This window comes from Ochlerotatus camptorhynchus, unplaced genomic scaffold (assembly GCF_037179485.1).
Source record: "Ochlerotatus camptorhynchus isolate MF236.1 unplaced genomic scaffold, CSIRO-AGI_Acam_v1.1 ptg000631l, whole genome shotgun sequence".
NCBI lineage: Eukaryota > Metazoa > Arthropoda > Insecta > Diptera > Culicidae > Ochlerotatus > Ochlerotatus camptorhynchus.
In genome coordinates, this window is record NW_027041110.1 from 692868 (window position 1) to 960419 (window position 267552).

The 267552-nt window shown below is 39.0% G+C and overlaps 12 protein-coding genes across 22 annotated transcripts; 6 read left to right on the plus strand and 6 right to left on the minus strand.

Annotated features, from left to right (window-relative positions):
* The first annotated feature begins 4605 nt into the window (after nucleotides 1–4605).
* Sarm (sterile alpha and armadillo motif) lies at nucleotides 4606–136241 on the plus strand. 7 transcript variants are annotated; one of them, XM_065237533.1, is made up of 9 exons: nucleotides 4606–5167; nucleotides 16021–16172; nucleotides 102837–103016; nucleotides 111017–111369; nucleotides 111434–111803; nucleotides 129211–129302; nucleotides 129396–131358; nucleotides 134595–134761; nucleotides 136067–136241. In XM_065237533.1, exons 1-9 carry the CDS (start codon nucleotides 4747–4749, stop codon nucleotides 136233–136235), a joined length of 3867 nt encoding a protein of 1288 aa, XP_065093605.1. In that variant the 5' UTR covers nucleotides 4606–4746; the 3' UTR covers nucleotides 136236–136241. The 7 variants fall into 7 exon arrangements, with proteins under 7 accessions (XP_065093605.1, XP_065093606.1, XP_065093607.1 ...); XM_065237534.1 differs by lacking the exon at nucleotides 136067–136241 and adding an exon at nucleotides 135128–135216 and having other exon boundaries at nucleotides 4619–5167; XM_065237536.1 differs by lacking the exons at nucleotides 4606–5167; nucleotides 16021–16172 and adding exons at nucleotides 66092–66656; nucleotides 76701–76881.
* Nucleotides 136242–136466: 225 nt separating this feature from the next.
* LOC135714230 (uncharacterized) lies at nucleotides 136467–137906 on the plus strand. The gene has a single exon (XM_065237563.1). It carries the CDS (start codon nucleotides 136470–136472, stop codon nucleotides 137172–137174), a length of 705 nt encoding a protein of 234 aa, XP_065093635.1. The 5' UTR covers nucleotides 136467–136469; the 3' UTR covers nucleotides 137175–137906.
* Nucleotides 137907–143560: 5654 nt separating this feature from the next.
* Tsen54 (tRNA splicing endonuclease subunit 54) lies at nucleotides 143561–145450 on the minus strand. The gene is made up of 6 exons (XM_065237574.1): nucleotides 145373–145450; nucleotides 145103–145293; nucleotides 144924–145039; nucleotides 144668–144855; nucleotides 143925–144610; nucleotides 143561–143854 (listed from the first exon to the last, which is right to left on the minus strand). The coding sequence occupies exons 2-6, from the start codon at nucleotides 145159–145161 to the stop codon at nucleotides 143614–143616; spliced, it is 1290 nt and encodes a 429-aa protein (XP_065093646.1). The 5' UTR covers nucleotides 145162–145293; nucleotides 145373–145450; the 3' UTR covers nucleotides 143561–143613.
* A 1664-nt stretch (nucleotides 145451–147114) lies between these two features.
* On the minus strand, nucleotides 147115–148287 carry LOC135714231 (transcription factor BTF3 homolog 4-like). Its single transcript, XM_065237564.1, has 2 exons — nucleotides 148222–148287; nucleotides 147115–148146 (listed from the first exon to the last, which is right to left on the minus strand). The coding sequence occupies exon 2, from the start codon at nucleotides 148122–148124 to the stop codon at nucleotides 147654–147656; it is 471 nt and encodes a 156-aa protein (XP_065093636.1). The 5' UTR covers nucleotides 148125–148146; nucleotides 148222–148287; the 3' UTR covers nucleotides 147115–147653.
* An 11337-nt stretch (nucleotides 148288–159624) lies between these two features.
* On the minus strand, nucleotides 159625–160797 carry LOC135714243 (histidine-rich protein PFHRP-II-like). Its single transcript, XM_065237576.1, has one exon. The coding sequence runs from the start codon at nucleotides 160795–160797 to the stop codon at nucleotides 159625–159627; it is 1173 nt and encodes a 390-aa protein (XP_065093648.1).
* An 8482-nt stretch (nucleotides 160798–169279) lies between these two features.
* Nucleotides 169280–171952, plus strand: zda (zonda). 2 transcript variants are annotated; one of them, XM_065237565.1, is made up of 6 exons: nucleotides 169280–169432; nucleotides 169682–170358; nucleotides 170427–170594; nucleotides 170659–170748; nucleotides 170806–170946; nucleotides 171204–171952. In XM_065237565.1, the coding sequence occupies exons 2-6, from the start codon at nucleotides 169690–169692 to the stop codon at nucleotides 171306–171308; spliced, it is 1173 nt and encodes a 390-aa protein (XP_065093637.1). In that variant the 5' UTR covers nucleotides 169280–169432; nucleotides 169682–169689; the 3' UTR covers nucleotides 171309–171952. The 2 variants fall into 2 exon arrangements, with proteins under 2 accessions (XP_065093637.1, XP_065093638.1); XM_065237566.1 differs by having other exon boundaries at nucleotides 169281–169432; nucleotides 171222–171952.
* A 4440-nt stretch (nucleotides 171953–176392) lies between these two features.
* LOC135714224 (presequence protease, mitochondrial) lies at nucleotides 176393–179811 on the minus strand. 2 transcript variants are annotated; one of them, XM_065237543.1, is made up of 3 exons: nucleotides 179678–179811; nucleotides 178704–179594; nucleotides 176393–178642 (listed from the first exon to the last, which is right to left on the minus strand). In XM_065237543.1, the coding sequence occupies exons 2-3, from the start codon at nucleotides 179573–179575 to the stop codon at nucleotides 176488–176490; spliced, it is 3027 nt and encodes a 1008-aa protein (XP_065093615.1). In that variant the 5' UTR covers nucleotides 179576–179594; nucleotides 179678–179811; the 3' UTR covers nucleotides 176393–176487. The 2 variants fall into 2 exon arrangements, with proteins under 2 accessions (XP_065093615.1, XP_065093613.1); XM_065237541.1 differs by lacking the exon at nucleotides 179678–179811 and having other exon boundaries at nucleotides 176394–178642; nucleotides 178704–179625.
* Nucleotides 179812–198712: 18901 nt separating this feature from the next.
* LOC135714234 (armadillo repeat-containing protein 6 homolog) lies at nucleotides 198713–200724 on the plus strand. Its single transcript, XM_065237567.1, has 5 exons — nucleotides 198713–198869; nucleotides 198974–199294; nucleotides 199361–199539; nucleotides 199596–199888; nucleotides 199949–200724. Exons 2-5 carry the CDS (start codon nucleotides 199007–199009, stop codon nucleotides 200584–200586), a joined length of 1398 nt encoding a protein of 465 aa, XP_065093639.1. The 5' UTR covers nucleotides 198713–198869; nucleotides 198974–199006; the 3' UTR covers nucleotides 200587–200724.
* A 13395-nt stretch (nucleotides 200725–214119) lies between these two features.
* On the minus strand, nucleotides 214120–216467 carry eIF3j (eukaryotic translation initiation factor 3 subunit j). Its single transcript, XM_065237568.1, has 6 exons — nucleotides 216281–216467; nucleotides 215954–216045; nucleotides 215671–215781; nucleotides 215305–215608; nucleotides 215096–215235; nucleotides 214120–215034 (listed from the first exon to the last, which is right to left on the minus strand). Exons 1-6 carry the CDS (start codon nucleotides 216294–216296, stop codon nucleotides 214972–214974), a joined length of 726 nt encoding a protein of 241 aa, XP_065093640.1. The 5' UTR covers nucleotides 216297–216467; the 3' UTR covers nucleotides 214120–214971.
* Nucleotides 216468–220733: 4266 nt separating this feature from the next.
* LOC135714227 (solute carrier family 12 member 8) lies at nucleotides 220734–234335 on the plus strand. Of its 2 annotated transcripts, none has more exons than XM_065237555.1 (5): nucleotides 220734–221202; nucleotides 221282–222749; nucleotides 222818–223099; nucleotides 233674–233852; nucleotides 233915–234335. In XM_065237555.1, the coding sequence occupies exons 1-5, from the start codon at nucleotides 221171–221173 to the stop codon at nucleotides 234072–234074; spliced, it is 2121 nt and encodes a 706-aa protein (XP_065093627.1). In that variant the 5' UTR covers nucleotides 220734–221170; the 3' UTR covers nucleotides 234075–234335. The 2 variants fall into 2 exon arrangements, with proteins under 2 accessions (XP_065093627.1, XP_065093626.1); XM_065237554.1 differs by having other exon boundaries at nucleotides 220735–221202; nucleotides 222815–223099.
* Nucleotides 234336–243147: 8812 nt separating this feature from the next.
* Nucleotides 243148–244425, minus strand: Spf30 (Splicing factor 30). 2 transcript variants are annotated; one of them, XM_065237572.1, is made up of 5 exons: nucleotides 244266–244425; nucleotides 243910–244169; nucleotides 243695–243841; nucleotides 243316–243626; nucleotides 243148–243215 (listed from the first exon to the last, which is right to left on the minus strand). In XM_065237572.1, the coding sequence occupies exons 1-4, from the start codon at nucleotides 244305–244307 to the stop codon at nucleotides 243356–243358; spliced, it is 720 nt and encodes a 239-aa protein (XP_065093644.1). In that variant the 5' UTR covers nucleotides 244308–244425; the 3' UTR covers nucleotides 243148–243215; nucleotides 243316–243355. The 2 variants fall into 2 exon arrangements, with proteins under 2 accessions (XP_065093644.1, XP_065093643.1); XM_065237571.1 differs by having other exon boundaries at nucleotides 243148–243626.
* A 2752-nt stretch (nucleotides 244426–247177) lies between these two features.
* On the plus strand, nucleotides 247178–248471 carry Pef (Peflin). Its single transcript, XM_065237570.1, has 3 exons — nucleotides 247178–247336; nucleotides 247477–247870; nucleotides 247939–248471. Exons 1-3 carry the CDS (start codon nucleotides 247325–247327, stop codon nucleotides 248163–248165), a joined length of 633 nt encoding a protein of 210 aa, XP_065093642.1. The 5' UTR covers nucleotides 247178–247324; the 3' UTR covers nucleotides 248166–248471.
* Nucleotides 248472–267552: the final 19081 nt, after the last annotated feature.

The following is a 267552-nucleotide window of genomic DNA, read 5'->3' on the forward strand; positions in this document are numbered from 1 at the left end:
TGGGTATTTTTGGAATCCGGGTGACGTGTAGGGACCAGAAAACCATGTCTGAGGGCCTTCTGAAGCTCAATATGGCGGCTTCCGGTTAGTGATAAACTGGGAAATACTGCCAAATTACCGACAATTTAGTTATTTTTGGATATCGGATATCGATTTCTGATGGCATTTTGACATTCAATATGGCGGCTTCTGGTTGTAAAAATAAACTTAGAAATTCTGTGAAACACCCCACAATATTGGTATTTTTGGAGGGACCGGATATCGATGTCTGAGGCCGTTTCGAAATTTAAGATGGTGGCTTCCGGTTAGGGAAAAACTGGGAAATAATGCCAAATTACCCACAACGTGGGTATTTTTGCCGTCTTGCATTTTTGGTCCCTGCACACCGGAAATCGATGTCTGAGGCCGTTTTGAGATTCAATATGGCAACTTTCGGTTAGAGTAAAACTTGGAAATACTTCCAAATTACCCACAATATGGGTATTTCTGGAATCGGGGTGACGTGTAGGGACCTGACATCGATGTCTGAGGTTGTTTTGAAATTCAAGATGGTGGCTTCCGGTTAGAGAAAAACTTGGGAATTCTGTCAAATTCCTCTCAATATTGGTATTTTTGGAATCATGGTAACGTATAGAGAGTTGAAACCCATGTCTGACACCTTTTTGAAATCAATATGGTGGCTTCCAGTTGGAGAAAAACTGGGATATACTGAAAAATTAGCCACAATAAGGGTATTTTTGGAATCTTGGTGACGTGTAGGAACTGACACATAGATGTCTAAGGCCGTTTTGAATTCAAGATGGCAGCTTCTGGTTAGAGGAAAACTTGGAAATTCTGTAAAATACCCCTTACTATGGGTATTTTTGGAATCGGAGTGACGTGTATGGACGGAAAATCTGCCTGTATTTTTCTGTTTTTCTGTAACCGGAAGCCACCATGTTGAATTTCAAAATAGCATCAGACATGGATTTCCGGACCCTACATGTCACCCCGATTCCAAAATTACTCATATTGTGGTGTATTTGGCAGTGTTTCCAAGTTTTTCTCTAACCGTTAGCCGCCATCTTGAATATCAAAATGGCCTCAGACATCGATTTCCGGACCCATCACGTCACCCCAATTCAAAAAATACAAATGTTGAGGAGTATTTGACAGCATTTTCAAGTTTTTCTCCAACCGGAAGTCGCCACATGTTATTAAAAATGGCGTCAAACATGGGTTTCCGGTCCCTACACGTCACCCCGACTCCAAAAATACCCATATTGAGGAAACCGAAGCAATTATTGGCTGGAAACAATAAAAAATTGATTGAAACAAATTTAGAAGTAATAAATTACCGAAAACCGCAACCATCGCTTATATAACTCCAATGTTTTCCATCCAGTCGACTGCAGCGGAGGTCACTTAAAATCGTCACTTCAGTACAAGTTTTGTCACGGAAATACGACTGTGAGAATAAGGTGAGAGTTCATCGGGTTCAACCCAAGTGACTTTTCTCACCTCACTCGCCAGCTGGAATCGGGTGACACGAGTGACTCGAGTCACCTCACCTCGTTTGCCACGCAGAATAACCCTGAGTAACTAATCTCATGTGGGTTTCATTCCTGTATGATCGACATTATCGGATAAACGATTTTCAAACAATTTCGTCATGGTTGCCAGCAGGGTTGCTTCCACTCACTTGCTATAAAAAAATATTTTTCGGAATTATGCAATCATTAGATGTTATAATGATATGTTGTACTAGTAAGTAACAAGAAGAGGGTGTAAAGTATGTGTTTGACTCATAAAACCTGTCAATTTCGCTTTCAGAACGTCACAATCAGCGATCTTATGATTCGTGAGCGTTCACTCAGAGTGAGCGCTCACGAGTTGTAAAATCGCTGATTGTGACGTACTGAAAGCAATATTGACAGATTTTATGTGTCAAACATATACTGCATGACCTCTTCTTGTAACTTACAAGTACTAATTAGCATTATACTAATTCATGATTTCATAATTCCGAAAAACATTTTTTTATAGCAAGTGAGTAGAAGTAACCCTGGTTGCCAGCAAGGTTGCAAAGACTCATTTCAGCTAAAACAATGTTTTTCTAAATTATGAAATAATTAGATGCCATGATCAAATTTTGAATTGGTAGGATACAAGAAGAGGTTGCAAAGAATGTGTTTGACATATTAAACCTGTTTATTTCACTTCATGAGAGTCACAATCAGCGATTTTTCACAAACTCACTCACTCACTCACTCACTCACTCAGCGATCAGCAAATCGCTGATTGTGACTCATAGAAAGCAAAATTTACAGGTTTTATGTTTCCAACGCATACTTTGTAACCTCTTCTTGTAAGTTACAAGTAAAACATGCCATCATACCATCTTTTGGTTTTATTATTCCGAAAAACATTATTTTAGCTGAAATGAGTCTTTGCAACCTTGGTTGCCAGAATTTATTTTCAATCTCGCCGTTGAGTCATCTCTATTTATTTTTAAAAATCCAAGCCAATTTTCCACCCCTCAGGATGTGTTGGTGTCAAATGCCACCTTCGCCACCTGCTGAGTATGGGACACAAAACTTTCGGATAACTACCATCTCCTTTATTGAACTCCGGTAAAAATCTTTCAATGATTGTCGCTACTAAAGTGGCATGATTTTTTTTACTGAGCCGCTTTTTCGAAACACATCAAGCGAACTATCTATTTTCTTTGTGAGGTTTTTTTTTAATTTTTCAAGATTTTCTACACGATATATCTATAAAAAAAACACTCCAAACAGGACGAAAATCAATGCCTTCTATGATTACGTAGGTGTAATGAATACCTGCTCGTTTTTTTTACGCTTATGAGGGAAGAGAAATTAAATAAGATGTTGTGCTACCAACAAATATTAATTGATTTTGAGCAAAGTCGACACAATCAATATGCATCTTACTTACAAAGAAAACTTCTTTAATGCCATTTGGATAATTTCAATCAATTTTTGAACCTTATTTAACTACATTTGTTCAATTCGTAATAGTTTTGTACCAATCGTAGTCCTTATTTCGTCGCATGGGTCTTTGCCAATTGTTAAAAGCCGTATTTACTCCTATGTTATTTGAAACATTTCGGGATGTGCAGCGTTATTTACAGTGTTCGAGACTGCCTCAACCAAAGCACCATCGTGCAAGGCTCTGTTTAGAGTCCCACGCTGGCTCGAGGACGATGATTAGCCGCCCCAAACATAGAGAACTCACCATGTGAAGAGAGTAAACCCCCGTTCTTTGTCAGTATAGGCACAAGGTCCCATCCGGTCTTTCCTTTGTTTACCCGATCTTTTCTACGGTTGCTCGTACCTCAGCCGACACCACGGGTTGGTTGGTTTTATTTATTCAAGAGACTGTCAGCCGTAGGCGACACCACGGGGAGGTAGGGATAGGAGTTATTGGAAAAGATGTTAAGGACCAATTATAGGGGTCTATTTAACACCTGCAGTTACGCGTAGTACCAGTTAACTGTCAATTGTAGACAGGGCAGTTAATGCAGCTTTAATGGATTTCCGTGCATTCATTATTTGACTTCTATTCAGTTAAATAAATAAAAAAAAAACATTTCGTATTAACCCACATGTGCATTATACCTTATACCCAATCTCTGACTGACATTGATATTGCCAAGTAGCAACGGGAAATTTGGCTTAACCTTAAACACCCTCACACTTCCTTCGTGGTGTCAGCAATGTAAGATCAAGTTCAACCAACGAACACCATCGATGGCAACCTTTTGCTCACCGAAGAAGGTCGCCTCTATGTGCAGCTCAGTATTCAACGCATTCAAAAACCTTGCCCCCGATCGCGGGTGTGTACGGGTTAAGCTTGCAGCCAAAATAGAACGTTCTATTTTAGTTCGAGAGTTGAAAAAAGTGTGGAAGCCTCTTGAAGTTTTCCACATTCGGCGTTGTTGGATACAAGCTTCCTTTGCCTTCTTTCCGGTGAGCGTGGCTGGAATGTATTTCAATATTCCGGAAAAAGTTGATTCAAATATTTGTTGCTTTTTGCTATTGCTACAAAAATGAGTGATAAATAACACCGTGCAGATTGTCTGAAAAGCTGGTTATAGAATTGAGTAGAATGTGTTGCTTGTTGGTATTTACTTTTCCATGCATAAATATACAGTACGATGAAATACGTTAGGTACCGTACCACGGAAGTTCCACATTCAATGAAATGAACCGGAAAGCGGAAAGCGGATAGTGAAGAAAGCATGTTGTCTGCCAGTGCAAAATTTAAAAACACAAGCAACTGGAAATGCGCAGTTCGGAATAAGAATGTTGGATTATTATCGGACAACACATCACAATTACTTGAACCTAAAAGTGACGCAACATACTAAAGAAAACAAAACGTTGTCAACAGTATGCTTTGTTTTAAGTGGAATATTTATATTTTTTCTGATAAATTACTCACCATACTTTTCATTTAGGTAACGAATAGACATTGCTAACTAAGTCGAATGAAACGAATAGTATCAAAGTTTGACAGTGCAATTAAATCGACATTTACGTGGGAGATACGAAATCACAAATATATGCCGATAATGTAAACAGCCTCCAACGAAAACGAAACAACGTTGAACTTTGGTTGTGAGAACCACGCGAGTAAAATTCCACGAATGTACACAAAAACAACATCGATACGAAAAAGAAAAAAAGTGCTAAAATATCGAGTAAACAGTGATCACAGTGAATTCGCACCACGCGGAAAGAAATGGCGGACAGCAACAGCAGGCGCAATACAACAACGATCGGAAAGATGCCTCTCAATCATAACGAAAACATCTCACCTCTGGGGCCCGGAATTCCACAGAGGAACAGTATGAGTGCACCAGCCAAACGCATGCCGTTGAAGCTGTCGATTCCGCGCACAAAGTATCAGTTTACGGAGACGCGCGAGCCCAGTACGGCGCCGGTGCATTCAATGTCCAAACCGTACAGCGGAACTAAGTTCAATCATACGCCGGAGTTCGTGGCCGGTAGTCCCCTGTCCAACGGAAGCCGGTTCGGAACGTTGTCGCAGAGGTTGGGCGAATTTGATGAAATGGATGATGGTTTCATGCTGGCTTCGCCGTTGATCTCCGGCTTCGATAGCAATGGATCCCTGCAGATGAACAGCTTGACAGCGAGTCCAGGTAATGGCTTATTTACTAGTTTAGTATGCACAAAATTAATCCACTAGAGCAAACTGTGATAATAAATAGCTTATTACGCGAGTTACGTTGACTTGATAACTGATATATTTAGTGCCAAGTGCCTTTAGATTTATTGGATGCATCTAGGCATGGAAAATCATTTGCATTCATTTACATTCATTTGCCTCTAACTTTTTTCTCTAACTTTGTTATTAACTACAACTTTTGTCAACAAGTCAAATCCGTATCTCTGATGCATGACGAACCAGAGCGAACAGAAGCCACTACTGTTTTTCAGTGAATGTATTTCACATTCACTGAAAAACAGTAATATGTTCTGCAGTAACAAGCAAAAGCTAATAACAAAACCTACAAAATCTACACATCATTTTGCAGAATGCTGTTGATGAAAAAAAGTTAGAGGCAAATGAATGTAAATGAATGTATGAAATGAATGTAATTGATTTTCCATGCCTGGATGTATCTATGATCTATTATCCTCTTTTCGAAAAAAGAAACCAAAGTCTTTCGAATCCAGAAAAATTCAAACTTTTTGTCCTTTATCATGATATTTCTATTACCCAAAAAGACAATAAATTAATTTCAATGAAACTCAGTTTGCGTCATATTACATATTTTTCGGTCAATGTCCATATCAGACTTAATATAAATAAAGCTTTAGTTGGGAATGTGCTCGCATTAGCCATGATGGCGCCTCTGAAGTGTTAAGCATGCCACCATATTTCAAACTTATCAGTGATGCCAGTTCTTTTTCAGGTTACTATAATTTAGTAGATGTAAGCCCTTTAAAAAGATAAGGAGGCCAGGCATCCCACTGGAGATAAATACCACATAGGGGAAATGGATGTAATATCAGCCTAAACGCCCCTAATTTGGGCCCATACATAAATTCAGCAATCGACTAAATTTTCAATAGTGACCAAAAATATCCATTAGTACCCCCAATGACGCGTTTATCTAGATAAATAGCAGATTTTTAGCGATGGGCCCAATCTTAGATCCATAGGCCAACATTAGAGCCATTTCCACTACCAATGTAACGAAAACAGAAAACGCTGTTCGATGTACACATAATTTGAGACCGAATTATTTTGATGAGTGTAATATTGTATCAACTTATACCAAATATTCTATACATCATCATGAATAACATTGATTGCTGTATAAACATCAAAGTGATGAGTGGTGGTAGAAATGTCACTCTTTAGTGATGCATTACCACAATTAAAACCTTGTTTCCAATAAAGAAAAATCACACTAAACAAACAACCAATCGGACATTTTCGCATAACCGATTTCTTCTTTTTTCCTTTATTTAACGTCGGTCTCTGTTCCGCAATCTAGTGCCAATCACCGACGAACATCGATTGCCATCCATTGACGGCAATCGAATGTGCAGGAAGGCAGCTTCCACACCTGCGAAGGATATCGCACCCATTCAAACACACATGGGTCGGGACCAATGGCTTTACTTCCCTTCCGAAAGCAGTCACGGCTTACTACCAGGGCTCTACATTTTCGAAGCTCTAAAATGAACTCGTGTTTTGTTTCTCTCATACATACGTGTTCGACGCTTCATTTCTATAACGCCTAGCTAGACTATCAGCAAAATACGAAAAAAAACAGGACGCTTAGAAGAAAAGGCTGGCTGTGGAACTTCTCATCGTTGCTTTGTTCATCGCTTTCAATGTAACTAACGTCGATTTTCTAGTTAAACGAAACCTCATCATGGCTTTCAATCCCCTTTCACGAACACTCTATTACCGCTCTTTCAATTTGTTTAAAATGCGTTATGTCCCGTTTTTGATCATTTTTTTTAGATAAATATATGGATGGAAGATAAATTAAAAATATTACGTGTAATCTTCACGTGTTTTCACGTGAGAAATGGTTAAAATGTGTTATTTCATTTTCCGTCGTATACGTTATGAAACGATGAAACCTCTGTTGATGTGTTTCATGAAAGAGAAAACTATCAAAGTCGAGCGCTCTTTCGCTCATCCGTTTCACCGAAGCTTGAAAGGAAGACCAATGGAGCGACGGGAGAAAGAGAGACAAGCGATTGAACATTTGTTTGTGCACGCCGATTGAGGTTCTAGAATGCTGCTAAGCTGTTCAACTTTAACAGAAAAAGAAAGCAAGCAGTCTCTTCGTCACATCGATTTGGTTGATTGAAGCTGATATTGACGCCCTGCTTACTACTACACCACCGGCGCCGCACACTGGGGCAGATCAGTGATTTTCTCGGAAAAAATTAATAACTTTTGAACAAAGCATCCAATCAGAATACTGTCTTCGGTAAAGTTGTTTGTATTAGTTAAGCGCTTCTTTTGAATAAATTAATTTGTTCGTAACTTGGTCGTAGAGATGGCGCGCGAATCTAACTTTTGAATAAAGCATCCTAGACGTATGGTGTTTTCAACAAAGTTTTTTTATCTATTAAAATGAAGGAAAGTTGCAGAAGACTTAAAACTTCCATAACCTTTAGTTTGGGAGATATAGGGTATATTGAAAAATATGATGTCAAAATTCGTATTTGTTAACTTTTTTGTATATTTTCATATGTTTGCGCTGGTTTCTGCATTTATTCCAACGGAAACAAACTAGGTGCGAATTTTCATTGAACTGTTTGTGGAATTTATAGTGGTTTTAGTGAAATATTCTCGAAAAACAGGATATTTTGCCTCTATTTTAGGTGGGTGGGATTCTCGAAAGGGCAGCTAAGGGCAGCTGGACTTTGTCTCTTTTGCTAGCTCATGTCATTGTCTAACATATACCAGAAAACTGAAGACATGATAGTCGATGATTTTTTTAAATTTCACTTTATATATACCGATAAAAACATCCTTTACATTGAAATAAACTGTTTCACATAATGAAAAACATTATATAAATTTTTGACATGTCACCATTTTTAAATGCTGTGCAGAATTTTGAGATTGTTTACTTATTATGAGCTGCCAGCGAACCAGCCTGGCTGGCGGCCATGTTTTTGATGCTATCATCTATTTTTGACTCTCTGCTTACTACAGAGCTGCCAGGTGGTTTTATAAAAAATCTGTATCCACTCTATTAAAAAATCTGTATTTTCTGTATTGACGATTTTTTCTTAATTAATCATGTTTTGTTGTTTTACAAATACAGTGCATACAAAATAACCATAAAAAGTGCTTAACTACCTATTCGGGCTATCGTACTAACCATACGGGATATAATTGTGCCATTTGTGATGTCGTCCGTACTTATTTATAAGAGTGATATGAAGCCGTTTGAAAATGTATGGAGATTTTAGTTTCTATTCATTATCTTCCTGATAAGCAGTTTTAAATGCAAAAAAGTGCACGAGTTCATTACTATTTGATATTTTTAATATAGATGAATACAATTAATTACATCATTTGTGTGGTAGTTGCACCGAAAAGTCGAGAGATGTCGCCCCGCCAGTGCTGGTAAAATCATTTTTGCAGTATGGAGAATATCAGAAAATCCACAATTTCTTACGAAATACATTTTCAATGCAAGTAAAATGTTTACGAGTACTTGTATTTGTACCATTAATGTGCTCGGGCACTTTTCTTGTATTTAACATACATGCTTATATTGGAAATATTCAATGAATACTGTAAATCCCCATACAATCTCAAATCGTTTCCTACCAGCTCCATATGCATCCGAAAGCGGTTGGTCCTCTGGTTGTGAATGCTATCAAAAACACCATAACATGATTAATTGTCGATGGAAATTTGATAGGTTCCCGAGCAGAGGGTGAGAACAAAATGAAAACAAGAATTATGTTGTTTTCATTATTCCTGATAACTCAAATTGATTTCATTTTGATGGAGTTGATGGCTAACAGAACAAAAATGAGAGCTAAAAGATATGCGAAGAATATCAAAATTATAACATATATTGAGAGTTGGTTGGAAATGCTAACATGAAGCTTTAGTGTGATGATTTATTAGCTAGAGAATGATCTTTAGAAGAGGGTAGGTGGATAGTTCCGTTAGAGTACGGCAGTATGAAAATTGAATAGAAGTTGAAAATGAGCGAAGGGCCATTAATGCGTCAGTTTTTCAAGATAGACGCACATTTTTGCCTAACCCGTACGATGTACGCGGGGACTTGAAGTATGTCTCCAAGTCCACCGGCAAAAATGTGCGTCCCTCTTTTTGCTCATAAACTGACTGCGGCTGTGGAATAGTTCTAGCGACGTTTTCATCATTACCTAAAGCCCCACGTTGCGAGAGCATTTCCAGTCGATGGTGTGTTATAATGCAGTTCTTCTTTACCCAACTATTGTGTTGTTCCTCTCGTCATGACCAACGTGATTATTAGTGAATAAATTTTGATTTTTTTTTTCTTTCTTATAAAAATCTGTATAAATCTGTATTGTAATTTAAAAATCTGTGATAAATCTGTATTCTGTATCGGGTCTGTATTAAGATTAAAAAATCTGTATAATACAGATAAATCTGTATAAATGGCAGCGCTGGCTTACTACACGATTATCCGTCCCTTTCCACCATGTATACGTCAGCTCAATCAGCTGCATTACCCAGGTAAAGTTGTATATGTGACATCATCGTACAAGCTGTGTGCTGCCGTGCCAACGTGATCGTGTACAACGTACAATCAGGGTGCCTTCCATTCATTTTGGCGAAAAACATGTTTTATGAAATTATGGAATAATAAGTTATTATGCTATTATTTTGTATGTGTAAGTAACAAGAAAATATTGTCAAGTTTATGTTTGACACACAACACATGCAAATTTAGCTTTAACAGAGTCACAATGAGCGATTTTCTGATCGCCTCTTCGCGAAGAGTGGGTGAGATAAATGACAAAATCGCTTATTGCGACGCTAATATAGCAAAATTGGTCGGTTTTAAGCGTCAGACCTGAACTTCACAATATTTTCTTGTTGCTTACACAAATAAAATATTATCATATAATCTTATTATTCCATAATTCCATAAGACATTTTCTTAACCAAAATGAATGGAAGGCACCCTGCGTACAATTATCGATTACTTTTTCGAAGAGACGTATCCGCTTTTGTAAACAATGCATTTGATCGTCGGTTTGGTGTAACTGGTAGCTCATCCACGCATACGAACACCACTATCATGCAGGAGAAAATTTCCCCTATCTGATATACTGGTATACGTGAGCGAGCTACCAGTTACGCCAAACTGACGATCAAATGCATTGTTTACAAAGCTGATACATCTCTTCGAAAAAGTAATCGAGAATTATTAATGTGCGTCAATGTTTCAGTAGTTGGTATCCATAAGCGTGAATTTTTTTCTCGTCTCAGTTCAGTGATCAATTCCCGGTGTTGAGCAATAATCCACAAAGTTGCTATAATGGATTCACCTTCAATGTAAATTTTCAACAGTTGTTTATTCTATGCCATATGCTCAACATGCATTTCGTTTAGTGGTGTCTCAAAATTCATTTTAGTAAAGATAATAGATCACACAAGCACATCAAACTATTTTTACAACCAGATCCATTAATTACAAGTCTGCGAAAAAGACCGAAGAAAAATTCAGCCCAATTAATAAAAAAATAACGAGGTATTGGCATTATTACAACCACCGGATTCATTTGACAAATAGTGACAATTAAGGACATTACTGCTTCTGCAATTTAAAAAGTTTAACGAATAAAAATTATACATAACTGACAGGTTTCCTTATTAGTAGAGATACTTGTAACGGTTTACAAAAGGTGAAATTAAAAAATATCATCGAATATCATGTCCTCAGTTTTCTTGTATATGTTAGACAATGACATGAGCTAGCAAAAGAGACAAAGTCCAGCTGCACACTTAGATTTTTTCGCCGAGATGGGCACCACCGAGCAGCTCGGCATTTTATTTTGCTTGGATGTTAGTGAAAAACTTGCCGAGATTCAGCTAACAAACGGGAATTTTGCCGAGATCTCAGCCAACAAAAAAATTTTTTGCTGAATTTCCAGCAAAATAAAATGCCGAGCTGCTCGGTGGTGCCCATCTCGGCAAAAAAATCTAAGTGTGTGCCCTTAGCTGCCCCTACGAGAATCCCACCCACCTAAAATAGAGGCAAAATATCATGTTTTTCGAGAATATTTCACTAAAACCACTATAAATTCCACAAATAGTGTAATGAAAATTTGCACCTAGTTTGTTTTCGTTGGAATAAATGCAGAAACCAGAGCAAACATATGAAAATATACAAAAAAAAATACAAATAAGAAGTTTGGCATCATATTTTTCAATACACCCTATATCTCCGAAACTAAAGGTTATGGAAGTTTTAAGTCTTCTGCAACTTTCCTTGATTTTAATAGATAAAAAACTTTGTTGAAAACACCATACGTCTAGGATGCTTTATTCAAAAGTTAGATTCGCGCGCCATCTCTACGACCAAGTTGCGAACTAATTAATTTATTCAAAAGAAGCGCTTAACTAATACAAACAACTTTACCGAAGACAGTATTCTGATTGGATGCTTTGTTCAAAAGTTATTAATTTTTTCCGAGAAAATCACTGATCTGCCCCAGTGTGCGCCGGCACAGAACCGACATCACTTACAGGCATCTGTTTTGTTTTTAATCAACACTAGCTGTGTGTGCCCGGCCTTGCTCGGGATTCAATATTTGCTTGAGTTTATGCGCCAATTAAAAAAAAAGCATGCTATATTGTACGTAGCTATGCAGAAATTTTCAGTTTAATTTGTATGGGAGCCCCCCTTACAGATGTGGGAGGGGTCTCGAACCCTCATAAGAACCTTTCCCTGCCCCAAAAACCCCTGCATACAAATTTTCACGCCGATTGGTTCAGAAGTTTCCGAGTCTATAAAGGTCAGACAAACAGACAGACAGACAGACAGACAGACAGACAGACAGACAGACAGACAGACAGACAGACAGACAGACAGACAGACAGACAGACAGACAGACAGACAGACAGACAGACAGACAGACAGACAGACAGACAGACAGACAGACAGACAGACAGACAGACAGACAGACAGACAGACAGACAGACAGACAGACAGACAGACAGACAGACAGACAGACAGACAGACAGACAGACAGACAGACAGACAGACAGACAGACAGACAGACAGACAGACAGACAGACAGACAGACAGACAGACAGACAGACAGACAGACAGACAGACAGACAGACAGACAGACAGACAGACAGACAGACAGACAGACAGACAGACAGACAGACAGACAGACAGACAGACAGACAGACAGACAGACAGACAGACAGACAGACAGACAGACAGACAGACAGACAGACAGACAGACAGACAGACAGACAGACAGACAGACAGACAGACAGACAGACAGACAGACAGACAGACAGACAGACAGACAGACAGACAGACAGACAGACAGACAGACAGACAGACAGACAGACAGACAGACAGACAGACAGACAGACAGACAGACAGACAGACAGACAGACAGACAGACAGACAGACAGACAGACAGACAGACAGACAGACAGACAGACAGACAGACAGACAGACAGACAGACAGACAGACAGACAGACAGACAGACAGACAGACAGACAGACAGACAGACAGACAGACAGACAGACAGACAGACAGACAGACAGACAGACAGACAGACAGACAGACAGACAGACAGACAGACAGACAGACAGACAGACAGACAGACAGACAGACAGACAGACAGACAGACAGACAGACAGACAGACAGACAGACAGACAGACAGACAGACAGACAGACAGACAGACAGACAGACAGACAGACAGACAGACAGACAGACAGACAGACAGACAGACAGACAGACAGACAGACAGACAGACAGACAGACAGACAGACAGACAGACAGACAGACAGACAGACAGACAGACAGACAGACAGACAGACAGACAGACAGACAGACAGACAGACAGACAGACAGACAGACAGACAGACAGACAGACAGACAGACAGACAGACAGACAGACAGACAGACAGACAGACAGACAGACAGACAGACAGACAGACAGACAGACAGACAGACAGACAGACAGACAGACAGACAGACAGACAGACAGACAGACAGACAGACAGACAGACAGACAGACAGACAGACAGACAGACAGACAGACAGACAGACAGACAGACAGACAGACAGACAGACAGACAGACAGACAGACAGACAGACAGACAGACAGACAGACAGACAGACAGACAGACAGACAGACAGACAGACAGACAGACAGACAGACAGACAGACAGACAGACAGACAGACAGACAGACAGACAGACAGACAGACAGACAGACAGACAGACAGACAGACAGACAGACAGACAGACAGACAGACAGACAGACAGACAGACAGACAGACAGACAGACAGACAGACAGACAGACAGACAGACAGACAGACAGACAGACAGACAGACAGACAGACAGACAGACAGACAGACAGACAGACAGACAGACAGACAGACAGACAGACAGACAGACAGACAGACAGACAGACAGACAGACAGACAGACAGACAGACAGACAGACAGACAGACAGACAGACAGACAGACAGACAGACAGACAGACAGACAGACAGACAGACAGACAGACAGACAGACAGACAGACAGACAGACAGACAGACAGAAATTCATTTTTATATTATACACACTTAGAAATTATTATTTTTACAAGAGACGTAATTCAGCTTTGACGTAAATCATGGAACGTAAACAAACATGGCATGTAAAATTAAGTGTCCTGAAACTGAAACATATGCAACTCGACGAAAAGTGCGTTCGATTGAATTGATTTTCTCGTCCTTTTCAACTGATTCTTATGTCAAAAGGGCCGCTTGCATGTGTCGGTCTCAGGGCACTGACATTTACATGTCTTTTTCGTAGTGTGTAGATAGCTGACGTGTTGACAGAACGAGGAAAAAGCAACTAAAAAAAAAGCATGAACGAGGGATGCTCCGGCTGCAAATCAATGCTTGGGAATGTCCAAGTGTGCATTAGACTGATGCAAAATTTGAAATTTTCGCTCCACAGTGCTCGAGCGGTTTCAAATCAGGTCCTGATTAGCCTCGCAAAATTTAAACTCATTTGGCAAGAAACTGACTTGGCACAAACTATTCGTAGTTTATATGGAAATGACTATGGGAAAACAAAACTTTTTGTTCATTGTCTTCTTCCCATTTTCCATATTGCTTTTTCGAAAATTTCTAAAACTACTCTTACGGGAAATTTTCTAAGCTACAACTTTGCAGAATATCGTTTTTCAGCCAAATGTCAAATTAAATTGTTATTAATTGTTTAAGAGATTGATAATCTTATGGCATGATCAAGCAGCTGTTCTGTGGGCAACACTGTATTCTGCAGTGTGACATAGTAGCCATGATATTTGTGCTCTATTCTTCGCACCAGAAATACCAATGTTGCCTGCTGAACAGTTGAATGAGCATAATCATAAGACATCCGTGACATGAATCATTAATAACTTTTGTTCCTTACATTTGATTAAAAAGTGGTTTCAACAAAGTTGTAGCTGACAAAATTTACCACTGTTATCATTTTTAAAAGCATAGTGATGTGGTGAATCATTAGATAGATATGAACAACAACCTAAGTTTTCCCATAGTAATTCCCATATAAACTTAAAATGGTTTGTGCCAACGCCAAGTCAGTTTCTTACTAAAGTAGTTCAAATTTTGGGAGGCTAAGCAGGACCCAATTTGCAACCGTTTAAGCACTGTGGAGCGAAATTTTCAAATTTTGCATCAGTCTAGTGTGCATGCAAAATACGCTTGACGATATTTTTGAAGAATTTTCTTCTAAGAGTTATGTCTGTTTGTCTGTGATATAGAATTTATAGTTCCGTTAGAGTACGGCATTGTGAAAACTGCATATAGAAATTATAATGAGCAGAAGGAAATTTTTACTAGCGGTACGAGCATTTCTTTTGCCCATTGTCCCAGAATAAACCATTTTTTTCAAGTCCATCAACTGAAAAATTCGCCTATCTGGCATAGAGTATGATTGTAATGTAATTGCCACACAATTATACTAATGCACAAATGGTACAGGCATCGAAAGCTCTCAATTATTAACTTTGGAAGTGCATCTAGAACACCAAGTTGAGAGCACGCAATAAGCTAAAATGCCATAAGCAATAAGCTTGAAATGCGAGTATGAAGAAGAATAACACGGTAAACAACATTTAAGCCATTTCCTGTGAGATTAACAAAAAAAAACTTACTAACAAAAAGTTTAAAAAAATTTCATCAACTATTTTTGCTTTTCGAGTATCGATAGTATCCATATCAATTTTCAAATATTTTTTTTATTCGAAAATTGAACAATATTTGAGTTTTTAACACTGTCTTTAAAATATAACTAAAAATGACTAATGCCATTTAAAAATAAATGAAAAGATCCAAAATGGTTGGATTTTCCCAAAAATGTTAATGATTGCCCGTAACAAACAATTATGCAATGTTTCATGCAAATAGGAGATGACCGCTTCAAGTTGTTTTTTTTTGCTATAAAGACATAGAACTGTTCAAAAATAAACTAAGTATGCAAAATAAATTAACACGTTGCAGTAGAATGGGTAAACCAGTAATGGAGGAAACTATTATCAGGAAACATAAGAAATGACTCTTGAAGACAACGTCTTTGACATGCTAAGTGGCTCTACTGAGCTTGAACGATGATTAAATATGAAGCTTCCCGATGCTTGTGGAAGGCTGAGAACCGCTGAGCTAGGATAGCCCGTAACAAAGTTAATTACATTCTAGAAACTTATTTAACTAAAAATGATTTTATGATTCTACATTCACCTATTTTCAGAGCATTCCCCTCTTATACTGCAACTAATGGAAGCAAACTCGCCGGGGACCACATCCAGCCAAGGCACCGGAAGCACTTCCTCAATAACGCGTCTAATGCGGCTCAGCCCGGCTCACCTGCACAGCTGCTATCAGCAGCAACCGTACGACGAGGTAGGTGTCCATCACTATATCATAATGACAAAAATCCACCTCGCTGCGATATTAGTAAAACCTATATTTTACGCGAAATTACCCTCACTTTGCTTTGATCAATATTTACCCTAGAGTCGTGCTAACATACAGTTGGGGTCCTGAGTATCTACAGCGGGAGCAAACTGACACTAATTTGAAATTAATTACTATTTACATAATTATTCAATTAAACCGTACTAAGAGTGGTTGTAATTACAAGATCCCGCGCGGTCTTGACAATATGAAAAAAGGTGCAATTGAGCAAATCGTGCATGGTGACGGTGGCAGCGACGTACAATATGGTTTGTGCATGCGACTGTCTCGCAAATCGCAAGCTGCCTTCGATCAAATCTGGTACACTGACGACGCCACACAAGACGAACTTCAGCTGAATGAATTATTATAAAGAAACACGCCAGGGAGAGCAGCATAGGTTCACGAGAAGGAAATTACACTAAATGCATCGTCGGTTGTTAGTTTTTCTGAACGATTATATCGCCTGAGAGTAATACCCACTTCTCGACAATATATATATGACAGCCGATGAACGACAGACGCTGGGCAAACGCCAGACTCCGGCAAGGATTTTTCTTACCAATCAACCGATAGTTTGAAGGGAATAGAGAGGATGATTATAGGTGGGTTTTCTGTGTCAAGGTTCGGCTCGAACACTTGGAACCTGTGTAGCAGAGGAATTGATAAGTCACAGGCCGCCCGCCCCTGCGACACTTCAGGGCAAATCAACGCGTAAAGCTCGCTACACTCAGTCCGTCAGTGTCGGTAGTTGCGCGATCGGCAAGTTATAAAGACTCAATATAAAGCTGGAGGCAAAACGAAAAAATAAACGCCTACGCTTGAAGTGGAAGCTAAAAAATATATAAGTACGGGCAGACCTATTGTAATCGAAGGGCAAGTGCATAACAAATATGGTGTGCCTGGAGAATAAATTAAATGTGTGATGAAGAGGGAATTTCAAGCTGGTGTTGTAGAGCATCAAAATGGATAATGTAATGCTAGAGCCTATTTTGAGCAGCTTCTAGAATTGTTATAGGGGAAATTACGTATTCTCGGCAACCTAAGCAGCGACGTTCTTTCTATAGCCGTTTTCTCTAAGAAACGCACACATATGCAGTATTGGTTTGTTTACAATCTTTTGCTGCCAGCTGCTCTAACAATTTCAGTCGAAAGAATTGTCAAAAACTGTTTTGAAACGCTTTTACAAAGCTCCAATCTTCTCTAGTGAGAGCGAGTATTGTCGGCAACCAGTTTTTCTTCGGCAACCGTTCCATTTGGACTGCATGTAAATCTGCTGTTCTATTATCGGCAACTCGAAATCAGCTACAATTTGTAGTGCGTGTGTTACATTTCAAGAAAACCTTGCTAGATTGCTTTGTCTAAGTGGTAAAAATATAGTCAAATTGAAGCTGAAAGCATAAAGAATCGTTTGCATGCATTCAGCGAAGTGTTTTCTTAAGAAAATCCAGTGAAAATAGTGTTTCAATTTGGGTTGCCGAAAATAGTCTGTCATGCCGAAGCCGTCATTTCCCCTATATGTCCTAGTATAAACAAAGTAATGCAGTAAGGAAGCTCACAATACAATTTACAACAGGACGTTGACTCTACTCACTGAAAATATTTTCATGAAGTGGTAATAGTAGCGCAAAAGAGTTAAAACACGGAGTTTGTGCTATTCATCACTACGCGGCAGCAAATTCGTTTGTATTCATTTCAACCATAGGCGTCACTCTCGGTTACTTCCTACTTTCCAAGCTGTCGATAAAGTGGTAGAAAATATCGAAAGGAATGTATGGAAATGTGTTGTTTTCTTGTTGAAAACGCAATTTTTATACTAAAAGTAATGAACAGGAAAGGGGGCGACCCCGGCGTAGTGGTTCGCATCCATACCTCTCACGCCAAAGTCACGAGTTCAAATCTCACCCTCGGACAAGTCACAAATGACCCAAGAGCGTTAAAGTGACTATAATAAAAAAAAAATTAACAGGAAATTTTAAGTACACGTAAAGTGACATTAGCAGGGCTGGTAGTGAGTATGTGATTGAATAGTAGTGACTTTAGTGACTAAAATAACGAAAATAGTGACCAAATAGTGACTTTTAAACAATAAAAAAGTAACCAATAGTGACATTTATTAATTGGAAAGATATGATTTCAATCTTCCGTTGATTGCGATTGCCCCTTCGAGAAATTTTATAAACTCACAAACCCATCATGCGCATTTTTCATGTTTCTAAAAAAATAAAACAAACAATTTTAGGATCCCATTGTCCTCAAAAAAATAAGTATGAATTGAATAAGCTATTTTTTCAAACAAACTATCTACTAAGTTGATATTAGATCCAAATCACACTTTGATGATTAGATCACAAAATTGAGGCACAGACAAAATTGTTCAAATTCAAAGATTAAGACAGATTTTGACAATTTTAGGACAGTCAATTTTAAATATCTAGAATATAGAATAAGCGATGCGATTAGCGATTTGTATTTTAATTTAAAAAAATCGTTCTCCGCTTTGTAGCCGCTATAGCGCACTGGTCGTCTCTATTCCTTCTAAGAAGAGAATCTTCTGTAACACATAGAAATAAATTCATAACTGTGGGACCTAGACTTGGACCTAGACAACTTTTCTAGATCGCAAAAATATCTCATTTGTATGGAACGAAGAAAATTATCCCAGATGGAAAGATCACGGACATAAAGCAACATTTGAATGCGTCTAGGACTAAAAATCTCGATCGTGAAAAAATAGGGATTTAGGGATGCATTTTAGAGTTTTAGACAAGGGGTAAGTCACTCAACACATTATGCCGAAATTAAATTCGGCACAACTTGGGCACATCCATCTGCACATCTTCGGTATAATTTCGTAAGTATTGGTACATTTTAAATAAAATGGGAGCACTGCTGGACAACTGTCATTACGTGCTGTTTGACTGTATATTCAGTAACATCCTCTAATTGAATATACCAGAGGAACTCAGACGAGCAGTTAACTTATAGATCTAAATACGAAATGTCCCCGTAACGTGGGTAGATCACCTTTTCGTGGTACGTTACGGGATGTAAGATCTACCACCGATTCCTAGTCCTGACTACTTCAAACTAGGGGAACAGGATTTTTCAGTAATCCAAGGAACACATCTTAGTCGTTGTTATATTTTTATGCCTTGTTGATAGTGACAAGACTCGGCTTTGTCTACCGAGGATGATCTTGAAACAAGGAAAAAAAAATGAGTTCGTTGTCTTCATCTATGTGATTCCTAATCTTCTATTCGTTGTTCCCTAGTTTGAAGTGGTTAAGACTAGGGTTCTGATGCATGGTCATTATCGGTGTCATACCTTAATTTTGTTGCTAAGGAATCAAATTTTGACTGACAAAGGGGCGCGCCTTTGGAGGGTGTTTCAACACTCCGAAGGGTATAAATAGCGGGACCTTTCAATTAGAGTCGGATCCTTGCGATTTCTCAATAGTGATGGAGTAATACGACATGCACTAAACTAAGGACACGGGATAGACTACAATAGATCAATTTACTGGTCGCAGTAGTGTTTGGTGCCGAACAGAGGAAAAAAAAAACGAAATGTAGGTTCTAGAGTGGGCTCAAAAGACAGAGGCAGTTGATCAGACCTCATTAATACCCTTAATTCGAATAATGCTGCAACTCACACCAAACAAACTACAGAAGTCTATTCATCATCATCTATAGTCGATCTTGAATTATGTTCCCAACCGGTTTCAAATCTTTCCGGCCGCCAATAGACCGTTGCTTTTCACATCACGAAAGGCTAGGTTTCTGATCTGCCTTTGAGGGCATTATAAAACCCTAAAACACAGGATTTTTATTGTCCTATGAACACAAAACATCATAATTTCGCACACCCGCCACTTCCCGCGTCATCCTCAATCCGATTTATCCCTGCGATTTCAAACCAAAACATTCAAGGTGTCAGAAATACCCGGTTGCCGGGATGGGTATTTTACAAACAATGGCAGCTTGCTCTATGACCGGCACAATCGGCACACCTGTGGTACACTGACAAATAAGATGACCCAAGATTGTTGTGCGGAGTGACCTATCCCTTGGTTTTGGACATTTTTTTTTTGGCTTCAAAATTCGAGATCACCGAATTGAGAAAATTGCAATGCCTGACATAATTTTCCAATTTTTTTACATGTAAAATGTTAGTTAACAGTCCTTGAACAATTTAAATGCTTCTGAAACATATAAAATAATATATTATTGCCATGGACATATTTTGTTTTTCTAAAACCTGGACCTGGGAATTTGTTTTCGTAGTTCCGGATTATTCGTACGAAAAAATGCAATACAATTTAATGGACTTAAAAAGGAACTCCTGATTCTGTGACATGATATTTTCGGTGTTTGGACAAATGCTAAAGCTACCGGGTGTCAGAGATTATTCAAATTCTGACCTTTGAAAAAATGTCGAGAGCACTTTCCTAGAATACTTTTTGACATTTTAGGCTTGGAAAACATGCAAGATCTCGAAGGAAAATAGCCAGACTACTGGGTCTAGAATTTTTTCGGAACCTCTGACAATTTGTGATAGGTCTAAAACCAATTCGAGATCAAACAAATAATCTTTCTAACACACATTTGTTACCAAATAAATCTGTGATTTGATGTAAGTTTTTAAAGTTTGTTTTTACCCTCAACATGGTAGTAAGAAAGTGACTTTAGTGACTAAATTTTAAGGAATAGTGACTTTAGTGACCTTTTGATGAAAAAAGAGACTTTTTAGTGACTGGCTTGAAAATAGTGACCAAGTCACTAAAAAGTGACCTGCTACCAGCCCTGCATTAGGCTAAAAAATCATAATTTTTCGTTTAAGCATGTGAATATATTCATCAATGATATATTTACGACTGTCATGGAAATGGTTGTTTGAAATTGATATATCATTTTACTAAAATTAAATAAAAATAGACCAATGCACATTGACGTAGCAAGAAAATTTTACTGGAGGGGGCCTAGGTGGGGAGGGTGGCTGTGGATTTTTTTGTTTTGTTAAACTAAGGTTAAATAGAAGCTCTGGAACTGCCATTCAATCAAAAGGTGTCAAGGCTATTAGTTATTTTATTTTCCTGCTGGATATATTTCCACTTCGTCTAATAATACGACCTTTTATGGTGAAGCTTACACTTATTTTGAACATTAAATTTTATTGTATTTATTTCGCTTTGGGGAGCCTTATAAGCATATTGATTTTGAACAGGAGCAGCAATGATCGTTTGCTCAAGATTTTTGTAATTAAATTACATATTAGCCGGATCTCATAAGGATATTAAGGATCTCAAACTTAAGAAAATTATCGTATGAATATTTAAAAAAAAATAATTAGGATTTTCAATAATTATACTCTAAACACAGACAAACAGAAATAACACTCGCAAGTTGTTCATCGAACAAACATTCAACGGTCAATTTAAAAGTATCGTAGTTGTTAGTACCGCCACCTGTGGTGCGCATAGTCGATTCTCTTGCGTTTGACGTTTACACACCACCGCTATCTGTTCAGCGTACTGCCCACCACAGTGTACTCAGCAGATGGCGGTAATGTTTATGCGACGATGTTTTACAGTGAGAAATATTCAAAGTGTTATGTCAGTTGGTCGGTGCTATAAATATGCCAGAAAAATAGTTGACCAAATTTGTTTCAATATAGACAAACATCAAATAATCAAAAGTTTCAAACTCATGGATCAGCTTTGGATCTCCCGGACTTCAAAATAAATTCGTAATTAAAGATGTTGGAAAACTTACCTAGATTCTGAGACTTACATCATTTTTCGAGAGAAATTCTTCGGGATAAGAATAACATCAAAATTAAGATTTTAAATCTTCGAAAAATCTAGAATCTCAGTTATATACGCACCGGATTTCAAATGTCCATATTCTAATGTTTGATGAAAAAAGAAAATTATAAAGCATTTATCTAGTTTTTTTTGTCGACACCTCGGACTAACTAACTTTCAATATCACAGAGTTAGATTTAAATCAAGAATCAAGTCCCAAATTTAACTTTAATTCTAATCGATAGGAATGAACTCCAAACTTGTATTATTGTGTCCCTGTTTGAAACTAGATACTAATTGAATTTCTTCCTACAAATAATAAGGGGTCGTCCATTAATTATGTCACACATTCAGGGGGAAGGGGGGGGGGGGTCGTTTGAAAACTGTGACGAGCCATACAAAAAAAAATAAGGTTCATACAAAAAATGTGACAAAGGGAGGAGGGGGGGGTTGAAAATGGGCCAAATTTGCGTGACATAATTAAATAACCCTCCCAGCAGGGTTATTTTATTTTTTTAATTCAAATAGAATTGGTTTTGGTTGAACCTATTCGGTGCCAATTTATTATTTACTCGTACTTTATACGGTTAAGAGCTTGTTTATTTATTTTTATTTTATCCATGTTCAATGTTCTAAACCATCCACACTATCCTGGAGTGTTAATTTTTGACAAAATATCTAAATCACCAGTCTTCCTTATGCATTCTTGAAAGAATATATCAGAGACTTCATTTGTATTTTCTAACATTTGATCAGATCTTGATCAACCAGAAGTCTTGAAAAATTATCCAAAGAACTTTACTAATATCTTCGACTATCTGGAGATCTTTTGAATATTACCTGCTGTTTAGGAAGGATGTCTGAAAGAATATCCTGTAATCCATGCAACGTTCCCTCAACATATCTTCAAAACTCCCTTAAGTTTTACAAATTTCCTCAAATTTTACGAAGTTCCCTGAATTTATTCCAAACTCTATATTTTTTAATATAGTCTTTTAATTCTACGATTACTTCTGGAAAGACCACCATCATCTACAAATATTCTTGAACGTCTAGAAAGTTCCTTGAAATTTAACGAAGTTCCCAAAGCTTGCAGGAAGTTCATTTAGATTTTTTGAAGTAAGAGGTCTGACAAACTGCAACGAAGTTCCCTAAGCTGGAGCGAGGATCCCTGAAGATCTTAGAAGTATGCTGAACTATTTTGAGATCTTCTACAAAGTTCCCCGCACTTATATGAAGAGTTGGTTGGAAATGCTATCTAACATGAAGCTTTAGTGTGATAATGTATTAGCTGGTGAATGATCTTAGAAGAGGGTAGGTGGATAGTTCCGTTAGAGTACGACAGTATGAAAATTGAATAGAAGTTGAAAATGAGCGAAGGACCATTAATGCGACAGTACAAAGTCAAACGCACACCTTTTGCCTAGATCATTCTATAGCTAATAAATTATTTCGTTTTTATGGCTTTCTCAGTCTAGGGTAATTCAAACTGCCTTACAGGGCAATGCACAACTAACTGTTTGAATTACCCTAGACTGAGAAAGCCATAAAAACGAAATCTCCATACAACCAGTCGAACAACCAAATCAAGCTAATAAATTATCACACTAAATCTTCATGTTAGGTAGCATTTCCACCCAACTCTGAAAATCGCAAACTTCGCGTATGAAGTAACATAAAAAACACTTTGAACTTATATGACGTTTTATGCAGCTTCTCAAAATGCTACGAAATTCCCAAAACTTCTACAAAGTTTGCTGCAGTTCTACGTTTCTCGTAAATTTTACGCAAAATTCCACGTATTTAATTTCTTGAACTTGTACGTAATTCTCTGAACTATTCCAAGCTCACAAGGCTTCAAAAAAGTATCCTGAAATTATATGGAGATCCCGGATAATGTAGCTATAAGGAGTTCACTTGGTTGTGATCACAATTTACTTCGTATATATGGCTAAAGATCGTTTGTAGGGGGCTACGGGGGGTCTATCCACATACAAATGTGTTCAAACTATTGTTTGCCTGTCGACATGTTTAAAAACGTGCTTTTGCTACTATTTATGACACACTAAAGACTGTTCAATGTTGGACCTATGTTACCCCGTCTTACGGTAGTAAAACTATTAATTTCTATGTATAAATATAATAATGTATGTATAAGTTGGAATGCTTTATTTGCTCCGAAAAATTGATTTCACTACCACTGAAAAACTGCTATCTGCTGCAATATAACACTTTGGAACATGTCCTATTGAAGAAATAATTTAAAAGAATGCCAAATCGAGAATATGCATAGTAGACTGATGCAAAATTTGACTTTTTCGCTCCACAGTGCTTAAATGGCTTCAAATCGGGTCCTGATTAGCCTCCCAAAGTTACAACTCATTTGGTTAGAAACAGACTTCGCACAAGCCAATTGAAGTTTACATGTAAATTACTATGAGAAATCTCAACGTTTTGTTCATTGCCTTCTAGTCTTTTTCCATATTGAGCTGGGAAACAGTTCGATAGCCATTCTTATAGAAAATTTTCTCAGCTACAACTTTGCTGAAGATCGTTTCTATGTAAAACGAGACATGAAAAAGTTATTAATTATTTAAGAGATTGGTAAACTTATGACATGATCAAGCAGAGCTGCTCTGTAGGCAACACTGTATTTTGCAGTGTGACATAGTAGACATGATTTTTGTGTCCTATTCAACGCCCCAGAAACACCAATGTTGCCTGCTGATCAGTTGATTGAGCATGATCATAAGACATCAGCGTATTGAACCATTGATAACTTTCGATCCTTGCATTTAATCAAAAAGTGGTCTTCAGTAAAGTTGTAGCTGGGAAAATTTCCTACAAGTACAATTGAAAGCTTTTGAAGCAAACCGATATGGTGAATTACTAGATAGACATGAACAAAAATCTTGGTTTTACCATAGTTATTCCTATACAAACTTCAAATGGTTTGTGCCATCTCAGTTTCTCACCAAATGGGTTCAAATTTTGAGAGATCAGTCAGGATACGATTTGGAATCGTTTAAGTATTGGGGAGCGAAAATTTCAAATTTTGCATCACTCTAATGCATAGTTTCCAGTAGGAGTGTAATAAGTCAAAAAGAAGAATGACCACTTCCTACTAAACATTTATAGCAAAAAGCAATCGAAAGAATGATTAATTTGTTGATTGTACTATTTAGTGAAACCACTTCATAACTCAGCAAAAAAGTACTCTTGAAATGATAAATGATTAATCGCGAACATCCATCATGCATTTATCGCTACAGTGATGTTAATTCACACTACCAATCTGTCGCATATGTACGAGAATAGACGTCGTAAAAATGTTCGTCTAATGCACTCCGGGTGTTTAGTATGTACTTCTATGCAACGCATCCAACTAGTGGCCGCATCAGGAACATCACAGCGAAAAACCGCCACACACGATCTGTGCCAACAGAGTTTGGTCTTCCATCTCGATCATTAAAATCAACTTATGAATATTTATATTAATAAAATTTTCAAGTGTTCGAAGTCATTTTGCTTGGCCTTTTGATGCGAGCACACATGTCGTGGCTTTGCAGAAAAAAAGAGGGAGCAACGCAGGGCCACCAGCCACGGTTCGCTTTCTAGCATGTCTTCTCATAAACTAATTTTGATGAATGTCGAATGCGATCGAAGAAGAAAACATTGCACAGAGCTAAAACACGCGACCCTGTCTAGCACGCGGTACGCCGATTCCGACAAAGTAAATCGTTTGATTTATTGCCAATAGTGTCGATTTTCACCCCGGCGGTGTCGTAAATAGGAGACGGCCTCCGGCTCTTTGACACGGAACGACGGACGCGGTGGCTTTACTCTTAACTAAGGTTATGAAATAACTATCGGAGATCTCCTTCCTCACTAACCAACTAAACCAGACCAGTATATAGATGATTAAAATCGCGATTGTGACAATGTTGTAGAATTGTAATTGCATTGTATTGCAGAAGCTATCCGACAAAGAGAAGATTGCTATCATTTACGACCTCTTGTTAACAGCGCACTGAAATTATCAGTAGCGAACGATGATTGAGAAAGCAACCTATGTAAATCAAGGGTGGAACAACCATTTTAATCAAATGACACGTTGTAAATTGAAGGAGTACCAACTTTGTTGATTCAAGGCAAAGGAATTTTCACCGCTCCGCAACGAAGGTACCTTCTCGAACGGTTAGCTTCGTGAAAATCGCCCACCTGCAAGACGAACGAGGTTAAACAGCAGTTACGACGTTTTCACTTCCCATACAGACCATATCCATCGTTGTGTACATGACCAGTGAAACACAGTCGACGGAAATTAATTCAAAAAAGAAGTGTTAAAATCGGAAAGGATTTTCGAGTTGGAAATAAAAGTAAAAAGTTAAAGAACCCACTACAGCCGATGACCCTGTGTGGTAAACAAAGCGTCTGGATTTGTTTGCTGTTACCATTTTTACAGGTGACTTGAAAGTGTTGTATTCGGGTTCTGAATTGAAAAACGAACTTGGCAAATTGTCCTCTGTTGGTAACTCTAAAATATTTTAATCCAGAATTTTCTACAAATAATGGATTCTTCGACGCCGAACAGCATCATCATAAATGAACATCAAGCTATGGATGCAACGCCTGCAAATCCAGTTGTTGCGGATGCCAAGAATACAAAACTGGAAAAATTCGATACCATGAATGATGTTGGCACGTATGTAGACGCACATAATCAAATCGATTTAGATTTAACAAATGAAAACCTTTTCAGTGCTTCTGGGTATGAGCAGGAAGAGACGATCGCTAAAGTGGAAAACACCTACCAATGGATTTAACAGCATTCCAGAGCCCGTTTGTTGAAGAAATGGAGAATGTTTGTGAAAACGGTTTATTGATCAATGGACACTAAACTACCATAACTATTGGATGTATCGTATACGATTCACCGGCTAGAGCCATTGTAAAGGGTAGGTAATGTTACCCTTACAGTAGAATTTTTGACAGACTGGTAGCGGTAGTGGAAGTCAATGTTTTTGTTTTGTTTTGTATCTATACGTAATATGTATAACCAGCAAGCAATCTATACAATCAACATAAAACTTGACGCTCACAAAACAGACTAAGAAATGCTAAGAGATAACCGCTAGTTTAATGTTATGTGTGTGTGTATTGTGTGTATTCAATCTAACCCCCACTGGAAGAACTCTCTCTACAATGTCGCATTTATGGTCATTTTAGACAGCTTTAGTCCGGGAGTTAGAAGGTGATAGCTCTACTGCAGATCCAGCAACCCATTTCAGAATGTCTGGAGAGTCGCGCCCATTCCGAGGTTACTTTCACTTACAATAAACCCCGCATGTATGCATCACCGTTATCAAATGGATATTGGTATTACATACACGCTTCCAGGTTCGAAAATATATTTTTTCGAACCTGGCATGTATTTAGTTTAATTTTGATATATATTTTTTTTTAATAAAGGCTCACGTCCAAAGTCGCTGTTGCACCGAGCGCTCCGTGTGCGAAAAGAGAATGAAAGAAATACGAAAGGGATCAGTTTCAAGAAGTGACAGTTTCATCAGATTCCACAAGCAAAGTAAGAATATACAATAGACTGCCAATGAATGTATGGGAAAAAAATTGACCAGCAAATTTCGCTAACAAACCAAAAAAAAAGTCCCAGAAAGTCGATTTTTGAAGAAAAAAAAATTCGAGATAACACCAAATCTCGACGTTTTATGCATTTTTAAGACATTTGGCATCAAAAAATTTTTTGATCTCCCCCTTGGGAGATTTTCGAGAGTAAAAAAAGTCAAACTATGACGCGTTTGCGCCACCCCTAAATCATGTCCGATTGAGCTCAAATTTTGCATGGGGTCATTTTTCGAGGCAATATACATTTTGTATATGATTTGTTAGCGAAATTAAAAATTACCATTTTCGCTGGCAGTCTAATATACAAGCTATATTGCGACTATATGGTTACTTGGGTACTCATATGACCGTCAGAATGGTTCATCGGCTGCGAAGTGAAATATTTCTGAAAGTGATGCGTTATATTTCTCAATGTTTTGATTTTATCCTAACGTTACCTCCATGTTATTTCACAGACAAGCAGACACAACACATTGAACATTTATCATTGTAAACCCTACCTATGTTTTAAAATTTCAATTAGCCATGACATGGCTATAAAGCGGTCATCAGGTTATAGGTTGTTAAAACAATGTGGTCGTCAGTGAAAGTTTTATCATTTTGCTTTATCAACTGCTATAAAACTTTTATAAAACAAAAATTGTTCCTTGGGATGTAATTGTTTTAGTTCATCTAACAAACTTTGCCAACTATCTAGACAAGCTGCCAAGGAAACCAAAAAAAATTCGAAACAACGTGAAGTATATACGAACTGATGAGTGGATTCTAAGCTAACTATTTACCAATAGGTCTAGTATATCTAAACAACTTTGCCTAAGACGGGAGCCTTCTATCTAGTTAAGTTAGAGCAAACAATTCAAAATTCACGAGCGCCACCTGGTGAGTGAATTCTATGCTGAACTGTATGCCACAAAATAGGTCTTGTCCATACGAATAACTTTGTTGAAGACGGAAACCGTCTATCTAGTCAATCTGAGGATAAACAATTCAAAATGAATGTCACACTAGCGCTGTCTGGTGAGTTAATTCTAAGCTGAACTCTTTACCATAAAAAAGATCTTGTTCATCTGAAGAACTTTGCCGAAGATGGGAAATTTTTATCCAGCCCATATGTTAAGCTAGGGAATCAATTCAAAATAAATGTCACACTAGCGCTGCCAGGTGAGTGAATTCTGAACAAAACTTTTTTTCTTTAAGCTATGTCTTGTCCATCTGAACAACTTTGCTGCAGACGATAACCATCCATATAAGCAGGGTCTGTAGATAGCGTTATATTTATAATGTGTATTAAAGATGGAACGAACTTGATCCGTTTTAGCGCTATCTAGTGAGTAAATTATGTCTTACACTATACATAGTTTTGAAGACCTTGTATTTGAACTTTGCCGAAAGAAGTAACATCCGATATGGTTGAGATCTCGTGATAAAACATCTTGATAGCGCACGATAGGACCCTATTGCGTTGATATCAGTATAAGATTAAATTAAAAGACGACCGAATATTCTACCGACAAGCCGCGGTGGTGGTTTCGAAACGATTGAATATATTTCACACACGACACAATAAACGTACAAACACAATACGGTATAGCAAGCATTACAATGTTAACAATAGTACGAATAGGGAAGTGGCGCGTTGCCCAAACATATCGGCCCGCCAAAACCAATGGTTTTGTATTACATTCATGCAAACTAGTGCAAGTAATTATTAAATTATGTTTATTGCACAGCAAAAAAATAATTTTGATATCACGTCAAAGTGGATGCACTACAATCATGTCGAAAATATGGTGTAATATTACTTGCTAAAAAGGACAAAATTATCATTAATACAATGCATGAACTGACATTACGCTGCTTTTACTGCATTTGTTTATTTATGTGGTCATAAAAATTACATAAAATTTTCGACATGATTGTAGTGCATCCACTTTGATGTGATATCAAAATTATTTTTTTGCTGTGTGTATCACTAACGATGAATACCAAAATCAGTCGGTAAAATCATTCAGTCGGTTGAGACAGCGAACCGATTTCGGCTGTGATTAACTCGTTGTTTATTCGTCGTATTACCCTTCTGCATTGCAAACGGATGATATTGTAGCGAACACGAACGAACAAACTGCACAAATATCCCAAAGTACACTCGCCGCTGTTTGAGTATGTTTCCTAACCAAGACTGCTGGAGCCCAAATGGAGTCAGGAACGGTACACTCTCTGCTAGATGGCTACCTAGCAAGCCACACCATCGTAGCTGGGAGTGGTTGAAGTGTGATCTTTGGAGCCTCATGATGTTGCACACAACACTGTATCTTCAGTAAATAAAACACATCCCCAAAGGGATATTCTGTAAACTAGTTGAAAAACGCAAATATTAAATTAGAATATCAAATTAAACAAAGATGAAGAGCCAGGTAGGCTAATCAATTAAAATGATAAATCAATGTACTACCATAATCAATAGAAATAAACATAATTTTACTACTACTACTGTATCTTCAGTAAAGCAGCTGCATCCGGAAACGAAAGTCACAACGAAATTCAATCAAAACGTCTGCATCATCCTGGTCACGGCACCATATGATCGCGCACGATAGGACCCTACTGCGTTGAGATCAGTATAAGATTAAATTAAAAGACGACCGAATATTCTACCGACCAGCCGCGGTGGTGGTTTCGAAACGATTGAATATATTTCACACACGATACAATAAACGTACAAACACAATACGGTATAGCAGGCATTACAATGGTAACAATAGTACGAATAGGGATGTGGCGCGTTGCCCAAACACATCTCTAACATCAAAATATGTCAATTCATGGGTATATTTTTTCACAGTCCCCCCCCCCCCCTCTCGAGAGATCCACCCTTCAAAAATATAGTCTGATAATTCTAACTGAAATTCCACTAAATTAACTTTTCAAAACATTTAAAATGTCAGAAACCCACTGAAACTTCATTAAGATCCTGCAATTTGAATTTGGGCTCAAATTGACCTCAAGGTACAGACATAGACAATTGAACTTTTGACATCCATGTAAAACACATATGCATGTAAAATTCAATGCATGTATTATTAAATACTTTCATGTAAAATTAATGTTTTTTGCAGCATGTTTCAACTATACACAAAAATACATGAATGTGCAAATATAAATTTACAAAGTTTTTGCTATGTAACTCGATATTGCTTCATTATCGACTTGTGGGAAGTTAACTGTAACCACGAATTGATGTAAATCCCACACTACGAAAAACTTATGCAAATTTCGGTGATCTGAGGCGGCATAGATGACATAAGTTCAGGGTGGCCAGTAGACTGATGCAAAATATGAAATTTTCGCTCCACAGTGCTCAAACGGTTACAAATTGGATCCAGATTAGGCTCCCAAAATTTGAACTTATTTAGTAAGAAACTGATTTGGCACAAACCAATTGAAGGTTTTATAGAAATTACTAGGCCAAATGCTATCTGGGTGAATAGGTTATAAGACAGGATTGTAAAAAATAAGAGATTTAATTTTTTTTAAATGTTTCAGAAAAAATGAATTTGATACAAATGAGAATTAGAGAAAATTGTTATTAATATCAGATAAAGAAAATGTGTCTTCACTCCGTTGTCTATACTTACTAACATAAATATTAAACTTTCAGTACTCGCTGTCTGCTGTCCGAAGAAGTCGTCTCCACTCTACTCGATCCATGGCCACATTTCACCAGCCTCGTAGTCTGCAAAGGGTCCGCAGGTCGCTTTCTACTTGGTCGATCCACCTTGCCCGCTGCGCGCCTCTTCTTCTTGTTCCTGTTGGGTAGCTTTCTAGAACCATTTTCACTGGGTCGTCGTGCGGCATTCTTACGACGTGCCCAGCCCACCGTAGTCACCCATTTTTTGCAATCTGAACGATGGATGGTTCTCCCAGCAGCTGGTGCAATTCGTGGTTCATTCGCCTCCTCCACGTTCCGTCATCCATCTACACTCCACCGTACATGGTACGCAACACCTTCCGTTCGAAAACACCAAGGGCGCGTTGGTCCTCCACGAGCATAGCCCGGTCTCGTGGCCGTAGACAGTCAACTTCGTGCAGCGACGAGTTTTGCCATAATGCGTCTTTGAATTCCTCTGCTGGTATCATTTTCGGCGGTCACCAGTGAGCCCAAATACGCGAACTCATCGACCACCTCTCAGTACTCACGCTGATGTACAAAATTAAACACAAACAAATGTAATGTATAGGACGAATCAGCCCAAGGCTAAAAGTCTCTTTAATAAAAAGAAAAAAAGAAAACAAATATGTAAAACCTTTTGACGTTGAAACTCACTCAACGTGAAACTAAACCAATAGACCAATACTTGAAAAATACTAGTGAAAGGTTATTTACTGAAAGGAATTTACTGGATGGATAAAAAATGTGATTTAAGAAGATTCTCAAGATTCTGGGACTTTGAAATTTGTGTACAGTCTGAAACTAGAACTTTTCTTCAAAATTTGTGATTAATAACAATCTTCGTGATACAAGATTTGGAAAAAAAATATTTAAATTGCTTACTCTTTCACGCTTGCATCGCTAGAAAGAGTAGTCTGTTGTAGTCATCCAAACCCCTATTATTATCACATTGATGTGAGCTACGACGAAATTCTTGATTGCTGTCCCCGTAGGTTGGTATCAATATTCGGTGACTGTGTTAGGGAAACCACTTTTTGCAGGCAATCTGTGATAATTTTGATCGCCATGGCAACTGTTGGACGTTTGTGTAATTTTCAATATTGACTTATTGAAAACTGATAAAGTGTTGAGTTCAGATTTGTAGATAAGTTTCCAATCGATTGGCTTGTTTAGAATTAAAAACCATCCTCTATTGACATAGTTATAAGTGGTCAAAGCCTAACCACTTTTCGTAACGTGGTCGATTTTGATATTTTGAAATTGCACCTCCAATATGTTGCCGAAAGACGTAATCCTACGTCAAAATATCATACTTATGAGTCGTGGAGTCATAATTGTCAAGGGTCTGAGACTTGCAAGCATTTTAAGGGTTATAACCCATTACAGAACAATCGATAGAATCTTGCGGACAAACCCTGGAATATTTAGTAAGATTTAAAAGTATTCAAAATGTTGATTTCAAACAAATATTAAGGAGCATTCCCACATAATTTTCGAAAGAGAAGTTCTGAGCAGAATTCCAGAATTATATTAAATTTCTGAATTAGAAATTGTAAGATGAATTTGGAGAGATTTCTGTGGAGAAGAATGCAAGTTCTAAATTAAATTCCTAGGTAATTTATGAAGATTTCAAAAGGAGTTGTGAAAATTCCTACGTTATTCTGAGGAGATTTGTATGAGGATCGTGAGGAAACTGACAGATGAATTTTAAGAAGAATTTCAAGATAATTAAGATGAAAATTCAACAATACACAAAGTTCTAAGAGTGTTCTGGTGCTAATTTCAATCCTAGTGCGAAAGATTCATCACAGATCTCCAACAAAATGTATTGCAAAAAAAATTGCTAATAACACTAGTTTACAGCATATTTGAACTTTGTACACCGATGGCCATTTCTCATTAAAACTATCTTACTGAGATTTATTCTGACTACATTTTTGGATTCAGTGTACGATTTTACAGAAGAATCATAGATCAAACATTGAAATTCAATCTTTTAAATTTGTCGAACCTCTTAACGGAATCCCTTTGGCTTCTAAAATTAACAAGAAAACACTCTGTTAAATAATTACCGTTGAATTCGTTTTGGAATTTCCTTGAAAACCCTTCTAAGAACTTGATTGGAATCTTTCATAGAATTCCCATGAACGGAGACTTCAAAATTTTATTTTCACTCTATTCAAAACAGCATAAATCTTTCGAAATTCTATTTAGAACCCCTTGGAGTATTTTGAAGAAATTCTGTCTAATTACACTAAATAAATAAACAAAATGAATTTCAAAGTGAAGAGCTTTGACTGTGTTGGTTTATTTTCTTTAAATTCCTTTATAATTCCTTATCTTTTGACATTACTTAATAAAGATCAAGGAAACGGATACTCGAGACTCTTTAGCATGCTACCTAAAACCACACATCGTAGCATGCCTCTACGTTGGAGACTAAATTTAGGTACCTGGTTAGGTAAATTGGGACATGGCAGTGGATACCGGCAGTACTTATTGATTAGTATTTAACTCGTAGACAAAAGATGGATTCTTCAGTGGTGTTGAGTACTTGGCACTGATTAAGTCTGCAAGTAGTAGACGATATACGCGTATCTGTCAAAAGATAAGCTATTATAACGGAATTTAAAGGAAATAAACCAACACTCTCAAAGCTCTTCACTTTGAAATTCATTTGGTTTACTTTTATTTGTAATTTAGTGTAATTAGATTGAATTTCTTCAAAATACTTCAAGGGGTTCTAAATCGAATTTCGAAAGATTTATGCTGTTTTGAATAGAGTTAAAATAAAATTTTGAAAAGAATTTCAAAGAAATCAAAGTCTCCGTTTATGGGAATTCTAAGAATGATTCCATTCAAGTTTTTAGAAGGGGTTTCAAAGAAATTAAAAAAAAAAAATCAACGGTAAATATTGAGCGTAGTGTTTTCTTGTTAATTTCAGAAGAATTCCATGATAATTCAGAGAAGAATTTCAAGTAAATTCTGGAATTCATGCCATGAAAATATTGAATAAAGAAAAATTGAAACCAAGGAAAGAATAGTTCAGTTTCGGTCTTTACTAATATTTGTTTTCAAAGTCCAGCATCTTCAATATTTTATTTTAAGGCCCATGCACTTTACATCTGAAATTGAAACGACAAAAAACAAATCAAATTGTAATTTTGCCGAATGATTTAATTCTTAAAACAATAAGACGGGAAACTGAAGTAAATAAGGCAGCAAAAAGAGCAAGACATTCATTTGGTAAAGAATCTAATGGTTAATTCTAAAATTCTGGTGTAAAAAATTGTTCCTATGGTATGGTTAATTTATTTTCCCCGGTTCTTCCATCAAATTCCTGGGTTTTCCCGGTATTCTCAGTTTTCCTGGTTCGCTGGCCGCCCTGCACAAGGTTCCGCCTCAAAAGATAATATATTGGACGCATGTTTTCCGGTCTCGGGACCTTTAATTTTACATGAATGTTTTGGTAAAATACACTTCATGTAAAATTCATTTTTCTAAGTGTGAAGTTAATATTGATAGTTGACAGACCATTTTATGCGCATACCGATATATTGGAATTTCAAATACACACTGACATCCAAGCACCGGCTTAACGAAAAATTTAAAATAAAATCCCACATTTTACCCATGGCACAACTGGTAAATTACCTACCTATCTTAATGGCTGACCAAACGAAAATAAGATCTTTGCCAATCGGAAGATCTTAACCGCATGTCTTTGCCATTTAGCGGTAAGTAAAAATAAAATTCACATCAAGCTTGTTCCAACCCCCGTCGGTGATTTACTCCCGCAAATGTCTTAAAAGGAACGATACACACACGGACACGTTTCTCACACTTCCCTATTAGCAGCCGGTGCGGCTTGTACAATAACTATACATCCCATGCCGGTCGATTCACCTTTGTGTAACCAGACCCACGCGTACTTGCACTCAGCCTCGGATTGGATCTCGCCGGTCCATTATTACGACTGGGCAGCCGTATGTTATAATCTTCCCAAATAAAAACAAAAATTTCGGTAAGAATACGTAAGATACTTTATACGTTCGCACGATGCCTGAGGAAAAAAAAGCGGTCGCAAGGTTCGCAATACTTGGCGGCTACCGCGGATTCAGTTCCGACACGACCTGCACTTGAATGAGATGTTCCGCGATATATCTCTATGAGAACGGTTAGAAAAATGGGAAGCTTCTGACTCCCATTGGTTAAGTGATAATTAGTAGAAAATCGTCGTAAAACATATCATGCATAGAACGAACAAGCCCTATTCCTCCTGAATTTGGGTCATGAAACAGTGACCAAGAAAAACGATCACCCATAAATCAAGTGTCAAGTGTTACAATTTGTATGTTGTTCAGCGAGCAATGTAAAAAGAGAATAAATAATGCAGTTTGCTCCACATTGGCCTTATTTGAACATCGGCCAACATTCGTTTCGTCGCAAAGATCGGATTACAGTGAAACAATCTCTTTGTCTCCTTAAGCATATGCATTCCATCATGTTGCTGTAACTGTGCGATCGTTGGTAGTTATACTAAATTTTGTTTTGATCTGCACCAGTGCGAGCGGCAACAGTCTGCGTATTGTGTTTCAGAAATGTGGTTATTATGTTTACAACTACCATAAGTGATTGACTAGTAAATGTATCGTCTTGAATTGCATGTTGCTATAATATATGGTAATGAAATTTTTGTTACGACACCAGCACTCCAGTATGTTGAATTGGCTACAGTTTTCGAATGGTAACTCAACAATGCATTCATTTTCGAATAGTATACTTTGAATAGATTGTTACTATTTGAATACAATATGGAAGGCCATATACAGATAGCTCCTGCTCGGTACAAATCGAGAAGAGCGTCAGAAGGAGCAAACCGAGAGTTTCGAAGACTCCCTCGAATGGTAAGTGCGATGGATTAACGTGGGAGTGTTGATGTTTTAATTTATATCAGTGTCATTGACATCTCATGCATTCACCAACCTGCCGACCGTTCACCAACTCACGAGCATCACATCGGGTTATAACTTCATTTCATACTAATCCTCTTCTCTAGCACAAAACCACGATCACCCGAGTGATAAATGTATGGTCATTAATTAAATTTGTCACCTGGCTACAATTTGTATGCCAGCCGGGGGCAGGCAGTCCAAAAGAAGCAAAAAAGCGTATTATACATTCGGGATGGTATGATTATGGTTGAACTGATTTTGAATGGACTCCCTGTAGGCCATTGTTGTGGTCGTGGTAGGTATCCATCGTGAACAGCGTATGCAAATAATATCAATTTTTGCGCCTCTCCTCTATTTGAGCTTCGCGCAAACGGTTGGATACTCATCGCTACGAAGACCATCTAATGTAAGTCAGTCAGTCAGACCAACAACAACAATATCAACTTTATTGAAACAGAGCACGACCGAACGTAGTGCGGGGTAAATGTAAATAAACCCGGTCGGGAATTCCAACCACTACCACCGCGAGACGAGCCCAATGGATGATTCATAAATTTGCTGGCGACGAACCTGCCTGCGTGTAGCTGCTATGTGACGTGAGCGCATTTCACTCTGCGGTCAGAGTGAATGCTTGAATGAAAGTCTCAGTTTACGGTGTGTCGTAATACGAGAGAAACGGGAAGTGCTCAATTAAGATTGTTGTCCAATTTCAAGATTTTAGCAAGATACAATGCATGCACATTTTGACGTTATTGCTGAGTAATGCACCTTCATCCAAACGATCTTCGTGCTTTTCTTTATAGGATCTACACCGGAAAGTAAACTTTTTAAAATGCAAGAAACACTGCTCTCAATACAGCGATAAATTCGGATTAGGTCCAACAAATTCAATTGCAATCAGATCTGGGCTTAATCGCAAAGGGAGGGTTCGATTCTTGCTCTAGTTGGAATCTCTTTTTGTAGGGAACGCTTCCTCCTGGGGGAAGAGGGGTAATTTTACCAAAGGGGCATCTCTGACAAGTTTAATGCGTGAAGTCTACTTGAACTACCAATTTCATGTTGGTATTAAAATTTACTTTTCTCAGGTGCGAATATTCGAAAAGTGTTAGACTGTCAACAATATTATAGGATATCTGAATCGGAAAATAAGGTTTTTCAGTAGTTTTTATAATTTATCGATATTCTTTCAGCCACTACATAAATGGCCATTTTTTCTAATATGACACGAAGTTTTTCTAGTTTTCAATAAACATAAAATTTTCTCTTGACAAAATATTGTGGTTATCATATACGCAATTTGGATTTCGGAAAGGCAAAGGAACGAGCGACTGTCTTACGTTGCTTTCAACTGAAATTCAACTGGCCTATGCGCAAAAACAGCAAATGGGTTCAGTTTTCTTGGACATTAAGGGGGCTTTTGATTCTGTTTGTATCGATGTCAACTATGAACAACTATTTGAGCAAATTTTTGTCTGAGAAATATATGAGCTTTTCGCATGGAAACTCGACAACTTCACGAATAAGTTACATGGGTCTCCCCCAGGGCTCATGTTTAAGCCCCCCCCCCCCCCCTTCTTCATATATTTTATGTAAAAGACATTGATAGTTGTCTTGATGAAAACTGCTCGCTAAGGCAGCTTGCAGATGACGGGGTTGTGTGCACCGGACCTGCAAGGACCATTGCAAGATACCTTAGACAATTTGTCTACTTGGGCTATGAAGCTAGGTATCGAATTCTCTCCGGAGAAAACTGAGTTGGATGTTTTTTTCTAGGAAGCATCATCCTGCACAGTTACAGCTTCAACTAAAGGGTAGAATAATCACTCAAAGTATATGTTTCAAGTATTTAGGTGTCTGGTTCGATTCCAAAAGCACGTGGGGAAAACATATTGCGTATGTGAAACAAAAATGTCAACAAAGAATCAATTTTCTTCGTACAATTACTGCACCTTGGTGGGGAGCACACCCGGAAGATCTGATCAGGTTGTATCGAACAACCATCTTGTCGGTTCTAGAGTACGGTAGCTTCTGTTTTCAATCCGCGGTGAAAACACATATCCTGAAGCTGCAACGGGTTCAATACCGTTGCCTCCGAATCGCGCTTGGCTGTATGCACTCGACGCATACGATGAGCCTCGAAGTTCTCCCACTGACAGATCGTTTCAAGGAACTCTCCTTTCGGTTTCTTATCCGTTGTGAAGTAATGAACCCATTGGTAATAGAAAACATTGAGAAGCTGCTCTACAGAAATCATCAAACAAGATTCATGAGTCTCTATTACGAGTACATGACGCTGGAGATTGGCCCTTCTTCATTCGATTCCTCTCGTGTTTGCCTCTAAGACTTTTATAGTTCCTCTGTAAATTTGGATCTGACCATGTTGCAAGACATCCGTGGAATACCAGATCACCATCGGCGATGGTTGTTCCCTTAATTTTTGCAAACAAGTACCACCATGTAAGTAACAATAAGAGTTTTTTCACAGATGGGTCAACTATAAACGCTTTCACTGGATTTGGAGTATCCAACGAATTTCATAGCGCCTTATATCAACTGCAAAAACCTTGTTCCGTATACGTTGCGGAACTAGCAGCCATATTCTACGCAGTAGAGCAAATTGCCTCACTACCATCTGATCACTATTTTATTTTTACAGATAGCCTTAGCTCGTTGGAGGCTATTCGATCAATGAGGCCGATGAAGCACTCCTCGTATTTCCTGACCAAAATCCGAGCTAAATTGAGTACTTTATCTAACTGCTCCTATACTATCACCTTAGTTTGGGTCCCATCTCATTGTTCAATTCCGGGTAATGAGAAAGCGGACTCGCTAGCTAAGGTGCGCCCTATGGAAGGCGATATTTTTGATCGACAAATCGCCTTTGCGGATTTTTTCTCAATTACCCGTCAGCACGTCCTCACCAACTGGCAACAAAAATGGAATGAGAGTGATCTGGGAAGATGGTTACATTCTATTCTCCCACAGGTGGCCATGGTTCAAAGGATTGTACATGAGCCGTGACTTTATACGAGTCATATCAAGGCTCATGTCCAATCACTACTCGTTAGACTCGCATTTCTTCCGAATCGGGCTCGCAGGCAGCAATTTGTGCGCTTGTGGTAGTGGCATTCACGATATCGACCACGTGCTTTGGTCATGCACCCTCCATTGTGTTGCTAGATCTGAGTTATCCGCATCCCTCAGGGCCCGAGGAAAACAACCTATGCGGCCCGTTAGAGACATCTTGGCGAGCCGAGATCTCGACTATTGCAATTTAATTTACGTGTTTTTAAAACGGATAGATCTGAGCAATAGATCTTGTGTTCCCCCAAGTTGTTAGCTGCCCATCGGTGTAACCCCATGTTTGTCTTTTTCATCAGTTGGTCGCTTAGTTCGAGATCAAGAGCACATTGCTCTCCAAACCTTGTGTTCTCAATCCCTACCCTGCCATCCATTTGTTACAATTTGTTAACCCTAACCTCGAAATAGCCGCGAGTAATCGGCTTCCGCTTTACTAACGTTAGTTTTAAGAAATTTTGTAATCTAATCAATGAATATCGGCTCCGCAAAGCTACGGCAAATGAGCCTGGAAAAATATCTCGATACTTTATATTTGTCTGGATGAGGCTGACAATACCAAAAAAATGTTCCCACAATACCATTCCAATATCAAATTATGCAATTGCAATACCAAAACAATACCACACAGGTATTCTTTTGGTTGTTTATTAATTTATTTGATAAGGCTCAACCGAATTAACTTTACAGAGCCGAGGATTCTTGGTCACTATACAATACATCTTAAAACTATAGTCAAAAGGTACAACACAATAAACACTTTATCTTCCGCTATCCAAAAAGCCTCCTCCATCAGAACTGGAGCCACTTCCAGTAGTTTCATTGTATGGCAAATTGTTGTACACCAACGAGGGTCAGAGCGCGTCCATTGCAGCAATGGACGCAAAACGTGGTCAGCACTCACACACTCATCACGAAACGGTTGCTTTCCAAAGTCGACGACGCATCGACCGAAAGAACTGCTGATGAAGAACAATGAGGAGGACCACACAATGGTTGCTGCCGAAAAAACAGACAATCGAGTAGCACACATCGAGAGTGGCCTGCTTTTGTCGACAGTCGAGTGAACACTGTATTCTTTTGGTATCCAAATATAGTTTTGCATGCAATTTTTAGGTATTACTCTTTAGTACCCGAGCAGGAGAAAATAACTAATAAATACTTTGACTATATGTTTAGTATTACTTCTGCGTGAAGTCAACGATTTACATAGTTGAAGATGCTAATTTCGAATAACAGACTGAAGTGGTAATTTTTTTACGATAGATGAGGAGGAGATGAAAGTATAGAATTGATCTAAACGGAACTATCAATTCTATACTTTCATCTCCTTCTCATCTATCGTATAAAAATTACCACTTCAGTCTGTTATTCGAAATTAGCATCTTCAACTAAACTAATGAATACCTAATTCTGATCAGATACCAAAATTTGGTATTGACCAGCATGACATAAGAGGTAAAATACCAAAAAATTACATGCAGAATACTTCGTAAATACCAAAAATTGATATTTTGATACTAAAAGAATACCTGGGTGGTATTGTTTTGGTATTGCATTATCATAATTTGGTATTGGAATGGTATTGTGCGAACATTTTTTTGGTATTATTTTTGGTATTTTACCTCTTATGTCATGCTCATCCATACCAATTTAAGGTATCGAGATATTCATTCCTGTTCGGGTATTTTACCTCCCGAGCAGGAGAAAATAACTAACGAATACCTAATTCTGATCTGATACCAACATTTGGTGTTGATCAGCATGACCTAAGAGGTGAAATACCAAAGAATAATACCAAAAAATTGCATGCAAAATACTTTGAAAATAACAAAAAATGATATTTGTATACCAAAAGAATACCCCACAGGTATTCTATTGGTATTGCATTAGCAAAATTTGGTATTGGAGTGGTATTGTGGGAATTTTTTTTTGTTTTATTTTTGGTATTTTACCTTTCATGTCAGGCTCATCCATACCAAATTAAGGTATCGAGATATTCGTTCCTGTTCGGGTATTTTACCTCCCGAGTAGGAGAAAATAACTAACGAATACCTAATTCTGATCTGATACCAACATCACCTAAGAGGTAAAATACCAAAGAATAATACCAAAAAATTGCATGCAAAATACTTTGAAAATAACAAAAAATGATATTTGTATACCAAAAGAATACCACACAGGTATTCTATTGGTATTGCATTAGCAAAATTTGGTATTGGAATGGTATTTTGGGAATTTTTTTTTGTTTTATTTTTGGTATTTTACCTTTCATGTCAGGCTCATCCATACCAAATTAAGGTATCGAGATATTCGTTCCTGCTCGGGCTCTTATGATCAACACAAAATGTTGGTATCAGGTGAGAATTAGGTATTCTTTAGTTATTTTCTCCTTCATGCTCAGGAAGCGTACACGTATTTAAAAAAAAAAATCTACTTTAATTCTTCGATTTTGCAATAGGGGAAGTGCATCAGTACTGGCCATAGGTTCTTATTTAGGCCACACCTCAGAAAACCGGTTAAATTACAATATTCGTGCAATTTGTGGTCGACATGGGCTAAAACTGTTCATTGTTGACCCTTCATAAATCCTCATGAAAAAAGGTTGTTTACTAGGGCGTTTATACAACCCCAATAGGGTGCTCATTTTACCCCTACCTGCATAATTTGTTGTGGTTAAGAAGATTCAGCTACAAGTGGATTCAACCACAGCGGATGCCCCGTAACGTGGGTAGATCACCTTTTCGTGGTACGTTACGGGATGTAAGATCTACCACCGATTCCTAGTCTTGACTACTTCAAACTAGGGGAACAGGATTTTACAGTAATCAAAGGAACACATCTTAGTCCTTGTTACTTTTTATGCCTTGTTGATAGTGATAAGTCCTCGGGTTGCGTGGACCGAGGATGATCTTGAAACAAGGAAAAAATGAGTTAGTTAGTCTTCACCTATGTGATTCCTAATCTTCTATTCGTTGTTTCCTAGTTTGAAGTGGTTAAGACTAGGGTTCTGATGCATGGTCATTATCGGTGTCATGTCTTGTTTTTTTGCTAAGGAATCCAATTTTGACTGACAAAGGGGCGCGCCTTTGGAGGGTGTTTCAACACTCCGAAGGGTATAAATAGCGGGACCTTTCAATTAGAATCGATTCCTTGCGATAAAGACAAGAATGACAACTGTATCAAAACCGAATACTTCATCATTTCTCAATAGTGATGGAGTAATACGACATGCACTAAACTAAGGACACGGGATATACTACAATAGATCAAATTACTGGTCGCAGTGGTTTTATGTCCCGAACAGAGAAAAAAAAAAAAAAACCACAGCGGATTGAAGCAAGTAGCTTGAAACTTACTGGAAAAAGCAAAACATATGATGTGCGCAGTTTTTGTTTATGTTTCATTCTAGTTTTTTTTAAATAAAACTCAAATGGTTAGAACAAATACCAAATGTTTACAATCATTACAATTAATGCTCAGTCCAAAACGCACCCTTTCAAATAATTTACGTTCGATTGTCAAATTCAATTTGTCATGAAATTTACTATCCAGCTACTATTTAATTAAATCATGGCCCAACTAAAAAACAACCCAAGTAATTAAAAGCTCAACCAGCGAACTTGGACTGTACAACAATATTGGTAGAAATAACAGTTGTGCAAAAGTCATATGAAAGAGATATTCATTTATAGCATTGGAGTTTTACGACAGTCCAGGATTTAGTGTTATTAGACACATGCATTCAACCGTTGTTAACTCTTCAAACACCACTGAAAATAAAAACACTTTTTTCAAAATGATGTACCATAATGCACCAAAATACAGACAGTCAGTTTATAAGTCCGGACACTTTCGAAAGTTGATTATCAATGCCAACCATGCCCAGAATAGGACGTAAATTTTAACATGATTTTTTTTATATAATTACTTTATTTGTACAAGCTCAATCGAATAAACTTTACAGGGCCGAGTTATCATTTTCGTTATACGTTATTACTGTCTTATATTTAAAGTCAAAGGAACTGGACCGAGTACCCGCGGTTGTCTCGAGGTTAGTGGAGATTTACAATTTTTTGGAAGGGAAAAGGGAGAAGGAGGTTTGAAATGTGGTTTACGATACAAATATTTAATTAATCCTAAAACATGAAATTATTTCTATTCGTCTTGAAAACAAACATTTTAAAAAAAACCCACACGTACAAAATAAAAACTAAACACAAGGTTAATCAAACTTACAATCTAAGGTTAATATTCTTAAAGTAAACATATATGAGTTTCATGAACTCCAGATCGCGTCTAGCCAAAATATCCCGAACTGGAACATTAGGGTGTCTACCTCGAGCCCGAAGGGAATCATAAAATTGTGATCTGACTCCACGATACTCCGCACAAGACCAAAGGATGTGATCAGCGTCCTGGCAACCTTGTCCACATTCACAGAGATTATAACATGATTTTATGTCTTCGGTCAGAATCATCACACATGTGTATAATGTTGCGCATTACGGTATCTCGGATTATATTGATCCGTTTTCTAATGTTTTTATACCGTTGGTTAGGTAATTCTCTCAACTTTTCATTAATTTAATGGACACGCCATTTGGTTTTGCAGCTGCAATGAAAAAAACGGGATTATTTTTTTTTAATTTTCCAGAGTCCGGTACGGTTTCCCGTAGTAAAAATAAAAATTCGAATATGAAGCATTTTATTAGATATTTTTTGTAAACGTTTTCAGGAAAGCAAAATATGACAGGAAAAAGCAATACATATCAAAACCACAATTTGATTTAACATTCTTAATCACCACCATGTGACATGACCAATTAAACCATGGGAAATGGGAACTAATATCATTTCCAAAAAGATAAAAACATGAGAAATCCGTTTAATTTACCGAAAATATTACAAAAAATAGTGAAAAATGTGATTCTTGGTTGGTACTCAAAAATTTCATTGAGAGCTTTCTAAACTTCCACCCACAGAAGTATCCCACAAATGTTTGTAATCTAGGAATTGCTCTCCATCTTCTTGGCTCAGTCTCAGCTGGAACTTTAAACCTGCTAAAAAATAGTGTTCTTAGAGCGCTTCACAGTTGTGGATTGAGCAAAGGATTAAATATGTATTTACGATGACAAAACGACATCCAAATAATAATGGGTGATAAGTAACGGCAAGCAACAAAGATAAAATTGTTTGAAAGTTTGTTTGCAACAAACGCAGTTGATGACATAGCTTGATGGGAAAGGTGGAATGACATAACACAAATTTCCCCATTGATTTGCATTTTCCTTCCACAGTTCCGATCAAGCTATGTTGCAAAGAGAGTCATGACAATCGTCGCAAGCGTTTGATTCCCTGGTATTGAAAGATATCTCGACCTGTGTTGCGAGTCAATCATTCTATGCCAGGGCAAGATGAAAAATGTTTAAAACATCCTTAAATTGGGGAAAATTTCCATAGCTTCTAATTTCTTAACCATTTTCGGGAAAACTGACGAATCGATTTGATGATTTGATATTTTTTTGTTATGATTAATAAAACAATGTAAGCCGCTCCAAAATCCATTCATATTTATTCTGGAATTGACCATTTCTACTCCCAGGTTATTTTTGAAATCGGTGAATTCAATATTTTCCAATAAGTCTATAGTCTCTTATGATCGAATTTCAAAATTGAATGGAAATTGAAAATCGCAGTAAAGTTAGCGTGAAGCACATAACGGTTAATTGGTTTTTATATGACAAAATCATCTTCTTCCTGGCTTTGACGTTCTGACACGAGTTTACGCCTATTCTCAACATAGTGTTCTTTAGTGGCGCCGATGATGTAGTGGTAAGTGTGATTACCTCTGACCCCAGCAGGCCTGGGTTCAATCCCAGTCGACGCCACCGGGACGTTCTGAGGCATAACATCTTCGGATGGGAAGTAAAGCCGTTGGTCCTCGGTTCATGAGTTGATGGGTCGATAGGTAGGGTCCAGGTGTGGGAGCTGCCTCCCTGGCGTTGGCAGCATTGGTGGTCAGCACGGAAAACAAGATCGATGAAAAACAAATCAAAGAAAAAAACATTAAAACACGTAGTTGAAGATACTAATTTCAAATAATAGACTGTAGTGGTAATTCCTAAATTCTTGAAAAAATGCCAAAATTTCAAGCTGAAGCTCAAGCCGTGAAATGAGGATTTTTTAATCATATCTCATATTTTAATTTTTTTTATTAAAGTCCAAACAATCTTTTGGAAGTTTTACTGAGATTAAAAAGTCATGAAAATAGAGGCTGGGCACAATGGTATTTTTTAGACTTTCACCTCGATGTTTAAATAATATTTAATGCAAAATAACAAATTCACTGTTTGACACTAAACATACAAATTGACAGCATAATCCCATACAAAGTCCCACCTAGGGGCGCTATCATGGTGATTTTTGCTAATATAATTGCTTTTATTTAAAATAGTTCCAGTGTACCAAAATTGATGAAATATTGGATTTGAGTTCCATTTTTAATGCAGATTACGAATATTCATTTACCTAAATACCCCTAAGGGAGTATTCATAAATGACGTCGCATATTTTTGGTCAATTTTAGACCCCTCCTCCCCCCTCGTAGCGTATTTTGCTATACACAATACATGGCTGGTCACAAATTCTGAAACCCCCACCTCCCCCCTCAAATGCTACGTCATTTATGCATGTTGCCTAAAGAACCCAATTTGACTAGTTATGATTAGTAAAGGTTGAGCACGAAAAAATTCGGTCACGAAAATCTTGTTGGGGTTTAAAAATGGGTTTAATTTTTCATAGTTCAATATAATAGCTATACATATACAGCTATACATGCTTATTGTAAGACCATTGTTTAAGTCTTCCTTCTCACCAAAGGCCATTGCTAGAACTTGTTTTTCAAACAAGGCCCATCATCTTTTGTACGAGCCCTGTTCCCACTTGTTTGGCTTACTTAACTTACCAATCAGGCTAAGGCCTTGTTGTCCTCTGCTGTCCGAAGAAGTCGTCTCCACTCTACTTGATCCATGGCCACACTTCGCCTGCCTCGTAATCTGCGAAGGGTCCGCAGGTCACTTTCTATTTGGTCGATCCACCAGCTGCGCGGGCAGCTGCGCGCCTCTTCTTCTTGTTCCTGTTGGGTAGCTTTCTAGAACCATTTTCACTGGGTCGTCATGCGGCATTCTTACGACGTACCCAGCCCACCGTAGTCGCTCAATTTTTGCAATGTGGACGATGGATGGTTCTTCCAGCAGCTGGTTCATTCGCCTCCTCCACGTTCCGTCATCCATCTGCACTCCACCGTAGATGGTACGCAATACCTTCCGTTCGAAAACACCAAGGGCGCGTTGATCCTCCACGAGCATAGTCCAGGTCTCGTGGCCGTTCAGGACCACCGGTCTAATCAGCGTCTTGTAGACAGTCAACTTCGTGCGGCGGCGGAATTTTATTCGACCGGAGCGTCCTCGGGAGTCCAATGTAGGCACGATTCCCTGCCATCGACGGTCACCAATAAGCCCAAATACACGAACTCATCGAGCACCTCGATTTCGTCACCGTCAATCTGAACTCGGGGTGTGAGGCTAACATTGTCTTCCCTAGAACCTCTTCCTTTCACGTATTTTGTCTTTGATGCGTTGATGGTAAGTCCAATCCGCCTAGCTTCAGCCTTCAGTCTGATGTACGTTGCCGCCATCGTCTCAAAGTTCCGTGCTATGATGTCAAGAAGCTGGATGGACTTCCTGAAGATCATGCCACTCGTGTCTATCCCTGCTCTTCTGATCATACCTTCTAACGCGATGTTGAACAGCAGACACGAAAGTCCATCACCTTGCCGTCGCCCCCTTCGAGATTCAAACGGACTCGAGAATGTCCCCGATACTCGAACAACGCACATCACTCGATTTAGAGATGAACTAGCCTAAGGCTAAAAATCTCTTAAATAAAGAATTAAAAAAAAAAAAAAAAAACATCACTCGATCCATCGTCGCCTTGACCAATCGTCAGTTTGCCCGGAAATCCGTACTCGTGCATAATCTGCCATAGCTGATCTCGATCGATTGTGTCCGTATTTTAATAGCTCACTTGGCAGTTGATCTACACCAGTTGCTTTGTTGTTCTTCAGCCGACCGATCTGCTCCTCAAGTTCTTGAAGATCAGGGGCCGGTAGCCTGTCGTCTTCTGCGCGTGCTCTAATGTATGTTGCCGTGCCAGCTTCGTTTTCTGCTGCATCACCGTTGAGGTGCTCGTCATAGTACTGCTTGTTTGGCTGCCAAACTCCATTTCCGCCTGAAATCCTTCAGGTCAATTGCAGTTCCACCCTTTTTCTTCAGTATATGCTTCAATATTCCTCAATTGTGCTTAGTTCCGGAGTATTGTACGGATTCATCTCCTTGAGAACCACTGTGACGCCATTTTTTTTGCTGTACCACTGTGCTGCTCCAGAAAAGGCAGTAGTCTCTTCCGTAGGCACTTCTCCTGGTAAATTTTCTGGTTCTTGGTCCCAGAAGTAACGAAAGTTTCGCTTTTGAGGCCACAACTGCAGATTTCTTGCCTTAATGCCTGTCACAACTTCTGCATACCCCCTCTTCTCTTAAATACTACGTCATTTAAGCATACTCCCTTACATCCCTCCACCATTTATCGAAACTTTTGAATTTCAATCACATTTTCATAAACTTTTATCTGAAAATAAGAACCAGATGTCCATTAAAACAAAACACTACATATCACACATACATTTGTGGCTTTTCGCTTGGGCATCTTTACTGTTTATTTTAACTTTGTTTTCGTTTCTCCCGCCACAGTGAGATTCGCACCACTAAATTTCCCGAAGGGAAAATTGGCTTTCATGAAAAAAAAAAGACTAGCCGATTGTTCTATTTTAAACCTACACGCTTCGGTCTAGGCAGTATATTTAATCTACATCTGGTAGGGCGCAGTGAGCTCAATGTGTTCGATGTTTTGCGTTAATCTATCGACGGAGAGCATTATTTTGACTCATATCCAAGACGTTCATATGAAATCTTTGCTCGGTAGAATCCCATGCACAAGTTGCTCCATTAATCCACCAAATGCCAATTGTGGCGCCAAGCAGAAATCACTTCTAAATGAAGGAGGTACGTGTTATTGCAACAAACACTGGGTCGAGTCACGCGAACAAATCTCAATCCCTTCATCTGTCGTCTCGATTCGTTAATCGTTCATTCAGGAGGAAAAGAGGTGTCGGTATTTATTATCGACTGGGTTTCTGTGACTCTAGAACTGACTGTGTCTGAAGTAATAAAGATTGCTCAGGTGGGTGGAAATAGACATGTAGCACTTACAACGACAAAGGGGAGGATGATTCGCAATTCTAGCGAAAACAATGTCAACTTTCCTTCCTTCAGACTGCGAGCCACAGAATGTTATCAAAAGGTGACTATCTTATGTCAACGGTTAGTTATGATTTAATACTCATGATTGAAGGCACACTCATATACCGGCCAAGTGGAATAGGGGAGTTCCCTTAGAGGCGCGTAGACCCCGTCGAATGACTGTCGGTGGGTGCCTTCTTGGAACCGCAGCTATCTTTATCAGAAGTACGGTGTCGACAGGGGTGATACTAATCTAGTATTTGAAATCAATTATGTCATTTGGTTGTAATTATATTGTGAAACTGTATGAAGCAGGCGAATAGTCTGACGGAAGTGATTCCGTATTTTGGTGACGCTGTTCATTTTCGGTTTCTGCATACTGCTGTAATGAGTAACATCTGATTGGGTTCTTATCGGGGAGGTTTCCATGGATTAAATCAAAATGACGTTTCAAATGTTGTAAAATGACCACACGTTTTCTAGGAAGCAGTAAAGACCGCACTGGCTTTGCTTTTTGGCATTATATGTTTGTACTATGACAATGTTGTCAAATGTGTTACAAGAATTTTGTAAAATTCCAATGATTATACATGAATTATCGAACTATCATAAGGTGGGGTTTAATTTTTACCTCTCTTCTTAGAATACTGGATTGCTGAAAAAAACTATGTGACGGTAGATCCCCTCTTTTTAACAAATGGTCTCTTCCTCTCCTTTTTACAGATGGTCTCCAGCCGGAGTATTAAAAACCCGAAAACTCTCCTTCCCGAGCTAATCGATAACAAATGTATATCTTAATGTGGTAAGATACCAGATTTCGATATGCTTGTGGTATAAAACCTTGCTTTGATATTATTCATTTATCGAAATAATTTGTAAAATATCAAAAATACCAAAAAAAAACAAAATGTGATCTTTCCCGAGCAGGAAAAAATAACTTATTAATACCAAATTCAGGTATGAAAATAGCATAGCTGGCAACCTAAATATGGTATTAGTTAGGCTGCCATAAGAAGTAAAATACCAAAAATAATATCTCAAAAATGTTCTTCGAATAACGAACTAATAAATAATTTAGTTATTACAATAACAAACGGATAACAGACACTTTTTTAGATGCCAGAATACAAAAATTTGTTATTTTGAAGGTCTTCTAATACCAATTCAAAAACTCTTTGAGGTGTTATTATGTTCAATAACTCTTTTTTATTGTTATTGTTATTGTACATTCATCAAGTATCTCCCTCAACTTTTTAAGAAACATGTATTTTGATCCCATCATAAAGTATATTCCTCATGCGATTGAGGAATTCAAGCGTTGGTGAGATTTACTTCTCCGCGTCCATATATCATGAATGTGGGTTATTCCGTGTAGTTCGTAATTTCGCTCACTCGGCTTACAGTTCAATGAATTCATACAAATAAAAAAAAACTGGATATACATATGATGATGATGATGATCAACGCATTAGCGATATTTCACAAAGTTCACCAAGGGAAAAATTCGCGAGTCATAGTGAGTTTTGGTGAACTTTTCTAACACTGATGATGATGATGATGATCCCACCTCTTACCATACAAAGGTTTGAGCTGTAAGATTTATCTTTAAGATAATTAAGTATGTCATCTTAACCAGATTAGCAGAAAAATACGAACTGGTTACCGTTACATGAGCATGAGCATGATTTACCGCCCGAGGGTGCAACCATAGAGGTAACTCTAAGACCAGAAGGTCCCGAAGAAACGTGCTCAACTTTTTGGCTCAACTCTGGTACTATCTTCGGTCCCAAGCAAATCGATGCACCCCTCGAAACATGGAAAAATCTACGAACCCCTCATTTTATCTGTCAAACTTTCAAAGCGAACCGAAACAAACATAGTGTAGTACTAGAATTTCGTCTAGAATGGGGTACGTTAATCTATTTGCTTGGGACCAACAGGCTAGTCAAGTAGTCAGCCAATTTAAAATCGATAGATTCGTATTGGTTGTTGGTGCAACTTCGTTATTTCCAGATCAGCTGTAATTACACAGAGAACCAATATATGTTGCTTGGGATTAGGAGTCATCTTCAATGTGTAAATACTGGTGATCTTAAACTAGGCAATACCAGTGCCGACCACGTCCGAATGCTGATCAAGAAAATAAAATTCCCGATATTCCCTGATTTTCCAGTAATTTAAAAAAAATCCAGGTGCAGTGCCTGCCCGGATTTGACAGCACAACCCCATCAGATATAACTTTCCTCAGAATATATTAGTGCTTTATGGACATTTTTTCATGAAATACCACACGGACCGCTAACCCAGGAAGAGTGGTCCAGTACAATTTTAAATTAAATAAAGCGTTCCATACATTTTATATAGGGGCATAAATTCATCCAAATCCACTTATCCTCGATTAGCAATTTTCCCGTTTTTCTCCCGGATTTTGGAAATTTTCGCTGTTCAGGTATTTTAATTAAGCACAAAACTGAATGCGCTTAAGCTGAAGCTTAAATGGATAATTTAGAACCTTTGCTGGATCTTGAATTTAGATTTGCAACAGGTTCGAAGTTTTCTAAATTTGTTTATGAACATTTTGCTCAAAATTTTACAGGCTTTTATATGATTGTTCTCAAGCCTTTCCCTTAGATTAATTTCCTTTCAAAGAGATCTTTCCAGAATTAATCTAAAATAAATTTGAAATTCTCTCTAGAAATCCCTTGATTTTTTTAATAATAGTACAGAAATGCTCTGTATAACAATCCAAAAATTCCTAAAATTCATCCTTTCGTCGAATTTTAATCTATTTCTATGAATTCACTGGAGCTTCAATTTTTTTAAATGCCTGAAATTCTCCGTAGAATTCACCTCAGATCTCCTCTAAATTCTTCTGAATATTGCATGGAATTCTCATTAACATTCTCTAAAAATTTCTTTTGAAATGCGCTTGGAATTATACTCGGAATATCCTTATCGATCTTCGCACAATTATTTTGGAACTGTACCCGTTCGCGCTCCTTGGTATTTTTCAAGAATCCTGGAATCCTCTTCACTCTTGGGAGATCTAATAAAAACTCTCCTAGAGGTTTTCCTAAAGCTCCCTAAAAAATATTCTCTGAAATACCTTGGTGTTATCTCTAGAATTCATTCTAAAATCTACTCAAATTAGAAATACAAAATTCTCTTAATAGTTCTTCAAGGTGACTGTAGTTATCCTGAAAATCGAGACCAGTCCAAGCGTCTTGAAATCTTATTGTTTTCGAAGAGAGTACGAGGTATATTTTTCCCGATTTGTCAACTTAATTCATGAGATTTTCCCGGTGACTTCAAATTCCAGCTTTTTCCGGTTTTCCCGGTTCACTGGTCACTCTGTATTTCACATATGAAACACTTGTTTTTAATCCCATTATATTTGTTGTGCCTTGAGCACATTTTGAGACCCAATTCTATAAAATTATTCCGTATAATATGCTTAACCAAAAGCTAATTCGCGGGCGGATTCCTCTGGTGGGAAATAGTCAAAACAACGCTTTCATCTCCAAAATTCTGTAAGTTAATTTCATCTAATTTGCAATAGCAGCAACATTACCATACAAAAACTTTACAATTAAGCTAATTTTACGAGCTAACCAGGTTTACAATGAAGAACTAGAATACTTAATACAGCCACTATATGCTGTCAAAGCAATGCTTGTCTACGTATCTTTGAACCATTATTCAATCATAAAAGTGCTACTCCAAGCAATAAAAAAAAACTCCCAAAAAAGACCATTATCCTTAATTTTTATTATGTTAGTTCTCTGAGCTAGGAACACGAACTAGACATATTCAGAGAAAAAAAATCATTATCTTCTCTTAAAGCTGGGTTTAGACAAGGCAAGTTTATTGATCAACTCAGTTGAGTTCAACTAACTTGAACGCGTAAACTATTCCATTTAACTGGCTTGAATTGAAAAAAAGTTGAACTAGGCTCAACTTTTCAAGCCAATTGAATTCAACTGAGTTGATCATGCATGTAAAATACCATTTTCTTGCCTCTCTCGTAAAAAAAAACAAGTACGACTGCTGCAACAACTGTTCCTTCGTAACGCGATTAGCATTGGCCAAAATTGTTATTTGTCTGACGAAATCTGAGACAGTTAAAGTTCTAGAATCGCCTCTAAATTGAATTTGCCATTTTTCAATCTTAGTTCTCAAACCCATATTCATATATTGCTCATGAATTTGGTTGTTTGTTGGAAATTGTGGATTTTGGTTATTTGGTGGAAATTGTGGATTTTGGTTATTTGGTGGAAATTGTGGAATGTTCGAATTGCTTGAACCACTATTATTTTCAACAGGAAATTGTCTGTTTGATGACTCATTCGCTAGAGGTATGTTATTTACTGGTTGAGAAGTTATGGGGTCCTCCGGACGTGGTACACCATTGTTAGTAGCAGATCGCCTCGACGGAAGCGTTGGAGTTGGCATTTGATCCATTTCGTTGAAATATTCTACGATGGATTCTCTAATAAGCACCCTAACTAGAGATCTTATTTCATCTGTAAAATTATCTTGACCTGAGGGAGATTGACCGTTTCGTTGCTGATTGCTTCCGTTACGTTTCGCGTCGAATCTCGGAATCGTATTTCATCTAATGCTCGCGTAAAGGAATCTATGTTCAACGGAGTACTATTCGGATCTTGGTGTGTACAGTCTCTGAAAATATTTGACCTCGGTGCTCTACTATCACTATTACTAACCGGTACCGTATTTCCAACTGGCGTGTTTGAAACATTTGTGTTTTTGCTTGTATTAGAAACCGGAAATTCAAATCGGGAGGTTCGCGGAATATGTATGGACGCTTGGTTTCTGTTCGGTGAATCAGCCCTACGCGGTATTCTTGTGGATTGATTATCCGTAGCTGAGCCCATAGGCGGCCAAGTTGTGGAACTAGATAACGGAGCGTTTACAGAATGTTGCTCGCGTGGTACCCGAGGGCGTGCACCGTATTGAAATTGCTGTTGAGAAGTTGGTTCAACTATCGCGTTTGGTTCCCGACAGTTGTTTGGTCCAATAATCGTCTCTCGGTTTACAGAGAATTGGATTGGGTCTGTGGATTCATTTCCCTGATTCTCGGAAGTTTTTCTCGCGGCGGCCACATTATTCAATTCCAGGAGATTTGCAGACAAACGGTATGGAGCACGTGCTGTAACCCTACTAAGGGGAAATTTGCGAAACTACTCGTATTAAAATTGACTCTCGACGGATCAATGACAAAGAAGTTTCCATCCCGTATTACGATGTTCGATGGCAGTTGATTTTCGGTCGTACGCGGTGTAGTGCTTATGGTTGTATGATTTTGATTTTCTGAATAGTTGGCACACGGGTTAGGTGGTGATCTAAACGCGAAATACTGACTAAGTAGCATTTCGATGTCAGTTAGCATTTTCAATTTAATTTGCGACGATCCTTCATCCGGCGAATTGGCCCGAAAAATGCGATTTCTCACATGGATCAATCTTGATCGCGCTTTACTTGAAGCACGAATTGAAACTGAATTCGTGAGCTCTGAAATCTATGGAATTTATTATTAATGGAATTTCCTCCTCAATCTTCAGGTGTGTTTTATACGTTGGATTATTTACCCTATCGTGTTTTAACCAATGGCGCAAATCTCTTCTAAGTTGACCAAACGGAGTATTTTCCGTTATTACTTGTCCTCTTAGTTCCAACTCGTAAACAAGTTCATCATCTTAGTTTATCTGCTTTATAGTCATACATTGTGTATGCTTATTAAATACTATTATTCTTATTATTTACTGATAACGATACTTTTACGAAATACTAAGAGAAATAGGACTGAAAAAATAAAAAGAGGAGAAAATATAGTGTTTTATGTAACAAAAATTTAATAACTTTCTAAAAAAAAATAACCGGAAAAAAACTCCTCTATTTACAAAAGAAAGAAATAAGATTTTCAATTTTCTAAAAAAAATATTTAATTTTTAACCCTCCAATTAGGAGGCTAAAAAGAAGACTATAACAAATAAGAGAAAATTAAAGTTTACAATCCGGTAGTTGGGCGCCAAATGTAACAGGAGGGTAGATGGCAAGGCGGAAATAGCAGAAAACAGTATATATATTCCATAGTTATTTTTACAGCAGAATGTTTTCGAACTATGTCCGCAAAATCGGCAAGCTCCTCAACGAACTACCCTTTCGAAAACCCTTTCGCTTAAGCGCCAGTACGATAAATCGTACTGCGAGAGGGCGTGTTCAAATACCGTACCCACCCAAGTAACAATTCAGTAACCATTTAGCATCCACTCTGATTTATGATGGTTTTATAACGGCAATGAACAATCAATTTAGTTTAAATATAGCATTTTAAAGTGTAAAACATTCCTGCTTAGTAATTCAGCTTTTTGCTGTTTTAAAAACCTTTTATAGTCTGGCAGGAAAGTCAAAAACTGTCTTGTTTTTAAAATAAATTTAAACAGTTATCAATCCCTCCTTAAAACTGTTCTGTAATTCAAGCATAAACGTCATTAGCAATTGTTTATTAATGTCATGATAAAATTCTTTATAAACGTGTTCTATCATTATAAAAGCAACCATAAAACAATTAGGTTTTGCATTAGAGAAAAAAGCATTTATTGTTGCTTTTTAGCCTTTTTAAAGTGCATCATTAACTCCCCAATGACTATGTTTACAAATTGAGGTTAAAAGATGGTTCCTCATAGTTAATAAATGCCAAATTAATGACAAGGAAATCTCGAAGGATAGACGAAGTAGGATGAAAAAATCAAGTCGATTTAAGATAAATTAACTTCTTTAGAAGAACCAGCACACCACCAACGACTGACCATCTGTCGGAGATGAGTAAAGTGAGCGGGGCCCTCGAACTCATAAAACATTGTCTAAAGTTGAAAAACATACCAGCCTTCTCCAGATCTTGCGATGACAATCGAAATAACAACCGACAGCAAACCGCTGAAACTGTTAGTTAGCGGAGATTAGCTGGTTTCCGATCCAAAGCAGCGATTTTATTCGGCGAAAGACTCTTCGAAAATTTCATTCAACCGTACATCTCTGCATCATTGGATGGTGCACTTCTGTAACTATCCGGAAGAAGGGGATATTTTTCGGGAACGATTGCGCTTCCAGCTATTTGAAATGCGAAATGTTGTAAAACAGTATCGCAAACTATTTGAGTAACTGCTCCCAATCCATCGGGAGAAAATCGCCTGGAAGAATCCTGGATCTCACAGCGCAACTATCGAAAGATAAACAAACTTTGACGTTTAACTTTCTGCAGGCAACTTTGCCTCCATAAATGCTGCCATTAATCTGAATGGTTTAGGATCAAGCAAAATGGCTTTAGATAAAACTACAATTCAGCCTGCAAGTTTTCTTCATAAAAGCCATTTTAAAACCTTATTAATTTGTTAAGGAATTCTTGAAAGCAAAACAACTTTTTCACAAATGACCCATGAAAATCAACTTTTATGCCACCACCATGTTACAATTAGTTTGCTTATTTTTTTACAATCTTCGATTTTCAATCTATGTTGCCTTGGATATAACTATATTTTGGTAAATTTAGCAATGAGCAAACATTTAAATGCGAAAATCATTTAAAAAAATGTCGCCCAAGCTCGATCTGAAGAATATATTTTTTTTTCAATGTTAAATAATTGGTCAAATCGACGTTTTACGAGGGTGGACTTAATTTTTTCGATGTTTTCAGGTACATTTCACATAAAATTGAATATGGCACTTAAAACTAGGTCACTTAATGAGAACTATTGTAATAAATTTGGATATTCAACAATATTTTTACACCATCAGTTTCTATTTTAATTATTTTGATAAGATCGGATTCATAAATCCTTTTCTATCTTGATTGATGCTTTCCTAGTGGATTCAGCACGCGGCTAGGGGAAATGGCTCGGAAAGGGTTTTTATTGTTGCTAAATAGCTTTTGTTGTAGTTTTCAAATGGTTCTCAATGCGTTCGTCATATAACCTTTTGCAGTAAATCAATCTTGAAGAGCTTCGAGAATACACCCTTCAGAACCTTCTCCAGGGTGGGCCAACTAGACATTCTTATTGAGGTTTTCGTGGATGCATTAATGACAAAATAGCCTTGACCAGGGTTTTATGAATGTTGTTTTATAGTTGCTTTGCAGTATTTCATAAAACTTAAAATGTTACTTGGGAGCTAGTCCTCTCAGGGCAGGTCAGGTAAGAACTACCAAAAATTACCGGTAAAACCCAAAACGCAAACAAAACCAAAATCTCCTGATATAGGTTAGATTCTTCCACAGATCAACCCAGCGGTCGACAAGAAAATGTGAAGCAAGGACTAAACTTTGACACTCAATTTATTCTGGGGGTTTTTGTCCTAAGACCCTAAACGTGCACGTAATATAAAATTGGCTCGATCTAACCTGGTCTTTTCTGCTGCAGTTACCGTTGCCGACGGTGCTCGCTGTTGACGCCGCGTTCGCCGACGTAGATGCACTCGATGAAACACGTGGGCCTAGTTCGACTTGGTCGCCGCCAAGGAACTTCTCGGAGCAACCACGTTTCAAACGCTAGTCTGGGAGCGCAGTCGACGGTGCTGTTATCGACGCCGTTCACTATCGTCGTTACACGGCCGGCCGATGATGACGGTGAAACAACTCCACTCGTGGGCCTAGTTCGACTTAGTCACCGCCAAGGAATTACTCGGAGCCACACGGGGCACGCGCAGATCTTGAAGCGTGGAGTGCCTAGTATGATTTCGTTTCGCACGCTGGTCTGTGGTCGGGGAGCGTAGCGTTCCGGATACCACACAGTCGATGGTGCGACTATCGCAACTGCTCGATTTCGTCGCCACACACACGGTCGATGGTGGACAAGTCCACACGTGGGCCTAGTTCGACTCGGACGCCGCCGAGGAACTACTCGGAGCCACACGTGGCACGCGCAGATCTGGGAGCGCAGGGTGCTCGGTATGACCGCGAAGCTGGTGACTTCTAGAACCCTTCGCCTGAAGGTTCCTTTTGCCTATAGCCTTTTACACACTAATCCAGCATTTAGTTGTTCGGTATTTTTTTGTACTGGGCTTACACGGTAAAACGAAAGATTTACTGAAAATTCAGTTTAAATCAGGTGAATAACCGACGTTCTGTAAAACACAAACTGAACTTCGGTATCGTTTGATGCAAAATACTGTACACAGAATATTTATTTACTGAGAAAGTCGTTAATTTCCAAATTTTCGTGATTTCACGAAAAGTCAGTAAACATAATTACTGTGCACAAAGTAGTCTTTATTTTTTTACCGACTGGTCAGCAAAATAGCCACCTTGTTTTACCGACCACGAATTGTAAAACTCTAACCTGTCAATTTTATTCCCGCCGCCATTTTAGCTTCAGTAAAATCCGAGAGCAAGTGTTTAAACGCGCAGTTTTGTTAAAATTTGAATTATATCATGAATTATATCATGACGGAATTGAAGAACTATTTCGTTGGTTCCAACACCTATTATTTACTCTTTTTGCAGTTCCTTGATCTCCAACAAATTTTGATTAACAAAATGGATGTTTGCATTGTTTGCTTTCACTGTCGACGTGCTATTCCGGGGTACGTCAAGGGATTAAGTCGTCATATTAATTGGCATATTATAAACGGTGAATTGCACCAGGATTCATGCTTTTATGACTGCACATTCACTACTTTTAATATAACAGGGTAACACGGTATAATAATGAACCAAATAACTGTCTTCTCAGTTAAATTGCAGCAAAATAAACAAAAAGAAAATACTGGGTTTTCCAGTATACGCAACTCGAACCAATTACTGAATCAACAGTTATTTTTGACAGATTGACTTTACTGACAGTTCGGTAATGCACATTATTTCTGTGATGATTACTGGGCGATCCGCAATTCAAAAACCAAGTAAAATTTTACTGACTCCAGTAATCTACAGTTAGTGTGTAGGCTTCACTTAACCACACTATACTACACTTGTGGCAAATGTCTAAAGCACACACGGTATTCTCTACTGACTTCAGAAAATCTGCTTAACGATCCGATCGCTTCGACAGGTCTCACCGGAATCAAATGTAGCTCACATCAGGACAATTATCTTCCACTTACGTGTCCTGCTCTGATTGGGTAAAAGAAAACATCATACGATGTTGCGCTTCACAAATTTAAATTGTGAAACAATAATATTTAGCGAAGACTACAACCATCAAAAAAGTAGTACGATCCGATGCCATCACTTATCGGTTACACATTTCTTCGCACTCCAGACGGTGTTCTTATCCCAGAAAAGTTGGGTTTGCTGCCTTCGCTTCTATTTGTATCATTCCACATTTTTACGGGTCTCTTATTGCAGCATCATCCCGATCCTGAACTTGCTTATAGATTTGTTTGCCTTCCCACAGTATATCCAGTTCCTTTGTTCTCGTCTTTTAGATCATATAGGCCTCCTTCTATGGAGCTCAGCTTTCAATATTTATCTGTGAGTCCACCAAGCATAAATTTAGCAATCGATGGAGAATCAGAGCTTATGTAGGATCTTGAATTAAAAACACTAACATTCATATGAAATATGCTCCAAATTTTAAATATACCCAAATAATATTTTCAAGTGAAGACAGTGAAAACTAAAAATGTCCCATTTCACAACACTTTGCAACATCAGAAAGGCAAGCTAGATCATGTACTTTCCAGTTCCATCTCGCGCAACAATCCTTTCACTTTACGGTCATCCCAATATTGGCACATTCAATCCCATGCAAAGAGTGACGAACGGCAACGAAACCTGTTTTTCCTTATTGGTCCTCCATCCAAATTCGGACAGAAATAAAAATGTAATTATAATTCATCACAAACAGTATCAATCAAAAGTGACACAGATTACCGAAAAGATCTTTTGTTTTGAAAAACGCACCGCTATTGGTGACTCAATGTAGCACACCCTTTCAACCGGATGCTAGACTTCATCGGTTTTGTGAAGATTTGTGAAAGAAACTATCAGTGGGCCGAAAGTTTCTTGGTGCAATGTGATCTTCTCCATTCATTGACTAAAACGGTGAAAGCTGGAAATGTGTCATACATTCAGTTTGCGGAATTCTGTTTTGATTCAAATAGGGGAATTTACGTATTCTCGTCAATCTAAGCAGCGTCTGCACTTCTACTAGCATTTTCTCAGCGTCACGCACATATATGATGTGTTTGTTTGTTTACATTCATCTGCTGCTTGCTTCTCTATCCATTCCAATCGACAGAATTTTTCAAAACGTTTTGAAAGAGTTTTTACAACGCTCCAAACTTCTCAGGTGAGTGTGACTATTGTCGGCAGCCTCTTTTTCTTCGGCAACCTTCCCATTAGAACTGCGTGTTAACCAGCTGTTCTATTATCGGCAACTCAAAATCAACCCCATTTTGTAGTGCGTATGCTTTATTTGAAGAAAAATGTAGCATTACTGGATTGCTCGATCGTTCAAATATAATCAGATTGAAGCTGAAAGGCTAAACAATCGTTTGGACACATTCAGGGAACTGCGTTGATGGGAAAACATAGTGAAATTAACGTTTAAATTTTGGTTGCCGAAAACAGTCAATGGGTGCCGAAGCCAACATTTACCCTAATCTGTTTTGAAACAGAGAATATTAATATTTTACATTTCGGTATCAAACAGGTCCAATGTCAAAATGTATACCCCAACACAATACCAAGTAATCGAAGAAATCTTTTTTTTTTAAGGATGATCACGCTTGGGGTACTTTCGTGCAAATTTCGATCTATGAAACAGCTTTTACTTAATTGGTTGATTACGGATGATCACGTGTCACACGACTCTCGTTTACATATTTATTTATTTATTTATTCGTCAATCTACTACATAATAACATTATAACATTTTATCATCACAAGCTACGCCAACCGATGGGTTTTATCATGAGTAATTCCCATTTCCAAGAATTGACGGCAAACACCCGTAACGGTGAGCACCTGAAAGTGGATAATATGATGATTCAATAAGACTCTCGCAGAAGGAGATCTGGAAGGAACACCTATGTGTACAATTTAATTCATTGATATGCTGTGCTGATATGACCAATGAGGGCTGTGTCAATAATTGAGTTTTGAATTAACGTAACAAGGCCCATATGGTGAATCGTATCGGTTGACAGTCTGAGTCTTGAATTCCATAGTACGTTCAACATAATGTAGGCGAGATCAGTCCTACGCAGAAGTTGAAACAAGAAGACAGAAGTGAAAACAAAAAAAAACTGGTCAGTACTGCCAAGATCCCACTCCCTGGAAGAGTTTCAGTTTTGTAGTGCTACCGCACCTTAACCTTCGGAATATGAGCTTGCCTATACAACACATGTATGTACCATCAAGATCATGGCTGGAGAGATCTCATAAATCGAGCATATTTATGTATCTACCTATGTATGTACAGTCAACTCTCCATTTCTCGATGTTCTATATCTCGATATTCCTCTTTATCTCGATGATTTGAGTACTCGCTTCAGATTTCCATACATCCATTTCTCTATATCTCGACATTCCATCTATCTCGATCATTCCCTCGAAAATAATCGGGAACAAATCACTCTCCGGAAATGTCGATGAAAAAATCTAGTTTTTTCTACGTTTGATGTAAGTGCTGCTAAAACCGTGCTAGTAGACATATAAATTACTGTTCTGAATGTCTATTTCTCCCTATATTGATAGTCCCTTCAATATCGAGAAATGGAAAGTTGACTGTATGTGTAAGTCGATCCCCCAGAAAAAAAAACTCTCTCAATCAATCTCAAGCCGGTTGGCTTCTATTGAATGGGTAGCTGAGATCTGAGAGCAGTGACTCATCGGTGTTGCCAGCCTGTCCGATGGAATAAGATCATTTTTTTTCCAAATCGGTTTTTTGGTACGACTCAAATGTTGAAAAAAAAAAACTTTACGGAGCCGAGTTAAAAATTAAATAAAATTAAAGCAAGAGGTTATAGTCAAGTGTCTTGAATCAAGACACAAACGTCGATTTGACGTAGAATTACGTGCTCGGTATCAAAAATTCGGCGACTTTGTTGCGAAAACCATTTTTTCCCATCTCGGAAACGTCTCGTATTTTGATGACATTTTCGTGCAAAAAACGCACGGAATTTTTGGTTTACTCAGAGAGATAATAAAATAGCGAAAATTGATTGGAGGAATTTCTTGCTATTAGGGTGTTCAATCTGGATAGTGCTGGCGAGCTGTATGTTATTTGGAACGAGGGTGACGCGGTTGGCATAGATGGACCACTGAGGCTCACGACGAGCCGATCAGCGATTGAGGGCAGCCTTTATAGCTAGCTGCTTGCTGGGACCCTTTCGTGGTGTACTGGAGAACACCACCACTCACTGCACGCGGTGATTGAACGAATAAAATTTGATTTTGAAATCTGTGTTAGGGAAAGCGCTTTTTGCAGCCAATCGGTGATAATTTTGATCACCATTGCAACAGTGGGACATTTGTGCAATTTTCAACAGTGACCTATTGTAAATTAATAAAGTGTTCATTTTAGCAGATTCGTAGAAAAAATTTCAATCGATTGGCTTGTTTAGAATTAAAGTCCATCCGCTATTGATCAATTTTCGTAATGCGGTCGATTTTGGTGTTTGGAGATTGCACCCCCAATATGTTGCCGAAGGATCCAAATTTAAAAAAATAAAACATACTTTGATCATATCTTGAATTTTGAAAACTCTTGCAATAAATTGAACATTTTTTATAATCAGGCAAAGAAAATATCTGGATCGTACAACTTTTTTTTGATCTTCTACTTCATAATATTTCTAGAATAGAAAGGAAAATGAAATCTTTTTTCAATTATAAATAGCTATCAGGATTCTCTACTTTAAAATCTGCAATATCAAATGATTTCTAGATCTAACGGCACCGGTGGTGTAGTGGTGCAGGCCTGGGTTCAATCCCAGTCGGCGCCGCCGGGTTGTTCTGAGGCATAACATCTCTGATCACGCCTTCCTTCGGATGGGAATTAAAGCCGTTGGTCCCCGGTTCATGAGTTGATGGGTCGATAGGTAGGGTCCAGGTGTGGGAGCTGCCTTCCTGGCACGTCGGTAGCATTGGTGCTCAGCACGGAAAACAAGATCGACGGAAAAAAACAAACCAAAGGATTTCTAGATCTAATCAATAAAATATAATTGATTGTCAATTTTTTTTCCAAACCTCGTGCTTGGAAAACCTGTGGGCTTTTCAATTGACATTCGAGCAAAAAGAAAATTTTCAAATAACTATCATATGACATGCGTGATTTCGTTGTAATTCCTGAATTTGGTGTAAATTAAACCATTTATGATCAGAAATGTTATTACTACCCAAGTAACAATTTAGCAGCCTTTTGGCTTTCACACTGACTTATTATTGTTTTATAATGGCAATAAGAAATCTTTTTAGTTTAAATACAGCATTTAAAAGGGCAACACATTCTTGGTCAGTAGTTCAGCATTTTGCTGTTTTTAAAACCTTTTAAAGTCTAACGATAAAGTCAAAACGGGTCTGGTTTAAAAAATGAATTTAATGCAGCACTCTATCCCTGTTTAAAACTGTTCAGTAAGTCAATCATAAACCTGCTCGGTATTTTTTTTTTTTTGAAGTCACGAATACTCCATAAAAGTGTTTTCTCATTATAAAAGCAATTATAAAACCGTTCGGTTTCAAAGGGGAGCAAAAAACATATATTGCTGCTTTTTGATAGCGGTGCCGGTGGTGTAAGCGTGATTACCTCTCACCCCAGCAGGCCTGGGTTCAATCCCAGTCGGCGCGGCCGGGATTTTCTGAGGCATAACATCTCTGATTACGTCTTCCTTCGGAAGGGAAGTAAAGCCGTTGGTCCCCGGTTCATGAATTGATGAGTCGATAGGTAGGGTCCAGGTGTGGGAGCTGCCTCCTTGGCGTCGGTAGCATTGGTGCTCAGCACGGAAAACAAGATCGACGGAAAACAAATCAAGGAAAAAAAAGAAATTGCTGCTTTTTGGTGTCAATAAAGTGTATCACAAAACACCCTACTGTTTACAAGTTAAACTGAAAATATTGATCCGCCTAGAGACAGAGAAAAAAATTTATCGATTGGAGCATTGAAACGAAAAATCACAAGGATAGTCGAATAATAATACTAGCGAAAGTAGGAGGAATAATTCTAGCGATGCTGTCAACGGAAAGGAAAAGGAATCCAATTCCAGAACTTCTTGGGAGGCCCAGCAGCTCCGACTGAACCGCTCAACAATGACAGAACAACCGACTGAGAAGAGTTAGTTAATGTGGTTCACGAAGCACTGGAAGCCGTCAAATTGATGGCAATACCCAAAATATTGTCAATGGCGTTTGCGTCACGATCTGAATAAACACAGACCACCCTTCTCCAGAAATCGCGTATCGATGATGATTCGAATAACATGCATCAGTGCCAAATTGGAACTGCGGAAAACTGCCGGCTTTAACTTTATTGCATCATCCGGAAGAAGGAAAACTTTTCGGGAACGATTGAGCTTCCATCTGTTCCAAGTTATGCAGATACACTTCCTGATTAACTGCTTCCAATGGATGATAGTCGCCCTTATCGAGGATGTCACGCAACTTGTTGATCCAACGCAGGAGTAGAAGCTGGGTGCAATGATCGCGCAACAAAACTTTCGAAATATAAACAAATTTTGACGTTTAACTTTTTCCAGGCACCAGTAATGCCGTCACAAAACTAAACGGAATAGGATCAAGCAAAATGGCCTTAGATAAATACAATTCAGTCTGCAAATTATCTTCATTAATGTCAAAATAAAACGTTTTGTATTTGTAAGCGATTTCATGAAATCAAAATAGCTTTTTCACAATTAGCCTATGGAAAATCAATTTTTATGCCACCGCCATATTGCTATTATTACATTTGTTTTTTACTTTCTTCGTTTTCCAAGATGTTTTTCCATGAACATAACTTCAATCTCATAAATTCATCAATGAGCAGTAATAGAGATTCTGAAAGTCATTAAATTATCTCGGCTGGACGCAAAACATAACTATACGTTGTTTTTTAAATTTAAAATAATGAGTAAACCAAAGATTTCCGAAGGTGGACCTATTTTTTACGATCTTTCGAAGCACATTTCACATTAGATTTAATCTGTCACCTAAAAATAGACCACAAAATGAAAACTGCTTTGATAATTTTGGTAATTCTTTCACATTAGATAAGGAAATTTAAGAAGATTTTTGAAAGATTCATTTTTGAGCAATGAATTTGACAAGATCTGATGATATTTATGTATCCTTTTTTATCCCTTTATATAATATATAATATTTTTCAGGTTTCTTGAAAATAAAACAAATGTTTGAGGGATCAAATATTTTTTCTCGAAAAATAAGTATGAATTTAATAATCAAGAGCACGGTCAGCGTGATGTAGTGGTAAGAGTGATTGCCTCTCACGCCAAAAGGGCCTGGGCAGTCGCGTTATTCGCGAAAGAGAAAATCGATTAAGAGAATCGATCAACAAGGATAGGCCCTTTTCTCGTGTGACACGAGAAATATCCGAACGAAAAAAAAAGAGTTTATAAAATTTCCGATCAGTCAAAGTTACTATTGGTCACTTTTGTATTGTTCTAAAGTCACTATTTGGTCACTATTTTCGTTATTTTAGTCACGAAAGTCACTACTGTTATATCACATATCCACTACCAGCCCTGAATGTGTAGCAAAGGGATGCAGGTGTTTTTTCAAATTAATCTTACAGAAAAGTAAGTACGGGAACAGATCTAAAATCATGGATACCATGACTTTTTTGAAGTTGTTGAGAAACCAAATTATATGTAATGGAATCTAAAACTATTGAATATCAAAAGATTACATAGTGAACATTTAAGAAAACAATGAGTATATGTTAGCCATGTAATATGCTGCCGGTGAACCCATAGCTGTCCCATGTGTATTAGACTGACCCAAAACAAGTATTTCGTTTATTTTAATGAAAGTTGCTTACAATTGATGAAGTATTCCTCTATAAGTTATCTAGTACTAACTGGCTCAAAGGTATATTATGGCAATCCAAAGTCACATTCTATAGTGAATCAACCAAATAAACATCTAGCAACCCTTCCCTCAATGAAACGACCGGCTTAAATTAAGTGAGTGGCTTTTATCGTACCGCACGAGAGACTTACTTAGGATATTTTCTCTTCGAAACCCTCTCTTGCCGCTTTGTGGTATGTCGAGTGTGCAGAGACGCAAACACCGGGTTCCCGTTTTCTGTGTGTGAATGATGTATACGTCGAAGTGATAACCCGCCAGAGCACTAAAGGACTGAACCCGGTCCACCAGGCAGTCACTCAACAAGCGCCGAGCGTAGTGGAAGCATCCCGCGAATCGTGCTTCGAATAACGCATGACATATTTCAAATAGTTTAACCGTAATCCGGGTTTGTCTGGCTCTACAACGACGACCAGATTTTTAACTTTCGAACGAATAATTTTCACGGCAACAAATTTGTGTGACATTCGAGTGTTCAAACGGGCGATTATGTCTGTCGTTCAAGCAAGTCGTTCTTACATGATTAATGCAGAGCGTTGAGCAATTCTGTTTCGAGTGAATGTTGGAGGAAGCCATAAAGAGTACAAGATTGAAGTGCCAGATTAAAATAAATTAGCGACAAGAAGAAAAAACGCACGCGCGCGCAAGCCCGGAGGCTGTGTAGTGGAATATGCTTGGCATAAATTTCAAGCGAAAGTGAATGAAGACTCGAAAATTGAAATAGATGCGGCGTTTATGAATGTCCAATTGTAGAAAATAATACGTTCCAGCAAAGAATAATTTCCTGGCAAAACGAGCTTCGGATCTCAGTTAATTTTTTTAAATTGATAAATTCTTGTCGAAGTGAGCTGATAAATTCCGTAAGTGCAAAGTGCAATTACCCCCTCTCTGTCGTCCAGATCTCCAACAGGGTTTTTCTTCTACTCGCTTTGGTTTATGCACAGAGAGATAGGTATATAAGATTTACGGCAGGATTGTGATCTGCAGTCAAAACAAAAAGCAGCCGATGGAATAATAGATTTTTTTTTTCTCTCGACGGGGCATCTTCCTGTGTGCAACCAGCTACTGTAAATGTGCACAACAACTCAGGTGCAAACAGTAAACAGTGAACATTCATCACGGTCTAGCTCGACGAAGGAAGAGAAAGGAATTTCTTTATCAGACCTTTTGCGATTTAGACATGTCTTAGCTGCCCGAGTGCCACTTGAGTTCGGTTTGCATATTAGTTATTCTGTGACGCAGAGAAACCGGTTTATTTTCGTTCCTTTCGATCCTTCACGATCCGATAGCTGGTTGAGACTTTTGAACTGGAATGGCGACCGACGGGTGAAACTCAAACTTTCCGTAGTTTATCAGACGAGTTTTTTAAATGGCTTGTTTTAATATATGAATGATATTGGAGTTGAAAATGGACCTCGTCATTTGGGCTGATACATCCAGCGTATCGTAGAAACGAATAATTTGAATCGTTGAATGAATCGTTATAAGTCAAGCGATTGAAATAATCCGTTTTCAAGCTAATAAATTCATAAGATGCGTATGATTTAATTCCTCATACAAACGCTGCTAATTGATAAAAAGCTTACGCTAAAGATATATATTTTCTAGTGCAAGTTGTGTAAATTTAACGGATACAGTAGCTGATGAGATCACAAATATGCTACTGTAAAGATATAGCTTCAGAAAATGTCAACAGTGTATCAGTTGTCCTTAAATTTTAGAGAAAAAAAACAGCTATACCTACTATCACAATTTAGAAACTGATTTATGAATGTTTGCTCATCAAACATTTATTGGTTATCGTTGATTGAATGTGTAAGAAGTTAAAGCTATTTTAGAAAAACGCGCTTTTCTAAATAAAGCATATTTTGAACCAAACTTTTTGAATTACAGCTATCCCCCGAAGAACGCGTTTCCCACTGAGTTGCACCCACCGCTTTTTCTCGGCGGGGTGCTTTACTAAAATCACTCAAACTTCATACAGACTCTGCCAAAACTATACCGATTAATCAATTGATAGTTGTTCAACTACCAAAATTTCAAAAAAATATCAATTCACAGTGTTTCAAAACATTGTCCGTAAATGATCGATTGGAAAACAAATTGATAAACTGTGATATGTCGAACACATTGATGAACCATGCGTCTCCATGACAACAACCTCTAAATGGCAGACGCTACATTCGAACAATCCTCATTAATCTATGTTTGGGGGTTAATATAAATCGTCTAATGTACCCAGTGGTTGATTTGTTATCCTTCCTTATTTAAAAATCCTCGCAGATTAAAGCATTTTTTTAACTTCCTAAGGGAATTAGGGCAGTCCCTTAAGCATTAAGACTATTTTAAAATTATAAAGATCTAATTTGTTTATCTTTCCCATGCAGAGTTCATGTCTAGACAGTTTTGAATAGAAATTATGTGGCCACCAAGGTTGGAATAGGCTATTTTGTTAAATACTATTGATAAATTATATATTTGTGAGGCTTAATGATTGATCATGGTATTCATGAGATTAAGAAAGGATTCATTAGAAACATTACACTTTAAGCTGGTTATTTAGAAATCAGAATACATCAGAGCTCCTCAGTATCTGGCTCGTTAAACTTAGGTTAGTCTGTAGGTTTGTGCATTTGTAATTATTCAACTTAATTGGATAGATAACTTTTTTCACATAATTCGAATTGGTTTGCTCTTAACAGTTATTCTGTATGAGTTGTCCAAACTAAATCTAAGTCTCAAACATATCCATTTTGAGAAAAGTGTGAATTTGTGACAAGCAAGTGAATATTTTCATTCCGTTTCGGTTGGCAAAAAATTACATCCAGCAGCACACGATAGATGCTTGGTTATGTTTTGTTTATTTTATTAGCATTAAAATGTTCATTGTACGTCCAATGTGTCTCGAAATTTTCAAAATAATGAATAGAAAAATTACCAGTGTTTATTCAGTTTACCCCCACAGTGACGGGCTTACCCGCACTTCCCCTACACTTATTAAATCCATCAAATATCTACTTTCAAAAATAGCGCCACATTGTTCGAAAAATTCATGTAAATTTCTGCGAGTTATAGCGCATATAAAATTAACACTAGATTTGGCATAAATTTACGCGATATTTTATGTAAATTTAAGCGCAATATCGCATAAATTAGCAATATTGTATGCAAGCTTGTAAAAGATTTCTATGCTTATACCAACGTACAGCCCAAAATTAAACGAAAGGAGATTTTACACGGTATTTAAAATTCAGATTTTTTTTCTGTGCAGATGGGTATGCATTAGACTGATGCAAAATTTGAACTTTTCGCTCCACATTGCTAAAACGGTTTCAAATCAGGTCCTCATTAGCCCCCCAAAATTTAAACTCATTTGGGTATAAACTGACTTGGCACAAACTATTCAAAGTTTATATGGAAATTACTATGGGAAAACCAAACTTTTTGTACATTGTCTTCTACGCATTTTCCATATTGCTTTTTCGAACATTTAAATAATTATTATGACGGGAAATTTTCTAAGCTACAACTTAGCGGAATATCGTTTTTCAGCCAAATGTCAAATTAAATTGTTATTAATTGTTTAAGAGATTGATAATCTTATAGCATGATCAAGCAGCTGTTCTGTGGGCAACACTGTATTCTGCAGTGTGACATACTAGCCACACATAGCGTATCTGAGGCAGAGATGCCAACAGCGAATCAATTTCCTTCGTTCCATAACCGGCACTTCATGGGGAGCCCATCCGGAAGATCTGATAAGACTCTACAAGACCACCATTCTCTCGATTTTGGAGTACGGTAGCTTTTGCTTTCAATCGGCGGCGGGGACGCACATATTGAAGCTCCAAAGGATTCAATATCGTTGCATTCGAATCGCGCTAGATTGTATGCAATCGACGTATACCATGAGTCTTGAAGTTCTTGCGGGCGCGCTGTCTCCCATCATTTCAGTTGTTCTTCCGTGAGATTCGATCTCACAATGAGGCAGGAGATTCAAGGAATTCCAGAGCCTCACCGTTCCCTGGTTGTCCCAACTATTTTTGCGAACAAATACCGCCACGTCCCTACCGAGAAGAGATTTTTCACAGATGGGTCGGTGATAAATGCGTCCACTGGTTTTAGAGTATTCCACGATCTTCATAGCGCCTCATACAAGCTTCAAAAGCCGTGTTCGGTATACGTTGCTCAACTAGCAGCTATATCGTACACGTTAGAGCGTATTGCCTCACTTCCACCTGACCATTATTTCATTTTTACGGATAGCCTAAGCTCCCTGGAGGCTATGCGTTCAATGCGGCCGATAAAGCACTCGGCGTATTTCCTCCAGGAAATACGATCGTCATTGAGTGCCTTATCAAACAGCTTGCATATCATCACCTTGGTATGGGTCCCTTCGTATTGCTCTATCCCGGGCAATGAGAAAGCGGACTCGCTGGCCAAGGTGGGCGCTATGGAAGGCGATATTTACGAGCGACAAATCGCCTACCACGAATTTTTCACGATTTCTCGTCAGCAAGTCCTCGCCAACTGGCAACAAAAGTGGAATGATGGTGATCTGGGAAGATGGCTACATTCTATTGTCCCACAGGTGTCGATCAAACCCTGGTTCAAAGGGTTGCCCAGACAACCAGAATGCACGTATATTGAAAGTTGTTTCTGTGATATACAAACATATTTACACACAATCAAATCGTATATAATGCAAACAAAGGGCTTATACCTACAAAAGTGGAGGCCATATACGTGCAAATTTTAATTTCTTATTAAACGAGTTGATTTGACATCATATACGATTTAATCTGTCATAACAAATTCAATTTGAAAAGTCTTACGATGTAATCCGATTCAATTTGTGGTACAGTACGATGGAAAAATGATTCATCGCATATAAGTCGGAAATTTGCATTCTATACGATTTAACATAAACACAATGCGAGGTATATCATACTTATATGTGATGTTGACTTAAACTGTAGTTATTTACGATACTGTCTGTACATCGTTATACGGCTTCTGGTTGTCTGGGTGGATATGAGTCGTGATTTTATTCGTGTAATGTCCAGGCTCATGTACAATCACTGTTCGTTAAACGCCCACCTCTTCCGTATTATGCTCGCCGACAGCAACTTATGTACCTGTGGAAACGGTTATCACGACATCGAGCATGTTGTTTGGTCCTGCTCCTTGCATCATGAGGCGAGATCCGTTCTGTGTGATTCCCTTAGGGTCCGAGGAAAACAACCCTTTAAGCCAATTAGAGACGTCTTGGCTTGCCGTGATATCGACTTTATGAAGCTTCTTTACGACTTTCTTAAAGCTATTGATGTATGTGTTTAATGTTTTGTGTTTTAGTCATCCTTTACGTTTAAGTTTTAAATTAGTTCAAAATGTTTTCCCTTGTCCTCCCTCCAAATGATCAATAAATGTAATCCCTAATCTCGAGTAAACCGCGAGTAATCGGCCCCCGTTCTACTAACATTAGTTGTAAGAAAATGATATTCACACACAATCATGTATTCGGCTCCGCAAAGCTAACGCATTTGAGCCTTGACAAATAAATGGATTATAAAAAAAATACTAGCCATGGTATTTATGCTCTATTCTTCGCACCAGAAACACCAATGTTGCTTGCTGAACAGTTGAATGAGCATAATCGTAAGACGTTAGTGACTTGAATCATTAATAACTGTTGTTCCTTACATTTGATTGAAAAGTGGTTTTCAACACGTAGCCGAGAAAATTTGCTAAAATCACTGCTATTATTTTTAAAAGCATAGTGATGTGGTGAATTGTTAGATAGATATGAACAAAAACATAAGTTTTCCCATAGTAATTCCTATCTAAACTTGTAATGGTTTGTGCCAAGTCAGTTTCTTACTTAAGAAGTTCAAATTTTGGAAGGCTAAGCAGGACCCAATTTGGAACCGTTTAAGCGCTGTGGAGCGAACATTTCAAATTTTGCATCAGTCTAGTATGCATCCTGCGATGAACACATATTATAAAATCAATTAGATTCATATAAAATTTAAATTCATCCACCTGCAGTGCGATCTGATCTTTCATACTAATTTAATTTTTGACTCAAGTTAGATTCTGAACACCTAAACGGAAGTAGCCGGGGCATGTTCATGATTAGATGAGTCTTGATGATGGATTTTGGCTCAAGTCAAATTTTTCATGCTCCTCGCTTGTATCTGACAAGGCTATCGTACAGTGTTTTCATTTGAATTATTTCCAGATTGATATTTCGATTGTGGAATTAGTGATAGGGGAAATGGATGTAATGTCGGCCTAAATGCTCCTAATTTGGGCCCATACATAAACTCAGCAATCGACTAAATTTTCAATAGTGACCAAAAATATCCATTAGTACAGTCCCAATGACGCGTTTATCTTGATAAAATTGATAAATAGCAGATTTTTAGCGATGAGCCCAATCTTAGATCCATGGGCCAACATTAGAGTCATTTCCCCTACGAGAAATGTTTTTCATTTGTCAGGTCGTAAAATGTGAATTTCTGGGAATTTATTTGTTGCGGTGCGAAAAGAACCGAATCTGCAGAGCTCGTATTAAAATAATTTGTAGGATTATAGTAATTATGTCGTTGCACAAAATTGGCTGAGCTCTAATTATTAATTGGTAACAAATTGATTTATACTGCAACTATGAAATAAGCGCTAGGATCGAAAACATCTTGTTTTTGAACCCGAAAGTGTATGGTACAGTGTGTACAGTGCCATTATACATTTGAGATGGTCAAGTCACGAATGACCTAAAATGTGTTAAAGTGACTAAAAAGCCAAACAAAATCTTGGAATGGGTCACTGGCTCTAAAATAGAGCTATCACCTTACAACTCCAGGGCTAAAATTGCTTGCATTTATCAAAATGTTACATACATGCAGACACATTTCATCCCAAAAAGCAATGCAAATATCCAGTGCATACAAGAATATGGCCTCCTCCCTAAAAAGCTCCATAAAATATCTCATAAATAACTCACATAAATTTTAAAGCATTCATCTATATTTCAATCCTCGAAAAAATAATAATATCCAGAACCGAGAGAAAAAATTCAAGAGTAAATATTGAAGGGTCATCTTGAAATTCGAAATTAAAACATCTTCATCAGTTCCCAAGCAATTAACCACTTCAATAACATATTGTTTGGATTACCAACAAGCACAACAACAAGAACTACTACCAAAAACTCGTTTGCTCATGGCCGTTTAAGTACGCTCCACCCATCATCAAACGACCAAAATCAAATATTTTTCTCGATAGCACACTCGAAAAAGTAGAAAAACGAGGGGTAAGTGAGACATAATGTCAAATTGAACATCAACTGGTGTTTCGTTCAAGGTGAAATCACAAGTGTGATAAACCGGAACCATGTGCTGATCAATAATCTTTCGAAAATGATTAAACGGATTATGTTAAGAAGTGCAAAAAGTTCATTAAAAATGTATTGATGAAAGCAGGCGAATGCAAATATGCTTTTGTTTGAGGCTAAAAGGCTGTTTGATCATAGTCACGCGCATACTAATAGGGAAGATGAGGGTAAAACACTAAATGTTAAGGAAAATTACCATTTAACCCACAAAGTGAATCGAAAATAACGTACAATGCCATCCACACCAAAAAAATAATTTTAATATCACATCAAAGTGGATGCAATTAATCGTGTCAAAAATATTACTTTCCAAAAAGGACAAGATTATCATTATGCTGCTTTTACTGCATTTGTTTATTTTTGAAGTCATAAAAATCACATGAGATTTTCGACATGATTGAAGTGCATCCCCTCCCTTGGCTCAGCTACAAAGCAAGACCATGCTGGAGGTGGCTGGTTTCGATTCCCGGTCCGGTCTTGGAATTTTTCGGGCTGCAAAATTTCTCGACTTCCCAAAGCAATAGAGTATGATTGTACTTGCCACACAATTATACTAATGCAAAAATGGTGCAGTCATCGAAAGCTCTCAATTAATAACTGTGGAAGTGCATGTAGAACACTAAGCTAAGATCACGCAAGAAGCTAATATGCAATAAGCAATAAGCGATAAGCAACAAGCTTGTAATGCAAAGAAACCCGTTTCAGTCGAATTGGTTAAAATTTGACGAAATCAGAACAAAATGAGAAAATTTGCCCTTTTAAATAAAGGTGGTACCATGAAGGTTAATTCAATTTTGAATAGTCTCGCAATATCAAAGGAGCCCTGTAAAGTGGGTAGATCACCTTTTCGTGGTACGTTACGGGATGTAAGATCTACCACCGATTCCTAGTCCTAACTACTTCAAACTAGGGGAACAGGATTTTTCAGTAATCCAAGGAACACATCTTAGTCCTTGTTGATAGTGACAAGACTCGGCATTGTCTACCGAGGATGATCTTGAAACAAGGAAAAAAAATGAGTTAGTTGTCTTCATCTATGTGATTCCTAATCTTCTATTCGTTGTTGCCTAGTATGAAGTGGTTAAGACTGATGCATGGTCATTATCGGTGTCATACCTTAACTTTGTTGCTAAGGAATCCAATTTTGACTGACAAAGGGGCGCGCCTTTGGAGGGTGTTTCAACACTCCGAAGGGTATAAATAGCGGGACCTTTCAATTAGAGTCGGATCCTTGCGATAAATGCAATAGTGGCAACTGTAAAAAAAATCAAATACTTCATCATTTCTCAATAGTGATGGAGTAATAAGACATGCACTAAACTAAGAACACGGGATATACTACAATAGATCAATTTACTGGTCGCAGTAGTGTTAGGTCCCGAACAGAGGAAAAAATAAAAAAGGAGCTTGTAATATTATATACGTGATATTGAGCGCGAATGAGAGCGGAAAATATAAATTTGTTAATGATTATGCCATCACTGCCCTCACTATTATGTTTATCCTGTTCTACGCCCCCAAAGTTAGTACAAATGCTATAATTTATCAATCCGAAACAAACTTTTGGAAACATGACCATTTTTTGTGATTTTTTGGGAGAAAGTCTGACTCGAAAAGACCCTCCAAACAAGTACCAAAAAATTGAGTTTTATTTTATACGAACTTTTGCCCTACACGAACTGTAGCCCACATTACTCTACAGTGCCTTCAACCCGACCATCATCTATTTCATTCCTCAATTTTCTGCTAGTAATTTTTGTAGACCAAGCCGAGAAATGTAAGATTTGTATAAAAAGTATACAGCCTTTGCAATGTTTCACCGCATGAACAAATTCTTAAATAATTTTGGAAGAATTTTTAAATAATTTTATCATTTATGTCAGCAAAACTTTCGAACAAAGTTTGTTTCTCCAAATGCGGCTAGGAAAATCATATCATGAAAGCTTTATCCAAAAATATGAATACTGAAAAAAAAATTGCGTGTGCGCTAAAAACTGGCATTACTTTTGATGCAATAAAACATGCAAAGGATGTAAGATATCCACTCTCACATTTGATGTTCATGTCATTTGCTTTGCGTGTACAATTTTTCAATACCAAGCGCACCTCTAATCCCTAAAGAATGATCTTGTAAAATCACAAATGAAATGCATAGCAAAGAAGTCAAAAACCACGTGTTGCCCAAAACGGGAAGTCACTGTATTTTAAATTAACCATCGTGACTCCCAAGATATCGAAACGGGGCGTTTTTCATCGGAGGGGCGTTTTGTGCCATTTTCCCCTGTTGGCACACGCTTGTAAGATGAATGACGATGTTTGTGATTTTTTTCAGAATATCCAGCTCCAAATTGTTTACTTGAGTGTTATTCATTACATTCAGCGTCCATATCGCATCGAGATTGTGAATACGTGCGTATTTACAAAACAGATCATCCCGGCTGCGCCTTGTTGAAAGAGGGGGAGCTTCTTTCCATGTTTATCTCAAAGCCGGCTACCTACATGGTTGTACAGCTAAGACGGTGTTAGAGAGATCTGATAGACTGGGACTGGGGCTGTGAGCGTGAGTGCGAAAGATCCACGCCGCTGAAAATCAATACATCACCAATTTGGCACGCATTGACGCACGAACTAATTTTTAATGGCACTAGACCTTAGGCTATAAAAATAAATTATCGTACACGTGCAATCATCCGCTTTGATTCTTTCGATGCGATGGTGTTAGAAACATAAACTACATTTGTATCATTTCAAAATGTGTAGAAACCAAGGTAATCTCATAGAAATCGTCGAGGCGCCATAACAAGGCTGCACCTTAAGTATTTGCAATTTGCTGTAACACGAAGGCAATGATATTTCCTGAGTGTGCAGACCAAGCCCAGAAATTTCTCCCCATTCGATATGAGCAACAATAGCAACATTTTATTACCGGGACCCGATCGATGCAACTCAATGCTTAAGCAAATTGACGCACGTTAAATTCTTTCCTCTACCTGAGTGGAACCGAACGTCTTTCTTATCTACCGATTCTAGCGAAAAAAATACAGTCTGATAGCGAATTTGTTGAACCAGTTCCAACCCGTGCGAACCAGAGCTTATTGTCAGTGCGAACCTCAACCCGAGCCAGGTTACAAAAACAAACGTTTACAGTGACTTTTGACAGACAACAAGCCGACCCAATCTTAATACCCGATCCAGCTTGGAACTGAATCAAAAACAAATTCGCTATGAGTTTCATTTCCTTCCGGTCGTCCAAATCGTTTTGCGTCTTTCACCAGCATTAATTTTTACAAAAAAAAGCCGTATCTCTGCAGTTAGAACTCTTTCAGACATTCTAAAAATATACACAAGGTACGTTGACATCGACCGAGTCTAATACATTCATATTACCGTCTGGAAAACCCCACGAAGCGATGTAGAAGAAAAGCACTGTTCGAAGACTACTCGCTCGCATCATGGAGCGACGGCGAACTGCCACTATTTATTATTCTGAATGTGCGAAACCTAACAGGTGACGACAAACGACGATCAGTGTGCACGATCTCGACGAAAGATCAAAGAAGAAGAAGAAGAATATATAAGTGTTATCGCAAACGACGGGAAAGTGCTCCCCAGGACCAAAAATGGTAATCAATCAGCCAAGACAATCCATAGCAAGACTTAGATCGCAGTTCCTGCATCCACACCGCGAGGTAAGTGTCATCGGAAATATCCCACAATGAAAATGCTCACCGTCTTTTGCCACATTGTCAAGCGTGCGGTTCTAGAAATCGGAAAATCACGTGTTCAAATCCCCAATTTGAGTGACATACTTTTAATGAAGACGACACGCTACTGGATGATGAACAAGACAAGACTTATTATGCATACAATATAAACTATGAGGGGGTTACAAGTGACATTGTAATTCCATGATTTCCCTTGATCTGACAGTAGTTTCTTTTGCTGTCAATATGGTTCAATCATGAGACTTTTGTCCCATAACGAGAGTGTGGTTCTGTCGCTATGTGCCCGGCCACGTGACCCAATGGTCAGGGGTTCAAATCCCAAATAATTTTCAGACTACAACTTTTCAAATAATTGTTACCATACCAAAAGTAAGGGTCTCTAAAGTAATTAAGCAGAATAATTTCTACGATGATGACTCTCCAATCACGCGTGAGGGGTGATCTTCCTCGGTGATTATCGCAAAATGTTATACTGAGACTGATGTAGAATCTCTGCCAAAGCAAAGCAAACACTCGTACGTACACTTTTTGTGGGGTGCCCTTTTTTCGTTTCGTATTGGAGCGCTGAACTCACACGAGCTCAGTTGAAAACAGTGCCACAGTTCTTCTTTACCGACCTTATGCCGACAGAAACGCACATATGTTTTGAATTTTCAGGTAGTATTGCAATAAATCTTATAAGAATTAGATGTTTTCTCCTAGAGGCATGAAACTGTCATGCGACTGCGTACAAGTCACGCGAAATGGTACCGTTTTTAGAGCATCTCTCCCGAGTAACTCAATCGTGCTATAAACTTCCACTGACAAACAATGATAACTGTGTGCGTGTTGCTGTAAGTGGAACCATGTCAACACGCACACTGACAGTAACACGAGGAATCACACATACTTCTACATTTCCGTAAATGCAAAATCAAAACAAACACGAAATAAATAATTAAAGCAACAGCAAGCATCACAGTCTCCGTTCCGTTCCGTCGACGGTCGACGTCGTCGATTGAAGTACACCATGAGACGAGACGATGTAAACAAAAACCCATCAGGTTAAATAATGAACATGTAAATTTCTTACGATTCAAAATTCAACATTCGTGTTTTTTTTTTTTTTTTTGTGGTTGTCTTTACAGACGGCTAAGACCATAGTTTGGTCCATCTCGCTTAACATTCGTGTTTTGGCAAAGATTTTATTTTGTTTGCCTCTCGTCTCACCCGCCATCATCGTTATCGCCACCGTAAGGGAGATAGGTATACGTCAATCACTCGCGGCTCGGGCTGATCTTGAAGCTCGATTACGACTGTTTTTTTTACGATCGTTTGTTTCTGTCGTGGGTGGTGGGGAAGTGACACGCACGTTCATTTCCGGCGATGGTGCAATCATGAGGGCCCTTTGGATAATTCTAATACATTATTTTTTGCATTCAAAACTGACACCTTCGACGGTACAGCCGGCATCCAGCACGAAGCAGTAGGAATTCAAAATAACATTTGAGAAACAAGTTTTACCAGTTGGAACCATTCAAGCCCACACACATGGGGCATGGGTGGCACATTTGCAAGAAACAAGAGTTAGACACTATACGTATAACCTATACAAGCACTCCCCTTTTATTTGAATAATGTGCCAGAGAGATCCGAAGAAGTTCTTTGAATGGAGAGATTTTTAGTAAATGTAGGTACCTATGAGAGGCGTTTGTAACTTGTTTTGGACGAGTTTTTTTTTAGTGTTGGAAACATTACCTCATTAGCATCTTCGGTTAGAGTTGTATTCTTTTCATTCATAAATTTGAATGCCACATATTTTTCTGGCTTTTAGTAAAGTCAAATGCCATCGTGTTAATCTGTTATTGAATGAAAAGCGAATTTGAAAAGATTCGTTGGTGGTAAGGTAGATGTGGACATTTTTGTAACCCAGTACACAGTAAAGTGTAATGAATGTTATGTGATGGATGAGCAATGTTAAGTGAGCATTGATGCTGTCAACTTATTAAGCATGTCTTTTTAATTTAGGTTCAAGCCAGTTTAATAGATAATTCTTTTAAAACTCCCGTTAACTAACATATCAGCAGTGCTCATATCGACTGAGTAAAGTATTGATAGCGTTTCTGTTAAAAATTAACAAACATTTTTAACCAATTAATATTACACGACCTTTTGCATGCCGAAGAGTGGGACGGAATCAAAATAGTGGGACATGGCCATTTGCGACGAACCTATTGAGTGTAGTATTTTGATGTCTTATAGAATGTTTCTTCATTTTTCAAGTACTTTTTTGAGCAGTAAAAATTTAAAATTGCATATATGTTTTTACGTCTTTTTAAAATTGATGAACATCTATGAATCATCTTAGTAATCTATCTCTCAAGTGGAAGAATTTATACAAACGGTAGTCCTCCATATAGAAAACGATTTTTACAATAATTTTTTTGTTTTATTTTTTTATTTTTTCAACGTTCTACAAGGTTGTAAGTGCTTTGAAAATGCACATTTTTGAAAAAGGAATCAAATCGCTATCCCTTCGTTTAAAGGATTTAGGCCCATTTTTTAAAATTGTTTTAACGCTATCTTAGTTCATCACCTTATACCCTCCTACTGGTACATATATGTATATATATACAATTCATGGGAGGATCCAAGGGGATGTTTAATAAAATTTCAAATAAAGTACCTCAATGCTTTGTTACGTTTTGCTATTCTCATGGCCATTTTCACAAGTATGTATGTACATTAGGGTGGGTCAACTTGACTGCTCTTTCAATGCATATTAAGATCCCCAACAAAGGTGCAAAATTTGAACGAATTTGGTTATAATCTCGATTTGTGGGCGAATTTCAAATTGAGTATGAGAAAATGTATAGGAAACGGAACGATATTATTCATTTGCTTACTAAAAATCCAAATATTGCTCAAATTTCACCAACTCTCGGACTTAAATTGAGAATACTATATAAAACAAATTTGTCGAAGACTGCTAGGAAGATTAGGCAGAGTAGTGTCTGGTAGCATTAAAATCTATTTTTTTTTTTACTTTGGTACATACAACCTATTCAAAAAGCACTTCAGAGTTTTCAATTTTGAGATTTCTACCGTATGCGTGATAATGTTTGCACCATTGAGCAATGTCAAAATTTAAAAAATTCTCAAAAATTTCGGTTTTCGAGTTTCATTTATTCGAAGGGGGGATGTTTCTCAGAGTCTTAATCTATGTTAATCATCGATCGAGTTTCCACTTGCTGCAATTACGGCCTCCACACGGTTCCGGAATGCACGGCAGGTTCTAATAATGTAGTCTTGATCCATTTCTCTCCAGGTACGGGTCAATGTTTGTCTGAGGCTTGCTGTACTCGGGTGGCGTTTAGAACAGGTCTTGGCCTTCATGACGCGCCATATTGAGTAATCCAGTGGATTAAGATCGGGGCTGGATGGAGGCCACCACCCCTATTCTGTATTTCGTTTCAAACGAAATTCTCATACAAAAAAATATTTTTTTGTATGAGAATTTCGTTCGAAACGAAATACAGAATAGGGGTGCACATATCCTTCGCCCAGAACGGAAGATGTTCCTGCAACCACTTCTGAGTGCGGTTCGAGGTGTGGCACGGAGCCCCATCTTGTTGAAATACAACATTTGGCTTCGGACCGTACTGTTCTTTGATCCACGCAAGAACATACTTACTTAAAATCCCGATGTAGACCTCCGTGTTGACCTTGTCGCCTTCTGGAATGAACATCGGGTCCATTTTTTGCCATCGGAAGCCAGCAATCCAAACACCATAACGCTAGCAGAATGCTTGGTCAGATACACGTTCTTGTGCTCGTCGGCCACGTCTTTTACCGGAAGAGAACTAATATACCGGTCGGTTCTGGAATTTGATACGGGATCGACGGCAAACATGCTCTCTTCGGTGAACATTTTCTTTTATACACAGCCTACTACGGTATGAGCTATAGGCTACGTGCATGCAAAGAAAACCAAGGCATTGTATGCACAGGTGAAAATCCTTATTTGTACGATGGTGCAAACATTATCACGCATACGGTAAGACTATACATTTTTTTCTTTCGAACATTGTGTGGCATGTTCCATGATACTACTTACATGATATCAATCCATAGATAGTTTGAAAGTTTCCAAATCATATAAAAACAGATTGCGTCTATGTTGGTTTCGGTTTCCTTGGTAAAGTTATCAAAAATCACTAAATTTTTTCTTCATAATTCTCTTTAAATTTATTTTTGTAAATCCCTAAAAATTCATTTGGTATACCTTTTAAATTTAGATCCTCAGATTATTTTTCAGAATTTTCTTGAAGCTTGTCTAGGAGTTCTGCTCAGAATTATCTTGGAATTCTCCTTGGAATTTTACACCGTTATAATGATCCCCTGCAATAAATTAGAGCTAGTTTCGGTATCATCACAAAATACTTTTTTAAATTCCCTTAAAATTCATCTAAGAACCTTGAATTATCCTTAAAAATCATTTGGAACTATCCCCAGAAATCGGTTCCCTTGGTATTCTTAAATGGGGTAGATCAAACAGTTATATTACTCCCTAATGCAAAAATACCATACCCGAACGATAACACAAATTGTAGAACTATTTAATATATGGTTTGCATGATATCCTGAACACATCGTTAAGCAAAATAACCATACAAATTTTATTAGGGCTACTTTAAAAATGTACCAGTTTTGTAATATTGACATTTTCACGTCATATTGAAATTACCACAATGTTTAAATTATTACTATCGTTATGCAGTTAAGAGCCTAGATGCCTACCTATCTTGAAGACTGTATGGATTTGTTTTGTTTAATTCATTTAATTTGGTGAGAAATAAAGCTAACGTTCTGTTGCCTTCCAAAGAGTAAAGAGTACATTATTGTTGTTCGATACGATCAGTCGCCAATCGCTGTCGGTCGCTAGTTCTTACCCTTGGAAAAAATCAAATGGTGGAAGTTATGAAAACAAATGGATTTGACTCAATGGCACTGTGAATCCCATGGTGTGCAAAATGTCCAATTTTGGGAAGGCATTGGATGCGAATCACGTTCAAATGGAAGCAACGAACCGGAATGCGGAGGAGAACGTGATTTTTATCAAGTCAAATCGGACGAACCAATGCATTATGCATTACAGCATAACCCCGAGCAATTATATTTGCATTATCCATGCCACCTGCGGGGGGCAACGTGCTATATGCGTAATTGTAGGATCTCCCACCGGAGATCCTGGATCGCGATCTAGCATTGGTGCTGGGAAGATACGGAAAGGTTACCCTCCGGGAGAAATTTGCAAACAGATGTGCTTTCGTTTCCTAAACAGAAGGCGCGAAAGCAGTTAGATAATTCTAAACTAAAACAACGTACGTAAGCAGTACGTACGCTGGTGTGGTGGCAGAATGTGCATCGTTGAATAACAATGACAGTGAAAAGGAAAAAGGGGTGCAAGTACTTGAGGAAGAAATTGTAGAAATGGACGTGGTGTCTTCGGAGCCCGAGGATCACTGTGAAGTAACAGCGAGCGATACCAAGCATCAGCAGCTACCTGTATTTCTACGAGAGGAAGTGGTAAACGAACGAAGAGGAGGGCAAACGGTTTTAAAAATTGAAGAAATTGCGACCACATGATAAATAATACGGAACATTACCACCCAGAAAACATTTTATTATTATTATTATCTCTATTTAAGAGATTTTCAGCCGCAGGCTGGTTCATCTCCGATAACCCAGAAAACATTCGAAGAACTCATCATGACTCCAATACGACATTACTTCGAAATAGTATTTTTTATAATTTGTGAAATTGTTTTTAAATACTATCGGCTCTGTAAAGTTTTATTAAGACAATTGAATTGTCACTGACAATTGACATGACATCGCTTGATAGTAATTTTCATTTCGTTACAACCTAGTGATGAAAGCTGTACTTTCAAATTACCATATAGGGAAGAGATTTTCGAGCACAGAATGTACCGACCATGGCATATTAACCAGCGCCATTACCTGGTAATGATTACTAGGCATGTTCGCTTTGGCCTTGGGAAGATCAGTATAATTCGCATAGTCCTTGAAAACGTTTTCAGATTATTGAACCTTCTTGACAGTCACAGAACCGTTGATATCTGGTGTCTTATAATTCACATACAGTGTATCTCAAAATTGAGCGTACAGATGTCCTTAAATTTTAGAAAAACCGCTTTAAAAGCACAATTTAAAGAGATACATTTCTGAATTTCTGGCTGCTGAATCATCATAAATGTATGTATTATTGGTAGAATGTTGGCCTTTTTTGGTTGCGTTTATTAACAGTAAGAGCTATTAGAGAAAAAACGCCTTTTCCTTGAAAAACCATAATATTTTGAACTAAACTCTCTTAAATTTTGATCATTTTCAGTCATAATAAAGATCATTCATATTTCACTAATATTACTAAAATTCATCCACTAGGTAAAAAGTTGAACATCGAGCGTTTTACTAAAATAAATCTAACTTCATACAGTTTCTTTCAATAAAGTCCAAAACTAAAGCGATAAATCAATAAATATCTGTTTTACCACCAGCCAATATTTAAAAATATAGGGGAAATGGATGTAATGTCGGCCTAAATGCCCCTAATTTGGGCCCATACATAAATTCATCAATCGACTAAATTTTCAATAGCAACCAAAAACATCCATTAGTACCGTCCCAAGGACGCGTTCATCTAGATAAAATTGATAAATAGTAGATTTTTAGCGATGGGCCCAATCTTAGATCCATAGGTCAACATTAGAGCCATTTCCCCTATATCTATTCAAAGTTTCAAAAAATTTTGCTCAATGTTGCGATACACTGTAGATTCTGCTGCGTAACATGAGTTGATTTTTTTTTAATTCGTTGCTGAATCCTCCTCGCATTTCTCATTATGTATGGTTATAATACATCCATTAGTAGTACAGTACCACTGCTCGCACGGCTTCGACATTTATCTGTCCCATTCTACTAATGAAAAATCGGTTTGGTGAAGTACAGTATGGTAGAAAAGAATTGTTCTGTTGATACGAAAAAAGTTAGAAGTTTTGCACTCTTGCTGTTTTAAATTAAGTTCTACTTAAAGACAAAATTGATAGAATCCACAAATAGCCGCTATCATGACTGATTTTATAACGCAAATCGGCCATGACAACGGCCATTTGTGGATTCTATCAATCTTGTCATTAAATGGAGTTTTCCAGGTTTTCCCTGCTTACTGCTCCTCGCTGATTACACTGCATCCCCTTTCTTACAATAGGCCATCAAAACTGAGCCTTTTGTGGCCATCTTAAAAAAAAGTTTTGGTGATCCAGATTTCAAAATTTTGCACGGTGCGGTATGGGATTGATATTTGTAATTGCTTCTATTTCTCAATTAAACCCTTTATTATAATTTTCGATGATTCGCTGACGGTTAAAAACTAGACGTATATATTAAATATTTAAAATTTAACAAAAAAATAATTTGCTGAAATTTGTTTGAATAGGTAGATTTAGACTTTTTAGCCTCCACAGTAACGCTCAAATTAATTTGAAGTACTTCATTCAAAAAATATTAGCGTTTTAAAACTTCTCTCATATACCTTACAGTGCAAAATTTTGAAATCGTCATCATCTAGCCTTTTTTCTATATGACCGGTTTTAGAGGCCTACACTAATCCAGGCCTGCAATGTTCGGTAAATTTTTAACTAGGGAACTGTTCGGTAAAAGTTTAAAAATTAATGAACAATTCAAAAATTAGTTCAGCTAGCCCTAGTTAATGATAAAAAATATAATTATCAATTTTAATCGACCTGTTCAGCTGTTCAAAATCCCGATAAAACTGTACGAACTTTGGTGATCTGACTTGATCTACATAGGCTGTAGTTCATATAACAAGCATTTTCCTTCGGATATTTCCATCAGCATTATAATAGAATATCACAAATTGATGGCCGGGAAATTCCTTCAATCTTAAACCACTTATCGGATTAGAAGACGCATAAGAAAAAAATAATACCAAATAACTCTAATACCATCTCTATCCGGCAAAACAAGTCCATGCAGATTATCTCTCGCCCATCGAAGCATGGCACAATACAACACTTATTACCTACATCCCTCACACCACCATCAACCCCAAGCACAACCGGTCTACCCACACCAACCCGACGTAATGTTGACGTCGCCGTCGTCGTCGTTGGCGATTCACCTTAATCGTATACAATTAATTTTATAGTATCCGTTTGGTTTGGTGCTACCACCAGTGTCGCCACTTTACCACATGATATACTGTCGCGATACAATGTCTAAGACCGGTGCCATAGTAAAAGCATTGCGTCGCGCAAAGTGTGAAATACAAAATAATTCCCATTAGGGTAAACGCTCCTATAGTTGTAGTAAGTTTAAAGCGTTTGGATCATGTAGACTCCATAAGCAAGTATAGGAACCAAACGCTTCTAACGTACCACAACTATAGGAGCGTTTACCCTATTGATATTATTCTATACAATAAATTTCTCGCTTCGCGGGACACAACGCTCTTACTATAGCAGCGGCCTAAACCCACAACTGCTCCGATGGGTGGCAGCACACATTCACATTGCAACGCGACGCGACGTCGTCGCCCCTAGTACAATTCATTGTTGTATTCACACTATCATATGCGAGTGAGCTAGTCCAAGAAAAAACGCGTCCCCCCATACCACATAATCAATGTGTGACGTCTACAATACAGCAGCTACGGCTACCTATAGAGCTGAAGTGAGTCCACCGCGAGCCGCGACAGCAGCCGCGGGTAGTCACTTTAGTATTGTTCGAAACGGCCAACAGGTATCATCCCCTTCAACGTTCGCGACGGCAACGACGACGACGACGTATGTTGAAGCAGATTTAGCCTCGCGATTGCGTTTCGATCAACTTGGGCAGACGCCGAAGTCTATCCAGCGTAGTGATCTTTATGTGACAGCTTCCGCGTACTGAACCGATTGCTACTCGCTGCAACGTGTCTTACCATGACCGTGACGCGAAACGACGTGATTGAAATCATGCCATCGGAGCGTTGTTCAATACTTGTGCCGTGCTAGAAAACAGTTTCCGAAGAGTGCTAGAATCAAGCGAATCCGGTGTTGATATAGAAAACGTACACGGCAAGTGAAGAAGCAAGGAGAATATTTTCATGTTTATCGATTTCATAATCGCAACTTTGAGCGCACACGAGAAAGAGAGTTCAGTGGCAGTAGTAACCATGCCAGACTAGATTTGTACGGCGACGGCGAGTGTGCGTACAGATTTGTGATTTTCTCGCCCTGAACGGGTTCATGTTTATGGGTCGGATTGGAGAGAAAGGAAGGAATAAAGTACAGAGCAAGATTAAAAGTACTCACAGCTAGAGATCTCTGTGGGAAAAATGGGTAACGAAATGGCGGAGGAAAAAATAACGTCCGGTAGTGCGGAGGTGGGTATTATTGAAGAACGTCATTTGGCTCACCGTATTAGTGTTGCTGCGACTGTTGTACCTACGTAGACTGAAACCAAAGTTGCGGTGAATGTCCCAAAATACAGAAGAAAGTAATTTCCGAATTGTCCATTGTCTTTTGTCGCGTCTGGATAAGCCGGGTTTCTTGGAAAAAATGTCAACAAAAGATTTGTTTTCGAAGGAGTTAATCGTAGCATGGTAGACTAGACTAGAAGATGGAAAAAAACATAAAACGCAATAGCACTTTGTATGTCAAAAGCAGCGAGAAGCATTGAGGATTATAGTGGAAGCAAGAAAGTTTCTGATTTCGATTTATAATCCAACTACACACTTAGAAATTACTTTTTTACACGAGACGTAATTCAGCTTTGACGTAAACTATGAAAAGTAAACAAACATGTCATGTAAAATTAAGTGTGGTGAAACTGAAACATATGCAACTCGAAAAAAGTACGTTTGATTGAATTGATTTTCTCGTCCTTTTCAACTGATTCTTATGTCAAATGGGCCGCTTGCATGTGTCGGTCTCAGGGCACTGAAATTCACATGACTATTTCGTAATGTGTAGTTTTTGACAAAATCTGGAGGTTTTAAGAGAAAAGTTAATTCCCATCTTCATTGAGCATACTAGTTTCCATGGAAGGATTTAAACACTTAATCACACGCTTAGAAATACCTAATCTTACACGTAACGGAATCCATCTTTGACATAAAGGATGAGACGTAAACAAACATATGACATGTCAAATTAAGTGCTCCAAGACTGAAAAGTTTGAAAGTACACTGGAGTCGCTTTTTACGCGGTTTTTTTTACGCGGTTTTTTTACACGGTTTTTTTTAGACGGTTAAAGGGTGATACGGTCAAAATTTGGTCAAGGGAAAACGCGTGTAAATCGGTGAAATCGTTTATTTAAAAAATCAAATTAAATTTCTTTTTCAAGTTCAATTAGTATAAAATTCAGGAAAAATATTCAGTTAGGCTTCCGCTTTTCCAAATCCGAATTGCCGGGCCTTACGCTTGACCCCTGCCATCAGATTTTGTACAGCCACCTTGTCCACCTTCTTCGCCGCAGAAAGCCAGTTTGCCTTGAACTGCTGCTCGCCCTTAGCAGTTTTTTTTGGTCTTCTTTAGGTTCCGCTTGACAATAGCCCAGTATTTCTCAATTGGGCGGAGCTCTGGCGTGTTGGGAGGGTTCTTGTCCTTGGGAACCACCTGCACGTTGTTGGCGGCGTACCACTCCATGGCCTTTTTACCGTAATGGCAAGATGCCAAATCCGACCAAAACAGTACGGAACAACCGTGTTTCTTCAGGAAAGGCAGCAGACGTTTATTCAAACACTCTTTCACGTAAATTTCTTGGTTGACAGTCCCGGAAGCTATGAAAATGCTGCTTTTCAAGCCACAGGTACAGATGGCTTGCCAAACCAGATATTTCTTTGCGAACTTTGACAGTTTCATGTGCTTAAAAACATCTGCTACCTTTCCCCTTCCTTTTGCCGTATAAAACTCCTGTCCCGGAAGCTGCTTGTAGTCGGCTTTGACGTAGGTTTCGTCGTCCATTACGACGCAGTCAAACTTCGTTAGCATCGTCGTGTACAGCCTCCGGGATCGCGCTTTGGCCGTCGTATTTTGTTTATCATCGCGATTTGGAGTCACTACCTTCTTGTAAGTCGATAGTCCGGCTCGTTTTTTTGGCTCGATGCACGGTTGTAGACGACACACCCAGCTTATTTGCGGCATCTCGGAGAGAGAGGTTAGGGTTTCGCTTGAAACTACCGGCAACTCTCTTTGTCGTCTCAGCGGCTTCCGGTTTTCGATTTCCCCCCGATCCAGACTTCCTGGCTGTCGACAAACGTTCCCCAAACACTTTAATTACATTTGTAACGGTTTATTTGGCAACTTTTAGCGATTTTGCCAACTTTGCGTGCGAGTAGCTCGGATTTTCGCGATGCGCGAGCAAAATTTTGATACGCTGCTCTTCTTGCTTGGACGGCATTTTGACAACTGAAGAGTGATTTCCAAAATCAAAATAGGAGCAACATTCTACACACACACACCTTCAAAATGAGGAGTGTTCCGGTTTTTTAAATGCAAAATTGAAAGAAATACGTCAAGTTGATATTGACCAAATTTTGACCGTATCACCCTTTAGTGCCGCTGAGTCGCAATTTACGCGGTACGTCTTTAACGATTTCTCGACAACGATACGACCTATCGACTTGATTCCAATCACATTATCCGTTTCAAACTATAGGTAATCGAATGGCATACTTTTGAAAAAATCACAATTTTTGGTGTAAATACAGAAATTTTTTAAATATGTCTATATGGACCATAGCATGCTATAATAACGAATGGCATCAAAATCCGATTTATAAAAAAATATTTAAGCATTTGAAAAATCAAAATCTGGGTTGTTTTTTTTTACGCGGCACGTATCCCCCGCGTAAAAAGCGACTCCAGTGTACGTTTGATTGAGCTGAATTTCGCGTCTATTATGATTCAATTTTATGTCAAAATTTACGCTCGTATATGTCAGTCTCTGAGCACCTAAATTTACATCATTTTTTTTACTAGGCTCGGTTTTAAAGCGTGGTATACGTGCGGCGTAAAAATTACACGTAATTTCCGAAAAGCACGCAAAAAACGCGTAAATTCTGAAATCCACGTAAAATCGTAAAAAAAAACTTTTTAAAACTTGTGTCTGATCAAATCTAAAGCATTAACCAGACTGAGCAGTTATGTAGATGCCAATCTTGGTGAAATTTTTCTTATAGATAATTATTATAACATGTTATAAATCTGTATCTGATCAAGCAGGGCTGGTAACAAACAGGGCATTTTTAGTGGCTTGGTCACTATTTTCATTTCAGTCACTAAAAAGTCACTTTTTTCACCAAAAATTCACGAAAGTCTTTATTTTTTCAAAATTTAGTCACTAGTCACTTTTTTTTCGACCAATCAAATCAATTCAAATCACAGCTTGATTTGGTAACACATTTTTGATAGCAAGATTCATTAAAAATCAGCGTGTAAAGTCTGACCAAAAGAGTTGGGAACAGACGGGAACGTTAATTGTCGAACTGTTGTTGACGGAATCACTAATCTTTTTTTTTCAACTCCGTGATCTAGACATTCAAGTCCATTATCTTCAAAGCCAATAGAGCTTAGATCTAATTTTGGGCCTGCTAAGCACAACCCGCCGTTTGCCTCTATTTTTCGAGTGGATTTTTTTTTCACAAAATGGAATGTTACTAAATGTATTTACCTTTCCGTAACGTACCGTAAGATTTGCTAAAGAGAAAAAAATTGTTGAGCTATTGTTAAAAATCCAACACGCCATTCAACGCCATTGAATTCACTTCGGCCTATTGGATGAAGATAAAAATTGATTCGGTCGGAGTGCTTCTTTTGTTTTTGAGAAAACTGGGCGTAAACATTCATATCACGCGTTCTCATTGACTTCGTTGGGTAACTTTTCAACTAAAGTATCGTTCAAATGCCTAATTGACTTGTTAATTCTAAAAAATGGATTTATTTGATGTTTTCTGCTCAACAGGCCCAGGCTATCTACAAAACCCTAATAAATCATATTATAAAAACAACTGATGCTAATGTAATTTAGATTTATGAAAAGTTTTATGGTTGCTTTATAGTGTCTGATAAAGCCAATTTGAATTGCTCTCATTATACCGAAAAATCAAACCCAATGTTGATTTATAAGCAGCCGCAGTAAAACTAGTTGGCTATGAAATATCCAGTTTAAAAAAGTGATAAGTACTCAATTCAAACTTATCGAAATTGTAAACAACCAGTGCCACTAAAAACTTTCTCCACCATGGTTTCATAAAAAAGAATCAATGATTCTGACACTTTTAAGTGAAATATATATATATATATGAGAATTTCATCAATATTGTACACATGAGCCCGTTTCAGTAAAATAATGTGCTTCAGTCGGATCCTTCCGCAAGTAGCTCCAGCCAAGAAATAAGTTCTCCTGACGATGAGGAAAATTAAATATTCGCAAAATTGGGCCTCTAAACATTTGCATTGCATTGAAAGAGCTATCGGACGTCTTGTCTTATTCTTCTTCTTCTCTTGAACGAGCTGATTGACAAGCCAGTACAGGAATAGTCTGTCGACTGACCCGAGAATATTATTGAATGTGCCATCCGAGAACATTATTCAAAAATATTAGTTTTATAGTGTATTTGAAATGGTTATGTCTCGACCAAGTAGATTCATTGCTGGCATGATGAAGAGAAATTATATTTATTGTCGAAAACATCATTGTTTCCCGTAATTACTGCCAACAACTCAATCGCCATATTGGTGTTATGTAAACATTTTAGCCTTGAACAAAGAATTCAAGGATTTTCGGAAAAATAATAGATAAATTATAGGTCTGGTGTGCTTTCATATTATTCAATGTGGTAAGATCGATTAAGATAAACCAATCGAGTCCCATTTTGTTTCAATTCACTCTTTTATGTAAATATGTACTATTTTTGGTGGCGCATTGATTTTAGGCTCCTATCCTCCCAATATGTACGATCAAATTTAATGTGCATATGCATTAGAACAAAAATGCTGCCATAAGTCAATTATTATTTTAGTTCTTTTATGAATGCCGCCATCAAACAAAATCAAATGCACAACGATCTTGACACCAACACTAGAACGACTATAGATTTCCAAATAAAAAAAACAGTTTGGCTCACTACTGTTATAGTTTTTGTAGAACAGAACATCAACAAGCTAATGTATGGCTCTAAGTGTGTGTGTGTCATTTTATCGAATACACCCTTTAGTCTAATCAGAACTTTTCTCTTATCAAAGATGGGCAAATAGTTGGAAAAATTGAGGAAATGATAAGTTCACAAAAGAATAGTGCTCACTGCATCGGGTGGTGAGCGGAGCGTGAATTTATTGCTCTTTGCAACTTCCGGTTTATCTCTGCTATTCGGAATAAAATGTGATAAATTTTTATTGAAGAACTTCTGTTCAATATTATCAAGCAACAATTTTGCAAAATTATTAACCAATCAATTATCAACTTAGGTTGGATTGTGCAAAATGCAACATGTATACCGGTAAATGTTAATTCGAGGCTAAGGCAGTTAACTGAGCCTTCTGTACTGGTAAACTAATATGACAGTGCCACTGGTTCTGCTATTAAACTGTACTACAAACATTATTCTGGTAACCCCGACCAAAACCTGCGCCAAAACAACCAACGGAAACGTGTCACCGGTTTTGATGTTAATTTGTAATGACAATGATAATCATTTATGCCGGCACCAACCACGCCAGTACAAACAAAAGCCCGTCGTCAATGCTTCTGCTGTCTTTTCCACTGCTCGCTCTATTCTCTTGTCCCATTCAGATGATAAGATACAACGTTTTTTTTGTCGTACTTTTTTATGCGAAATTGATTATGTGTTACCCGTTCTTCATGTATGCATGCAGTAATGGAATGCTGTTTCTTTTGTTCATGTAGTTAGATGATAAAATGTTTCGTTGTGAATATCTACGTGTCGCGAAAAGTGTGCAATGAATTAAATAGATTCATAACGTGACTGACAACTGACAGCACAGAACAGGAAAGTGAACATTTTGGAAAACGTGAAGTTTAGTGCAAAGGTTTGTGATATTTTGAATAACAGCCACCAATAACAAAAGCACAAACTAATATCCAACAACAGTAGTCGGTACAGAGGTAGCAAATAGAGACTGTAGTTAGTGAAACCTTTCAACCAAGACTAAATCTTCTCATTACAAAAAACGAACGAGTCTCTACTGCCGGTTTCACACTAACCCGTAGAAGCCAGTTGGAGGAGTTCAAATGATGAACCGGAATACACTGAAGAGTGCGCGGAAGGATTTTTTCAAATCGGTTTGTGAATGTTGTTTTCTTTAAGTTGTAATTAATCTGCTTTGCATCGTGTTGCGTCTTCACAATGGCGAATTTGAATGCTTTCGGGCCTGGATGTTGACAACAACACCGAGTTTTCAAGTACCTGTATCTAACGGCGTTCAATGTTTAACAAGTAATTGTGTTATGTCGTTCATGTTTGTTCCTTATGTATTCAAATGTTCCACTCATCGTTGAACATAGTAATGTGAAATATCACAACTTCTTGTGATCAAACATTTTGTGGCCATCATAAAAATAACTCTCGTGCTCAAACTATGATTAAGAACTGTTCCGTAAGATGAAAACAAACTAAGAAGAATCCATCGAGATAATCACTTCCCGAAGGTATATGTAAAACTCAACATTAGCAGCCATATGAAAGAACATGTTACAGCGCAACGCAAATGGGAATAAATCACATCGCCAAACTTGAAGCGAATGAATTGCAAAATAACTTCCACCATCATCGTAGCTAATCAACGCGCGAATGTGGCCCCTTCAAATGAAATACCCACAGAAACTCTTCAGTCACTTTTTGCATCTTCCCTTCTGCAACACATCCTCATCCAACAGAAATGATTCATCAAAATCCAGATTTTCATCATCTCCCTATTTTGTGCTGCGGATCCGACCATTCTTATCAACATCCTACGTTCAATAATGCAGCGTCGGACTCACGTGCATGACTAATCGTACGATGATTTCTCTTCCAGCAGTGTCAGCTGAGTATCAAAATCCGAATTGAATTCTTTCGCGGTAACGATTCACGCGAAAAATTCCTCCACCATGAATGGATGATATAATTCCATTTGCTGGTTTTCCAGTAAGCGATCTTGTCAACTGCAATCGCACGTGTGTGTGGGACGAGAGGGTGTTATAAATAATATTTAAACGATACAGTTCGGAACAGATTCAAGGGGAATAAGATCTAGAGCACAAGTGGTTCAGGATTCAGCCATTTGTTATCAAATTAACTCGAACTATTGATGTTGTTGTTTACATCTACATTTCATCGAAAATGGCTAATTAACGTCAGATCTACAATTAAGTGAGTTGTTTCTATTTAAATATTGCGGGTTAGTAGTTTCTTATCAATGTCATTCAACTGCATCAAATGCAATTTATGATTACATGGGGCGCTGTTCATTAACTACGTTGAGTTGAGGGGGGAGGGGTTGGCAATTATCCACGGACCATACACATTTCAAAAATTGTTTATGGACAATTGTCTACACAGGGGGAGGGGGGCAAGAATTTAAAAAAATGTCTACGTAGTTAATGAACAGTCCCTAGTTCGGTAAAAACATTGATTTTCCGTTTGGACTTTGGGCTTGTAGCGACATAATGAAAAAGCAAGGTAATTGAGCTCAATATGAATATTATGGATATTCTCGGTGTTAATGAATCGCAATAAGGCGTGCATAAATTACGTGTTAATAAGGTAAAAAGATGAATATTTGCTTTTCAAAGTTCTAGAATTCTGTCGAATTTTTATTTAAAAAAAAAACCTATGGCCAGGCACCCACTTGTGTAGCAGCGATGTTACATCATACAACATTTCAAAACATCACGTCAATGTCGTGTGGTGTGTGGCGAATCTCGACATGATGTTTTGACGTGCTAGCAGATGTCACACCTCCGCAAAAACAGTAGGCACCTGACCTAAGGTTATCATCAGCTTCCGTAGGTGTTAGGAAAACCCATATTTGTGAACGTAGGAGCTTCAAAGAAAGGGACAGAGAGAGGAAATGAAAATTAATATTTCTTATCACTTAGTATTCTACCATGCTACCGTAAAATAGAAAGTTGGGATTATACAATCAAACAGTAGAAGACTTATGAATACATTTTTTATATATTGTATATACTATTCTGACATAGTGTCTAACAACCATACCAATCCTGCCAAATGCGTATCGATTCATGTTCACATGGCTAGTTTTAGCCAATGTGATGATCAATTGTTATGTTTGAGCCACTATTTGAAACGTTTGACTCTCAATTTTAAATTTTGGTTGGTCTGGAAGTGCCCTGAGTGAAATGCAGTGTCGATTTGACCAGAGCATTTCCATTATCAAACAGAAACAGTGTCAAGCAAGGTTGCTGCAACTTTTTTCGCTATCATTAGATTCTTCTTCTAGGCTTTTTACGCTTCTGAAGCGAGCGTTTTGCCGGTTCTCAATTTAGAGTCCTGGAAAGCACAATGATACTCTATGCTCGATACTCTCTTACCTCGCCCGAACCGAGAAGTGAACCCTCCGGCTTGGTAATACCGATACATTGTACTTCTATAGTAACAATAAGAGGATTTTTTTTTTGCTTATTGATTTATTTGCTAAGGCTCAATCAAATTAACTTTGCAGAGCCGAGGATTCTTATTCACTATACATAACATTGTCGTCTGAAATGTTTGACAGTTCGTGTTATAGGAAGAGAGGTGACGTCATATTTGAATTGCCTCTGATACAAAAACAAAATTTTCGTTATGCATCACAATCGTTCTTGTATCTTGTAAACAGCGTATAGCACGTTAATCCCACGTTAGAGTCACCGACGCACCCCGTGGAGGAAGATAATGATCCGGCAGAAACCGACATTATCCAGGACATGAGGATTTCTCTACATCAATAGAGGAAAGAGGCTGTTCATTAACTACGTAGACATTTTTTTTTGGGATGCTTGACCTCCCTCCCCCTGCGTAAACAATTGTCCACACACAATTTTTAAAATTTGTATGTCTACGTACACGAAAAAAAAATTGTTCCCGAAAACGGGAACGGACCGTGAACTAAAAATCACGACCAACTATCCAGAACAAAATTTTAACAAATATACACCGTGAACTATGGTTCACGGCTGTGGTTCACGAATGTGGGAACTCTATTTTTAGTTTGTGAACAGCCCCTAATTAAGTTTTAACAATTTAAATTTGTCGACTGATACGATCCAGCATACTAGTTCATCTCAAATACAGTTAGGAATAGACATTTTGGTGCATTGCCTCGGTGTATTTTCCTCCAAACAATGCACGTAAAGATACATATGAATAGTTTTTTTTTTCATATTGCTGACGAAATTACGTCCGAGCTACTCCCCGAAGTAAAAGTTCACATATACGGAGACTTCAATCAGCGTTGTATTAACTTCATTCCAGGCACTGGAAATGAGAGCATCTTACTTCCAGTCAAAATATAACATTGCTGTTTATTTTTGACAAAACTGCAATTTTAGGACTCAATCAACTCAATCATGCACAAAATCAGAAACATTGCTACCTAGATTTTTTATTTATTAATATTCATGAAGATTTCTCCAATGAACTCCATTATGGAAAAATGAAGCGTTTCAGACAGAAATTGAATTTTCTTTATTTGTTCATGAAAACAACAGACCCGACGACTGCGAGTATGAAGAGCTTTTTCAATATCATTAGGCAAATTATGACTACATAAGACGTAGGCTAAACAGAATCGATTGGCAAACGATATTTGGAAATGATTTTTTTCCCCATGATTTGTTTTCCGTCGATCTTGTTTTCCGTGCTGAGTACCAATGCTACCAACGCCAAGGAGGCAGCTCCTACACCTAGACCTTACCTATCGACCCATAAACTCTAAAACCAGGAACCAACGGCCTTACTTCCCTTCCGAAGAAAGACGTGATCAGAGATGTTATGGCTCAGAACATCCCGGCGGCGATTACAACTACACCACCGGCGCTGCTGATTTTTATAAAAGAAGAAAATGTTGAAACTTCTGTTGATATCTTTTACAAATTATTATTTGAAAGAAAACTTGAACATGTATCATTGAAAAAAAATGGGGCGCCAGGTAAAATTTGAATTTTCAAAGCATCCAGTCTGGTATAACGAACAAATAAAAATGTAATAATCGCAAGCAAAAAGCACACCAAATGTATAAAAGGGATAGTAACAACAATAATTTGGCAAACTATTTGGACATTGATATTGCATTTGAGGAGTACAATCCAAAAATCAAACTTAGAATAAAATTATGCCCAAAAAAATGTTGAACCACGTTAAAACTAATTTTAAATCGGACAACTTTCCATCAAGAATGCATCTGAACGAAAATGTAGGTGTTAGCTCGGAAGAAATGCGCAATCTCTTTGCATCTCTTCGCGATCGCGAAAATTTTGCTTTCTTCCCAGAATGTACTAGAGACATTAGTGTCAATCAATTCAAAGTGCAGGACATTATGGACGCTTTAAATAATATAGATGTCTTCAAAGGTTCTGGACCTGACGGGATCCCACATGGGTTTATGAAACATAGCATTGGAGCTTACAGCTCAATTTGTTTGGCTTTTTAATATGTCGCTGGTATTCGGCAACTTCCTCAGATCTGGGAAAAGCTCTTATCTAGAACGCGATTTTTTTACACGTGGCAAACATTCCGACATCAGTAATTACCGTGGAATTGCCATTATTTCTTGCATTCCTAAACTTTTTCAAGCAATCCTCAATGAAAAAACTGTTTTATCAAGTCAAAAAACAGAATAACTAACATGCAACGTAGATTCTTCAAAGGACGTTCAACAAACACAAATGTACTCGAATGGACAATGGAAACCATGTAGCAGCTCGCTATACAGACTTCAGTAAGACTTTTTATCGCATTGACATACCCACACATAACATATGTGAAACTTGATCAACAAAAATCGACCCCATTTCAGTGATTTCAAGTGGTATTGATGGACATCGATCTGTCAAATTGATTATACCAGCTGTAAAATGAGAAATAATTTCATTAGGTTTCGTAGGAGGAAAAACACGACCACGTAAATTTGGAATTAAGTGCTTACATTTTGAAGCCCAGAGAGAAGCAGCAAAATTTGGAACAAGAGTCAGAAGTCCAATTTGAAAAATACGCAGTGTTTTGAGCTGACTTTGCATCGTTTCATTCACAATAATTTTGCAAGCAGGACGATAAATGATATCGAGCGCTTATCAATACCTGCAATATCCAAGATTTCAACACTCCCTATGTTTCTCAATTGCCGTCAATTGAAAATCTCATCTCTTGAAAAAAACGTGGTAAGGTTGATCCTTGTTGATCGAAAAGGCAAAGGAGGAGCTACACACAATCATAGCAAAAAAAAATCGACCACTAAGGCTAAGGTCCCAGGGTGGGACTCCCAGCTAGATGTATCAAAGTTAAGCACTATTTACTAACGAAAATAATCGTTAATTTGCCAACTGGATATTTCGTGCTGTAATCATAAGTTGACTCACTAAAAGCACAGTTAACCATATTTCAACATACCACAGACATAATGATAGTTTCACACCTATTCGACATAATCATCAAATCTTCGAATTGTTTGCATTAAGTTACATGCAATTAACATAATTTCCGTAATGAATCCAGTGCAAACCAAAAAGATCGAAGAGACGAAGAAATATTGCATCTGTACATAGGAAATATTACTGAATAACAACGCTTGATTGCCTTCTAACCGACTTGAAAATATTAGTTAAAAATCCTTCAGCCCCCTGTCAAACTAGTCGAAAAAAGAATGCCCACACATCAAACTCCGTCAAGCATTTAAACAGCGGAGGAACAAAAGAGACGACAAATTATCTGGGCCTCACCTGTTTACATATCATTACGCATTACCGTGACTATTGCCAATTCGCCTCTTCGGTCACTCTGCAATTCATCACTCCTATGGTAAAATCCCATAAGCAGACATCAGTCTGTGCGTGAAACTTGGTGAACATTTCCTTACACTTTCACTCCTATGAAAAACCCACATGATTATGTCAATCTTTGCGTGAAGAAACGGCGGCTTGCTGGAGGAATGAAGATTTCATGCATAGATTGTCAGATGCTTATGGGATTTTACCAGGAGTAAAGAGTTGCAAAGTCGCCGTCAACGTCAATGCTTACTTTCATAAGGGCCAATGCTGCAAACGTAAACAATTACTTTTTGCGTGAATTTCTCGAAAATGAAAACTCACTCAAGAAAACCAACACCATGATTGTGTACAGCAAGAGTTCTCCTATCCGGTAAAATTAGTGGCTTGTTTTTTTTTTTAGTTTTTTGTTTTCGACATTGGTCCTTAAGAATGCTCAGCTTCGATATCACGAAAATTTTATTTTGACGGATCGATGTCCAACTATGCCATTTATACCACTGAGGCAAAACAAAAAAAGGGTCCGCTTTGATATGTTATGTGATACCCATGTTGCTATTCGAATTGCAAAAACTATGAATTGGGCCAGGACTTCTCAAATAGCTAGAATCTTATCTAACATCAACATTATCAACAAATATCGAAGAAATCATAAGAGATTTCTGATGAGAGTTTTGCGTTCAAAGAAAGAAAAGAAGAATTTCAAAAGAATTTATTTCTCATAATAGTTGCAAAGGAATTATAAGAATGATTCCAAGGAAATGGTTAAGGAGAGTTTATAGGGAATTCAAAAGAGAGTTCCATGGTAATTACGAAGAGAGTTTCAAGGGAATCCATAGGCCAACATTAGAGCCATTTCCCCTACTTCAATTATATTCCTTAATTATGAACACGCAAAAGAAATACAATGTAAAAATACACTGTTTAGTCTTGTTTTTTGGATATAATATTGTTTAGAAGTAGAACATAACATACAATTATAATTGAACGGTCTACTCTGGGTTGCCATCAAATAAATAAATTAATTAATTAATTCAAAAAGTTTCTATTAAACGATTTTCAACCATTAATTTTTAATTGGTAAATATTAAGTCAATTGGAAATATAACAGGAGGTAACGTTGAAATCTACATGACTTAGAAATCATAACGAATACTTAATCTAAATTTTCGTAAGCTCTATAATAATAATGTGAAGAAAAAAAAATCATAATAATAAACTTATACATCCATATGGAAAAAAATATACCCTACAATTTAAGTGAACGTTTAAAGGGGAAAAGGGGTCCCAGAAAATATAAGCACACTTTTAAATCGCCGCCATTTCTACCCCAATGAAGTTTGTTAGCTGTTCATCGATGTGTGTTGTTGCTTACTTATTATTCAACAAGTTTGTGTGTGATAAGTGCATTTGTTTACAAAATCATCCAAATGCGAGGAATTTCGCTGGAAAAGCGCAAACAGATCGTGCACAAATGGCACACTATTCCCAACCTATCAATAAGGAAGTTTGCGAAAATGGAGGATGTAAGTATCGGAGCAGTCCAAACCGCCATCCGGAAGTTCGGAAGTTATCCTCGAGTACACATTGAAATCTGGCCGTAAACCGGGACCGGTGGACCGAAAAGTGAACCAAAAGATCACGAAGCTTTCGTCAATAAGAAAACTGCTTCTGTTCGAGATTTGGCAAAACATTGAGAACATTGAAGAGTAACGTCCAACTTGCCAAGGCAAGAAATGGACTGAAAATGTTCAAGATGCAGAAGAAGCCAAAACGGAGTCAGAAACAAGCTGCATCGAGGGCTCGGAAGCTATATGATAGCCTGATGGTGGAAAATTGGAGTGTGTTATTATGGACGTTGAAATATACGTCAAATTAGACTACAAGGTGCTTCCGGGAGACCAATAGAACTCAGTCCTGATGGTCAGGAAGTTGAAGATGCCAATAAGTCATTTTTACGGAAAAAAAATGGTAAGAAGGCCATGGTTTGGCAAGCGATATGTGAATGTGACAAGTTGTCATAGCCATTTGTGACTAAGTATACGTTCGGGGGTGTTTGAATCGGCGTCTGCGGCCCATGATCCGTCAACATGATGGCCCAGTACTATTTTGGTCCAATTTGGTGTCAATGCACTACTCGAAAGACACGGTAGCTTGCTACAAAGCAAACAGTGCACAATACGTGCCAGAATTATCCGGAGGCCTGGTCAATCGAAAGTTTAGGATATCTACGGAAACACTTTAAGGCAGCGATTTCAATCCAAAAATTTGAAAAATACTGGACAAAAGTGCCCAAAATTATCGCCAAGGAATCTGTGCTGCAGCTCATGGGCAGCGTCAGATCAACAGTTTGCTCCTTGGCATACGATTAAAGGAACTGCGGATTATTTTCATCCAATTGAAAGAGAATACTGCAGAGAACATATATAGGAAATAAAAATTTTAGTTCATTAACACAACGTTGTTTTATTCCAATAATAAACTGTGCTTATACTCTCTGGGACACCCTATATTAGGTATAGATATTTGACGGTTATCCCATTGAATTTCCGGATTTTTTTTCCAGTTTTCCCAGATACTTTTCAAATTGCCGGTTATTTCCCGGTTTTCAGTTCGCTGGCCACCCTGGTTGATTCTGTATAACAATTAGATTGAACTGTAAGAGAATCTCTGATGGGTAATATCATGAAACAATCCTCTTAGAGCAATACAATACAGCAAAAATAATTTTTATATCACATCAAGTGGATGCACTTCAATCGTGTCGAAAATATGGTGTAATATTACTTGCCAAAAACGGACAAAATTATCACTAATACAGTGCATGAACTGACATTACGCTGTTTTTACTGCATTTCCAGAACAACATGTGAAAAGGGCATACAAGCTTTTTGTAAACAAACCTTCTTATGCCTTTTTCTCGCCACCCATATGACACCAACGCAAACCTTTAACATCACCGAGTAGGGGACACTTTCCCCTTCCCGATGATATTGCTGGTTTGCGTGGGTGACCCTCGGTTGGTGAGAAAAGGGCCTACAAAGGTTTGTTTACAAAAAGCTTGTATGCCCTTTTCACATGTTGTTCTGGATTTGTTTATTGTTGTTGCCATAAAAATTACATAAGATTTTCAACATGATTGAAGTCATCTTGGATAAAATATTTTTTTTTTTTTGCTGTGAGGATGAGACTTTCTATTCAAAGCTAATGTTTGACAGCTATCTCGACACCGTATTCAATATTTAAATATAATATCAATCATTCTCTAAATTTGATGAGCATGATTTTTTACATTTTCTTATTCATAAATAGTAGGTACATATCGAATAGTAAGTAAATCCAATCTTAATTGTCTAATTTTCGTTGCCAAAACGTCATGGCTTCGACAACCTGCAATTAGCATTACGCTTATCTCGTGCTATAGTAATTACCATCTCCCCCTCCCACAGGTAGCGTATTTTGATATGCATAATTCACATAACCGGTCACATATTCTGAATACACCAACCCCCCTCCACCCCTCTCATGGGTGGTCCCTTATCAAAAAGTGATTTATAACCACAGAGCAAAGCCGTTGTTATCAGTTCAATGTGAACGATATGACAACAGCCAAGAATTCTCAGGTATGACTGGCTAAATTGCATACTGTTGTATGTACAAACATTGGTGATTGATTGCTCCGGCTCATTTGTGCTTGACTCATCCCAAACCAATTTGTTTTATTTTTATGTATTACCAAATCGGAATGGAACATTTTTTTTTTGGTCAACTGTTCTCGGCCCACCTTTCATCAAAAGCCACGTTGTCATGTAACTAGGCAATCTTCCTTGCTTATTGAGTGTATTATTACATTCCGCACTTGTAGTCATTGTTGAAACCAACGGCGGCAATTACAAACAGTTTTCAACAGAGCCCACTTCAGTTCCTCAGCTGCGCTTATTTGCCCTAAGCAATTATTTTTCTATCACACCCGTGAGCCACTGATAAGTACTCTCCACACAATCACTCTTCACAGATTTCAATTGTATATCAACAGCGATACACGAGTTCCTTCTCATGGATTTGGCGATTCTGTTTACATCGTCACCCGTCGCCCGATAACGGTTCCCGTTTGTCTGTGATGGTTTCTATTAATGAAGAAAGATAAATTTAGCTATCAACATCGTGCAAACAGTCCGTGGTATCAATTATTCACAAGTTATTTTGAAGGACAGCTCACAGTACAATCACCTTATAGGAATGTGTGATAATTGACATACTGACATTCTTCGTCTACGAGAGAAGAGATAATGAGCTTCGAAGAGTGTAAACAAACACCCGCTTGTGGCTAACTAAATAGAACCACTTCTATGTCATCAGAAAAGAGCAAACTACATTTCAACTCCCACACATTAAGAATATTTAACGAGCTTCCTACAGAGATCCCCTTGTCAGCTAGTCAGTTGTAAATTTCAATTTATTCATTAAAATTTACACAAATAAACACACCTTCACCTCAACCGAAAGTCATGCTACTAACCTTTGGGCTCGATATCGCGATGGCTATTTATCATAGGTGTTCATCGTGGCATGCTTCAAAATCAATCATCAATTCATCGGAGTCCCATGTCAAATGCACCCCTTGATCGTGTCTCACTCACCAACTTCCTCTGCATTACCATTTCAATCTAGCAGCAAGATGTGTCGGATATTGCATTTTAATTAACCAACCAACGTATCGAAATTCCAGAAACAACTGTAGCTAATAAATATCCAATACTAAACGCCAAGCACATCCAACTGTCGCACGCTTCGACTGCCTTTATAGCTCCTCCAAACCTCACCGACGACGAATAACAATAGTTCCTCTTTTCTCCTTTTACGCCCAGATGTCCGACTTGGCCGACACGGACAGCAGCAACACAGACCATGGGACGCCCACGCTCCCGCCGCATCGCCTCGGTAAGAATCTGTTCAATACCAATGCATCATCATCGTCATCGCTAGCAGCGACGGGATCGACGACGGGTTCAATGATGTCCAATGCCAGCATCAACTCATCGCAGGAGGTAAGACGCATCCCGAACACGTTGATCCTAATCCCAATTTGGAACACCTAATGATCATCAATTTGTTTGATTTGGCTGCGCCATGGGATTTGGACAAATTAGGGATTATTATGCACCGTGTATTTTTTTTTCAGCAGGAACACCCTCGCAGAATACTGAGCTGAGATGAGCTCAAAACCAAATCTCATTTGATGAGTGATTTAAACAGCTATCCCGATGACGATATCGATGTTTTATCGTTTTGGGACCACAGATTATTTTGCACAGTTTAAAAAAAATCAAAGTCATGTTTTGCTCGAACAAGCATCATATTGACGATTTTGAATCCGGGAGGCACATTGGTACATTCTAAACTTTCCGAGTACATCTAGGTACGAGAAAGGCAAAAATCATCTAATCCGTTCATGTTCTATTGAAAAAATATCACCGCTCAATGGATGTAACGTACAAACTCTCGTACCGCCAATCCAAGGTGATAAATATTGTTATATTTATACGCAAAGAAATGGCGACTATACACTAGGACAAGAAGCTGAATTGAAGAGGATCGTATTACTCATTCAGGTTCGTCACTGCCTACCGCACCGCGAGGTGACTAACAACAACAATGTCAAGGTGGGGGCGTCTTAAAACTGCTCTATCTGTGAGTGGCAGGAACTAAACGGATTACTACATAACTAAGTGGTCAGTCAACTGATTATCTAACGACGGTTACAGACATGTGCAAGCTTAGAAGCTGACGTCGGGCCGTCGCTACCGCTCAGCTGTATGATGGCGCTGATCGTTTCTCAGACTCAAGACTACGCGAGGGACGAGGGTATTTCCCAAAAATATTTATATTTTGGCTTAATTTTGCATCCGTTTCCCATGTTTCGCGGGAAGGTGTCTCGTATGCGATTTTCTCGGAAAACTGTGACACACGTTCATCGTCTTCGTTGTCGCGGTGTACCATTTTCTCGAAAAATGAAAAACGAAACTCATCGACCCGGTGCCAAATATTCACGGTATCCAATTAAATTTTGAAATGCTCTTGACAAGATTTTTATTGTTGGCAGTGTCCTAGAAAAGTTTAGCGGCTCGCGGTTTCGAAAAATTGTATGACAATTTAAATCGATCCTGGGCGTTTTAGCCAGAAATAAGGGAATTTTTAAAAAATAAAACAATTAAGTAAAATTTATTTCCTCTCATTAATAACAGTAATAACAGTTCACACATTAGAAATTGGTACAGTAAAGAGCAAATGTATTTGAATTTATTTGAAATAAATCATCAGTAGATACAACGCGAATAGCAAAAATTTTGTGTCCACATCTCATTTTTAGAAGAAAGAAAGAGAGCCGCTAAATATTTGCCAACTAAAGATGCGACGCTCACGACAACTACGATACCAGAAACGTGTGATGATGGTGACATACACGGTGACATGTGGAAGAAGATTGCGACCGATTCCTGTGAGCTAAGCCGAAATCTTCAGTACTTGTACAACGATCGAACGACCAACAACTCGCGAAACTCTCAACGCTCCACGCGTTCAGGGAATATTTCTACTTAAATTGCTCATTCTCAGTATCGATGAACATTAATTCGAAGAAAATCTGCATTAGGATATCTCATATGAAACGATTGCCATTTCAAGAACAATTTAAGGGTAGTGCTTTGTGAAAGTGCTACGAAGTGAAATACCGACTTGTGAATAAACTATCTTTCGCGATAAATTTCCGAGAAATCGACGATAAAGTATAACGAAAAAGGTAAATACAGGACGAGCGGTCTGTTTTTAAACGTGCAGCGCGCTGTAGGTTTGTTCGTTTGAAGAGCTTATAAAGTTTAAAAATAATAACTGCATGTGTGCGGTAAGTCGACGATATTGGTAGCGTGTAGCGTGAGAAATGCGATCCCGCCCACAAACAAACGGTCCATTACTAATAAGCTGTCACCTAGTCGTGTGCGTTGAGCTGAAGGGAATGAAATGCGATGGAGCACGATTTGATTATTTTTGGATAAAAAATACAAACAACTTGTTAAAACGTTTTGCGCCTAGAACTGCTCGTCCAGTAGCCACTGATTGGTAGTAATTGAGATGTCGCCAAGTGCGACAAACTGGTTTTCTAAAAATATTCCCGCACATCTTATTCAACAGACTAAATGATGATTAATTTTGCTAATACACGGCAGTGGCTGAGCTGAACGTCGCGCTGTCGGCACAGTAGGCCAAGCTGAGCAAAACTAATAAAGGGTAAAACGGCTACCATGTGCTACCTGAAACGATCAAACGACAATGTATTTGTTGTATTTCGTCAAAAGACAGGTTTAGATACTCCAAGTACCACTTTATTTGCGTCATTTGATTGAGCATTCGCGAAACCACACAAGCTGTTTGAATGGTCAAAATTAAGGTGTCAGAGCGTTTTAATGTTTTCGAGAGATTTGCTCAGCTATGCAAGGTTTACTTTGCAGATAAATAAATTAAGATTAGTTTTTTTTTGTTTTATTTTCCTTGATTTGTTTTCCGTCGATCTTGTTTTCCGTACTGAGTACCAATGCTACCGACGTCAGGGAGGCAGCTCCCACACCTAGATCGTACCTATCGAACCAACGGCCCGGGAATCAACGGCTTTACTTCCCTTCCATAGGAAGGCGTGATTAGATATTTTATGCCTCAGAAAATCCCGACGGCGCCGACTGGGATTGAACCCACGCCCTTTAAAGAGAGAGGCAGTCTCGCTTACCACCAAACCACTGGCACCGCTCAATTGTGTATTTTGACGTAGAACTACGTTTTTGTCGACTATACTGGGGTGCAAATCAAAAAAATATGGGTGGTGGAGGAGTGTTAGGTTTTGAACGCTTGTAACTTTGTCATTTATATATGAAATTAAAATCCAAATATAGGTACCAATCGATAGGATATTACATTACGAACCTGCTGAAATAAATATTCTGCCTCTGCTCATTACCGCTTCGGCGTGGCACTAGGTCCTGCAGCAAGCAGGACCAAGTCAGCGGCTAAAGGTGGGTCATGGCGTGACCACCACAATGAGGAATGAGACTTGAAAAAACGTGCATGTAAAACCCCCTCCCCCTTAACAACCTCTCCCCCTCTCCCCTTAACATAACCAGAAAAAGACATGGGACTTTGACGATCATTTTTTTCCGGGAAATAAATATTAAGCAAACCACAATTATATATAAACAATTAATTTTTTACATGCAGAGCCAACATTTTCAAAAAAAAAAATTGCTTAACAGGAGACATACACTCGATGAATTACCAACAACTGACTCTAAAACATATCTGGTACCTCTATATATGCAATTATATTAACATCCAAAGTCCATCCTTTTTTACATATTCTGCACAAAAGAAACTTTTTGCTCCGCCCCGTTCATAAAAAACGGCGGGAAATCCTATCAGGTTTGGTTGCACACCATTCTGCTTGAACCTGAAAAGATATAAAACAGCGCTGCTGTCGTGCTTTTGCTCATTGTCGCTTCGGACGGCGTGGCACTAGGTTCTGCAGGACCAAGTCAGCGGCTAAAGGTGGGTCACGGCGTGACCACAATGAGGAATGCGATACAATGAGGAAAAGCAATGTATGTAAACCCCCTCCCCCCCCCCCCTCAACAACCTCTCTCCCCCCCAATAATAACCCGAAAAAGACATGGACTTTGACGATCACTTTTTTCCGGGAAATAGATTTTAAACAATTATCAGTAAAAACAGAAGTTTTTCCCTTAATTCTTCCCGCACCAAAACTTTCAAATTTGAGAAAAAAAATTGCTTGAAAGATATCGAATATGATGATATTATGAACTGACTGTAAAACATATCTGGTACCTCTATTTATGAAATTATATTAACATCCAAAGTCCATCCTTTTTCCATATTCTGCACAAAAGAAACGTTCTGCCCCGCCCCCATTCATAATAAAATGGCGGGAAATCCTGTCAGTTGCGGGGCTTAGAAGATATGTTTTGTGCAGAATATGTAAAAAAGGAGGGACTTCTGATGTATTTTTTCTGCAAAATATGTAAAAAGGAGGGACGTCGGATGTTAACCTAAACGCATATATCATGCATCATAGATAGAGATATATAGATAGGTTCTACGTCATACTGCGGTCGTGTCTAGGACACAACCCTTTAATTTTTTTTTAAAGTTGTATTTTTTCAGACCTGAGTTACAGAGTTGCTCAAATCCAGATCCGCTGAATTTTTTTGTTCAATTTACAAAGGAGGTTTTAAATCACAGAGCAACTTTACCGAGCCTTTGGGAATTTTCCTTATTAATGAGTTGTACAGATTTTCTCCTTTATTTTACTTAAATCTTTGGTTATTAGTTAGGTAGGTTCCTATTCTGCACGTTTTAGTTTCATTTTTATACCTGTGATCTTTACATTTTTTCCTATGGGAGGAGTATTTAAGGGATTTAGATTTTGAATAAGTGGGAACGTAGTCGTGTAGTCGAAATACATATCGGACATGAATACAAAAATTAATTCGGTGGAATTAAATGTGATATCCTTTTTTTGCTGCTTTAAAAAAAAGTTAAAACCTATTAATCAGAATCGAGGTGCTCGATTTTTGAACATATTGAAAAAATTAAAAATTCAACACATAAAAACTGACAAAAATCTTGGGACAAGAACTTTTGGTCAATTTTTTGAATTTTTATTAGTACGCATTTTTCATGTTTATTTTTACAGAAAATGATTAAGAATGTATCAAATATTGTTTTCTGAGTAAAAATTACCTAAAAAACGATTGAACAAAAAGTTCAAAATTTTTATCAAAACTTCTTGTTCTACGATTATTGTCATTTATAAGTGTCCATAGTTCTAAAGACTTCAAACATTTGCAATGTTCATGAGATTTAAAAAAATCGTTCAAGGATATTTTACGATATTTAGGCTTTTAACGTTTGTTTGAATTTTTACTTGAAATTAGTAAAATTATTCAAGTGGCATTTCCATGCTAAAATTAAAAAAATAAGGGCTTCATTTTGAAAATTTTATGTGTATCAATGCCCATAACAAACAACAATTAAAGGGTGTCTACGATGAAATTGCCACACACAAAATTGATTCGCAAAATTCGAGTTTTCATCCGATTGCCATCAAATTTTCAGGGATTGAGAAATAACTATTAAACTTCATTTTACCATTTTACTCGTATTTTATTTACAGTCCATACGCAAATGCCCGCACCTTGGCCTTAACCCCGGCCATAAGATTCTGCACAACCTGTGAATCAACCGTTTTTTGCATGTAAACCCATACTTTCTTCAGTTCCTCGACTGTCTTCACTACCTTAGGTCGTTTAAGAAGGTGCTGCTTCATAATCGCCCAGTATTTCTCGATGGGGCGGAGCTCCGGAGTGTTGGGAGGGTTGAACATTTTTGGCACGAAATTGACCTTATTGTCCGCATACCACTTCAGCACGTCCTTGGAGTAGTGGCACGAGGCCAAATCCGGCCAGAAGATTGTTGGGACGTTGTGGACCTTCAGGAGAGGAAGCAGCCGCTTCTGGAGGCACTCTTTTATGTACACCTGTCCGTTCATCGTGTCCTGGGTCACGAAAGGTGCACTCCGCTTCCCGCACGTGCAGATGGCTTGCCAAACCAGAAATTTGGACATCTTCTGAGTGCGGACATGCTCCGGAACGCTGAACTTATCCTTGGCCGTGAAAAACAGGTTGCCGGGGATCTGTTTGAAGTCGGCCTTCACATATGTTTCGTCGTCCATGATGCAGCATTCAACTTTCGTCAGCATGTTGAGGCACAACTTCCTGGCACGGGTTTTGGCGGACTTGTTCTGCTTCTCGTCGCGATTAGGGGCCTTTTGTACCTTGAACGTTCGAAGCCCAGCCTTAGTTTTGGCCTTCTGGACAAAACTTCGGCTTAGGTGCAGCTTCTTAGCCACATCCCTAACGGAGGCGTTCGGATTTCGGTTGAAGGCCCCAACTACGCGGTTGTGATTTTTGGTGTTGTACGGAATACTTTTTCCTTCACTTCTGGGCTTCCGATCGGTGGTCAACCGTTCCTCGAACCGCTTAATCACTCGCGACACCGTGGAATTCGCGATTCCCAACGTTTTAGCGATGGAAAGATGCGAGAGATCCTTGTTCTCGTGATGAATGCGCAAGATTTTATCACGCACGAGCTGTTCTTTCGACTCCATTTCCGCGAGTTTTGATCACAGGAAAAAAAACTTGCAGGATGTAAATAATGCACTATGAACTAAATCCACCCAAATTTTCATTAAATTCTACCCAACGGTTAAAAAGTTAGAGCAATTTCATAGTGTGGCAATTTCATCGTGGACACCCTTTATGCAAAGTTTCATGCAAATCGAAGAAGGTCAAGTGCATCATTTGGCGTTTTAGCGTTGGGTCTCGACATGGGTTCAAGGAACATATCTAGATAGAGCTGAAATTAGGCAGCAGGATTTCTCGAAAATCATGGCTCTCCCTGGCAAATCACATCACCATCAAGTAGGAGAAGCCCTACTCGATTATATGTTGGTTTGTATAGGCGTCCCTTGAATTCTTAGAAATCAATGAAAAGTCATTGTTTACAAAGGCTGTTACGCCCTAATTCCAGCTCTATCTAGATATTTTATAACGGGATTAAAGACAAATGTTTCAGATCCAAGATCGAGAAGAAGAAGAGGAATATCTTCTTTAGCTTATTGCGTGACCTCAACTTAGTGTTCTAGATGCACTTCCACGGTTATGAATTGAGAGCTTTCGATGCCTGGTACCATTTTTGCATTAGTATAATTGTGTGCCCAGGAAAGTCGAGAAATTTTCCAAACCGAAAAAATCCTAGACCGGACCGGGAATCGAACCCAGCCACTTCCAGCATGGTCTTGCTTTGTAGCTGCGCCTTTACCAACTGAGCTAAGGGAGGATCCAAGAGGAATGTATACCTGTAGAATGAAGACCGGAAACAGTCAGAAAAGTAACTTCTATTAATGAGACAATTCCCATATCAAGCACCTCTCCTCTTAACATGAATACACTTGATGAAAACATTACGGTGATTAAGCAAGCCGTTTTTCATAGTAGAAGATGCTAATTTCAAATAACAGACTAAAGTGCTTTGACTATATGTTTTAGTATTACTTCTACGTGAAGTCAACGATTTACATAGTTGAAGATGCTAATTTCAAATAACAGACTGTAGGGGTAATTTTTATACGATAGATGGAGTAGATGAAAGCATAGAGTTGATAGTTCCGTTAGAGTACGGCAGTGTGAAGATTGCATATAGATATTAGAATAGCGAGCTAGGACAACTTTTTAAGGAAGGTACAAATCGGTTTTTTTTCATCTCTCTTTACCAAACTCCCCCTTTGGAGAGGGATGGTGAGGGGTGTCTCTCCCCCGCCACCACTGGCAAAAAGAGATGAAAACCGACCGCTCAAGTACCAACTGCGTGTTTGAAACAGTTCTACCGATTTTTTACCGCACTACGGTTGTTATTTGAAGGAAGGCATCCAGTCGTAGGTCTGGATGCCTTCCTTCAAATAACAACCGTAGTGCGGTTGTAGGTCGTACTCCATCTATCGTATAAAAATTACCACTACAGTCTGTTATTTGAAATTAGCATCTTCAACTAAGACTAAAGTGGTCATTTTTATACGATAGATGAGGAGATGAAAGCATAGAGTTGGTAGATCCGTTAGAGTACGGCAGTGTGAAAATTGTATTTAGAGAGTAAAAGGCGAGCAAGCACAACTTTGAGAAAGGTACGAATCGGGTTGATCATCTCTCTTTACCAAACTCCCCAGTTAGCCACGGTTAACTTCACGCAGAAGTAATACAAACAACATAGTTAAAGTCGGTTTTCTGATTGATTGATTGATTGAAACGAAAATTCCTATCTTAGCTATCTCCTCTCCTGAATGATGTGAACTCTTGATTGCATTATGAAACAATTGCCTCCAATTGAACATCAACTAATGCCCACCCGAATGTTCTCCACCTGTACCTTACAGCTCCTGAACACCGCCTCCAGCAGCAAAAGCTCCAAAGTGTCGTCTTCAACGAACAGCAACACTATCACAACTTCAAAGATGGCCAAAACTTTATCGACACAACGGCTGACCACATCCTTATCGTCTTCATCTTCCAAATCAACGTCCACTTCGGCAGCTGCCGTCAAGCATGACCTCGGTGAAATAAAAAACTCAATGGCCGAGATTGAAAACATAGTTGGCCACAGCAGGGCTTCACAGATTTCCACATCCACATCAACGTGCTCATCGTCTTCCAAAACGACATCCTCAGAGTCATCGGCGAGCACGATGAAAAAATTAGGCTCCTCCAATATGGGCGAACTTCAGAAGCGGTAAATATTTACTTAGGATGCCTGCGTTTACATTTATCTAACTGTTTGAACCGCTTATTTTCAGATTACGAGCCTCGATGGACAGTCTGGACGAGCCCCGGTCGGAGTACCAGGTGACACACCCGGACTCGGACGGGGAACAGTATGGTAGTATGGTAGTGAAAACCCCCAATGGAGTTGTGCAAAACGGACAAGTGGCCATAAACGGATCGGTGGATATGGTAAAATTCGAGCAGAAAAAGACAACCTCAGAGTCAAAAACAAAGGTAGTGAAGGATGGTGTTAGCAGTGAACAGGCGACAATGAACTCCGCGCAGATGAAACAACTGCATGCAGGGGACGTTCAGTACAAAGAGGAAGCGGCTCTGGCGGCTATGAGCAACACAATGGAAATGGATGGGTTAAAAACCGAGGAGAAAGGCGCCACACTGAAGGTAAGTTAATGAGCTTTGGTGATCCAGAGGTTTTGAAAACACGCATAGTTCGGCTAGTCGACATGGAAGTTAATCTCTCGAAGGGAGTTGAAGGCAATATCAGATACCGGATTGGTCACGAAACGCACTAGAAAATGTTCAAATGTAGCATAATTTCGTATTGATGTACCCCCACATTTTCCCAAACATGAGTCATCCACGCTTTGAAATTTAATTCAACAAGTGCCAAACGAAACATATTATGTACTGTTATCCCAGCATATCCAGAACGATGACTCACCTTCACTGCAACATAGGCGCTATGCTGGAATTTCCTACCAGCGCATGTCGCGACATCAAGGTCGTCTGTAGCGTACAAATTCACCGGTGAATGACTCATCTTTGTTTACCTCCTTTTCTCATTCGTACTTTTGGTGGCAAAGGCACGCATGGACTACTGTCTCACTGATAAAAGGAACAATGGAGTGGGGCTTTGATATAAAACAAAACTGTCACGCCATTCCAAGAGCGGAAACCGGTTACGGTCTCAGCTTCTGTCGAGGTGCATGACTTGTCCTGAGTCCTGATTCTGCGCAAAAGGACGCTATTTATATTACTAGAAGAAAGTCCTTCAGCTGAAATTTTTCAGTTAGAGTTCAACTTCCGTGCAGCTACCAACCAATTTGCAGTGATTCGAATTGGATGGTTATATGAAGGATTGGAAAATCTAAAATTCTAGGAATAAGGTTAGCAAACTGCGAATGCATTTATTGTGCAAACCAAAAATTAGTTTAAATTGAAATTATACTGAAGACAAACAAATCATGAACTAAGAAGACCTGAAGAACCAAGTGACCTGAGGCCGAAGCCATCATGTTCCTCGGACGTTATGTAATCCGAGCTGTAGTGATTTCGAAAACTAGTGATATTACGGTGCTCGGTGTCAAACGAAAGTATTGGTCCCTGCGAAGGTCACAGGCCTTGAAATCAATTTTACGCCCACCATCCATCGGTCATAGTGTTTTGGTATGTACTTAATCGAACTAGTTGTATGTACCGAATTGCGATCGATCTACCAGAACATGTCTGAAGAAAAAGTGTTAGGTACATACAGGAATCCCCCGAATAGCATGGTGGAATGTGCGCTCTACCCACCGTTATTTATCGGCTGTCCTCCTTAAGCTTATTTTGTGTGTGTGATTAGCGCCAACCATATACTAGTCACCTACAGAAAATAAGCTCAATTGTTTAAAGGGCAGTTGAGAAATAGTGGTCGATGTAGTGGTGGAACGAGCACTAGTTTTTAAGATTTTTTTCCCATAACATGGCCATAATGAAGACACACAAAAACGAAATAGCAAACGGCAAAAATGTCGTGACGTTTTTGAACTGTTTTCTGCCAGCGACAGAACATTTTCGCACAAAGAAGCAGACAAGACCAGACATAAATAGATGCCATTAGAATGTTGCTGATTTGTGGCTAATTACTATGGCATAAGCATAGATGATAAAATTATGCGTAAATAAGGTATTTGATAATTGACTGTCACACGCAAGCTTGCAACTAAAATTTAATTACAATAAACTGTTTGAAAAAGAATGGTCTGCGACGTTTTTCCTATTCTCAATTAAATCCTTTCGTTCGAAATATACATAGGGGAAACGCTCCTATAGTTGCGGTACGTTAGAAGCGTTAGGTTCCTATAGTTGTGTACGGAGTCTCCATACACAACTATAGGAACCTAACGCTTCTAACGTACCGCAACTATAGGAGCGTTTACCCTATACACAACCGCCCGTGTGCTGGCTGTTTTGTTTTACGCTGTAGCATGGTTTTGCAAAAAATGTACATATGCCACCACAGGGTGGATGGATAGCACTCCCAACCGCGCTATTCGGGGGATTCCTGTGTCTTTTTTCCACTGTTTGTCGTCGTGCACTGGTGGTACACATGCTAAGAAGAAGTCCACCCGAGCTGAAAACGAAAACAAAGTGAAAACTTATTTCGATATTCTGATATAATCGTTCATGATAACATAATTTGACAACCCTGTGGTCGACTTAGCCGTCTTCAGATCAAAAATGAGATCTAAATGTTACATGAAGATTACCAAAATAATAACAAGTTTTAGCAGCTTTAAAAACAAATCAATTACTAATCAAGAAACTGAAAAAAATATAATTCGTTAGTATTTTAATATTCGAATTATAACGGTGATATCAATCACTTTTTTAAGCATCAAATTCTGTTTTCAAACTTTAAGAAACATCAAAATGATATCAAAATATGAACTCGACTCCAATTTCAGAAAAGCATATAAAAAATGTTATCAATATATTTGAAATCATTTTGATCATATTTTGATATTCAACTCTGCTCGGGCAAAGAACAAGTAAACCTTGCTGAAGCTGACCTATATTTGTTGCTTGCTTCAGAGAGATTTCTTTTTTTTTATTGATTAGTATTTTTCGCACGATTTCTTGCACGTCATTCTGTGTTTTGCGACTCACAACGCGCGAAATACTCTAAACGAAATGGTGAATTTTTCTTGTCAGTAGACGTGTGATTGACTTGCTCTGTAGATCGCAGTTACTGCCTACATTGTTTCATGTTTATTTATTTGTAGTGATGCAGTGGGTTTTTTTTTTCTAAAGGCATGGGTTTTCTTATCGTTGCAAGTCTAAATAGTAGTGATGTTGCAGTTGTTAACTTTCATTGATCATTCGAGCATTGACATTGCAAAAAGGTAACTGCGTTTCATTCGGTGAATGCTCTCTATGGAAAACGCATTTTAAATTATGCTAAACGTATTGAAATTTCATCTGATGTGGACAGCCAGTCCTAAAATCAAAACAGCACACCGTGCAAGCTCCAAATACCTAACTTAAAAAAATACGGTGCATATTTTTCCTAGAAATACTTTCCTTTCCTCAATAACTTTATCTCATGCGTCATTTCGATGAGAAGTGACGTTTTCGTGCTACAATTTATTGATAAATGTCAAAGACGCCATTTGGGGAAACAAACAAAACCCAAGATCCAAAATTGCCAATTTTTTGCAAAAACGAAAATGATTGCAAAGTTTCATGCAAATCGAAGGTCGAGTCAAATTCTGTTCCTATTTGCCTGGAACTGTTCGGATGTTCAGGACCTCCGGAAACTTTTAAAACTGCTGAGAACATCAATAAATATTTATCCTCAGAAAAATGTCACCACCATAATAACAACAGGGGCTGTCCATAAGCTACGTAGATAGAGGTATTTAAGACCGGGCTTTCCCCTGCCTAGACAGTTCTTCATATTTTATTAAGAACAGAAAAAAACATTCACAACTCTGGGAACTCTTTAGGCTCCAGCAACCCTTAAAACACCAAGAAATTCCAGTAGCCTGCGAAATTTCAGAGATTTCGATGTTTTAAGACAACAAAAACAGCATGAACCCACAGAACCCCAAGAGTTACTCAATCTCCAGCGACCCTTAATTCCAGGGAACTCCGGTACTCCGGTATATCCCGAAATTGTCAAAACTCCAGAAATTGATCGACTTCCAGCGACCCTTAGAAAACTTGGGATCTCCAAGAATGTCTGGTACTTTATGACTAAAATAATCCAAAGAGCTTCTCAATATCTAGCAAGCCTTGATCGCCTGGTAATTCCGGTACTCTAGGAACTAGCCGTATTACTATCCTTTTTTAGAAAATCGTGCCTCGGCTGGTGAATTTCGGTAGTGTGTGACGCTCTCGTAGTACCTTGTTGATCAGCTTCTTGAACCAGAAAAGTTGGACTCCGTTAGGATCTGTCCAATTTCTGTGAAATATCATAGCTTCACCGAAATCTGTTGCTCCGACAACGACAAACGGCTTGCATTTCCTCTCGCCTTATCCACCGTTGCCCAGCGCTATGTTGTATTTGGGCCTCCCATATCACAGTTGCTGACTGGGCTGATTTCCGATAGACCATCGCACAGTGGTTCTTCTTAGAACAAAAATTGGCCAAAACCTCAAAATTGTTGCAAATAGGCAAAAAAATGTTTTTTAAGCTGTATGAAGAAAACTTGACTGTCTTTGAGACCATTGTACATTGGTTTTGGTTCTACTAACCAAAGACGTAATGGTCCGAAAGACGTATTTAGGAAGACAAAAATGTTTGCGCCAAACCGTCAGTTTTAGATATATGGTTTTTTAGGGAAAGTTGCTTCATATTTTTTGTTCAATCTTTTTATGTTCGTAAAATTGGTGAATTAAAAATACAAACTTTTTTATTATTTGAGATAGACCAAAGCAGTGTTGTAAACAGTAGTATAACAATCAATTCAAAGCAACTTTGTTGAAGACACAACGTTTTTATCTCTTATGGTTCATGAGTTATAGTTTTTTTTTAAATAAGCAGGTTAAGGTGGCCAGGTCGGTTTTCTTTGAATATCTTTTCATGCCTTAGTTTCTCGCAAAAACATTGTTATGATTACATTTAGAACTTTTGATGACGCATGTTTTTGCTCAAGCAACTAGGTTACTATCTTTTTTATTAGAAAGTTAAAGGCTATTTTCTTCGAAAAAATGGCTCTTTTCAATTGTCAGTATCTCAAAATGGAGCATACTGATTTCCAAATATTTAATTTCATTGGAAACATCGTTTTTTCTTCATTTTTGGGAAAAAACTGCAAGAGCTTTTTCTGTTTAAAGCATTTAATTTAATTAAAAAAGTAATAGTTTTCAGCAAAAACTAGCCATAAATTTTCAAATAAAAGAGAAAACAACTTAGCAAAAATATGCGTCATAAAAAGTTCTTAAAGTTTTTTAAATAATGCATTTATTTTTCCAGGCTCATTTTCTGTAGCTTTGCGGAGCCGATATTCATTGTTTGAATAACAAAATTACTTAAAACTAACGTTAGTAAAGCGAGGGCCGATTACTCGCGGCTATCTCGAGGTTAGGAGTAACAAATTGTAACAAATGGATGGCAGGGTAGGGATTGAGAACACAAGGTTTGGAGTAGTTCTTAAAGTGACTAGTATAAAAATTTCACGAGAAATGTATACGATGTATAAGATATTTAAGGAATGCCGATTGTCTAGGGAGGGTGGCCTCTGCTTGTTTAGAAAAATCATAACTCATGAACCATAAGAGATAGATATATGATGCGTGTGTGTATGTGTTTGCGTGATGATGTGCTTTGAAAAAAGCATTGTGCAGCTTGCTACAGTATACACCGCAGATTATAAAACTAAGAAACGGATATTTTCCAAAGAACACTTTACTTGTTAATAATAATTTCAACATATTTCGCAAAAAAAATCGAAAAACACATTAACGCCTATCTGAAAGCTTACTTTTCTAGCTATCTTTTAATTACTAAAAGATAGTGGGTGGATGTGTCAGTAATATGTTTTGCTTAGTCTAAGTGTGAAAAAAGTATATTTTTGCTAATTTTGTAATAGAAACTGTCACTTAAAACAGTGCAGACACTCTTTCTTACCATTCATTTGACGTCAAATAAACCAAGGAACATTTCTTCTCAAGCAACCAAGTTGATAAACACATTATTTTTTACTATATTTGATCAAAACAGTAACAGAAACATGACGATTTTTTTTTTTTTCAAAAAAATGTGATATCGCTACACTACAACAACCATAAAAAATATGTAATCAACAGAACTGCACAAATCATGCAATTTAAGATACTCCTAATGTGTTAAAATGATCAAAAAATATTGAAATACAAAAATAACAACTATATTTTTTGAGGTTTTGGCCAGCCAGGAATCACTGTGCATCGTCAGGCTTTTCGTGTCTGATGTGCTCGTGGAACGCTTTCTCGCTACCACTGAATATTCAACATTTAATGGAACATCTCAGCCTATTCCATAGGACACTCAACTACTGTAGGGATGGTGGGGGTGAAATGGGCACCCTAAGCAAATTGATGTTGCTTATGGTGAAAATAAGTTAATTCTATGTATCACGTTAGACATAATGTTAGTTTAACTTGGGTTCCTTGAGACCAAATACAGACATTAACTTAGACATATTCTACATTTTTTAATTAATACCAAAAAAGCCTTCTTTATTAATTTTCTGTGGGAGTAAAACGGACAAGTGTGGGGGTAAAATGTGTATTCAATGGTAAGGTTTTTTAAAAGGATATCAGGTTTGAAATACACGCATAACATTTGAAAAAGGACGCAACAAAAATTAAAGATCCTAAATTTTCTAGGAAATTACTTATTACTCATAAATATCATAAAATTTCAACTTGTTAGATATGAACGGATGAGAAATTAGAAGAAAAAAAAACAATTCATGTAATCACATTTGCAAGAATAATCTCCCATATACCTGTCCATTTTACCCCATCGGACATCAATTTTTTTAAATGTTCACAATTGAACAATTTTAATCCAAATCTTAACATCTTTTGTTGTGAATATATTTCTGAAGACCTACATTTGACGTAGGATTACGACTTTCGGCAACATATTGGATGCAGCAGTGAGCTGCAGCCCACATGAGTGTCCATTCACCAAAGAAGGAGGAAGAAGCCGCACCGCTACTGATCGGATTCAGTTGCTCTTCGCGTCACCCGCATTCCAAACAACATGCAGCCTCATCTGTGTTGAACACACTAATAACTTAGCATTACTCAACCATCACGACAAAACGGTCCTATTCAGGACCACCATAAATTTTCTGGTTGACAAATGTCCAGAAAATACTCTTTAAAAAATTTATGGTGATCATCAATCGGATATCAGTTCCCATAAGCTTAAATCTAACATACCATGTATTTTTAAGGCAACATTGGGGGTGCATTTTCAAAAACCAAAGTCGGTCGCGACATAAAAGTGGTCTGATTTTGATCCAGAGATGATGGATTTTAATTCCTAATACGCCAATCGATAAGAAATTTTTCTACGAATCTGTTAAAATTTAGAATTTATTAATTTTCAAAAGGTTACTATTTAAAATTGCACGAATGTACAACTGTTGCTATCATAATTAAAATTATTATCGACTACCTGCAAAAAGCGCTTTCCCTAACACAGATTTCAAAATCGTATTCCATCGGGTCTCGCCAAACAGTGTTTATTCAATCACCGCGTGTGGTGAGTGGTGGTGTCCGGTCGTCATCAGCAGCAACAGCAGTGCTTACGGTGCGTGGTGTTGTAGATTATTCTCCAGTACACAACGAAAGGCTCCCCGCAAGCAGCTAGCTATAATGGTTGAGCCCTCCATTCTCCGAAGGAGGAAGAAGCCGCACCGCTACTGATCGGATTCAGTTGCTCGTCGTGGGCCGTTGTGGGCCATCTATGTCAAGCGTGTCACCCTCGTTCCAAACAACATACAGCTCACCAGCCACATCCGTGTTGAACACCCTAATAGCTCAACATTACTCAACCATCACGACAAAACGGTTCTTTTCAGGACCACCATAAATTATTGTTGTTCAAGAGTTAATTTTCATGTAACCAGCAACCAAACGTTTGTGGTCAAATGCGTAACAGTATTGAAGTGGTACATACAAATTCTCACAATGACCGAGTACTGCACCTTCGGTATTCTGTGGCGACCATCGAAAGCTGTAGAAACTTCCACCACAGTTGGAACACCCTGAACTCCGGAAGTTTTTGAAGCTCTAATATCAGACTGCATCTCGGAACCTTTGGTAAATTTTGTTACTGTGGTATCATCGGCAAAGCCTGGATGAGAAAACTTCAGCAGTTCGAGAAAACGAAGATAATCCTGAGCTAGTTCTGATTCTGATTCTGATTCTGATGAACAACATACATGCCGGTTATCGCAAGTCATGCATTTTTATCAATTTTGAGTTAGCATCATTATTCAGTTTATCTTTTTATATTTTTGAGCTGTGCTATTCAAAAAAAAACCCACTGTTCAGGAAAAGTAATAAAAAAAACATCCCGAAACATGTCCGGGTGTGGCCAATATCGTTCTTATGGCCAGGGGTTGAAACAGTTGACGTTTTGTACTACACTCGCTTCGTTGTCGTGCGCGACAGTCTGTTTGTATTCGAACACTCATGCTCTACCGTCGTCTCTCTCACACAACACGAGCGGTAGAATAACATTCGAGCTAAAAGAAAATTATCAAAATAGCTATCATTTGACATGTGTGATTTCGTTGTAATTCCTCAATTTGGTGTAAAAATCAAACCATTTCTGATCAGAAATATTATAACTATAACATTGCTTGCTATTTTCAGAATTCACACAAGCACAACATCAGCAGCTCTTATTATGAGAAAAACTAAAATACATACATTGGTGACGGTCTTCGGCGACAGTGTCGTATGACAGAGCCTGTCATATGACATTTTAGTTTGGTACTGTACTATGATAGCTTGTTTTGCACCACTTCCCCGGGCGTATCCGGAACATGTCCGGTTATGGCCAGTATGGTACTGATTACTTTTCCTATTGGTCTTGTTTTCGAATTCTCATGTGATTTGTCGCATAGTGGGTTTGGCAAATGTCTCCGGAATCAGCGGAACGATTCCAAAACCATGGTATCTTTCTACTGTTCATCCGAAGTAACATTGCAAGTTTTATCGTGTTTTTAAATCATTCTTAAAATCTAAATCATGGTGTTCAGAACCATCATAAAACTCAACTTGTTACTTGGAAATACTGTTAAACTAATACATAATCGTCATGGCATTGTGACTGACTTTCGGTTATTTTTTTCATTGACGTTAAATGTAATCGCAAGTCAGTCCCATCAGGTTTTTTTTATATATGGGACTGACTAGCGGTTATGGGCAGTTATAACCTAGTTTTTTTTTCGTACTAACATTAGTTTTGTAAAATAAACTAAATCATACATAGAACAAATAACGGCTAAATTTGGTAGTTCAAATTTTAAAGCATAAATTGGTCAAGTTACTTGGCATGCTTCAAGGCAAATATCAACAACATGCATTCAATTATCAACAAACGGCTGACTAATCGTTGCATGTCGCAAACCAATTCAAAATAGCTCAAGGCCATCCCAAATAATTAACCGGTTGCTGTCATTCAATGCACATTGGTCAAATCACGCGAAGGAAAATCCCCGAATCACACAAATAGCCAAATCTATTACTGCCAGCCGTGCTGTGTTCAGCGCAGGGTTGATGAGAATGATAATGATGGCACGATACATTTCAGTGTCAACTACGGCAAAGTAAACATTCAAACAAGTAAAGCCCAACTTATCGTGCGCGCTAAGTCCTGAAAAAATCAGCGAAGCAAACGGTGTGGATCGCGTTCATTGCACCTGGCCTGGTACTTTTCATTTCGATTTTTGGCTCACGGAACAGGTAACGACATTCATAAGAAACAATTTGCTAACTAGGACGTGCATGTTTGCACGGGAATAGCGCGGTGCCGTTTGCTATTACCTGGGTAGGTATTGAGAAAGAATAGCCGGGCCGGCGAAACGAAATTTGAAATATCAGCATGGACATTATCGGAAAGGAAGCAAATCATTTTCTGCACCCGGGGTTTACGACCAGTTTTGTGTTGGCTGATAGAAACAACAGCCCACCAACAGAAAGCGTTCTGACGTAAATGGTACGAGTGGATTTGTGATTTGTAAAATATATATAATGCAAAGAATGTCTCTAAAGTAGACCGAAAAGCAGCATTTGCGGGACCTACTTGAGTATTTTATCAAATGGACTACCATCTGTATCCACCTTGTCTGTCATACATCAGAAAAGGAAGGAAACCTAGATGATTGGATATTTCCTACTAGCGAGAAAGATCGCGCCAAGTCTAGTTTGTATATGAACACAGTTTTCCTACTTTTCCGAGCTCTCCCAGCTGATCCTACATCCTACTCCCATCATACGACCGGGGTGTGCAATATCGCCGTCACGGTACACGAAGAGAAAATTTTCACGATCATTCGGAAAACTCTCCTGACTCGGGCTGCGATCGGGGTGGTGCCCGAAGGTCCGTTCGGCGGCAACTTGACACGCACGTCTCTGTTCACAGTTCAAATTTGCAACCGCGTGCGACCACCAGTAGTTCTGCGGAGTTTCCCTTTGGCAAAGACCCAGAATTGCAAACACTGTAGTGTATTATTTCTGCACTTCCGAGAATACACATCACGAAACGTAACTAGAAGCGATCGTGCCCATTGTAAAGTGTGTGAGTTTGTAAAGATCCGAAACACGTTCAAGTGACGCATTCGCATTCGCGTGTGGCTTCCCATATTAAGTAATATTAGCGAATGGGTGTTAATTACCATGTGCATAATAAAATTGATTGTTTATATTGTACCAAAAGCACAGTAGTGTAGAGCGAAAGCTTCTGGCTTGTGTGCAATACAAACAAACTGATGAACATCTGAGAACAGAAGAGACGTAACAACAATTACACAACATAGCAAAACGATCATGTGTAGTCAAGCACCGTGGCCCGTCCGAAAGGGCGTATTCCGTTCGACGGGACAATCCGACTTTGTTCCCACCCGGACACCGAGCCCGATCGTGGAATTCCCACTCTCACCACCACCCCCACAAACGCCCACCGCCAGCAGTCCTACGCAGCACAAAAATGGAATAACACTGAGCGTCAGCAGCCCCATTAGCAGTCCACGTGTCACCCTCATAGATAGTCCACTGTCTATGCCGGCCAATGTACGAACCACTTTCGATATACCGATCGAAAGGGTTAAGGTAAGAGACCTTGACCGTTCCCCCAAACGTCCCACATTTCAGCTTACGATCACCTGGCAGTTCTGTCAGAATACGAAGAATGCCGTTTTTAGCACTAAAAATAAATGTTATTGTATTGGCATAAATCTGTTTTTAAAAATGTATCATCAACAAAAGCCGCAACTCACAAAGCCATAGGAATGTAGACTTCGGATCATGAAACGATTTATTAATTACACAGTGATGTGGTTTTCGTCCGGTAGTCAAATGAATTTGTGACGACATTCATTCGCGTCACACTTTCGCTCGCTGCCATGTTTTGTGTAATATACGTTATATCGTGTATATTTTGGATGACCACCACGAGTTTTTTTTTTTTGTGCATTCTCAAACCGAAAAAGCCGAACATTTGACCAGTTTCAAGGAAAAAGTCACACCGCTTCACGCTCGTGGACTAAAAATGTTTACTTACGTATTCAATATACCTAATGTTGTTTTTGTTGTTAATAAAATCCAAATTTAGCTAGGCATCTCGCCGAACGCAACAAACACACAACAAGCAAGGGTTTTGTTATTTTGGCGGGGGTGGGAAATTTTTGAAATGATATTTAGAGAAAGGCATCTGATATCAGTAGTACATCACGCAACGACGAGAATTAGATCATGTGGTCGATAATGCTCGATCAATCTTTTCATGGGACCTAACTTAGCGCATACAGTTCGACAAAAAATATTTTTCATTTACTCACATATGTTTCGGTCTCGGGACCCATTTATTTGGCATGGCATTAACGTTTTTATGTGGGACCCTATCAAAAGGCAGACCACCAAAACCATCCTACATACGGCAGAACAGAACATTAGGCAAAAAGGCGGAATGAAACAAATCTCTTTGATTTTTTTTTTCAAAATTGTATTTGGCGTGGAACTGCTCAAGACAAATTTACTAAAAGTCGAGGAGTCGATCACTTTCAAGTTTCAACTTTCAAGCTATTTTGCTTGAATAATATAAACTTTCTTGCCTTTGTTTGCATCCTCTCAACATCGCTCACAAATTGGCAACTTTTTTTCCTGATCAAAAATGAGAACTCGTTAGTGACTTTCTCATTATTTGATTACAATTGCATGAATGAGCCAATATTTTGTAAAGTACGAAATAAGCTTTAAAATAATATAATATAATATCGAAAATGATTTTGCTACTTTCCCTCAGACCCGTTATGTTGATGTGTAAGTTTTCTTTGTTGAATATGTCTACAATCATAAGTGATTATTGCAATAAATTAATCCTATTTTTTCATTGGTATAAATAAATGTGGACAGCCACAGATACAATTTAATATAAATATAATATTTTGAGTGTTGATCGTAATGCTTTATCTTTCAAACGAATATTTTTAAGAGACGTAAGCCTTCGTGTTGGTCCTGATCGTTGGATTTTAAGACAACTATTTCGAATGACTCCGCACCACGTAGACTAAATTAGAGTATAATTTCCCCGTCGAATGCTTACAGAAACATGAAAATCTGTTAATTCGACAGCTAAAGGGAACAATTCTCTGAAATTTGTGCAATACAGTGCTGTAACAGGTTGTATTGGCTATCAAAAGCAACAGTAAACGCACCGAGAAATGTTAATCCAGGCGAGTTATTAACGAAAGAGAAAATCGACTAGAAGAAGAGAATCGATCGTTTCAGTTAGGCCCTTGTGCATGTTCAGTTACTGATGCAAAATTTGAAATTTTCACTCCGCAGTGCTCAGACGGTCTAAAATTAGGTCCTAATTAGCCTTCCAAGAAACTGACTTGGCACAAACCATTTGAAGTTTATATGGAAATTACTATGGGAAAACCATTTTTTTTGTTCATATATATCTACCAATTCACCGTATCGTTCTGCTATAAAAAGTGATAGCTGTGCTTGCAGAAATTTTTCTCAGCTAAACTTTCCAAAGATCACTTTTGGATAAAATGTGAAATATGGAGAAAGGATAGAAGTCAATGAATAAAACGTTTGGTTTTCCCATAGCAATTTCCATTCAAACTTCAAATATTTAGTTTGTGCCAAGTCAGTTTCTAACCAAATGAGCTCAAATTTTAGAAGGCTAATCACGACCCGATTTGGAACCATTTGAGCACTGTGGAGCGAAAATTTCAAATTTTGCATCAGTTTAATGTTCACTGTCAAATTATTTACGAAACTGTGACAAAAGTAAGTGAAAAAGTACCAATTTCGAACTTAACTAGGTAAACTCATAAAATGGGTAAAACGTCTCTACCCAATAATGGGTAAAGAGCTTGTACGGGTAAAAACTACCCGATGATTTAATCGGGTAGTTTTTACCCATTATCTGAAAAAGAAAGATTTATTTTATTTTTTTCTGATTTGTCACATATTTCATTGAAATGGCGGAAACATTAACTAAAACATTTTTATTTATTTATTTACTTCCATAATAATGCGCGCTTTAATGCATAATTATTGCCGCTCGAATTCACACCCGGTATCCAATGAGGTTCATACATCTGCCAATTACATCCGCAGAGTCTTCTTGTGTTCCCAGAAAGATCAAATCGCTCGGCATCAACTGAATTCGATTGCATTTGACGGTCCCTGCTGTGCAATTTGCAGGGTGGTAAGTGAACCAGGGAAACCAGGAAAACCGAGAAAAAGTCGGGAATTTATTTTCACCAGGTTTTCCTCGGGAAAAAACCAGGAATTTCATAAGTCCACCAGGAAAATAATCTTGTTTGTATAATTTAAATAGGTTTTAAATTTTATGTATGTCAAAGATTCTTTTTATATTCAGGTCAAAACTAACTATTTTGTTCAAGCTAAATCTTTCACACAACTAAACATTGATGAACAAAATTTACCCTGAAAATTTAGTAAATATCTTTTGTATTTATTTTTAATTTAATTTTTTTCTCGAATCAATTGCATGTATGATTTGTGCTTAATTGATAGTAGACTTCAGTAGTGCCGACGCGTAACTGATTTGAAGTACCTCTTCAACATGTTCAATAAAAAAGTTCTATTTCTAAAAACTTCAGATAAGGCTTTCGAACTTCATGCAAGTTCTACAAAATTCGGGAAAGTCTTAAAAGTTTCAGGAAAATCCTGTGAACTACTGTGATGACCTACGACGGTCAGGAAATCTCTCCGAACCTTCAGAAAAGTTCTACAAATGTCAGAGAAGTCTTGTGAACTTCACGGAAGTCCTTTAATCTTTGGGGAATAACTACAAATTTTACAGAATTTTCTACAGAAGTTACATTAAACTTCTACGACATTTAGGCATTGCTTAAAACTTAAGGATAATCCTATGACACTTATGGATGTTTCCGAGCTTCAGAGAAGTCTTCAATACTCTTGGGAAGTCCTCTGAACTTAACATAGTTCTCTAAGCTCAAAAAAGTTCCTAGAACTTCCGAGAAGTCGATTGAACTACAGGTAGTCCTACGAAATTCATGTGAGCTCTCCAAACTTCAGGGAATTTCCAAGAAATTAAGGAAAGACCCACAAACTTTTGGAAAACCCTTTAATATTTAAAGCCTTGTGAACTTCAGGGAAGCTCTTCTGAACTTAGGGTCCTCATATATTCAGTTAAGTCCTTCAAACTTCAGGGAAGTCCTCAGATGTTCGAGAAATTTCTACGAAGTTCGTGGTACTTCTACGATATTTAAGAAATTCCTATTAATTTCAAAAAACTCCGAACTTCAGGGAAGTCCTAAGATCTTAAAAAAAAAATCCTTCGAACTTCGGGGAAGTCCCATGAAATTCAGGCAATACAAACTTCAATGAACCCTTCAGGAAAGACGCTTCAAGGAAGTTCTACGAACTTTAGGGAGTTTCTATGAACTTCAGCAGTCAGTCTTTTTAATAATAAGAGTCATTAAACCAGCGTTGTTTATGAAATCTTTTAATCATATGATTTTGAAATCATGTTGTAATCAAAATTCCGCTAAATAAGATCCTTAATCGTTGACAATTTGCGGAAAATTTAAACAAACTGGAAATCCGTAAAATTGTTAGAAGCAAAGGTTTGTTTAAAGAGTCCTCATTCATATCACACTTCGCAATTTCACCTTGAGATAAACTAGCCCGTTGGCTAAAACTCTCAATAATAAATTTAAAAAAATCACAGTTTCAAAAACAGAAATCTCAAGGTTTAGGGGCTTATAGATATCTAAATTTCATACATTAGATATGGCTTCGTCGCTAGTCCGTCGTATCTCAGCTTTTCTTCGTCATACACCCCTGAAATCGCTCATTTTACGGGTTGTCGCAAATGTTTCAGTGTCAATCGTAATTAATCTTGTAAGCAATGATGTTTTTGCAAAAACATGAGTGAAAACGCTTTGCTATTATAGTTTTAGCACATATAACGGAAATAGGCGCGCCATGATACGACGAAGTAGCGCGGCTCCCTACTAGCTTCTTTACAGCAAACAACCAGATAAAGATTTCACGGGCATTCACAAGAACCTTAATACCTATTTTGGTTTGTGAAATTCCGCATTGCGCGAAGAATGATGGCACAAGGATTCACTTTAATTTTTTTTATTAAAAATTGGTTTTTAATACATGGTTTTTAAAACCAGGAGACGGACATCGATTACCATCCATTGACGGTAATCGAATGTGCAGGAAGGCAGCTTCCACACCTGCGTATGATATCGCACCCATTCAACACACATGGGCCGGGACCAACGGCTTTACTTCCCTTCCGAAGGAAGACGTGACTGTGCTCAACTTTTTGACTCAGCTCTGGTACTCTCTTCGGTCCCTAGCTAATCGATGCACTCCTCGAAACATAGGAAAATCCACGAACCCCTCATTTTATCTGTCAAACTTTCATAGTGAATCAATGTGTGTTCTTCAGAGAATTTTTGGATGGGTATGAAGAAATTTTTAAAGGGTTTCCAGAGGGAACCTCAAATTTATTTTAGAAGAATAATTCTGAGAAGAACTTTGTGAAGCAAACTGATTTTAAAGGAAATGTTTGAGAGTATAGGTAGACAAATTTGATGAACGAAAAACATCATTAGTAATAACTCATTTAACCTATTGATCCGTTCGGCTCAATCGCATTCCGTTTACAAAATTATAGTTAATAGTAGAAGTAGTTCATTCATTTACTTTTTAGAGTAGGGTTTTCTCTATTGTAGTAAATATAACCAAACATTTTATTCTTTTTTACCACCATTCTTTGGGTCATTAATGGAAGATTCCAAAAAATCAATTGAAAATTGTATAAAATCGGAAATCATCTACATTTTACATAACTTTTCGGAATTAATCATAAATAATTTTATTTCGGAATTAAATTTGTGTTTTGTCACAAACCTGATTGGCAGAAAGATATCAAAAATCTATTAAAATGTGCACGTGAAAGGTTTGTGGAAAAATAATATTGAGAAATAGAAAGAGATGCCTTATTTCACAATAACTTTCATTTGAATTTATCAATAAACCTGATCATCCCACATTTTGAAAATTCATTACTCATAAAAAAGTCATCTTTGAATAAATGATTTTGCACCAAATAATATTGAAATTTTCGTAGAATTCCCGAAAAAAAAAACTAACATATAGAAATGTTTCCCATGAAAATTGCATCGATAAATTGTTGGTAAAACTTTTACCAGTAAATGAGTAAAGTAACAGGATAAAGTAATATCTCTTCCTATGGTACCGATTGTTTATGTGTCATACTCCCCAACATCCTAGTTACGTCTATGTATGTAGTAGAGTCATTCAATTCGTTGTTTAAATTCTTTCGATATGGCAAGCGCTCTCAAATAAAGAATAAAAAAAAATATAAAAAAACCTATGCCAAGCGTATTCTGGTATTAGGAAAATCATTTCAAAACTCAATCATTGAACTCTCCTAAGGTGGTTAAGTGGCAAGCGTGCTATCTCACTGCAGTGTGTCTGGAATCAACCGCAGCCAAGATCGTTGATATTTTTCTGTGACGAAAAAATCTCTTGTCACGTCTTCATTCGGAAGGGAACTAAAGCCTTTCATCCCGGTCCATAACCGACCGACATCTAATAAGATTATGATAACATTTTTAAACGATTTTTGTAGAATCATCCTACAACCACCATTTTTTTTTAAGATAATCGATCAGAAGTTTTTTGAGGCTACAGATCTGAATTAAATCGTCTGTCAACATATTCAAATTTGAAACCAATTTTTATCACTTGAATAAATAATTAGGTATAAAATGTCGCAAACGTTTCTTATTTGTGTATGCATTTGGAATGTCAAAGAAACGGTTTACAGGAAACCGACCTGAAGATTTGCATAAAATAAACTTTTTTGGACACAAAACACGAAAAAACTACGTGTTGCCAAGAACGAGATTTGACTGTAAAGGAAAACTTAAAGTTCCAAAAAACACATTTGCATTGAAATTACATTTCACTCAACCCCTTAACCCTGAAGGAGTCAAAAACTGATGAATCGGCAAAACTTACACCAGACTGTGCAACTCAGCAACCAACTATACCTACAATGCCCATGCACACCCAGACCCAACAAAGTTCATGTTTATTGATAATCCTCTACAGTAGTAAACAGAGCACTGTGCATACTCGACACGAGCTACTTACCGAGCTAAACGATTGCCATTCGGGTGCCGACGTATCAATGGGCATCACACGACGATAGTAGAATATCGCCATGACTAGTAATATGTATTGCACCCTTCCGAGCAGCGCGACAAAACTAATATTTGCCATGTGCTTATCTTTCTAGGAAGCACGATCCCTGAAGATGGGCGATTTCCAGCAGGCCGAAGCGAATAATATTGCAGCGCACAGTGTGAAAGTGTCGAGTGATCATTTCAGGTTGGTATTTTATCCACACTCACAGCATTTGAGATAACGTCTTTCTAACGGTTCTGTTTTGCTCGCATCATCTGCGTTATTATCTAATTGCAGTTCGGAGAAGAAAGCCATCGCGCAGGCACAGCAGCGACAAACGGTGACAGCTTCAGGAGTGTTCAACCAAGAAACAAGCGTATCGGCAGCAACTCAATCGAACTTCTCCTCCCACAGTATGGTCAGTTCTTCCTCGCAGATGAGCACCCATACCTCGTCCATGAACGGTACCATGAACGGAAGCTTCCCCAGTTTCGAAGATTTGGAATGTCTTGCCAGCAATCCGATGGATATTGAGAATGTTATACACAAGTATTCGAATCATTTGACGGATTACGTCAAGAATCTACAGCAACATGAGCAGATACAAATGGCGCCAAGTCTTTTGAACGAAATGAACGAAATCATACAACGAGCCTGGGCTGTTCCAACTCATGGTCATGAGCTGGGGGCAAGCCTCTGTGATACATTACGAAAAACTGGAGGATTGGATTTACTCATGAAGAACTGCGTTGACAACGATTCAGCGGTACAATTTTCATCGGCGAAACTGTTGGAACAATGCCTCACTACGGAAAATCGATCGCACGTGGTTAAAAATGGTCTCGACAAGGTGGTAAATGTGGCATGTGTATGTACTAAAAACAGCGGAACGGACCATTCACGGGTTGGCACAGGAATCCTGCAACATCTGTTCAAACATAGCGAGGATACATGTTCCAATGTGATTCGATTGGGAGGTCTGGATGCAGTCCTATTCGAATGCAGGAAAAACGACGTGGAAACGTTGAGACACTGTGCCGGAGCCTTGGCCAACCTGTCTCTCTATGGTGGTGCAGAAAATCAAGAGGCTATGATCAATCGAAAAGTGCCCTCTTGGCTATTCCCACTTGCTTTCCACCACGACGAAAATATAAAATACTACGCTTGTCTTGCGATTGTTGTGCTGGTAGCGAATAAAGAAATCGAAGCCGAAGTGATCAAGTCCGGGACGCTAAACCTTGTGGAACCCTTCGTTACGTCGCACAACCCGTCCGAATTCGCTAAATCTAATTTGGCACATGCCCACGGTCAAAGCAAGCACTGGTTGCAGAAACTGGTTCCCGTATTAAGCTCGAAACGAGAAGAAGCACGAAACCTAGCAGCATTCCATTTCTGCATGGAAGCAGGAATCAAAAAGGAACAAGGCAATACGAATATTTTCAAAGAAATTGGTGCTATCGAGCCGCTCATCAGAGTTGCAAGTTCGCCGAACGCCATCGCCTCAAAGTTTGCAGCTCAAGCGCTGCGGCTAATCGGTGAAGAAGTACCGCACAAACTGTCTCAACAGGTGCCCCTGTGGTGCTCCGAGGACGTACGGGAATGGGTTAAACAAATCGGATTCTCCGAATATGAGCACAACTTTTTTGACTCCAAAGTCGATGGCGACCTCTTACTGCAGTTGACCGAAAACAACCTTCGGGAAGATATTGGCATCACAAATGGTATCAGACGGAAGCGGTTCGAACGTGAACTGCAAAATCTAAAGAGAATGGCAGACTACAGCTCTCGAGATCCCGACAATTTGCATATGCTGCTGTACAAAATTGCTCCCGAGTACACCATCTACACCTATTCCATGCTGAATGCCGGAGTCGATCTGGAGTCTATAAGAAATTTGGATGACGACCAGCTGATAACCGAATGCGGAATTTCCAATTCCATCCACAGGGCACGAATTTTCAACGCCATCAAGAACAACGAGACTTCTTCGCTGACGTTGGAGAAAAGCGCCGAAAAGAGCCTGGACGTGTTCGTCAGCTATCGGAGAAGCAACGGTTCCCAGTTGGCCAGTTTGCTGAAGGTCCATCTCGAGCTGAGAGGTTTCTCCGTGTTCATCGACGTGGAACGGCTCGAAGCCGGCAAGTTCGATAACAACCTGCTGCAAAGCATCCGCCATGCGAAGCACTTTCTGCTGGTGTTGACACAAAATGCTCTGGAACGGTGCGTCGATGACGTCGATGGCAAGGATTGGGTTCACAGGGTGAGTATTTACATGCCGGCCGCTTAACGTAGGATTTCGACTAGTTAAAAGGATGGAACTTTCAGGTGAACAAAAACAATTGCTATTAAAGCTTTTAAGAGAATTTTGATAATAATTTCTAAGGAATGTTGGGGAAAATTAAAAAAAAAACATTCACACAAGGGAATTCTGACTAAAATTCCATGGTAGTTAGGAGAAGAAATCCAAGGGAATTGCGAAGAGAAATAAGAATTACTTCAATTGTAGTTCTGAGTAAAACTTCAAGGTAATTCTAAGGACCTCCGGAAACCAGGTGAACTCTACGGAGAATTCCAAGTGAAATTTGAGGAAAATTCCAAGACAGTTGTGGGATGAATTCTAAGCGAGATCTGATGATATTCTGAGAGTATTCTGATATGTGAAAAGAATTAACTTCAAATGAATTCTAAGAAGGGTTCAACGGTAACGGTTTGGAGTAGAATGCTAAGGGAATCCTGAAAAGAATTTAATGGAATATATAGACACTTAGTTTTTCTACCGAGCTCGGCTGTGCAAATTCACAGTTTCACTGAGATCTCAGCAAAAGTGACATTTGATTGCTGAGTCTCAGCAAACAAATGAAATGTTTGCTGAGATCTCAGTTAAGCTTTTTTTGCCGAGATTTGCACATCCGAGCTCGGTAAAAAAAACTGTAGGACCCGATTCAAGCAAATTTTCGGAAAATGATACCGAGGCAAATACTTTTGAAAGCAGAAATGCTTCATAAAAAATCCTCAAATACTATTTAGTACACGGGAGCATTACGGGTACCTCTACTGCCGCTATTCATATAAGTTATAGAGTTCTACACACTTATATTGTTTTGCCGAGATGGGCACCACCGAGCAACTCGGCATTTTATTTTGTTGGATCTCAGTGGAAAACTTGCCGAGATTCAGCTAACAAACGGGAATTTTGCCGAAATCTCAGATAAAAAACATAAATTTTGCTGAATCTAGGCAAATTATTCACTGAGATCCAGTAAAATAAAATGCCGAGCTGCTCGGTGGTGCCCATCTCGGCAAAAAAAATCTAAGTGTGTATGTCCAATGGAATTCTGATTTAGATGGAACTGTTATACGAATAACGGCAATATGACGAGTAGGCATGCTTGGCATGCACAGTTGTACACACCAACTGCTCATTTGTTAATAAATTTTCACTCATTTATTGAAATTTTTTTTTCTTTAAAGTAATTGATAGATTACAATCATAGCTTACTATAGATATGCAAATAGTAGGTAAATCTTAACATTTGAATCAACACCAATGATTTTTTACGCTTTAAGTCCGAGACGTGCAGCGAGCATTTCTCACTTCATTTTTACAACGCAAAAACAAATACAATGTATTACTAGAATTAAAATCTACTTTTTTTTAAGTATCTATAACAAGCTTAAACTCTATTCTACCTACTGCTTCAAAAAGAACTATGTTTTGTCAACTGTGTGCAAAGTTATTAGCAAATGAGCAGTTCGTGACCAAAACTGTGTATGCCAAGCATGCGAGCCAAAATCAAATCCCCGGATTAAAAATACTTCCGATAAGAATTCGTTGGGAATTCTGAGGAGAATTTAAATCGATTTCTGGGAGCATTCTTAGGACTTGAGGAGAGTTTAAAGATAATTCGAAGCATAAATCATTGGGAATTTCGAGACAACACTTGGGGAATTTTATGGAAAATTTCAAGAGAATTGTGAGGAGATCTCCAAGTGAATTTAAAAATGAATTTCAAAGGAATTCTTTAGCAGAACTCCATATCAGTTCTGGGGAGAATTGTAAGAGAGTTCTGACTAGAGCTCCAAGATTATTCTGACAAGAGTTCTCAGGGATTTGTAAGGAGAACTAAAAGTGAATCCTAAAGAGTATTCAATATGAGTAGGATTCCATGGGAACACTAAGGAGAATTTCTAAAAAATTCTCAAGACAAATCAACGAAAATTCGGAGGATTAATTGATAGGAATTGTAAGGAGTACTCCAAGGTATTCCATGGAGAATTTTAAGGAGGCGTTGCAGGAACTTCTGAGGTGTATTCATCGTAATTCCAAGGAGAATTTCTATTTAATTCGAAGAAGAGTTCCGAGGTAACCTAAGGAATTTCTGGGAGCAGACAATGCTTAAGAGAAGGTAATTCTGTGAAATTGATTGAAAAATGTTGGAGAATTGCAAGTGAACTCCAATAGTGTTGCTCTTCAAAGATTATTGTTTAGGAATTTAGTGAAAAATTTCATAAGAACCATCTCCGAATTTCGTCAAAGATCGTTTTGGGACCTCTGAAGTATTAGATGCAAATTCATAAGAAATTCTCGACTAACTTTCAAAAACAAAGTCTGTGAAGAGTTCCGTGGGAATTATTATTAATAATCAGCAGACAGAGAAAATATTTGGAATAAGGAAAAATTATAGATCGGATATTAAGAAAAGTCGTCAAGCTTCTGGAATTTCGATTTTTTTTTTTTACGTTCGACTGAAAAGTGAGATATCCAAAATATGGATCAATTTACAAGATTCTGGAACATGAGAATGTTAGAAGGTTCAAAACTAATAGAAATATTTAAAAAGTAGGAATTTGATTTTTTAGGTTTCTGACACATAGAAAATCATCGAAATGAACTCAAATTATATTTTTAACTATGGATTATTATTTTTTAGATTTTGGCATGTACAAATCTGCGATTTCCGGAACTTCAGAAGAAATATGCGAGGTACCGGACATCGATTTTTTTCATGCTTCTAGAACAGTAAAATGATTTTTCAAAGCAGATTTCTACTTCTTTGAAATTCTTGAATACTGAGATGAACTAGTCTAAGCCTAAACATTTCATTTTTATTTAGTTAATTTAAAAAAAATATATTCGTTAGTTAGTGTTTCCAGTTTCGAATAATTAATTAAGTATTACTAATTTTGAAAATAAAACAAACAGCATTTTTAATCTTTAATTCTGAAATTTAAAGAACAAAGATAAACATTTTAATTTTTCAATAAAAAATGAAAAATTTTAGATTTCCAAGGTCTCAAATTTCAGAAACATTGTAAAATTATCAATTCAAATTCATTCTTATAGGTGTTGTGGCCATCTTCACCAGTTGTTTCTCAGTCAAACTCCAATTTTTTCTCTCTGATTGCGTAAGAAGAGTGAGATCTAAGGTCTCATACAGTTTCCATAATTGTAATTTAACAAAATTGTCATAAACAACAATTTCTTACCTTGTGCAGGAAATCGTTGCGGCCCTCAACTCCGACTGCAACATCATCCCAATCATCGACAACTTCCAGTGGCCTGAACCGGAGCGCCTGCCGGAAGATATGCGAGGAGTTTGTCACTTCAACGGGGTCAGATGGATCCACGACTACCAGGATGCGTGCGTGGACAAACTGGAAAGGTAAGAACAAAGGAAAACATCCTACGGATTACTTACGTTTTAGCAACTTGGAATTCATCCATTTGTGTTGGTTTTCTTTGTTGAAATTTTTCACGCTTTTGTTCGAATTGGGTTTCCTATTGCTTCCTAGGTTGTCAGTAGTTATTCGAAGCAAGCATGCAGTTTTTTTTTTTTCGTTTCGTTAAAGCACCCGCCATTGCGAGCACTTCAGTTAACCATCTACAACCTAAACTTAACACGATTCCAAGAATTATTTCAATCGCTTGATTGTGAGTAATCATTTTCGAGTGTCTCCTTCCTAATCCGCTATGGACACAAAACAGTTCCTCTGAACCGATTCTTCGCATTTTTCTTCCTCACCCGCAGGTACATACGGAATATGATCACTAACCGTAACGGTCGCTCTAGCGTATCGTCGCAAAGATCGAGCAATTAGAAAATTTGAATCACCCATTCTTCCCGTTTAAAAGAAAAAAAAGTCGGAAAAGCAAGATCTCACGATGAAAGAAACAAGCGTTCAAATTACCCACTGTGTGTGTATGTGCGTTTTTATACTACCAAATACTGCTACCAGTTTAAACTTGCGCTAACAAACTACTCATCACTAGTACTGCCGTCAGCTCTCGTCAAAAAGCATTTCGCTGATCTCATCTATATTTGTATATGTTCAGTGTATTCCGGTGCGCGAGAAAGGTACGCCGATGTTTGGTTTGCTTTGAAGGTATAAAAGCTAAAAGCTAGTGGGACACCCACCGTTGGATCAACGATGAGCCCTGCAGTAAGCGTGATGAGTTCCCACCGTGAGTGGTGCTTGAGCATCTGAGAGGCGAGTGTCCTTTGATTTTCGATTCACCTAAACTAAGATCTATCTGCAAGGTGTTTAAAACAATAGATTTATTCTCACAGCCAGGATTGGAGCTTGAATTCTTTTTGAAGCAAATGCACTGACCACTCACTAGTATCATTGATATTGTCCTTAAATTCGTACATTCGCTTTCCGAGCATATTCAAAAAGGTTAACTCTCCTAATGGCTCTCAGAATTGTGTTCAATTGCCCTTATGTTAAAGCCAATTTATATATATTACACATCCTATCCGAGTATAACCCAACAAACATTTAAAGCTGAATAAGAGCTTATTCAGGCACAAATTGGCTAAAAATATGCTTATTGAACTTTTAATCAGCCGAAATTGTTTGTTGGGAATGGCCTATTGTATTGATAAATACATATTACGATACAGCATAGTTGATCCGAATAAATCATTTAACAATGTCATAAATTTTCTTTTTGTTTTCGATCGCAGGTTCATGCGCGCTGAATCCAACACCCGTTGCAGTTCGACGGATCACTTCCGCAACCTGCTGAACCGACCGGCCGGTGATTCAACGCCCACAACGCCAACCATGTATCAACGTATGCACAGCAATGAATCCGGCAAGAGCAGCGACAAAGAAAATCGTAACTACGAATGACTAGATACTCCTTCAGTGGGTTCTTCCACTGGCCAATCGCAGTCCCAACAACCGAATGGTGGTTCGAACAGTTCGCTCAACCATCCTCGCTACTATTCCAGCTTGGCGAACCGCTATCGCAAGTCCTCTAGCCCGGCCCGTCAATGGCTTACCGGGGCTGGAAACTACGCTACAACTGGTCGATCCTCACGCTTTCCGAACGCCAAACCATCAGCATTCGGTGGCAACAGCAATATGGCGAGAAATATTCGGTCCTCCGAAATTCGAAGAAGTTCTGCGGCTGGCTTGAATGCAGCTTCGCAGAGACCACCACTGCCTCCGAAAACCGAGAATCGCTATCACAGCTGCGAGGGACTGCTCAGGGATGACAACAAACAACCCACTGAAGGACAAGATCACGTAGATTCAAAAACCGCTGCCTCAAAATCTGCCGAAAGTACGCCCGAACCGGTCAAATCAACCGAAGAGTCTATAAAAGCCAAAAACCGACGATCTCGCAGCATGGATGACTTGTTCGATGACGATCGTAATCTGACGGACTTTCTCGAAAATACACAAAGCATGGAGAACCTCGCATCCGAGGCGCCCCCTAGCGAACCACAGTCTCCGGTAAACGTGTTGGGTAACATATGCCTTAATCGTCGATTCGTCGAACCTGCCGTCGAACCTGAAGACATACCGGATCCTCGCGTGGATACAGCCTCTCCTGAATCATGCGGCGAACAACCCTGTGAGAACGAAACCATCACCGTGGATAGCACTCCGCGTGCGGAGCCTCAAAGCGAGGATAAAACATCGCCTGAAGACGACGTGCTATCGACAAACTCGTCTCTGAACTCGTTCGCCTCGGCCAGTGATACAACTTCGACGGCCAAGAAGACGAACACGCCTTTTATCAATAGATACGTCAAAAAGGTGAAATCGCTAATGAAGAAATAGGCCTCGTATCTCTATCTCGAATATCTGAGCAACAAGTATCCAATTCTCCACAAGGAAATCATCTGAGACCAAACGAAAGTTTTTAAAATTTTACTGAAAAAAATATTGTGATCAAGTAGAACTACTATTTTAGGGAAGATAAGTAAATAAGGATTACAAACCTTACATAAGTAAATTAAGAGTGTAAATAGTACAGCAAAGATGTATGCTTTTCATTACTTTTCTGAAAGTTTTACTGTACCTGTTCGGTTTTTTTAATAACATAAACAATTTCAATATTTTTATCTTGATGAAAACTACAGCGTGTAAACAGGTATTTAGGCTGGATCTAACAAAATGTGATTGTTTCGCGTTTGAGCGAGCGATGTAAAGGAGTAAAATATATTATTTTAATCATTACGAGTTTAGCCACATACTATATTTATAAATCAGGAAAAGCAAAAAACATACACATTTAAACGCCTGCGTAAGAAATAATTCTTATTTTCGATATTTATGCCCTCACATAATTGTGTCACTTTTAGAATAGCACACATAATTACTGTTGAGCGAAACTCTATTACGATGTATATGTCACTAACTGAGTACTATTTATGTTTTTAGCGAATAAACAGCTATTATTGCTTACGTACACAGTCTAATCTCAAAGGGGTTGAATGTGTACGACTGTAAGCTAAGAATGTAACGAACTACTGCTATAAGTGAATACATTTATTGATTATGCATATACAACTATGTACGTTTCTTCTGTCCGAAAACATCATCGCGTGTTCAAACACCATAGGTAATATAAATTGGGAAAAACAAACCTTAAAGTGAGCGTTTTGCCGGCTCTCAGCTACACCGTGTTCAATGTCTTTTCATACAAATTTGAATTGTTTTTTTTTTTTTTTGTGGCATCAGTAATTTAGATTTTATTAGAAATAGCATATTAACAGAAAGGCAACATAATTTCGATCAATTACAGCATATGTTCTGGAGTTACCCTGCCTTCAACTGCACTACTTGCATAGGCATTTCGTCCCATATTTGGTTGGTATTTGGGGTGGTGGAGTGCTGATTGCGATTAAGAACACAATGGAGTGTGAATTTGTTTCGATGGCATAAATTTAATGAACTTGAACAAATCGCAGTTTGCATAAAGTCACAACTTCGTTCGCTTTACGTAGTTGCTATCTACCTCCCACCTAATTCGAGTACCGAGTTATATACTGCTCATTGCTCATGCTAATGCAGTACAACTTGTTGCAGATCGTCTATCGGAGCCTGACATAATCTTCTCGGTGGTGATTTCAATCTTCCTAATTTGTGATAGCATCTTGACGAGGACATTAATGGATTCATTCCTTCGAATGTCTCTACTGATACTGAGATGAACTTTACAGAAGCAATGTTTGCCAACGGCTTAAGCTGTTAATAGATTAACAGTTTCGTCAACACAAATGGTAGACTGCTGGACCTTGTATTTACCAATTTACCGGAATACCTTTACCTGATTGCACCGTCTTCTCCGCTGTTACCTGTAGATAACCATCACACACCAGTCATTTTACTACTTGACGAGAGTGACGCACCAATACTACTTGACGATCATGATCAATGTTTTAAATTTGACTATTCGACATGCGACTTTGACTTGTTGAACTTTTTTTTATGGATATTGAGTGAATTATAGAATAATGGTACGGTTGATCAGATGCTATCAGCAATCAGATCAGCAACCGTGGTGGACTCCTGAGCTACGTAGCCTTCGTAACAATGAACGTAAGATGCGCAACCGATATTTCCTTACAAAAATTGGGTCCGACAAAGCTAGACTCCGTGAGCTTGAGTAGGAGTAGAAAGTCATTCTTTCTGCAACACATGAAAACTAATTGCTCAGTATTCAGTCAACCGTCAAGCAAAATCCTTCACGCTTCTGGGACAACGACACAATCAAGAAACGGAAAGCTTGAAACAGAATCCCTGGCTCGGTCAACTTCGATGAAATAAATTCTCGGTCAAGCTCAGAAGCAGCCAATCTCTTTGCAACTTTCTTCGAGAGCCTGTTTAGGCTGTGAACCATTTGCCGAGTTAAATTTAACTCGTAGTTAAAAGTGACATTTCGAAAGTTATTTCTTATGTTCGAAAATCCCCGTGCTGTCGATCGACCGGTTTTCGAGCCACGGTCGTCAAAATTTAACTTCTTGTCTGTCAGAAATAACCACGCTCGGATAGCAGGGTTAATCGATAACTTTCCATCTGTCAAATTTTAACCAAAAGTTAAAATAATCCACCAAATGGTTCAGAGCCTTAGTAAAGCATCGCCCGTACAACGTCAAAACTGTTTCGAGCAGATATCGTTCCATAACATTATTCTACCGTGTATACAGTTTTCTCCAGACGAAGTTCAGAAAGCCCTCAATGAGCTTGATTCAATGAAAGGACCCGGAACAGACAGCTTGCCTCCTGTGTTGCTACGCTGGCGACGCCCATCGCTGCTGTTTTCAACCGTTCGCTCCAAGACAGAACGTTCCCAAATTCATGGAAAACGGCGTCCATAGTACCAATCCATAAATCCAATAGCTACAAGTGTGTCACCATTTATCGAGGTGTATCCATACTTTTTAGTGTCAGTAAGGTATTTGAGAAACTGATTCACACAGTTTTGTACAGAGCTGCTGCACCGATCATCTCCAAAAGTCAGCACGGCTTTATGAAGCATCGTTCTACAACATCAAATATGTTATGTATCAGCGATATCACGTAACTTAGAATCGAAGCAACAAGTGGACTCGGTTTATGTTGATTTCACTTTTGATACAGTACCGCACAATCTCATCGCTGACAAAATGAACCACATTGGATTTCCGACATGGATCACTGAATGGCCCAATTCATACCTGTCTAATCGCAATACTTTCGTGATGGTGAATTTCGTGCGCTCCAGGACTTTCAACATAGGGGAAATGCAGGTAATGTCGGCCTAAGTGTCCCTAATTTGGGCCCATACATTAATTCAGCAACCGACTAAATGTTCAATAGCAACCAAAAATATCCATTAGTAACGTCCCAATAACGCGTTCATCTAGATAAAATTGATAAATAGTAGATTTTTAGCGATGGGCCCAAACTTAGATCCATAGGCCAACATTCGAGACATTTCCCCTACCATCTGGCGTACCACAATGCAGTGTTTTCGGTCCTCTTATTTTTATGTTAATGACCTGTGTGACATGCTCTCATCATCCAAACCTTCTTTTGCCGATGATATAAAAATTTTCCGTGCGATTGTTTCTCCCACTGACTGCGTCGCAGTGCAAGAAGATATACATTGTGTGATAGTTTGGTGCGGTGACAACGGCATGCGCGTGAACAGCAAAAAGTGCAAAGTAATATCAACAATCAATACGAAACTAACGATTTTAAATTGGCTCACCACTTTAGTAGCCTATTGGTCCCAAGGAAACGATTAACGTACCCTATTCTAGTTGAAATTCTATTACTACACTATGTTTGTTTTGATTCGCTATGAAAGTTTGACAGATAACATCAGGGGTGTGTGGATTCATGCAGAACATGCAGGGGTGAGTGAAATAGCTTGGGACTGCTTGGGACCGTTGTTCTGGTACTGAGTGAGCCAAAAATAATAATGATTTTCTTCGGGACCCAGTGGTCTTAGAGTTACCTCTATGGTAATATCAACAATCAATACGAAACTATCGATTTTAAATTGGCTCGCTACTTGACTAGCCTATTGATCCCAAGCAAATCGATTAACGTACCCCATTCTAGTCAAAATTCTACTACTACACAATGTTTGTTTTGATTCGCTATGAAAGTTTGACAGATAGAATGAGGGGCTCGTGGATTTTCCTATGTTTCGAGGAGTGCATCGATTAGCTTGGGACCGAAGATAGTACCAGAGCTGAGCCAAAAAGTTGAGCACGTTTCTTCGGGACTTTCTGGTCTTAGAGTTACCTCTATGGTAATATCCTTCACTCGCTGCAACAATGTTATTCACCATCAATATTACGTGGGGCCGGATTCTCTAGAACGTGCAAATTCCATCTGTGAGCTAGGTATTACCAACAATCAATACGAAACTAACGATTTTAAATTGGCTCACCACTTTAGTAGCCTATTGGTCCCAAGCAAACGATTAACGTACCCTATTCTAGTTGAAATTCTATTACTACACTATGTTTGTTTTGATTCGCTATGAAAGTTTGACAGATAACATCAGGGGTGTGTGGATTCATGCAGAACATGCAGGGGTGAGTGAAATAGCTTGGGACTGCTTGGGACCGTTGTTCTGGTACTGAGTGAGCCAAAAATAATAATGATTTTCTTCGGGACCCAGTGGTCTTAGAGTTACCTCTATGGTATTACCATAGAGGTAACTCTAAGACTAGAAGGTCCCGAAGTAACGAGCTCAACTTTTTGGCTCAGCTCTGGTACTCTCTTCGGTCCCAAGCTAATCGATTCACCCCTCGAAACATATGAAAAACCAATAACCCCTCATTTTATCTGTCAATCTTTCATAGCGAATCAAAACAAACATTGCGTAGTACTAGAATTTCGAATAGAATAGGATACGTTAATCGTTTGCTTGGGACCAATAGGCTAGTCAAGTAGTGAGCCAATTTTAAATCTATAGTTTCGTATTGATTGTTGGTATTACGATCTGTAGGGTTCCACCTATCCGGAGAAAAGCCTGATTGTTCCGGGGTATGGTTTGGTGTCTGTTGTGGGAGTTCTCCGGAGAGCTTACCTATGCGTCCGTATGCGGTCGTGGTCCGAGGGCAAAGAGGTCAAGAGACGATTGCTGCGTGTTCTCGTTGTCACCCGTCGCGTCTGCTGAGGAGTGCGCATGGTTATGTGCGTGATGGATAGTGGGCGGCTCGCATCTCTATGCGGAGGGTATTTGATACCGCACACGATCGATTCGAAGCTAAGGTTTAACGAACACATAAACATCGTAACTGCTAAAGCATATACTGTGCTTGGTTTTATTCGTCGTCATGCTTCTGGTTTCACCGATGTTTTTTTTGTCTCAAGACGCTATTCTGTATAGTTCGCAGCATTTTAGAATATGCTTCCCCGGTTTGGTCTCCATTTTACGTTACGCATATCCTTGCGGTTAAAAGGATTCAGAAAAGTTTTATAAGGTTTGCCTCGCGTCAGTTCCCCTGAAATGATCCAATTAATCTTCCATGTTATCCCGACCGATGCAAACTGATTGATTTGGAATCCCTCTCTTCGTTCATCTTCGACCTCATAACAGGCAACGTGGACTGTCCCGAACTCCTGGAACTGATTCCGTGGTATACTCCTCCTCGACGATTCCGTAATTCCCGGTTGCTTGCAATTCCATTTCACAGAACGAATTTTGGATGCAATAGTTGTTTTAATTCTTGTTTGCGTTCCTTTAATGATGTTTGTAGCGAGTTTGATTTTATTCTGACCAAACATGTGTTTAGTGCTAGAATAAGGGGTTTAGATTAAATTAGGTTTTAAGTAATCAGTCTGTACGACGTAGTTGAAGATGGTGAGCAAATAAATAAATAAATTAAAGCTTTGAATCAGATCAAGTTAGACCCTGTGCTCGTTTACTTTCGACCACATAAAATAATCCAAGAGATTCAGATCTGGTGAACTGGGAGGCCATTTATCTTTGGCCAAAAAGTTGGTCGAATTATTTCTGCATCACCTCTGAACGAGCTTGCTGTGTGAGAGGGAGCTCCATCTTTTTCAAACACATAATGATCTTTTCCAATCAATACTTATACATTTGTTTTGACAACTTTCTCCAAAAATTCCTTTTCATAAGGAATTCTTCTGCGGAGGATTTCAGGACTGTTGTATTAAGAAAATTTCTAGGGAATCCCCAAGGAGGTAGACTTAATCTAATATGAAGGGAAGATGTTGCTTGGCTGTCATGAGATGCGTGTGCGAAAAGTAGATAAAAAGAAGATTTAAGAAGATTTTGTATATTTCGTGCAAAAAGATAGAGCTCGATGCGAGAAGATAGATCTACATGTGTGAAATGTTTTTTTTTGTAAATAGATGTAAATAGTAATTGAGATTTAAATGTGTCGCCCCCCCTCGGGAATCCCTGAGAGATTCTGAAAAGAACTATATTTTTGATTTTGATTTAGATTTTGCGAGACAGAAGGCAAAATCTTAAGTCTCAAGTTCACATTCCAGAACATGAGTGGAACATGGTGATCACGTCAAACTTTAATGTCTAAAATGAATCACATGCCCCAAACAACCCCTAGAACGACTTCCCCCTTTTCCCATATCATTGCATGCAAAATTATAACCCAAAAGTAACGACTACCAGACTTTTTAGGAGATTTCGGAAAACAAAGAGGTCTCGTAGGCGTTTACAGCCCCGCATGATAAAATCTATTCAAACGTTAAACATTTCCAACAATCTGCACTTACCGTGAGGTTAATCGTCATCCGAGCTATCGCAAACGGCTTCCTCTTCTTTGCTTCGGTCCACCCGACTTTGGTGGGTACAAGCTGCTGCAGTGGTTATCAAATTCCCCGGCAAACGATAGAAACTGTATAGGAAGCAGTGAATCGACAGCGTTTCGGCTACCTGCATCAGCAGAATAGGCACTTCCGGTTTTGGTTGCCGCTGGTATAGCACTGCAATGTCTTTGGCCGTCAAAAGCGGTTCATTGGATCTAATTTTAATTAAAATTGAATGGTAATTGTTGTTGATTTAAGGCATTCGCGAGAAAGCATCATACTTACAGCCGTACGATTATGCGATATTCGGGAATTACAGGTTGACTTTTCCGGAAAACTGAACCGTCACTGGGGAACACATCAAAATGAAGCCTCAACGTTGTTTGGTCTTCATCAACTGGTGGAGTTGTACCAATTGCACTTTTCACTACGTCAAAACTGGCAAACAGATCGATAAAGCTATCAAGTCTTGATTTTTTATCAGTCTCTTTTTTGGAAAGTGAATCGTTGGTTTTAACCCGCTTTCGATGATCCTCATCATGGTCTGAATCAGAACGGTTGCGTTTCTCTGAATTGTATTCAGCCATCGTGTGTTCTTCGTCAGTTGGTCTTGGTTCTTGCTGCATTGTGATTGTGGAATTTAAATTCTGCATCGATTCTCGTACTTTATTATGCATAGCGGCGTTCAAGTCTAGTTCTACTTCCTCCACCAGCGGATGTGGCTGCCTCAGAATATGGTATAAGTTCTGCCAAACACATTTCTCCTCTACACTCAGCTTCCTCTCCAGAGAGCTATCCACGGCTTGATACTTCCGATTGGAATCGCACTTTAACACATAGTAGCCAGCTCTCATCAGTATACTGTAAACCTGGTATTGTTCCAAGGTTAGCGATTCTGGGTAACCGAGAAATAGGCCATATGCCTGTTGCAAGGAGATTACAACCGTATCCCAATAGACAATTAATCTGTTCTGAAAATTAAAGCAACACATTTAGCTCGCTGCAAAGTACGTCCTTCAGTCGCTTACCATTTCCAACAGATGCAGAGCTTCATACCCATCCAGGTAGCGGATCTTGTCCTCTAGGTAACCGTAGATATGCCACTTCCCTACGGCTCTGCGAATACTAACGCGCTTTCTATTGTTGTCCCATTCGCCTTCGGAATATGTTTCTGCTTTACCGACACGCTGCTGCTCAAGGATTCGCCGAAAGTCATCTAAACATTATTGTAAAAACTTCCTTACGTCACTATGCTTAACAAAATTATAGTAGTTGAGTACTTACCTCTAATCTTAGAAATGTGATCTTGATGTTCGGCTTCATCTTCCGATCGGGTCAGCCGATGAATTCGGGTGTGGAAATCGTAATTCCCAACGTGGTGTTGCAACATGTCTCGGCCACTGCAAATCACAAAAATCTAGTTCTATAGGTTTCTTTGAAAAAACAAAGGGTTTAAGCCTTACCTTAGTAGCGGTCTTGGAGGACGAGAACAGGAACTGGATTTGCTTGAATTTTCGCTCATAACTGCGAGGAACTAGAGTTTCACCTATGTTTATTTAATATTTATGCTGTTGTTTATGTTTACAGGCCAATGTGATGCAGTGTATGTGTATCATGACTCCGTTGATGATGCTCATTCTCCTATGATGAAGTACTAGAAGATTTAAAAAGCTCTGATTTGAGAGATGCCGTTTATCCGTCAAATAATATTCATATTATTTTGTTCCAAATACCTATCTAAGTTGTTGAGGAGGGGTCACGACAGGTGCTATTTGATTACAAATTTAAAGTTTGATTTATCATCGTTAAACAAAATTCATTATGATATCAAATAAAAAGTAACTGCGCATGCATCGATATGCACGAATGAAAGCTCGACCGTAAAGCTCTCGTTTCATCCTGACAAGATTTCAATTTAGCTGTCATTCCCCCCTACTATTCTGAGAGTCGTGTGACTCTCCCGCATATAAAATAACCATAAGAAGTGCCTAACCACCTATTGGCAAATCAAAGTTGGCACTCGTGGAGAATAGACGAACTATAAAAGTGATGATGGTTTTAAAAATTTTCCACGGAGAGCTATACGAGTGCAATCTTAAAATGCTTTTATTTAAAAAATGGAGCATTGTATTTAAATCTGGTTGTTGCTACAGTTGTAGAAAAGCTGAAATCTATGCATACACCTAAAAATCTGAAAAGAAATTATTTTTTCTATATTATATATCTATTGAGTAGTCCTTAAGTTTTCTCCTAACGTAGCATTAACCAGATTTAAATAAAATGCTCCATTTGCAAAATAAAGGCATTTTAAGATTGAACTCGTATACCTCACCGTGTAAAATTTTGAAACTATCATCACTTTCATAGTTCATCTATTCTCCACGAGTGCCAACTTTGATTTGCCAATAGGCCTTTTTAATAGAAACTAAACGATCGATTCAACCTCTGTTGGTGTATAGGAGAACGTCAAAAAGAGTGTTGTGAGCATAAATTGTTGCCTTGAGACATAGGAAGCGGAACACTTTTTTACTTTTCCTGATAAATTGATTCATCACGTATACGCAAAATGTTTTCATCAAGGAAAAAAAAAATCATTGCGGAAAATTTTCCTGATGAAAACAAATCACTGATACAATCACATTCTAAGTAGAAATCTCTATAACACCAGTAACACGCCACACAACGTAACTTTTGTCATTTCACGAGTGACAGAAAGTCACACGACTCGCAGAATAGGGACATTAATTTGTATGTTTGTGTATGTAACCAGGTACAAATTATACTTCCAATTAGAATGCAATGCAATAAAAGATGATAGAGGCATCGACTGATAACAAGGTCATCAACCATTTTCCTATTTATGTTTGATGTCGAATGGTTTATGGCACATGCATGACGCTGCTTGCCATCTGTTATTTTATTGTACATATGTACATATGTACATATGTTATGCACAACATATGTTATGCACAAAATAAATTAATACTCAAGCCACTAATGCATAGCAACTGATAAAATTATTATAACATAATGGCAAGACTTTTTTTTTCCTTTGCAACTATCTTTACAGATCTGTTTGGTCCATCTCGCCTATGGCCTGACTTGTAGTGCCGTGTGGTTTCAATATGTTCAACCAGCGGAAATAGCGGTTTTATGGTAAAGAGGCTCTCTAATGGTCATCGGTTCATGGCCTTCAACCTTCTTTCTGGATGTCGCTGTTCGCTTCACACACACCCGTGCATGACTGCAGAATGACGACGTACTTTGCACTACATAAATATTCCTCAGCACCGTCCCCCATATTGTGCATACATGTATGAGTTCGGGTGTATAAACTTGCCACTAGCATACACTATTCAATGGCTGACTAATTCATTTTCGACAAACTGCAATAAATGTAGCTAACATCGTAAACAAATCTAATAGGAAATGGAGTTTCGAAAAAAAAACATTTACGAAAATAAACACGAAACGGTTTATTCTTTTGGATTCCTTATGTTTCCTTAAATCTACTCTTTATTCAATTTTTGTTTATTAAAATGTGTTTTATAACGAAGTTTTTCATCTGCTTCTTGCTGTTGTTATTCCACTGTTTTATGCTTGTTCAGTTTTACTCTTTGTTATTTACAAGTCACAGAGTGTTGTAGTTGGTTTTATGCTATTGATTTTCCCATTTTCATTCGGCGACGAGAAGAAACCACCACCACTCGACTGGCGCCCGAGCTCCATGAGAGTGAAGGTTTTCGTCTGCCGTTCGCTTGGCCCGGATGGCACACGGAAAATGGGATGGAAAATGCTACCTGCTGATCGATTGAAACGAATCCAACCTTGAATGCTGATGATGACGGACTTGCAGAGATGTGTACTTTTTTGTCGAGCAGAAATTTTCAGCGCTGAACCAGCACGCACAAAGAAAAAAAAACACATCCTTATCTTTTGTTATGGGGATGGGAACGACTAATATTGTTGAAACGGAGCGAAGAGGCGCGCAGTAGCTAGAGGGAGGGAGTCAATTTAAGAAACCGGAATCTCCTGCACCTTCTGTGTAATATTTTCAACCTCCTGCTTGGAGGCTTCCTCAAAGTTTTCGGTCAACTCCGGTACATCATCGTCATCCTCTGCTACGGCTGCACTCGCCAACTTCTTCAGCTGGTTGAGTCCTTCCGGTCCCAGCTGGGAAATGATACTCGGAAGCATGTCCGTGATCTGCTTCGATTCACTGTGACCGGTGATGGCGAATGTGTTGGTAGCTAGCGAAGCCTGAGTCTTCGGGTTGTTGAAGTGAATAACCGTTCCGTCGTTCTTGATCATGTTAACCTCCTCGATTCCGGGGATGGTGTTCACGCCAAGCTTCTTCAGCGACAGCTGCAGCTTTTTGTCATCCACAGCGGAATTTGTGTGCACAATCTTCTTCTTGCGACGGGGCATGCCCTTGCCACCAATGCGGACCTCAGCCTGCAGTTTCTTCAATTTTTCCGCATTCATTGTCGTTGGGAGATGCTTTTCACTATAATCAGACAAAGAAAAGGCCCTTTATTAGCACAATTTCAACACTTTTATGATTGACCAAATGGAAACGCACATGTGAAAATTCTGACAAATTTCGATCAAAGAGAGCGAAATCGGCTGTAGAGTGCGCTGCAAGCTCCTTATGATTAGACGAGTTTACAGTTTAGACGAGTGTGAAGTAAACTGCGATGAACCCCGTAGCGTTTCTATCTTTCACGCTATTTCTAAACAACCCAAATTAGAGTAGGATCTACACATATTGTCAAAAGTACGGCTACCCAAAATTGAGTAAACTTGGACAAAGATAACGAATGTACAGCAACTACATGAATCCGACAAAAATTGTGTTCATTTTGTCATGTTCCAACTTTGTCAATTTGGTTGGTTAGGGGTATTGAGGTAAGTACATATTCGTAATCTGCATTAAAATTGGAACCGTAATCCGAAATTTCATCAATTTAGGAGCACTGTACTGTAACTATTTTATATAAGAGCTATTACATTAGAAAAAAAATCTCCATCTTAGCACCCCTCGATGGGACTTTGTATTGGAACGAGCTGTCAACTTATGGATTTATTTTGAAAAATTAAAGAAAAATCTTGATTTAAGAATCGAAATCAATGTCTAAGGGATCGATAAAAATATTGTTGTGCTTAGAAAACGAAGCTCTTTCAGAAGATCAATATAAACCGGTATGTTTTTCGAAATTAAAAACCCAATTTCGGATTGATCTATTGCAGTGAAACTTTTCCGAGCTTTCGCCATCTACATTTCGAAGAGAGAACTACTACTTAGAAACAGGACAGCTTTCAAATTCTATAAGTAAAACAGACGATTTTCTGGGCAAATCGATTCATAAAGATAAACTAATAATTTTCCGTTGAAACGTTTGCTTATATATCGTAAGAAAACGTGTTTGAAACCTAATTGTTATTATTTCGGTATGGATCGGTGGTGTTTTCATGGAAAATTATTCTTAACAAGTTTGCACTCACATGGAGAGGTTACCTTCTGCGCACGTGCATTTTTCAGAAAATGGTGAATATGTGCGATTTACACTAAGATGAAAGCAAGCTTTTGGACTATGATCGGACAGTTCCGGAAGAAAACTCTGGGGAATGTTTGAATTAGCTTCTGGAGGTATAGCTGAACAAAACATCCAGAGAAAGAAGAAAGAAGCTCTCCTGGAGGAAGTTTGAGCGGTTACGGAACAGTCGAAAGAAGCAAGGACATAATTCTGGAAGAAAAGATGCCTGGGGGATGTTCTAATGGTCCAGAAGATTTTCCTTATATTCATAAAATGAAATTAATTGATCTATCCTGATGTTCTCGGAGCTTCCCTAAATTTCTCTCAATTCTCCTGAAACAAATGAAGCTGTCCTGCATGCTAATAAATTTCCTAGAAGTTCTTTGGACTTGTGAAGTTTCCTTTAGTTCACTGGAGTTTGCTGAACTTTCCTGAAATTGCCGAGTTTTAGAATTTTAGCAGAATTTAATGAAATCGTCTTTAAAATTACTCAAAAGTCTGCACTTTTCTGATGTTTCAGTGTGGATCCACATTAAGCATCCCTGAAGTTCCAGGAAAAATAGAAGAATCATTCGAATGAAGGCTCAAGAAGCTTCCAAAGGAAGTCGAAATAAGTTTCCGGGTGGAATAAAAAAAAATAATTTACGGTGTAAGGTGGACGAAAATTCAAGCGGCAAGTTGGACGAAAATTCAGGCTTCAGGAAGTTAACCAATTTTTGAAAAGTATTTCCCTAAAATTTACCGGAAGAACTATCGACTGTTTCTCGATTCATGGGTAGCCAAAAACGGTGAAAAAATGGAAAGATTAGTCGAAAGATTATTAAGCATAATACATTTTCAGAGATGATTTTTTTTTAATTTTGAAGGCTCAAATCATTTTAGATGTTCTAAAAAATACAAGTCTCTCACAATAATTTTCTCTTAAATTCGAGCGCAGGCAGGCAATAATAACATAGAGGTAACTCTAAGACTAGAAGCTCCCGAAATAACGCGCTCAACTTTTTGGCTCAGCTCTGGTACTCTCTTCGGTCCCAAGCTAAACGATTCACCCCTCGAAACATATAGGAAAAACCAATAACCCCTCATTTTATCTGTCAAACTTTCATAGCAAATCAAAACAAACATTGCGTAGTACTAGAATTTCGACTAGAATGGGGTACGTTAATCGTTTGCTTGGGACCAATAGGCTAGTCATGAAGTGAGCCAATTTAAAATCGTTAGTTTCGTATTGATTGTTGATAATAATTTCGATTTTTTAAGCAAATCGGTTTAAATCGGTATAGATCTCAAAAATCGGTATTCTGAGGAACCTTATCTGTATATCGGTATTCTAGTTCGGAAATCAGTATAAATACCGATAAATCGATATATCTGGCAACGCTGGCCAGTGCAGAAGTACATGGGTTCTAATTTGAGAGCAGTTACAGCGTTACAGACCAAATCGACACCAACACTTTCTACTTAGGACAAGTTTAAAAAAACTGAAGTTTATGTAGCTCCCGTTTTGCACGTTTTTATTTTTGTTTGCTCACGCTATACTAAAACTACCCATAAATGAGTAGAAATCAACACATGTTGCCACCACCGTTGGGCACAACACCAGTGGGTTCACTGACGGGCCTGTCGATAAGTGAGGATAAGGACAAACGTCATGGCGTGGCCGTGACAGGTGTCAATCGAGGAGGATGAATATTAGCAAAAGTGACGTCTAAAAGTATATACAGAATTTCGAGATAGTTAAATTAGTAGGAGCACAAACATTTTTGAAAACTTTGTTTATTTAGTGAATTTCAATAAATTGTAATTGTAAAAATTCGTAAGTAATGTTAAACTTATCTTTATAAATTATTAAACATTGCAATTTCATTGTTTAGACTACAGCAAAGCTGATCAACTGAATTTGCCAGGTCAAAGAGCCACGATAAGAAGATCATTGATGTAAGTGGAATAATTACCGTTAAATTCATTGTGTTTAATAAATAAATTTTACAGTTTTGAGCCTACGGCCTGCTTCAATAAAGTGTATTTTCTGATTATTTGACCTGGACAACACATGAAAAGTAATTTTGACACTTAAACAATTTTCAAATTTGAAAATCTGCACTTTTAAAACTACAACTACTTTAAAACTACTTTGCCACAACGCGTCAGATCCGGGTCTATTGAAGGTGGCCCATTAACAAATCACTGACACAATCATACTTTAGCAATCTCTATTTAGGTATTCTTTACCAAATTTGAGGTATGTGCATCTTAGCGTGTATGTATCATAAAAACTTCATTAGAATTTTTTAGCGTGCATAAATTAAACATTTTAGATGAGCCTCGTGGCAGAGTTTACGAAAATTTCGTTTAATGTCATTAATTTAATGTCAAAAAATGGCTGATTTCTGCACGAAAACTTTCATATACTCATCGATGATTAAAATTTTACCACTTTATATATCTCTGTTTTTTTCTGCCGTAAATATTTAATCCACGGGGGCAGCAATCAAGAATTTCGGCGTATCCAGTATTTTACGATCGCTTATGGCCGCCACAATCTGGCTGAGTTTCTGGTAGGTAACATAAGATTTGAAGTTTGGTTTGTGTCGTTTGACGTGTAAACGTTCAAATTTGTATTCATCTAGATGCTCGAAAACTTGATCGACAGTTGAAAAATTTAATCCAGTATCGTTTTTGCGTTATTGTTGCTGGTGTTCTTCAATATTGTTATTGAGAAAAATGAAAATTATAACAGTGCCTTAGTGGTTATGATCATCCGGATTTCTTGTGTGTGAATAATTTAGGTGCAAATTAGTTCATAATAGCTGAACATTGCATTAGGTCCTAAGCGAAGACAACAAATCAAGAAGACTGGCAACTTTGCCAGAATCCAAGCGACAGCTACAGTAGCGCTGTACTTGAGCGAAGGTGGAAGCAACGCATAGAAAAATTAGCAAATACACAAACCCTTCTTCTGAGGATGTAATCTTTGCTATCAAATTCGTTCGAAGCATTTACCTTTGAGCGGCAGATGACACGATTGTACCTGTCTCATAGCGTTCGTATGAGAAATTGCAAGAGTTGCCAGTCTTCTTGATTTGTTGTCTTCGTCCTAAGTAACATTGATCAATTCTCTTCGTCGACTTTCTCTTTCGTTAATAACTTGAGCACAGAACCGTTTCTTGATGTGTTTGTCGTATTAGATGCTAGATAAAAGCTTCTTTTATCGATCTGTGTGCTTAAAATACCTGGGAATGTCTTTACATGGTCATGGGGATGCAAAGAGAAAGTCGACGAAGAGAATCTGTCAATGTTACTTAGGACCTAAGGCATTTTTCAGCTTGATGCTTGATATATGTGAAAAATCGTATAATTAGACAATTACTGATGGAAATTGGCAAGATTTTCAATGAAAAATGCTGTAATTTGCGAGGGGGGCGACACATCTAAATCTCGATTCTAGATGCTCAAAAAATCTTACACTACCGAATAAATCTTCGAAAAATCTTCTTTCATTTCTCGCATCTACTTGCATCGCGCATCATTTTTTTTGCAGGAAATCTTCAAAATCGTGATAAATCTTCTTGGTATCTACTCAGCGTATGCGCAGCTAGCCACAGCAAAACACAATATTTTCTGCATCGTAGATAGAGTCGTCCCCCTCGGTAATTTGCGTTGTGAGAAATCCTTATTCTGATGTAAACAAACTATTTAGTTAACGTTTCCTCTCGAACTCATCTGGCGCACTCCTCGGCGCACTCTACATTGGTGGTGCATTGAAAAGACTTATAGGAAGAGGAAAATATTTTCACCTTTCGTGATTAATTTATCGAGTAATTTATACACCGCATCATCATCCACGTGGTATATATTGTTTTCTGTATCGGTTTTGCAGTGATTTGGCTGGTGCTTCCGTATATTTTTGATGAGAAAAATGAAGATTTATAAAATTATACCAGCGGTTATGATCTTCCGGATTTTTTATGTGTGGTTATTTCCTTGGTTATTTCAAATGTAAATCAGCTCAGATCTGGATAGATAATCGAAAAATAAGAACACTCCCGATGGAAATTTGCAAGTTGTACAATTGGCAAATCAAAGTTGGCACTCGTGGAGAATAGAAGAACTATGAAAGTGATGATGGTTTCAAAACTTTCCACGGGGAGGTATACGAATGCAATCTTAAAATGCTTTTATTTTGCAAATGGAGCATTTTATTTAAATCTGTTGCTGCTACAGTGATAGAAAAGCTGAAATCTATATACACATAAAAAACAAAAATTGTATCTATAAAAATAATGCATTTTCAAATTGAAAGTTTCTTAAAATACGTAGTTTCAAGCACGAAAACATTTAACACAAAATTTATCGTTTGGAATGAAAGTATTTCTTTCACTTTCGACTTATAATTTTAAAAGTGTATTTTTCAAAAGAAAAGTTGTTCAACTGTCAAAAATTCATATTCACTGAACGTTTTCACTGGCAGCACTGAAGCACTGAAGGCGTTTGCCACTTTTTTCGGTATTGAAATTTTCACTTAAGGAAGTCAGCCGTGTATTGCAGAAATTTGTGTCAAAAAACAAAAAAAAAGCCGTCATAAGTAATTTAAAATCTGTTGGAATCATTGCTGGTTTTACGAATTTTTGTATTAGAAAATTATTTTCCTCAGAAGCAATCGTTTACCGATGTGGAAGGATACTTGTGGGAACGGTTTTTGAGCGGTATCACCGCCAAAGTCATTTGCATTGTGGAGGATTTGGAAACGCTGTGGCAGTCCTCCAAAGAGGTAAATGGCTGGGATATTTAATGGCGAGTTTAATGGTTGGTGTATCTTTTTTTTTTTATTCCGAAATAGTACAAAACTACGATCTACAAATTGCATCTTCCGTAACGTTCCTGTAAAACTGATGGAATGTACTTGCCGTATCATTCGAAACGATGGATCTCCTGTAGCTGTTCCGATGAAAAAATGAGAAAGTTATCTAGTTGTTATTTATTGGACCATTACTCGAAGGTCAAATTTCTGTAGCAGAACACAGGATTCGCGTGAACCCTATATACAATCCTACCTTGGAAAGGTTTGGGAGTGCATAATGAAGGCTCCATTTGTCAAAGTGTCACCATAATCACCGCCTTCATGTCGATCGTCGTCATCTTACGACTCGGCAACAATCTGAGGTAATCCTGGAGGTGATTAAATAAAATGCTTGTTTTTTTTTTTATTGTTAATGGAAATGAAAAATACATAACTATTGAAAATGATAAAAATACAAGCTGAAATCTAGGTTTAGAAACTTTCTTTTCAATTTTGAGAACTATTAATTTGAAAATAATTCCAATTTGAGGTAAAACATTATATTCTTGCTTTGAAAACAGCATCTTTTAATGTGAAACAATCCGTACTTCATTTGAAAAACCTTGATTTTTATTTTGACATTTCTAAAATTTGATTTAAATGTTGCAACTTTTAAAATTAATAAGAAGAGAAGCTTTTGATTTGAAAGGCTACATATTGTTATATTGAAAGCTCTGGACTTTCTACCAAAAAGAACCAATGGAAACTTTTAATTCTACCAATGGATTTTTTAATTCTATCAACGATTATTTTTTGTGTGTATACACCTAAAAATCTGAAAAGAAATTATTTTTTCAATATTATATGGCTGTTGAGTAGTCCTTACGCATCACACCTCAACAGTTCTTGATCGAATCCCAAATCAGCTACAATAAAAAAAGACACAACTGTGAAAGCTCCCACTGCCTGATGTTCATTTTTCGATTTATTTTTAGAAATCGATTAAATATATGTGTCAAAAGAAGAAGTAAATTTCATGTGATTTTCACATAAACTTTACTTTGATTGATTTATGACACATATATTATATTGTGGTGAAAAGTAAAGCTTATGCTTATGGGTTTCAAATCCATTTCAGTTAATTATTATAATTTGACCGATTTTCATTTATCATATGACGATCATACACGAAACGAAAATCAATTATTTAATTCATGTCTTTCACTTATACATTTTTGCCAAAGCATCAGCCTTATACATTCCATAAGACAAACCACATAGGTCCAACTAGAATGCATAAAAGGTATGTGTGACCGCTTATACATTTCATTTGACACATGATCTTTATTAACTTTTTGCAAGGCGTCTGCTTATTAGTTGACTTATACATTTTATGAATAATCAGCAATGGAAATTTGCCAAAAGGTATAAGGAGATTTCTATCCGTGTATAAAAGTTACCAAATAATCAGCATTGAAAATGTATCAGATATTCATATAGAATTTACCTGACACATTTTCAATCATATCATTTTCATTGGATTATCTTATAGTGCAAATTTATTAGACTTCCACATAACAGGAATAATATTATGTCATATTGGTTCAGTATATCCGCCGGACTATAAATATCCAGCTACCCATGCTCGGTAACGGTCAATGAGTACAGAGAGAGGTGAAGCAGATCGTGACATATGGTTGTATTAGTAAACCAAAAAATCAACGTAAACGCAAGTAGTGACGTCACTACTTGCTTGTATCGTACAGGGGTTTTACTCACACAACTTAACCGATTGCTTCACCTCGGTAATCCAGCTCATTGGGTAACGGTGGCCTGTGGTGGCACAGTGAAGGATACATTTCTCGATGAACATTTCAAATGGTCCTATCTGCTTTGATCGATTCTCTTCATCGACTTTATCTTTCGTTAATAACTCAGCTGCAAAACCTTTCCCTGTTGTATTTGACGTTTTGGACGCTAGATAAGAACCTCCTTTATCAAACTATGTGGTAGAATTAGCGCGAAATCTGTTTGCATAGCAGTGGTTATGAAAAGAGAAAGTCGATGAAGAGAATCGATCAAAGCAGATAGGACCATTTGAAATGTTCATCGAGATTTATTTATATAAACCTCGATATAAACAGGCCACCATTACCGAGCATGGAAAGCTGCACAGAAAATGAAACTTACCCAAAGCTTGAGTTTAAACAACCCAAGTTTAAGTAAAACCGTTATCCAGCATTTTACGAGCGCTTATGGCCACCACAATCTGGCTGAGTTTTTGGTAGGGAACATATCGGCACCAACATTTCAAAAGGGCGAAACTGACAATGATGGCAAACTGAGAAAAACGCTGTCAAAGTTTCTAAAGCGAAAATTTGAAATTATTTCAAATTAGTAAGCTATGCAGGCCTCATACTTGCACAGTGCAGTATTAATGCTCCTTGTTTACCAATACATAATAATTTCGATTTTTATTTTCTTTTTTTATCTCTAAAAAGCTTAAAAACAAGTTTCGCCTGTATTTTTTTTGTAAATTTTGATTAAGCCCTTTCGGTTTGTACCTTTTTTTTACAATCTGTCAATTCGGCCCCACTGACAGCGCCTTGTTGTCTTTGGATTTTTAAGTACGCCCTTCTGCTGCTTTGATTAGGAAAATCAGAAATTATTTAATAAGGAACTAATGTAATTGTTATGTTATGGATAATTTAAGATGAGAAGATTGTGTACACAATTTCCACTGAGGATAACAAAAAGATTTAGCTGTTAGTGAAAAATCTCGGCGTGAACACCATCAAAAACGGTCATTCACTTAAACAACCGGAAGACAGACTTTGCTAGCTTCCGGTAAAATAGTTAATCGCTTCCCAGCTTGAACAGGAAGGAAAATAATCACCGAACCGAACGTCTAGCTCATACATGAAAATTTCTCGTTTTAGTTCAAAGACAGTGCTTCAACTACCGAGGATTGGATGTACCGTGAAAATCGTCCACGAAAACTTGGTAAGCAAGCAGAACACCTGGATCATTTACTGGACTAGTAAAGAAAAAAAGATACAAAATTTCGACGGGTTACTGAAAAGTTTGAAACTGCTGTTGAATTTCTCCAACCGTGGACGTGGTGCAATCCATCCCTTTCGGTGTCCGCCGCTGCTGGGGTGTGCAGCAAGAAAGTGAAACGTTATTACCATGGATCATGACTCATCATCATCATTGTCCCAGATATGCAGCGGAACAGGTACAGCGAGCCCACAACGACTTAATGTGCTAAAGAGGTTGGTCAGTGCAGCCGTAGTTTTGGATGACTATAATTTACCGGAGTTGATCGAAAACTTTGAGAATTGAAGGCAAATCAGTATTTAAGGATGTATTCGTTTTAATCGGCCAACAGTTGTCATTCCATACCATTTTCCGTATGCCATCTAGGCCAACTGAAAACTTTCCCTCTTTGGTACAAGTCTAGTGGTTTTCGCTCTTTTTCTAGTTTTCGATCGAACCGTATTTTCCATACAAAAAAAAATGTATATGAAAAATATGGTTCGAACGAAAACGAGAATATGGGCGGTTATCTAATTGTCGAATGGAAAATAGCAGTAACAAATAATAACTACATCACTTGCAAATTTTTAATTTCAAATATTTTTTTATAAAGAAAGTTGAATAATGAAGTTTTGCACCGCCCTTTTATGTGTCAATATTTAAGGAAACATCCAAATCTGCCTCGAAATGGTCCCCTATATCAGTCTTAGCCTTACGGCCTCGCTTTTTTGGTGCTAGTTGCTTCAATAAAGTGCCGTAGTATGCTTTGTTGGTAACAAAATCCATCAAACTTTTTAAGTCCTCTATTTTCTCGTTGGAAAGTGGAATTGGTTCGTTGGTGATAGGAGTTACGATAACATTTTTCGTGTCATGATTAGTCATATCGAATCTCTTATATTCTTCAGCAGACAATTCATACTTATAGTACACAATCCCTGGCGCTGAAGTCCTATATTCGAAATGCGAAATGTTCTTGAATCGAATAGGTTCTCCATCTGTATTCATCTTGGGTCGTTTGTAGTAATTTTCTAGCTGTTTGAATCCCAAAAATTCGTTTTGGTCCATTTCGGTGACCTGGAAGGGCACTCTCCGTTGAATGGACGATATAAAGACAGCCCAATCCCTCGGCGTCTCTATATTAGTAGTGCATCGCTTTTTTGCCTTCTCAATACAAGCATGGGCCGAGTCCACCTCCATATGACTATGTCCGGATGTCATAAATTTATGACAGATTGTCAGCTGTCGTTCTTCAGTACTACATTTTTCGATAAAATGTGAAAACATCATGCACATCACTATGTTGTGATTCTGTCCTGTACAACGGTCGGAGTAGTAGTTAATTACCTTTACTCTTTGGTTTGTATTTGATAAATCCTTCAGGATACAAGATGCTATCTCTTGTGATCCCCTTCTCGCTTTCGATTCGTCCCACAAATAGCATTCAACTGAATTTTCACCATTCCAGGTAGTGTACACAGTCAGATTAAGGGTATACAACTGCCGTTTGTAAAATGCCGTGCCACACAGCAAATGTGGTGTTGGCAGGCATTTCTGAAGATCGAAGGAAACCGTCCTGACTTCAATACTGGTTTTTGCAGCCAAAACATCGACCTTCTTACTCGTATAAGCTGTTTGAGCCACCGCGTGGTGGTCATCTCGTGTGCGTTGAATCGCCTCCTTCTCGGCGCATGTTTCTGCTTGCTTTAGTAGGACAGCTAGTTTGTCGCACAGGCAACAAGTATCTGCCTTCGGTTTCCTGAACGCCAGCTTCATAGAGCCGAATAGTAATCGATAAGTGTTGAAGTGCACAAGATGCATGTTATCCTTAGCACATTTAGCTTTGTACAAATTGTACATCTTCATCACGTTCAAATCACTGCTTAAATATAAGCGTGAAGTTTTCTCTTGGCTATAGTGAGAGGTATAAGCAGGAAAGGATTTAATGTGGTCAATTATATGATTTCGTTGTTCATTAGAAATGCTTCTACGGCTGCTGTTTTCAGCCCGCATATCATCAGCTGAAATTCCGAGTCCTTTCAACTGTTTATTGGCCAACACTCGAAGTTTTTTGTCTGTAATATCGAATGTGGCCATAAACATTTCCTTACAAACGTGAACTCTACCGTTTACAGCCGGAAGATAATACGATCGCGTAAAAAGTCTTCTTGAATTCAGAACCTGGGACAAAGTTACAAAAAAAAAGATTTTTGGAAATTGGGATTTAAACTAGTATTGCAGTAATACTTTACCGTTGGTCGAGCAGTGATTCTCAATGCCATATGGTTACTCAAGAACTGGTTTTGACCAGAAGCAGACAGTTGCAACATGTTCTTTAACAATTTACATCGCACATTGGTGGTATACTTTTCCTTGCATTTAAGTTTCGTACAACTGCATGCGGGCCTTACAGCTCTTGCAGGAACCACTGTACCATCAGTACGGACGTAGCTTTGTCCCTTTGTTTTTGCAATTTTATTAATCTGCCGACGGCTTGATCCTTTACATCGTGCTGCCTCGGGTTCGACAATTTCTTGAAAACCAAGATCTCCTGGTAGCTTTTCAGATGATGAAGCTGCAATTAATAAGAAACGGAATATTTTTATTTCATATACCCTAGTTTAAATTTATTTTAAAACTTACCGTCATTTATCTGGTTGGAATCATTTGCTCCGGGAACATACTCATCGTCTTCACTCAAAAGACCCTGATTCCTGAATTTTTCAAAATAATCTGTCATATCGAAATCATTCATTTCCGTGTTATCCCCGATACACACTTCTCCACCATTTTCATCCAGATCTCCGAACTCTGATTCAGAACACTTTCCAACATCTGAACTGGGAGAGTTAGGTCGATTTTGCACATCGCCATGCGCACCAGCACGATGCATGATAGTCGCATGAGAATGTCCGCTTGAAGTGTACGGAGATGTTGCCAGGAGAATTGGAGAGTTACGGTGCCTAGGTCGATTTTGAACATCGCCATGCGCATCACTACAGTGCATGGCAGCCGCATGCGAATGTCCGCTTGAGTTAGATGGTGATGTATCCAGGAGATTCGGAGAGTTACGGTGGGCAGGACGATTTTGAACATCGCCATGCGCACCACTACGGTGCATGGCAGCCGCATGCGAATGTCCGCTTGAGTTAGATGGAGATGTATCCAGCATAATCGGAGAGTTACGGTGGCCAACACTATTTTGAACATCGCCATGCGCATCACTACGGTGCATGGCAGCCGCATGCGAATGTCCGCTTGAGTTAGATGGAGATGTATCCAGCATATTCGGAGAGTTACGGTGGCCAAGACTATTTTGAACATCGCCATGCGCATCACTACGGTGCATGGCAGCCGCATGCGAATGTCCGCTTGAGTTAGATGGAGATGTATCCAGGAGATTCGGAGAGTTACGGTGGGCAGGACGATTTTGAATATCGCCATGCGCATCACTACGGTGCATGGCAGCCGCATGCGAATATCCGCTTGAGTTAGATAGAGATGTATCCAGGAGATTCGGAGAGTTACGGTGGACAGGACGATTTTGAACATCGCCATGCGCACCACCACGGTGCATAGCAGCCGCATGCGAATGTCCGTTTTTGATAGATGGACATCTATCCACGAGATTCGGAGAGTTACGGTGTTCAGGTCGATTCATGGCATCGCCATGTGCATCACCACGGTGCATTCTAGCTGCAAACGATCTTCTATTTGAGGAGGATAGGCGACTTGTTTCGTGTTTCCGTGAATAGTTGTGATCCGATTGAACTGATACGCAGCTAGGTGCACCATCATGGTGCATCGCGGGCGCATGTGAACTTCGGCTTGAATGAGATAAATGCTTACGTCGATCATTCTTTCCGTACCGGTTCCGGGTGATGTTCTGGCTACGAAAATGCTTTGAAGCGGGCAAGAATTCACGAGGATCATTATAAATGGAGCAGTTCCCTATATCACTTAACACACTCCTATTGGGAACAGATGAAACACTGCAGCTCAAGCTCAAATAGTCAGATTTTCTATTCGTCCGAAGGTCCAGTGCACTCACACTTAGGTCTGTTGAGAATTCAGTGGATTCGAGTGAGGTTTGCCGATCAAAAATATCTGGAAAGCCGTAGTGCATTTCCGTTCGTGTTTTTTTTGGAGTGGAGCATTGTACATTGCAGAACGATACATTAGACTCTTCCAAGATGTTGGATTCCGAAAACATTTCCGGTGACTTGAAGCATTCTGCTAATGGAGCTCTGTCCTTCTCTCCTTCACTTCGATTTCTTGGGTTTTCGTTTCTGGATGTGTCCACCATATCCACCTCTTCAAAATATCCAGCAGAAGGAACATGTTCTTCATTACATGCAGCATTTTCTTCGTGCATAAACATTGCTGCTGCATCTGAAATTTAATTTTTCAGAATTTAATTAGTATTCTGTGCATCAATGCATCAACACAATAATTTTACCTAGAAGTTCCTGGAAGTTGGAGGATTCCATTTGAAAAAGTTTTCTCAATGATTTCAAATTGAAAACGATATTTTACCATGTAAAAACACGCCTAAAATTGCATGAACTTTTACAAATCTACAAAAAAATAATTTTTAGCCGTACTGCAAACCTAGCTGTCAATTTCGCCTTTTTGTTTACAAAGAAAACGAGGGGCGAAACAAAGCTCACTATGACTTCCCACATCAATTCAATTACGCCTTTTTGTTTATACTAAATCCTTGGTGACAAAAAACGATTTTAATAAAATTTGATGAAAATATGTATTTCATTAGAGCATTAGCTCTCTACTTAAATAAAAAACGCAGTCTGTTTACAATTGTCAGTTTCGCCCTTTTGAAATGTTGGTGCCGATATGATGATTTGACGTTTGGGTTGTGTCGTTTGACGTGTAAAGGATCAAATTTGAAAAATTCTGGAAAAAATATTTTTATCTACATAAAAAAATCCTATGTTTTTGACAGTTCGGATCACTGCACATTTAAATCGGCCGTTTACGATTTTCGGGCATAAGTCAGAATTTAGTGTCATGTCGGTTTGTCGGTGGTGTTATGATGATTAATTTTAACTCAATGGTTGAGTAATACGTATATTACCTAAAGATGAGTAAAAACAAAACGGAAATTTTGTGGCCCTAAATTTACTCAACGCTGAGTAGCTTACTATAAAGTTTGCGTTGAGTGAAAATAACTCTGAGTTGGATGAAAAAAAAATGCCACGACGACGCCGTTTGTGATTTGAGTCCCTTCGAATGAAGTTCAACGCGTGCGATGTCCGGAAGTTTTTCTACCGCCATCCGTTCTGTTATTCCCCCGTGAGCCGGTTCCTTCGAGACCATCGGTTGTTCGATTCCGAACACGACGTGTATTGCCATACAGTGACGTAACCTGGTGAGTCGCGAATCCATAGCGCTACTTAGTGGAGCAGCGCATACATAATTAATGTCGGTTCCTTTCGCATTATTTTTTTTTTTAGATATCCAGTACTTGCAGCTTCTACCACGCCTGTTGATCTGGTTCTTCCTGGGTGACCCCGATGTGCCGTAGAAGTCATCCGTTCCATTATTCCCTCGTGAGCCGGTTCCTTCGACACCATGGTTGTTGTTGTTGTTGTCTTCACAGATTTTATTGTTCTTGGTTTTTTACATTAAGGCCTGTATAGAGATCGAAACGAAGCGAAAATCTCATACAAAATACTACATTTTTCACCTGCATGAAAAACGCAATTGGAAAATATTTCGCTTCGCTTTGAACTGTAAACAGATACGATCCAGCGAAATCTAATTTTGTGGATCGTATCTTTTTCGCTTACGTTTATTTTTTTCGCGCATGCAGAGCTAGCGAAAAGAGCAGCAGCTAAGCGAAAAGTTGACGTTTCGAGAAAGAGATCTGTCAGATTTTCACTTCACCGGAGGTGTAAACTGATCGATTTCGTTTCACATGAACTGTAAACTGCGAAAAAAGGAAACTGGAAAATGTTCCACAAACATTTTGACGTAGGACTACGTCTTTGATTTCTATATGGGGGTACACTTTGTGAAAACCGAAAATGGAACATGTAACAAATTAAGAAAGATTTTGAACGTTAATAACTCAGCTGCCCCTGGTTCAATATCAATAATTTTATCACCAATCGATCAGATATATGGCTACGCATCGATAATAATGCTTCCGAATGTTGATTTTCAACAAGAAACTATTGAAAAACTGGTAAATGTCCAGCATTGTCCAAAAGCGTCGAATTAACTAACAAAATCCACCAATTACCTACATGCATATGCTGCTTCCCCAGCACAGTCGTCAGAGAGTAGTAAGTAGACGAAACAAGTCGAAGTGGCATTCGCCTCCGATCCTCGGGCACGTGCGAATAGGGAGGATGGAATTGCGTAATATGTTGCACACTCATCGCCATATTCAGAACCAAACGCAAATTATTCGAGATAACCACCATCCGTCGTCTGGCTCACCGAGGCGGTGTCTAACGTATCTCCGGTCTGATTTACGAGGTGTGCTGAAGGTGTTCCTGAAAAATGAGATCCGTGATGCTATCACCTACACTAAACACGCCAAGCGTAAGCGGCCATGGATGTCATCTACGTTTTGAAGTGACAGAGTGGTTTCGGAGGTTAAATCATCATCAACTTTGGCAACAAAACGGCTCTTTTCAGGGCCACCAAGCTTATTACAGTAAAGAGTAGGAATAGAAATTCATCTGCCTGTTTGTCCATATTCAGAACCAACGATCACACAAAATGCTCATGTAATCAAACTGGAAGCAGGGGTACAAATAATTTTGATCAACCTTGATCAACTTTGAATAGACACGGCCGGATATTTTCGATGGAAGAAGCAACAATCTAGCATCTAATTCGACGAAGACGGCAGGAAACATTTGTGAAGCCGAGTTATTTACGAAAGAGAGTGTCGATGAAGGGAATCGATAAATGTAGATAGGACCTATTGAAAAGTGACGCGAGATTTGTTTTCCGTACTGAGCTCCAATGCTAGCGACGCCAGGGAGGCAGCTCCCATACCTGGACCCTACCAATCGACCCATCAACTCAACCGGGGACCAACGGCTTTACTTCCCGAAGGAAGGCGTGATCAGAGATGTTATGCCTTAGAACATGCCGGTGGCGCCGACTTAGATTGGACCCAGGCCTGCTGGAGTGAGAGGTAATCACGCTAACCACCGGCGCCGATATCTTTCAAGGTGATATCACGGCGAATGAGATCGACCTAAATTTGAGTTTAGTTATCTCAGAAATAAGAAATAAAGTGAAGGAACTCAGCGATGAGTAAATTTGCCTCATGTTTACCCCGAGGGGGACGATGCAAAAAAGATTGTGTTTTGCTGTGGCTAGCTGCGCGCACGCTGAGTAGATAGAAAGAAGATTGATGACGATTCTGTAGATTTCCTGCAAAAAATTGATGAGCGATGTAAGTAGATGCGACAAATGAAAGAAGATTGTTCGAAGATTGATTCGCTAGTGTGAGATTTGTTGACCATCTAAACTTGAGATTTAGATGTGTCGCCCCCCTCAGTTTACCCAGGGAAAAATTCCCGAATTTGAGAAAAGTAAAGATTGGATTCACTCAGTCTATTGGTACTACTTCGAGATTTAATAAAATTTTCTTCAATTTCCTCATTTTCTGACAGATTTTTTTAGGTTTTCCACAGGAAACCATGAGACAAATTTACTCATCGCTGAGTTCCTGCACTTTTGGTGATTATGAGTGAACTAAACTCACATTTTGGTCGTTCTCATTCGCCGTGTACGCAAAAGGAAAAGAGCCAGTGTCGCTACTTGATAGCAAACTACTCATAATGGGAGGAGTCTTTGTAGCTTTTATACCACTTGGTTGCACATCATTCTGTTTTAACCTGAAAAGTTATAAAAGAGCGCTGCTGTATGGCATTAGCTCATTTTTGCTTCGGACGGCGTGGTGAACAGCAATAGCAGCAGTAGGAAGGTGGTGGCTAGTCCACTCCTTCACACCTAACAAGCAACAATTGGGTTCTTTAATTTTGAAAAATGTATCGCTTTTTATACATCATCTGAAAGAGCTTCGTTTTTGGAGCACAGCGATATTTTTTCGAACCCACACACTTTCATCTCGATTTTTAAATCAAGATTTAAAGCAAAATAATAACTTCACTGTTTGACACTAAACTAACAAACTGACAGCTCGCTCCCTTACAAAGTGACACCGAGGGGCGCTAATAAGGTAATTTTTGCAAATGTAATCTTACTTATTTAAAATAGTTCCAGTGTACCAAAATTGATGAAATTTTGGGTTTGGGTTCCATTTTTAATGCAGATTATGAATATGCATTTACCTCAATACCCTTAAAGAATCCAATTGACTGGTTGTGGCAAAGGAGGAAAAAGTCTGGTAAAGGAGGCGCCAAGCGTCATCGCAAAGCTCTTCGAGATAACCGCCATCGGTCGTCTGGCTCGCCGTGGTGGTGTCAAACGTATTTCCGGTCTGATCTACGAGGTGTGCTGAAGGTGTTCCTGGAAAATGAGGTCCGTGATGCTTTCACCTACACTAAACACGCCAAGCGTAAGTGGCCATGGATGTCCTCTTCAATAAAACGGCCCTTTTCAGGGCCATCAAGCTTACATCATTAAAGAGTTGGAATAGAATTTAGCTGTGCTTGTTTGTTCAGAACCACAAGCCCCCAACGACCACACAAAATGCTCTCCAGAGTTGTAATCTTGTAACCAAACTTGGAAGCAGGGGTGCAAGTGATTTTGATTGATTCTCTAAATCAACTTTCTCTTTGAAAAAAATTACTACAAATTGGGTACGCTTACAATTCAAAAACGGAAAGAGTTGAGATAATAGATAATTGATCAATTAAAAGAACTAAATGCTCTTCACATTTATTCCGTCTGTATTATGTATTTTTATGTACTTGGACGTCACACTGAAGTCTGAATACATTAAGGGTACAGCAATACACGTTAAAATTTAATGTATTGAAGATGTCTGCTGATGTTTTCTACATTACAATTTCTATTCGGGTAGTAATGTACTCGTGCAATTTTTCTGCATCTTAAACTGCCGATAAAGACGATAATGAATAAAAACTGAAAATTTCCATGCATTTCCAAATGGTTTCCTACCATTCCCATACATTCGAAAGTGACTGGCCCTCTGGATGTGGATGATATCAAAAACAACAAAACATGATTAATTAAACGTCAAAAAGCTCTATAGAGTTCTCCTGATGCACAAAAGTGTGCGTGAGACCGCGCGCTACCTTTTTAAGTAGTTGTGATATCGCGATACCTTTTTGTTTCTTCTTCTTCTTCATTTTTATATATGGATGTTGGATTTTAGTGTTCGTGAGATTGCGCTTGGAGATCTCTATATATAGTGTGTTGGGCTTCAGCGAGGGCTTGACTCAATGAATACAGAGAGAGGGTAATACCCCGTTCACATTACAGCGTATATCACGTAATATAGGCTGTCTTGCAATGAGCACTCATACATACGATTTTCAGTGAAAACTAGATGTATGAGTGCTCATTGCAAGAAAGCGTATATCACGTGATATACGCTGTAATGTGAACGGGTTATAAGCAGATCGTAACATATTGTTGGATTAGTAAACCAAAAATTCAACATAAACGCAATTAGTGACGTCACTAATTGCTTGTATCGTACCAATGAGTTGGATTACCGAGGTGAAGTAGTAGGTTAAGTTGTGTGAGTAAAACCCCTTAATGCAATTAGTGACGTCACTAATTGCGTTTACGATGATTTTTTTGATTACTACACAGAAATTCAAAACAACTCAAAATTAAGTTCTTTTCACTCATCTCCCATGTTCCGTACGATAAGCCAAATTTGGGTAAACCGGCTCAAAGTAGTTTGCATTTAAGCACGGCAAAAAAAAATACCCATCGCTAAGTTATTTTCAATTTTTTCTACCCAAAATTAAGTTCAATTAACTCAAATTTGGGTATATCGCATATTACTCAATTTTGGCTTCTTGTACGGAACTAGACGGTTGAGTCGAATCTTTCGTTCTATTTTTGACAACAATAGCGAGAGGAAATGAAACGGACAGAGGTCAAATAACTCAAATTTGAGTTTAAAAAACCCAAGCGGTGGGTAGTTTTGTTTTTCTGTGTAAACAACCATATTTCACGATCTGCTTCACCTCTCTCTGTATCTCATTGGTATCGTACAGGGGTTTTACTTAAAGCCCTACAGTAAAAGTATGGACGTCTGTCAAAAGTTGTTCCAATTGAACCGTCAAAATGCACCGCTTCCCGCATAAACGCGAACCATAAATTGACCTTACCTAAAATGGTTAAAAATTGTTTATAATCCCTGCTAAACTTTAACTGAAATGGTTATGGAACTTTACATGAACGTTTAATGATAAAGTTTCAACCTTATGTATTATGGTTTTTTGGAACTGGACCTTACAAATAATGGGTTGTTAAGAACCATTACCATTCCAAATTCTTGTTTTCTCCATACATTTTCAGAAAGAGAACTATATAAGAACGTTTTTACTTATGATTTGAGAACATTAATGGTAATGGTTATGGTAGTCAGTAAGGTCCATGAATGGTTTTGTATTATCGCTCAACTTTAGGTGGAATATATCGTGAATTGGTAATCAGTAAATTACAGGCAACCAATTCGCGATATATTCCACATAAAGTTGATCGATGTTACAAAACCATTCGTGGACCTTACTGACTACCATAACCATTACCATTAAAGTTCTTAAACCATAAGTTAAAAGGTTCTAATATAGTTCTCTTTCCGAAAATGTATGGAGAAAACAAGAATTTGGAACGGTAATGGTTCTTAACAACCCATTATTTGTAAGGTCCAGTTCCAAAAAACCATAAAACATAAGGTTGAAACTTTATCATTAAACGTTCATGTAAAGTTCCATAACCATTTCAGTTAAAGTTTAGCAGGGATTATAAACAATTTTTAACCATTTTAAGTAAGGTCAATTTATGGTTCGCGTTTATGCGGGTTTGCTCGATTCGAGGCTCGATTGGCGTCTTGCAGCGAAACTTTTTCAAGCTTTCGCCACCTACATTTCGAAGTGAGAACTACTAGAAGGAGGATAGTTTCCAAATTCTCCAAGTAAAACAGACGATTTTTGGGGCAAATCGGTACATAAAGAAAAACTAATAATTTCCGGTGGAAACTTTTGCTTGAATCGTGTAAGAAAACGTGTTTGCAAACTAACTGTTATTATTACGGTATGGATCGGAGATGTTTTCATGGAAAATTATGCATAACAAGTTTGCACCCACAGGTAGAGGTTACCTCCTGCGCAGTTACATTTTTTCGGAAAATGGTGAATATGTGCGATTTTCACTAAGATAAAAGTGGAAATTAAGTGAATTTACTTAGGAAAGATTGTATCATGCTGGTGATAATGGGTAAATGGTTGTATAGGACGCCAATATTCAATAAATGTTCATTTTGGCCTTTTTTAGGTAAACATATTGATACTCACAATTTTCGACGGAAACGCAACGGAACATGAATTACTCAACACGCACCATACTATAAAATGGTGCTCGATGGTTTATAAAGTGATAACAAGATGACAAATCATGTTTATTTTGAGTAATTGAGCAATTTACTTCTGTTTACATCATATGTACGATGCAGCATTGATGGAGCTGTGAAATGAAATGAATATATCTTATGAAATTTCATCTGGAAAAGTCAAAGATGCACATCAGTCTGATCGTGAAAACATTTTCTTCTTCATTTCGAATGTTATATTGGAAGGATTTTACGCAGGCTTGATGAAAATTATGATTTAATGCTAATTTTCACGAATTTTATATGCAGTCTGTCAACATTATCATCATCATGCAGTGGCGACATCTGCGTCGAGCTTTTACGGCAATCTTCCTATTGGAACAGCTTTTTTTCAGTTTTGTGGTGACAGTCGTCCATACTTTTACTGTAGGGCTTTAGTTTTACTCAATGATACAGAGAGAGGTGAAGCATGTCGTGAAATATTGTTGTATTAGTAAACCAAAAAATCAACGTAAACGCAAGTAGTGACGTCACTAATTGCTTGTATCGTACAGGGGTTTTACTCACACAACTTAACCGATTGCTTCACCTCGGTAATCCAGCTCATTGGGTTTTACTCACACAACTTAAGCGATTGCTTCACCTCGGTAATCCAGTTCATTGGGCTTGAGTGTCAGTTGTGTCAGTTCATCGTGTGCGTGTTTTGAACATTGGACGATGAATCAAAGCAAAATCTTGCATGGTGTGGTGTGAGGTGCACTACTTTCTGTTGTTTTCTTTATCATCTGCGGATACTATCTGCGTAAAAAGCAGATCATCAAAAGCAATTCTCCTGAATTTAAACAGAAGTAGTGTTCCATTGTTCGAAGCTAGTGTACCAGGAAGTGGCCCCACGACGGTGAGTAATGGATTAATGAAATTTAGCGAAAATATGGAAATTAGCTGCCTTGTTTCTAGACCTTTCACACGCACGATTTTTTTTTTCTTGGACACGACGTCATTACCTTGTAGTCATGTCGGATGTCTTGTTAAGACTTTCTAATCCACGCACAGCTTTTTACATTGTGACAATAATTTATTGTTATTTGATAAAGAAATAGCTCTGATTGTGTGATTATGAGTAACCATTGTTGATATTGTTTCACAGAAAACAATATGGACGCGGAAAAGTCGAGTAGTAGCTCGTTCGAAGATCTTTCCAACATCAACGAGCAGGAACGGGCCGAAATGAATTCCTCCACAGATCAGCAGAAACAGCAGGAAACGTCCGAAAAGAAGGAAGAGTATATGGATATTCTGGGCAATGGAACACTACTGAAAAAGGTGATAAAGGAAGGTCAAGGCGAGAGACCCGAGGGCAGGGACATTGCCATTATCAACTACACAGGTCGACTGGATGATGGCACCATCGTGGAGGAAGTTCGAGACTATGTGGTTCAAATCGATGATGTAGAGGTTGTCCAGGGACTGGACATGGCTCTGAAGTTGATGAATATTGGCGAGCAGGCTGAAGTGATTGTGACCTCAAGGTTTGCCTATGGGGAACAAGGATGGAAAAATGAAGAACATCCGGAACGAAGCGTACCACCGAATGCAAACATTACCTACACGGTGGAACTGGTCTCGTCCAAAGAGGAGATTGACCTGGAGAGCAAATCGTACGCTGCACGGAAGGAAATTGGAAACAAGAAACGCTTGAGGGGAAACTTTTGGATGAAACGGCAAGAGTACAATTTGGCAATCCAGAGCTACCGGAGGGCACTGGAATATTTGGATGAAAGCGAAGGGGGAATAACGAATCCAACAGAAAGCGGAAACTTGGAGGTATGTATGAGTGCAAGTGTGCTGGGAACGTCTCTCATTAATTTTTCATTTGTATTAATCTATGACAGCCTACGAATGCAGAGCTTCAAGAATTGCTGGAAGATCGCATGAAGGTTTACAACAATTTGGCTCTTGCGCAATTAAAAATAGCAGCATACGATGCTGCACTGAAATCAGTAGATCACGTTCTACAGTGTCAGCCGAACAATGCTAAGGCTTTGTTCAGGAAAGGAAAGGTATATGGAAGAAGGGTGAATCTTTAAGTGGATCGGAAAATTTAACATTTGTTTCTGTTCTCAGATTTTGGACGCTAAAGGCGACACCCAGGGCGCTATATCATTCCTACAGAAGGCAGCCACAATTGACGAGGACGACAAGTTGATCCAATCGGTATGTAGCAACAGCTTTGCCTTTCGAATTGATAAAGATAATTTAAAATTGCTTTAGGAACTTTCCAAGTTAATCCTAAAATCCAAACGGGAAGCACGCAATGAGAAAGATCTATACCAGAAGATGCTTGGACACGCGCAAAAGTTGGAACAGAAAACGAAAGCTGCTCCCACCGCTCAGAACCGTGAAACTTCCAAGGTAAAACCAAGTCCTTAAAGCATACTTATCAGTTCTCGTTGTGTAGTCACTGTGGGAACTAGTAGAACCACATATAATGGATAGCCTCTAGAATTATTCTATCGGTTCGAATGCTTCGTGGTTCAAATTTAACCATGTTTTTCTTTTCTTTTCTTCTTTCTCTCGTTTTTCCAACAATATTGGTTGTATCTTCCGTATAACATCAATTTTTACCACGAAATCACATGTGTATCTGTGTCCCGTTGGATTTGATTTAGCTATCCTCTTTCTTTCAGTTCAAGCTGTGGGGCTACCTGATGGGGTCGATTCTTATTGGTGTCGCCGGTGTGGCCATCTATCGTTACAACAATAAGTACTTTTAGGGAACGTCAGGAACAGCAGGGGCACGGGAGTTGAAATTCCAAATCTGGGGACAAAGCAATTGCATTCTTTTGCGGCAGTGGAGGGACTTTTTTTCTAGTAGTAATCACATTTCATCATCCATAATCTACGGTAGAAGTGAAATGAAAATCATCACATTTACACGTATTTTCGAATGTAGATTAATGTTCACCAACATGGGTAGAATTTTTCAATCAGACAAGCAAATCAAGGCTAAACAATCTTGCAAACAGTAAAAGACAGCTTTTATATAGAAAGGAATAAGATTACGAAGATGCAGTCAACAAAGAATGAAACAGAGTTATGCATTTTTTTTTTATGAAATTTGCTACCATCGTCAAATTAATATCATCCAGTGATGTGCGACTTATCGCGAATAGAATTTTCTAAACACGTTACTGTTAGAGAGGAGGAGCAGCTCTGGAAAACTTGTGCTGTTATTTACATAATTTCTTATTAATCGTCTTTTTATTGATGTTATCGTTTCCTTGGCTCAGCGTCGTAATACATATAGGTCATTCCACAGCTGAACAGGGAAGGTGTTGTACGTACGTAACGTAAGAGTGCATGTGTAGATTTTTCAGTTTTTGATAGCATAATAAATCCAGCTACCTATATATACTAATGTTGCTCCTGTGTTGTGTTTACCGTCCCTTCAAAAGAAAGCCAAAACGCCAAAACTATATTCAGAAGCATGTGAAATACTTCCTTCAAATTTTGAGTGGATATCATACGAAAAATTTCAATCATGTTTTCCAGAAGCTTACAACCCAACAAACAATTTGACCTGATCAAAAGCTGTAGCCGTAGAAGCATATTTTTGCCTGATAAGCTCTTATTCTGTATTCAATGATTGTTGTGAATACACAACACACACATACACACACACACACACACACACACACACACACACACGCACACACACACACACACACACACACACACACACACACACACACACACACACACACACACACACACACACACATACACACACACACACACACACACACACACACACACACACTCCTCCGAAGTAATACGACAAGTGGTTCCGGGGGAAAAGGGCAAGGCGTCTAAGGAGGTTTTAGTGCGGTAAGAATCCCACACACCGTGTCACCGCGACTGTGCGCCCAGTCGTCAAGCGGTGGCACGATGGCCTTTTTGAAGGTTTCCTCCTTGCCAAAAAAAAAAAAAAAAAAAAAAAAAAACACACACACACACACACGCACACACACACACACACACTCTCACACACACACACACACACACACACACACACACACACACACACACACACACACACACACACACACACACATCCAGCATCGTCATCAAGATCGACGTCAAGAATGCGTTCAACAGCGCCAGCTGGGAGGGTCCCTGACTACCTGTGCAGGATCCTGAGGAGTTATTTCCAGAACCGGGTTCTGGTCTACGAGATAGACATGGGACAGAGATCGATTAGGATCACAACGGGAGTTCCACAAAGCTCCATCCTTGGTCCAATGCTCTGGAACGGGATGTACAACGGCGTGTTAACGCTGAAACTGCCCAAAGGAGTTGAGATCGTTGGCTTTGCGGATGACGTCGTTTTGGCAGGTAACAGGCGAGACGCTGGAAGAGGTGGTTGGTGTTGTCAACCGAGGCAATCGACATGATTGGTAACTGGATGCAACGAGCGAAGCTGCAGATAGCCCACCACAAAACGGAAGTGTTATTGGTCAGTAACTGTAAAGCGGTACAGCGGGCAGAAATCACCGTCGGGGAGCACACCATAACCTCGAAGCGTGTGTTAAAATACCTGGGAGTGATGATCGATGACCGGCTAAACTTCAACAGCCACTTCGAATATGCCTGTGAGAAGGCTTCGAAGGCCATCAACGCGATAGCGAGAATCATGCCGAACAACGCTGGTCCCAGCAGTAGCAAGAGGCGTCTTCTGGCCAGCGTGTCATCATCGATACTGAGATATGGAGGTCCAGTCTGGGTCCCAGCGCTGGAAACGAAGCAGAACCAAAGGAAACAGAGCAGTACGTACCGGCTCATGGCCATGCGAGTCGTGAGAGAGAAGTTGGAAGAGTACGGAAAGTTGTGAGAGTGGAGTCATTGGCTAAGTAGCAACAGGAGTGGAACACGACGGAGAACGGTAGATGGACACATAGACTAATACCGATTCTTTCGACCTGGGTGAACAGAAAACACGGAGAAGTCAATTTCCACCTAACGCAGTTCCTGTCTGGCCACGGCTGCTTCAGGAAATACCTGCATCGGTTCGGACACGCAGCGTCACCCCTCTGTCCGGAGTGTGGCAACGTCGATGAAACGCCGGAGCATGTGGTCTTCGACTGTCCAAGGTTCGAGGCAGTGCGAACGGAGATGCCCGTCCTTAACGTGGAGAATGTCGTCGATGAAATGTGTCGAGAGGAGGACACTTGGAATGCCGTCAGCAGGCCAGTCACGCAGATTATGTCGGATCAGCAGCGTAAATGGAGAGAAGAGTAGCGATCTAGCAACGCCAGCTACTGTGTTACCTGACTTATAACGAATATACGTTGTATACGAGTACCCCGAATACAACGTATGACTCGTCTTATTTTGCATAGCATATGCAATGTAAAATTAGACGAACTATACGTTGTATTCGGGGTACTCGTATACAACGTATATTCGTTATAAGTCAGGTAACACAGTAGCGCTGAGAGTACGACAAGTGCATGAACACAGCCACCCCCCGAAGTAGTCGCTTCACAGTGGTCCCGGGGGGATCCAGGCAGAGGAGAGAGTAAGGAATAGGTTTTAGTGGAGCTGCACTAGGCAACTAGTGGATACCACTCCGTGCCAACTTCACTACAGGCCAGGCTTCTTGAAGCTTTCCTAAACCTTAAAAGAAGAAGAAAAAAACATCCAGCATCGTATAGGCCTATATACTTGCTGGATACAGTCGGAAAGCTATTGGAGAAGATCATCCTCAACAGGCTAACGAAATGCACGGATTGTCGGTGAGGCAGTTCGGATTCCGGAAAGGGAGATCAACGGTGGATGCAATTAGGACAGTGGTCGAGAGAAGCGGAGAGGAGATCGATATTGCGCCGTGATAACGATCGACGTGAAGAACGCATTCAACAGTGCCAGCTGGGAGCCCATCGCCGAAGCACTGCATGGAATGCGGGTTCCTGATTACCTGTGTAGCATTATAAGTAGTTACTTCCAGAACCGGGTTCTAGTTTACGAGACGGACATGGGAGAGAAATCAAACCGGATCACGGCAGGTGTGCCACAAGGCTCCATCCTTGTACAACGGCATGCTAACGCTGAAGCTGCCCAACGGAATCGAGATTGTAGGATTTGCGGATGACGTCGTCTTGGCGGTAGTAGACGTTGGAAGAGGTAGAAATGCTGGCTACCGAGGCGATCGACACGGTTTCCAACTGGATGCAAAGATTGAAGCTGCAGATAGCCCACCACAAAACGGAAGTGGTATTGGTCAGTAACTGTAAAGCTGTTCAGCGGGCAGAAATTACCGTCGGAAAGAACGCCATAGCATCAAAGCGCGTGCTTAAGTATCTTGGAGTGATACTCGATGACCAGCTAAACTTCAATAACCACGTCCACTACGCATGTGAGAAGGCGGCGAAGGCGGCCATCAATACAATAGCTAGAATCATGCCGAACAACTCTGGACCAAGCAGCAGCAAGAGGCGTTTCTCGCTAGTGTATTGTCGTCGATACTGAGGTACGGAGGTCCAGTCTGGGACAAGGTTGCAAAGACTCATTTCAGCTAAAATAATGTTTTTCGGAATAATAAAACCAAAAGATGGTATGATGGCATGTTTTACTTGTAACTTACAAGAAGAGGTTACAAAGTATGCATTGGAAACATAAAACCTGTAAATTTTGCTTTCTATGAGTCACAATCAGCGATTTGCTGATCGCTGAGTGAGTGAGTGAGTGAGTTTGTGAAAAATCGCTGATTGTGACTCTCATGAAGTGAAATAAACAGGTTTAATATGTCAAACACATTCTTTGCAACCTATTCTTGTATCCTACCAATTCAAAATTTGATCATGGCATCTAATTATTTCATAATTTAGAAAAACATTGTTTTAGCTGAAATGAGTCTTTGCAACCTTGGTCTGGGATGCAGCGCTGAAAACGAAGAAGAACCAAAGAAAATTGAACAGTACGTTCCGCCTCATGGCCATGCGAGTCGTGAGTGCGAACAGAACCATTTCGATGGAGGCAGTATGCGTTATCGCCGGTATGATACCCATCGTCATCACCTTGGCGGAGTCCACCGAGTGCTATATGCGAAGAGATACCAGAGGAGTACGGACATTGGTGAGAACGGAGTCGATGACTAAGTGGCAGCAGGAGTGGGACGCAGCGGAGAACGGTAGATGGACGCACAGGCTAATACTGATTATTTCGACCAGGAAGTACCTGCATCGCTTCGGACACGCAACGTCACCCCTCTGTCCGGAGTGTGGCAACCTGGACGAAATGCCGGAGCACGTAGTTTTCGACTGCCCAAGATTTGAGGCAGTGCGAGTGGAGATGCCGGCCCTTAGCGCGGGAAATGTCGTCAGTGAAATGTGCCGGGATGAGAGGACGTGGAGCGTCGTCAGCAGGGCACTGACGCAAATACTGTCGGAGCTGCAGCGAAAATGGAGAGATGATCAGCGAGTTAGCAACGCCGGCTAGCTGAGCTAAAGAGAAGTGCTTGAAATTTGAGACTGTGTAATCCTTATTTTTTTGTGGGTATTGGAGTGGTAAATTGAAAGCCGGAGTAAACTCCCAGTAAGGACGTAATAAAGCCAAAGAAGAAGAAACGTGTAAGCCACCAAACCGAGGGGCTGTCTACAAACTACGATGTTTTAGGAATTCTTACCCCCTCCCCCTGAGCAAAATCTTCAGAGCTGCTGCAGCGAAGATGATACCAGCGCTCGAACCACGTCGGCTAGCTGAGAAAAATAAGATGAGCATGAGATCAGCCTCCCCTCGAAGTAGATAATACTTTATAGTATGCATCGGAGCAGATTGGAATATAATTTCGGTATCAATATTTTTCAATGCTCTAGATGGCTTTTCCAATTTATATTTACAACAACACATTATTCAAATGGAACATCTCTACCCTACCTAACCCTTAAATACAACTTACAAAGCAAAAACACTCCACTTTTCCCCATCCTTCTTGAGTCCGTCGTTCTCCGGACCGAGCACGCTCTTTCCTACCACGGCAACAGCGCCCGGTTTCAGGTACCTCTCATTTACCTGCATCAACTGGTCCTTGCCGACCGACAGTACCTCATTTCGATGCTTGTTGAAGCGCTCCTCACTGATGCCATGCCGGAATAGGTCAATTCCCTGGTCGATGGGTGCAATCGGAATATCCAACTGCTGCAGCACGCCGAGCTTCGCTTCGAACAACGTCTGGCCATCCATCTTGGCCAAGTTGTCAACCGTCCACTGGTAGGCCTGATCGAAAACATCCAACGTTACCCGGGAGTTTGGATCCCGGTAGCTGAAGAAGTTGAACAAACCATCGGTGGTGATTTTGGCGCCAGACCCGTAGGCACCGTTTTGCTCTCGGACAACCGGAAGAAGGTATTTGGATGAAAGGTACTTGGCAAGAACTTTCAGCGCTGCATAGTCTGGGTGGGAGTACGGCACAGTTACAATCGATTTGGCGCAATAGTTGACTGGGATGTTCATAACGGTTTGACGGCATGATGGGTCCAGATTTTTGGAAGTGTTCCACGTGGTTTCCGATGGTCGAGATGGAATGCTAGCGATAAAATGTTCATACTGGGAGAGAGTATCGGCTTCACTGTCTTTGTCGTAGTTCAAAGCGCACCGAAGACTGGATTTTTTAAACAGAATTTCCCCAACCAAACGCAGTTTTTCGAGAACCTGCTCGGGCGTGTTGTTTTTGGCCAGATTCTTCATAAATGCAATGTGTTCAATACCCATGAGCTGCTCCTTTAACCGGCCGGATTCGGTAACCAACCCATTCGCGTTCTGCATAGCGTACAGATGACCGGATTGTGCGATTCCTACCGAAAGTTCCGACATGTAATTTTCCATCAGCATCTCGAACCGGCCGACATCGGTGAGATCAATTTCGTTGAAAATCTTTCCCAGGATATCGAACATATCGGGGACGTTTTTGTTGAGGGCATATGATCCAACCAAAACTCCAAACTCATACCGTCCGTTATCGTCGATGTTCTCCGTAAGGTGGGTACTGAAATGAATTCCAGCTGTTTTGGAGCTAATAATCTGATCGAAATTACGGTAGTTGATGTCTTTGGTTCCGAACTGGTTGATCACAGCATTGAAAAGAGGTAACAAGAGCTTCTGTTCGTCTGAGAGTACCTTGGCGTCCAGAATTCCTCGGAAGTACGTTACGCCATTCGTATCTACCCGACATGTTTGAGTTGGAACGTTTTTGATCAACTGTGCTTTGATATCGTTATTTGCAGGTGACTGTCGAATTTCTTCAAGTTTCAAACAAGGCAGCACATCCGTATTTGGAATCGATTTTTGTTCTTCCGACAACTGCAATCCCTCTTTGAAGATGCGCTCTCGGTCCTTATCCGTCAGTCGATCAACCTTGCCAGCTAAATTTTTCTTCTCACTCTCATTAAACTTTTTCTCGTACTGCTCGTCTGGGGACATAGTCATGGTTAGTCGATGTTTGTTGTTTCTGAAGTAGAACTCGACCTTGCTCTGCAAATATTTTGGATCTCGCGCCAGATTACCTCTCAGTTGCTGAACCAAGGCACTGACATTCATCGATTTGATCAAATCACCATTGTGGTTCCACAGTGGCGTCAAATTGAACAGCAAACCCAGTCCAAATTTCGTCGATTGATGCTTCATCTGAAGCTCTATATGATGCAGCACACTTTCCAAATGGTTGTTATCGAATCCTTTCTCTATAACCTCGTCGATTGTTTGGTCGAAAATGTTCTGAACCTTTCCGAAATCTTCCACCGGAAGGTCTTGCAATCCAAGCACAAACATCGTGTCACGAATATTTGGGTCAAATCCGGTCAGCTGGTTGTAGCCACCGGAGATGTTAGGTTCAATTAAGCTCTTGTAAAAGTACGAATTTGGACCTTTCACCAATAGCTCCGACAGAATGTAAATCAGGAACGATTCATACACATCGGTGATATCCGCCATCAGGTATCCAATAGCAATTTGATTCTGCCGTTCCAGCGGAGCTCCCATACTATCAAAACGACCCTGTATATGACTTTTCTCCGGCTTGCTCCAACGCTTTTGCGGAGGAATGATGCTGTAGCTGAAATCCAATTAAAGAAAAATCATCAGTACATATCAAATACAAGAGGAGCAAAATGTACCTTGAATCAATTTTCTCAAATTCCCTCAAATATCGCTGGTGCACATACTCCATCGTCTTATCCAAGTTGAAGTTTCCGTAGCTGTAAATTCTCGCATTGCTCGGGTGGTAGTACGTACGGTGGAAGTTAACCAAATCCTCATGTGTCAGCTTGGGAATTTCCAGCGGGTCTCCACCGGACACGTATCCATACGTATGATCTGGCAGTATCTGGTTGAAAAACTTCTGCCCAAAAACAGCCGAGTTTTCCGAGAATGCTCCCTTCATTTCGTTGTAAACCACCCCTTTAAACACCAGCTCTGAGCTCTTGTTCTGCAATTCAGAATGCTCCAGCCGCCACCCTTCCTGCAGGAAATCCAAGTACTTCAAGTTGGGTCTGAATACCGCATCCAGGTAGATCGATTGCAAGTTCCTGTAGTCCACTTCATTGGTCGACGAAAACGGATACAGCGTGTAGTCTGGCCCGGTCATAGCATTCATAAACGTAGCCAAACTTCGGTTCAACATTTTAAAGAACGGATCCCGTACAGGAAAACGCTCCGATCCACAGAGGACATTATGCTCCAGAATATGCGGTAAACCTGTTGAGTCAAACGGAGTGGTGCGGAAATTGACAGAGAACACGTTGTTCGAGTCATTCCGATCGATGTGCAGATACTCTAGACCGGTTCCCTCGTGTTGGAACATGTAGGCCGTCATGTTGAAGTCCTGGATGAATTGAGACCGGGTGCAAAGGAAGCCATTGTATTGATTTCCAGGCTTGTAGCGATCCGATGCTTTTGTATTCGACAGTATCGCTGGGTTGACTTTGGGAACAGTCGAAAGCGATCGCCGCAGAGCCGGAAATCGGCTGCAGGAAAGTTGGCGAAGCATTTTTGTTGATTTCTGTTGACTAGAAAACATTGAAACCGGCGAAACGGTTATGTAACGATGTAATACTAGGTTGATTTGAAACTAAATTCAGTAGGAAAATACCTCTTTTCACAGCTGTAAGATGATTAATCTGAGATAGGTGGTAGCTAGTACGATAATGTACTTTTAATAAAATTGCACAATAAATTCCTAGATTTTCTCACGCACCGAAACTGGCGATCAAACCAAAATCGCACGGAACGCAGAATAATGAAAACATTGTCAGTTTCGATTTATTTGACATTCGGTAGCAATGACGTTTATATAAGGTCTGGGCCAAAGGGCTTATTGGTGTTAGTGAAATGTGCAAATCAGTGCCAACATTTCAAAGGGGCGTAATTGCATTTGTAAACAATGACTTTAGCCGTCGATTTTTCGCTTTTGCTAACTCATGAAAAATAATTATACCAGCATGTAGAGGAATGTCTCCTCTACCAACTAGCATTGTAATTTTGGAGAGGTTAGTGGTGTTCGTATTATATTGCAATGTTTATCTTTTTACACGAAATAGCTGTTGGCAGTGACGTATTTCTATCTGTTCTGAGTATGTTGGCAGTGACGTATATCTATCTGTTCGCAGATGTTCAGCAATGTTTACAATAGAGTTGTTGTTATTCACGTCGTCGTGATTTTGCGCTGCTAAATTTGTCATTTTTTTTATCACACGGGCTATCGTTATTCGTGTTTTTCCGTTCGGTATACTTGTAATATTGTACTGGTTGTTAGTGGAAAGTGTAGTTCGTTACGATAATCGGCCAATTACAGCATATTTTGTGTTGTGAAAACAGTGAAAACATTACCCGCATAAACGCGAACCATAAATTGACCTTACCTAAAATGGTTAAAAATTGTTTATAATCCCTGCTAAACTTTAACTGAAATGGTTATGGAACTTTACATGAACGTTTAATGATAAAGTTTCAACCTTATGTATTATGGTTTTTTGGAACTGGACCTTACAAATAATGGGTTGTTAAGAACCATTACCATTCCAAATACTTGTTTTCTCCATACATTTTCAGAAAGAGAACTATATAAGAACGTTTTTACTTATGATTTGAGAACATTAATGGTAATGGTTATGGTAGTCAGTAAGGTCCATTAATGGTTTTGTATTATCGCTCAACTTTACGTGGAATATATCGTGAATTGGTAATCAGTAAATTACAGGCAACCAATTCGTGATATATTCCACATAAAGTTGATCGATGTTACAAAACCATTCGTGGACCTTACTGACTACCATAACCATTACCATTAAAGTTCTCAAACCATAAGTTAAATGGTTCTAATATAGTTCTCTTTCCGAAAATGTATGGAGAAAACAAGTATTTGGAATGGTAATGGTTCTTAACAACCCATTATTTGTAAGGTCCAGTTCCAAAAAACCATAATACATAAGGTTGAAACTTTATCATTAAACGTTCATGTAAAGTTCCATAACCATTTCAGTTAAAGTTTAGCAGGGATTATAAACAATTTTTAACCATTTTAGGTAAGGTCAATTTATGGTTCGCGTTTATGCGGGTATCCAATCACATATTGGACATATTGGACACGACTAGCATTGGGCGATCTCGAGAATCCAATTCCTCTTTGCGTATTAGAGCATCTCCACCGCTGTTTCTAAATCACTTTTGGAAACTGAGTCAGCATGACTTCCGCCTGTGACCAATGCGCTAAGCCAGTTAAAGGCGATGAAGAATCCGTCTCCTGCATGGCTTTTTGCGACAGGATAATTCACCTAAAGTGTGGCGGCACAAAGCTGAATAACCCGCATAAACCATAAATTGACCTTACCTAAAATGGTTAAAAATTGTTTATAATCCCTGCTAAACTTTAACTGAAATGGTTATGGAACTTTACATGAACGTTTAATGATAAAGTTTCAACCTTATGTATTATGGTTTTTTGGAACTGGACCTTACAAATAAAGGGTTGTTAAGAACCATTGCCATTCCAAATTCTTGTTTTCTCCATACATTTTCAGAAAGAGAACTATATAAGAACGTTTTTACTTATGATTTGAGAACATTAATGGCAATGGTTATGGTAGTCAGTAAGGTCCATTAATGGTTTTGTATTATCGCTCAACTTTACGTGGAATATATCGTGAATTGGTAATCAGTAAATTACAGGCAACCAATTCGCGATATATTCCACATAAAGTTGATCGATGTTACAAAACCATTCGTTGACCTTACTGACTACCATAACCATTACCATTAAAGTTCTCAAACCATAAGTTAAAAGGTTCTAATATAGTTCTCTTTCCGAAAATGTATGGAGAAAACAAGAATTTGGAACGGTAATGGTTCTTAACAACCCATTATTTGTAAGGTCCAGTTCCAAAAAACCATAATACATAAGGTTGAAACTTTATCATTAAACGTTCATGTAAAGTTCCATAACCATTTCAGTTAAAGTTTAGCAGGGATTATAAACCATTTTTAACCATTTTAGGTAAGGTCAATTTATGGTTCGCGTTTATGCGGGAAGGCTTTTCTGAACATTGTCCATACTAGCCCGAACCTGTTTTGGATGTGTAACGAGTGCGCGAAGCTGATGAAATGTGCTCGATTCAAAACTGCCGTCTCGTCGTTTGGCAGTGTGATTAATTCTATCACCGAGAGACAGGAAATCGCACACGCTGAGCTTAGGAAGGAAATGGCTAAGCAAGAACAGCAGATCGCTCAGCTATCAAAACGAATCGCATTGACAACTCCGACAAACTCTGATTTCATGCGTCAACCGCCATTAAAACGGCGCCGCGATGAAGGCTCGCTCACAGGCAAACCACTTGTTGGTGGTTCTAAAGCAGTAACAGGTGACAATGCCTTTACCGAGGTCCTTACTGTCCCTGAACCCACCGAGCTGTTTTGGCTGTACCTTTCTCGTATTCATCCTAGCGTGAAATCGGAATCAATCGAGAAGCTGGTGAAAGGTTGTGTACAGTGCGAAGATCCGATTAAGGTTGTGCCGCTAGTCAAAAAAGGATCCGACATCAGCCGTATGAGCTTCATCTCGTACAAAGTCGGAATGGATCCCAAACTACGCGAAGCTGCTGTTAGATCGGATACATGGCCGAAAGGAATTTTGTTCCGTGAATTTGAAGACGGTTCAAAAAACATGTGGTTGCCTCGTTTGAACACGCCTACCATCACAATCTCTCCTATTACGGGACCTTCCGAGTTCTCAACTCCCATTTCCGGACTAGACCCAGTCTGCTGATTCAGAATTGGATTTTGCGTTGTGAATCGGAGCGCTGTAGACCAGAACGCAATGCCTGTCGCATTATGGGAGACCTCGAACCACTCGATCCAGTCGCGCTAGCTGTTTCCCGCCATCAAAGTCGTTCTATTTCCTGCCATCAGAGTCGTTCTGGCCCTGCGGTCGAGTTCGGTGGTGGGGTCTCCCAAGCATCGTCTTCAGGCAAGTATGCATTAGGGTGTTTCATTTTGAAAAAAGTGATGAATTTTTGATAGGCCACCCTCCAGTTCGATTCATAGCCCCAAAATATGAACCTGTGCAAAAAATGGTAAAGATTGATGAAGGTTTAGAGGTCGCGCCAATGATTTGGATTTTGTATGGAGATTTTGGTGAATTAGTATGGGAAATTATTGATTTTCGTTTACATTGCTCTAACTTTGGTTGTAGTTGTCCAAACGTTGAAAAAAAAAAAATATGTGGTTGTCATGACAATGATCAACAAGCCTGTTGTTGTTGCGATGAAATTGGCGTTGTTGCCTTGTACATATTCATCTGTCAATTTACCCTATTTTGCCATTTTTTCACATTTTTATAATTCTTGATACGCTGCAAAACTGAGCGTAGCAACTGTAGGCTTTTTGTTTATTGCCATAGCAATAACATACTAAATTTTTTCGACATTTGGACAAGTAGAAGCAAAGTTATAGCGATATAAGCGATTTTTTAAATTCTTCCATAGTAATTCCCATACAAATTTCAAATCATTGGCGCGACCTCTAAACCTTCATCAATCTTTACCAATTTTTGCACAGGTTCATATTTTGGGGCTATGAATCGAACTGGAGGGTGGCCCATCAGAAATTCATCACTTTTTTCAGAATGAAGCACCCTAGTATGCATACATTAGTTATAGTCATTTGCCTGATCAGTTTCCGTGTTCCAGTGCAACGCTTCAAGCACCTGCCGGCTGTTTCCAGTTGAGAAGCACTTCTGATACTGCTCATTCACAACATCCGCTTCACTGTTCGAACAATCCTAATTCATCTCCGGGACGCACAATAGACCGCTCTTTGGAAGCTCCTGGTTACTCCAGCCCAGTCGTGCCGATTCCCGCCAGCGTTCTGCATAGTCGTCCTGGACCTGTGGCTGGATATGAATCAGGAGTCTTCCACCTTGCCTCTACAAGCAAGTACAATCAATATATTAACTATTCACTGCCTGATGCCGATCAAATTTTCAGCAATTCTAACTATGTTAGTCATTGTGATGATGCCTCTGTAACTCCTAATCTTGGAAACCCGGAACGCGCCGTAGAAAGCCCCATGGAAGCCCCCAATCCCTCCGTCTCAGTCCTGCCATCAGCAGCCTTCGTTCATCATAGTCGTTCCGGACCTGCTGTCGGATGCGGAGAGGGGGTCTTCCAACCCACTCACTATGGCGAGTATCCAATGAGACTTGATGATGGTCAGTTATTGCCTGATGTATCTGTGATTTCCAGGGAGAGTAGTCGTTCGATTCCTTGCCGCAAGCAGGACGTCGTGATCTTCTACCAAAACGCCGGTGGAATGAATTCTGATGTTGAAGAATACCGCCTAGCTGTATCGGATCGTTGCTACGATATTATTGTCCTGTGCGAAACGTGGCTCGATTATCGAACGCTTTCCAGTCAAGTCTTCGGTCCTGACTACGAGGTCTTTCGTTGCGATCGGAATCCTAACAACAGCCGTAAATCTACTGGTGGAGGTGTCCTTGTAGCTGTCCGTAGCGGGTTGGAGGCAAAGGCCATCGAGAACGATTCATGGAACAATGTGGAGCAGGTTTGGACAGCCATCAATCTGGGTGATCGCACACTATTTCTATGCGCTCTGTACATTCCACCTGATCGAGTCCGCGACAATGAACTCATCGATACTCACTGTCGGTCAGTTTTCACAGTTGTCGAAAGTTCCACTCCAGTTGATGAGATATTCATTTTTGGTGACTTCAATCTGCCAGGCGTTTCGTGGAGTCCAGCTCATAGCGGATTCCTGTATCCAGATCCTGATAGCTCTACATTTCACGCAGGAGCTATTAGCCTTCTCGATAACTACAGCGCAGCGACGCTTTCTCAAATTAACCATGTAGTTAATGAAAATGGTCGTAGTTTGGACCTCTGCTTCGTGAGCACACAGGACAGGGCTCCATCAATTTCCTCGGCTCCTTGTGCACTAACTGAGCTAGTTCCACATCACCCTCCTCTAATTGTCACTGTTGAGGACAAACTCGTGCGTGATTTTGGCGACTATACTGCTACGGTTTCTTATGACTTCCGTAAAGCTGACCACCGTAGCATCATAGATGTATTGTCTAGCATGGTATGGGAGAATATCCTTGATCCAGATGACGTTGAGGCTGCAGCGCAAACCTTTTCACATGTCTTTTGGCATATGTCATTGACAGACACGTCCCGAAAAGAACTCACCACAAAGTGTCTCACCCTCCCTGGCAAACGAGAGAGCTACGTAGGTTGAAGTCAATCAAGAGAGCAGCATTGAGAAGATTTACGAAGTATCGCACGCTTCCTCTGAAACTACATTATGTGAGGCTGAATCACATGTACCAGCGAGTCAGTCGTGAATGCTTTTCAAATTTCCAACGAGGCATCCAGCGCAAACTTAAGCTACACCTGAAATCCTTTTGGAACTACGTGAACAAGCAACGCAGGGAATCCGGCCTCCCATCGTCTATGGAATTCAACGGAGAAGTTGCTGCCACTGTTCAGGATATATGCCACCTTTTTTCCGAAAAGTTTTCCAGTGTATTCACTAATGAGACACTAACTGACGACCATATTAACCTCAGGGGCGATCCCTCCATATGTCCAACCTCACGGAACCAAATTTTGTTCATTTAATTTAAAAATATGTATGTTTAGTAAATAAAAATATGAATAGTTCAAAGTAAATTAAAAATATGTTTTCAACAAAAATATGTATGTTTAAATTAAATTCAAAAGCATGTTTATTTCAACAATACATAATCTGGGTAGTCAATTTTTAGCGTGTCCTTTTTTCCTTCTTGTTTACATTCGGCAAACTTAACCGAAAACGGCCTGCAAGCGGCGAAACCAAAGTAGAGGGTCCGGAAACCAACGCAAGCAAGTGTTCCAAGCTCGACAAAACCGGTGGAACATCACAATATTAACGTCAATCCGTCGTGTCTGATGCCGATCCCCATATCATCCTCACCCCCCCCCCCCACCCGACGTCGAAAGAAAAACAGATCATCCACGAACACTAAACTTAGAAAGAGGCCGGTATGAGGACCAGCGTCAGAAACGAAAAATGACGCTAATATCACAAAGTTTCACCGGTTTTACTGAACTGGATCGGATCGGACACCCATCCCGACGGGTCCCCGGATCCAAACATCCACAGACTTTCCATAATAGCAGAAATTTCCATTTATTTGCTATCCATTTTATTTTGATTTATTCAGCATTCAAAGGCTAAAATAATTTCAAAATATGTTTGTTTATTTTAAACATGAAAAGCATGTTTAAAATAAACATATTAATTTTTGATCGCATATAGTTTACAAATAAATCAAAAATATTCACGTTTATTTTCAACACGAATATTTTTAAAATAAACGTAACATTATTTTTGTTTTAAACATTATTATCAATGAATTCAAACATAGAATACGTTTGAAATCAACCTAGTTTATGTTTGTGGCCAGAACAAACTGAGTTTACGTTTAAATTTACCTCAAATATTTTTGTTGCGACGGTAAATTTTTCTGCGTGCTGTTCATTGCACACGTGGACCTCATGACTATTTCAGAAAATATTTAAATTATTAAAATGTTCATAATTAGAAGGGTTAGCATTCGAAAATATTTACATACTGTTTCCAGGCCAAAAATGACCGCATTGCACTATAGTGAGAAAGGTTAGAATGCACCACGGTAGTCATACAGTCACAGAGAACAGACGTTCAAGCTCGGTCAGAAACTTGTGTAAAATAAGTGGGAACGTCGCCGTTACGTGGTGTTAGCATTTCCTGATTTTCTCTATAAATTTTCCACTTTCGACCAATTTGGCGCTAGTATCGATAAATTTTCTGTTGAAAATTGCCACTTGGCGCTACTAGCACTTAGTGTCTAGTGTAATTTGTGCAACGCCAGCGCCATCATGTTGTCAAAGAGGGTTTTTAAGTGGGGAAGTTGGCGTTAGTGGTGCTTAAGTCGAATAGGAATCTTTACACAAGTTTTTAGAGAAATTTTGTTCGAGCCTCCATGTCTGTTCTCTGTGATACAGTTGCCCATTCCATATTGATGTATCGCCAAGCGCTTATTGTATCATCACGAAAAATATTGGTACCTATGCGACAGCATGTCTCACGCTACGTGAAAGCAACAAGTTCAACTTTATCCGTCGTACTGATACACTCATACACGTATAATGAGAAGTAATACACGTATCCTCCGCGTGCTTGTCGCATTCGTCGGTTAATTGACATTTCATGATGCAATATTTTGTAGCATCATCATTTGCAACGATGAATAGGCATTTTTCGTATGAATGGGAATTGAGTTCTCCAAGCAGGATCTCACGAACACTACACTAATAACATAATTTTACACACACTAGCGTATACTGTCATGTGCACGGTAAGAATCAAACATCCGTTTATGAGTAAAAGTGAACCCATTGTCAATAAAAGTGGCACTACTAATTAATGAGCAATTTATTATGCCAATTAAGTAATAACTGTTAGCTACTGTTAGCAGAAACTCATTGATGTTAAAATAATTTACTCATTAATGAGGAAAGCCACTTTTATTAAAAATGGGTTAACTTTTACTCATAAAAGGGTATTTGACTGTTACCGTGCAAGCGTAGGGTTTGTTTTCGTTTTGTTGTTTATTTTTACTTTAGAATGACAGTTCTTACAGCAAACAAAAAAATTCTCACAGCTAACAAAAAAATTCATCTCACTAACACACGCAAATCGCACCAATACGAACCCGCCTGGAGAGGACTATACAGTGGAAGAATCTGTCACTGTGTGCGTGGTTTTTCTTTGTCGTAAAACGCCCTCAGTGTGCATCGAAGAGCTTGAACCGTCAGTTTTATGAATGGTTCTGTTGAAAAATAGTGTTTGTAGAACGTTCAAGCTGGTGGTGGTTCCGAATTTTTAGCAGCTTTTACGGTTTCTAAAACGGTGAGAGGTAAGTTGCATAGATAGTTTTTACTATGTATACACTATACAATAATTTTATTGTACTTATTGATACATATTTTATATTTCAGATGGCATCAGAAGTCCAAATTGAATGTGCTGTAGCGAATATTCTTGTTCGACCTAGAGTCGGTGTATAATGAGTCACGCCAAGAGTGAAGCCAAGTCTACCTATTGAACTGTCAAACCGGCTACCTATCGTGCAAAGCTGAGTACTGCGAACTCAGCTGATTTTATTTTTCAAGTGAGCTAGAAAACATCTTGAAAATCTTCCGAAGTTTCAAATTGTTTTGCTGAAACAGCTCATGAAATTGTATATACATGCTGTCAAATGAACTCTTGGCTCCTCCTCCTCTGCTCCAGAAATAACGTATACATGGTGATGGGAGTGCACCTGCCCACAAAACTCACATGACTCTTATAACGTTTGATTACATTCTTGTTTCAGCAACCCAGTTTTGGCATTATTAATAACAAATAAAAACACTTTTTCGAGCATCACGCTCGATGATTTACATTATCCGCCTACTAAGGTTGATGTTTCGACAGTTTCATAATTATAATTCTTAATTTGTTTTCAGTTGGTGGCAACACCTTTACTTGTGGTTCAAACAGTAACTAGCTACGTGACTTCTGAGCTCTTTTGAATGTTTGGCTCCCGTTTGACAGTTTGACTCGGCTCTAGATGACAAGTATTTTGAGTTAGTTCGCAGTACTCAGGTGCAAAGTAAACAAGCATTACGATGCTATGAATGGTCCACGAAAGGTATTGCAATTAAATATAAAATATAATCAATGAAATGATAATAAACACGCAGTGAGCATTACATTTGTCATGCGATACGTTTTGTAATGATCAGTAATGAGTATTTATACTATTTTTCGTTAAGATAAATTGACAAAATCACTAATTTAATGATGTACTACAGCCTTTACTTTTTTTCCTCGCTAGAAGTCATCCCGCATAAATCACAACCATACGATTACCACATTAAAAATGGTTTATCTTCCTCTGAAAACCATAATGAGAAAGGTTCAGTCAACTTTAATCAAACCATATCTAGATAAAGTTTTGACCATATTGATTAAGGTTTTCGAAGACCCAACCATATGAACAATGGGTGGTTAAGAACGTTCACCATACGAAATCTCGCTTTTTCTCATACATTTTTAGCAAAACAACTATAGCCTTACCACATCAGAAAAGGTTCTAGTTGGATATGTGAAACTATTTCCATTAACTTTCGAATAAGGTAGTACGGTTTAGAACCAACCATTGTTGTTAACTTCATGATATACTATGAAATGGTATAAATTACTATACTTATTGACGTTATAATAAATACTGTCGTAGCTTATCCGGAATACAGCCGTCATGGGTTGTTCTTTAATTTTAATGTGATTTACAAGATTTCTTTTTGTGGACACCTCCCTTGCTCTTGGTAACATGTTTATTGATCTTAATATAAAATGAATAGATAAATGGATTTGCCCTGCAAAACAAACTCCATTCCATTTCTGGAAGATAAAAAGGCCCCGGCATAACGTACCTGCTTCGATTTCCTTTTTGGATGATGTGAGCCACCAACATCGAAATCTCCTTCACATGTAAACCGCTGTTAGCCCTGAATATTTGTGTAGAAAATGCATGCGCTTTTAAGAAATATTTTATGCTTTAAGCTAATATTACCAAGGGTTTTAAAAATAAAATAACGAACAAAACAACACAATGAACTCACGAGCACCGTTTCAATCAAAAGCGTTTTCTTTTGTTTGTACAAATTGTAAAAACATAAAGCAACCATAATCGAAACACGTAAGCGTTGAACAAGTTGTTTACAACTTTTATTCGTAATGTTTTGTAACAGTTCAGTATAGTTGGTCAACCGTAACTAAATGTAGCTGAAACATACCAGAAACTGTAACAGTTGAAAGTAGTGTTTCTTTAATGTTTATTACATTCCATAAACCATAACAAAACTATTTTGTGAAAAGTTAACATAGCTAGTAAGGTGTCAGTGAAGTTTGAACTGTTCTAGAAATGGTATTTTTCTATGCGGGATTTCAAGTTGATGCAGAAGTCCTCTGTTGCCAAGTGAAAAGAAAGGAAATCTTTCGAAAACCGTGATGCGTGTTCAACTGTTTTCCTCTTGGCGTGACTCATTATACACCGACTCTAGAGTCGGTGTATAATGAGTCACGCCAAGAGTGAAGCCAAGTCTACCTATTGAACTGTCAAAGCGGCTACCTATCGTGCAAAGTAAATAAACATTACGATGCCTTGAAAGGTTCACGAAAGGTATTGCAATAAAATATAAAATATAATCGAAGAAATGAGCATAAACACGCAGTGAGCGTTAAATTGTCATGGGATACGCTCGGTAATGATTAGTAATGAGAATTTCTACTATTTTTTGTTAAGATAATTTGACAAAATCACTGATATAATGATTTACTACAGCCGCAGTATTTTTTCTCTCGCTAGAAGTCATTTGAAGTTGTTGTAGAAGTCCTCTGTTGCCAAGTGAAAAGAATTGGAATCTTTCGAAAACCGTGATGCGAGTTCAACTGTTTTTCTCTTGGCGTGACTCATTATACACCGACTCTAACCGACTCTAGTTCGACCATTTTCTGCGCTAACCATGGAGGAAAAACTGCTGGTCGTGAAAAGAGCCACCCCCCAACCTGACATGAAAAATTTGAAGTCATATTATTCAATGTCAGGAAAATCTATGACGAGAAACTTCAACAGATCATCGTACAGCAGTCACAGGTGGCTATGCGGATCGGAAAAATTGAATAAAATATTCTGTTGGCCGTGCTTGCTATTCCATAGCAACCAAGACCGTGGTGTATGGTCAAAAACAGGCTTCACTGATTTGAACCATTTGTCGGCGGCATTGAAAGTTCATTCGTCATCGAAGGACCACATCGATAATGCCATGGTCCATAAAACGTTCGGAAGGATCAGAATTGATGAAGCTCTTGACCATGCGCGGGAAGTTGCCAAGACAAATCACAATTGTATGGTGACCAAGAACCGGAAAGGATTGAGAACCCTCATAGATATAGTGTGTTACCTGTGGTCCCACGGATTGAGCTTTCGTGGGCATGACGAAAGAGAGGTTTCTTACAATAGGGGCAATTATAAAGATTTTTGCTCATTCGTTGCATTGCGTGATGTTAGTTTTGCAGAGTTTTTTAGCAAATCCAGCGTCTTCACAGGAACATCAAGTGCTATACAAAACGCATGGTTGTTTGCTTTTATAAATTTATTTAGTTCTTGATTTTTTATTTGTTTGTTTAGGTGCTCCTGTTGAACGTTTTTTTCGTCTTTGTGACGTAAGTAGTGATAAAACGGCCCCCGCTCTGGCAGGTGAAGTGGACTCAATTGCTATCGAATTTGGTCTAGATGCTGACAAGCTTATCGCACAGAGCTACGATGGTGCCGCGGTTATGTCGGGTGAGTCGGGAGGGACGCAAGCTTTGGTGAAGAAAAACTTCCCAAAGGCTGAGTACATTCACTGCAAAGCACACATCCTAAACTTGGTTTTGCTGCACTCCTGTTCAGAAGAAAAAAGAACTGCAAAGTTTTTTAAAACGCTATCGTCACTTGCTGCATTTTTATCCCAATCCACCAAACGAAATCAAGCATTAAAGAAATATATTGAAGCTAAAATCCCCAACGTATGTAGAACCAAGTGGGCCTACACCTCAAGAATGGTCAACGTTGTAAACGATAACTATGCCGGTATTATAACGTGCCTCGGAGATTTGTATCTCGGCGATATGAATTGGGATGGATATACGTGCACCAATGCTCGCGGATTGCACGGATTCTTGCTGGATTTTGAAACGATTTTTTTTTCTGAAGGTTTTTGCAGCACTATTCAGTTTTACTGACGTACTCTACAGCGTATTGCAACAGAAAGACTTGGATGCAATAGAGTGCATAAAAAATGTCCGTTCTTGCCGCAACGAGATCGAAGTGATGAAATCGATCAAACATTTCGAAAATGTGTATGATGCCACTATTCAAGTTCACGGAGGTGACGACATGTTGCGGAAAAAGTCAAAATCCTTTTATCAGGCACTTTTTGAGACAATAACCGATCGCGTTTTGAAAGAGTTGGACAATCGGTTCAAATCATTGGAAGTCATTAAATATGTAGGGTTGCTCAATAGTTCTAAATTCGGAGAGTACTATGAGTGTTTTCCTAAACAGCTGTTCGATTCATTGACCAAATTATTCGGCAATAATTTTGATGTAACAAAATTGAGTAATGAGCTCAAAGTATTTTATTCACGAAGCGAGTTTAGGGGAAAATCCGTTAAGGAAATGGCAATGCTAATTGCCGAAGAAGAGTTGAAGGATGTGTTTTCAGAAACAGCGAGACTGGCAAAGTTGATTCTCACATTACCGAGTACAACTGCTACCGTGGAGAGATCTTTCTCCGCAATGCGTCGGGTGAAAGATTATACACGCACGACTATGGGAGAGGATTGACTGTTTTACCTTATGTTAATGGCTGTGGAAAAAGATTTGCTTTCAGATTTAAAATATAAACCAGGCTTCTATGACAATGTAACAGACTTATTCGCAGAAAAAGCTGATCGACGAATTGCCCTGTTGTATAAATAATCTTTGAAATGTACATAATAAAGTCTCATGATTAAACCTTCGCAAGTTTTTTTTATTATTGTATGTATACAGATAAAATATAGGTTGAACAGGTAGCTTGATAGGTCACGAATCGCCCCTGATTAACCTTGCTGCCAGGAACGTTCCAGTAAACGATCAAACGCTGGGTGCAATTGATGTTAATGCAGAAATGATTTCTAAGGCCGCGACTCTGCTCAAGTCATCCTTCAATCCTGGACCTGATGGAGTTCCATCTGTATTTTTGAAGAGACATATTGCTAGCTTGTTAATTCCGCTTCTTCGCCTGTTCCGAATGTCTCTCTCAGGTGGCATATTTCCATCTTGCTGGAAATTTGCGCACATGTTTCCCGTCCACAAAAAAGGAAGGAAACGAGCTGTGGATAACTATCGAGGAATTACATCGTTAAGTGCCGTTTCGAAGCTATTCGAGCTAGTGATTATGGAACCGTTGCTGTCCCATTGCAAGCAGTATTTGAGTGCTGATCAACATGGGTTTACTGTCGGCCGCTCTACAACTACCAATCTGCTGTGTCTCACATCGTATATAACCGAAAGCATGTCGGATCGGGTTCAAACGGACGTTATTTATTCAGACCTATCCGCAGCATTCGACAAGTTGAACCATGCTATTGCGATTGCTAAACTCGGCAGGCTCGGTGTATGCGGTTATCTTCTGAGTTGGTTTCGATCATATCTTACCGGTCGGCAACTAAAAGTTGCCATAGGAGATTGCAGATCAGCTAGCTTCTTCGCCACATCAGGTATACCTCAGGGAAGCCACATGGGACCGTTAATTTTTATACTGTACTTCAACGACGTGCATCTGGTCATCGAAGCTCCTCGGTTATCATATGCAGATGACCTCAAAATCTTCCTACGAATCTGCTCCATTGCTGACTGTCACTTTCTTCAACGTCAACTGAATGTATTCGCTAGTTGGTGCAGGTTAAACAGAATGGTAGTGAACCCAGCCAAATGCTCCGCTATTACGTTCTCACGAAAACAACAACCGATAATATTTAGCTATGACCTGCTTGGCTCGACAATCGAACGCGTGAATCAGGTGAAAGACTTGGGTGTGATCTTGGATTCGCAGCTTTCTTTCAAGCAACACATTGCATATGTTGTTGATAAGGCGTCAAGAACTTTAGGGTTCATTTTTAGGATAGCTAAAAACTTCACTGATATCTACTGTCTAAAATCTCTCTATTGTTCGCTTGTTCGATCGACGCTTGAGTATTGTTCAGCGGTTTGGAACCCAAACTACAACAACGGTGCCGAGAGAATTGAATCTGTTCAACGTCGCTTTCTTCGTTTTGCGTTGCGTAGATTGCCTTGGAACGATCCGTTTCGATTACCAAGCTACGAAAGCCGTTGTCAACTTATCGACCTAGAACTTCTCCGGACTAGAAGAGACACAAACAGAGCCCTTACCGTGGCCGATATCCTACAAGGAAGGACAGATTGTGAGGCTATCCTGAGGCAAATTGACCTGAATGTTCAACCCCGACCGCTTCGTAATAACCTTATGCTAAGACTGCCTCTACGTCGCACAAATTATGGAGCGTACGGTGCGATTAGCGGACTGCAGAGAACATTCAACAGAGTTGCATCTGTTTTCGACTTTCATCTCTCCCGCGATGCGCTTCGTCGAAAGTTTTCTTCTGTTTTTCGCCGGCAGGAGTTAAGATATTGACTATAAGATATACGTTTTTTAATGTTTTTTTATGTTATGACCATGCTTGAATGTATTTTTTTTACCATAGTTGATAAGGTTTAAATCATTGGGGCTTCATCCAGCCTGTTGATGTAAATAAATAAAATAACAAAAAAAAAATAAAATAACATTTTTGCTTCTAACACCAGCAAGCTGCCTGTTGGCCCAGACCTTATATAAATGTCATTGATTCGGTAGTGCTCAGTAATAATATTATTATTCAAATTGTTGGGCCCCTCTGATGCTATAAAAAGGCGCCTGTCAGAAAGTCATGAGCAAATTTTCATTATGTCGTAAGTAACATTCGCACCGATCCGAGAAAAATAAAGTTTTGTTTTGATGACCGAAAAGTTATTCCTATTTTCAATTAAACACATATAATCTCATAGTGATAGCAATCCCGCATAAACGCGAACCATCACATGACCTTACCGATAATGGTTATAAATTGTTTATAATCCCTGCTAAACTTCAACTGAAATGGTTATGGAACTTTACATGAACGTTTGTGTGATAAAGTTTTAACCTTATTTGTTATGGTTTTTTGGAAGCGGACCTTACAAATAATGGGTTGTTAAGAACCATTACCATTCCAAATTCTTGTTTTCTCCATACATTTTCGGAAAGAGAACTATACTAGAACGTTTTTACTTATGGTTTGAGAACATTAATGGTTATGGTTATGGTAGTCAGTAAGGTCCATTAATGGTTTTGTATTATCACTCAACTTTACGTGAAATATATCGTGAATTGGTAATCAGTAAATTACAGGCAACCAATTCGTGATATATTCCACATAAAGTTGATCGATGTTACAAAACCATTCATGGACCTTACTGGTTACCATAACCATTACCATTAATGTTCTCAAACCATAAGTTAAAAGGTTTTAGTATAGTTTTCTTTCCGAAAATGTATGGAGAAAACAAGAATGTTGAATGGTAATGGTTCTTAACAACCCATTATTTGTAAGGTCCACTTCCAAAAAACTATAATACTTAAGGTTAAAACTTTATCATTAAACGTTCATGTAAAGTTCCATAACCATTTCAGTTGAAGTTTAGCAGGGATTATAAACAATTTATAACCATTTTAGGTAAGGTCAATTTATGGTTCGCGCTTATGCGGGATGTTTAACATATTCAGCCGGGTTTTAATCATACAAAGACAAATCGCTAGCTTTCATGCTAAGAAATACTGGTTTTTGAGTCAAAAGTTATTATACGTTGTTTGGTGTAGTGTATTTACCAGGATATTCGGGAGAATTATCAATTATCATTCATCATTTTAGGACCACCGAAATCATCTTAGGAACAAACAGTTCGATTTATTCACTTTAATAATGAGAAAGCGAAACGACGAAAGTACACTTTTCACGGGTTTCTCAGTGCTGTTACTTAAGGCAAACGGCATCTCCATAGAAATCGGATGACTTAAGTAACATTGAAAACTATTTTGATCGGAAGGTGATTACGTCAAAAAGCAATTCGACTGGTAAATAAATTTAAAAATGGGATGTGATCCTATATTCGGACAGTATATAGTGTAATAGCAGGAGCATCGATTGACACTGATAGCTCGACTTTGTTTAGCTTTATTACATTCGACGTAATGACAATTTGCTCTCGCGTCACTTTTCAAATAGACCAATGTAACATATCCACCATTTTGAGAAAATCGAAGTTGAAGTTCGACAGATTATTAATTTAACTGTTTAAAAACAATACATTTTGCAATACTATTTTTAGGCTGTGAACCATTTGCCGAGTTAAATTTAACTCGTGGTTAAAAGTGACATTTCGAAAGTTATTCTCTATGTTCGAAAATCCCTGTGCTGTCGATCGACCGGTTTTCGAGAAGAACATAGCCAAGGTTGTCAAAATTTAACTTCTTGTCTGTCAGAAGTAACCACGCTCGGATAGCAGGGTTAATCGATAACTTTCCATCTGTCAAATTTTAACCAAAAGTTAAAAAAAATCCACCAAATGGTTCAGAGCCTTAATGTAGCCAGTGTATAATAACGTTGAAAATTCAGAAGAAACGGTAAAATCACAATTTTACTTTGAATTTCATGCTACAACATAGAAAAAACCACATAGGACGTTTTGACAAGTCGAGTTGTACATCGGATATGTTACATTGGACGGTTTTTCTCAATGACATAATCAATGAGTGTTACATTGGACGTTTTGTCTACATGATACTAGATTCCCTTTCACAGATTTCAGAGTATAGTACCTAACTTTAGATTGGCCCCGCCTTTGGAAAATTAGCACCAATCATGTTAGGCAGTCCGAATGACCGAAGTAACAATCATGTACTCATCATTTCAAACTGTACATTGGACAATTTTTTTCCTATGATTATATTAAATAAATGAAAGTGAATTTGGATGGATGTTTTTGTATGACATACAATGGTCGAAGAGCAACAGTTTGTATCGCTTAACTCGTTTTGTTTACATTTGTTACATTGGTCTATTTGAAAAGTGACGCGAGTTTTATGGGTATGTGAAATGACCAGATGATTTTCAACTTCTCCCTTTTATTTTTTAATTTTGAACAACTTCAACATGTTTGCATCTCCGTGTGAGAAAGGTGAGAAAGCGGACATGAAACACAAAAAGAAACGTCAAACAATAAATAATCGGCAGCGCTGCCATTTATACAGATTTATCTGTATTATACAGATTTTTTAATCTTAATACAGACCCGATACAGAATACAGATTTATTACAGATTTTTATATTACAATACAGATTTATACAGATTTTTATAAAATGCTTGAGAAAAAAAAAATCTATATCAAAATAAGTTATCAAGCAGTTCTCACTAATATCAATATATGTTATAATTTTGATATTATTCGCATATCTTTTAGCTCTAATTTTTGTTCTGTTAGCCATCAACTCCATCAAAATGAAATCAATTTGAGTTATCAGGAATAATGAAAACAACATAATTCTTGTTTTCATTTTGTTCTCACCCTCTGCTCGGGAACCTATCAAATTTCCATCGACAATTAATCATGTTATGGTGTTTTTGACAGCATTCACAACCAGAGGACCAACCGCTTTCGGATGCATATGGAGCTGGTAGTAAACGATTTGAGATTGTATGGGGATTTACAGTATTAATTGAATATTTCCAATATAAGCATGTATGTTAAATACAAGAAAAGTGCCCGAGCACATTAAGGCTCTGAACCATTTGGTGGATTATTTTAACTTTTGGTTAAAATTTGACAGATGAAAAGTTATCGATTAACCCTGCTATCCGAGCGTGGTTACTTCTGACAGACAAGAAGTTAAATTTTGACGACCGTTGCTCGAAAACCGGTTGATCGACAGCACGGGGATTTTCGAACATAAGAAATAACTTTCGAAATGTCACTTTTAACCACGAGTTAAATTTAACTCGGCAAATGGTTCACAGCCTAAGGCTCTGAACCATTTGGTGGATTATTTTAACTTTTGGTTAAAATTTGACAGATGAAAAGTTATCGATTAACCCTGCTATCCGAGCATGGTTATTTCTGACAGACAAGAAGTTAAATTTTGACAACCGTGGCTCGAAAACTGGTCGATCGACAGCACGGGGATTTTCGAACATAGAAAATAACTTTCGAAATGTCACTTTTAACCACGAGTTAAATTTAACTCGGCAAATGGTTCACAGCCTAAAATGGTACAAATACAAGTACTCGTAAACATTTTACTTGCATTGAAAATGTATTTCCTAAGAAATAGCGGATTTTCTGATATTCTCCATACTGCAAAAATGATTTTACCAGCACTGGCGGGGCGACATCTCTTGACCTTTCGGTGTAACTACCACACAAATGACGTAATTAATTGTATTCATCTATATTAAAAATATCAAATAGTAATGAACTCGTGCACTTTTTTGCATTTAAAACTGCTTATCAGGAAGATAATGAATAGAAACTAAAATCTCCATACATTTTCAAACGGCTTCATATCACTCTTATAAATAAGTACGGACGATATCACAAATGGCGCAATTATATCCCGTATGGTTAGTACGATAGCCTGAATAGATGGTTAAGCACTTTTTATGGTTATTTTGTATGCACTGTATTTGTAAAACAACAAAACATGATTAATTAAGAAAAAAATCGTCAATACAGAAAATACAGATTTTTTAATAGAGTGGATACAGATTTTTTATAAAACCACCTGGCAGCTCTGATAATCGGTGAAAGTAGTTTTCTGTGTTTTTCATGACGACTTGCATCAAGTTTTGCACATTGCACAAGCAAACCGTCCTGCAAGTTGTCGAGATTGCAACAGTCTGAAATCGAACAAACGTTCCATGTTTGGTGCTCTTCCTAATTTGGTAATCTGAATTGAAGGTAGCTGGATTCAGATTGATTTAGCCACGGGTTTAGAAAGTTGAGTGTCAATTTATCAATAATCAGGTAAGCATTCGATCCAACAAAAAAGCAGCATGATGAGTCAGATCTGCTACTAACAGTAAGTTCACCACCCACACATTTTTCGACTCTGATTGTGTCTCCTCTAGTTGCAGTAGCTTCAGCACCCTCTGCGTGTGACAATGGCCAAAGTGATTACCCAGGAAACGTTCGACGATGTGGTCAAGGAAAACATTGTCGAGTTTTCTATGTCCGCGGAGGAATCCAGGGAGGAAACGGTGAAACAGTTCGAAGCCCAAGGTATCAATTTGGCCAATATCATAAAAGATTTGAACGTAAATGCCGAAAGTGGTGTGCCTTTACTGAACGAGAGTGTGGAGTGGTTGAAAACGAAGGGGACGGATCTATCCGGGGCTGATAAGGAGGAGGTTTGCAAACATCTGGCGACGGTTGCAGCGGAATGTAAATTGGTAATAGTGTGGGAGGCAATCATATTTAGGTGTTCAGTGAAGTGGAATGTTCCTTTGTCTTCGTAGAGTGTACCACATCGTGTGTTGGCGGCGAAGTTGGGGGCTTATGACTTTATCGTTGAAGCACTGGAGAAGGGAAAGGCGCTGGACAAGGAAGTGTTGGCGAAGTTGGTTGCAGCAGCCAATTCGATCGTCAATAAGCAACCGGATGTTTTCAACTTCAAGTCGCTGGAAGTCGCTTTGCGGTGAGGATTTTTTTTGTGATCTGAGGAAATTTTTGTTTTATTATTGCTCGTTGTAGGCTACTGAAAACCGAAACCGACAAAGCTTTGGTTAGTGATCTGTTGCGATGGCTTCAAAAAGCATGTATTCTTCACGAAAGGAACCGCCAGATGATATTGGAAGACGGTTCCACTATGAAGCAGTTTAAGATCCTCGTTGGCCACGATGAAGCGGAAGTGGTCAAGAATGTGTGTGCTTTATTCAGATATCTCATTTTGGATGACGATATTCGCGTTGATTTTAGTAAAGCTCACGACCATGCCAGAATATTGGCCGCAGAAACCTTAACTGATGTCACTCATTTGTTGTTCAGTATGTATAGTATCTATTTTTCTGAAGTTGATCGAAACCTATAACGGTTTTCATTTGCAGAATTCAAATCGGACCAGGATCTGGTTTGTGATCTTCTACTGACGGTTGCTACTATGACGGTGCGTAATGAATTTTGTCAAGTGGTTGAAGATGCTGGTGGTCTCAAGTTCATCATGGATGCGATGGTTGAGTTTCCGGAATCGATCAAAATTCTCAGGGAATCATGCAAACTGCTGAAAGCACTGGCCGGAAATGATTCGGTAAAGTCACGCATCATCCAAAACGGAGCTGCACCGCTAATTGAATCGGCTCTCAATCGTCACAAGGATAATGAAGCATTTGCCCAGCATGCCTTGGTGTGTGTGGCAACGCTCGCCCTCAGGGAAAAGGAGAACAGTAATGCACTGTTTGAAACGGGCATCCCCGAAACTATAATTCAAACGATGAAGATTCACCCTACCAGTAAGATAGTGCAACGGAACGGTGCTTGGGCGATCAGAAACATGGTATCGCGATCACGTGAACAGTGCGAGACATTCGTCAACCATGGAGCGGAGGATGTTCTGAACAAAGCGCTTACGGATCATCTGACGATTGTCCAAGATGTAAAGTCGGCACTGCGTGATTTAGGCTGCAAGGTGCATCTGAATGAGGAATGGAAGGGTCAGTCGGATATCCAAATAAAAAATGATGAATAGATGCAGATGGTCATTCCGTGTAGAGCACAAAAGACTTAGGATAGTTCACCAAGCCAGTCGGATTTTGTTTGCTGCTAGTTTTGTGCGTAACCAAACAATAATATCATTTATCTATGATTTTTCAAAAAACCTACACTCACTGCCTGCGTAATTTGTCACTTTTGTTTCATTGATCATATTATTTATAATATATATATTACATTGCTAATTTTGTACTTGAATTTGTGCGTTTGGATTTTGGCAGATATCACGATATTTTGGGTATGCAAGTAGGGTTTCGTGCGGTTGCTAGCCTATTCTCGGTAGGGCTTTTGGGCGGTACATATACAGCTAATTCGAAAATTTTGAGGGCTCTTAGATCATCCCCCTTCCCACTCTCTGTCTCGTGTATACTGATTTTCGTACAAAAACTTTACAATACGTTGATCATTTATCGTTCATTTCTAATTCCGTAGCTAACCGACATGAATGACCATAGAAAAAATAATAAAATTTCTGACCAAAGCACACTACTGACATTTGGTTCCGTGTTCGTGGGAAATATTTAGCTAAGCCACAGGGTGGCCAGATTATTTTTTTTTTCATTGTCGGTAGCTTCGCAAAACTTTTATCGGTAGGCCGTCTCAATAAGGCTTTCCCGAAACTTGAAATCTTTATGAGCGGGGGGGGGGGGGACTCTGCTTCAGAACAATACACTGTCCTTCAGTTCTTATGCTTTAAACCTAAGAGGAAGAGGAGACTCTTACTTTTGACGTTGGATAACGTCTTTCGGCAACATACGGGGGTACAAAATTGAAAACAGTCATTTTGGATGCGTTACGAAAAATTAAAAGATTTTGAACGATAATAACTCAACCGTCTCTCGATAGATGTACGAGATAATGGCATCAATCGATTGGAAATATTCCTAGCAATTTGCTGAATGTTTCAAAACTATTGATTTCATTCTGTAAACTATTGAAAAATGGTTAAAAGTAAACGATCGTCTAAAGATGGTGAAAATCGATTGATTTTTTTATATTCTTATACTTTCTCCAACCGAGACATCAGATGCGAGTATCTGACACCTCTGATATTTTCTGTTCTACTATATAAGCGTCCAACAAGGTCGCCCGTTCCATCATTGTCAACAACATCAGCCCAACAAAACGGCCCTGTTCAGGGCCACCAAACTTTCGCAAAAGAGTTATTAAGGAATATTCCTAAAATATAATATACACAATTAACCCTTAAATGCATGATTTTTTATTTTGTGGTGATTTTTTTTTCTTGTAGTATATATTGTTCTTACTATTAAAATGTTGTTTCACCATGTTTAAAGACCAACATAGGTATGTTGCCAAATGGCAACACTATGCATTTAAGGGTTAAGTACAACACATAACAGATGTTATCCAACGCCAACCCTGCGGTCGTATCTAGTATACAACCCTTCCAACTTTTTTATCTCTATCTATCTCTATCTCTGTCTCTATCTTACGCACTTCAAATCGGAATCACGAGCTGGTTCGCGTTTGACAGAAAAGTGGTTCGTTTTCGCCCCCGTATTATCTCCTCTTCTCTTTGCTTTGAACGTGTCGAAATCAATATTTCTAATTTAAGGGGGGAGGTGGCTGTCAAATACGAACAATCGTCGCCTACCTCGCATAACTGGTTCCAAACGTAAACAATCCATTAGAAACCTACAGGGTTTGTTTACGTCGATGTTTACGTTTGGAACCAATTTCATACAAAAATGGTCAGTAGGCTAATTTGACAGCACGTCCCACCCCAGTTCTAATTCTGACTAGCTCTGAATGATTAATCATGCAATGACGACATGGTAAATTCGCTCAGTGTACACGAAAAAAAAAATAGGTATTGAACCTTTCAGTGCCAACATTTCAAAGGGGCGTAATTGCATTTGTAAACAATGGCTTTAGCCGTGGATTTCTCGCAAATAAAAGCTCACTCATGAAAATTAATTACACAGGTAGAGGAATGTTTCTTCTAAAAGATAGCATTGTTAATTTAGAGGAGTGAGCTTTTATTTGCGAGAAATCGATGGCTAAAGCCATTATTTACAAAAGCAATTACGCCCTTTGAAATGTTGGCACTGATTTTTCAAGATTACTAAAAATCTATGATTCTCGGTAGGAAAAGTGAAAAATCGGTAGTTTTTAACCTTTCGTCTGTGAATCGGTAAGCATTCCGAAAATCGGTAGGACTACCGATAAATCGGTAGGTCTAGCCACCCTGCTAAGCCATGAAGCCCCTTGCAAAAGTTATGAATTGGTTCGTGTCTGATCTATTCTGGACAAATTATTTTTATCTAGATCAAAAAATCCTATGATTTTGACAGTTCGGATCACTACACATTTAAATCGGCCATTTACGATTTTCGGACATAAGTCAGAATGAAGTGTCATGTCGGTTTGTCGGTGGCTAACCGCCTGTTAACACTCGTGGTAACTAAAGATGCTGAATTTATAAAGAGACGACACGTCAAAATTGGAACAATCGATTGTCTGTCAAAGTCACACGAAAAGTTATTCCATTCGAGCAGAAGATCTGTCAAATGTATACTTTTGGTAAAATTTCTGTTAAAACAATACTTTTTTTGACTTTCAAACTTGTTTTCTTTGTAATATCCAGAACAACATGTGAAAAGGGCATACAAGCTATTTGTAAACAAACCTTCTTATGCCCTTTTCTCGCCACCCATATGACACCAACGCAAACCTTTAACATCACCGGGTAGGGGACACTTTCCCCTTCCCGATGATATTGCTGGTTTGCGTGGGTGACCCTCGGTTGGTGAGAAAAGGGCCTACAAATGTTTGTTTACAAAAAGCTTGTATGCCCTTTTCATATGTTGTTCTGGATATTTATCAAAACAATTTAAACAAAAAGTTTAAAAATGTATCCAAAAGTTGTTGCTTAAGGATTTTTGTTAATCTTTGAGTGACATTCCGCTCGTAGCTGTTGACACAAGCAACTGTGTGTTTTTTTCGGTGCGAGTCACGCGACATACCCCGTTGTAAGCAAACAATTAGTGAAGATGTCGGTGAAAATAAAACTGACGATAAGATTCAGCTTCCCACATGGATCGGCGAAACCATCAATGGAAGACATTGCAAATTTTGTGAAATCACTGGATGCAGATCCCACTCAGATGAACGCTACATATCGCGTAGCGGAGGACAAATCTATGTTCATCAAGTTCAAATCAGAGGGTTCGATGATTTATTGTTTGCTATACAACCGTGAAGAAATATATTTCCATTATACCGATGAGAAGTTTGTCGAGGTACGCATGTTGGCTGTTGGAGGAAATACGGTGATGTAAAGCGTGTAGTACGGGAATAATTTCCAGCTGCCTTGGACCTCGATATGCTTACAGGTGTGCGAGGTCTATGTATGAATATTAAAAAGGAGAATCCCAACTCGCTGCTTTCCTCATTTTTTTAAAGTTAATCCATCATTGGGACCATATCAAGTCTGTTGATGTTGATAAATAAATAAATAAATCGAAAGGAGAACACATTCTACCAAGAGAACAACTTTTTATGTTTCCTTTGGAAGACGGAGGGGCATCGGATGAATTCCTGCCCCAAGCGGAAGGATCGAAAGCAGTCAGTACAACAACGAACGGAAGAAGAAAACAAACAACGGAATGAGGAAGAGACCAGTACTGGAGATGCATCGCCAAACGAGGAAGCAGTTGAGGTCCTGGAAGAAGAAGTTGTGGTGATGGATGTGACGTCTCCGAACGCTAAAAAGAACAGTGGAGAGGAAGCAAGCGCTGCTGAGAAACAGCAGCCGCATGTTTTCAAGTACAAAATCGATGCGTATTATACCGCGGACACACTTGTATGACAAACTATGAACATGAGCATTATTTGTATAATAATTATGAGCACTATACAAAAACTATACAAGTGTGACCATTGATGTGCATGAATTTTATTACACAAATAAGGCTCATGATCATAGTTGATCATACAAGTGTATCCGTGGCATTACTACTACAAATTCGAGATAGTGAATTATAACTAACAATTGGCAGAAGCAAAGGAGTTGAGAGCACGTATGAAAGCGAAAGCTAAACTCAAGTCGCCTCCAAGGAAGAGTAAGAAGAATTCATAAACTATGTCCCTATTAATACTTTAATGTACTTATTCAATTATGCAATTGTTATTGGCTCTGTGGAGTCCTTTTGTTTGAGCCTAACAAAAAAACTTTTGGAAAAAAAAGTGTCTAACTTGAATGTTTCACAGAAGTTAGCATTTTGAGGGTAAGTTTTGAACACTTCTTAGGATTTTTTACCGAAAATTTCCGATGTTCCTGAAGCATAGCATAATTGTTTGTTATGGTCAATCCTTCCCATTTTTGCTAAAATCTCGGCTAAAATTCAACCATTTAGAATCTCGCGAGATTTTTCAACAAATCATAACTCTAAAACGACACTTCTAATCAAAATGACAACTGAGACAAAGTTTTAGAAAAAATGCACGGTAAAACATTTCAATCAAATTTGGGTAACAAATCTCAAAGTGTTTAAAATTTAAATAAGAAAAAACGACCCTCTTCAATATTTTTCATTGAACAGCTTATAAAAAATGCTACCTATACTTCTGTGAATATTTCAAGTTGGACTCTCAAAAATTAACAAAATTCTTTGAACAACAACTGGCTGTTAATATTTAGACTTTCACTTCCCTGTATACCAAAAGGATTGATTGATTGATTTATCTTTATTAGGGAGGCTTTCAGCCTGGGGCTGGTTCGTCTCCAAATATCAAAAGGAGAGTCACCTCACATGAGGTGACTATTGTCACCTTACTAGTGATAGAGAGTCACCTAACTCACTCGCAGCGCAGAATAGGCGTCTAAGTCTCAGGTTTGGTTAAAATTTAACAATTTTAGACAAGCACTCACTTTTGTTTCGTTTCCCATACAAACTATACAATTCTCTCGCAACTCTATACCGTTACCAAATGTGTGAAACAGTTGACGACCTCAGTGAAAAACGAAAGAGCAGTGGGGAGCAAGGTGTCGTGATCTGCCATACAAACTTGAACCACCCTAGTACAGGTAGGTGCAGATGGCTCAGATTGGATTAACGCGTTGAGTAGCAAACATCTTCTAATCTCCCGATCAAAGTTCTATGCTACGAGTTTTACAAGTTGTAATTATCAAGAAACACGGAGACCATTCCCCTATTGTCGCAACCTTCGTTTGCATCGCACCTTGGGTCCAACAACTTTGGGCTGCCGTGTCGTTACCCCACTTTCGGTGAGCCGCTGCGTCTAAAACGTCAGCATGCGGCCTGTACAGATATCGAGACAAAAGGTAAAACATTCAATGTGCGAGTGACAGTGCAAAGGTGAGAAATGCAGATTGGCATTAAAATTAAAATTAGACTTTATTGTAATATTGTTTCATAATTTAGCTTAATACTATCTACGCTAGTGGCAAATTACATATTCTATTTAAAGTTTCACAAATTGTACACAAAAACAGGTAAACACGAATATTAATGAACCACCCGAAAAAAAAATTACAGTGAAATTTTCAGTGGAAACAATGCTCTAACATTAATATTTATTGTCGACAATAAAAATGATTGTTATAATGTTGTACTCTTCCGAAAACGGCAAAACTGCTACCTAGCTGTACAATGAATGTACATAGTAAAATGTTGTTACAATGATTTTTATCGTATTTTTCATTTATTTTATTGTTAACATGATTCGATCATGAACAATAATGAACAACTCTATTACAATAAAAATTGTTGTTACATTAAATATTGGTGTATTTTCATTGTGGGTTACTTCACGAACAATAAAAATAAATCTGATTGAAGCATGCAGAGTATGAGAGGGTCAGCAACACTGCCAATGTAATTAAGATAGGCGCTGCTCGTATGGCTCTGGCTTTGACAGTTCGTTTGGCTCAAAACCAGGCAGTCCGCGTCCGCTCATATCTTATCCTAGACCCTATCTAAAGCTTAATGGAGATCTTTTCCGTGCAGTCAATAATCAAACAGTAATAATAAAAAATTCCCCCACTTGAAGATGTCAGGAAGGAACTCTCAGGTGGAAGCATATTTCATGGGCGATTCTCTCCAGTCGAATGCATTATCAACGACGCTCAACCACCAAGGAGACGTGACCTAGGGATATCGAGCGCAGGGGAATTGGCCTGCATTTCTCACAAGTTCCGGATCGAATCTCGATCCATAACCAGTAAAAAAAAGGACCACCCGTAACAGACATACCACCCCCTTCCCTTTCCGGGGCAATGTTTTATTTTCTCGATTTATTTTTAAGGTCGATAAAGTAGATCTGTCAAGCCAACACATACACTCTAAAGTACACTGTTATTTTTATTAATCAATAAATTCGCCAACCAACAGTAAAATAACAATAATATATAATGTTATTGAAAAAAAATTATATGGGAAAATCACGAAAATTTCATTGTTAAGATACTTAACAACCCCCTTTTTTTATTGTAAATTTTCCATTTACCATGAAATTTATTGTTTTGTACAACATAAATCAAGGTAAATTTATTGTAGACTAACAATATAAATCATTGTTATGACAATAATTTTCGTCTTATTGTTACATTGTTTTTTAATGTATTTTTGTTGTTATTTTTTTTCGGGCATGCAAATAAGACCCTAGGACAATTTCACACAGCTATTACACATAATTGATGAACAGTACGGATGTTGCGAATACGGACAGAATTAATTACTGAAGAACACTAAACGTAAGTACTAAACAAGTAGATGCAAATTAAAAACACTATCTAACGAATATCCTAAACATAATTAAAGTAAACGATGTTAAAACTCGTAATGCTAAACATAAACCCACGTAGATAATTTAACCTTAAACTACTACGTACAACAAAACTTATGCTACTGTACAATTATGTTTTCTCCGTTAGGGATTTTTTAACGTTACTGTTATTGAAATATAACGTTCACAAAACTGGAAACTGTCTCTTTTCGTCAATCTCGCAACATTATTAAAAAATCCGTTTAATCGCGATCGGGGAGGCTGTTTGAACTATGCCGAGAGTGCATCGAACAAAAGGCCCCAGGCCGGGTGTGAGTTGTGTTGTGTGCAAGGATCCTGACAATAGCCGGATGGTGTGCTGTGACGACTGTGGTCTGTGGTACCACTTTAAGTGCGTGGATGTTGATGAAGGAATCGAGGAGAAGGATTGGAGTTGTTCAGCATGCAAAGCTGAAAGAGCAGCTCAGAACCCATCGATCATCATCACGGAACCTGTACCAGGTGGAGAGAATCAAACGTCGCATATCAACCAAAAGGAAAATGAGCTACTCAAGGAGTTCCAGAAACGAATGAATCAGATGCAGATTAGGTTCGATGAACAGCAGCAGGCGTACGAGATGTTGCTTCTTGAGAAAGATCGCGAGATGCAGAATGCGGTTAACGATTTGCAGTACCAATTCCAGCTTCGTATGGAGAAAAGGGAGCAGCAGATTCGAGAAGAGTTGAATATTCTAACCGTTGCTCCTCCACCGAATGCAAATTCAACAGCGCTAGAAGGAGAAAACATAGCAGCTGGTGACGTGTGTAAGGCATTCGAGCGGATGGAAAAGCAGCTTGAAGAGATGGCGAGAAAGCAAAATCTCGAAACGAAGCGTATTGAGGATCGATTGAGGGTGATGGAAAATAGCGTCAGAGAACCTGTCCCAACAAGGAATGACGGATTGAACGACTCTCATGAACTCAGCAGAAGTCAACTTGCCGCAAGGCATGCAGTGGCGAAGGAATTGCCCACTTTCTCGGGTAATCCTGAAGAGTGGCCTTTATTTATCGCCACTTATGAGAGTACCACCAGAATGTGCGGTTTCAGTGAGGAGGAAAATCTACTTCGACTCCAACGCAGTTTGAGGGGGAAGGCTCTTGATGCAGTGCGAAGTCGTTTGTTATATCCAGCAGGGCTCGACGGCGTCATCAACACTCTACGTACGTTGTATGGTCGGCCGGAAGTGATCGTCAACTCGCTAGTATGCAAGATTCGGGAAATGCCAGCACCAAAGACGGAGAAGCTTGGAACTCTGATCGATTTCGGTGTCGCAGTCCAGAATATGTGCGCTACGATCGTAGCCTGTGGGTTGAACGAGCATCTATGCAACGTGGCACTTCTTCAAGAACTTGTCGAGAGACTGCCGCCAACTGTCAAGCTTGACTGGGCGAGACACCGTCAAGCACTGAACGCGGTTACGCTATCGGACTTCAGTGAATGGTTAGGAACTCTCGTGGAAGCTGCATGCGCAGTAACGGTTCCGTCATCATTCTGCACCTACGTTGGCAAACCTGAGAAGCGTGTTCGAAAGGAGGAACTACACGTACATGTCGAGTCAAGGTATAGTCTAGCGTCAGCGAATCCTCCTAGGGAAACGCCGAAGCCAGCGATCAAGCAGTGTGTCATTTGTCACGGAGGATGTAGCAGTGTGGGATCGTGTAAGAAGTTTCAAGAACTGGACATCGGAGCGCGATGGGCAGCGCTGAAGCAGAACAAGTTGTGCCGGAAGTGTCTGGCGAAGCATTTCGGAGCGTGTGCGGTAAAGCAAGCTTGCGGAAAAAATGGTTGTTCATACATGCATCATGAGCTGTTACACGACGATTCCAGATATCAGCAAAGAGAAACTTCTGGAGGATCGACTCCTCATGTTGAGGCACCAGTTGAAACCTGCAACACGCACGTAAGCAACGTCGGTAAGGTATTGTTTCGATACGTTCCAGTCCTCCTTCATGGGCGTGGAAAATCTGTTCGTACATTTGCCTTTCTAGATGATGGCTCGTCGGCAACATTGATGGAACATAGTTTGCTGAGTGAACTAGGTCTTGAGGGTGAACCGTATCCATTGTGTCTTGGATGGACAGCCGACCAGCAACGTCAGGAAATGAACTCCGTTAAACTGGAATTGGAGATATCAGGAATACACGATACAAAGATGCACTGGATTCCCAAGGTACATACCGTTGAAAGTCTCGCTTTACCACGGCAAGCTCTTGCGATGGAAAAATTGGCGTGTCGCTATCATCATTTGAAGGACGTGCCGGCTGACTCATATCGCGAAGTCGCACCGAGGATGCTGATCGGAATGGACAACTGTCGTTTGGGACACGCGTTAGACAGCAAAGAGGGGAAGAAGAACGAGCCGATTGCTACCAGAACACGCTTGGGCTGGATAGTATTTGGACCCTGCGCTGTAACAACCCAATCGGTGTCAGGCTTCACAGCATATCACAGTTTCAACGTGTGCCCGTGTTGTGAGCGTAACGATGCGGAGCTGCATAAAACGGTGAAAGAGTACTTCTCGCTGGACAACATAGGAGCTGTGCGCCCTATCAGGCCACTTCTATCAAAGGATGACGAGCGAGCGGAGCAGCTATTGATATCGCTCACTCACGTTAAAGGTAAGCGGTACGAGACGGGATTGCTTTGGCGGAACGATGATGTTCGGCTGCCAGACAGCAAGTCGATGGCTATGAGACGACTGATTTGCTTGGAAAAGCGAATGCAGCGGGACCCTGAACTGGCCGAAGCGCTGAAGGAAAAAATTCGGGACTATGAGCGATCCGGATACATCGAGAAGCTGACAGAGAGCCAACTGGCCGAGAAATTCCCACGCGTATGGTATCTGCCAATTTTCCCGGTGGTTAATCCGAATAAACCAGGGAAGATGCGCATAGTTTGGGATGCGGCTGCGAAGGTAGCGGGAGTCTCACTGAATTCGTTCCTGCTCACTGGACCGGATCTACTAACTTCTCTTTTGTCCGTGCTGTACCGTTTCCGGGAATTCCGGATTGCCATTACGGGAGATATTCGGGAAATGTTCCTGCAGGTGCTAATGAACTGGATCGACCAACAGTGCCTTAGGTTCCTGTGGCGGAACGGCGACACAGGCCGTAGTCCAGATGTTTATGTGATGAAGGTCATGACATTTGGAGCAACGTGTTCACCTAGCTGTGCGCAGTATGTCAAGAACCACAATGCGCAACGTTTCCAGGAGCAGTTTCCGAGGGCAGCTGACGCAATAGTCAAGGAACATTACGTCGACAATATGCTCTCTAGCGTTGAGTCGGAAGAAGAGGCGATAAAGTTGGCGAAAGATGTCCGGGTTGTCCACGCAGAGGCGGGGTTCGAAATTCGCAACTGGCTGTCGAACTCAAACCGAGTGCTGCGGGAGTTGGAAGCCAAGCCAGGCGAGAAAAGCTTGAATCTGACCAGCGAGATGGGGACGGAGAAAGTTCTTGGCTTGTGGTGGTGCACCGCTACCGACACCTTTACCTTCAAAGTATCCCCAAGGATTAACGCTGATCTTCTTCAGGGTCATATCGTGCCAACAAAGAGGCAGATCTTGAGTACACTGATGATGATCTATGACCCCCTAGGATTGCTGGCGAACTTCCTGGTGTTCCTGAAAATACTACTTCAGGAAATTTGGCGCAGCGGTGTTAATTGGGACGAACCAATCAAGAGCGAACAGTGGGAGAAATGGCAGACATGGTTGCGAGTTTTGCCGCAAGTGGAGACTGTTAGCGTGCCCAGGTGTTACCGGATGAAGACGGGCATTGGAGAGCGAAATGTGATTCAGCTTCATGTGTTCGTGGATGCATCTGAAAACGGGTTTGCTGCGGTTGCTTATCTGCGGTTCGAGGAGCAAGGCATAGTAGAATGTGCACTAGTCGGCGCAAAGACAAAAGTTGCTCCGTTGCGATTTGTATCGATTCCCAGACTGGAACTTCAGGCAGCAGTTATCGGAGCACGACTGGCGAACAAGATCATGGAGTCACACAAGCTAACACCTGTGCAACGGTTCTTCTGGACAGATGCACGCGACGTTCTTTGTTGGCTGAACTCCGATCACCGGAAATATAACCAGTTCGTAGCGGTGCGGATCAGTGAAATGCTGGAGTTGACGGAACCAAATGAATGGAACTGGATCCCGTCGAAACTAAACGTTGCGGACGATGCCACGAAATGGCAAAAGCTACCGGATTTTGCTCCTACTAGTCGTTGGTTTCGTGGACCTGAATTCTTGTGGGGTCCGAAAGAGCAATGGCCTGTTGCTGCGTCAAAATTCGATCAAACTAGAGAAGAAAAACGTCCGCGTGTGCTCCACCACTTCGTAGAACGCGCGTTGTTCAGGTGGGAGGACTTTTCCAGATGGAAGCGTCTGCTGCGTCACGTGGCCTTCGTGAAACGATATCCAGCGAATCTACGCAAGAGGATATCGAAGAAGCCGATCGTAGCCGGTCCACTAACTCAAGATGAGCTGAAGGAGGCGGAGTTTACCATACTCAAGTTTGTTCAGGATTCCGAGTTTGCAACGGAGTTACAAATCATGCAGAAACCGAAACCAATGCCCTGAAAGAACATGTTGCCGAAAAGTAGTTCACTGTACGAACTTAGCCCGTTTCTCGACGTTGATGGATTACTGCATATGAGAGGTCGCATAGACGCTTGCGAATTTGTGGAAGAGTGTACGAAGCGCCCGATATTGTTACCCAAGCGTCATCCAGTTACGGATCTCATCATCGCCGATATTCACCAGCGGTATTGCCACATGAACCATCAGACGGCGCTCAATGAAATCCGGCGTAGATTCTACATTCCTCAGCTTCGCTCAGCATACAATCGTGTACGAGCGAGATGTCAGCTTTGTAAAATCCGCAAGGCTAGGCCAGCTGTTCCTGAAATGTCTGCTCTACCACCCATGCGATTGAAAGCGTTCTGCCGCCCGTTCTCATATATCGGCATTGATTATTTCGGGCCGATGCACGTCATTGTTGGTCGACGGTCCGAAAAGCGTTGGGGCGTGTTGATTACTTGTCTCACCATTCGAGCAATACACCTCGAAGTTGCGCATAGCCTTACAACGGATTCGTGTATCATCGCAATCAGAAACTTCATCGCCAGAAGAGGTTCCCCTCTGGAGATATATAGTGACCGCGGAACAAATTTCGTCGGAACAAACCGAGAATTGATGGAGGCACTACAACAGGTTAACCAGAACAAGCTGATGGAATACTTCGTCACGCCGGACATCAAATGGTCGTTTAACCCACCCGCTTCTCCACACTTCGGTGGCGCATGGGAACGCCTCGTTCAATCAGTTAAGAAGGCCCTGAAGCACCTACAACTCACACGCACACCTACCGACGAGCTATTGAGAAACATGATGGCGGAAATTGAACTAATCGTCAATTCTCGACCACTGACTGAATTGCCGCTAGACGATGAGCTATCCTCACCGCTAACCCCGAATCATTTCTTACTCGGATCGTCAAATGGTTCCAAGCCCCCGATCGCGTTCGAAGATAGTAGCTACGCACTGAAGCATACTTGGAAGATGTCGCAGGTCTACGCAAACAGGTTCTGGAGACGTTGGATAGCTGAATACCTGCCAACTCTAACGCGAAGGACAAAGTGGTTTTGCCCAGCGAAGCCCATCGAAGAAGGAGACGTCGTCGTGTTGGTGGATGACACGCTTCCGAGGAACTGCTGGCCGAAAGGTCGGGTGGTTCACGCAATTCGGTCCAAGGATGGACAGGTTCGCCGTGCTCAGGTGCAAACGGCAACCGGAATACTGGAGAGACCAACCGTCAAAATCGCAGTGCTGGACATCGGTGCGATTGGAAGTACGTCGGATCAGTGACCTCGAAGTACTGGGGGGAGTGTCGCAACCTTCGTTTGCATCGCACCTTGGGTCCAACAACTTTGGGCTGCCGTGTCGTTACCCCACTTTCGGTGAGCCGCTGCGTCTAAAACGTCAGCATGCGGCCTGTACAGATATCGAGACAAAAGGTAAAACATTCAATGTGCGAGTGACAGTGCAAAGGTGAGAAATGCAGATTGGCATTAAAATTAAAATTAGACTTTATTGTAATATTGTTTCATAATTTAGCTTAATACTATCTACGCTAGTGGCAAATTACATATTCTATTTAAAGTTTCACAAATTGTACACAAAAACAGGTAAACACGAATATTAATGAACCATGCAAATAAGTTAACCTAACCCTAGGACAATTTCACACAGCTATTACACATAATTGATGAACAGTACGGATGTTGCGAATACGGACAGAATTAATTACTGAAGAACACTAAACGTAAGTACTAAACAAGTAGATGCAAATTAAAAACACTATCTAACGAATATCCTAAACATAATTAAAGTAAACGATGTTAAAACTCGTAATGCTAAACATAAACCCACGTAGATAATTTAACCTTAAACTACTACGTACAACAAAACTTATGCTACTGTACAATTATGTTTTCTCCGTTAGGGATTTTTTAACGTTACTGTTATTGAAATATAACGTTCACAAAACTGGAAACTGTCTCTTTTCGTCAATCTCGCAACACCTATGTTATAAAGTACCTAGAAGTTCACAGACCTTTTCGGAACAGCCTAAAAATCCATACCTTCAAAAACATCCATCAGAATCGGACGAATTTCTTTCGCAAAATAAGCATATCTCGTTCCGTAGCGTCGAATCTTTTATTCAAACTGTTCCTCCTATTTACACATTACCAGAAGCACTGTCCATCCCGAGTAGGTACGTACCTGCATTCTGACCACGACGTGCGACACTAACACCATTCGATCACTAAAACTGGGGTCACATTATGGAACCAAGTCGAAACCGTTGTTGTCGTTCAAGCGTTCATACGAAAAATGATTAGTTTCGACTTGCCCAATGAGACCCCTGGTATTTTGTGGGTTTGCAACGGTTTTTTGTTTAGTTTGGCTATTTCGCGCGCTGATCGGCTTTCTAAGTTAACAAATCAAATTTATCGACTTGCTCCACCCTGCTCTAGTTTTCAGTGTGGCTTTCTATTCAAATTAAAAATCCTAAATCTTACACGATCCTCCTCGTTTGCAGAGCTGCTTACGTGCCAACCTTCATTTCAACCAAAAAGCTAATATTATGCAGGGCTAGATGTAGAGAAACTGTGAGAATTTATTATTCTAATTTCAGTGAGGAATAGATAACTTTAAGACACGGATTTCGTTACTGCCAACTACGGATTGAAACGATAAACACATAGAGAAATATAAACTGTGCAGTAGTATCGGTTTTTGAACAAACGCGGACGCAAAATATTATAACAGGATAATAACAAAAAAGCCTATTTTCTTGTTTTGATTGGTTATGCAAATATAATAGTGTGTGTGTGTGTGTGTGTAAATTCCTGTGTGTGTGGGTTGTATTTCTGCTAGATGAGCGTTCAACTTTTCATTTCGCGGCGGAACGTGATTCAATCACGTGCACTGTCTGCCACGTCCGACCGCTCCTTCTACATTTCGTTTTTGTCTACTTATAGCGAATGTTACATAAAATCGCCGTACTCATCAAAATCGTCGTATTTGGGGACGTATTCGTCAAAGTTTTGCTGAAAAAAAAAAAGATTTGTAAAATCGATTGTCGTTAGAAATCTTACGAGGAATACTTACATTTTCGCCATCCATTCGTAGCCTGGCTTTGACCTTTACACCTGTCTTCTTCTTGGGCTTATCACCTTTCTCCAATTTCTGCTTCTCCAGATAGAGATTATCAAGAATACCTTTAACTTTCCTAATGTTGGCCGATGGCACTGCAAAAGTTATTACGCCAAAATTATCAACATTACCATCACAAAAAAAAACAAGTGACTGTAGCTTACAACTGGCAAACATTTTGGTGATAAGATCCTCTAAAAAGGCGCAATACTCGGGATCGTTCTTATAATTTGAGAGCTTCTTGTTTATGGCATCGGACAGTTCGATGAATTCTTCCTTGTTGGTAGGATGCATACCGTCGATTCCCCCGGCGATTGTAGTCACACCGAACGTATCCATGGCATTCTTGAGGTCAGACTCTTCTTGCAGTTTCTGAAGCCGAAGTTTCTCGGCCAATTTTTGCTCTGGTGTCATGCTTTCTAATTCCTTCTCCTGCATCCGCCGTTCAGCTTCTTCCTGCTTTTGTTTCTACAAATAAATCAGTTCTCATTCATTTGTTCTGCGACCGAATAGTGTTGTTAATTACTTACTTCTTTTTCGAAAATCTTTTGCTGTAGCGTCTTCTTGGGCTTCGCCTTGGGAGTTTCCAATTTTTCTTCATCCTTCTTTTCCTCTAACTCATCCTCATCTTCCCAGCTGTCCTGTGATCAAAATCATTATTAAATTATCAATTTAATTTTCTCCGAACAATATTCAGTTTTAAGAATGATCTGGCAACCCTTCCCTTGACTAACAACAGCAAAAAAAAACCGACCAGCACAGAATATACCAGAAAGAAACAAATCAAAATGCCACAAAACGCATGGAACTTACCTTCACTTCCTCTTCCTCGTCCTCACCGTCCCATTTGTTGACGTCAGGTTTCTTGACAGGAATTGGCACCTTTTCCTGCTCACTGAGTTGCTCTGTAAAGCAAACATTTTTCATCAAAATTTAGCCCACATAGATTCACAGCTGCTTCGTCCTTTAGAGAATCCCCTCACCCTTGCGACGAATCCCGAGGACACGCAACACATTGGGATTGGATTGCACCATCATCATCACTAACCACGGCACGGCCATCTAGCAGCAGCAATCCAGTCCCGTCTGGTTGGCACACTTTCGAACGCAAATAACTCATCCGAAACGGTAAATACCTACCCCAATCTTCTTCCATTGTGGACGCGATCGTTTGTTTGACCGTTTAAGCACTACTTTCACGCGTTTTGTACGCAATAGATGAAGGATTTTTAAGGATTATTAGCAGCACACACAAAGAGCGAAAGTATCGTCGTGGTAACTTTTTCTTCTGCCATCGTTTTTTTTTTCTCGTCAAGGCGCTCACTCGCGTGTGTGCAGGTTGACAGCTCTCGTTTGACACATGCGGTTGCAGAGGTGTCTGTCGGTTACACCGTTCATAGAAGCTATCTCATTTTTCGGCCTTAGGCATTTGATATAACATATAAATATAATATATTATTGGCTTAAATTTAAATATTTAAATTACGAAACGAAAATCAATTATTTTATTTATGTGTTTCACTTAAACATTTTTGCCAAAACATCAGCCTTATACATTCCATAAGACAATCCACATACGTCCTATAATAATGCATAAACGGTATGTGTGACCGTTTATACATTTCATTTGACACATGATCTTTATTAACTTTTTGCAAGGCGTGTGCTTATTAGTTGACTCATACATTTTATGAATAATCAGCAATATAAATTTGCCCAAAGGTTTAAGGAGATTTCTATCCGTGTACACGGATAGAAATCTTATACCTTTTGGCAAATATTGTAACTGCTTTTTGCTATTACATCATTATTTCATACATCAGCTTGAATTACATTGACCGATATTACATTCTTTTTTGCTTTGTAAACACCAAATTTATATTTTGAGTTTCAGCAAAACAGTTTGCTGAAATGGGTTCAGCATAATAATATTGTACTGGAACTCAGAATTAACATTTTTGGCATTGCCGACACCCAGCAAACAGACGAATGTCAGAGTATTTGCTGATAATCAGTAAATTGAACTTCCTAATGACAGTCGGGAAAAGCTTGCCTACACTGTCTACTTCAAATTTTATTTTTCATTGACGTTTTTTCGTTGCCGTGCTTCCAGGCACGGTACGTTTTTGTTTTTTTAACTATGAGATATTATAAAGTTTCGTGTATACATGGAGCAATGAAAATTGTTGTCGAAAGCGATACCCTAATAAAAAATAACCATAAACGAACGATAACCCAAATCATTGAACTATTCCATAAATGGTTTGGATGATACCCAAAACAGTTAAGCAAATTAACCATACAATTTTTATTAGGGTAGACAACTGGGATGCCGAGAAATTGTTTTGTAAGTTGATTTTTTAGTTATAAATTATGTTTTTGCAGGCTCCAGTGTTTTTTTTTGCAAGCACATAATTGGAGGATAGCAGGAAAGTTGATTTTCTTGCACATGTAAAATTGTCCCACGGGCCCCGCGGATAAAAAAAGTACTCTGAAATTTACTAATTGCCAATGAATAAAATTGTGATTTGCTGTATCGTACTTTTAAATGTGTTTTTTGTGAGTGAGTGTGTGTGAGAAAATACAATAATTTGACAGCTGGTTCCAAACTATGAAGCTGAAACTTGCTGAAGAATCAGTAGAAACGGATATAATTAAATTTACTGTTGTTTCAGTAATGTTTCGTTGAAGTTTGCTGGAAAATCAGTTAAACGCTGTCATTTACATATGTGCGGCAGCTTCAGCAATACATAACAGATTTACTGAAAATTCAGTAAAACGCTGTCATTTTGACAGAAGTTCGAATTTCTGGAAGTTTCAGCAACATTATTTTGCTGGAAGGTTTGCTGATCTTTCGTCAAGTCCAAAATCAGCAAAATTTTGCTGATTTCCAGTGATTTAAATTTGGTGTGTAGGTGACGAAAGCTCGCAAAAATTTTACTGCAAGACGAAAATATCGAGATTTAACCTGAATATGTTAAAATTGATTGTTTTCGCGCTATTCTGAATCTACCCAGTGACTGGGTAGATGGCACCCATTTTTGTATACAGCAAGGAGTTTTCAAAATCTGGGTAAACTAGTTTTGTTCTGATGAGTAGAACTATTTACCCAGAAAATTTTAATTCTCAATATATATAAATATAATAATCTGATGCTAAAAAAAATTACAGATATGGAACTGTTTTCATGGCGAATGATACCAGAGTGAAAAGAAGCCACTACTGTTTTTCAGTGAATGTATTTTACATTCACTGAAAACCAGCAACATGTTCTGCCCTTTCTAGTTCGTTTATTTGTTTATTTGTTTATTTGTTGTGGTTGCATCAACAGACTAGAAATAGTCCCAATAATGTGTTGTAAAAAAAGTACAGATTATACAGACGACATACATATACTACAATTACTACAGTTACAAACGAAAATAACTTGGAAAGCATTGTCAAGTTACTAAAAATTAAATTTTACACTTAGCTGTTAGGTATCAAGCGCCTTCGATCAGCAAAAAAGGCAGAGAATCTTCGGCGAAGCATATTCCGTGTCAAGTGGAATTCGAACATCGACGCTACTCGGTTGAACACTAGCTGCAAGCCGTAAATAGCGCTCCCTATGCTATAATTAGTTCGAAGAAGTGGAAGTCTCAGCATAAGACTGTTACGTAGTGATCGAGGTTGAACATTAATGTTCACTTGTTGCAGAATTGCTTCGCAGTCGATTCTTCCTTGCAGAGTATCGGCGACGGTTAAGGCTCTGAACACATCTCTTCGGATACGTAAGGGCTCGATATTGATCAATTGGCAGCGATTCTCGTAGCTTGGAAGACGAAGTGGGTATCTCCAAGGCAGCTTACGGAGCGCGAAGCGAAGAAAACGTCGTTGAACAGATTCAATTCGCTCGGCTCCATTATTGTAGTTCGGGCTCCAGACAGCAGAGCAGTATTCCAACGTAGATCGTACGAGAGAGCAATAGAGCGATTTCAAGCAGTAAATGTCCGTGAAGTTCTTAGTAATCTTGAAGACAAAGCCAAGCGTTCTGGACGCTTTGTCGACGACATACGATATATGGTGTGAGTATGTCAGCTTTGAGTCTAGAAAAACGCCTAAGTCTTTCACGCAGTGCACCCGTTCGATAGTCGTGCCTAGTAGTTTGTAGTTGAAAATAATCGGTTGTTTCTTGCGTGAGAAAGTAATAACTGTACACTTAGCTGGGTTGACCACCAGTCGGTTTAGACTACACCAGTCAGCAAAGATGTCAATCTGATTTTGGAGAGAACGGCAGTCGGCGAGTGAGCGGATGCGCAGAAAAACTTTCAGATCGTCTGCAAACGATAATCGTGGCTCTGTGATAACATGGTGAACGTCGTCGAAGTAGAGGAGAAATACCAATGGTCCCAGATGGTATACCGGACTTTGCATAACATCTCTGATCACGCCTTCCTTCGGATGGGAAGTAAGCCGTTGGTCCCCGGTTCATGAGTTGATGGGTCGATAGGTAGGGTCCAGGTGTGGGAGCTGCCTTCCTGGCACGTCGGTAGCATTGGTGCTCAGCACGGAAAACAAGATCGACGGAAAAAACAAACCAAAGGAAAAAAAAAAAAAAAATGTTCGTGGATGACGTTTCTGCCACCGGAGTGGTAGAGGCATGCAACGATGTGTGGTTTTAGGTAGCATGCTAAAGATTCTCGAGTATCCGTTTCCCTGATCTCTATTAAGCAACGCTGATGGATTATGTTTAAATATTTCTAAAATTTCTGCTACGTCTAGCTTCCAAGGCTCAATAAATGGTTTCAATGTCGTATTCCGTAGTTTATATTTTCGATAATACGACCGCAACAATCAATAATAGGCTAGAGGAGCTAGTCGGTTGAGGTTATGTTTGATAGAGCTACTGCAGCGGTCATATTATCTAAATTCTATTTAAATATTTAAATGGGTAAAGTATACCTTTTTATCAAATGTCAACATCAGATTAACCGTTACCCAGTTTCTGTTGCAGGTACGTTTACCCAGATTTAGGTAAATACATGTTAACCTATTTTTGGTAGCTTCAGTTTCGACGAATCTGGGTGGATCTACCCAAATTTGGGTAGTTTTGAAATAGCGTGTTTGGCATATATGGCATAAACTTGAAGAACACGGTGTAATTCATAAGACATCAAGACTACCTGAAGCAGATATTCTACTATGATATCGATTCATGTCAAATAATAATATGAGTCAAATTAGAATAAATCAAGCTAAACATTGCATTAGATCCTAAGTAACATTGACACATTCCCTTCGTAGACCTTCTCTTTGAATCCCCCACGGCCATGTAAAGATATTTCTTCAGCACACAGATCGATAAAATAAGCTTTTATCTAGCATCTAATACGACAAACACAACAAGAAACGGTTATGTGCTCAAGTTAATAACGAAAGAGAAAGTCGACGAAGAGAATCGATCAATGTTACTTAGGACCCAATGCAATGTTCAGCTTGAAATATGTCAAAAAATATTTTGCTCGGGTATCCATTTAGTTGTGTTGTGTTGTCTGTCGATCATCATCATCATTTTTTCATTCATTCATTCGTTCGCAGCGCAACAGAGTGGCGAATTTTTCAAAGCCTGGCCGCCGCGAGTGCAAATTTCCGTAAGATCTGTACCATTTCAGGTGCATTAGAGTGATTAGGTTACCGTTTATCTTAATTACCAGCTTCGTTACTGTGATACTCGCTGTTGATATTGAAAAAAGAAAGGATATTTTTTTTTTCGAACAAAAGTGCAGAAGAAAGTTTTGGTCAGAAGAGAAAAAGAAACATGACATCACATTCCTTCTCACGTCTGCAAGATCGATGATGATGATGATGATGACGATAGAGGCATAATCGTGCGGGGGTGGGAAGAGGCGAATCATTGAAATAGGATTAGTTTTTTGTTTACATTTGATGCACCGAGAAGAATTGAAGCAGCTGTGGAAATTAAATTGGTAAAGTGAAAAAAGTGTAATTTTTGTGACGTGGAAGAGGGTTAGTAGTAAAAAAGCGTCAGCAATGCCGGAAAGGAACAATGTGGATTGGTCTAGGTGAGTGGGGGAAATACTGAAGAGTAGACAGTTTTTTGTTATTGTATACAGTTTATACTAACTGCTAATGTGTTTGCAGGTATGGATTAGGGAGCGATGACTCATCCCCAACAGATAGATCCCGGACCAGAGGAACTGTGGGAGGGTTTGTAGATCTGGGCAACGAGTACGATTACGGAGCTGGAGGGCATCATGCATCCGGAAGGGATGAGATCTTTGCCGAGGATCAGGGCGACAAGCCCTGGTGGAGGAGCAACTTCTTCATATCACAACCGGTGCTGTTTGGAACGTGGGATGGAGTATTTACGTCCTGTTTGATCAACATCTTTGGTGTTATTGTATTTTTACGATCCGGATGGATTGTGGCGGAGGCTGGTATTATGCATGCGGTGTTGATAATTTTCTGCGCAGTAGCGATTGCCCTGGTGTCGGTATTGTCGGCGGTCGGAATTTGTGAACGCTGCCGAGTGGAAAGTGGTGGAGTATACTTTTTAATCGCTCACACACTGGGATCCAGATTTGGAGGGTCACTTGGAATGATGTACTGCTTCGGACAGGCAGTAGGATGTGCGCTGAATGTGCTCGGTTTCGGGGAATCAATGGCGGGGCTTGTTGGATTGGAAGGTAACAAATGGGCAATCAGATTGTTCGCGATTGCAGCCGTCCTGCTTCTCGGAGTCATCAATGTGGCCGGAGTGAAATGGGTAGTGAAGCTTCAGTTTGCCCTGCTGATTATTTTGCTGGTGTCAGCATTGAACTTTATGGTAGGCAGCTTCACCGGAGAGGACCCGGAGCATGGATTCGATGGTTGGGGACAAGGAAATATGGCCTTAAATCTGTGGCCAAAATATAGCGAAGGCACGACATGGTTCACAGTTTTCGGAGTATTCTTCCCTACTATTACGGGTATTCTCTCTGGGATCAACATGAGTGGAGATCTGCGAGCGCCATCAACCGACATTCCAAATGGAACATTAGCTGCACTGAGCACTTCGACGTTTCTATACATGGTCTTCATTCTATTCCTTGGAGCAACGTGTCAAAGATACACCCTGCTGACTGATTTCATGATTGCCGTGAAGGTGTCGGCAGTTCCGTTTCTTCTGCTTGCTGGCATCTACGTTTCGAGTATGTCGTCTTGTCTGGGGGCGATGTACGGTACACCACGTGTGTTGCAAAGCATTGCTAATGAAAACGTCATTCCCGGTATTGGTAAACTCGGCATGGGTCGTGGGCCAAACAAGGTTCCCCTCTACGCGATGGCCGTAGTGGCTACAGTGACAACGACGTTTATCATCGTTGGTGACATCAACACACTAGCTCCAATCGTCACTATGCCATTCCTGCTGACCTATGCTTGTATCGATTATTCGTACTTTGCTCTAGCACAAACATTCGACATTCAAAACGTAAGAGAAGAGCGATTCAGAATACAAGCGCAGAGTCCGCTATATGAAACCAGAAATTACGGTACGACAGGTGACTATCAGGATAATAACGATCTGGATCAGCTGTTTCCGGAGCGAACCCGGCACAAAAACCTGTCGGTAAGATGATCGGAAAAATCTATCTTGTGTTACGAATTAATAAGTTTTTTTTTCTTTCCTTAAAGCAGAGTCCAACCAATTCACCGCACCATGTGCCTTCGAATGCTACAGCTCGTCCGGTGGTGAATGGAGGAGCCAACAGCAGTTACCCGAACGGAGGGCTGTCCAACAGTACATCGATCAATAGTGAGGTGATTTTCCGTGATGGAACAGGGAATGGCAGCACGGCTGGTACCAATTCACTGTCCGAGGCCGACGATGAACCGATTGCACCGATTCGGCCACCGATCCACTCTAAAACGAAAAACTGGTACTCGGGCTTCTGCAATCGGTGGGCTTCGCTGATGGGGGTGAGTAATTTTCTAAAAGCTCTTATATATTGTTAAATGGGGACAAGATTTTTTGAGAGATTAGCTATGAGTAACTGCAGTTTTTTTCTTTCCAAATATGAGTAAATTTCGTATGGAAAGAAAATGCTCTGAGTCAATTGAATTCAGTTGCTGAGTTATTGTTGTTGGCCGTGTGAATCATGTTACTGTGTCACCTGACTTATAACGAATATACGTTGTATACGAGTACCCCGAATACAACGTATAGTTCGTCTAATTTTACATTGCAAATGCTATGCAAAATTAGACGAGTCATACCTTGTATTCGGGGTACTCGTATACAACGTATATTCGTTATAAGTCATGTAACACAGTAGGAGCAAACTATCCACTGGGTAAGAACAAACATACAAATGAGGGGTTTCAGATAACCGTGCAATTAAACGTAAATAAACAGTTCTCGCGTCAGTTTTCAAATATAGAGAATATAGACCAATGTAATGAAGCGGTGCATTTAGCAAAGCTACAGTGTAGAAATAATATAGGTCTAAGTTAGCCATGAGTTATTCGAATAAAATTCGTTCTTCTTTTGTCGTCGCTCTTACGGACTAGACGCTATTTTCCTTTGCTCCATTCCTCCCAAGAGGTTATGGGCCCAGCAAGTTACCATAGCAACCGATAAACAGAGTGATATTTTTTCCGACGTGCGTAAGTTAGTCGCGTTCGGGAGTGTTCCGTCGTTTTTTTCTTAGCCGGAGATGACTACAATCGAGAAATTGGGTGTCCCACGGCTAAACGGAAGCAACTACAGCAGCTGGAAATTTAAAGTTGAGCTGTTGCTGATTCGATAGGATCTCTGGGATTAAGTGACAGGGACGTGCCCAGTGCAGATGGAAGCGAACGCAGCAGCAGTAGCGGCGTGGCGAAAATGTGACCAGAAAGCAAGGGCTACAATCGGTCTTCTGGTAGACGATAGCCAACGGAATCTGATCCAGGACACCACTACGTCAAAGGAAAAGGAACTACGAGCGTACGACGCTCACGTCGAAGGTATCCATCTTCAAGAAACTTTGCGACATGCGGTACACCGATGGGGAGGAAATCGACAAGCGCATCACCGAGATGCAAGATCTATTCGAACGGCTGTCGATAGCAGGCCAGGTGCTGGATGCTAATTTGCAAGTTGCGATGGTCCTTCGAAGCATGCCGGATTCTTTCAATCCGCTTACAACGGCACTGGAAAGCCGTTTTGATGATGACCTAACGTTCGACCTAGTCAAGACGAAGTAGCGAAGCGTAATTGTGCCGGTGGTGCACATTCGGTACTGAAGGCAGGTACGAAGAGGCAAATCGTTTGCCACCATTGCCATAAAGTTGGCCACAAGCTGAAGGATTGTCGTTTGCTGACCCAGAGCAAGGATGCAGAACCACCAAAGAAACATGACTCGAAGCAATCCAGCAGACCTACGAAGGCGAAAGCAGTTCGAAGTGGTTCCGACGAGTATGCTTTCATCGCAACCATAGGCAGTGACGTCAACTTGTGGGTGGGTGATTCTGGCGCAACGTACCACATGGCAGCCAACAAGGAGTTTTTCGAGTCACTGGACGAGTCCGTCTCCGAAAACATCGTGCTGGCGAATGGAATGAAGACCAAATCGGCTGGAAAAGGTATGTGTCGTATTCAGTGCGTTGGTGAAGAAGGAAATATCAACAGCATGACCCTCAATGATGCGCTATTTGTCCCTGATCTTGAATCGAATCTGTTCTCTGTACGATCTGCAACGAAGAACGGCGCCACTGTCATTTTCGACGATGCAGAATGTCGGATTTCCAAGGGCAGCAAGGTTATAGCTCTTGGCTCGGTATCTGGCCGTTTGTACATCCTTCGGATCACCTATATGGCGCATATGGCCAACGGCAATAGTCACACGGAAAATTGTCAGCACGCGTGGCACTGGAAGCTCGGTCACAGAGACCCAGAAGCAGTCGCCGAGTTGGAATCGAAGAATCTGGCTACCGGGATCAAGATAGTGAGCTGTATGCAAGTGTTGTTTGGAGGGCAAGTTTGCCTGGCTCCCTTTCCCCAAGCAATCCAAGACGAAAACGAAGCAAGCACTCGACCTCGTGCACACGGATCTTTGCGGACCGATGAACACACTAACGCCAGGTGGTTGTCGGTACTTCATGGCGATTACCGATGACTTCACGCGGTACTCGCTGGTGTATTTTGTGAAGAAAAAGTCGCAAGCAATTGATTACATCAAGCAATATGTGCAGGAGATGAAGACAACGTTCGGCAGGTCACCGAAAGTAATTCAATCGGACCAAGGTGGTGAGTTCAAGAACCAGCAGCTAGAGAATTTTTGTCGTCAAGAGGGCATTCGGGAGCAGTTTAGTACCAGCCACACGCCTCAGCAGAACGGAGTAGCTGACAGGAAAAATCGTTCGTTAGTTGAGATGGGAAGGTGCATGCTGCTTGATGCCAGAATGCCAAAGCAATACTGGGCCGAAGCAGTAAACACAGCGTGTTACCTCTAGAACCGTTTGCCGTCAAGTACCGTGCCGGAAACGCCATACGAACTGTGGACTAGAGAGAAACAAGACGTCACCCATCTTCGATTGTTCGGATCACAAGCCTTCGTGTGGGTCGCAAAAGAGAAGCGTACGAAATTGGACCCAAAGTCGACGAAAATGACCTTCGTCGGTTATTCGCAGCAGCACCGGGCTACCGTTTCCTGGATCTAGCGACGAACAAGCTCGTCGTATCTCGAGATACCAGGTTCATTCCAGCAGATGAGGTTCGGGAAACCGAACCTCACGAGGGAAGTATCGTTTTTTATCCCTTCAAACCTATGTCCGTTGAGGATGATGAGAAACCCGATAAATTCGAGTTGGAGCTTTCGGAATCCGATGAAGACGATTTCGAAGGGTTTTCTGATAAATCCTTCAGCGCCGGAGAGGATTTTGACACTGCCACCGAGGACGAAGCGGAGGATGTACGACGGTCCAGCCGTAAAAACAAAGGTGTTTTACCGTTGCGGTATCAAGAAACCACCCGCCTAGTTTCCAATCAGCAAGATGAACCCCGTACCTATGACGAAGCTATACGCAGCCAGGTACGCCACGAGTGGAAGAAGGCAATGGATGAGGAATTCGCAATCCTTCAAGAAAACTCTACATGGGAGATCGTGAAGCTGCCATCGAAACAAAAACCAGTCGGATGCAAATGGATCTTCAAGAAGAAGTTGGATGAGTCTGGCCAAGTGATCCGCTACAAAGCACGACTCGTAGCACAGGGCTACAGTCAGAAGTTCGGCACCGACTACGACGAGGTTTTTGCTGCAGTAGCCAAACAAACTACGTTTCGAACGCTGTTGACGATTGCCGCTTGTCGATCCCTGCAAGTCAAGCACATCGATGTGAAGTCAGCGCATACCTGCACGGAGACCTCTCCGAGACCATTTACATGAAGCAACCAATGGGCTATCCAGTAGGATCTTAGGAAGAGGTGTGTATGCCATCCGGCGAGCGTTACCAGAGTCTGGTCGGTGCTTTGCTATACGTTGCGTTGTGCACCAGACCCGATATTGCGATTGCTGCGTCTATACTGGGACGAAAGGTGAGCCAAGCTACCGAAGCGGATTGGTCCGAGGCGAAGAGGACTTTACGGTACCTCAACGCAACAGCTGACTTGAAGCTTGAGCTTGGCGGAACCGGCGGTCTCGAAGAATTTGTGGATGCAGACTGGGCTGGTGACCTTTTTAAGCTCGGAGGTGGTTCAATCAGCTGGGCCGCTAGGAAACAGCAATGTGTCAGCCTGTCGTCTACAGAAGCTGAGTACGTTGCACTATCCGAGTCTAGTCAGGAGTTACTCTGGCTGTTGAAGCTAATGGAGAACATAGGCGAGGTCGTCGATGGGCCAGTGGTGATGTACGAGGACAACCAGAGCTGCATCGCCATGCTGTCATCCGAAGGAGGAAGCCGACGAACCAAACACATTCATACACGGTTCAACTTTGTGCGAGAACTGATGTCGACTGGCGTGATGGAAGTCAGGTACTGTCCAACGGAATCAATGGTCGCAGACATACTCACGAAGAGATTTAAGCTGGAGAAGTTCCGTACCATGATCGGCCTGAAGTTCTTCGACGTTGAGGAGGAGTGAAGCGGTGCATTTAGCAACGTGAAGAGCTGCAGTGTAGAAATAATATAGGTCTAAGTTAGCCATGAGTTATTTGAATAAAATTCGTTCTTCTTTTGTCGTCGCTCTTACGGGCTAGACGCTATTTTACTTTGCTCCATTCCTCCCAAGATGTAACATTATCGAAGTTGAAGTTCGATAGATTATTAGTATTAGACACAATACATTTTGCAATACTATTTTTAATGTAGTCAGTGAATAATAACGTTGAAAATTCGGTAGAAACGGTAAAATCACAAGTTTACTTTGAATTTCATGCTACAACATAGAAAAAAAAACCACATAGGACGTTTTAACAAGTCAAGTTGTACATCGGACATGTTACATTGGACGATTTTTCTCAATGACATAATCAATGAGTGTTATACCCTGGACAGACTATGGCTTATATCATGTAATATAGGCTGTATTTCAATGAGCACTCATGCATAGGATTTCCAGTGAAAACTAGATGTATGAGTGCTCATTGCAAGATAGCTCATATTACATGATATAAGCCATAGTCTGTCCAGGGTATTATAGTACGTTCAGACTACAGAGTTATAACATGTTATAGCGCTATCTTGATGGTGGTTTCTGTGTTGCAATTAGTTGACAACCGTTATAACATGTTATAACTCTCCAGTCTGAACAGCGTTTTACATTGCACGTTTTGTTTACATGATACTAAATTCCCTTTCACAGATTTCAGAGTAGAGTACCTAACTTTATACCCCGGACAGACTATGGCTTATATCATGTAATATAGGCTGGCTTGCAATGAGCACTCATACATCTAGTTTTCACTGGAAATCCTATATATGAGTGCTCATTGCAAGCCAGCCTATATTACATGATATAAGCCATAGTCTGTCCGGGGTATTAGATTGGCCCCGCCTTTGGAAAATGAGCACCAATCATGTTAGGCAGTCCGAATGACCGAAGTAACAATCATGTACCCATCATTTCAAACTGGACAATTTTTGACGTATGATCATCTTAAATAGATGAAAGTAAATTTGGATGGATCTTTTTGTATCACATACAATGATAGAAGAGCAATAGTTTGTATCGCTTAACTCGATTTGTTTACATTTGTTACTTAGGACCTTTTGAACAGTAAGCGCTTTTTTGTCACCTTTACAGACGATTACACCCATTTTTGCATTGCTTACATTCTGAGCACCAAAGATGAGGTATTTGAATGCTTCAAAACATATGTGGCTATGGCCGAAGCTCACTTTGATAGCAGTATTGAGCCGCATGCGTTGTGATAAGGGCGGCGAGTTTGTGGGCAAAGCGTTCGCTAACTTCTGTAAAGTCAAAGGTATTCAGGTGGAGTTAACCGTCCCGTATACCCCCCAGCAGAATGGGATCAGCTAACGGTTAAACCGCACCATTCTTGACAAGGGTAGAGCGATGATTGCTGATTCCGGGCTAAAGCGCAATATATGGAATGAAGCGGTATTCGCGGTCGTCTACCCGATCAACCTGAGTCATACCATAGAGGTAACTCTAAGACTAGTAGGTCCCGAAGAAATGTGCTCAACTTTTTGGCTCTGCTCTGCTACTATCTTCGGTCCCAAGCTAATCGATAAACCCCTCGAAACATAGGAAAATGCAATAACCCCTCATTTTATCTGTCAAACTTTCATAGCGAATCAAAACAAACATTGTGTAGTACTAGAATTTTGACTAGAATGGGGTACGTTAATCGATTTGCTTGGGACCAATGGGCTAGTCAAGTAGTGAGCCAATTTAAAATCGTTAGTTTCGTATTGATTGTTGGTCATACTGCCGCGCTGTCATTGAATAAGATACCTTACGAGCTTTGGTACGGGCACAACTCAGACGTATCGAAGTTTCGGATCTTGAGCAGAAATTTTAACTTCGTGATGCGGTCGCGCAAAGCAGTAAACTTGGAGCTTCGTGATGTATTCTTAAGGAGGTTGGCTCTTAATGGCTTCTCCCAGTGTGCATGAATGAATGATTTTGTACATATTGTATTCGAGAAAGAAATGCACAATCAAGAAACGAAAAAAAAAACTATGGAACGTATTGACCTTTCTGACTTTTATAACACGCACACTTGCGTAATATCATTTCCAAGGGCGAAGTTTGTTATTCTCACTTTCGGACCATCAATATACTCGTGCGCATAGAATGAACTATGCATATATTCCGTAACTCCAAAGTGGCAATGGCCAAAGTGGCAATGGTTCAGCCTGAACCTTGCATTAGGTCCTAAGTAACAATGATCGATTCTCTTTGTCGACTTTCTCTTTCGTTAATAACTTGAGCACATAAGGAACGCGTTCCTTGTTCTGTTTGTCTTATTAGATGCTAGATAAAAGCTTCTTTTATCGAACTGTGTGCTGAAAATACCTGGGAATGTGGCCGTGGGGGTACAAAGAAAAAGTCGACGAAGAGACTCTGTATATGTTACTTAGGACCTAATGCAATGTTCAGCTTGAATTGTATTTGTAGGGTAACAGTCTCGGCAAACGCTCCTATTTTAGGCAAAGCAGAATAGCTCCCGTGTTTGTAAACTGAACCACGATTTCGGCATTTCAACTGTCTCGTCATCGTATAGCGGATCATCTCTTGTGTCGAAAACTAAAATCGCAGTTGAAATTCAAGAGATATTGGGCTATGCCGGGAATACATACATCGAGTGGGAGATAGAAACTTCTACGCTATCTATCATTTATGAGTTGCACATTGCAAATTTAATGCTATGCTGAATTTTTAGGTAGAGTAAACACAATGAGCTGGATTACCGAGGTGAAGCAATCACTCACACAACCACTGTACGATACACGCAAGTACACGCAAGTAGTGACGTCACTACTTGCGTTTACGTTGATTTTTTGGTTTACTAATACAACCCTATTTCACGATCTGCGCCACCTCTCTCTGTACCTCATTGGAGTAAACAGGCTGTAACTGCTCATTACAGCTAAAATGCTATTTTTCGTAATTATGACACTAAAGGGTGATACGGTCAAAATTTGGTCAAGGGAAAACGCGTGTAAATCGGTGAAATCGTTTATTTAAAAAATCAAATTAAATTTCTTTTTCAAGTTCAATTAGTATAAAATTCAGGAAAAATATTTAGTTAGGCTTCCGCTTTTCCAAATCCGAATTGCCGGGCCTTACGCTTGACCCCTGCCATCAGATTTTGTACAGCCACCTTGTCCACCTTCTTCGCCGCAGAAAGCCAGTTTGCCTTGAACTGCTGCTCGCCCTTAGCAGTTTTTTTGGTCTTCTTTAGGTTCCGCTTGACAATAGCCCAGTATTTCTCAATTGGGCGGAGCTCTGGCGTGTTGGGAGGGTTCTTGTCCTTGAGAACCACCTGCACGTTGTTGGCGGCGTACCACTCCATGGCCTTTTTACCGTAATGGCAAGATGCCAAATCCGGCCAAAACAGTACGGAACAACCGTGTTTCTTCAGGAAAGGCTGCAGACGTTTATTCAAACACTCTTTCACGTAAATTTCTTGGTTGACAGTCCCGGAAGCTATGAAAATGCTGCTTTTCAAGCCACAGGTACAGATGGCTTGCCAAACCAGATATTTCTTTGCGAACTTTGACAGTTTCATGTGCTTGAAAACATCTGCTACCTTTCCCCTTCCTTTTGCCGTATAAAACTCCTGTCCCGGAAGCTGCTTGTAGTCGGCTTTGATGTAGGTTTCGTCGTCCATTACCACGCAGTCAAACTTCGTCAGCATCGTCGTGTACAGCCTCCGGGATCGCGCTTTGGCCGTCGTATTTTGTTTATCATCGCGATTTGGAGTCACTACCTTCTTGCAAGTCGATAGTCCGGCTCGTTTTTTGGCTCGATGCACGGTTGTAGACGATACACCCAGCTTATTTGCGGCATCTCGGAGAGAGAGGTTAGGGTTTCGCTTGAAACTACCGGCAACTCTCTTTGTCGTCTCAGCGGCTTCCGGTTTTCGATTTCCCCCCGATCCAGACTTCCTGGCTGTCGACAAACGTTCCCCAAACACTTTAATTACATTTGTAACGGTTGATTTGGCAACTTTTAGCGATTTTGCCAACTTTGCGTGCGAGTAGCTCGGATTTTCGCGATGCGCGAGCAAAATTTTGATACGCTGCTCTTCTTGCTTGGACGGCATTTTGACAACTGAAGAGTGAATTCCAAAATCAAAATAGGAGCAACATTCTACACACACACACCTTCAAAATGAGGGGTGTTCAGGTTTTTTAAATGCAAAATTGAAAGAAATACGTCAAGTTGATATTGACCAAATTTTGACCGTATCACCCTTAATGAGATACTATAATGATAATTTTAATTTGTAAGAAGCAAGAAGAGGTGGAATCTGTGTATGACATATAACATTCGTCAATTTTGCTATCAGAAGGTCACAACTAGCGATTTTATGATCGCTGATTGCTCGCTCATCACGTTGCTCGTCGTTACAGCTAATTACTATAGTGACCCTCTGAAAGCTAAATTGATAGATTTTATGTGTCACACTTTACCTTCTCTTCTTGCATCTTGTAAATAAAAAAATATCATTAAAATATCTCAACTTCATAAATCCGAAAAATAGCATTTTACCTGTAATGAGCATTTGCCAGCTTGAGAGTAAATGCATTTTTTACCCAGCTGATTATTTAAAATGTTAATCGATGAACGCGTGATAATTATACTACCTTTAGTTATCACGAGTTCATTGAAAGACGTTTCAATTAACAATGATTTAAATAAAAACAAAATGATTTTGTGGTACACTTTCGGCGGTTTTGAAAATCCGGGAATGGGGAATGGGGAGAGATTGAAATGGGGAAAATTTTCAATTCATGTTCTCTTAGGACTCAATTCCTCGAAAATCAAAGCACATCCAAAAATCTAACACCATTATTTGATAGAGCAATCTTCCTTTATCGAATGGCAATTTTAGTTTACGTGGTAGTGTTTTGATTCTCGAGTTTAAAGCCATTGCTTACGTTGGGTTGTTCGCCTATTTCAATTGTTGGTTCAGAAAGATTTCCGAGCTACACCGTGTGAGCAGCGAGGGTAGCGAATTGAATGAATGCTCGATGAACGTTTCAAATGGTCCTATCTGCTTTGATCGATTCTCTTCATCGATTTTCTCTTTTCATAACCACTGCTATGTAAACAGATTTCGCGCTAATTCTACCACATAGTTTGATAAAGGAGGTTCTTATCTAGCGTCCAAAACGTCAAATACAACAGGGAAAGGTTTTGCAGCTGAGTTATTGACGAAAGAGAAAGTCGATGAAGAGAATCGATCAATGCAGATAGGACCTTTTGAAATGTTCATCTAGAATGAACATGTTAAAAGGAACAGGAGAATACGAAAACATTACCAAGGGATAATCCATAAACGGAGCAATTAGGGCTTTTACTATTTTCCCTTGTACATTCTAAGTCAGAAATATAATTTCGTTTATCTACTCATAAAGCACCTAGTAGAAAAACGATCAAAGATATTTGTGACTAAGTTTGAGTAACCCAAAAATTGGTCCCCAAGTTAAAAAAAAACATCAATATCTCAAAATGTTACGTTCTATGGGAATAGTCCACTGAATGTATTGTTTTTATCGTAATATTGAATGGAAGAAACGTGCATCAATCAAAGGCCTTGCGAAGCTCTATATTTACATTATAGTTCAAAATGTTGTTTGGTGAGCAGAGCCGATGTGAATCACGCCTCACTTAAGAACGAACCCCGCATCAATCATCGTGATGCGTGTTTGTGGAAGTCCAGCTTGAGCATCAATCTGAGCTCGAGCTCTTTTGCGCTCTTTGGATTTGACATCATTGCTCTTTATATGTGAGGGATGAACTAGCTCACGATGAATGAGCATCTATACGGCATAATCTGAGTTCGAGGAGATTAGGCAAGCCTGCCCACGGATACGTCACGCGAAATTATGGAAAAATTAACCCCCTTCCCTTTTTGCCACGAAAATGGAAATGCTTCAAAGAACACTAAGTTAAGAGCAGGCGTAAGCTCGTGTAGTAGCGTTAAATCCTCGGTTAAATCCAGGCAGAAGAGGAATGGACCCCTAAACCACCGACAAACACTTAATTCTGACTTATGCCCGAAAATCGTTAACGGCCTATTTAAATGTGCAGTGATCCGAACTGTCAAAACCATAGGATATTTTTATCTAGATAAAAATAATTTCTCCAGAATAGATCAGACACGAACCAATTCATAACTTTTGCAAACGGGTTCATGGCTTAGCTAAATATTTCCCGCGAACACGGAGCCAGATGTCAGTAGTGTGCTTTGGTCAGAAATTTTATTGCTTTTGCTATGGTCATTCATGTCGGTTTGTCGGTGCCTAAACTATCCACGTGGTTTTCGGATAGTCCCTGGACAAAAATGATTAACAGTTTCATTCTTCCATTTCAGGCTGGTATAAAAGTATTCGTGATGTTCCTGGTCAACTGGGTCTTTGCCCTGGTCTGTATGGGAACCGTCTTTGTGCTGTGGTTCTACGTTGGAACGGCCAATCCCGCCGTAAAGCCCGGTCTGGCGCATGAATTCCGCTTCTTCGTGTGGCTGAAGAATGTCGTTTTCAGATGCTTCGGGTAACGTTTAAAATTTTCGTTAATCAACTGTTTACAACGTTTAATAAAAATAATTCTTACAGAAAACGCGTCCACGACTACGAACAGGTGGTGGTCACGCCTTCCTGCCCGAACGTTCCGCTGGCTTCAGCGCAGTTGAACGAAGAGAACGAAGACTTTGCCTCCCGAAGAAGATACCACCAGTCGGCCGTCGTCCAGGGTCACTACGTCGATGAAGTGTGAGCCGATAAGGTGTCCATTTAGCCAACAAGCTAAACTTAATTCATTACAAAGAAACATAGACATACACACAAACATAACAACACTGAACAATACTTCTACTTGTGGTAGTTAGAATCGCAGACTAGGGTAAATATTTGTACATTTATATACAAAAGAACATTTCGTCGGAAGACCACCAAAGCGAACTGATAGTCTGAGGGACGAGGTCAAGTAGTATTTTGTATAATCAAAACCATTGGAAGGACCCATTGACTAGTGTGGGAGAGGACAAACAAAGTGTTTATAAAACTGAAGAAATTACGCGCAATCTGTAAGCAATAAGTGTGAAAATGAACATTGGCTATCGAAAAAAAATATTGTTCTAGTATTGTAAATAATTATGATGCCGCTAATACGTTACTATCGTTATTTTTATTTTTTCTAGTTCATGCTAGCCTATTTATCAAGATGACGTTTATTTATACTAATAACCAACTGCTACCAGTGTAAAAATGAAAGCAACTTCGTTGAGATTCGCAGCTGACTTACTTAGGTTAAGCTTTAGTCGAACTTGATCGTGTTTCAGTTCAGTAGGGAAGAAAGCGCGCGCATATCTGTTCAACTATAAGTACTAAAGTGTTGTGTAACGTAAGAGCAAGCGATGTAATACACTTTTTTTTAAACAAAATTAAACATGCTTGCATTTATACTGTAAACTGCATTAATTTACAAAAACTGGTCCTACCTGTTGACGTAACGCACTCCGTGCTGTCGATTAGCATCGATTTTAGCAGTTTTATGTTGTGGTGTCAAAAAATTATCTCATCATTTTGGAACGCCACTAACCTCAGCGGCGCAAGTCATTCCTGTATCTTTTTTTTTTGTTTGCGATAGAATAACAATAAATGATTCTTATACAAGTACTTGGTTGCTGTATTTTTTATTTTTTCCTTTGGTTTGTTTTCCGTCGATCTTGTTTTCCGTGCTAAGCACCAATGCTACCGACGCCAGGAAGCCAGCTCCCACATCTGGGCCCTACCTATCGACCCATCAACTCATGAACCGGAGACCAACGGCTTTACGTCCCTTCCGAAGTTAGGCGTAATCAGAGATGTTATGCCTCAGGACATCCCGCTTTGGAGGCGAACCAGCCTCAGGCTGAAAGCCTCCTAAGTAAAGATAAATCAGAACATCCTGGCGGTGTCGACAGGGATTGAACCCAGGCCTGCTGGGGTGAGAGGTAATCACGCTTACCACTACACCACCGGCGCCTCTAAGTTTGTGCTTTTTGTTGTACTTGCCCAAGACTTTCCTGAAATATACTAGGAACTAGGTGCTCTAAGAAATCTTCTCAAAGTTCAAGTCCTGCAAGTCCTTAATACTTATTCTGAAAATCTTCAGTACTTGGCTGAGTGGTAAGCGTAACTGCTTTCTCACCTCAGGTGTGTCTCGATTCAATTCCAGCCGAGGTTGTTGGTATTTTTCTGCCTTTACGTCATCGACCGACTAACTTAACCTTTCTTGGCGAGTCGTGCGTGAACTCAGATCCTATTGTCTTCCTTACACGAAATCGCCGGTTCGATAGATAATGGGATGAAAGCCTACCGTGGCCTAGGTACCATCATCATACCGTCTACCTCCTCTGATACCACAGAAAGCAGTCGCTCACCCTTTCTTCCGTTCCCATGCCGGCGGCGGCGATGCTGTCCGCGTCATTGTAGCTCGTCGATATTTTCTTCTTCTTTGACTATTACATCTCAACTGGAACTTTTCGACTGTTCTCTACTATAGCGAATTTGTTTATTATTCAGTTCCAACCTGGATCGGGTATCAAGATTTGATCTGTTTGTTTTCTGACAAACTTCAGTTTGATCGTTTGTTTTTTAAACCTACACGGCAAGAAAAAAATACTCAAAATTAAGTTAAAAAAAACTCAACGTTGGGTTCTATCATTTGAGGTCCGCCGTTGAGTGAATCAGAAAAGCGGCGTTGGTTAAAATTTACTCAACTATTGAGTAATAATAAATAAACTCAAATATAAGTTTATTTTCATTGAGGTTGCTTTTATACGCCTTTAACCATTTCATTTTCACAAGCGTTGATAAACGAGTGGTCAACTCACTGGCCCCGTAATCTCAACGTCCATGGTTCGGTTCCAGTCTACTCCGTTTTATTATTTTTTTGTCAACTTGGTCAACGCCAGGATTACTCAAAATTGAGTTTTCTTCTTTAACCTAATTTTACCTAGCCCCACGGAAGCCACGTGATGAGTGAAAGGAACTCAATTTTGGGTACTTTTTCTTACCGTGTACCTCAGGTTGAGGTTCCCACTGACAAAAATTTCGCTTTCGCACTGGGTTGAAACTGGTTCCAACCCCGATAATAAACAAATTCGCTATAAGTGTTCTTCGAGCTCTTCCGCAGTTTTTTTTTTTTTTTTTACTTTGGTTTGTTTTTTCCGTCGATCTTGTTTTCCGTGCTGAGCACCAAACCAATGCTACCGACGTGCCAGGAAGGCAGCTCCTACACCTGGACCCTACCTATCGACCCATCAACTCATGAACCGGGGACCAACGGCTTTACTTCCCATCCGAAGGAAGGCGTGATCAGAGATGTTATGCCTCAGAACATCCCGGCGGCGCCGACTGGTATTGAACCCAGGCCTGCTGGGGTGAGAGGTAATCACGCTTACCACTACACCACCGGCGCCGTTGGTCTCTTCCGCAGTTGTTAATTCAACTTTCTAAGCCTATACCAGTTTTGGATTAGTGATAGCGATGCTTGGTTCATGAGTTATGAATTTTCAAAGTACGTGATGTCCGGGAAAATCCGAAAAACTTCAACTAAAAGTTCCGGGAAAATTGACCACCCGTAGTTTTTGAATTTTTTTTCGTTCATATTATCATATACGCTACGGTGGAGAAAATTTCATAAAATTCTGAGACTAGACTAGAAAAAATCCTCTACACGGAAAAAAGTTTTCATGTAGTTTCCATTGGGAATGCACATAATACTTTTCCATTAACAAAACCAATGATATCTATCTGAATTTCACATAACTTTCATGTGATCACATGAGTTCTATATGATAAATCACTTAAATTTAATTTTACACATAAGGTTCATGTGATTCTGGGGTGCAATTCCCAATTTTGATATCACATGAAAGTTATGTGAAATTCTAATTAATATTTTTCCATTGGATATGTGATTTATTCGTACCGTATTACCATAGAGGTAACTCTAAGACCAGAAGGTCCCGAAATAACGTGCTCAACTTTTTGGCTCAGCTCTGGTACTCTCTTCGGTCCCAAGCTAATCGATTTACCCCTCGAAACATAGGAAAAACCAATAACCCCTCATTTTATCTGTCAAACTTTCATAGCAAATCCAGGGCTGTTACAAGATTTTCTAAATTTGATCCGCGACATCCGCGATTCCTCAAAAGAAATCCGCGACTTCAAATACTAATTCGCGACAAAAAAAAACGGTTTTCATTGCCTAAAAATAGCATTTTATACTACTACATGGCATTTTAAGCTTATTGCTTATAGCATATTAGATTTTTACCTGCTCTCAATGTGTTTAATGTTCTTTGAAGTACTTTCACATTTTAATTGAGAGCTTTTTATGCCTGTACCATCCTATGCCCAAGGAAGTAGAGAAATATTCCAACCCGAAAAATTAATAGACCGGACGGGAATCGAACTCAGTCGCCTCCAGCATGGACTTGCTTTGTAGCTGCGCCTTTACCGACTGAATCGTTTGTAACCTTAGAATTTTTTTTAATAACATTGTGTCATCTTCAGTTATAGTATAAATTCTGAGTAATTAGTGAACACGGAGGCGAACCAGCCTCAGGCTGAAAGCCTCCATAATAAAGAAACTTAACTTAACTTAATTAGTGAACATAATAAAACACCCTTACATTATGAGATTCTATTGAATAATACCGGCCTAGATTTGATGAAACATTATTTAAAAAATAATAATGCATTTTCATTTGAAATGCAAATTTTCTTGAAAATTAACCTTTGCGTCTCTGACGTATTTTGCTGTCCTAAATGTTGTAGTTAATTTGTCTCTAGTTTTCTCAATTTTTACCGATTCAACCCAAACACCCTGCACATAATCGAATGATTACCAGAGTTTCATAAGTCACGCTTGTTGGTCACGTCGCGATTGTGTATTTACACGGATATTCTTGGGGTCTGTCCAATGGTGAGACATTTTCATGATATTTTTTTATTTCTAATATGAACCTAGCACTTTTCGTTGTCAAATCATAACCGAATCGAATATATGTGACTTTGTGGATCATGCACGACTTATTACTATGTATACCGGAAATTATAGGGGTTTCCAAATCCTCCAGAACTTCAGTTGATTTGTTCTACTATATCAACCAAGACTGCAATAATGTCTGTAGTATCGATATCCAATCAGATTCAAAGTGTCTATGTGGATCATGCATGATCTATTTCCGAGTAATCCAGATGTTCAAGGTTCTTCAAATCGTCCTGGAATTCAGATAATTGGATCTACTAGATCAACCGATATTGGGACAATGTCTTTAGTATCGAAATATTTCCATACAGATGCACTGTGTCTATGTGGATCATGCATGAAATATTGTCATGTATACCAGATGTTTTAAGTTCTCCAAATCGTTCTGGGCCTCATAGCCTAGTCAGTAAAGGCACGGTATTACCAAGCCGGAGGCGGCGGGTTCGATTCCCGGTCCGGTCGAGGGAATCTTTTCTCGACTTCCTTGGACATAGAGTACAATAACATGTTCTGCCCGCTCTAGTTCATCATGCATAAGAGATACAGATTTGAATCGTTGACAAAAGTTGTAGCTAATTATAAAAACTATAAAAGCTTCATACATTACTTTACGGAATTCTGTTGATGGTAAAAGTTAGAGACAAACGAATGTAAATGAATGCATGAAATGAACGTAAATGATTTTCCATCCCTGCTTGCCACACAATATACGAATTCATGCATTGGTATTGGCATCGAAAGCTCTCAATTAATAACTGTGGAAGTGCATTTAGAACACTAAGTTTGAGAGCACGCAATAAGCTAATATGCACTAATCAATCAGCTTGAAATGTGAAGAAGAAGAAGAAGAAGAAATCGTTCTGGAGTTCAGATGATTTATTCTACTAGATCAACCATGACTGGGATAAAGTCTGTAGTATCAAAATATGTCCAAACAGATTCGTAGTGTTATGGATAATGTTTAATTATTTCCACGTATACCAGATGATCTAGGTTCTCCAAATCGTCCTGCAGTTCAGATGATTTGTTTTACTAGATCAACAAAGCCTGGATAATATCTGTAGTATCGAAATATCGATTTGGAAATCTTAGAACATTTAGCATACACGGAAATAGGTTGCCATGATCCACATAGACACTGCAAATTTGTTTGAGCATATTTCGATACTACAGATATTGAATTAGTCTAGTAGAAACATAATCTGATCTCCAGAATGATTTCCGAACCTACAACATCAATAGGTTGGGTACAATCCACATAGACACTTTGAATCTGTTTGGACATATTTCGATACTACAGACATTATTGCAGTCTTGGTTGATACAGTAGAACAAATCAACTGAACTCCAGGACGATTTGTAGAACCTAGAATATCCGGTATACATGGCAATTACTCGCATATATACGATTCGTTTATGATTTGACAACGAAAAATGCTATGTTCATGTTGGAAAAAAAAGGAAAATGTCTCACATTGGACATACCTCAGGGAATTTCCGTGTAAATTCGGTGTGACTTATGGATTTGAGATCATTTCTCAATTATTTGCAGGGTGTTTGATTTGAACCGGTAAAACATTGAGAGCCAAATGAACAACAAAATTAAAGACTGCCAAATTATCCGGGACGGAAAGGTTACAAGGAATTCCACAATTTTTGTGACAGCACATCAGTCCCTTCGCGATTTTCGTGACATCATTTAATGTTTCCGCGATTTTCGCGACTGAAAGTTCAAATCCGCGACAAATCCGCGAAAATCGCGAAATCCGCGAAATTCGCGAAATCCGCGCCTGTTGTAACAGCCCTGGAAATCAAAACAAACATTGCGTAGTATTAGAATTTCGACTAGAATGGGATACGTTAATCGTTTGCTTGGGACCAATAGGCTAGTCAAGTAGTGAGCCAATTTAAGTTAGTTTTGTATTGATTGTTGGTATTACCTGATCCGTGCGCTTCGGTCAGAGAGCGTATAATAGGGCGTCGTTGTGCCAATTTGATCGTGGCACATTTCGAGTATGAGAGAGTAATTGCAGTTAGATCAAAAGTGCCTGTGAAAAATGCAAGTACTTTCGCAGATTACCCGAAGTTGCGATAGTGAAGGTATGATCACAGATAAGCAGACATAACACTTTTAAAACGTTCATCGACATCGTTTTTAACGGTCCATTTAAATGTTTCTTGGTTGGTAGTACCATAGAGGTAACTCTAAAACTAGAAGGTCCCAAAATAACGTGCTCAACTTTTTGGCTCAGCTCTGGTACTCTCTTCGGTCCCAAGCTAATCGATTCACCCCTCGAATCATAGGAAAATCCACTAACCCCTCATTTTATCTGTCAAACTTTCATAGCGAATCAAAACAAACATTGTGTAGTAGTAGAATTTCGTAGGAAATTTTACCTTGTCATTTACTCACATTCCAGTGCTCACTTCTCACATCCCTCTCTGAGCACCTTATTCCTCACTTCTCACATACCTCTCATTAAATTCACACTTACTCATTTTCTACTCTTCATTTCACACTTCTGGTGTAACATTTAAAAAGGGCCTAGCTGAACATTGCATTAGGTCCTAAGTAACATTGACAGATTTTCTTCGTCGACTTTCTCTTTGTATCCCTACGGCCATGTAAAGACATTCCCAGGTATTGTTAGCACTCAGATCGATAAAAGAAGCTTTTATCTAGCGTCTAATACGACAAAGACGACAAGACACGGTTATGTGCTCAAGTTATTAACGAAAGAGAAAGTCGACAAAGAGAATCGATCAATGTTACTTAGGACCTAATGCAATGTTCAGCTTAATATATGTATGATTAAGCAGTGAAAGTGAGCAGAGATGTGTGATAAGCACCGACAAACCATAAGCTCCAATCGAACGCGTCAAACGCGGTTTCAATTTAAATAAACACGAGCGCTTCACGAGGAAATTTAATTTTTGCGATTTTAATAATTATAAATAAGTTTGTGTATGAAAAGTATAAATTCGACAGTGAGCATGCATAAGGGCGTACACGTCATGATCGATTCTCTTCGTCGATTTGCTCTTTGCATTACTACAGCTAAGCGAAACAATTTTCTAGAATTTGTTCAATGCAGAGTTGTAACAGGTTGTATTGACTATCAAAAGTAACAGCAAACGTACCGAGAAACTTTAATTCTAGCAAGTTATTAACAAAAGAGAAAATCGACGAAGAGAATCGATCATCGCGTTTACGCCCTTATGCATGCTCACTGTCGAATTAATCATTAATCAAGTCTGGCCTATTATAATCTTTTACAACATCCTAAATCTCGTTTCTGTTCCTTCGTTTTAATCTGCATCAAAATCAGAAACTGCACCCGGAGCTGATTATAGTTTTCCGCTATCCGACGCTGTCTTGGGAATATAATTTTTGATATTTTGTAACGTTTTATTCAGTGTAAAAACTGTGCCTTAAGGCCGTCCGCAATGCTGAGTTTCAAAATTGTTTTAAACGACTCGACAATTCTATAATTTGAAACTGTCAAAAATAAAACTGAAACACCATCAGCGCAACGCACAGTTCTGAAAGATGTTTGTAATCATCAAGTTCCATAAACTTTACTGTTCTCTATGAAGTTCATAGAGTTTTTTTTTGTGAAGCTCTTCGAAACATCTTTAAATACATCCAAAGAAATTTGAAACAGAGTTCCATTCGTGTTTCAAACTCGATCAGAAATAAAACAGAATAGTCGAGCAGTTACAAATCTGGTGCAAAATAGTGCTCGAATAATGAAACTGCAACTCAGCATTGCGAGAGGTGCGTTTCTGTTCTAGTTTCAAATTGAAACAGTCCTTATAAAAAACAGCAGCATTGCTAACGGCATAACAAAATTGTTAAGGTTATTTTGCTTAACAACGTGTTCGGGGTATCATCCAAACCATTTGTGGAATAGTTCAATTATTTGAGTTATCGTTCGTTTATGGTATTTTTTTTAGGGTGACGCTGAAGCAGACGACAGTCACTCAAATTAAAAATCACTCGAATTAAACACAAAATTGCGGGGTGTCAAACCTTGCAGACAAAATAACTTAGTTGGCCTTGCAATCAGAATAAACTTGTATTCTCTCCGCGCGTCTCTTATTAAACATCGTCTCTGATGTGAGGAATGAAACATGAAAACTGAGTTAGAGACATGGAGGCGTGCTAAGCAGTGAGGAATAAGATGGGAGTGGAGATGTGAAACGTGTGAGTAAGGGGCTGTTCATAAACTACGTAGACCGATTTTGAAATGTATTGGACCCCCCTCCCCTCTGCGTAGACAATCGTTCATACAACATTTGGAAATTTATTAGACGCTTGCCAACCCCATCCTAAAGTGTCTACATGGTTTATGAACAACCCCTAAGTGAGAAGCGACATTTATGAAGTGAGGTGAGGATTGAGATATGAAAATTTGAGTAGTAGGTAGATGGTTAAATTTCGAGTCTTTTAAAGAATACGCTCAAGTGAGTCAGCCGATCTTCAATCAAATGTTTAGCAAACTTTCAGATGCATTTAAGACGAAAATTAATGCCTGATATCGGTTCTAACCCAACAGCAGTCTCGTCCAATCACCGAAAAATGCGCGCTATTCTTGCAAGCGAATAAAAACAAAACTTTCACTCTAATTGATTCATGTTTTAATTGAGTTTTGCACCAGGGCGACAGCTGGAAGGTTAAACTGAAGAAAAAATGGCAGCAATATAAATTTTCCTGTGAGAAAAATTGTGGGTACCAATTAAATTGGTTATAACAACATCAACCCAAAGCTGGCCTTTTCGAAGGTAAAACCTGAACAGATTTCCGACGGTACGAATTCCTTACTTCTGGTTATATTTATTTGTATCATTGTGAGAAATATGAATGATGCACTCCTAGAATAGGTAAACAAACTACAGGATAGAGTTTATGTTCCTAGAAGTGTTGTATCGACAGCTTCATCAGCCCATGCCGATTAAGAATAATTGCATTTACCTTCGAAATGTCCCTGTAGCTGGGCCACGGCGCGCGCCACTTACACACCCTTCCGGTACTTTTCGCCGTGGGTAAACTCGGTCATCGGTTTACCGGATACACCGCACGTACCGATTCCCACCCGCCCGTTAACATTCTCGGGTGATGCGAATATGCTCTTGCATTTGCTGCCCGCCTTCTTGGTGCTTTTGGCAGAAAACTGAAGCCACTTGTTCTTTTCGGTTTCCCGTTCTTCCTCCAGCTCCTTGAACCGCTGCTGCTTCTTTTGCTTCTTCTTTTTCAGGTATTCCTTCTGATTGGGTCGCATGCGTCTGAAATGATGCCATGGGTGTTAGGAAAAGTTCAATAATCACCAGGCAGGACGCAAATAAACACTTACTTATTGCTATTCGATGGAAACACTTCGTTCCGCACTTTCTGTTCCTTCAACTCGGAGAGGGTCGTGGTGCTTCGATTCTGGTACGCGTCGAACACAACATTGACCTCTCCGCCGTCTGTAATTGATTCAATTGTGGCATCATAGTACCTGTAATGGGCAAACAATCCAAGCCATTAACATTGAATCTAAATTCCCCTAATGACAGGGAAACTTACTGTCCATCTTCGATCCATTTGGCGGAGCACTTGTCGCCGACCTTCCAGATCACGGTAGGTTTTGCTTGTTTCTTCTCGGCCGCCGAATGTCCGCCTTCAAAGTACCGAGTGTTGGCGGGTTCAACATAGGCGCTCTTTTTTTGCTCGGCTTCGTGTTGGGCTCGGATCAAATCTTTGGTCAGATCAATAACCTCTTCCAGGTCCTGTTTCAGCTTCAGGAGTTCGGCATTCTCTGGATCCGTGAGGAGTGCTGCTTCGACCTAGCGTAGAGGAAAAACGAAGTAAACAAAACAAATGGAGCGATGTAAACAAAAAAACCTTTACGATTAGTGTGTCCATTTTGCCGTTTCATTTACCTGTTGCAGTTGCAGTTTGTAGTTTTGAAGATCGTCTGCCATTCTGAATAAATTTTAGGTCCAATGAACTAGTTGTGCCGCAGATAAATAGAAATATTCTTAAACGTTTTGCTCCGCCAATTTTCTGTGAGAATGTCGCGATGCGAGTTTTTTCTGCACTTGCTTTGACGTTTTATCTTTGGTAGCAAAGAAATTCATGTTGGTAGCACATGGATCAGTTGTGAACGTAATCGGTTGGACACGGTAACTTTTATAATCTCATAATTGAATAAAATTACACGGAGAAACGAAATAGCGCAAAGGTTTTTGTAATGATCTGAGTGGTGCGGAGCCCGCATAAACGCGAACCATAACTTGACCTTACCGAAAATGGTTAAACATGGTTTATAATCCCTGCTAAACTTTAACTGAAATGGTTATGGAATTTTACATGAACGTTTGTGTGATAATGTTTTAACCTTATGTAGTATGGTTTTTTCGAAATGGACCTTACAAATAATGGGTTGTTAAGAACCATTGCCATTGAAAATTCTTGTTTTCTCCATACATTTTCGGAAAAAAAGCATAATACTAGGCAAAATAATAACTTCACTGTTTGACACTAAACTAACAAATTGACAGCTCACCCCCATACAAACTCTCACTGATGGGTGCTAAGATGGTGCTTTTTGCTAATCTAATCGAACTTATTTAAAATAGTTCCAGTGCACAAAAATTGATGAAATTTTGGATTTTGGTTCCATTTTTATTGCAGATTACGAATATGCATTTACCTCAAATATTGAAATTTCCATCATCTAGCCTTTTTTTTCAAGATGGTCACAAATGCTTCAGTTTTGATGGCCTATACTGTATAGACTTCTCTGAATGCCCAAGTATTAGTGCAGACGTTTGGCCGTACAGACGTATAAGTCAAGGTATAAGTGCAACAACAATCGTATATCGGTTTCATGCACTTATTAAGTCTGTGTGTCGAATTTTATGAGTGCATATCGGTCCCGACATTTCATTAGGGCGAAACTGCTTTTATAAACAATAACTTCAACTATCGATTTATCGAAACTCTCGGAAACATTCCCTCTACACAGCAAAAAAAGTTGTTGAATATTACATCGAAACTGATGCAACCAGGTCAATCCATCGGTTGTGTAATATCACATTGTACGATGTACATCGATTTTGCGAACAAAATTACATCCATTGATGTAATATTGCATCTGCTTTTTGCTATTACATCATTATTTCATACATCAGCTTGAATTACGTTGATCGATATTACATTTTTTTTTGCTGTGTACCCAATGATGTCACCACACGCAGAAAAAAAACATAGTGCTATTAAACAAATTATGTTTCATGCGAGGTTTCATGTTAAACAAAATTTTGAATATAATAAGGATCAATAAAATTGATAGATTAAATCAACAAAAAAAATTTAGTTGGTATAATACTACTAATTTTATTGAATTGAACATTGGCATTTATTGATTTAAAAACATGTTTGCTTGAATCAAATTGAAGCATTATTTAAAGTAATTGTGGTTTTTATTGCATTGAAAAGTTATTTTTATTGTTTCAAAACCAAATTTATTTAAATTCTCATGTCAGATTAGCTGTCATTATAAAAATAAACCAACATTTTTCAATTATGGTTTCAATTAAGTTACTAACTGAGCCACTGTTTGTTTATAAATTTATTTGGTGCGTGAATGGGTGGAAGAAGGTGTTTCCCTTGTGCGCCTTTCTGTACACCATGGTGTAGATTCTAATGTTATTGTTGGTGGTAATTTTGACAATTTTTCTGCTGCTGGTAGCTATTTTGCTGTAGATGCCGATGTTGACGCATTTCGGTGGTGCAGAGGAGGAGTTCCTGTAATGATACAATATTAGAAAATGCCAAGGAAAATGATCATTTTACTTTTTTGCTTTTTTATTAACAATGTTATGATGTCGATACAGACTGACAGTTTGAAACGCGCACTACACACACAATCATAAAATAGAGCTTTGGGTGGGTTGGTTTATTTCCTTTAAATTCCGTTATAATTGCTTATCTTTTGACAGATACGCGTATTTCGTCTACTATTGCAGACTTCATCAGTTCCAAGTACTCAACACCACTGATGAAGTCTGCAAGTAGTAGACGAAATACGCGTATCTGTCAAAAGATAAGCAATTATAACGGAATTTAAAGGAAGTAAACCAACCCACTCAAAGCTCTCCATAAAGGAATTCCGTTAAGAGGTTCGACAAATTTAAAGGATTCATAAATAGATTTTTAAGCAATTGTGTTGAAAATAATAGAAATTTTGTATTAAATAATAACAAAATATTTTATTGGTTTACGCCTCAGTGTTTTTTCTGCGTGCACTTTGCATGTGTGAGCTTTAATTCATGAGGAGTTTATGGATATAAAGTCATTGTTTACAAAGGCAATGTCACAATGTCAATTGGACTGTTGATCAACATATGCTTTTTGCAATTAAATCAATATTTCATATACCAGCATGAATATCACGAGGAATAACGTTGATCGACATTACATTTTTTCTTGCTGTGGCTGGTTTGAGACTGAATATATTGAAATTATTTATGTTAGGGAAATGGCTCTAATGTTGGCATATGGATCTAAGATTGGACACATAGCTAAAAATCTGCTATTTATCAATTTTATCTAGATGAACGCGTCATTGGGACGGTACTAATAGATATTTTTGGCCACTATTGAAAATGTAGTCGATTGCTGAATTTATGTATGGGCCCATTACATCCATTTCCCCTATTTGGCACTTTGGACTTTTTTTCAAATAAATAATCCTCGAAATAATTCTCAGGGCACGTTCACCGAAGCAGAAGTTCGACCCTGGTGCTTCAATTGGTAGAAGCTGTGAGCGAGTTGAAAATTTGACGTTTCAATTTCATTGATGGTCGGGGTCAGTTTACAATTTACGCTTAATAAATTTGGAGTGTTGCGGGAGTGTAAAAATTTAATTGATAGAATAATTACATTCTAGACGAGAGGCTTTTCATCTTGATTATCACCAAACCCTAGCGACATAATGGCTTATCAAGTAAGTTTTAAATTTACCATTCGTATTACTAATCTACTCGTGTTGATTTACAAGCTGATAAGAAAGTGACGCTCTAATTTCATTCGTGAATCATTGTTCAATCTCTAAACGTAATATTGAATTTTCTTCTGCATCGCAAGGGTGGATATCCAGGCCAGCAGTACGGGGGCTATGGCCAACCAGCCCAACAACAAGCGGGGGCTTATCCCGGTCAATATGGAGGCTACGCACCACCCCCACAAGCACCCGTCGTCAGCCCCGAGATGCAAAACATATTCCGCAATGTCGACAAGGACAACTCGGGAAAGATTAATAGCTTAGAACTGCAAGCCGCATTGATCAATGGTCGAGGCGATCATTTCTCCGATACGGCATGCAACATGATGATTGGTATGTTCGATCGCGATCGCAGCGGAACGATCGATGTTTACGAATTTGAGAAACTCTACAACTACATCAATCAATGGCTGCAAATATTCAAAACCTACGACCGGGATGCATCCGGTCACATTGAAGAGGCCGAGTTGTCACAAGGTACCTTCCGTTGATAACATTTTGATGTAAGATGCATTCAATACAGGCACATTTCCTTTCCGTTTCAGCTCTCACCCAGATGGGATTTCGCTTCTCGGCGCAATTCATTCAATTTTTGATCGTCAAAAACGATCCGGTACACCGAAAGGATATCTCCGTCGACCAGTTCATTGTAACGTGCGTCCAGATTCAACGTTTCACCGAAGCGTTCCGAGGCAGGGATACCGAACAAAAAGGGGTGATTACAATTGGATTTGAAGACTTTCTGAATATTGCCCTAACTACCACATCATAATTGGTATTCGACTGGTATTTTGCATCCAAATCCACTATCACTATTAAGTTTAATGCTAAAACAAAAAATCGATTATTAAATCTGACCAGACCAGAGGTTCTCAGGACAGAACTGTTGCATTCGAAGAAATAGTATTCTTACAGGCTAATTTTGGAACGAGTGGATACGTTAATTTTCTTCTACTTACCTATTTATTCTAGAACAAAGCATTTTAGCATGTTCCATTATGCGACTCTAAACGAGATTCACGCAGCTTGTAGTGCGAAGGTTATTTTGGTAATAAATCTAAAACGGTATACAACCTGATGGGCGGAATTTGTGCTCTATCTTCCGAAAGAAATTGGATTTCTCCCTTGAACGCGTTGGGTGTCTATTTTTAGATCTATGGAAAAACGCATGTTGAGCATATGGATATGTGGCTTAGCGATCGATTGATGGTTTATTTTATTCCCAGAAAATAAAACTTGCCTCAGATTAGTAGGTACGTTGTACGCATGTTGATTTACATGCATAGGTACATAATAGTTTGTCTCTGACCAGGAGTCTCCATCAATTGGTTATATCCAATGTGGAAAGCCAGTATAAGTCGACAAATGGCAGACTAGTAGTGCAAAACATGTTCATGAGTGCTTATGCTAGATTTGTTAAGTAGTAAAATTACGTTTATTTCTGTTATTTATGTTTTTACATTGTTTTAACATTTTTATTGATTAACCTATCATACTCTTTATCTTTGTTTAATTCGTTATTCTAATTTACATATTCACGTTTTTCTACTAGTCTACAGAATGGGGGTGTGTTATGTTTGAATTGAAAAAAAGTGATAACCTACCTAACTACGGGTATAACTTAACCTAACGTACAAGATCACGTATGATCTGATGAGTTGATCTCAGACAGGTGTCTCTGAACTTTTCCAGGATAAAAACTCTCCGTTCTTCTAATGTCTGAATTCCAGCCAGGAGGTGGATCTCAGAATTTCTAGTTCGCGGGGGACTCTTTAGGATTATCCTAATGATCTAGTTCAGGATCCTTTGGAGTTTGAGGTGATGGCATTTGGTGCAACTCTCCCATATTGGCATACCGTACTCGATTACAGGAAGGATAATTTGTTTGTAGACAGCAAGCTTATTTTTCAGCGACAGTGTAGACCTCCTGTTGATGAGTGAATACAGTGATCTTATCAGGATGTTACACTTGGTTTTCGTTTTATCAACGTGTTCCCTGAAAATCAGCTTGCTGTCTAGTGTTAAGCCTAGGTAGACTACCTCTTTCGACCATTCCACCACTCAGATCACCAGCTTTTTCAACGTCCACAACGCCATGGCAGATGTTTTCGAAACAGACTTGTTCCGTCTGAGAATGTTTGTTACTCGAGTCAGCAAAAACCAAACTGTTCCTCGAGTAACAAGTTGTTTCTTCAGCACCTGTTAGAAGCCGGTGATAGACTGCTATTTCGAACAGTTTTTATAACCCTGAGAGAAGGCTGATTGGTCGATAACTTAAAGGAGAGGACGGATCCTTCCCAGGTTTCCGGATGGGTATGACTTTAGCTGACTTCCAACACGAGGGGAAGTAGCCAAATCGGAGGCTCAGATTGAAAATCAGTGCCAGATGGTTGTAGAATGTGGAACTCAAGTGTTTGAGTTCCATATTCAGGATGTTGTCGAAATCTGGGGCCTTCATGTTTTTAGATGATTTGATATAGGCCAACAGTTCGTCAGCCGTAATCTCGTATTCCTCGGGAAAATTTTTTTCAGCAACCTCAGCTTCGTGAGGTCTGACGATGTTTTGTCCGAGATTATGGGAGTTGACGAAGTGTTGACCTATTGCGGCAGCCTTCTCTTCAGGCTTATGCTAGAAATCATTGCGTTGCTAATTATGGGGGACCCCCATAATTTTATGAGCCTTCGAGCTGAAAGATTTTAGTGCTTTCGTGCTGCATTTATTTGTTGAAGATTTTATGAATTTCTCAGTATTGATGATGCTAGAGTAATTTAAAAATTTCTCCTAATCCCGGTTTACATTAGTGTTGGTGCGCCTGTCATTCACAAAAAATGTTTTCAACACGATGTAAACAGTTTTTAGCAGCTGATTAATATTGGTGAATCAATTTCATGCACAATTTGGACGGTTTACACACCCTGGGCATTGGCATAACCTTGAGGATTGCTTAACTACTACAACCAGGTCCCAGGGCTTGTCTGTATATTTACATTTCGAAAGATGCACACTAGTGATGCCAGTTGTGATGTAGCGGACCAAAAGCTTGTTGGAATTTAGCTACTAGCCAAAATTAAATAATTGTGTAATTTAGAATTATGATTTTAGCTATGATTTTTTTTCTCTAAATAATTGAGTTTAATGAGTGCAAACATTTTTTTTTATTTATTTGGTTTAAATTTTTTGGAATGCGACATCACACAGATACTACCTTTGAATTTGGCTTGATCGAGTGGCGATTTTCTTTTCTTTAGATCAAGGCGATGAAGTTTTGAAGAAGACAACGATCATAAATCACAGGAAAAAAAAAGTTGGTCGCCGTTGACACAGAAGTGCCTACATGAAATGATAAGGAGAATGAGCAATCTAGCGGTTGACAAAATACTGCCAACGACAACAATCATCACGAAGATTGTCCACAAGAGAGTAGTAGTAGTGGCCGCATTGCCCCCGGGTGGCTGGGTGAATATACGATAAACAACAAGAAAAGCATATCAAGGCTCAACTACTACGGACAAATCCTTAGGAGCGATCCAGCCGGAATTTTGAAAACGAAATTTTGCACTCAAGTACAGAATAACAGAACCCAAGGTTGCAAAGACTCATTTCAGCTAAAATAATGTTTTTCGGAATAATAAAACCAAAAGATGGTATGATGGCATGTTTTACTTGTAACTTACAAGAAGAGGTTACAAAGTATGCGTTGGAAACATAAAACCTGTAAATTTTGCTTTCTATGAGTCACAATCAGCGATTTGCTGATCGCCGAGTGAGTGAGTGAGTGAGTGAGTGAGTGAGTTTGTGAAAAATCGCTGATTGTGACTCTCATGAAGTGAAATAAACAGGTTTAATATGTCAAACACATTCTTTGCAACCTCTTCTTGTATCCTACCAATTCAAAATTTGATCATGGCATCTAATTATTTCATAATTTAGAAAAACATTGTTTTAGCTGAAATGAGTCTTTGCAACCTTGTCAGAACCCAAGAAATTTGGAAGACCGGCATATACCTGGATAACCTGTATTGGACAGAACGTGGAGAGGAGCAAAATTCCCATTGAAGTATGGCAGGCTTTAGCACAAGAAAGGACCAAGTTCAAACAAACCACTAAAAATTTGTATAGTAGCATCTGTCAAACTTTCATATCGAATCAAAACAAACATTGTGTATTACTAGAATTTCGACTAGAATGGGGTACGTTAATCGTTTGCTTGGGACCAATAGGCTAGTCAAGTAGTGAGCCAATTTAAAATCGTTAGTTTTGTATTGATTGTTGGTAGCATGGTGGAGTCGGAATTTGAGACTTGCAGTGACTCTGACTGGGATAGTGAAACAGAAGACCTCGTTCCGAGGCAACGACAATAACAACTCACAAAGCACCCCCAGTCAACCGATGATTTAACAACACAAGTAAGCCCGGAATTTCATAGTCTTACACAATTGTTATATTAATATGCTTACTGTGTACGGCCGAGTAATACTACGGCAGAGAAAAAAGTTGTGTTTTTTTTTACTTTTTTCCGGACACCCGTCCGATGAGTTTTGCTACTCTTTTCCGAAAGGAACCAGCACACACCACAAACATGGCCAACCGCCAACTATGCGTGATTGACTTCAGTGTCATGCCAGCAAAACCCAAACCGTCCCAAGTGGACGATTTCATCGCGAAAGATGTTCAGCTTGATTGGAGCAAAGTGCGAGGATTGCAGCTCAACAACATCACATCGTACGTATTCATCAAGATGGATACAATAGAATCTGCAGAACAAATTCGCTGAAGAGCACAACCTCAAGCACACGATGGAGTACAAAGACATCACCTATCATATTCCGTTCTTCATTGCCGATGGAGCAACGGATGTTAAGCTGCATAATTTGCCGTTTGATATACCAAACCATATCAGGCATAACATTTGATAACGGCACAAAAGCATTTGTAAACAAACTTTCTAAGGCCCTTTACACGCGAACCAAAGTACGCCCGAGCAAACCAATACAATTTTCGGAAAGGTAATAGTTGCCCCTATCCGATGATGTTGTTGGTTTGCGTGGGCGTACTTTGGTTCGCGTGTAAAGGGCCTTAGAAAGTTTGTTTACAAATGCTTTTGTGCCGTTATCAAATGTTATGCCTGATATTACCTACCAAGAGCGAAAAACATACCAACCAAATTGTTCAGTTCCAACCCAATTTTTATTTCCTTTTTATACCTTCTGTCAAATCATAAGGGTCATCCATAAATGACGATGCAATTTTCTTACCAATTTTAGACCTTCCCCTCCCCCTTCGTGGCGATTTTTCCTATACCTTATGCATGGTCCGTTACAAATGTTGAAATCCCCTCTCTATTACTCCTCAGATTCTACGTAGCTTATGGATGTGCCCTAACTGATGTTTTGGTTCTTCATTTCGGATCATCGTTTGCGTTCGGAAAGCGAATTTTCAGGTGTATGAAAGAAGTGAAAAATCATTATCGGCATCAAGAATTCACTGAAAAAGAAACGATTTATCTGCCGCTCATGCTCTCCGAAAAAAATAAATCGCTGTTGCTTTTCTCGCGAAAACTGCTGTGAGCGTACAATATTCTCTCGCTTCTCAAATTCTCATCTATTTCTCCTAGCAGGTGAAAAAAGACCTTTCTCTCCTAAAGTAGGCGAAAATTTCGATCTCTGCTCTTATTTGTACAAATACAAGACGACCGAAAACAACAAATCAACAACAAACACATACACTAGCAACCGGTCATCAAAAAATAAGTGTTGCTTCGATGAAAATTTATAGCCATGGTTTAAAATACTTAAAAATACCTAAGAATACTTACGCGGGATTTACAAATCTAGATAGAGCTGGAATTAGGGCGTAACAGCTTTTGTAAACAATGACGTCTCTCGATGATATCTAGAAAGCCAAGGCTCGCCTACTCAAATCAACGTCACCATCAAGTAGGGGAAGACTTCCCCTTCCCGTTGGTTATGTTGGTTGGCGTGGGCGTGCCTTGAGTTTCGAGAGAAGTCATTGTTTACAAAAGCTGTTACGCCCTAATTCCAGCTCTATCTAGAAATATTTTATTGATATTAGGTATGAAGTTTAGAGTGGGATGCCCCTAGACGTAAAACATAGTTTTCTTATCACAAACTTGAAAATATATGCAGTTTGACAGATGATCTCAAGTTCATCACCGCAACAATTACAGCGCCGCGGTGGCCGGCATAAGCTTGGATTTGTCAATTACTACTATTTACCACAGAGAACAGACATGGAGGCTCGAACAAAATTTCTCTAAAAACTTGTGTAAAGATTCCTATTTGACTTAAGCACCACTAACGGCGACTTCCCCACTTAAAAACCCTCTTTGACAACATGATGGCGCTGGCGTTGCACAAATTACACTAGACACTAAGTGCTAGTAGTGCCAAGTGGCAATTTTCAACAGAAAATTTATCGATACTAGCGCCAAATTGGTCGAAAGTGGAAAATTTATAGAGAAAATCAGGAGATGCTAACACCACGTAACGGTGACGTTCCCACTTATTTTACACAAGTTTCTGACCGAACTTGAACGTCTGTTCTCTGTGTATTTACTTCTCTCCCTTCCGCTCTCAGAATTCGCCGATTCGGTGTCTCTCGTTGTGTTTTCTGCTGAGACTGAGCAATATTCGATACCGCGAAACATCTCCGCAGTTATGTTTTATTTCGGCGCAGGAGATGTGCGGTAATCAAAATTTAAGAATGTAGCTTAACATTTACAATAACATTCTACCAAATTTTCATGTGCACAGCCGAACGTACGAACGAATAGGGTGACTATAGCGCATTTTATGAAAACGTCACAAGTTTTTATGGCTGTTTTAAATCAGTAATTACGAAGAAACCATAAAGCCTACAAGGTTACTACCAAAGGTACAAATCTAGGGAACTGCATGGAAAATGTTTTATAGAACAACTAAATAAACAGAAAACACTAAAATGTATGAAATTTCACCAGTTTTTATATATACTTTCAACCTACTTTTCAATTTTAATGTATGATAATTAACTTTAATCGAGTTCTTTTCCAAAGAGCATTGATAGCTAAGACTTTAATCGTTCATTTGGTATGTTGAAATCAGAAAACCACATTAAGATTAAAAAAATATAGCTAACCAAAGTTGGCAATACAAAAAAACATAAAATGTTGAATAACTCACTTAGCAGTCATTTCCGACTCTATGTTTCATGGCGATTTTTTCATAACTTTAGGAGCCCTATCTACCCTAAAAATATGTAAAACCCGGAACCAAACACCCTGTATGTATATGATTATTTTGACATTCGGATAAGTAAGTTTACACAAGGTAATGTTTACTACTGTACTTTTTTTTATTTATTATTTACTCAATTTGTCCTTTCACCGCGAGCTTCCCGTTCCGTTTGGAGCACGATTAATCAGACGCAGTTGTTTGCTGTTTCGTTCTGTTTTTGCTAGGTCTCATAAAGTAGAACTTTTGTTTTTACGACTATTTTACACTATCATACAAGATTCCTCTGCCTTTTGCTAGTACGAGCTAGTTGAATTTACTATGCGCTGCATTTGCTATAACGGTATAATATACTCTTCATCTGTCTCTTGTGTCTAGGTTTTGTTCTTGTATCTGCCACTATTTGCGATATCACAATTCTTAATATTAAAAGAATAAAAAGTTTCCTCCGGCCGTAATATATAGATATAAATATAGTTTTTGTTTGTTTCGATATTTGGTTTAACCTGTTCATATACCTCTTTTCCTGGCTAATGTCTCTTCTGTTCTATGCTTGTTTCACCTGTTACTTAAACTCGAATGGAAGCGAAACGAATAGTTAGTAGTATCAAAATATGTACAATCTGTCTAACTGTTTTACTAGCAGCAAGCCTACAGCGCTACGGTTTTAGCTCCTCTTATATACATTTTATCGACCGATTGGGGGAAATGGACAGTCGTAGGATTCAACGATTTAAAATTGGCTTCTAAGGATGAATGTAACGAATTAAAATCTGGATAATGATAACATTACGATGAAATGCCTGTGGTTTACCCATTTTGGCATTTTGTAATTAAAACCTCTTTTTGGATTTGATTTTGCTAAATCAGTTTCAATATGATAAATCCAATTCAGTTCTAATTTGATTAGGTATTCGATACGGAATAATGAATTGTTGGTTGATTAGTGCGTTATAATTGTTCGCTTTGTTTCTTCTATCGGTAATATTCCGGTAATAAGCGATGAAAGTTGATAAAGTTTCTTGTTGTTTACCACTTTTTCTCCTAACTTATTCTTTATGTAAAGCTCTTGTACCATTTTCTGTGATCCCTTTATTTGTAAGGTAAAGTTATCATTTATATTCAAGTTGGTTTGACCAAATTAAGAAATTGTAATGAAAAATAGCTTCTCTAAAACTAGATAGAATCTTAAGGTTGACAAACAGAGTAAGGGGCTTGACAAGTGAAATAGGTTTCAGCATCATTTCTTTACCTTGCTTCTATTTAAATCTAAATTCACTAACTACTTTCAGGATTCACATAAAAACTTTTGCAACTAAAATTGGCAACATTTAAAATCGATAGATTTGCTACCTTGTTGTCGCTACTTAGACCTAGGTTTATACCTACGAATGTTTATGGTGGTTTTTACTATAAACTAATTTTATCACGTTGAACGCGCACTCTTCCTTCGACTTGAAGCAGTGGTTGGGTATAGTTGTGTGAAATTATTATTATTATTATTATTATTATTATTATTATTATTATTACTATTATTATTATTACTATTATTATTATTATTATTATTTATTATAGTCACTTTAACACTCTTGAGTCATGTGTGACTTGTACGGGATGAACTCGAGACTATGGCGTGAAAGGTATGGATGTAAACCTCTACGCCGGTTCCCCTTGTGTGAAATTAGATTTCGTAAGACGCCAACCATCGCAGGACAGTATTTACTGGTGTATTTAATGAAAATTATCGCTTAGGAACATAGTTTTCTTTCGATTATTTTTCGTAAAACAAAGGACGGACTGATCATTTTATGTCTTCAGGAGACTTAAAAACACACGCAACAGCCAAACAACGGAACGATTCAACTTGTAAAGCTACTGGTAAATGAACGAACAGAATTTTACGGTTTTAAATCATTCAAAGTCCTCACTAAAGTAAAACCGAGAAAAGCTCTACGTTCTCAACATGAGTTTTTTTTTGTTTTTGCTTTTGGGCTTCAGGGTTAGTATGGCTGCATATACACATCGCTTCTATGTACAGGATTTTCATGGTTTGGATATCTGGATGCTGTGAACTGTGCTTAAAACTTTGCCCCATTGTTTTGGTTTCTGAAATTTACAACGTTTTTCCGTTTTTGCCTCTGCCTATATGTACAGGTTTTAGATTTTGTCTTAATTTCTATTAGTTGGCTTACATCTATTAAACATATATTGAAAAATCAAATGAGAGTTACTAATATAGAATACAATAAGTAATTGGTTGAATGATTAAAACAAAGAGCCGCTTCCGATGAAATCATTAAATTATTGGAAGAAGTTAAAACAAAAAAGATTTATGGTCTAAAATAATTAAGTTGCACGTTGTTCTAGTACTTTTTCCAAATAAACTAGACCAGCTGCTTTTAATCTTTTACTTAATTTCTTGAGCCTGCAATTTAACATGTATTTGTTAAGTATCTTAATATTGAAGGCAAGCAATGTAAAACTGTGTAAATATCAGGGTTTTGCATTTTCAAAACAAAGAAAAAAAAATGAACTCTCCGCAGAATTGCTTCATTTCGAGCAATATCATTTTCGTGTAAGTCATTGTGTTTCTTGTTATCGAGTCACGATGAGCATTCCTCCTGACAAACATGACTTGGCTATCGCTTGTTCCGTCCGTCGAGGTTCAACAGTTCATTAGTTCATTGAAGCAATGACTTATTTCAATTGACGTATGTATTGAATGACTCGAAAATATAGATACTATAGATTCCATAGATAAGCGGAGGCAAAGTAGAATGTAGCCAAACTAACTGTCAGTTAGTGTAGCCAAATGAGCATGACGTCATCATGGAGTGTTTTGCAGGGGAAGTATTGTAATATTATGGGCACAAAACGCTTTCCACAATCCACATTCTGATTTATTTCGCAGAAAACGGAAGAAGGAAATATTACGCAAACCACTCCTTGATTCATTGTTGCAAAGATTTGCTTAGCACTTCATTTTAAACTTTTGATCACAAAACCAAACAAAACTGCACAACGAGAGCTCTATGATGGCATGAACATTTTTCACGAATGCCAGTAAGTATGGGTAATTTCGAAACAGGGAAAATGCGTAGATGCCAAAAATCGATACCCGACGCCATTTTGAAATCCAAGATGGTGGCTATCGGGTTTCAGAAAAAGTGTCAAATACCCTTCAATATGGGTACTTTCGGAACGGGGACGACGCGTAAATGCCGAAAATTGATATCCAACGCCATTTTGAAATCCAATATGGCGGCCATCGGGTTTCACGAAAAGTGTCAAATTCCCTAAGATCTGGGTATTTGCGGAACGGGGAAGACGCGTAACTGCTGAAATCGATATTCGACGAACGACCCTACAATATTCGACACGTCGGACATCGATTTCCGGCCTCTAGATATAAACAGGCATGGAAAATCATTTGCATTCATTTCGTGCATTCATGTACATTCATTTGCCTCTAACTTTTTTCCTAAACAACATTCCACAAAATGGTGTATAAAAGTATGTTTTGTTATTAGCTACAACTTTTGTAAACAAGTCAAATCCGTATCTCTTATGCATGACGAACCAGAGCGAACAGAAGCCACTACTGTTTTTCAGTGAATGTATTTTACATTCACTGAAAAACAGTAACAAGTTCTACCCGCTGTGGTTCGTGATGCATAAGAGATAAAGATTTGAGTTGTGAGCAAAATTTGTAGCTAATGATAAAACCTATAAAAGCTCTATACATCATTTTGCGGAATGTTGTTGATGAAAAAAGTTAGAGGCAAATGAATGTAAGTGAATGTATGAAGTGAATGCAAATGATTTTCCATGCCTGGATATAACCCCTGATTCAAAAATACCTACATTACTCTTAGATTTTAAAATGGCGTTGGACATCGGTTTCTGGCCTCTAGATGTTAATGGGATTTGTAAAATACCCATATTGATGGGTATTTGGCATTTTTCCCACTTTGGATTTCAAGATAGCGTCTGACATCGATTTTTGGCATCTACGTGTCATCCCCGTTTCGAAAATATCCATATTTTAGAGTATTTCCCACTTTTCTGAAATCTGAAGCCGCCATATTGGATTTAAAAAAAGGCGTCGGACATCGATTTCCGGCCTCTAGACGTCATTCCTATTAAAATAAAACAGGGTAACCAATCACCAAAAGTCAGAAAAACTGCGTGGATTTGGATCGAACGCGAAAGTAAGTTCATTTGAAAATGAAAGACGAAATGAACACGAGTAAAGCCAAAACAAACAGCATGAAAACTGATCGAAAGTGGTTCTGTTGAAGGGAATATGTTCGAAGAGAAGACAGAATGACTTTCAATTGAAATTGATGATTGACAGCTTCGTCGTCGCTAGACGATTTTGATTGAAAGTGACTTTGTTGGGCCCTGGTAAATACAGACTGCAGCTTAACATCAGTTACCGAAAATCGTATTCAGCAGAGAGCCAGGAGGGGATCCTCGACTCAGGGGCAGTTGAGGAGGAAATTAAAAAATACTTTGGAATGTCTACTTTGACATAGACTTGACCGCAAGTCCGCAAGTGACATCGTTCCAAAGTTATAGGACGATGAGTGGACTCGTGTCCAGACGCTCCAAGCGTGCTCAGGTGAGCGCTCGGAGTACCCGCCCGTTACCGGCGAAACGGCGTGTCTTAGTAGTTCCAACTGCTGCCGCCATTATCTCTAAACGATGTTTTCAAAATTGGCGGGCGCTGTATTTTAGAAACGGCTCATTCGATTTAAACGGCGATTGAATTTTCGAGTTAAGTACCTTTTTTTCTAGTCTTGTATGTAGCCGATTTTCAAAAGAATCAAAAATGGATTTTTGGTGCAAGCTTTTATCTCCAATTTTAGGGTACAAAAACGGACTGTTTTTTTCAAAACGTCGCCAAATTTTTATTTTTTAACCAAATCAAAAACGGCTACGTACAAGACTGGGTCATCTATCAGAGAATAACCACAAAAAATCGTTGTTCCAGTTCCAGTGGTGTGACCGCCCGACGTCCCGCCCCGCGACGACTCAGACGGGAGGTCTCCTGGGGAACCTGGTGCAGCGGCTACAGGAGACATCCAATCGCGCCAAAAAAATCTCAATTAAAGAGGACATTTCAATTGACAAAACCATGCATTCCTTTTTTTGAATTGATCGTTATTTACCCTAAAAAAAAAATCGTGACAATGACCTATTTTTCATGCCGCCAGAGTGGACTACCCCCTTAAGCCCAAATATCGCCTTTAAAGGCGATGCATGTTTCAATTTGCCAATGTCCAAATTTTCCAATCTTCAGTACTTCAGATTTTTTAAAATATATTTCCTGGGATATTGAAAAATAATTAACATAAGATACCCCTAACAGTAGTTTATTTTTGTGATGTTGATATATTTACACAATCTGGAAGGAAGACTAATGAACTTAACCTCAAAATTCATCAGAAATTTATTTTTTAATATTACTTAACAATGAAAATTATGGTAATTTCAAACATCAGTCAAAACAATTGAAAATTGTATGCCATTCAATAAATTGTTTTACCTAGGGAATGTTTATTTACTACGTACATATATTTTGAGAGGTTTTAGATACCCCCTTCCACCCGTGTAGTCATTCGTCGTTACAGTTTTTTTTTAAAATCAGTATGGACCGTAGACACTCGCCAACAACCCCCCTCCCCGCCCCCTTAAGTGTCATTGTAGTGTATGAACAGCCCCTTAGTCAAATATTTTTAAAATTTTGACACAAAAATTTAATATTTAAAAATTGTTTTGGAAACAATATAGGTATAACGCAAAACAACTTAAACTGTGATTGATTTGAGGCGGCTCTAAAAATATGATTCATGATATTTTGAAGATAGATTTATTGGTGTTCATAGGCGTAGCCAACGGAAGGCAGGGGGCTCAGCCGCAAAATATATTTTTTTAGAATTCAAGAATCTAGAAAAAAGTTTAAATTTGGAGTGTAACTAGCCTTTGACATTTTTGTTTTAATTTATAATTTCCCCATTTCTTTGGGTTTCCAAATCAGATAGAAGTTGGATTCATTATTTCAGAAAACTCGAAAAAAAAAACAATATTTTTTTTCTTTAAAATTACAAACCAAGAAAATCTTTATGATTCTTGGGTTTTGTTGAAGGACTGAGAATTATTATTTAGCTTATAAATTTTAAAATATTTTGTTCTTTAAATCCTATTTGAAACTTTGATTTTTTTCTCTTCCATGAAACTCTAATGACTCTAAAACTTTCCCAAGAATCTAAGATATTGAAATATTTTCATGAGCTTGTTTTTCAACAGGCTGGCACTTCAAAGATTGACAATGTTGGCTAAAATTCTTAATAAATCTTTGGAAATTTTAAGGAGATCCCTTGCAACATTCTAAGAAGAGTTTTACCAAAGTTCTTAGTAAATTTTCAGAAGTGTTCTGAGGAAGGTTTCATGAAAATTATTATCAAATTTCAAAAAGTGAATTTCAAAAGGTTTCTGAAAAATGCTTATAGGTAAATCTGAAGAAATTATCAAAGGAATTGAAATGAATATAACAAGAGTATTTTATTCATAGAATAAACTGAAATGCGAGGTTTGATTAGAATACCAACAATACTGTAGAGTAAATTTCAAAAAAATTCAGCAGTTGGTCAAAATTTGAAGAGAATTACAGTTAGAATCCAAATTGTTTCTAGTGTGTCAGAAATTTTGAATATGTATTTTTTAAATCATCATAACTGGGTGGACAACAAATTAAAACTGTCGATTTTTGCGACATTTATGTAAAACTTTATTCTAGGATGGTCTGAAAAAAATCAAAAGTGCATTTTTTGTTTTTAATTCCTAACCTATACTTCAGGAAAAATCTAAAATAAAATATTTCTAAGAAATGATTCATTTAATTATAATGATGATTGTTGAAAAACTATTATCGAATAAAATATTATTATTATTTATCTTTATTAGGGAGGCTTTCAGCCTTGGGCTGGTTTGCCTCCACGTCGAATAAAATACTAGATCCCTACCAAGACTAAGTTTTCAAACATAATTTTGTAAATTGTTAAAGATTAATAGATGAGGTGAGATGAGGAATTACGAATGTCTTCGATAAAAATAAGAAATCATTAGTATTGAACGTTCACTAAATTGTAGAATATTAAAATCATTTCCATGAAAAAAGACACACGCAACATCTTTATAATTATACGTTTATAGAAAATTTAAATACATTAGGAACACTAAAGATGTTTTATCATTTTGTTTTGCTCTTGTGAAGATAAAATTCAGATATCGAGCAAAAAATGAGTTTGTAACCTTAAAATATCTATTCTTTGGATCTTAATTTCTTACAAGCTTTAGATTCCTTGAACAATTCGTAAAACCAATTTATCGTTTCCACCCTGATTAATTATTACTTAATTCTGGTTTTCGTCCTAATGTTGTTGAGCATTATTCCCAATTTGAATGAGATAGCTTGAAACTTGTTTCTTGGGTTTCTTGGGAAAATAAAAAAAAAATGTTGTGAGGTGTTTCTAAGGAAAATAAAAAGATCCAGGATTGGAAAATCAGAGGATTGTAAAACTTAAAACTAACTTAATTTTAATGTGACTAGAAGAAAAAACTTGATACTTGAAGACAATCCCTAGAGTTTTGAAAAGTTCTGGAAGCCTGGATAAATTATTGTATTATTGTAACATGTTGTATTTTTATACAAGTTCATTAAATACCGATGACATATGCCGAAGTAAGACTGAAAATTCAGTTTCGGTTAAACGATGATCGACCTAGTAATCCTTACGGTATAGTAGCATTCGGTATAATGGTGGTCAGCTAATCGGTGTCTAACCTAATTCTCCATATTTTTTGACCCTCCCCCCCTAATTAGAAACCTGGCTACGCCCTTGTTGGTGTTCCTGGTATGCATGGTACTTTTTGTGTAAAAATATATATATAGATACCGTAAACAAGGGGTAAATTGATCACTGGTGTGAAATTGATCGAGCAAACTGCTGAAACTTTGTTCGTATTGCAAGGTGATTCAAAGGCACGTTTTACCAATATTTCTCAATGTGTTGGTTTTAAAATAATTGATTATTATACATCAATGTGAGTTCTTTTTTTTGTTCCTTCGTTTAATAATTTACATTTTATTTATTTTTTACACCATTTTTTTACGTTTTTTTTCAAACATATGAATAATATTTATAAGCTGTCACCACATCAACTTTTATTCTGCAGAAAAACTGTAAGTTACAGTGATAATAAAATAACTCAACAACTATTGGAACAAGTCATAAAAAATAAATCAAAAACTCTTGATCAGTTTATCCCAAAGCTGTATTTTAAATTTTTCGAATAATTATTGAAACTAAGACTTGCGTAAGTTATTTTAAAAATTAATCTACTAGGTTTTGTTACCTCTGCACCAGTACTGTTTAAAAAAATGAATGAATGAAATGAAAATAAACTATAAGCAAAAAAAATCACATGTTACTGAAAATCGTGATCAACTTAACCCCGGTTTACGGTACATCAACATCACGAAAAGAAAAGAAAGGCATGTCCAATATCACATACACCACCAATATCTTAAAAGTTTTGGATTTAAATTGAGTGAACTTTTGAGGATTGATGGCTAGTTTTTTTTGTTCATAAATTCAGAAAATGGACTAAACTGTAAAAAATGACGTCCCTTCATACAGATATATTGTGAATTCAGATTGGTAGCCCAAATTGATCTTGCTATTAAGTGGAGCTGCATATAAGACAAGTCTTGAAGGGATGGTGGCTACCTTACATACATACATACAAATTCAGAAAATGGACTAAAGGTTGGTCAACAAATAACGATGATACATCATTTTGAATAAAGGTTTTACGTCAGTTGATTATATTGTTGTGATACTAACGGCACAGACAAACAGACATAACTCTTAGAAGAAAATTCTTCAAAAAATCGTCAAGCGTATTTTGCATGCGCACTAGCACCATCTATCATCCACATTCCCAAGCATTGTTTTACAACCGGAGCATCCCTCGTTCATCCAATTTTTTCACTAGTTGCTTTTCCCTCGTTCTGTCAACGCGTCAGCAAAAACAAAATAGATGGAAGTCAGTGATGTCGGTTCTACGAAATTTTCCGAAGATCTATAGAATTGATTGAATTCTGCAGAAATACGGATCCGTAGGAAAAATTCACAGAAGCTAAGACCTTTGTTTAGGGATTTGTTTTGTTTGCTTAGTGTGCTTTTTCTTTTGCTGCAAAGTCATCAATCTCGAATTCTGTTTACATCGTACAACGTAATATTAGGAACGGAATGACTAATGTGCAGCAGTTTTGATGTAATATTCAACAACTTTTTTTTTTGTATTCGTCAGATGTGGTATGTGTCTCCAGTGGGATGCCTTGACTACTTATAATTTTCAAGAGCTGACATCTTCTATCTAGACGTGAAAAAGAACTGGCATCACTGATAAGTTTGAAATGTGGTGGCTGCTCAATGTTTCAGTGGCGCCACCATGACAAATGCAAGCACATTCTCAACTAAAACATTATTTGCGATTAATGTGATGGTGAGTTTTATGTCTGTTTGTCTGTGCTAACGGCGTACTGTAAAACTAAATACCAGGTCACAGAGCTTACTCCACGTTGGTAATGTAATATCGCTATTGCTGTCCAGGGGTTGTTCATAAACTACGAAAACTCTAAATTTTTTCCTGTAACTATTACATACTATATATAAACCACAGACAAACAGACGTAACTCTTCATTCACTTTGACGTTTCTATACATTCTATAGAACTTTTATGCAATATTGTTTACGAGTTAGCGAGCAAGCTTGTTTTCCGCGAGAAGCCAGAGAGATGTCGTTACTGAGGTTATATGTTTTGAGATACTATGTTTTCAAGAACAAGTTTTTCAAGGAGTTACGTCTGTTTGTCTGTGTATAAACCATAACCATACGTACTGTCACAACATCAACCCCCACCCCCTTCAAGAGTGGACGTCATATTTGAATCACCCCTTCGGCTTTAAACGGACGGGTTCTCAGTTTCGGTTTAGGGAAAGACCGTTTGCGTTTGTTGGGAAAGTTTCGGTGGTACTTTTTCTCCTGTCTTCTTTCGGTTTCGGCAATGGGAAAGACTAGTCAGTAGACGATCGATGTGTAAATATGTAAAGTACCGCGCGACAGATGAAATGTTTGTAGGGTTACCTGACTAGATTTTTAATGTTAAATTCATCATTGATGTTTATTAGAAAACGAATCTTTTGTTACCTCCTGAACAGGGAGTCACAATATCAGCTTCAATCGACCAAATCGATGCCACGAAGAGGCTGCTGGCTTTCTTTTTCTGTTGAAGTCGAATAGCTTCGCAGCATTCTAGAACCTCAGTCGGTGTGCACAAACAAATGTTCAATCGCTTGTGTCTCTTCCTCCCGTCGCTCCATTGCACAGTGGTCCAGAATGCAGATTTAGGTGGAAGCGAGGGGGGCGACACATCTAAATCTCAATTCTAGATGCTCAAAAAATCTCACACTAGCGAATCAATCTTCGAAAAATCATCTTTCATTTCCCGCATGTACTTGCATCGTGCTTCATCTTTTTGCAGGAAATCTTCAAAATCTTCCTTTTATCTACTCAGCGTGCGCGCAGCTAGTCACAGCAAAACACAATCTTTTCTGCATCGTAGATAGAGTCGTCCCCCTCGGGTGGAAGGATATGTTTTGAGCCTGAAATTGAAACTTTAGACTAAAAGTCTTTTGTACAAAGTTGTTCCTTATAGCTAGGTCCTCATTTTTATGACATTGAATTCTAGGGAGGTTCTTATTATCATTGAAATCAAAAATCTAACTTTTTTGTTTGTAGAAATTAAGGTATACATTCTTTTGAACAGTTGTAGCTGAGCTAATTTCAAGCAACTTTGACAAAAAGAACTTTTTTGTATCTCTTAAATTGACCGATTTAGAGCTTTTTTTTTAATTGAGTTAGGGTGTCTCTGAAAAAAAAAAACAGTTGGTTTGCTCTAGTTTTCTTATTTCAAATTTCTCAGCAAAGATATAAAAGTTATTTCAAGACACCTTTGCTGAGAAATTTGAAATAAGAAAACTATAGCAAAACAACTGTTTTTTCAGAGACACCCTAACTCAAATCAAGAAAATAGCTCTAAATTGTCCGAGATACAAAAAAGTTCTTTTTATCAAAGTTGCTTGAAATTAGCTCAGCTATAACTGTTCCTGAGAATGTATACCTTAATTTCTACAAACAAAGAAGTTAAATTTTTGATTTTAATGATAATAAGAACCACCCTAGAATTCGTTGTAATAAAAATGAGGACCTAACTATAAGGAACAACTTTGTAGAAAAGACTTTTAGTCTAAAGTTTCAATTTCAGGCTCAAAACATATCCTTCAACCTATATCTGCATTCTGGACCACTGTGCATTGGTCTTTCTTTCAAGCTGCGGTGAAACGGACGAGCGAAAGATCGCTTGATTTTTATAGGTTCGCGCAGAGGTTTCATGACGTATATGACGGAAAATGAAAATATATATTTAACGCATTTCTCACGTGAAAACACTTGAAGGTTACACGTAATATGTTTAATTTATCTTCCATTCTCATACTTATCTAAGAAAATTATCGAAAATGGGACGTAACGCATTTTAAAAAAATTGAAAGAGCGGTGATTGAGTGTTCGTGAAAGGGGATTGAAAGCCATAATGAGGTTTCGTTTAACTAGGAAATCGAAGTTACTTACATTGAAAGCAATGAGCAAAGTAACGACGAGAAGATCCAGAGCCAGCCTTTCATTTTAAGCGTGCTTCTTTTTCATTTTCGTTTCTTGCTGATAGTCTAGCTAGGCATTATAGAAATGAAGCGTTGAACACGTTGTATGAGAGAAACAAAACTCGAGTTCATTTTAGAGCTTCGAAAATGTAGAGCCCTAATCCTGAATGAGAAGATAAACTTGCGGCCAAATTTTGATTTTTTTTCTAGACGAGGCTCTGAGAGGGTCGTGTTGTTCCTCCGGGATGGTCGTGAAATCGGGATTTATTCGTGGGCGTCTTTTCATCGTGTCGAAGGAAGGTGGAAGCTTTTGCGTGTGAATTTTCGAAATATTTTTTCAGTATTTTTTTATAGAAGTCAAATATTGTCTCAAATAATTAATTGAGATCCTCGGCTGAATGCCACTTTTGCTTACTAAATTAGAAGATCGTCGGTTTAAGACGTGTTGATCGGCAACTTGTTCTTAATTGTTTTGTGATATAAGAAGCTCGGTAGCCTAGTGGCGATCGATTTCGCTGACTGATCAGAAGATCATGGGTTCAAACCCAAGCTCCTTCGTGCTATTGAATCGTTAGGCACCTATTCAGCATATAGTTTATCAAAACAAATCCTTCTGCAATCCCAACCCTTTTATCCAACTTCCCAGTGATTTCTCGTGGAAGTGCAGAGGTGTTCTTGGCTTTCATTACAGCGATTATTACGTTAACATATTCCTTTCTTGACCAGCATTCGTGACGTGTACGAGGGTGGCGGTGATATTGCCTAGTTTTAAATCACCAGCGTTTACATATTGCATCGTCTATTGATTATCTGCAGCTGATCTGGCAATAACGGAGTTGCATCCTCGGGCGGTTAATCATGCTCATGCTCATGCTCATCAATATTATATCGCTCAGGTCACGGTAGAAAGCGAATGAAGTTAATCGATTCTTCAATCGACAAATGGACATAGGACCTATTTTAAAATCAATCGAGAACGATTTTTTTTAAAGCAGCATCATCACTTGTGATGTAGACATCCTGGGCGCCAACTGCATTTTTTGTGAACTAAAACAAAAGAAATATTACTCAATCGTTTCGGATCGGCTCCATTTATAGCAAAAATTCAAACCAAACAAATAAAGATTCAATTGT

What these genes read in the sequence shown, in the direction of transcription:
- Sarm (XM_065237533.1), top strand. Translation starts at nt 4,747, where the DNA reads ATGGCGGACAGCAACAGCAGGCGCAATACAACAACGATCGGAAAGATG. An exon ending in CAGCTTGACAGCGAGTCCAG is followed by an intron (nt 5,168 to 16,020) that starts GTAATGGCTTAT and finishes ACCTATTTTCAG; the next exon opens with AGCATTCCCCTCTTATACTG. An exon ending in GTGTCGAGTGATCATTTCAG is followed by an intron (nt 129,303 to 129,395) that starts GTTGGTATTTTA and finishes ATCTAATTGCAG; the next exon opens with TTCGGAGAAGAAAGCCATCG.
- LOC135714230 (XM_065237563.1), top strand. Translation starts at nt 136,470, where the DNA reads ATGGCGAGAAATATTCGGTCCTCCGAAATTCGAAGAAGTTCTGCGGCT.
- Tsen54 (XM_065237574.1), bottom strand. Translation starts at nt 145,161, where the DNA reads ATGAGCGAAAATTCAAGCAAATCCAGTTCCTGTTCTCGTCCTCCAAGA. An exon ending in TCACATTTCTAAGATTAGAG is followed by an intron (nt 144,856 to 144,923) that starts GTAAGTACTCAA and finishes AATAATGTTTAG; the next exon opens with ATGACTTTCGGCGAATCCTT. An exon ending in TATCGCATAATCGTACGGCT is followed by an intron (nt 143,855 to 143,924) that starts GTAAGTATGATG and finishes AATTAAAATTAG; the next exon opens with ATCCAATGAACCGCTTTTGA.
- LOC135714231 (XM_065237564.1), bottom strand. Translation starts at nt 148,124, where the DNA reads ATGAATGCGGAAAAATTGAAGAAACTGCAGGCTGAGGTCCGCATTGGT.
- LOC135714243 (XM_065237576.1), bottom strand. Translation starts at nt 160,797, where the DNA reads ATGCACCATGATGGTGCACCTAGCTGCGTATCAGTTCAATCGGATCAC.
- zda (XM_065237565.1), top strand. Translation starts at nt 169,690, where the DNA reads ATGGACGCGGAAAAGTCGAGTAGTAGCTCGTTCGAAGATCTTTCCAAC. An exon ending in CAGAAAGCGGAAACTTGGAG is followed by an intron (nt 170,359 to 170,426) that starts GTATGTATGAGT and finishes AATCTATGACAG; the next exon opens with CCTACGAATGCAGAGCTTCA. An exon ending in AGAACCGTGAAACTTCCAAG is followed by an intron (nt 170,947 to 171,203) that starts GTAAAACCAAGT and finishes GATTTGATTTAG; the next exon opens with CTATCCTCTTTCTTTCAGTT.
- LOC135714224 (XM_065237541.1), bottom strand. Translation starts at nt 179,605, where the DNA reads ATGTTTTCTAGTCAACAGAAATCAACAAAAATGCTTCGCCAACTTTCC. An exon ending in TTTGAGAAAATTGATTCAAG is followed by an intron (nt 178,643 to 178,703) that starts GTACATTTTGCT and finishes ATTGGATTTCAG; the next exon opens with CTACAGCATCATTCCTCCGC.
- LOC135714234 (XM_065237567.1), top strand. Translation starts at nt 199,007, where the DNA reads ATGGCCAAAGTGATTACCCAGGAAACGTTCGACGATGTGGTCAAGGAA. An exon ending in TCGCTGGAAGTCGCTTTGCG is followed by an intron (nt 199,540 to 199,595) that starts GTGAGGATTTTT and finishes TGCTCGTTGTAG; the next exon opens with GCTACTGAAAACCGAAACCG. An exon ending in TGTCACTCATTTGTTGTTCA is followed by an intron (nt 199,889 to 199,948) that starts GTATGTATAGTA and finishes TTTCATTTGCAG; the next exon opens with AATTCAAATCGGACCAGGAT.
- eIF3j (XM_065237568.1), bottom strand. An exon ending in ACGAGGAAGAGGAAGTGAAG is followed by an intron (nt 215,782 to 215,953) that starts GTAAGTTCCATG and finishes TTTTGATCACAG; the next exon opens with GACAGCTGGGAAGATGAGGA. An exon ending in AAAAGATTTTCGAAAAAGAA is followed by an intron (nt 215,609 to 215,670) that starts GTAAGTAATTAA and finishes ATTTATTTGTAG; the next exon opens with AAACAAAAGCAGGAAGAAGC.
- LOC135714227 (XM_065237554.1), top strand. Translation starts at nt 221,171, where the DNA reads ATGCCGGAAAGGAACAATGTGGATTGGTCTAG. An exon ending in AACAATGTGGATTGGTCTAG is followed by an intron (nt 221,203 to 221,281) that starts GTGAGTGGGGGA and finishes ATGTGTTTGCAG; the next exon opens with GTATGGATTAGGGAGCGATG. An exon ending in GTCGTTTTCAGATGCTTCGG is followed by an intron (nt 233,853 to 233,914) that starts GTAACGTTTAAA and finishes TAATTCTTACAG; the next exon opens with AAAACGCGTCCACGACTACG.
- Spf30 (XM_065237572.1), bottom strand. Translation starts at nt 244,307, where the DNA reads ATGGCAGACGATCTTCAAAACTACAAACTGCAACTGCAACAG. An exon ending in ACAAACTGCAACTGCAACAG is followed by an intron (nt 244,170 to 244,265) that starts GTAAATGAAACG and finishes CCTCTACGCTAG; the next exon opens with GTCGAAGCAGCACTCCTCAC. An exon ending in AAATGGATCGAAGATGGACA is followed by an intron (nt 243,842 to 243,909) that starts GTAAGTTTCCCT and finishes TGCCCATTACAG; the next exon opens with GTACTATGATGCCACAATTG.
- Pef (XM_065237570.1), top strand. An exon ending in AGAGGCCGAGTTGTCACAAG is followed by an intron (nt 247,871 to 247,938) that starts GTACCTTCCGTT and finishes TTTCCGTTTCAG; the next exon opens with CTCTCACCCAGATGGGATTT.